The 243409-nt window shown below is 55.4% G+C and overlaps 3 protein-coding genes and 1 non-coding gene across 5 annotated transcripts in view; 2 read left to right on the top strand and 2 right to left on the bottom strand.

Moving 5' to 3' along the window:
* EVC2 (EvC ciliary complex subunit 2) overlaps positions 1 to 25684 on the top strand; it is a 49949-nt gene extending 24265 nt beyond the window's left edge. Inside the window, exons 9-20 of the mRNA XM_070399571.1 lie at positions 1303 to 1542; positions 3731 to 3906; positions 5171 to 5330; positions 6609 to 7063; positions 10153 to 10357; positions 12218 to 12340; positions 17135 to 17362; positions 19927 to 20141; positions 20329 to 20416; positions 21985 to 22181; positions 23607 to 23708; positions 25038 to 25684. Coding sequence (XP_070255672.1) covers positions 1303 to 1542; positions 3731 to 3906; positions 5171 to 5330; positions 6609 to 7063; positions 10153 to 10357; positions 12218 to 12340; positions 17135 to 17362; positions 19927 to 20141; positions 20329 to 20416; positions 21985 to 22181; positions 23607 to 23708; positions 25038 to 25305 — 2457 coding nt within the window. The 3' untranslated portion in view covers positions 25306 to 25684. The remainder of the gene's footprint in view (positions 1 to 1302; positions 1543 to 3730; positions 3907 to 5170; positions 5331 to 6608; positions 7064 to 10152; positions 10358 to 12217; positions 12341 to 17134; positions 17363 to 19926; positions 20142 to 20328; positions 20417 to 21984; positions 22182 to 23606; positions 23709 to 25037) is intronic.
* A 10597-nt stretch (positions 25685 to 36281) lies between these two features.
* On the bottom strand, positions 36282 to 153575 carry STK32B (serine/threonine kinase 32B). 2 transcript variants are annotated; one of them, XM_070399549.1, is made up of 12 exons: positions 153379 to 153575; positions 119345 to 119400; positions 104650 to 104801; positions 68398 to 68571; positions 56963 to 57000; positions 52004 to 52093; positions 50566 to 50669; positions 48682 to 48798; positions 46077 to 46202; positions 44706 to 44837; positions 42599 to 42663; positions 36282 to 38624 (listed from the first exon to the last, which is right to left on the bottom strand). In XM_070399549.1, exons 1-12 carry the CDS (start codon positions 153428 to 153430, stop codon positions 38486 to 38488), a joined length of 1245 nt encoding a protein of 414 aa, XP_070255650.1. In that variant the 5' UTR covers positions 153431 to 153575; the 3' UTR covers positions 36282 to 38485. The 2 variants fall into 2 exon arrangements, with proteins under 2 accessions (XP_070255650.1, XP_070255660.1); XM_070399559.1 differs by lacking the exon at positions 153379 to 153575 and adding an exon at positions 109805 to 110170 and having other exon boundaries at positions 119345 to 119391.
* Positions 101902 to 102008, bottom strand: LOC139000241 (U6 spliceosomal RNA). Its single transcript, XR_011469551.1, has one exon. It is a non-coding gene; the product is annotated as a U6 spliceosomal RNA (small nuclear RNA).
* A 19962-nt stretch (positions 153576 to 173537) lies between the features above and the next one.
* CYTL1 (cytokine like 1) lies at positions 173538 to 178163 on the top strand. Its single transcript, XM_070411293.1, has 4 exons — positions 173538 to 173687; positions 175585 to 175629; positions 175743 to 175871; positions 177558 to 178163. Exons 1-4 carry the CDS (start codon positions 173538 to 173540, stop codon positions 177639 to 177641), a joined length of 408 nt encoding a protein of 135 aa, XP_070267394.1. The 3' UTR covers positions 177642 to 178163.
* Positions 178164 to 243409: the final 65246 nt, after the last annotated feature.

The raw sequence follows: 243409 nt of genomic DNA, 5'->3' as shown, positions 1-243409 counted from the left end.
GAGCTATGTCCACGGTGCCGTGGGGGGGACCAGGGGAATAGAAAGGCTTCATTCCCAGGAGGTCGCATCCACAAAGAGGTCGCGATGCCGGTGTGCACATGTGTCCCTCGACTGCAGTCACTAGAGCACAGCTCTCTCCAGCACAGACTCGGGAGTCAGACAGACTGGGCCTCCAGTTCTAGAACATTCCGGCTCTGCTCCTGTGAAGCGAGGCTCAGGCCCCACCCCCACCTTGCAATCCAGGTCCCGATTGGGCTGCCTTCTCCCTGGAGCTCAGGCCACCGGTCCCACTCCATCCGGTTGCTGGCAAAATCCACTTCCTTGCACTTGCAGAAGGAAGACCCTCAGCCCCTGCAGGCGTCCCCCCCCCCCCCCCCCCCCCACAGGAGCTCACAGCAGGACTGCTGTCACCCTCAAGGCCCGTGGGAGGGAGTCTCTCCCTCGAGGAGCGCCCGTCCCTCTTCTCAGGACTCTCACTGGTTAGGTCAGCCCAGCAGGATACTCCCCTTCCTGGTTACTCAGAGTCACGGGTTCGGGTCTGTACGTCCATCATGAAGGCCCTGCTGCTTTGCCACATAATCACCTGGTCTCAGGAGTGACAGTCCCATCACATTCAGAGTTTATGCACACCCGGGCGGAGATTTACGTCTCCAGGCCACTCCACTCTGCACGGGAGCGGGAGTCCGGCGGGCTGCCTTAGAGTCCGTCTCTCCCCGAGGGATGGAGAACATCCCTCCGCGGGTGCGAGTCCTCAGGACTCAGCCAGGTGTCTCCTTCCTCTCCTCACGTGACCCATGTAACGTGCGGGCATCACCTGGCCACGTCGTCCCTCCTCTTTGCCGCCCTTCTCACCAGGTGAGCTTTGTGTGGGCCTGACTGCTGGCGCTTTGCTCTCCGCCTGAGTTTGAAGGAAAGATGAGGCGACAGGCCTGAGCGCCCGGCAGCAGTCCTTGGAGCTTCCCTTGTGCAGCTGTTCTCGGGCATGTGAGCTGCAGGTTCCCGCCTGTGCACGTTCTCTGAGGGGGCTCTGGGAAACATTAGGATCACGGGGAGTTTGCAACAGCATATCCCCAGCTGAGCAGTCTCATCATGGTCAGCGTGGGACATTGTGTACACGTGTGTCCATGTGAGAGTGCATGGTGGATGGTTGTGTGTGTGCATATGCTATGTGCACGTGTGCATGGTGGGTGGCTGCGTGCATGCATGTCTGCTGTGTGTGCATGTGTAAACGTGTGTGTATGTGCACTTGCCTGTGCGTGCCTGTCTGGCAGGTCAGCCTCTCACGTGACCTCCTCTCCGCAGTCGGCGGGCGAGTGCAGCAGCCTCCTGCGGACCCTGCACGGCCTGGAGCAGGAGCAGCTGCGGCGCTCCCTGGCTCTGCAGCAGGAGGAGGACTTCGCCAAGGCGCACAGGCAGCTGGCCGTCTTCCAGAGGAGCGAGCTGCACAGTATCTTCTTCGCCCAGATCAAAAGTGCTATTTTCAAAGGAGACCTGCAGCCAGAGGCCGCCAAAATGCTGCTGCAAGATTACTCCAGAATACAGGTAAGGCCGCGGGCAGGCTCGCGCTGCAGGGAGCCATTTCCTGAGCCGCCTGGTGAATGTCTCCTCTCTGAGCTGAGACCATGCCTCTTTCCTGCTGTGGATGAGGAGCTAGGGCCCTCCCCCACCTCCCCTCCCGCCTCCCCTCCCTACCCCCCCCCCCCCCCCCCCCCCGCAACTCCTAACATCTGCGTGAGTTTCCGGAAAGCACGGGAAGTGGGGGCCTGGGACTCAGGCTGACCCGAATGTGAATTCCAGTTCCACCCCCCTCTCCCCCCACCGTCTGTGTCAATTTAAGTAAGTTGCCCAGCTTCTTTGCGCCTCGGTTTCCTCATCTGAAAATGGGGTAATAGAGTACCCGCACTCACAGGGGAGTGGCGGGGGCTTAGTGAGCTGACTCGGGAAAGCCATGCACGGCACAGTGTTTAAGATAACATGAGGGTATGTGTGCGTAAACGCGGTGCGTGTGGGGTTTGTGACCTGTGTCCAGATGTGCCTGGGAGAGTCTGTGCCTCTTTTGCACATCAGCTTGAGTGTGAATGTCATTGGTGCAGACCGAATACATTTCCAGACGAGCGTGAAGGTAGTTTGTCTGAGACTGGACGTGGCTGTGGGATTGCTCATGAGGCCGGCAGGAGGTACTTGATAAGCACATGTGCACACGCACACGCACACGCACACGCACCCACACGCACAGTGCAGTCACCGTGTGCAGTCGCACACCAGGCTCTGGTCCTGGCGAGGCCCAGTGCGTGAGGCTGCGACAGCGCGGGACAGCGCTGGGAGGAGACCAGTGACCATCCTGAGCCTGTGGGAAGACAAGGCCGCTCCCAGAAGGCACTGGGACTGGAGGAGAACAACCAGCCTCTCCATTTGCTCTAAGTTTTCTCACCAGAAGGTCAGTGAGAGGGAAAAAGGAGGAATTCCGTCCTCCTCCTCGCTTGGTGTTCAGACACGTGGCATCACCTGGATGGTGACAGGTCTTGCGGTCCTTTGCCTGCTCATGGAGCCGAAGCTGAGTTAGGGCTGGGACAGTCGCGTTAGGAAGGACGCAGGTTACTGTCAGTCACACTGGGGTCAAAGAAGTAACCACCGTGGTGATCAGGTGCCATGGCGCAGACAACTTTGACCAGAGCTGCTAGAGTAACAATGAGTTTCCTTACCTGGTGGCCCCATCAACAGCTCACGTGGATCCAGTTCCCTGGGGAACAGGACTATGGATTCTGTGGCCAGGACCTCTCGGGGAGATGCTGGTAGGGGGCCGTGTTGGATGACCATTCAGCTCCCGCTGTCGGGACAGTGCGAATTCTCAGGTGGTGGGAACTGGAGACGTTACAGCTTTTGTGTGGAAAGGGGACTGTCCATGGCACCAGGTGTATCTTGTTGAACACAGCATGGATGTTTTCGGTGCCCGTTGCATGGACCACGTTTCCCCAGATGGAAAAGCCAGCCGAGCTGATCAGTGCACTGATGCCACTGAGGCTAAGGGCTTAGTTCCCGCTGATCCGATGACTATGCCGGGGGCTAACGCTGCATTTGGGGGCAGCCCGCCCTGAAGTCAGAGCACAGGCCCCGGAGTTACACTGCCGAGTTCACATCCCTGCTCAGCCATTTGCCAGCTATGCCAGGGGGCCTCAGTCTCCTCATCTGTGAAATGGGAATAATAGTGTTCTCTCCCGAGGTGAAGGTAGATACAGTGAGAAATGCTCTGGGCGCAGGAAGGACACCAGCATAAGCGAGGTTATGACACGCCTTTGTGTTTGCTGGGGTTTGTTCAGTTCATGGACTGAGGAAGAGTTCTTGCTGCGCTTTTTACTGAGCTCATCTCGTCGCCGTGAGTGTGGGGCCTTGGGGTCGGGCCGGTGGCTGACTGCTCCGGCGCTGCACACCTGTCCTGGTGCGCAGTGTGCATGGGGAAGGTGAATCGCAGGTGGAGTCAAGTTCAGGGCGGCCAGGATGTTTGATGACTCGTCACATCGGGCGGGGTCCAGGGCACTTTTCAAAGTCCTCATTTCTTAGTTGTGTTTCGTTTCCTTCTAAGCCTTGGTTAAGGGCAGAGAAGATTACAGTTATCTCAGGGCCCTGCTCCTGTGTATTTTCTTCAGACAAGAAATGGAATATTTTAAGTGTCTAGAAAGCATTTCCTCTACATTTCAATCAGGCAAATGCTCTTGATTTCCTTTTCGAACAGGAGGAAGTGGAAGAGTTGATGGACTTTTTCCAGGCCAGTAAGAGGTACCACCTGAGCAAGAGATTCGGCCACAGGGAGTACCTGGTGCAGAACATGCAGTCGGCGGAGACCCGTGTGCAGGGCCTGCTGAGCGCTGCCGCTGCCCAGCTGACCCTCCTCATCCAGAAACACGAGAGGTAAACCCCAGAGTGTCCCAGTGATGCAGACAAGCTGCCTTGCCCCGCATTCCTCGCCCGAGGCCGCTGCTTCTGTTCATTCGCCGAAGGCACTGTCTGCTCCTTGCTTATGTCTTAAGAAAATTCTCTGATTGTAAGACTCCGGTTCATTGTAGAATTTAAAAACATGCATGATTGCCGAAACCGGTTTGGCTCAGTGGATAGAGCGTTGGCCTTCGGACTGAAAGGTCCCAGGTTCGATTCCGGTCAAGGGCATGTACCTGGGTTGCGGGCACATCCCCAGTAGGAGATGTGCAGGAGGCAGCTGATTGATGTTTCTCTCTCATCGATGTTTTTAACTCTCTATCTCTCTCCCTTCCTCCCTGTAAAAAATCAATAAAATATATTTAAAAAAACAACAAAAAAAAACATGCATGATAGCCCGGGCCGGTGTTGCTAAGTGGTTAGAGCGCCAGCCTGTGCACTGACGGGTCTCGGGTTTGATTCCTGATCCAGGGCATGTACCTAGGTTGCTGGTTTGCTTTCTGGCCCCCCATGGGGCTCATGCAAGAGGCAACCAATCGATGTGTCTCCCTCACACTGATGTTTCTCTCACTCTCTCTCTCTCCCTTCTTCCTTCTATTCTCTCTAAAAATCAGTGGAAAAAATAGCCTAAGGGCGAGGATGAACAAAAACACAAGAAAATATGCGAGATCGTTCAGACAACCCAAATGCTCATCACAACTTCATCAGGTGCCAACTCATGGCCAACGGGGCTCTACAGCTCCACCCGGGTTATTTTAAAACAAATCCCGACATTTCACTGGGAAATGGGTGGTGGAGCTCACGCAACTGTGCGTGGGGAGTAATCTCATCCGGAAACAGCCTCACAGACACCCCCAGGATCCATGTATAACCAGCACCGTGGCCCGTCAAGGTGACTCATAGAATTACCCTCACTGAGTACTCCCTACGCTTACCTCTTAGACTTCGCTGGTGCCCTGCTTGTCACCAGGACTTCCTAGCCCACCATCTCCTTGGAGATCCTGCCTTACACAGGCAGACTGACTGTTACTTTCTTCCCGGGGATCTTGCCCAGTTTCTGCCTCCAGGCAATCTCTCCTGGTGTTGAGTTCCACCGTGGTCCGCAGTGACGCCGACCTTGCCCTTCCTGTATCTCAGGACTGTCTCCCTACCCATCTCCTGCTCCTTCAGGGTAAAGACTCTTATTCAAACCAAAGTAAGAATGTGGAGGCGGCGTTAACCCCGTGTCTCCTTCGTCTAGAGCAGGGTACCTGGATGAAGAGCAGACGGAGGAGCTGATGGAGCGGGCTCAGACGGAAGTCTTCTCCATTAAACAGAAGTTGGACAACGACCTAAAGCAGGAAAAGAAAAAGCTCCACCAAAAATTAATAGTTAAGAGAAGACGAGAGATGCTGCAAAAGGTACGTAAGGAATTCTGCCACTTATTCTTCGTGTAACCATTCTGAACACCCGCCAAAAAACATGTAATTGAACGGTGCGCTCCAGTAGCACAGACAGGAGTTACCCTTTCTGCAGGGGAAGGCTTTACCAAGCATCCTATGTAATAAAAGCCTAATATGCTAAGTGTCCGGTTGTCTGGTTGGCTGTTCAGCCAATCAGAGCATAATATGCTAATGATATGCTAAGGTGGCTCAACCGCTCGCTATGACATGCACTGACCACCATGGGGCAGACAGTTGACCAGTCTCTATGACGTGCACTGACCACTAAGGGCAGTCAACTGGTTGACCAGTTGCTGTGATGTGCACTGACCACCAGGGGGCAGACACTCCAACTGGAAGGTTAGCCTGCTGCTGGGATCTGGCTGATTGGGACTGAGCGAGACGGGCTGGACACGCCCTGGAGCCCTCCCACAGTCCCTCCTCAGCTGGCCAACCTTCCATGTCCCTCCCCAGCCCCGATCGTGCACCGGTGGAGTCCCTCTGCCTGGCCTACGCCTTCTCACAATCTGGCACCACTTGGGGAATGTCGGAGAGCCGGTTTTGGCCCGATCCTGCAGACCAGGCTGAGGGACCCCACTGGTGCACAAATTCATGCACCGGGCCTCTAGTGAATTCATAAAACCCTTCACCACCGTTCCCCACTGTCCTAGGATGAAGGTAACCACTGGCACACTATGCCCTCAGTTCTGGGCACACCCTCTCTGCCCTGCCCTCATCCCTCCACACACCCCAGCTCACACATTCTCAGGTCCCTGCTGTCTGAGTGCTTCACCTCGAACAAGATACTTCCCCACTGCCTGCCTGTCACTCCTGGCCTTGGGCCCAGCAAATGCCTGTTTGTCCCCCGGATTCAGTTTGTGTGTGTTAAGCAACTCATTGAATCCTCACAACCACTCTGCGAGGGAGACACTGTAATCCCCGCTTTAGAGGCGAGGAAATGGGTCCCGGCGAGGATGAGACGCTGGTCCCGCCACCCCCGCCTGCCAGTGGAGAAGCAGGATCGGAACCCGGTCTGCCTCCTGGGCGTCACCAAGTCCATAGACGAGGGTTTGGTATACGTGGGACAAATGAAGTTTCCACTGTGTTTGGGGTGTTTCCTTACGGACAGTTTTCTACCCGTGAGCTTGTTGAGACCAAGGCTTCACCGTGCTCTGCTTCCTTAGCAAATTCCCACGGTGCTTGCCCACAGGGCTCTGTGGGCTGAGCGTGTCCCTGTCCTCCCTGAATTCCCGCCAGCACAAGGAGCAGCGCAGGGAGCAGCTGTCCGTCGGGGAAGCCTTCCGAGCGGCCGAGGATGTGGGCCAGTACCTGGGCCAGTGGCGGAGCCTGGTGGCGGCCCAGGGCACCGCCCTGGAGGAGCTGCAGGAGCGCCTGGACCAGGCGGCGCTGGACGAGCTCCGGGCGCTGACCCTGTCGCTGTTCGAGAAGGCCACCGAGGAGCTGCGGCGCCTGCAGAGCTCGGCGCTGACGCAGGAGCTGCTCAAGCGCGGTGTGCCCTGGCTCTTCCTGCAGCAGATCCTGGAGGAGCACGCCCGGGAGCTGGCCGCCCGCGCCGAGCAGCTGGAGGCCGAGGAGCGGGGCCGGGACCAGGAGGGCGTCCGGAGCGTGCGGCAGAGGCTCAAGGACGACGCGCTGGAGGCCTCGGCGGAGGAGCAGGCGGAGCTGCGGCACTGGGGGCGCTGGGTCTTCCTGTGAGTCACCCTGCTGTCTCCGCGGTCCCGTCCCGCCAGGTGAGGGAGGGGCTCACCCTGGGGTGATGGGATGCCGGGCATCAAGGATGACGCGCTGGAGGCCTCGGCAGAGGAGCAGGCGGAGCTGCGGCACTGGGGGCGCTGGGTCTTCCTGTGAGTCACCCTGCTGTCTCCGGGGTCCCGTCCCACCAGGTGAGGGAGGGGCTCACCCTGGGGTGATGGGATGCCGGGCACCCGGCCTCTGGCGGCGGACAGGCGAGATGGACAGCAGTTTCTAAGTCACATGACTCACAGCCCAGGGAGGAGGACACTGCGTGATCCCCAGGCCGCTCATTCGCGTGGGGGTTGCACGGAACAAGCGGGGCTGCGGAGGCAGGCCTGGTAGTAACGAGAGGGTGAGGCGCCCCGTTCCCACGGGAGGTGTGATTGCTGAGTTTGAATAAGTTCGTGGGCAGCTGGGAATTGAACCCAGGACGGATGGCTCTGCAGGGACCTCGCCTGCTCCCCTGGGTGAGAACTGATGTTTGATGATGAGGGACAGGAGCCCTTTTGTCCTGTAACCTGTGGTCCTACCGAGCAATATGCCTTCAAGTTGCTTTTTCTTTCAACAAACCGACCAACCGTCAACCTAAAAAACCCCATTTAGCAAAGAAACAAAACCAAGACCCTTCCCCTGCTCTTTTCTTGGTGTGGAGTAGAGGTGGGGGGGCGTCCGGCCCTCGGGCTGTATAAAGAAGGCCCTCGGAATCATGTGGTCTGGCCCTGCCAAGGCATTGGGGTGAGTTCATTAACTGTTTGACCAAATACAGCAGGCTGAGTTTTAAGTTGATATTGTGTATGGTCTGCAAATGGGAAAATACCCTCAAGTGAGGATTAACACACAACAAAGAAATGAACGCACGTCGCTGGTGTGGCTCAGTGGCTAGAGCGTCCGCCTGCGGACTGAAGGGTCCCGGGTTCCATTCCTGGTCAGGGCACATGCCTGGGTTGTGGGCTTGATCCCCAGTGTGGGGTATCCAGGAGGCAGCCGATCCAGGATTCTCTCTCATCGTTGTTTCTATCTCTCTCTCCCTCTCCCTTCCGCTCCAAAATCAACAAAAGTATATTAAAAAGAAAAAAGCACCAAAAAAGGCGCCAGAAATGGCTCCTCGCACAGCTCTGGGGCCGGAGGTCTAAAGGGCGGTGTTGGCAGGGCCATGGTCCCACCAGGCTCCTGGAGGGTTGCTTCCTGCCTCTTCTGTGTGGCTGCATCCTTAGCGTTTGGTGGCTGCAGACGCATCGCTCCGATCCTGCCTCTGTCGCCACATGGCTGCCTTCCTGTGCGTCTGTCTGTCTGTCTGCTCTTCTTTCAGGGACACCAGTCCTATTGGACTAAGGGCCCTCCCTCCTCCCTGACTGCTCCACTGCATCTGTGAGATCCTATTGCCAAGTCAGACTCCCTGGTAATAGGAGTTAGGACTCAAACACACACCTTTTAGGGGCCACAGAAGTCAACCCATCACAGTCGGCCACTCAGCGTGGTTTCCATGCGGAACAGCTTCCTCTAAGTCAGCGGTTCTCAACCTGTGGGTCATGACCCCTTTGGGGGTCGAACGACCCTTTCACAGGGGTCGCCTAAGACCATCGGAAGACACCTGTATAATTACATATTGTTTTTGTGATTAATCACTGTGCTTTAATTATGTTCAATTTGTAACAATGAAATTGGGGGTCACCACAACATGAGGAACTGTATTAAAGGGTCGCGGCATTAGGAAGGTTGAGAACCACTGCTCTACGTGACCATCAGCCTTTAGGATCCAGGCGGGGGACCCCCGTCCCTGGCCCACCGGAGCGGAGGTGGGCTCCTTGTCCCGTTTGCAGGGAACTGCTGGCCAGGGTCAGTGGGCAGCCTCTGCTCCCATGCCCGTTATCCGCCAGGTCCTGAACGCCGGGAGCGGGTTGCCCTTCCACAGGCAGCCTCACGGCCTCAAGCACTGGATGCTGAGTTCCCGGCCCCAGTGTGATGGCCCGTCCCTCAGACAGGCGTGCGATGCTCAGGGAATCCTTGCAGAGTGCAGACGTGAGGAAGGATGTGATGTCATTTTGTAGACGTGAATTTCACTAATGACTCTTGCCCTTTGAATCTTCAGCTCCACCACCCCCAGCACAACCCCACTATCTTCTATGGATGAGAACACACTTCTGTTCTTTTTTAAAGTAAAAAGTATAACTATTTATTTTTTAAAATTTATTTGTCAATTGCACTTGATGTACGATATCATAGTGGTTTCAGGTGTCCCACATGGTGATTAGCTATTCACATTCCTTATGAAATGGCTACCCCAAGAGGGCTAGTCCCCACCTGGCACCAAACATAGTTATTACAGTACTAGAGGCCCAGTGCATGAAATCCACACATGTGGGAGTTGGGGGAGGGGGGTCATTCAACCTGGCCTGTGCCCTCTCGCAGCCCAGAAGCCCTCAGAGGATGTTCAACTGCCACAGAGGCAGGAGGGGCTCCCGCCACCACCGCTGTGCTCACCAGCCATGAGCCCGGCTTCTGGCTGAACAGCACTCCCCCTGTGGGAGCGCACGGACCACCAGGGGGCAGCTCCTATGTTGAGTGTCTGCCTCCTGGTGGTCAGTGTGCGTCATAGCAACCGGTCATTCCGGCGTTCGGCCAATTTGCATATTCACCTTTTATTATATAGGATTATTGCCCGTGTTCCCCAAGTTGTATTTGTATCCCTGTGACTGTTTTTATAACTGGTCATTTGTACTTCTTAACTCCCTTACCTTTTTTCACCCGTCCCCCACCCCATCCAGTCTGGCGACCGTCAGTTTGTTCTCTGTGTCTGTGAATTTGTTTCTGTTTTATTTGTTTGTTTTATTAGATTCCACATATAGGTGGAATTGTATAGTATTTGTTCTGCTCTGTCTGACTTATTTCATGGAACATAACACCCTCTGGGTGGCAGGGGTTCACGGCACCGTTGCTGACAAGGCCAGGGAGGGAAGCATCGGGGTCCAGCAATGACGAGTGGGTAGAGATGCGCGGTCCGTGTGTGAGGGGATGTCACCAGCCACACCCTGTCCCTGCCCCCCAGGAGGCTCTGCGGCTCCCCCTTCTCCCTGTCCGAGGAGGAGCTGCTCCGGATGCGGCAGGACGTGCACAGCTGCTTCGCTCAGATGGACAGGAGCCTGGCCCTGCCCCGAATCCGGGCCCGCGTCCTGCTGCAGCGGCTGCACACGGCCTGGCGGGAGGCAGAGTTCCTGAAGCTGGACCAGGCCCTGGCTGCCCCCGAGCTGCAGGTAGGATGGACATCTTGGTGGATTGGTGTTTTTTTTCATCTTCACTGGAGGAAATGTTTATTGATTTTTTTTTTAGAGAGAGAGGGGAAGAGAGAGAGGGGGGAAGAGAAGCATCGATCGGTTGCCTTCTGTACACTCCCTGGCCGGGGATCAAACCTGTAACCTAGGCACGTGCACTGACCAGGAATCGAACCCGCCTTTTTGGTGCACGAGACGATGCTCCACTCACCTGAGCCAGCTGGCCAGTGGCCTCTTGATGGCAGAGGTGGGGCATCTTCTGCTGATGCCGTGGGGCCTGGCCCCAGCGCCCACCCTGGCCTCATCGCACCTCACTGGCCCCCATCCTCCTCTCCAGCCCTGTTGGCATCGGCTGCTCCTAGAACCGCCAAGCTGGTCCTGACCTCAAGGTCTGTAGTGGACACACTGGTGCCCAGCCCAGATCCCCTTGCCCGGCTCCTTGCACCGTCCACAAGCGGCCATGACCCTAGAACCTAGAAAGTGCCTGTCGCCTGGCAGGTGTGCAATACATTTTATTTATTGATAAATGAGTTCCTGAGGACCTCACCGTCTTTAAGCCGGGTCCCCCCCCCCCCCCCCCGCCCCCCACCCCCCGCCTTTCTTCAAGCCTTCCCGTGGCTCTCTGCTGGGATGTACGCTCTGCCACGATCTCGGGCACATGCTGGTGAACCGGCTCTCAGTGGAGGTTCGGGGACACGTGGGGGAGGGCAGTCCCGATTTGTAGCATTTGCCCATTTCCCTGGTGTAAGTACTTCTAAGGCCAGTTTCAATCTGCCAGCTTGACATCACTGTGCGTGGGACTGGAGAGATGCACGGGATCGCCACTCCCCTCACTCCCCTACCCCCACGCCCCTTCCCCTACCCCTTCCCCTGCCCCTGCCCCTTCCCCTGTCCCTCTTTGCCTTATCCCCCCCAGCCCGAATCCATGCTCTGAGCTCCAAGGTCTTCCCTACCAGCCTGGCTCTGCTCCTAAGAGGCCTTGATCCACAATTATTTTTTTGTATTTTCCCTGTTAGATCAGGAAATGAAAACTGTAGTTAACTCATGGGATTAGCTGAGCCCAGCCTGAGTATTTAAAGAGTTGAGCTCAGGAGTCAGGAAACCTGAGACCTAGATCTCAGGGCCCCCACGATGTGGCTTGAGGCCACCAAGTCTGCTCTCCTGGCCTCAGTCTCCTCCTCTGTCAAATGGGGGTGCTTTGAACTCCGTGAGTTACTGGGTCTGTGCCTCCTTCCTCTGAGGGGATGGGGACGGGCCACCATCCTGTGGCCAGCCTGAGAGATTGTTCGGGAGCCCAAGGCTGAGTCTGGTGGGCAGGCCTGTGTCCGCGTCCTGAGAAGGAGATCATGGGACCTCCGGGGATGTGACAGGGAGGAGAAAGGGCAGACAGGCAAGCTGGGAGGGGAAGGAGACCAGCGGTCACTGGGGAGTGCTGTACTGAGCCTCGCAGGTGTGCTGGGCTGGGCTGTGTTTTGCTATGTTCTCATGTCCAGTCCTTGCATTATGCTATGTTACATTCTGTTGTGTTATGTCGTGCTGTTACTTATACTGCGGTGCGTTATGGCATGCTGTCTTGTGTTACTTGCCGTTTTTATGTTGTTATGAAGTGTTGTTAGGTTCTTGCAGTCATCTGATGAGGCAGATACCCATTTTGCAGGTGTGCAAAGTGAGGCTCAGAGACGGTCGCATCTGCTACCCTCGATCATTAACCGAATCACAATTTGCTGAGCACCGTGACCTCACCTTGGGCCCCTCCAGCCCCTGAGCTTGTTCGGCCCTCGGGGCCTGGCTTTGGGAGGCGGGCTGCATGCATGTGCCGCGTGCTTTCTCTCCCCTCTCCAGCCGCAGGCCAAGGCGAGGAAGCCGCGCGCCAAGAGTAAAAGCAAGACCGACCTTCTGAGGAAGTGCATTGAAGATAAAATCCAGCTCTTTGATGGCCCGGCCCCGGAGGACCTGCTGGAAAAGGTCAGTGCTCCCCCCTCGCCTGCTGCCCGTGGCACTGGGCAGGGCCGGCGGCTGTCCACAGGGCGCACGGAGCCCTCAGCTGCGACTGTCCCGCTGCGACTGTCCGTCTCCACCAAACGCCGAGATTCTAAACTGTCTCAGGTGGACCCGCCCTTCCCGCACGCCTTTGCACCGGCTCCTTCTGTCTGGAACCTTCTTCCTCCAATTGTGCGCCCGGAGGTCTCCGGGTCACCCTCAGGCACCCCCAGCTGCTGTCCCCGCTGCCCGAGGTTGCCGCCACCTTGGTGCCTGGCCCTGAGCCTGGCAAGGTGTCCGCATGGGGTGCGTCACTCTGTCTGCTCTTTACCCCGCGCACCCTCCTCGCATCCTCCGGCGCTCCCACAGCGGCCTGGCCTCCATCCCTCGCGCGTTTCCCATCGCTCCCCTATCAGGCTTCCTGTCCCTGCAGAAGGCACGCGCGGCAGCATGGTGCTTACCGTCCACGTTCTTGCCTCTCCCTGGGTTCCCGTCCCACCTGCCGTTACCTGGACAGATGACTCATCCTCCGCTGTCCTCAGGCGTGGCCTTTCCCTCGGGGGGCCCCTCTTTCAAGAAGCCTTACCGGAACACCCGGTCTTCCCCGTGTCCCCCCGCCCTCAGCTCCCTTTCTTGTCTGTGGTAACACGCGTTGCGCATGTCACTCATTCCTCTCGTGTCCGAGGAGGCAGCCCTGCCCCAGGCTCTGCTGATGAGCTCAGTCCTGCTCTCACAGGGCACACGTTCTAGCTGGGGAGGAGGGTAAGAAGCCCTTAAAGCAGTGGTTCTCAACCTTCTGGCCCTTTAAATACAGTTCCTCGTGTTGTGACCCAACCATAAAATTGTTTTCGTTGCTACTTCATCACTGTCATGTTGCTACTGTGATGAATCGTCATGTAAATATCTGATATGCAGGATGGTCTTAGGCGACCCCAGTGAAAGGGTCGTTCGACCACCACAGGGGTCGCGACCCACAGGTTGAGAACCGCTACCTTAAAGTGCTAGACCGCCATCAGTGCCTGCACGGACAGGGGCGTTTGGGGTGTGCTCTCTGGGCCACGGTGGACCTACGTGCTGTTAGATCCACGCCCTTGGCGTGTTCACGGTTTCAGAGAGCGGCCGCTGTGCGCCTCGGCATCTTGGAGTTCACATCCACCGTCAGACGTCCCATCCGCCTGACCAACCTGAGCCCTTCCCTGAATGAATGGTTGTGTGATTGATTTGGGGAGGAAGGACAGACAGGCAGACGGACGGATAGACCAGCGTGCGCTTCCTGCCTTTTTGGAGTTGATGGAGGAAGGTATCAGCTTGAATGGCGCTGTCCTGAGAGGCAGCACAGACACAACCCAGGTTAGGTGGCTCATGTTAGCTTTCCAGCTACTAGAAATGTTCTGTCTGTCTGCCGAAATCTGTCTGCGTGCCCGTCCGCCCATCCATCTGCTTTTTACCAGGACTGAAACGTGAGGATTTCCACTCGGTGCAGGGTTTCCTCCTGCGTCTCTCTCAGCATCGCACTGCACAGCACGTGTGGTCCTCACAGGGTTCAGCCAGCCCTCCGTCGGGGAGCCCTGAGGCTTTCCAGTGCCTTCCTATTTGCAGTGACCTCGGGAGTCTGCCCGTATCCCACAGCCTTCTGCAGCGAGGCACGCAGAGCAGCTACTGCTGCATCCACTTCACAGCTGGGAACACTGAGGCCCAGAGAGGCCTGGCCACGGCCACGCAGCTGGCAGGCGGAGGGGCCTACAGGCAGGTCCTGTGTTCAGGTAGCGGATCTGCTTGATGGACCCAGAAACGAAGGGGCGATGTCAGTGCGTCTGTGCGGTAGTCTCCTGCTGTTTGTGCAAAAGGCATGTCTTCATTTCTCATAAACATTCCTCAACAGCATTTAAATGTAAGTGAAAATGACATGCCCACATTCCCCACTCACCCGCTCTTTCTGGATGATTTTAATGGCGTTGCCCTGCGCCTGGGTGGCATGTCTGCACACACGTCCGAGCTCTCATTCATTATGCAGTCCCCGCGTGCCGGTCCCAGGATGAGCCAGGCCTGCACGGCTCATTAACGGCCCTTCATTCAGCGCCACAGCCGCTGCCAGCACCGCCGTCCTGCTGGGACGCCTCCGCTGCCCTGGCGATCACATGGAGGTGGCTGCCGCCCCTGCGTCATTTCAGAAGTGACTAGACTTGACGCATAAGGATAATGTGGACGTTTCCGGACGACCTCACAAGAGGGAGCAGCGTGGACTAGCAGGCGTGTGGGAGGGAAGGTGCTCTAGGAAGAGGGGGGCTCCATCCATCCATCCATCCCACGGGTCTCTCCCCGTCTCCTGCCCCCGCTTTCTCCCGAGGCAGCCTCTGTCCAGGTGGTCTCCGACGGACGCAGCGTTGTTCGGAGGGAGGTCTCCTGGCTTCCCGCTGCCCCCAAACAAAATCCAGACTCCGAGGCATGGCGTTCAAGGCCTCGCCATCAGCCTCAGCTTCCCGTTCTAACCCCGAGTTCACGCCCACCTTCCAGGCACTGAATGGCACCACGGCTGTCTGCCTGGTTTCACTGCAGTAACTTTTTTTCCGTTGTCCACTAGAAAATTCTACTTTTCGCGCTCTTGCGCTTGTGCACACATGCTTTTCAAGAGCCAAATAGCTCTATAGCAGCGGTTCTCAACCTGTGGGTCGCGACCCCTTTGGCGGTCGAACGACCCTTTCACAGGGGTCGCCTAAGACCATCCTGCATATCAGATATTTACATGACGATTCATCACAGCAGCAACATTACAGTTACGAAGTAGTAACGAAAATAATTTTATGGTTGGGTTACAACATGAGGAACTGTATTTAAAGGGCCAGAAGGTGGAGAACCACTGCTCTATAGGGTTTGTGCTTTCAAAAGCAGAGGCTCCTGGGGCCACAGACACACCCGTTTCTAAATCCCCAGAGGTAACGACTTTTCCGTTTTTAGCTTGACCTTTTCACGTTGACCTCCATGTCTCTAAATGATCTACTTGTCTTGCTGTTTCTCCGTTTCTTGCCTTTGGCATAATCGATTTACCTTCTTTATGGGAGGTAAGATTTCGCTACCTTCTTTCAACCTGCAAACACACGGGCTTCCTGTCCCCCAACTCCCAATGCAGTTAGATCCACAGTTAAGATTGCTGTTGTGATGATTACTTAAATGTCATTCACATCTGGGCCACGTAAAAACCAAGATTCATTCCTCCCCTGTGCAGCCTTTTGTTTTTCTTGGAGTTGTTACTATCCTTTGGTTTCTTCCTGGTCACTTTTCTGTACAGTTATCAGTCCTTCCATCCACTTCTGGACAGTCGACCAGACATCCTGCCGGGACCGACACACAGGCCATGCATGCCCTCTGGGGCGCGTGGTCGGGAGGACGTCGCCTGTGCCTGCTGCGCCCCCACCCACACGGTGCCCACGGAGCCGGTGCACAGCCCTCCGGCGTCACACTGGAACTCCCTCACCCTCTTTCCCGACGTCTCTTACTTGAATGACGCACCCTCTGGGAGTGTCCTAGGGAAGGGCACACGGCGATTGGACAGTTTGCAGTTTTTAAGGCTGCCATGCTTTAATCTGCCCCTTACAGGGCAGAGTTTGGCCAATCTTGGAATTCTGGGAACTTTTCTTAAATCATTTTTTTCTTTTTTCACTCTGTGCCTGCCCTTTGTTCTGTTGCTTTGCTCTCTGAGGAGTGTCCCCAGGGCAGCTGGTGCGGAAGGCGTTGGGACCTCCCAGTAGGGATCAGGGTCTTTGGCAGCACGTGCTGGAAATGCGGTTTCATTGCTGCGGGCAGCGGGACTGTTTCAGGGAGCCCGTCTAGTGCCGCGTGGGAAGGCAGGTCTGCCCCTCTCCCCAGAGCTCTTTCCAACCCGGATGAGCCCTCCAGCGCACCTTCTCCTGGCGCTGGGATTCACTAAGTAAGCTTCCCAGGGAGAAGAGGAAGAAAGGGCTTTCCAGAACCATTCTTCCCGTTCTTAAGCACATACGGAAGGCTTTAGTCCCGCCCCCCATTTTAGGTGTGAATCTGCATAAATAAACTTGAGAGGTAGCCCACATAGTCACTCCCGCTGCCCTGCATCTCCACGGGGACGAGGCCTCACAGGAGATGGGGGCTGCCATGCCCCCAAGGTGTGGGTGGAGGGAATGGGTTCACTCATTTAGAAGTTACTGAGCCCCTTGGCTGCCAGCTCCTCCAGGGGAGCTCGTGTCCTGGTGGGGTGAATGGTGTGGTGAGGGTTCCCCTGGGCGGAGAGCATGGAATGTGGGGTCACAGAGAAGAGTGACAAACACGTGCAGAGTGAGCACGCTTTATGGGCTGAGGATGCGGGGACATGTCCGTCACCAGTAGAGGCAGAGCATGGAGTGTGAGGCCGTGAGCGGTCGGCGAGGGTGGAAGTCGCAGGTGTGGGTGCAGGTGGCAGAACAGACCCCACCCACCCAGGTGACCTTGGCTGGGGTCGCAGAGCCTGAACCGCATCCTCTACTGTGGGGAGCCTTGGAGGGTTTCGCACCGGATGGCAGCGAGGTTGGGTTTACCTTCAGGAGTGGTCAACGTGGGATGAGCAGCCAGGCCCCAAAGCCCCGTGGGGTGTCACCGGAGAGGCCCCGGGGTCTGAAACTGCAGACTCCAGGCCGCGTCTTAGTAAATATTGGAGGCCTTGCGTCGAGTCCTGAATTAAAGATGGAAATCTAATGCCTGCTGTTCCGAAGCGGCTGCTCTCGCTGCTCCTCCGTCCGCTGACCCCTCTGGCTTCTGGCTCTGCCCTCCCAGGTCCGCGCCGAGCTGCTGCGGGAGCGGGTGCAGCAGCTGGAGGCCCAGGAGGGACGCTTCGCCGAGTCCCTGGTCGCCCTGCAGTTCCAGAAGGCAGCCGGGGCGGCCCGGACGCTGTGGGCCTACACCGCCCTCCTGAGCGTCCAGCACCTGCTCCTGGAGGAGCTGAGCGAGTCGGAGACGCTGACCAAGGCGGCCTGCGCCCAGATCCTGGAGTCCCACAGCCCCGTGAGTGCGCCCGGGGCGGGCGGGGCTGTGAGTCACCCCTCAGCTCCCCTGGGTTCCCCACCAGCCAGTGGGCGGGCCTGCCCTGTCCACCGCGGGTCTGGGCTGTGGTGAAGGTTCCGGAGGTAACTTCCCGGGAGCACATGGCACCGCACGGCTTTCATGCTGTTCAGCATCTGGGAGGATGAAAAGCATGAATGAAACGCTTTGGAAGAAATGACTCCTGGGAAAAACCACCAAGTGCACCTCGTTTGACAAAAGACGTCGCAGGTCTTGTGGAGCTGGAACGTGTGCAGAGGAGTCATTGAGGCTCGGCACGGGCAGTAATGGGCAAATGGAGGAGGTGGGGCTGGTGCAGCGGGCCATGTGGCCCGAAGGGACTGCACCCCATGTCTGCACCGCGGCTCACACTGCTGGTGTCCACCTCCCCAGCTGTGACTGTCTTCCTCTTCCCCCTCGGGCTCCTGCCCACTTGCTGCTCCTCACCCATCTGTCCATACGGTCTGAATTGTCTCTCTCCCTCTCTCCCTCTCTCTCTCTCTCTCTCTCTCTCTCTCTCCTGCCCAGCTTCACGGCTCTGAGGCATCGATACCTGGAAATCGCACTAACGCTCATAGCAGCTCCATGGTTGGAGCCTCATTCAGCCCAGGGCTGGGGTGCTAACCCTGGAGACAGGCGGTTTCTGTGCGATTCTCAGATGCCGAGGAAGGCACATGAAGTGCGGCCTTTCCCCCGAGGTCACGCGGCTGGGAAGCTGCACCTACCCCGGCTTCCTCTGCTCCGGCCTCCCCTCCGCACGGAGCCGGAGCAGCAATCTTTCCGAAAGACAAACACCACCACCGGCTGCCATCCCCAGCTCGGAGCTTAATGCCTCACCTCTGCCCTGCCCGCCCTCCCTCCCCTCCCTCGGACCCTTCGCTGAGCCCCCTGGACCTTCCAGCTGCTTCTGAGCACTGGACAGGTCGGCCCTGAGGGTCCTCTGCCTGGCTGCTCCCTCGCCCGCCCCCCCCTCCTGTGACTCCTGTCTCTGGGGGGCGGAGCGGTCACCGCCCGGGCGCCCAGGGAGCAGCTGCTAGGCCCCGAGGGTGGGCGCCACAGCAGGAGATGTGGTTAGACATCTCTGTGTGCCTGACCCTCCTGCTCAGAAATGTCCGAAGGCTCCCATGGTCCTGAGGGTGACACCCAAGCAGCACGTGCCGCACTGTGACCTCCGTTTACCTCTCTGGCCGTCTTGGTTCTGTGGGGCTTTGAGACACTCTGAGAAGTGGACGCAGTGGCTCCTCTGCAGAGAGGCGGCCCATCGTGTACACGTGTGGGGACCGAGGGCCACGTCCCCTCAGGAAGCCCATCCAAGGCCTCTCTGGGTGACCCCCCTCCCCCCCACCCACCGAGAGGCTGGCCAGCTGTGGGCAATGGGTTCAGTCTGCGAAGCTGGGACCCCCTGCCCACACCCCCTTTGCCCACCTCACCCGGCAGTGGGCCGTCTCGCACCCAGAGCGCCTGGCTCCAGTGGCTAAGGGTGCAGCCCTCTTCTGTGTGGTCAGTGAGAGGCAGGGCAGCCTGGTGGTGAAGGACACAAACCTGGAGCCACCTCTGGCCTCCGATTCTGCTCTGACACTGAGAGGTCCATGACCTGGCAGATGACGGGAGCTCTCGGGGCCTCAGTGGCCTCGTCTGTGAAAGAGATTGAGAGTGCGCGCTACGTAGGTGGCTGTAGGACTCTGAGGAATTCACGCAAAGCTCTCGGCAGGGCCTGCATCCGAGCACACGGTGCGAGCGTGGCTACTGCGCTCGGCACAGTCTCCATCCGTGGTGGGTGCCCGCTGCCGGGCACGGTGCCCAGGGCTGCCGACAGGGAGATGCAGGCCCAGCTCCCGTTCTGGCAGAAGGTCCACGGCAGTGATTTCAGGCGACAGCAAAAAACGGGGCATTGTCCTCGTCAGCTCTGGCTGCTGTGACAAAACACCATCGAGCAGGCCTGTGTTTCTCCCGGTTCTGGAGGCTGGAGTCCAGATCAGGTGCCAGAGATTCTGTGTGTGGTGCCGGCCCTCTCCTGGGTTGCAGCCCGCTGCCTCCTTGCACCTGCACACACGGAGAGGGAGCGCCGTCTCCTCCCTTCTCACAGGGCGCTAGTCCCATCCCAGGGCCCCGCCGCCATCAGTGAGCTCAGCGAAGCCGCTCACCTCCCAAAGGCCCGCCTCCCGATCCCACCCCATTGCGGCTTCGGGCTCCATCGCCTGGATTCTGAGGGGGCAGAGCACTCGTTCCGTAACAGGCATACCCATGGGTGGGGCGTGGGCACGTGAGGAGGTACCGAGGGACCCCTTCTCCTAAGCCAGGGCTGGAAGGAAGACCCAGAATTAGCCAGGCAAACAGGAAGGCTCTGCATGTTGGGGTCAGGGGGGCAGCGTGTGCAAAGGCTGGGGTGTGAGATCTGGGGCAGCCTCATCGCACTGTTTGCCAGGGCTGGATGGGGAGGCCGAGCAGGTGGGGTTTTCTCCGGTGCTCCCCCCCAGCCCCCCCTCCCCCCACTGCGTTGTGCTCACCACCTGCCCCTCTGCGTGCAGGAGCTCCAGGAGCTGGAGAGGAAGCTGGAGGAGGAGCTGGCCCACCAGGAGGCAGCCCAGCGGCAGCGGGCCCTGGCCGGGCGGCAGCAGTGGGCAGAGGACGGGCCCGGGCTCCTGACCGAGCCTGAGGACGCGGATTCCGAAGGGCAGGTCTCCGCGGCGCTGCAGCGGGCCCTGGGCCGGAGCCAGGAGCTCCTGGAGCGCCAGCAGCAGAGGTGAGCCGTCGGGTGCATCACCGGGGAGCGGGCTGGGTGAGGAGAGGCAGCCCCTCCTCTCCGGCCCAGTCTCCGTGGACTTAACACAGTACAGCGTGGGTTGGATGGCAGTTCTTCGTTAAATAGCCAGCGATCTCACGGGGTCGCTCTGTAATAAAACGGCTCACGCGGTGTCGCTTCCCTGCAGCCTGCGGGAGGAGCAGGAGCGCAGCGTGGTGCTCGAAGACCTGCTGGAGCGCATGGAGGCGGACGCCTTCGTGGGCCTGTACAGCCAGGTGAGGGCGCGTGGGCCGAGCTCTGGCTCCGTTTCCTGCCAGCACGTCACTCCCTTTGTTCACCTTTCCCGCCTGAGGACTGGGCTGATAGCAGGAACGGGGGGAAGAGCTGGGGGATGGTTAAAGGGGGGGCCACCTGCCCTGGGACAGGACCCAGCAAGTACTGGACACTCAGGACCTCACTGTCGGGCCAGTCCTGCCATCGCCCCTCCAGGCAGGTCCTGCGGAGGCGACACTTGTCCAGGTTCACACCGAGGAGCGTAAGGACGCTGTCCGAGGACGCGCGACTCCTGTGGGGGGCTGAGGGCTGGCCCAGGTTTTTGGGATGCAGAGCCTGTTCCCTCTTAATCTTTTATTTTGAAACTAGAGGCCCAGTGCATGAAAATCGTGCAGGGTGGGGAGGGGTGTCCCTCAGCCTGGCCACTACCCTCTCCAATCCAGGACCCCTCTGGGGATGTCCGACTGCCGTTTGCCATGCAGTCGGACATCCCTCTCGCAATCTGGGACCACTGGCTCCTAACCGCTCGCCTGCCTGCCTGCCTGCCTCATCACCCCTAATCACTCTGCCTGCTGGCCTCATGCTCCTAACTGCTCCCCTGCCGGCCTGACCGCCTCTAACTGCCCTCCCCTGCTGGCCCGATCTCCCCCTAACTGCCCTCCCCTGCTAGCCTGATCATCCCTAACTGCCTCTGCCTTGGCCCCTGCCACCATGGCTTTGTCCGGAAGGAGATACGGAAGATGTCCGGTCTAATTACCATATTACCCTTTTATTAGTATAGATAATACTAGATTCGCAGGAAGTTGGTAAGGTAGCCCATAGGGTTCCCGTGCCCCTCCCACATCTCCCTCAGTTTTCCCAGTGGCTGCACCTCACAAACTCAACACAACACCCAGGCCAGGACAAGGACGTTGCTACACAATCTGTCATCGTCACATGTGGAGCCCCGTAGCCAACACCACGATGAACTGTCCCAGGGCCACAAAGGTCCGCCTGTGCCGCCCCGGGTGGGCACACCCACCCCTCAGCCCTGGTGGCCGCTCCTCGGTTCTGGAATGTCACACACAGGGAGTCACACAGGCCGGCCCCGCGGAACCTGGCTTTCTTCACGCAGTGCACGGCCCCGAAATCCACCCGCTTCCTCACCGCCCGGTGCTGTTCCCGTGGAGGCCACAGCACGTTTCTTTAACTGTCCGTGGTTTCGGGACATTTCTGTTGTTTCTGGAGCCTGTGCTGGCCCCACCCTGGCTCCGCAAACATGAGTAGGAGAAGGGACATTAGTAATTGTCGCTGCTGCAGGCCAGGGCATTAGCGGGCGGGTGAGCTGGGAGTCCTCGGAAGGGATGGGCAAAGGCTGTGCAGATGTCATGGGGAGCCAGGGCTGTGACCAGCTCTGCGATTTGGGGACAAGTTTCTAAGACTGAGCTACTGGGCTATTTATTTCCCTGGGAGGAAGCATCCTAAGCCTGTGATCCATTGGAACTTGCCTTTCATCAGGCTGAGCCCTGAGGCCTGAGCCGCTGCCTTAGCCCCTGGGAGCCGAGGCCTGAGCTGCTGCCTTACCCCCTAGGAGCTGCGGCTGGCCTCGTACCTGTCCAAGCTGACGATGGTGCCCGTAGGCACGCTGCGCCGCCTCCTGAGCGTGGCTCTGCCCGCAGCCCCCCAGCCTGAGCTCCTGGCCTTGCTGGAGTCGCTCAGCCAGAAGCAGCCGGACCCCGCCGCGGAGCATGATGGTGGCGGGGAGCAGGCCGACCTGGGCCGAAGGGGGTGAGTCAGCATCTGGGGAGCAGTGAGCAAGAGTCAGGAGAACAGATGGAGGGTGGGGTGCGGGGCGCGGGGCCTACAGCACAGCCTTCCCTGGCCGGCACGCCATTGCCCAGAGCAGGGGCTGCCAGGACCGTCGGCATGGGTCGTTTTCCCGTCCTGGTGGTCCCACATGTTTTGTCCACACTTTCTCCTTTTGTCACCAATTTATTTTTCAAGTAGGATCTTAAGAAAGTAAGTTTCTGCCCTCGGTGGTTTGGCTCAGTGGATAGAGCGTTGGCCTGTGGACTGAAGGGTCCTGAGTTCGATTACAGTCAAGGGCACATGCCTGGGTTGCAGGCTCAATCCCCAGTAGGGGGCGTGCAGGAGGCAGCCAATCAATGATTCTCTCTCATCGTTGATGTTTCTATCTATCTCTTCCTCTCCCTTCCTCTCTGAACTCAATAAAAAAAAGAAAAGAAAGTAAGTTTCTGGGCTGTAGACATGCCGGACACATGTTAATGACAATGTAAAATACACACATACTAGAAACAGTGTAAAAAACACAACAGGAAAGTCATGGCTCCACCAGCCGGAAGAAAGGGCTGGTGGGATTTGACTGCAGTTCTTCCTCCCTCACATGTTTCTCTGCTGGGTTGTGTGTGTGCATGTGTGTCCATGTGTGCACATGTGTCTGCATACATGCATTTGTGTGTGTGCACGTGTGCATGCATGTGTATGTGTGTATAGTAATCCCATGTGCACAGCCTTGCCTCTTGCTTCCCAGAACCTCAGACAGAAGCTGATCTTATTTTCTCCCAACTCTGGTTGATGTGCAAAGTCACTTTATATAATAACTAGAGGCCCAGTGCACAGATTCATGCACTGGTGGGGTCCCTTGGCCTGGCCTCCACCCTCTCCCAATCCGGGACCTCTTGGGGGATGTTGGACTGCTGGTTTCAGCCCGATCCCCACAGGCTAAGCTGAGGGACCCCACTGGTGCACAAATCTGTGCACCGGGCCTCTAGTATGCATATAAGATCTTTGTTACTCTCTTCCCGCCCTCCCCACTTCCCTCTGAGACTCATCAGCCTGTTCCATGTTTCCATGCCTGTGCGTTGAGCGTCTGCCCCCTGGTGGTCAGTGCGTGTCATAGCTACCAGTCGAACGGTCAAATGGTCACTTAGGCTTTTATATATATAGATTAACACACTATTTAGACTGTATTTTCTGTTATTTTATTCACAATTTAAAGTCATGCTTTTCACAGCTATTGAAACACCTTCATAGGTATTATTTTTACCGGCTGCCTAATATTCCCCCAGGGGCGTGTGCTCTGGGGCCCTATTTCTGGGCTTATAGTGTGGGCTCCTTCCCCTCAGGCCGGGTAACAGCTCCCTGGGAGAGTCTCTTCTTCCTGAGAACATAGACGCTCCTTCTTGCCTTCAGGAAGCACCAGGGCTGGTGGCAGGCCTTAGAAAGCAGGCTGTGCGGAGAACTGAGAAGCAGCGGCCTAGACAAGATGCTGTGGGCGCACCGGAGGAAGGAGAGGTAATGACGGGCACCTGCTGCAGGGGGTGGGGGGTGGGGGGGACCAGGGCAGCCTGGGAGCCAGAGGGCAGCCTGGGAGCTGGTGGAAGGGGCACGGATGAGAAGGGGCCATTCTTCCTGGAGACCACGGTCTCCTCCTACTCCAGGAGCTGAGGGTGAGCCTCCAGCTAGTGGGGGGTATTCGCTTATCCTACGTCAGCACTTGGATTACTGTACGCCTTTTCACCAGTGGACCTTTGTTAATAGGATATCATTAGAAGGAGGGTAACTCCTCACAGCTGTTCACTTTATGGTTGGAGAAGCCCGTCTTACTGCACTGAACCTCCCAGGAAGTGGGGACGGTAACCCCAGAGCTCAGGGAGCTCAGATGAAGAGGCCCCGGTCTGCGCTGTAAGGAGTGGCCCTGGGACTTGGGACATCTAACTGGCCCCTCTCTCTCCCTACACTCCCAGGCCAGTGCTTTCTTCTCTACCAAGTGTCTTTCTCCTTTAACTGGTGCCCACACCCCCGGGGAGCAGAGGGGAGCGGGCGGAGTGGCTGCAGATGGCTGCAAACAGTTGACCAGTGTCTCCAGTGATGCCCACGGGAGAAGATATGGAGAAAAAGGAGCACCAACTAGTTCACGATGGGCTGGAACGTGGTCTCCAGCGTGGGCCCTGGGAACAGTGGGAATCCAAGGGGAGTGTCCACTCCCCTAATTTCTCAGAGCCCCGATGCAGGTGCTGAGACCGCGCCCCCTAATTGTCCCCGAGAAATACCTCAGAGACGTGGGCAGTAGGCTGCAGAGCAGAACTCAGTCCCCGAGACATTAGATCCGGATATTGAGCCCAAACCAGGAAAAGGAGATTCGAGCTGTTCCTACGGTGAAGGGCTCCACCAGAGAACACAGTCGATTGCGTGGGATCAGGATGGGGGAGCGAAGGCATCCTGGGCCGCATTCCCAAAGCGTGTCCCTCTCTCCTGCTTCAGGCACCTTTCCCCCAACTTCTGTTGCTTTGTAATGAGGTGTTATCAGCTAGCTTTTAGTGTGAGGGCCATAGGCAGGGGTGTCCTGGGAGGGGGACAGGGGCTCTATGTGTAGCATGTGCCAATTTCCATGGTGTAAATACTCCCACCGTGGCTGATGGCAAGCGAACAACAGGATGGCAACAGGTGAAACTCTTGAAAATGGAACGGTTGTGAGTCAGTCAGGTTGTCTGCAGTCAGTTTCAGGGGCCATCTGGTGACCAACAAGAAAGCCTCCCTGTACAATGGTACTTTATTGGGGACCTAGGGACAGAGAAGGGGGTGCTCCCAGGACACTCATGTCATCTTCCGTTCTGTCTGCAGCATACTGAGGAAGACGTGCCCCCCTCTCAGAGAGCGGACGGTGTGCTCAGGGAAAGGGGGCTGGCCACACCTGTCCCTGGAGTCCAGCGGCGACCTGGTGCCCGTGCCCATCGTCGGGGCAGAAGCCATTGATTTATTGAACACGGGCGAGAAGCTCTTTATATTCAGAAATCCCGCGGAGCCGGAGATTTTGCTGCGCGTTCCTCCCAGGAAGAAGAAGAACTTTCTGAATGCCAAGAAGGCCGCCTGGGCCGCGGGCGTGGACTAGCCAGCAGGAAGGCGCCAGGGACTGAAGACGGGACGACATGCTTTCTCCTGCCCACCTGTGTGGCTATAGGCCACAATCTGCAAATGTCAACTGCAGGTGGCAGACACAGACACCCCGACAAACCCCGACTTTCAGGGACCCAGTTTGCTCTGTTCTCATAAATTCCAAGAGGGTCCGTTCTCTTTGGAGGGATGTGATGAGAGGGGACCAGCCGTGAGCACTCGGTCCCCGCACCCCGAGGGCCTGCATTGACCAGCCCCGCTGCACGTCCCCCAGTGTCCGGCTGCGGAAAGGGCTGGGTGTGGAAGGCAAGGCTCTCTCTTCCTACATATTCTGTGTTTGTCAGGGGAATTTTCAAGAATAAATGTATTTTACACAAGCTCTTCTCAGCGGAACTCCTTTTCGCTGTAGGTGGGAACGCCCACTTTTCACTGCGTCTGCATTTCGGCCACGCAATCTGTCCCACAGCGATTTGCCCTCTCGTTCCAGTGGCCAGGAAACGTCTCCAATTCAAATCAGAGTTACTTTTCCCTCTTTATTCAAAAATATATTTTTATTGATTTCAAAGAGGAACGGAGAGAGAGAAACCTCAATGATGAGAGAGAATCATTGACTGGCTGCCTCCTGCACGCCCCACACTGGGGACAGAGCCCGAAACCCAGGCACGTGCCCTGACTGGGAGTCAAACCATGACCTGGTTCATAGGTCGATGCTCAACCACTGAGCCACGTGGGTGAGCCCTTTCTCTTTACAAATGAGGGAATCCAGTCCTCACAGCAGCGCCTGGGGCCCCTGAGGCCTCACAGGGGCTGGACCAGACCGTGGGGTGAGCATCCCCGAGAGCCAGGCAAAGGCGATCACCATGGGCCCTTCCTGCGGGTAGGAAGTGATGGGGAAGGAATCCATCCCCAGCGAAGCGAAGGCGAGGGCTCTGAGCAAGCACCTGTTCCCTGTGAGCGGCTGGGCCCTCCCACTTCGCACCCCTCTCTGCCCCCAGCAAGGAGGCGGCCCTGCCCCAATACACAGCCAGGGCGGCTGACTCGGAGGGCAAGTCTCGCCTGCAGTCACACCCCCTGTGAGGGAGGAGGCCTGGTTTTGAACCCGGGTCTCCCAACTTCAAACCCTCATCTGCCCAAGACGTCCATTTCCTCTGGCGGCGTGAAGGCCAGGCCTTCCGTGCAGTTTTCGTCAGAGTCAGTATCTGTGTAGCGCGGTGGACAGGGACCTGGGCCGGCGGTGTGTTTCCAGGCAACAGGTGACCTGTCTTTGTGGACATGCTGTGTGTGCATCAATGGCCACGGTTACTGCTCAGGTGCAAATTTTATGATGCTTATAGTTTTCAGTGGCCTTTTGGCAGGTCTACCCATAAGTATTAAGTATTTTTTATTAAATGTATGGGGTGACGTTGGTTCATAGGATCATGTCGGTTTCAAGTGTACAGTTCTATGATACATCATCTGTGTATCGTCCTGCGTGTCCACCACCCAAAGTCAAATCATCCGCCGCGGTCTATGAGGCCCCCTTCACCCTCACACGGCCCTTCCCTCTCACAGCCGCCACCCTGCTGTTTGTGTCCACGAGTTTCAGTTTTCTCTCCCACAGAGAAGCGCAATCCTAAGTCTTAATACTACTTTAATACTATTGTGTATCATATTGCTTTTAGAGTTGGATTGTTGGTTTTTTCCATGGAGAGCGTGTAGAAATACAATGGTTTTTGTTTACTTGTATTCTGCAGGCTTGCTGAAGTCACTCATTGGTTTTAGTGGCTTTTTTATACATTTCATCAGTTTTTCCAGTTAGACAATCCTGGAGTCTTTGAGTAAAGACAGTATCTTTTCCAACCTGGACATTTTTTTTTTAGCTTGCCTTATTGCACTGGCTAGACTTTAGAGTGTCCAGTCCCATGTGTAATAGACGTTGTAATTGATTTCTTCCCGGTTGCGTCTTTCACCGTTGAGTCTGATGTGGTTATAGGTTCTGCATGGATGCCCTTTATCACATGGAGGAATGTCCTTTCTAGTCCTACTTTGCTGATGGGTTTAATCAGGAATTAATGTTGGATTTGGTCAAATGAAAACCTTGACCTACAAGGTTTTCCAGTCTGCCTGGTTTTCGTCTATTGAGATGATCATGTGGTTTTCTTATTCTTTTATAGGATGAGTTACATTGGTTGATTTTGTAAAATATTAAATCAGTGTTCTGTTCTTTTTTTTTCTTCATGTTTTTCTTTTTTTTTTTTAATATATTTTATTGATTTTTTACAGAGAGGAAGGGAGAGAGACAGAGAGTTAGAAACATCGATGAGAGAGAAACATCGATCAGCTGCCTCCTGCACATCCCCCACTGGGGATGTGCCCGCAACCCAGGTACATGCCCTTGACCGGAATTGAACCCGGGACCCTTCAGTCCGCAGGCCGACGCTCTATCCACTGAGCCAAACCGGTTTCGGCTCAGTGTTCTGTTCTTGTGATAAATCCAGCTTGGTCTTGATATACTATCCTTTTTAAATACATTATTGATTTCTATTTGCTAGAACTTTGCTAACTTTTGCGTCTAAGTTCATGAGGAATATTGGTCTGTAGTCTCTTCTTGTAAATGTCTTGGGTTTTGGAATCAAGGTATTGGCCTCATAAAATGAGTTGGAATATTTATTAGGACTTCACTTTTCTGGAAGAGTATGAGGAGAATCGGAATTATTTTTTCCTTAAATATTGGTCAAATTCACCAGCGGATTTTGGTGCCTGGAGTTCTCATTAATGGAAGGCTTTCAACTAAAAATTCCATTTCTTTAAAAGGATATAGAATGTGTCAGGTTACCTTTTCTTTTTGAATGCTCTTTAGTAGTTCATGTCTTTTAAGGACTGTTTCCATGTCGTCTCAGCTGTTCATTTATTGGCATAAAGCTGTGCACAGCGTTTCCTTGTCCCCCCTTTCATTTCCGTGGAATCTGTAGCGATACCGTTGCTCTCGTCCTGGTCTCCATAATCTGTGTTCATTGATTACGGTTTTTACTGATTAACCTGGCTGGAGGCTTATCCATTTTATTTATCTTTTCAAAGAACCAGCTTTCAGTTTCATTGGCTTTCTCCCCTGGTTTTCCTCTTATTGATTCTGCTTCTATCTTCCTTATGTTCTTTCTTCAATGCACTGCAGGTTTAATTTCCTCTTTGCTTCCAAGTTTCTTAAGGGGGAATCTGAGGTCATAGACTTGAGATCCGTCTTCTTTTCTGACACAGGCACTTCGTGCTATAAATGTCCCTCAAGGAAATGTGTTCGCGGCAGCCCACAGATTTCCATAGTGCCAGCCCTGGGTTCGGTTCAGTTGATGACCCCTCCTCCTGCATCATATTTTCTGCTTCTGTACATGCCTGGGATTTCTTAATTGAATGCCAATGAGCATGTTAGGAGCCGATATATTTGTATTTCTTATAAATAGCCTTGAGCTGTGCCCTGGGGTGCAGGGACGCACTTAGAAACATGTTGATCTGTTGGAGTCTGGTTTGTCAGGTCGTGAGCTGGGACCAGGGCAGTGTCTAGTTTATGACCATTATAACCCACTAGAGGCCCAGTACATGAAATTCATGCATGGGGGTGGGGGTGTCCCTCAGCTCAGCCTGCACCCTCTCCAATCTGGGACCCCTCAGGGAATGACCGGCAGTTGGACATCTCTCTTACAATCCGGGACTGCTGGTTCCTAACCGTTCGCCTGCCTGATTGCCCCAACCGCTTCTGCCTGCCAGCCTGATCACCCCCTAACCACTCCCCTGCCAGTCTGAATGATACCTAACTGCTCTCCTACTGGCCCGATTGCCCTCAACTGCCCTCCCCTGCCAGCCTGGTCACCCACAACTTCCCTTCCCTGCTGGCCATCTTGGGGGCAGCCATCTTGTGCGAGGGTGTGATGGTCAATTTGCATATTACCTCTTTATTATATAGGATTATTGAGACAACGTTCTTGGCCAACAAGGGTTTCCAGTCTGCACCTTCCGGGGGGCTCTCTCCTTGGCCTCCGCACTGTGTTCCCTCGCGCATGTGCTGACCGTGGCCTCCCGGATGGTGGAGGGCAGCCCTTTGCAGGACTCTGCATCCTGTCCTGCGGTCCTGTCTCTCCCACACTCTGCCTGGCAGTCTCTGGCCACCTGGACTCTAGTTTCTCATCCGCGTGGCCTTACCCATGGGAGCCCCAGGCTCCCTGCTCCCCTCCCCACAGCAGGGCCTAGGAGGCCTCCTGGGCAGGAAGTGCACAGCTGTGGGCCTCACCTCATTTGTGTCCGCCTCTCAGGATCCCTGTCCTTCATGATGCTCCATGTCTTGAAAGCGACTGTTGTGGACCTTTTGTCTATTTTTTTTAAATTATTATCCAAGTGAGAGGGTAAATCTGGTCCTTGTCACTGCATCTGGTTATAAGCTTTAAGCTAAAGTCGTTTTAAAGATAATTTAGCTTTCTCGTATCAGCAAGGCGATGGATCTTTCATACAATTTAGATTTTTCTTTTTCTGTGACTTGCTTAGTTGTTTCTTGGCTCATTTTCCTTTCCTTGGGGTTTTTCTTTCTCCTATGACTTTGGGACACTCTATAGAAATGTATATATTAAGAACAACTCCTTGTAAATATTGTGTTTTAAATTCCAAATATTTTCCAAAGGTAACATTTATCACTTTAATTCTTAATGTTTTTGTCCTGCAAATGTTTTTAATTTTTATATACAAAAATTTCCCTTATTGCTTCTAAATTATTCAATGTGTTTCTTGAAAAAAGCATAAGTAGGCACATGAGGTGGAAATCAGGCAAAACAGATACACTCTTTCAGCATCCGTTGGGTGAGGGACTGTAAGATCCTGACATAATAGTGACTGTCAGCACCAGCTTTGCTTTAGAGACTAGCACCTTTGAAATCCACTTGCATACGTGCATATATCCGTGTTAGAAGCCAGCTGTTGCAGCTGAGCAAGGCAAACGACTGCATGTTAATTTGGTTGTCCTCCCTTCCTCAGCGCTGGTGACGCTGACATGGTCCCTGGAAGGAAATTCCAAGCACAGGAGCCCGAGCAGAAAGCCTCACATGAGCCCCAGCAGGGAAGCATGGCCGGGGAAGAGGCACTCGTGTCTTGAGCCTCTGTTCTGTGTCGGACACGCAGAGAAGAAAACAGTCTGTGGTATAGAAGGCGGCAGTGGCTATCGTCCTGTTGTCCTGCCTAGACTTCGGAATTCCCGTCCCAAATGTGAAAAATTTCCCTCCCTATGAGACCTGCCTCCCTGACACAGAAGTCATAACTCGCTTTCCCAGCTTCCCTTGTGCCTCAGGGAGGCATGTGACTCAGGCTCCACCAATCAGACGCACTTGTAGGAAATGTTGATTTGGAAGAGAGCAATGATTGGCTGAGGCGAGCATATGGGAAAACCCACTTCTTCCTGAGGACTCCTCGGCCTCGGGAGCCAGGACGGATGTCTGAGCTCAGCGGCAGGGGCAGTGGGAGAACGTCCCTGGAGGTGACCAGCCGGGAGTTGGACCTTGTTCCTGGATTGTGGCCACCCACCCTCATCCTCAGGCCCCGTGGGGTGTGGGAGGCCCCTGCTATCGTCTAACGCTGGAAAGCCTCTGGCTGTGCCCGTCACTGAAAGCTTGTCGGGAAGGAGACACATCAGAGACGTGCAGGGACGTGCAGCTTCATCACAGCTACCAAAAAAGAAAAAAAAGGAGCAAAATAAGGAAAAATCCTCCGTGTTTTCCTTAGACAGCAGAGGCGAGAGGAAGGAAAGCCCTGTGCCGCGGCCACCAGCCGCCCCTGTGCTCACTGGCGTGGGAGCCGAGCCCTTTCTGTGCGCCAGATGCTCGCTGAGTGACAGTCACCGTGAGATGCAGAAGGAAACCAGGGCGTCAAACTCCTCGCCCAGCGGGGATCTGAGCAACAGCAGCCTCGGCTCTCGGCGCGTCCGTCCATCCGTCCGCCTGTCCGTCCGTCCATCCGACTGGAAAATAACCCTGCAGGCTGTGCCGGCTGAGGCGTTTAAGTCACCTAACAGGAAGCCCAAGGGTGTTAATTGGATGGACTAGCAGGAGGCTACCCCCCTCACCCCCCACCCCCCACCCCCTCACTCTCCCCCACCCCCTCACTCTCCCCCGCCCCCCGCAGCACGATCACAGGGGATTTGTTAGCACCCATGAGGGTACTCGATGGAAGGAAAACCCTCAGAAGTGGCAGTTGGCACTTCGGTTCCCGTTGCTGACAGTTACGCTCTCTTGGGAGAGGCTTGAAACCCCAGCCTCTCCGCTTTCTATGGCGCCTCACAATGTTCAAAGCATATGCGCTCATCCATTCACTCATTCATCCATTCATTCATTCATTCTCTCGCTCACTCGCTCGCTCATTCAACCAAGAGCTAACGGAACATCGGCTGCGTGCCAGGCACGATTCTAGAAGCAGATCCCACCCTCCATGGAGGTAACTCACCTCACACGTGGCACGGTCGGCAAGGCTCTGAGATGAGCGTCGTTTCTATGTGGAAAGCTGCCGTGGATGTCAGGCGGCCCGTATGCCCGGCCCCAGCCTGTTCTCCGCCGAGCAGCCAGGCAGGCCTGAGTAATCTTCCTCCGAAGAATGCGCCCCAGGTTCCTTCCCGCGGCCTGCAGGGCCCTGAGGGCCCGGCTTCTCTTTGACCTCATCCTCCGTCTCGATCCCCTGCTCCCCCTAACTCAGCACCTTTGTCTTCTCTCCATCCTTCCAACGTGCCGAGCTGGGCCTGTCTCGGGTGGTTGGCACCTCGGTTCCTGAACAGTACCCCCCCCTCCCCCAGGTGTTTCCTCGCCGCCATCCAGGTTTCCGCTCAGCTATGACCTGCTCAGGGAGGCCTTCCCACCATCACTGTTCCCCGGCTCTGCCTCATCTCCCCGGGCGCTCTCCGCCGCGAGCGATGGACATGGACGCGGCTGATACAACAGGTGGTGGAGGGGAGTCCGGCTTCCCGGTCGGACACCCCGGCCTGCTCCTCTGTCCCTACCAGCTGCCTGGCCTGGGTCAAGCGTCTCCATCTCAATCCCATGAAGATGGAAGGCAGGCCGTGCGCGTCCTCGGCTCAAAGCCTTCCCAGGGCTTCGTGGCCCAGACAGCGTGAGGGGCGGCTCCTTCCTCTGCCCTGGAAAGCCACACCAACCGTCCTTCACCTGCCCGCCCTCCTCCCTCTCCTTCCCCTCTCACAGCTTCTGCCACTCTGGTCCTTGCTCGGCCAGGCATGCGCTGCCACAGGCCCTTTGCACTGGCTGATGCACTCTCTCTCTCTCTCTCTCTCTCTCTCGCTCTCTCTAATGCTCTTCTTTCCATGCCCACACGGCGTGCTTCCTTGCTTCTCCGAAGCCTTCATTCAAATGTTACCATCTCAGCGAGGCCTTCCCTGGTTGAAAATGGCCACCCCACCCCTCCGTCCTCCGCACCTACCCGCCTTCCCTCACTTCCTGCTTGGTTTTCTCCGTGGCACCACCAGCTCGGAGCCTGTTGTGTCAGTGACTCATCTGCTTGATGATGGTCTGTCTCTCCCCAACTCAGCGACAGCTCCACGGGAAAGGACTCGTGTCTGCTTTGCCACCGGCTTGTTCCCGCGCCTCGGCTACGGGCTCACGGCTGGCAGAGCCGCTGCGTGAACAGTGAACAAGGCTCAGCCTGCTTTCTCCTCTGTGCAGTGGCGGGTGCGGCCCTTCCTGACACGGGGGTGGCGAGGCTCCCCAGGGGGCAGTTAGGGACGAGGCTCAGTCACATTTAAGAGCAGAAAGACCCCTCCTCCCCCCGCCCCCCCCCCCCCCCCCCCCCCGGCCTAAGGAAACATGTTTGCTAACATGCACTGTCTCACAACCCTCACAGGTCCTGCCTGGGAAGCTGGGCTGGGGAGAGACTGCGGATGGAACTGGACCCTGAGATGTTTGACGGCCGGGAGTAAAGAGCACGGGTTTGGAGGCAGACGGCTCCAGGTTCCAATCCAGGGCTTTTGATCACCTGAACAACCGCAAGTTCGGTGACCTCCCCGAATTCCCATTTTCAATCTTGACATGGGGGAAAAAACATCACGTGGGTCCTAGAACTTCTGTAAAGGCTCAGCGAGGTGATGTGGGAGGCGTGGGGCGGGCTCCCATGGGGCCCCCAGATGGGGAGACAGCTTGTCAAATCGGACCGTGAGAGGAACCAGTGGGGGGAAGCGAGGGTCTGGCCCCCCGACTCCCAGCTCCTCTCTGGTGGCTCATCCTCCGTCTTGCGGTTCCTCGCAAAGCCCCGGAGGCCGGGAAAGGGCAGTTGTCACCCCTAAGCTTGTCGCCTTGAGCTTTTTGATGATGCTCAGTTGTTTTCTCAGGAACAAAAGAAAAACTTCATAAACAAAAACATAAGAAAAAATCCTGCTTCTTCAAGGCGAGCTCTCAGGAGACAGAGGGGCTTGGACCTGGTGCGTATCTGGGCCGGGAACGTTGGTTCCCCTGAGAACTGGCACGAAGGCAGGACGCTTTGGTCCTGCGCCTGCAGGCAGCACTGCCTTTCGGGGGCAGGGCCAGAGCGGCCCACGGGGATCACCTGGGCGGAGGATGCTGAGAACGGACAGGCATGATACGTGGACTGGCCAGCCGGGGCCTGCCGCTGACCCTGTGGGCTCCAAAGGACCAAGGGTTTTGTTTTTGTTTTTAAATATGTTTTTATTGATCTCAGAGAGAAAGGGAGAGGGAGAGAGAGAAACATCAATGATGAGAGAGAATCACTGATGGCTGCCTCCTGCACACCCCACACTGGGGATCGAGCCTGTAACCCGAGCATGTGCCTGTGACTGGAATCAAACCTGGGACCCTTCAGTCTGCAGACCAACGCTCTATCCACTGAGCCACACCGGCTAGGGCCGAAGCACTAAGCTTTAATGTGAAACGGAAACGTGGGCACTGGCCTTCGTTCTGGCCTCGATGAAGACAAGGTTGGACTCCTTCCACGAGGGGACAGACAGAGATGGGACCCGGGGCAGCTTCTATCTCCACCGACTAGATCTTGCCGCACCTCCGTCCCCCACGCGTGGGTCCTGGGCAGGCTTTCCTCGAGATCCTGTGGCAGAGCCCCGCCCCCACCGGGAACAACGGGAGTTGGGGAGGGGGAGGGCAGGTTGGCATGGGGAGCCAGGATGTTCTCGTCCGTCCAGAACGCCATCCGAAGCCCCCACTCTCACCCTTCATTGCTTAGCGTTGACTGAACATGACATGTGACATGGACTCCCATTCAGACGAGGCCAGTGAAGGACGCACAGAAGATGGTTCTGCAAGTAGAGTCTTAGCGTCAGGACGGTGGGGGATGGCAGCCTCTACGCTGGGAAGTACCTGGGTGTGACCCCCACCTCCTCCCTCTGCGGAGAGGAACGGATAGAAGGGGTGCTTGGGGGATGGGATAGACACACAGCCTAGACCCAAGGGGGAAATCCATGCATCACGCCTGTCTGTTCCCGGGAAGAAGCTACTTGTTCTTGGTGACAGTTGGCAATTAAACACGAGAGGCCTCGCCATGACTCATGCTCAAGGCGGGAGGAGGAGAGAGGCTGCATCTTCCAAGTGACAGGTGCTTCCTAAGCGTGGCCCAAGCTGGGGGACAAGTGGGAGTGTCTGCACTCCTTCCACATCCATCAAGGGGCAGCCGTACAGCAGGGGTGGGGTCAGCTTTGCCCGTGCACCCTGCTGGAGTTCATGGCCTGGAGTGGGGTAGGGTCAGGGTTGGACCTGAGGTAGAGTTACTGATAGGGTTGGTTAGGGTTGCACCTACATTAGGTTCAGGGTTAGAGTTGGACCTGAATTAGGGTTGGGGTTAGGGTTAAGGTTAGGGTTGGTCCTGTGTTAGGGTTAGGATTGGGGTTAGGGTTAGGGTTAGGGGTTGGGTTAGGGTTGAAACTGCATTAGGGTTAGGGATAGGGTTAGGGTTAGTTTTAGGGATAGGGTTAGGGTTGGACCTACATTAGGGTTAGGGTTAGGGATAGGGTTAGGGTTAGGGTTGGATCTGCATTAGGATTAGGGTTAGGTTTAGGGTTGGATCTGCATTAGGGTTAGGGTTAGGGTTAGGGTTAGGTTTAGGTTTAGGGTTGGATCTGCATTAGGGTTAGTGTTAGGGTTAGGGTTAGTGATAGGGAAAGGGATAGGGTTAGGGTTAGGTTTAGGGATAGGGTTAGGGTTGGACCTGCATTAGGGTTAGGGTTAGGGTTAGAGTTAGGATTAGGGTTAGTGTCAGGATCAGGTTTAGGGTTGGACCTTCATTAAGGTTATGTTTGTACCTTCGTTAGGGTTAGGGTTAGTGTCGGACCTGCATTAGGGTTATAACATTGTGGGTTAGAGTTAGGGTTAGGTTTAGGGCTGGACCTGCATCAGGGTTAGAGCATTGTGGGTTAGGTTTAGGATTTGGGTTGGGTTACGTTAGGGTTAGGATTGGACCTACATTAGGGTTAGAGCATTGTGGGTTAGCTTTTTGGTTAGGGGTTGACCTGCATTAGGGTTAGAGCATTGTGGGTTAGGGTTAAATTTAGGGTTAAGGTTGGACCTGCATTAGGGTTATAGCAGTGGTCGGCAAACTCATTAGTCAACAGAGCCAAATATCAACAGTACAACGATTGAAATTTCTTTTGAGAGCCAAATATTTTAAACTTAAACTATATAGGTAGGTACATTGTTATTAACTTAATTAGGGTACTCCTAAGGCTTAGGAAGAACCACACTCAAGGGGCCAAAGAGCCGCATGTGGCTCGCGAGCCACAGTTTGCCGACCACGGGGTTAGAGCATTGTGGAAGAGTTGGAATTTGCACTTGAGACACACCGATTTCTAATATGTAGGAATGGTAGTTGACAGACACCTGGAGTAGCAGAGACAGTTCGATGTCCCTCCCAGAAAGCAAACTCTGGTCCCTCTGCACCTGCATGGGGACGGGGTAAGGTCTGACCCACCATTTGTGGAAAGTTTAAAAGTATTTTTCTTTTCTCCTTTTTAAAAATGTTTATTGATTTCAGAGGGAGGAAGGGAGAGGGAGAGATAGGAACATCAATGTGACACATCCATCGGTTGCCTCCTGGGCATGTGCCCTGACTGTGACTCGAACAGGGACCCCTTGGCTCATGGGCTGATGCTCAACCACTGAGCCACACCATCTGGGAAGAGTATTTTTCTTTGGGTGGAGCGTTTTGTGTATTTCCCCTGGTGTGTAGATTGCACATTTGTATCTATAACATCATAACGAAGACGATTAACAGTAACCATATAATCCATAATATAAGTTGTGATCAAGGTAGACAGAGCCTTGCATTGCTGAGTGTGGTTTTATTCCCTGGTAAACACACCAAGTAACATATCACTGAGCTGGAATCCCCCACCCCCTTCTTTACGTTTCTCATTAAACGTGAGGTCTTAACTCCAGGAGGACACGCCCACCCCACCGCACCCAGAATAAGAGCAGCGTCAGAGGGAGGGCTGCCCAGGAAATCCTTTATTCTGAGTGAGGAACAGCGTGGACTCAAACAGAGCAAGGCCGGCATCTTACGGCTGCTTCCAGCCCCTGCCCCTGCCCCTGCCTCCGGAGCCCAGCACGGGGAGCCCACCGAGATGCACCGAGGAGCCCTAATCGCTGCCGGGGTCAGTGCAGGAGAGGCAGCCTGGCCACGCCAGGAGGGGATAGGACGGTGCCAGCGGCGGGAGCGGAGGATGGAAAGCGTGCAAGCCAAGTAGACGCACACGGGCAACACCATTGCCCTGGCTCAAATGAGGAAAGCAGTGGCCGTTCAGAAAAATGAAAATAAGAAACCACACCCCACACTAACATGTCTCTTTAGGAATCTAAGAGATGACACCGGCAGCCCCAAGGACTGGCTTGTGATGTAAAAAGTGAAAAGGAGGAGTTGGGTGCAAAGATAAAAACACAATTGACCACCGATAGGAACACACGGGTATTGAATAAGCCACACACCGGGCTCATTTCTACCGAAACCCAACCAGACGAGTGTGTGAAACAGGAGGGTTTCACCAGGTGACGGCGCTGCTGACTCGCGTGGCCGCCGTTCAGGGAGTGGTGTGTGGTGGGCGCCTCACAACAGGACCCAGGGGTGGGGTTATTACCCCCGTTTTAAAGCGGGAAACTGGTGCTCAAGAGATGACACGATTTGCCTATGGGCTTCCATCAGCATAGGGCAGGGCCGGCTTCTGCACACGGAGCCGGTTCCAAGTCCAAGTGCATCCCTGGTGCGACAGCATCTTCCGAATCCACGGCGGGCAGGCTGCTCCCGGTGAAGGTCGGAAATTGCTGTGTTTTCTGCATGGACCCAGTGTCCCCAAGTGGACTGTCTACGGTGACCCTTGCTTCCTCACGTATCCACACGGGGTGCCCGGTCCACGGCAGCGGCAGCCGAGGACCCTCGTGAAGACAATCCTGACGCAACAATCTTACGCCCTCCGGGGAGACACCCTGCAGCGCGGGCCAGTCCGAGTTCGGCCTCGGGACGTGCTTTTGGGGACTGAGGACACTCTATTGGAGTGACCGGGCTGGGGGCCTGCTGGAATGGAAAGTGGGGTGAGGCAGTCTTCCCTTAGGGGAGAAGTACATCCACAGCCCAAGACCCTGGGACCGGGCTGGTCAGCAGGCCACGCCACCTTGGACGGCCAGCGAGACCGGCCCCGCGGAAAGCGCCACGGGGACACGTCAGGTTCTGCGTGCCCGTGGGCACGGCGCTTCCCCGGAAAGGGGAACGCCCCTGTTGATGTTGCCTTCTTGCTGCATTTTTGAAAGTCCCGCCTAAGGAGCCAGGACAGGTCGAATGGCAAAGCCGTGACGGTCTGATTGCGTTGGGGTGGGAGTGCGCGTCCGACATCACCGTTCGAGCTGGCCCGTGTGAACCACTTTGTAAACGTCAGACGTTCTGCGTGTCTGCGACCCAGCCGGACGCTCCCAGTGGCCTGTGATCAGAGGTGGGTGGAGAGCGGCCGACCCTTCGGCAGGTGCAGAAAGCGGAGGCACAGGAGGGCAAGGCTCGTCCAGGTCGCACAGGGGATCTTTCTGGCAGCGGCCCCACCCCGGCTCCCGGCTCCCAGCCAGGCTCTCGCTGCATCTGATGCTGGGGGTGAGGCAGGGACCGTGGCGGCAGAGAGGGGCTCGGTGGGCAGGGCGGAGACGGCGCAGTCCTGCTGGGCGGCCGGGGGCGGCTTAGCTGCTGCAGCCGCGGGCGCAGGCGGGGCCCGGCATGTTGTTGTTGCACCCGTCCTGGAGCTTGCCTGGTGCCTGGCTCCCGGCACGGCCCTCGGGGTCCAGGAGCTGGTCCCCCGGGCCCTGCTGCCTCCTCAGCCTGCAAACAAGCACAGCACAGGCGGAGTCAGTGCCACAGGTGGGCACGGCGCGGTGCCCAGGACACCCCTGGGCAGGAGGGAGACGCGGGGCCCTCAGCCCACACCTTCCTCTGGCCTGGGAAGCACGGGCCCTGGAGGCAGGTGGGCCCGCGGTCAGAGCCCGGCTCAGGGGCACGCAGGTGAGTTTCTGCGTACACAGAGCCTCAGTGTCCCCATCTGTGAAATGGAGACCATCACGCCCACTTGTGGCCCCTTGTGTTGTGTACGGGCGTCGTGGATGTAACGTGCCTGAGCTCACGTCAGTGGAGGTGATGAGGCCCACCCGTCACATCCACACATTCACATCTAGTGCCCACCGACAGACCAGCCCCCGTGTGGGGAGAAGCCCTGGCAGCAAAGCCTGTCTCCGTCCTCAGGGGCTTAGCGCCTGACAGGTTGGGAGGGGAGGTGTCACACCCCCTAGGCAAGGCTGCAGAGGTGTCTAAGGATCTTCTTCCCCCCTCTGTCCCCTCCCCTCCCCTCGCTCCCAAGAGACGCAGCTCCTCTGGAGAGAAAATCATGTCAAAGCCAGGGAAACTCCAACGCCTAAGAAACCTATGAGAGTGAAGCAGAAATGCTTTTACTTCCAAACTAGGGCACCTCTAACATCGCAAGTCCCTGGGGCTCTCCCAGGATGAGGAGGGACCTTCTAAGATTTTCATTTAAGTGCCCCAAGGGGGGAGTGTGTATTTAAAAATAGCGCCCGTGCCCAAGGGTGGCTATATTGAGAGCCAGCGTTGCTATCTCTAGACTCCCGGCCTTCTCCCATTTTAGCACAAAATGTAACTGCAAAGGCTGCTTAGAAAGAGTGGAGCAGTGACGAGGGAGCCCTGGTGAGGGAGACGTGGATCCCGAAATCCTGTGTGGATCGGGGCGGCTTCCTGGAGGCAGCATTTGAGCTGGACTTTAGGGATTGGTATGGAATGTGGAGAGTGGGAGGGAGTGAGGGAGAGAGGGAGGGAGGGAAAGAGGAGAACTGAAATGAGGGGACACCCGTGAGGTAAGGCAGGGAAAATAGAAAAACACTGCAGTGTGGACCAGTCCTCTCTGGTCCCCCTTTGGCCAGACTATCTTAAGGAGGAGAATTAGCTGTTTCAAGTCTCCCCTCTCATGAGGGTCACAGGTAGAACTGTGACCAGAAGTGCTGAGGCCTAGAGCAGTGCTCCTCGAGGTGTGGCTCATGCCCCTCTACCTTCCCCCGGGAGCAGAGGGAGCACGGAGGCAGAATCGGGAAGGGGGAACCCTGCTCTGGGCACCCGCTCACGCCCACTGCCCACAGAGCTGGGACGCTCATCGCTCTGGAGGCTCCGTAGACGGCGTTCTGCCCGCCACATCTGCACTCTCTCGCACCCACCCCCATTCACCACCACCCACCATCTACTCATCATAAATACCCCCCCACCCACCGTTTCTATCTACCTACCTTCTACCCATCCATTGACTTAGCCATCTGCCCATGCATTTACCCCATCCACCAACTGTCCATCCATCCACTCCCATGTCTACCCATCTGTCCCACCCACACCTCCACCTGGCCACCCTTACTCACCTATCTGTCCACCCTTCACCCACTTACCTATTCACCCACCTACCTATCCACCTCCCAAAACACACACCCATCCATCTATCTACCTCATCCATTCAACATCCACCTATCTTCTCCTCATCCATCTAACTACCCACTACTCATCCATTTCATCTATTCCTGTCCACCCATCCATCGATTCTTCATGCACCGTTTACCTACCCACTCATGCATCCATCTCTGATTTATTGATTCATTCAACCATCCACCCAATCTCAATGTCCATCCAGCTACCCTCAACCCCACCTGTCCATGCCACCTACTTGCTTACCCACCTCTCCCCACATCCATCTATTTATCTCGTCCAGTCATCATCCACCCATATATTGATACATCCTTCCATCTACCACCCGGTCCATCTACTCATCTATTCTTCCACCATCCATCCATCCATCCATCCATCCATCCTATCCAATCACTACCTACCCACCCACCCATCTATGCATCCATCCACACCCTCTGCCTATCCATTCAGCCATCTACTCCCACGTTTCCACTCTACTGCCACCCACCCATCTGACCAGTGCCCACCCATCCCCCATCCTTCCGCTCATCCTTTCCACCAGCACATTCTGTGTGCCAGGCTCCGAGTGCCAGGCTCACCGTTGAAGGGGCTGGGGAGCAGAACAGAAAGCCAAGAGTGCCCGTCTCTGCGGGAAGGAGGCAGGGTGGCGAAGCATTAGGGCCTGGGCTGAGAGCCAGGCTGTTTCCATCCCTGGGCTGCCACTTTCTGGCTGTGTGACCTGGGGAACCGGACTCCAACCCAGGGGCTGCCTGCCGCCCACACCCCTGCTCTCCCCCCTGAGTCCCGTGCCCTTTGGTATGGACGTGGGGAAAGGGGGGCAGGGAATGCCTTCTCCACGCCCTGAAGGAACCAAAAAGGCTCGGATTGCTCCAATAGGAACCCTTGAACCAAGACAGATACGAAACCGTCACGGTTGGCCAAGAGCACACCTGTATGACGCCCCGTTATCTATGCTCCGGAGGAAATGGAAAAGGGCTGTCCATTCCCACGAGGTGCAGCTCAAGGCCAGGGAAGCACACTGGCGACTTATCTCGGCCTTGGCAGGAGCATTTCATTCCTCAGCCACCTTATCAGACTAATTGTCAGTGTCGTGAGCAGAATCCCGATGACGGGCGTGGGCCCTCTGCCTCCCGAGGTCAGCTGACCGACGCCGGAGGAAGGGTCTGTGACACAGAGCCCCGGCCGACGCCAGGAGGACACGTGTCAAAACCCGTAATAGATCGGCCGGAGGCATTTTTCGAAGGCAAAGCACTCTGTGGGCCTGACACAAACGGCAGCCACCGGGCTGACCGCAGATCGAGCCATTCCACACGTCAGGCTGAGCCTCCACGGTCACCAGCGTTCCAGCAGCACAGGGCACAAGCCAGGGCAAAGGGCAGCCCAGGCAGTGGCTCTCAGCAGGTGCCAGGCTCGGCCAGGGCTCAGGGTAGCTTCCTGAGGGGCCCCCAGGCCTGAAGGGTGCGAGGGGACGGGCGTGGGATCCCAGGCGTGAGGATGACACGGGGAAGCGATCTGAGTGGCAGATGTGGGGCCCGCGGCTGGTTGAGGAGTTGGCATTCCCGGGGCATGCGTAGAGGTGGGCCTTGGTGGAGGTGAGGGACCCATCCGGGCAGGTTGTCCAGGTTCTGGCCCATGGGCGGGTGGGCAAGGCAGGGCCCCGTTCCCACTGGGGCTGGGGAGGGTGAAGAAGGCAGCAGCCTGTCACTCATCCTGGGTGGCCACAGCTCTAGGGCAGGTGGGGGTCAAGGTCAACCCAGACACACACGAGGCCCGGCCAGCAAGCCTCACCCACGGGCTGAGTCTCCCGGCCCCTGCTCTGGCCAGCAGAGCAGGAAGGACCTCTGGAACCACAGCCGGACACGCTGGGGTCCAGCACAGCCCACGCCCATTAAATAATGATGACCATAGCAATCGGCTTTACCACGCCAGGCACCGTATCCACAGCCTCATTTAGTCTGATCTCAGCCACAGGCAAGGCAGAGAGCTCACGTCCATGGCTGGCGTGAGGCCCGGGAAGCAAGCACCCGGCCCAGGTCGCTCTGGCAGCCGCAGCGCCAGGACTGGGCCCAGGCAGTTACACTCCCGAGCCTGGGCCCCTCACCACCTGTGACCCCGCCTGTACGTGCCAGCGTGCCTGGCCAGTTCCCACCTGCTTCCCCGTTTCACACAGAGACGCTGAGGCCCAGGGGAGGGAAGCCAGCGCCTCGCTCGGCCACCTGGGCCGGGTGGGTGAGCTGTCCCCTCCCAGGTCGTGGCTGGCACCCGGGAGCCTGCGGTTCCGAAGGGCTCTGCCCGGCAGCAGCTGGGGGAGAGGGGGGACTTACTTCTCTCTGTTGAATATGATGAATTCCTTCCGCACGGTCTCCAGGCACTGCTGCAGGTGTCCGTTCTGTCAAAGGGACAGACAGGTGACTGAGTGACGGACAAAGGGCCATGACAGCAGAGACCGGTCGCCCGGGGCTGGGCACCAGCTAAGTGGAGGGAGCAGCCCTGCTGGCACCGTGGCTGTGCCAGGCAACTTGGCAGACAAAGATGTTTTTCTCAGTTTGAAGCCACTAAATCCGAGCTGAAAGCGATGGTAGGGGGGATTGTGGGTAGAAGATCCTGGGCGTGGCTTCCTGATGGCTCAAATGTCCGTCAGGCCTAATAAAGCGTGAGGGGGAGGGAAGAAAGGCAAGGCATCCTGCAAGTGCTTGTTCCCGCCAAGAACAGGTGCTGAGAGCCACCTGCCTCACCGAGGCTCTGCTGCTGCACACCTGGCAGAGCCTCGGGCCTGGGCACGGGGCCTGGGGCCTGGGAGTGGGGCCTGGGCACGGGGCCTGGGGCCTGGGAGTGGGGCCTGGGCACGGGGCCTGGGGCCTGGGAGTGGGGCCTGGGCACGGGGCCTGGGGCCTGGGAGTGGGGCCTGGGCACGGGGCCTGGGGCCTGGGAGTGGGGCCTGGGCACGGGGCCTGGGCCCACCGTACTGATAGAGTCTACAAAGATGTTTCACTTTCTTTAAAATAAGCAGAAAAGCCCGAGGGGCGTGTGGCTCAGTGGTTGAGTGTTGACCTACGAACCAGGAAGTTACGGTTCAATTCCCGGTCAGGGCACATGCCCAGGTTGTTGGCTCGATCTCCAGGAGGGGGTGTGCAGGAGGCAGCCGACCAATGATTCTCATCATTGATGTTTCTGTCTCTCCCTCTCCCTTCTTCTCTGAAATCAATAAAAATATATTTAAAAAATAAGCAGGAAAAAATGAACTTCCAGCATTGAAAGCTGACTTCATAACATTGCCATCATTAAACAACATGTTTAAGATGCTTTTCTGGCGGAAGGGCCGGTTGTGGGTTGAAATCTGCTCCTCCCTCCAAAACATACATTGATGTCCTGACCCGCCACCGGGGAAGGGAACCTTATGTGGAGATGGGGCTGTGCAGCTGTCACTCGTGAAGATGAGGTCACACTGGAGTAGGGGGCCCTCAGCTCAAGGACTGGTGTCCTTCCAAGAAGGTCACGTGAGGACACAGAGCCACGGAGAGGAAACGCCACGTGATGTGGAGGCAGAGACAAAGGGATGTGGCCACAAGCCAAGGCATGGAGACCCCTGGCCGCCACCAGGGGCAGGAGTGGCCGGAGAGGACCGCATTCCAGCCTCTGGGGGAGCCCGGCTCTGTCCACGCCTTGATTCTGAACGTCTGGCCTCCAGACTTGGGCGAGAATAACTTGCACTTATGTTAAGCCACCAAGGCTGTGACACTATGGCAGCCTAGAAAGTGAATACAGTGGCTCATAAAGCCCGCGTGGCGTGCCCAGGGCCCCACAAACATCACCCTGTGGCCTGGGCTGTCTCCACAGCACGGGACCTTCCACAGGGTGCTCAGGAGGCAGCACACAGGGGGGGCCCCTGTCGCTCAGCATTGAGCTCCTGCCTGGAGACTCACGAGGTCCCTGCACGGGCGGGGGGGGGGGGGGGGGGGGGCGGTGCTAAGGTGAATGATGGGAGCACGCACATGTAGCTCAGGCAGTTTCCTGCGATGAAAGACCCCTTGTGGATGGAGGCATCTCATTTACAGCCAGTGAGGGCATTTGGCTGGTGACGGACATGCCTCCATCTGTCTAGAGAGCAGCCTAGCGCCTAGCTGGCGTGGCTCCGTGATTGAGTGTCCAACCGTGAGCCAGAAGGTCACGGTTCGATTCCCGGTCAGGGCACATGCCTGGGTTGTGAGCTCCATCCCCAGTAGGGGGCGTGCAGGAGGCAGCTGATCAGTGATTCTCCCCCATCATAAGAGATATGATGTTTCTATATCTCTTGCCCTCTCTCTGAAATCAATAAAAACACATTTTAAAATAATAAATAAGAAATAAAAGGTAGCCTAGCTCCATTGCATCCCTGGGAGCACAGGACTCCCGTCCTCTCGGGGTACCCCCGCCCCCGCACATGGCGCTCACCAGTGGACAGCTGTCCTTCGTGCCGTCTCTGGACCTGTTCTTTGCCAACCGCTTCTTCTTTTTGTGAAGCGGCTTGGATTCGAGAATCATTTCTTCAAGTTCAAACGTGGGATCGCAATTCAATCTCCCTTTCTGAAAGGAAAACATGGTTTGTCTTTGTTCTACCCACCACCGAACTTTACTTCCACTCACTCGTTCAATCTTTCATTCAACAAGTATCGATGACCTGCTCCTGTGGGACACATCTGCTGTATATTGTTTCTGATGATGAAAAGCAAAACGTTCCCATTGCACACTTCTTTCGATTATCCCCCTGACCCCTCCCCACACCCCGGGCAGCCCCACCGCAACGTCCACGCGCTCCCCAGTCTCCTTCCTACGGATGGATTCACGAGGCTGAGTTTAGTTTTCTGATCTGACATTTCCACGTATTTTATCAAACGTCTTCATGCCACCACTCCCTCTTCTATAAATATCATTTTTACTCTTTCCATGCAAAATGCCATTTCTCATCATATTCTTCCCAGTTTCCAGTCCTGGTTCCCTTTCCTCTGCAGCTGGAGCCAGCGGACCCAGGCCCGGCCTCCTGGAGGCTGGGCCCCGCCCACTGTGGCAGGAGGAATTCGGGTCTCCCTGACTTCCAGACCTTGGATCCGAAACCTCAGGTGGCCTTTTCTGTCCTGAGACCCAGCCCAGGGAGCCCGTCCCCTCAGGCAGTACAGCCTAGTGGTTATAACACCCACGGCTTCGGAGGTACCATCTCTCCCAATGAGCAGGTCGGATTTCAGGTCCAAGTCTTTCCTGGCCCGATTTATCTGCCATTCATTCATTCATTCATTCACTCCCATGCAGGCTCTGGACCCAAGTCAAGCCTGGTTCTGTCCATCTCTCACTGAGTGAGCGGAGCAAGTTTCCTGACCTGAGAACACGGACAGACGCGCTGCCCTGTGGTGAGGCTTGTCTGAGATGCTGGATGCGCACGCCAGGCACACACTGCCTCCTGCCGGCTCCTGTCTCTCACGCAGCCACTCTCATGTGATAAGACACACGGTGGCCTCCTGGTGCCTTCGAAGGCCACCCATCCTGGGGGCTCCCTCAGGCCGAGGCTGGCCCACCCACATGGTCCGCGCTCTCTGAAGTCTCAGGAGGAGGGCAGACACCAAAACGGGACCTTATGAACCACTGACGGAGACCCGGCGCCTCTCCAGTGGGGGCAGGGAGGCTGCGGTCCAGAGAGGAGGCGGGGGCTGCCCCCAGAGCAGAACCAGTGCTGACCCTCCCACGGGCCAGCCGCTGTGCGTATGCTGAGTCTTGGAGGAGGGGTGGGACCCTGCAGGGGGTGGCGCGCCAGCAGACGGGACCCCCACTCACATTGGGCACAAAGCTGGGGGTCAGCGCCTTCTCGAACACCGCGTCCCAGTTCATGTCGGCCAGGTAGGGGGTGCTCTGCAGGTCGCCGAGGCTGGACAGGCGGCTCTCGGGGTCCTTGGTCAGGAGCTGGGGACACAGGGCAAAGTGCTTGCCTGAGCTGTGGGGGGCGGGGTCACCTCCAGCCCGGTCACGCCCCATCTGGGACGCTGTCATCGGAAGTGTCACCAACACCCATCTCTTTACAACAAGGAGGGACTGAGGGGTCAGGCTGCTTCTGCAGGGCATCCAGCCAGGAGCCCTTGGGCAGGGACAAACCCTGCAGCCGCCGGCTCCCCTCGGGGACCATGGCCCCGTGACACGCTGGCTTGTAGGGGAGCACAAGAGACTTGGTTGGAAAGTCTGTAAGGAGGAATTTCTGACCTAGGGGAGTGGGCTGAAGGTGGCGCCCCTAATTTTCCAAACAAGCCTGTGTACATGCTGACCCTCGGGTGTTTACCAGAACCTTTATGCTTAATCTTTAAACGTGCTTGCTTAAAGGACACTGCAGACACATGTGTCCTCCCAAGATTATGACCCAACTGATTGTATCTAAAAGATAAACTTTATCCCAAACTGCTGCTACAATAAGAGCCTGAAGAGGCAGGCGAATGAGGCTGTCTGGTTCCTAGAGCCAGGCAGTCCCTTAGCCATCTCTTTCACAGAAACATGCATCCGAGTAATCATTCACCCGTCGCTCAGGGGCTGCTGGTCAGCCCTGGCACTGGCTCTCCCTGGTAGCACAGAGGCTGCCAATTAAAAATAAAAGAATCAGCTGTCTCGTCTCAGGACTTTCCGCTCGATAATGGGACGTGCCACATGTCACAGTTCCCCTCCGACAGTCCGAGGCGACCCCTGTGGCCTGGTGCACTGACCACACTTGTCGCCAAGGGGACCATTCTTAGCTTCTTCTCAAATGGGTTCTGCTAATAAGAGTGGTAAGTGTAAAAGCCACCACAGGGCCCTGACTGGTTTGGCTCAGTGGATAGAGCGTCGGCCTGCGGACTGAAGGGTCCCAGGTTTGATCCCAGTCGAGGGCATATGCCTTGGTTGTGGGCACATCCCCAGTGGGGGGTGTGCAGGAGGCAGCTGATCAATGTTTCTCTCTCATCGATGTTTCTAGCTCTCTATCCCTCTCCCTTCCTCTCTGTAAAAAATCAATAAAATATATTAAAAATAAATAAATAAATGCCACACAGGCTGCCCCCCCGCCCCCCGTGTCCACAGGGCTCTCTGCCTGGGGGTCACCTGCTCCTCTGGTGCAGGGAGCACCTGCCTGCAAAAAGGACAGGAGTCCTTGTCTGGAGGCCACTGGACCGGTGCGGCCCTGGATAGCTGAGGCCTGAGTTCCTCCCGGAGAGGGACGGCCAAGCCTCCACGCCCAGCTCCTGGCTGGATGATCCCTGGGGGGGCCTGGTCAGCCGGTGGAGCTTGGAGGGGAGCCCCCAACAGCCTGTACCCCCAGTCACTGCAGAAATCTCCCGCTGTGCCCAGCGAGAGGGCCAGTCACCAGGTGAGGGACGCCTAGCAGGATGTCATCTGTTGGTCACAGCAGCCTGTCTCTAGGGGGTGCACCCAAACGAGGGGTGCTGATTTAAACAGAGGCCCCATTTCCCTGCTGCACCTGGGCTCAGTGGTTGGGCAGCAGTGGTCTGACTCGCTGGGCGGGTAAGGAGGGCATGGCAGGTGGCAGGGCTTCCAGTGATTTGAGGACCAATCGGGCTGAGGGCCACCAACCCCTAGGAACCAGTGAGGACTCCAAAGCAAGTTAATGGATAGCGATTCAGTGCATCATCCACGGAGGAGGAGTGAGTGCTGGGCTCGGGGTCGTGGAGCTGGGGTAGAACCTGCCCCTGGCCCTTTGTAGCCCCGTGACACTGCCGGCAGGTTTCACTTTCCCGAGCCTCAGTTTTCTCATCTCTACTATGGGGACAACATCAACTCAGGGTCAAATACACAGGCTTGTAGCCATGAAGGGAGAAGACCCAGCTCATGGCCCCGGACTTACTATTCCCTCAACCAGTGCCGTCAACTCCACACGTCTTAGAGGATTCCCAGTGGCCACAGCTGCAGGCCAGCTCAAAGGGAGGGCACCCAGCCTCCTGCCTCCGAGTTCACAGGGCCACCCCGGGCTCCGGCTCTGAGAATCGGCCTTTCCAACAAGCTCCCTGGAGGTGCCGACCCGCTGGTCCCCGGAACACACTTTGAGAACCTCTGCTTCATTCTAAGCGCAACAATTCCTGCATAAGGTACGGAGATGCCCACTGTCTTCAAGCCCAGTGAGTCAAAGACACTTTGAAGAGCCACCTGCAGTGAGGATCTCTAGGTACTGGGAGCCCGTGCTGGTGTGAAAGGGCCCGGCGTCGCTGTCACCACTGGGACGCCGAGCCAGGCTTGCTGGCCAGCAGCTTGCGATCCTGAATGCCAGATGCTGAGCCCGCACGGGAGGAGGCTTAGAGCCCTGCTCTTCATCTCCTGTCCCTCCGTTTCCTCCTTCCTCACGGTGCCGGGAGGCCCGAGTCTGCGCTGTGACCTCACTCCCGCTAGTGGGCGGCTGGGCGCCCCTTACCTTCCTCAGCAGGGCGACCATCCCCTTGCACCACGTGGAGGAGTAGTGCACACGCTCCGCCTGGAACATGTTGAGGATCTCAGCGATGGGCGTGGCTGAGTGGATCTCGTATGGCCTCTGCAGAGACAATGGGCGGAGTCAGAGAGAGGACAGGACACTGCACTGGCCGGGTTAAAACCACAATACATCCGGCTGGTGTGGGTCAGTGGTTGGGCATCCCATGAACCAGGAGGTCACAGTTTGATTCTCGGTCAGGACACATGCCCAGGATTGCAGGCTCGATCCCCAGTAGGGGGCGTGCAGGAAGCAGCCAATCCATGATTCTCTCTCATCATTGATGCTTTTCTCTCTCTCTCCATTCCCCTTCCTCTCTGAAATCAATAAACACACATATATTTTTAGAAAGACAGAGTTTATCTGTGAAGCAGCAAGAGCCACTCCGTCCTTGGGGCTTTCGGCCACGTCATCACCTTTGACGGTTGTGACCCGTGAGGAAGGACAGAGGAGGAACTTTCCACTGGCCAAGGCCCAACCAAGCTTAGGTCTACTGCTCGCCACGGCCACTGGCCTGACTGAGTGTGCAAGACAGTCAGCGTCCGGCAAACGCTCGTGTCCTCTGGTTCTGACAAATACGATGGGCCCTCATAGTCCTCCTCCGAGTATGTGTGTCCGTGGGACTAATGGACGACAGGAACCGACCAGGAATGAGGAAGCCAGTGGGGGGTCAACCTTTTCATTCAGAGCTTGAGAAAATGAACAGACGCATAGTTTTTTGTTTGTTTGGGTTTTTTTTTTTTTTTTTTTGCATTCTAAGAAACACCATGTACAGTAGTTCCTCTGAGAAATTCAGGGGAAATATCTGATCAAGAGTAGATCCCAGTTGCTTGAGCTACAGGGTGATTAGTCATACATATGTGCACTCTCAGAGCTCTGACGGTTTATAGACTGCTTCATTCATTCATTCATTCATTCATCACCCGTGTCACCATGCCCGGGCCCTGCTGTCACGGAGCGCTAGCTACGGGGCTGACGGTGCCTGCACGCAAAGGGCAGGGGCGCATCGCCAGTGGGGGAAACGGGACTCTGCCTGCTGTGCGGGCAGCGGAGCTGGGAAGGTGAGTGATACGTGAACTGCACGCCGCAGCCCAGGGCAGCGAATGCCGTGATGACAGCTGCGCAGACTGAAAGGATGGGACAGTCCCCACTGTGCACGGGGGAAACCGTGTCCTGAGGGGTAGGCGGCATCCTTTTCCAACCATCCCTGTGCAGAGAAAACACGCCCCCAAGTCAGTTTGTCATCATTCTTTCTGCCCAAATAAAACAACGAGACACTAGCTGCCAAGTAGCTCCATGGGTCATCTTCGGTTTTCCCGTTTAAACGCGATAAAGTGAAAATACGCCCGGACGCCCCATCTTTCTGGGACACGGAGCTAAGGTGTTCAGGGGAGATCGGGACGAGCAGACAAACGGGACCCGTGAAGGACGCATGGCCTGTACCCCGCAAGGGCTTCAAACCACGCCGGAAAGTGGGGAGGACATCGTGTTGGGGTGGGAAGAGGCAGCGTTGGAACTCACAGGCTAAGGTGCTCCCACGTCTGAGCTGCCACTGACGAGCCGCTGACCTTCCCACAAGCCTCCCGCTCCCGACACCCCTTGCCCAGGAGCAGAATGAGGGGCTGGGTCAGAAGCTCGCTAAGCGCAGGGGCCTCAGCGCTGCCACGCACACCATCGGGACTGGCACCCAGGCCTCTGACTCCTCACACTGTGTTCCTTCCGGCCATCTGGTGCCGGCCCAGCAAAATGGTGTGCCCACCCCCCAAGCCCGGGATCCTGAGCCCCCACCTCCACGGCCCTGTGTGCCCGCCGCACAGGTGCACGTCTTACCCAGCCCCGCAGCAGCTCGTAGGCCGTGACGCCCAGGGACCACCAGTCGACGGGGTAGGAGTACCCGGGGCCTCCGTCCACGTAGACCTGGAACACCTCCGGGGCTGCCAGAGACAGGATGAAGAGAATGTCGCTGCGCGTCTCACACTCACCGCCCCCGAGAGAGGGGAACAGCGTCTTGGCAGACATGGCAAGTCAAGGACCTCACGGTGCAGTCACAGTGGGGAGGACCGGCTCCTTACTGACCCCCCAGTGAATCAGGCCGTGGTGTAGACCCCTCCCACAGGGTCCCTGGCCTGGGTCATGTGACTTGCTCTGGCCAACTGGGCATCAGGAAATGTGAGGCAGGCAGTCTCGATAAGCATGTGGGGACTGGGATCTCCTTGAGGTCTCTGTCACCATGTGCACAAGCTCACTCTGGTCCCCGCGATGACGGAGACCATGCGGGGAGAGGCCCGTTCCTCTCAGCTCTCTTGGTGGAGCCCCCAGCTGGCCCACCGGCTGAATGAGGGAGCCCAGCCCAAACCAGCAAAGAGCCGTCCGGCCACATGGCAGGACTGTGAGAAGTCATATGTCATTATTGCTCTAAGCTACGAAGCTTTGACATGGTTTGTTACTAAGGAAACGGGAACTAATATAGACATCAAGAGTTAAAAACTAAGAAAGACATTAATAGACTTACACAAGACAAAAGAGCAACATACATTTGAATTTAAAAACTCAGCGATCAGGCAAGAGAACTCAGGGGGGAAAAATCAGAAATAAAGGGAAACTATTTCAGTAATAAATACTTCACCAGAAAGCACACAAAGTGAATATACAATTAACATATCATGCTTTAAAGGAAAGAGAAAGAAAAATGAGAAAAGTTTAAACAAATAAAGGAAGATATAAGAAAGATCTGAAAATGACAAATATTGAAGGGTGGCAAAGGAAACCCAACTTTCAGATCATCGGCGTCCTTAGAGAAAACAGAATGCTTGCCAAAAATAATACTCCTGTCAAAAGCCATGAAGAAAAACCAACATAAAACCACACATTGTATACGGAAGCATACAGACCCAACTGACCAACACCAAGGCTATATGCTGGTAAAACTACTCGGCTTGAATCAAAAAGAAAAGAAAGGTTGGTTGGTTGGTTGGTTGGTTTTTCCCTAAGCCTGGGCCAAGCCTCCTGGCTGGGCAGGAGTTCCCTAGAGCAGCGGTCGAGAACCTTTCGGACCTCACGGTTGGCGACCGCTGCGCCAAAGGTTTCCTTAAAGAAGACGCAGGAGGGGAAGGTGTGGCTGGCAGGGCAGACAGCCTGGGTGAAGCCCGAAGGTGTCAGAGAGCTGGGCACATCCTGGGCACGGATGGGGTTGGGGGTGAAGCAGGAGAGGATCCTGATGCCTCAGCCACCGGGCAGGTCACGCCCGAAGGGGTGCTGGGACACTCACCCATGTAGGGCTTGGTGCCGGCCATGGAGGAGACCTTCTCCGCCCCCTGCACCACCGTCGCGATGTTGAAGTCCGTGATGTGGACGTGCCCTGGAGACAGAGAAGCAGAGGCCCCGTTAGCAAGAGCTGCAGGCGGCTGTGCTACTTACTCCTGGTGCGACTGAGAGCTGTGGTCTGCGAGGTGCCGGCCGGTTAGAGCGCCTGCTTACACTTGTGTTTTATCAAATGCTTTGACAACGTCCCCCCGACCCCAGGATTACTCACAGTAGCCAAGACACGGACACAACCTAAGTGTTTATTAATAGACAAGTGGATAAAGGATGTGTCATGTATATACAGTGACGTATTATTCAGCCAGAAGAAAGGACATCCTGTCATTTGCAACCACAGGGATGGACCTGGAGGACATCATGCTAAGTGAGATGAGTCAGACACATAAAGACAAATTCTGCAGGGTATCACCTACACGTGGAGTCTAAACAAAATTCAAATTCATAGAAACAGAGAGTAGAAAGCGGTTGCCAGGAAATGGGGTGGGGAAGTGAGGAGAGGTTGGTAAAGGGCAGCTCTAAGATGAATAAGGTCTGAGGAGCTAATGGATAACATGGAGACTATAACTGATAACGCTGAGTTATATAATTGAAAATTGCTAAGAGTACAACTTAAATGTTTATATACACTAAGTGGCCAGATTATTATGACCACCTGACGTTTGTAGGCAAATTAGCTATAATGTCATGCTGAAGTTGCTAGAGGGCCAGATCATTATAAACGTCTGAATAGCACAACATACCTAAGTATCGTTGCTGATAAAGTTCATCCTATCATGTTGATGGCGTATCCCATTGGAGATGGCTTCTTCCAATAAGACAATGTGCCATGCCACGGTGCTCCTATTGTGCAGGAGTGCTTTCAAGAACATGAGGGAGACTTTACCTTGCTTAGGTGGCCCCCACCATCACCAGATCTCAATCCAATTGAGCATTTGTGGGACAAAGTTAAAAGAGCCATCAGGCAGCTGGTTCCACAACCATCAAATCTCACAGAACTGGACAGTGCTATTCATCAGGCATGGTGTCAGATTCCTCGCATCACCTTTCAACATCTCATGGAGTCAATGCCAAGAAGAATCGCCATAGTACTGAAGGCAAAAGGTGGCCCAACGAAGTACTGATGGGGTGGTCATAATAATCTGGCCGGTCATAATAATCTGGCCACTCGGTGTATATACTAGAGGCCCAGTGCATGAAATTCATGCACAGGGGAGGGGAGGGTCCCTCAGCCCAGCCTGCACCCTCTCCAATCCGAGATCCCTCTCGCAATCCAGGACCACTGGCTCCTAACTGCTCGCCTGCCTGCCTGCCTGATTGCCCCTAACCGCCTCTGCCTGCCAGCCTGATTGCCTCTAACTGCACCCCCCTGCTGGCCTGATCGCACCTAACTGCTCTCCCCCGCTGGCCTGATCTCCCCTAATCGCCTCTGTCTCGGCCCCCGCCATTGTGGCTTTGTCCAGAAGGACTTCCAGAAGATGTCTGGTCTAATTAGCATATTACCCTTATATTAGTATAGATGTCTATTTTATGGGCAAGTTTTAAAGTACACATTTTTTAGTGGTTCATGCATATTACCTATAAATAAACAAATCTACTCATAATGAAGGCATGATAAAAATATTTATAGATTGCAAGTTTAGAGGCATGGACCCAGAGAGTGAGAGCTCCTGGTGAATAGCAGAGGCAGGTCCACCCAGACTGCCCGCCTCAGGACAACTGTGCGAGACCGTGCGGGGGCAGGGCAGGGCGAGGAGAGGGCTCCTGTGCCCAGAGACAGCTCTCCTGTCTTGGCTGTGGTCAGTGGGGGCCTCAGGACAGTACCTGACGGATTTAGTGGGGGGGGAGGGGGGACTGGGGGGCTATCCTGGGTGTCTGGCGCCTGGCCCTGGGATGGTGGGATGACCAGGGCAGGCGACAGTGGCCTGGAGTGTGAAGCAGTCAAGCACAGAATACGGACAATAGAGTGGTTCTCCACCGCACAGCCCAGCTGTGGAAAGTCAGAAACACAGCCACACGGGAGGGTCTTCATGGCCTCCTGGGGTGGAGATGTCCCCTTGCCCTCTGGAATGGCATGACCCCTAACGCTGTGTTGACCCCTTCATGCTGCAGGATCCCACATGGACATCCCTCCTCCTCCAGCCCCGCTGAGCTGCTCTCGCACAGGCCCCGCCGCTCCCAGCACTGACCCTGCCGGGCCAGAGTGACCTCCCTGCTCTTCCGTGGCTCCCTCAGCCCCAGCTCCACCTCAGGAACACGGGGTCATTAGGAACCCCACCCCCCAGCACTGGCCTGTGTGGGTGGGGCCTGTGCGGCAGCACCTTTCACAGCTCCTGAGTGATTGCAGCCCTGGCCCAGCACCCTGAGGTCCTTGACCACAGGGCGCTGTGCCCTTCGGGGGCCTGGCACCAGGCCTCCCAAAATGCAGGGACACCTGCCTGGACACGGAGGAGGACAGCGCTGCAGGTCAGTGAGCCTTAAGGGCAACAACAGCCTGAGCAACACTCAGGCGCTGCCCACCTGTCTCTGGTGCCGTCTCTGCCCACCTTTGGGACGGGGCTCCCCACGTGGGAAAGGGCAACCGCCCACTGGCAGGCGGTCCTCCGTTCCACCGGCCGTTAGACGAGGGCGTGGGTTGCCACGTTCTCCCCCTCGGTGCCGCCCCCGTGGCCGTGCACCTTTGCAGGGTCCTCTCTCGGCCCCAGGTGGGGTCACGTGCCATGCCTGGCCGGCTGGGACGGCAACAAGGAGACACAGGGGGAGGCCTGAGTGATTGGACTTGCCCTGCGCTGGCTTCCACCGTGGCCATGCAAGGCCGGCCTGCCGGGGGGGAGAGGGCCAGGAGGAGAGGGCGGGGGGCCCCAGGCCACCACCGGGCCCAGGTGTTCCAGCAGCAGCCCGGTGGCCCCAGCCAGTGGTCACACATCACCGGGGCTGCCTGGCTGAGGCATGTGACCTCCGTGACCTCAGTCTCGGGAGCAAGCCTGCAAGAGCTTAACCGCCCAGACCTGAGAGCAGACGTGGTCTTCCTGCCTGCGCATCAGGGGTTGCTCCTTACTCAGCCCCATGGGACCAGCTGAAAGCGGGGGCAGTCCTTCATCGGTTCACCTCCACTTCCTCCGGCTCTGCCCTCAGCCCCAAAGCACCTCAACTCGTCTCCCCACCCCCTCCTACGATGCTTCCTCTCCCTCCAGCTCGGTCTCGGTCTGCTTTCCCTTCTGGCCAAGGGACCCCACATCCCAGACCCGAGCAAAGTGCCATCTGGGAGGCAGAGCCCAGCCTGAGGGTCAGAGAGCCAGGCAGACGCTGGGGGAGGGGAAGCTCCATGAGAGGCGGGGGTTTGGGGCGAGCAGCAGGTTTTAAACATCATTAATGAATTATTAATGCGTCTATTTAATTATGTGTATATTTCATCGTAAACGCAGCCAAGCGGCATGTTCTCCAAGGAAACGCTGAATGAGGTGGATGATCAAACTCTTGACGTAAACGGCCACGCGGGGTGATCTGTTTTGCAAGCTGTGAGCCATTAGCAAATGGTGAGGGGATGTAACGCACAGCACGGTGACCGCCGTTAACGGTGCTGCTGTGTCTACGGGAAACGCGCCAAGCGGGTAAATCTTACACGTTCTCGCCACCCATTTAGAAGGAAGGTGTGTGAGAAACGGGTGCGTTAATTAGCCTGACTGCGGTAATCATTTCACAAGGCTCACGTGTATTAAATCATCGTGTTGTACACCTTACAAATCACGCTGTCCACCCTTCATAGGTGCAACTTTTAAATCCCAGCCATAACTCAATGAAGCTGGGCCGGGGGAGGCAACAATGACGGAGGAACAAATAAGAGCTGAGGCGCGGCTCTGCCATAAATCGGGGATGAGGGCCCTCTCCGCTAGGGGAGGGCTCGTGCCTTGGGAGAACTGCCTGCTCCTACACTTCCTTCCGGCACTGGCGTGAAAGGGAGGGTGAGGAAGCCACTCACTCCCTAGTATAAAATAGTGCATGCAGTGCTGCGTCCCAGCGCCTAGCAGAGACACTTGATGAAGCAGGAGCAGCGGAGGAGCAGGTCCAGAGGCCCGTGGGGAGCGTGGGATGCTCACAGTGGACTCTCAGGGCAGCCGCTGTGCATCGCTGGGCTGGCCCGGCCCTAGGCCCGTGGTCCTGACATGACTGGGCACCACCTCCCTGGGGCCGACCCAGAAGGATGGCCCCGGGCTCGCCGAAGCAATCAGGGCTGGCCTTTGATTCCTACCACGTCTCTCTGGCGATTCCCACAAGACTACGGGGGACAGCCCAGCAGGAGCCTGCGCCTCAGTGTGGTCCGTGGGCCGGCTCAGGCGGCCACACCTGGCAGCTGCGAGACCCAGAATCTTCCACCCGTTTCAGGCCGACTCAGTCAGGTTAATGAGCCAGTCAGGCTCCAAAGGCACGCAAACGCTTGAGGAGCCTGGGCGAGGGGAGGGCTAGCGAGGGGAGGGTTAGCGGGTTGCGATGACTGATGACTGATTTTTGGTTCGCCAGCCAGACACGAGCCCGTGTGACCCCCATGACGATCTGGGAGCCGGCACCCCCTTCCCTGTTTGGCAGGTGACACCGAGGCTGAGAGGGGAGTCGCTCTCCCGCAGTCACAGGGTCACTGTCACCCCTGGGGAGCTGGGGTCGAACCCCCAGGGCCGCCAGCCCCAAGTCATCCCCACTTCCGCCCTGTCCTCCTCGCTGGGAAGCCAACAGCTGCGTCTCCAGACACGACACCATCAAACACATTGGACTCCACTCTCCCTGGCAGGACGCTGACCAGAAACTTACACAGATGCTCATCCAGCAGGACGGAAGCTAAAGGCCCCTATCCATCAGGGACCCCCACTTCCCAGAGCCCCCGGCCCCCACTCCTCGCGGCAGCGCCCGGGCTTACCGTGCTCGTCCAGCAGGATGTTGTCCGGCTTGATGTCTCTGTAACAGAAAACAGAAGCTGAGACGGGCTCCCGGGGTCGCCGACAGCACTGGACACGGGACCCTTGGGGACATGCCCAGCGGCCCCCAGCAGCTTCCCTCCCGGGGCGCCTGCCTCAGCCGGAGGAGCAGGAGAGGAGCTACTGTGACCACGGGCTGCCTGTGTCCTCACTCCCTTCTCTTTCCTGGAACTGCAAGGAGATGGTGTGAATTTTTTTTTCTAGAATAGTCTTTTTCTCTTTTTCTTTTCTTTCTTTCTTTTTTTTAATCCTCACCTGAGGATAATTTTTCTATTGATTTATTTTTTTTAGAGAGAGTGGAAGGGAGGGAGAGAAGAGGGAAGAGGGAGAGACAGAGGAAGAGGGAGAGGGAGAGAGAGAGAGAGAGAGAGAAAGAGAGACATCAATTGGTTGCCTCCCACACACCCCAACCCAGGCCAGGGATCAAACCTGCAACCCAGCTACTTGCCCTTGAAGGGGAAGCGAACCTGCACCCCTTCGGTCCTTGGGTGAATGCTCTAACCCAGAGGTTCTCAACCTGTGGGTCTCGACTCCTTTGGCGGTAGAACGACCCTTTCACAGGGGTTGCCTAAGGCCATCCTGCATATCAGATATTTACATTACGATTCATAACAGTAGCAACATTACAGTGATGAAGTTGCAACGAAAATAATTTTATGGTTGGGTCACAACATGAGGAACTGTATTTAAAGGGCCAGAAGGTTGAGAACCACTGCTCTAACCACTGAGCTGTTACAGAATTTACCAGGCGACCGAAGAACACACAGGAGTACTTCAAGGCACAGGAAAAACCCATTTATTTTCAGATGTTTCACATGTACTAGTACAGGACTCAGGGGAGCCTGTTTCTCTCCAAATCCTGAGCCAGCCCATATGGAGGAAGCTTTCCCTTTATACCCTTTGGTTTCCTTGTCCCCAAATATGGGCTGGGACTTCCGGAACTTTTATGGGCTTTGCAAAAGGCTGAGTGTTGGGGTGGGGGCCGTGAGACCACACCTAAAGGCCTGGCGCCAGCCGTGATAACCCCTCCGGAGGTGGTTCACGGCTTATGGCCTCTGTAAAATGGGAGGAGCACTTAGGTAAACAGGTCTTGCAAGACCAGATTGTGGAGAAGGGCTATTGAAAATGTGCATTAGGTTACTGCACAGATTCAGATTGCTAGCCCCCCAAAATGTCTCATTTTCCCCATCAGAGCAACTGGCCAGGACTGGAAAACTCTGAAATGTCTGGCCTCTCACCTCCCCCAGTGACTGCTCACTGAGCACGAGTCCTGCCAGCGGGTGTGGACACTTCCCCTTCGGGTCTAATGAGCCCTCCCCGCTGGCCAGGGACAGACCTCCCACCTGTCACATCTCCACCCACAGAAGCGGGAACCGGGGCTCGGGGCGGGCCAGCAACTTGTCCCCGTCAGAGACGGCCACGCTACTCTCAGCTCTTGTGTGTCTGTGAGTGAGAAGGACTTTTGCATCCTTAAAGGCTTGTAAAAACAAAACAAACCACACACACACACACACACACACACACGCAGCAGAAACGAACAGGAATGGACAACAGAGACTCATGTGGCCCTAAAAGCCTAGAATGTTTCTTATTGGCCCTTTAGGGAGACAGCCTGCTGGTGCCTTTTCAGGGCGACACCGTGAACCGCATGCAGAACATCCGGCTGGGAGCTTCCAGAAAGTTCTGCTCTGCGTCACCACAGCACAGAGGCCGCCACCTCAAGGCCTGCTTGGTGAGGGCGGGGCCTTGGTGCCGAGCACGGGGCCCATCACTAGCAGACGCCGTCGAAGAAAACCAGGGCTGGATGCAGTTACCACAGGAAAGACAGTCCTCACACAGGACCACGGACACGGGAAAGGGGTGGGTGCAGAACAGGCTCCCTCCACGTCCGACATGCACAGTGGGGCCTGCAGCCAGGAGCAGGGGGGTCCCGGGGGGGAATTACCACGAGGAAACATCAGGGTGAGGGGGATGATGCTGGCTCAGCCGGCCCCCCAGGATTCCTGCTGGAGGCAGCCCAGGGGTCAGGCACCACATGGGCTGAGCCGGTGTGAGGAGGCCGGACTGTGGCTCACCTGACTGAGGTCCTGGCCACGCGTGGGCTTGCAGAGGTGGCTGTGCAGGCCCCGTGGCAGCAGGACCGGAGGGGCCTGAGCAGAGGTTGGTGGAGGAGAGACTCTTGGGCGACACCCAGGCACACGGCGAGAGCGGACGGAGGACAGTGCAGAAGCCGCATGGCCACTGAGGGCTCCGCTGACACCTCCACCTGGTTCCCTGTCCCCCACATGCCCGCACTTGCAAGGCTCAAGGTCAAACCACCGGTTTTAGGACTGCAAGCCCCACCCACTCACTGACAGTAACTGTCAAACCTTCTGCGACCAATGACAGCTCCCTTCAAGTGAAAAGCTGTAGTTCCCAGATTATCAAAGAGTAACTCCGCCTGCAAGCACACGGAGGCTGTTTGCAATGACACCAGGCGATATTGGTGTGCCCCGCCTGGGAACCGAACTGTGACCTCCTGGTTCATAGGTTGGCACTCAACTACCGAGCCACACTGGCTGGCTCAGCCTCCTCCTCACTCTCAGCCTCCTCCTCACTCTCCTCCTCCTTTTCACTCTCCTCCTCCTCCTCACTCTCAGCCTCCTCCTCCTTCTCTCTCAGCCTCCTTCTCACTCTCAGCCTCCTCCTCACACTCAGCCTCCTCTTCACTCTCAGCCTCCTCCTCACACTCAGCCTCCTCTTCACTCTCAGCCTCCTCCCCACTCTCAGCCTCCTCCTCACTCTCAGCCTCCTCCCCACTCTCAGCCTCCTCCTCACACTCAGCCTCCTCTTCACTCTCAGCCTCCTCCCCACTCTCAGCCTCCTCCTCACTCTCAGCCTCCTCCTCCTTCTCTCTCAGCCTCCTTCTCACTCTCAGCCTCCTCCTCACACTCAGCCTCCTCTTCACTCTCAGCCTCCTCCTCACTCTCAGCCTCCTCCTCACTCTCAGCCTCTTGCTCACCTGGGACCGGCAGCCCTGATCTGAAGGCTGCCCGGGGCCTGCGATGAGCTGCTACTGACACGAGGCTTCGCACAGCTCCCTGGCGGGGGGAGAGTCGAAATAAAGGACGGCAGGTCACTCCCGCTGCCCTTTACCAGGAGCCGGGCTCCTCTTGAGCTTTCAGCGAAATGACTTAGCTCTTTCGTGGGACACTCCCCGCAGGCTCCTGAAAGCCATCCGAGGTGACGGAGAGCCTGGCCGCTGGGATTCAATAAGAACCGCCTTGGACAGCAAAGCCTGTCACCAGAGCCCTGGGGCCGCCTGGTCTCAGCCATTCCTCCGGTTCTATTTTTCACATCGATCGCATCTCAGCTCTCGTGCGTCATCCGCTGCCAATGGGCTGGGTGTGCAGAGGGCGCTGGAGCGGCCAGCGGGGGGAAGGCCATCATGTCAGAGCCGGGCAAACAACACTTGGATGGAAAGGACGTATTGAGGCCATAAAACCAGCTCTTGCTCCTGAATGATTCCCGGCCCCCAAATAAAACTCAGCACGAAATGTCAGCTCGGCTATTTAGAAACCAGCACAGAAATGGCTCGGCTCCCGACGGCGAGGGGGACCCAGAGAGGCCTGGGTGGGCATCCCTTGGCCTGGGCCCCTGAGGGATCCGTGCTGAGGATCTCACGCAGCAAAGAGGACAGACAGACACCCTGGTGGGGGAGGAGGCGCGTCTGTGAAACGGAAATTGGTGGCTATTTTACCACCAGAGAAAGAATCTTGCTGCTGACATGCATGGGGGTAGTGGGGGAAGGCAGATGAGGGAGGCCGAGGTCCAGCCCCGAATCTGCCTCTTGCTGGCCCTGGCTCCCCCCCGCCCCTCCACCCGCCACCACCCCCCGCCCACCAGCCTCAGTTTCCCAGCCATAAGTGGGATAATATCACATACTCCGCGCGTTAGGGTGAGAATGTGTTTGTTCCAGTCATGTTTATTTTGCTCGTTGTTAAAGCACCTAAACCTACATCCTCACCTTGAGGCCTGGCGCTGGGACTGCCCGCCTCGGCTGACCCCCTCCACCTGCCCGTTGGCGCTGCTCCGCCATCTGTGGCTTCAGAAACAAGGGTCCCCGTGACCCACAGCACCTGGGCCCACCCAGGCCAGCTGCAGCCTCAGACTCTGGGCGAGGCCGGGGAGCCCACGTTCCCAACCAGCCCGCTGGGATTCTGCCGTCCCTGGGGCCTGGGAGTCCTGCCCTGCTCACGGGGAAGACAGAGGCCCGCACGGGCTCCCAGCATTCCCGAGGATTTGGGGGGAACTCTTGGCCTCGGGCATGCAGGCGGAGCTTCGCTAAAACACAGGGCCCAGTGATGGGCTCGGATTCCTCTGGGAACCAGAGAGCATGCTCTTGTCTGGCTGCCACGTCCCCAGAGCGGGGCCATCTGACCGGCGTGATGGGGCCGGGGCGCACTCCCTCCCGATGGCGGTGTGACGCACGCGGGAGTGGGACCCATGTGCTAACCCGGCAGAGATCCGAAGCAGCCAGACCCCCAGCACCTTCCAGCTGCAAAGGACACACGCAAACAGCCCCCAGGCCCACCCCTACCCCCACCCCCAGGGCTGAGGGCAGGGCCCAGGGACACAGGAGGGAGTTCCCACCCTGATTTCACTCGGAATGCGGGGCCCTGATTGGAAAGAGGTCCTACGTGGCACATCACAGTGGATTCATATTTTAAGAGCTGCTATTTTCAGGGCCCGATCTCTGTATTTCGTCCACAGGGCACGCTGCCAAGTTCCCGACTGTCAGCACTGGAAGGGCCCTCAAGTCTGTCTGAAACGGACCAGCCCTGGGCCTCACACCCTCTCTGAGCTTCCATTTCCTCATCTGTAAAGGTGGGAAGGGGTGGGGGGTGAAGAGTGGAGGGTAGAGGGTAGAGGTGGAGGGGTGGGGGGTAGAGGTGGACGGGTGGGGAGTGGAGGGTGGAGGGTGGAATTGGTGGTGTCCCCAGCCCCAACTCCCTTTTCCTGTCCACAGCCACATCCTCAGCAGCCAAGCCAAGGTCAGGGCCATTCACCGAAGGCCCCCGAGGGAAGACCTGCAGGTGCCGGCATGGCCAGCTGCCGCCTGACCACCCCACGGAGGAACCCATCTCCCAGCTGTTGCTGTCTAATGCTCACTATGCTTCTGTCCCTCCCACCCCTCACCCCCCACCCCTGGACCAATGAATCCAATGAATCAGCCTTTTCCTATCTCATTCTTTAACATCTTATCAGTGACCAGCAGCCACTGGAGGAAAACTTTTGAAACGACAACCAGAGATGAGTCACATGATAAAAGGTCCGAGGAAACAGAAACAAACGCAGGGAAGAGGAAACTGGAAAGAACGATAAGGGACAGCCTCAGAGGCAGGAGGAGCTCCTGTGCCCGTGAGACACAGAGTGGGTGAGAGCGGGCAGTTAGAGAGAGAACAATCCACGGAGGGCTTGAGAGATGACGTCAAGGACACTTCCCAGATGTGGAAGGAAAAGTCCCAGAGTCGGAAAGTAAGGGAAACTGAGAAACACGGGACATGCTGGCAAACCCAACATCCAGATCGTGGGAGTCCAGAGAGGGAGGGTGGGGAGAGAGGAGGGCTGGTGCTCACAGAGGAGGCACCTCCCTGGGCCCGGCTGTGCGGAGGCTCAGTGTGTGTGTGTGTGGGGGGGGGGGGGGGGGGCGGGGGGGACAGGGGATGTCCCTGTGAACTGCACAGAACTTAGGAGGCGGGACAGCCACTGTGATCAGAGAGGCGTGGGCCAGGAGGCGGGACAAGCAGGCTGGAGGTGGCGGAGGGCTGGAGCGCGGTGGGACAGGCACCCTGATTTCACGAAGTGAGATGGCGAGGACCATGGATGTTGGGTGGTGACTTCGGAAAGCGCACGGGACCTCATTCTGCCGTACTGGATCCTGGGATGAGAACACTGTTCTCTGGAGTTTCCCATTAGGTCCAAGCCGCGTCTCAGCCTGATTCCGGTGTCTCTTTAACGTGGACACCTGCTAATCTCCCTCCTCACAGAGCAGAGAACGGGAGCCCTCCCTTCCGCAAGCCACACGCGAGCTAGCACTTTGTAATGTTATTTTGGTTTCACTGTGCTGACTTTCACGGTTACCTACATTTATGAAAACAAAGCGATTTCCTCTTTAAAGGCCTGCTGTAAAGCGTTGTTTTGAAACCAATGTATCTTAGCAAAATGCACAGAGTCTACTCCAGAATGTTATTTTAGTGACTAGAGGCCTGATGCACGAAATTCATGTAAGAGTAGGCCTTCCTTCCCCTGGCTGCTGGCACCAGCTTCCCTCTGGCACCCGGGACCCGGGCTTCCCTCGCAGCCCCAGCTTAGTCTGGAAGGTTGTCCAGGAGGACATCTGATCTAATTAGCATATTACTCTTTTATTATTATAGACTAGAGGCCTGTTGCATGAAAAGATTTGTGCAATAGGCCTTCCCTTCCCCTGGCTGCCGGCACCCGTTTTCCTCCGGCACCTGGGACCCAGGCCTTTGCTCCGGCCGGAGCCGCCTTCAAGCCTTCGCTGCCCCGGCCGGAGCTGCCTTCAGTCTTCACTCTGCCGCTTTGCGCCTGTGTATGCAAATTAACCGCCATCTTTGTTGGTGGTTAATTTGCATATCTCGCTGATTAGCCAATGGGAGGCGTAGCGAAGGTACGATCAATTACCTTCTATTTGTCTATTATTAGATAGGATCATGTGGGGCGTATGCAGATGTGGCGAAAATTATAAAGGTCTGCATTTCCTAGGGCTGCAGTGACAAACTGTCACAGACTGGATGTTTTAAAACAACAGAAGTATATTCTCTCCCAGTTCTGGAGGCCAGGAGGCCGAAGTCCAGGTGGGGGCAGGCCCAGCTCCTTCCTGGGACTCTGGGGGCGGGTCCTTCCCGCCTCCTCCAGCTCCCGGCGCCTCCAGCATTCCCTGACTTGTGGCCACTTCACGCCAGTCCCTGCCTCTGTCTGTCTTCATGGCCTTCTCGCCTCTGTGTGTCCGTGTGTCCTTTCCTGTCTCTTACAAGGACACAGTCATGGACTTAGGGCTTGTGATGGTCAATGTTGTGTCCCCGGGACTGGGCCACAGGCTGCCCAGACGTGTAAGACATACTGGTACTGCTTCTCTGCAGACCCGGCTCACTCAGGGGATGGACAGATGCAGGATGTGCCCTGGGCTTGGACCTTGGGGTGGTGGTGAGTTGGGAAACGTGGATCTCTGCCCCCCACCCCCATCTTCCAGAAGCTCCTGTCCCGTGAGCGGCTGTGTGTGCAGCCGGGATCTCCCCTGCCTGGTCCTTTGCCGCCCCTTTCCGCCTCTGTCATTGTGTGGGGGTTCAGGTCCAGGCTTGGCCCTGGGCCTCTGACTTCCTTCATCAACACTTTCTCTGCCACTCTGGGAATCTTCTTTCTCCAGATTATCTTGAACTTCAACCTCCACAGCTCACCTCTTAGTAACCTGAGTGTAACATCGGGGTATCTGAGTGGACAGCAAACAGCACCAATCTTCCCAGCTGGGTGAGATGACTTGGAAAATAAAACAAAAGCACAGCTAGAGGTCAACATGTCCGCTTTCTTGCTGGGAGAGGCTAAGTCGGAGGGCGAGGCTCTGGAGGAGGGCCAAGGGCCTGGGACCTGGGCCTGGGAACCAGGAGACAGCCACCTGCTATGGGAAACTCGGGGCCAGGAGGGTCCGTCCACATGGAGAGGAGCTGCAGGGTCAGATGCACAGCGCAGAGGGCAGAGCACGTGCTGAGAGCAGAGCCGAGCAGGCGTGGCTGGTAAATCTTTCCAAATCGCAGATCAGTGGAGGTGCTCCGCATCGGAGGGAGGCAGGGCCCAGCAAGGCGCCGTCCGAGGCAGAAGCATCAGGAGCAGGAAAGACCATGTGGCTGTCACCTGCTGCGCGGCCGTGGTCTCCACAGATCTCGGCGCCACCAGTCACAATTCCAGCTCAACCCCCAGACCAGCCACCCTAGTGGGGATTGTGAGTAGATGATGTGATGGGTAATTTTAATGCATCGACTTGCCTGGGCCACAGGTGCCCAGATATTTGGTCAAACGTTATTCCAGGATGTCTGTTGGGTGTCTTGAATATGAGACTAACATTTAAATCAGTGCTGAGTAGAGCAGTTGCCCTCCCTAATGTGGGTGGGCCTCCTCCATCAGCGAAAGGTCTGAATTGAACAAAAGGGCTGACCTTCCCCCTTGTGAGAGAACTGTTTGCAAGACGACGGCCTTTGAACTTGAACTGAAATACCAGCCTCCTGGGTCTTGAACTGGCTTGGCCCTGGCTGGGCCCTGGTGGGTGCTGGCTGGGCTCTGGCTGGGCTGTAGCTGGGCCCTGGCTGGGCTCTGGCTGGGCTGTAGCTGGGCCCTGGCTGGGCTCTGGCTGGGCTGTAGCTGGGCGCTGGCTGGGTTCTGGCTGGGCCTTGGCTGGGTTCTGGCTGGGCTCTGGCTGGGTTCTGGCTGGGTGCTGGCTGGGTTCTGGCTGGGCGCTGGCTGGGTTCTGACTGAGTTCTGGATGGGCCTTGGCTGGGTTCTGGCTGGGCTCTGGCTGGGTTCTGGCTGGGTGCTGGCTGGGTTCTGGCTGGGCGCTGGCTGGGTTCTGGCTGGGTTCTGGCTGAGCTCTGGCTGGGTTCTGGCTGGGCGCTGGCTGGGTTCTGGCTGGGCACTGGCTGGGTTCTGGCTTGGCGTTGGCTGGGTTCTGGCTGGGTGCTGGACAGGAGCCACATGGCAACTCTCTGGATGCCCCGCGTGTGGACTCCCCTGCAGCTCCTGGAACCTGCTGCCTCTATAATCTGTACACGATGCATGTGTCTATCCTACTGGTTCTGACCCAGGCGGACGTGCAAGCGATACCCCTGAGCACTCATAAACGGAGGTTCCGTCTTGTTTCCGTTTCCCGGGTGCCGCCTACTCCTGCTGCAAGTCTCAGCTCCAAAGCTGTTGCCTCCAAAAGCGCCTCCTGGCTCCGTGGGCCGACCCCGCTCAGCTCCCGTCCTGTCTCCCAATCGGCGAGCAAAACGCTCAGCATCCGGAAAGCACTCGGTCGCTCTGCGGACCTCGTACGGGAGGGATGAGGGTTTGGGTCCAGACCTCGGGTTTCAGGTCCTAAGGGGTTCCGCTGTGCTAAAGCCAACCTTCACTTTATGGGGCTCACGGCCGAAGCTCAGCGCCACAGCGGAAGCGCCTGCAGAGTCCACGAGGATTCAGGGAGAGCAGGAAGCGAGTCTGCGGACGCCCCGCTCCTGCTGAGGCGCTGGGCTCCAGGCGGGGAGATGCGGTTATTATTGTAACGACAGGAGTGAAGCCGAATCTTATTAAAGAGTCTCTTGACCCAGAAACACGAGAGCAGGACTCTCATCTCCTTTTTAAATGTTCTGGATCTGTGGGTCTCGCAGAGGAAGGAACATTAGATTAACGGCAATTTCCTTGGTAGGACGCCAATACAGACGGGGTGACAACATCTCAGATGCAGAACCAGGCACGGGGCCCGACACCCTGAGTCCTATTGGTCCCGAGCGTCAAGGCTACTGTGGAGAGAACAGACAGCACCAGGGCTTCCAGGAGATGAACTACTGGATGGAGGTGGCAGCTCCAGCCTTACTCATTCATCAAACTCCCCAGAACCCGCGCCCCACCCTCTGCTTCCACACTTCCTGTTTGCCTGCTGCTGCCCTGTTCCCAGCCCCTTGTCCTTCTTCCCCAAATGCAAGCCCTTCCGGAGCTCATCTCTCTCTCTCATGGGGTCAGTCCACTGTCCTCTCGCTTTTCCATGATCCCGTTCCGAACCATCTGCCGCATCTGCGTGCCCGTCTGCAGCGCGAGTGGGGTCAGCAGATCCGGCGGTTGTGAGGCGTGAACGGTGTGGCGCACGTAGGCACCTGCTGGAACCTGTCCCTCGGTCCATGTGCCACGGCAGCCATCACCAGGGCTGCTGTCGATACTGTTCACCCTGATTTGTCTTCCGAACTGAGCAGCCTGGGAACTTGCCTCAACTTCAACAAAGACAAGGTCAGCGCTTGGACCCGAGTCCAGCTCTGTGAAATGCCAGGCCCTGCTACTCACTGCAAAACTTCCCAAAGAGGCCACCAAGAAGTCGGGTACGGCTGATGCCGTGTGAGTTGCCACCTGGGCCAGGTGACCAGGCCCTTCATGCCCCCTGCACCTCTGAGCCACTAAGCATCTTAGACGTCATCTCATCTCGCTTCCACCACCAGCCTGGGAGCGACGCATGCTCATTGCGTCGTGAAGATCAAGAAAACGAGGCCTGAAGGGACTTCCAAGCTTGTTCCTCTGACTCAGACAGCAAGCGGCACAGCCAGGCTCCACACTCGTTTTGTTGTTGTTGTTTTTTCCTTTTTTTTATTGTCTAAAATTTTACATATGTCTCCTTTTTCCCTGCCTGACACCCCCCTCCCAGACATTCCCACTGGGGCAAGCCCCCACAAATGGCGGGGGTGGGGGTGTTAGATAGCAACCAAAGGACTAGTAAGCATGCATATTAGCATAACCAATGGACACAAACTGGGTTTTACTTAATGAATATTTTAGCCGGTTTTATCTGCCTTGCCAGACTCTCCGAGAAGGGAAGTGATGGGGAAACACAACAAATGGACCCTGTGACGGGGACAGGACACCCCAAACGAGGCACGTGGTCCGTTCTCTCTCATCCTCACAGCAGCCTGAGGTTATCATCCTATCCCCACAGCCCTGCAGCTCCCCACCAGGAAGAAACCCTCCGAGATGCACAGCGTGGGTTCCTGGGGTGGGGGGGTGGGGGGGGGAGGGACAGAGGAGAACCCGTCCCCCAACCTCACCGCACGTGGTCGCTGTACCTGGGATGGGAGGGACAGAACACGCCAGCCTCCCAAAGGCACCAGCTTGGCAGCAGGGACCACACAGGTCCCCCCGTGACAGGCAGTGGGCCTGCGCCTTGAGGCAGGTCACGGTGAGCAGGACTGAAGTGCGCTATTTTTTATGGTCTCTATGCACTGTCAGGACTAAAGAACACCAGTGGGAAACCCCTGGCCCGCCGCCGGCTCCCACACACCCCACATGGGAAAACACCCCTGCAGCTGCCTCCCGGACACCCAGCGTGGGAAAATACCCCTGCAGCCGGCTCCCGCACACCCCACATGAGAAAATACCCCTGCAGCCGGCTCCCGCACACTGCCCCCGTGGGAAAACACCCCTGCAGCTGGATCCCGCACACCCATCGTGGGAAAACACCCCTGCAGTGGCCTCCCACACACCCCACATGGGAAAACACCCCTGCAGCCGGCTCCCGCACACCCTGCGTGGGAAAACACCCTGCAGCCAGCTCCCGCAGGCCCCTCGGCGCTGCCCCGCGTAGCCTCACCTGTGGATGATGCAGTGCTGCTGCAGGTACTCCAGCGCCAGCGCCAGCTCGCAGATGTACAGCTTCACGGCGCCCTCGGGGAAGTGCACGTTCTGCTGCAGGTGGTAGCGCAGGTCCCCACCCAGCAGCAGGTCCACCACCATGAACATGTCCTCCTCGTCCTGGAAGGAGTACCTGGAGCACAGAGGGCAGAGCCGTGAGGGAGGAGAGGAAGCCAGTGCCCGCTTCACAGCTACACAAACTGAGGCCTGGGGAGAGCGACAGCACTGGTCCCGGCTCTGGCGGACAAGTGGCCCTGTGAGCTCAGTGTTTGCAGAATGGCGGGCACCGGCTCCGTAGATGCACCACCCCCTCAACAATTCCTCCGCTTCCCACACACGTGCGCTCCCCCCACACATGTGTGCTCCCCCCCCAGTCTCCCCACACACACGCACCCCCCCACAAGAGCTCCCCCCCACACACGCTTCCCACACACACTCGCTCCCCACATACATGCGCTCCCCCACACATGCGTGCTCCCCCCCCACACACGCACTCCCCACACACATGCACTCCCCACACACATGCGCTCCCCACACACATGCGCTCCCCACACACATGCGCTCCCCCCATACACACTACACACACACACACACACACGCTCCCCCACACACGTGCTCCCCACAGCCAGCTTGTTTCTGCGACCCCTGGACCCAGTGATGCTCTTCCAAGTCCAAGGCCAGGCCTCAGGGAACCTGCTGCTCCTGCCACCTGCCTCTGGGAAACTGGCCAGAGCCCCAGCCCCGGGGAGAAGCCAGGAGAAGGAGAAGGTGTGCTGGTCACAGCCTCAGGTGAGCGACCAGGGGGCGGCCACGGGATGAGCACCTGGGCATCTGGGTGTCCCAGGGCAGCCCCGCTGATGCCACATGGAGAACTGCCCAGCGGAGCCCAGTCCACCCACAGAGCACGAGATAGCAAGCGGCTGTGATGAAGCCATTCATTCCGTTTTAGCACCGCCCCGCCCCCAAAGCAACAGGAAACTGACAGACACCAGACCTGGGCCTAAGTTTCCAGGACAACACCCGCCACTGTGATCCGGTCTCGCGGTTCCCTCACGGGCCTCGGTTCTGTCTGGGACGGGGCCCTTTATGACACTGTGAGTCCCTGTCACGGCTGTTTAAGGCCGTCCTCAGGCTCAGGATGTGGGCTCTTCCGTCCTTAAAAAGGCAATGACTGCAATGTCTGTGCTTTTTAAAAATCCTCACTCAAGGATAAGGTCTCCATTGACTTTTAGAGAGAGTGGGAGGGACGGAGGGGAGGGGGAGAGAGACACACAGACCGAAACATCGACGTGAGAGACACATCAATGGTTGCCTCCCGCACACGCCCCAACCAGGGCCAGGGATCGAGCCTGCAACTGAGGTTGGTGCCCTTGACCGGAATTGAACTCAAAACCCTTTGGTCCACGGGCTGATGCTGTAACCACTGGGGTAACCAGCCAGGTCGCCATGACGGTGCTTTCTGACTTAAGCTACTGTGTCCCGGGGCTGACGGAGCCTGAGCTGATACCCCTCTCCACTTGCCAGTGGAGAGAAGTGTTGAGACGCTGCAAAGAAATGACAGCCATCAGCTATCACGTGCCTCCCGCAGGTGCTCGATTTGTATTCTAGCAGCTGGCGGACTCGCGCACATTACATTCATATTGTAGCCCCACCCCGCTCCCAGCTCCCGTCAAAGGGCTCTCATCCGGCATTCCATCCGAGCGCCGAGCGCCCGGGAGCTCTCAGGAGAGCGGGCTGGGATGCATGCTGAAGAGGAAGGCCAGATGCACAGAGCAATGATGAGCGCCACAGCCCGGCTCTGCTGTTGCCTGCTGCACCCCCATTTTCCGCCCGGGCCACGCGCTGCATTCATCCCCAGAGACTCGATGCTATTATCGGGGGACAGAGAACGCCCTCTCGTTTCTCGCTGAAGCTTGCGCTGGCCCCCGGCTTGGTGCCATGGCTCCAATCGCAGTTATAATCACGGTCCCGTGCTGCACGCGGTCCTGGAAGGGCAGGGTCACCGTGAGAAACCTCCACTCTGCCCGGAGCGCTGGCATGGCGGGCTGGGTGAGGAGGCTCACCGTGAGGAGGCAGACCTCGGGAGCGGGAAAGGCATCCATCCGGGCCTGGACGCTGACAGAGACCAGCACGAAGGACCCAATGTCTGTTTTTAAAACACATTAATTGCCCAGCCGTGGTGGCTCAGTGGTTGAGTGTTGACCTATGAACCAGGAGGTCACGGTTCGATTTCTGGTCGGGGCATATGACCGAGTTGCAGGCTGGATCCCGGATCATGCAGGAGGCAACCAATCAATGATTCTCTCTCATCACTGATGTTTCCATCTCTCTCCTTCTCCCTTCCTCTCTGAAATCTGTAAAAAAAACATTTAAAAACATAAAAATAAAACAAATAAAAAACATTAATTTATTAACTTGTTCCAAGAAAAATTAAACGTGACTTGCAAAATGCATATCCTATATAATAAAAGCGTAGTATGCAAATTGTCCCTTCGACTGGGAGGTCGTCCGGGAGTTCGACCAGGGCACGGGGCCGGCTGGGAGAAGGGAGTGAGTACCCAGCCGGCAGCCACTAGGGACCCTACCAGAGCAGGAGTTTCATGCACTGGGCCTCTAGTAATGCAATAAAATTGAAAACATGGGAGCCACAGATTAGGTCAAAAATAAAAAAGGAACTCAAGAAAATGGAAGCAGGAGAAAATAGCCCAATTCATGCCAAATATCTTACGAGCTTCCTGGCACAGACCACGTCGTGACTCAGTATCCCCGACACACACAGAAAAGGGAGAGACAGGACCAGCCTCGGATTCGGGGTCTGAGGCCAAGGTGTCCACAGGGTGGCTCCTCCTGAGGCCTCTCCTCGACTTGTGGGCGCCGTCTCCCCCCTGTGCCCGCACATGCCGTCCCTCTGTGTGCATCTGTGTCCTAACGTCCTCTTCTTAGGACACCAATCAGCTGGGTTAGGGCCCCATGGTGACCCTAATGAAACCTTAACTGTTCCTTTAAAAAAATTTTTATTTAAAAATTGTTTTTGTTAATTCTCACCTGAGGATATTTTTTCCATTAATTTTTTGAGAGAGTGGTAGGGCAGGGGGAAGAGAGAGAAAGAGAAAGAGAGAGAGAGAAACATTGATGTGAGAGAGACACATTGATCAGTTGCCTCCCACATGCACCCCAACCGGGGCTGGGAATTGAACCTGCAACCCAGGTACTGCCCTTGGCCAGGAATCAAACCTGTGACCCTCAGGTCCTCGGGCGGATGCTCTAACTATTGAGCAACACCAGCCAGGGCACCCTTCATTGTTTCTTTAGAGAACTGCTCTCCAAACGTAGTTGGATCTGAGGTCCTGGGGGTTAGGGCATCGACATATGAATTTTGAGGGGACACAACTGAGCCCATAATAATGAGAGAGGCTGGTGTTCATTCCCAGATCCGTCTGCCATTGGGCCTTGTCCTCTGTGCGCTCCTGGTCTTGTTCGTTGCCCGTTTAGCTACAGGGCTGCTGGACCTGCTCAGAGTCTGTAGAAGCTGTTATTTATTGGAAACCAATCTTCCGACACGTGTATATGCTGCAGACGCCTCCTCCCGCCCAGCGCCGACTCTCCGCGTGGCGTCCTGCAGGGAGCACTTCTGTGTAGCGGCTGGACTTGTAATTTGTGCGTTAGTTCCTGCCGCTTTGATCTGCCCGCTCATGAGAGCAGCTGAAAGGCGCTCGGCAAATGTTTGATTCATTCGTTTTCCTGGTGACTCCAGCGAGTTTTGCTTTGTATATTGTCCAGTTTTATGTCCAAAGCATCCGAGTTCAGAAATGTGAACTTTCCTTCTATTTTGTAGTTATTCTCATTATCCTGAAAAACGCTTTTTGCTGCGAGATCAGTATTTCCCTATATTCTTTTTTGGGGGGAATATCTGTTTATATCCCATTATGTTCAGTTTTTTCATTCTCCTCATGTTTTTCACTGTAACTCTTGTAAATAGGCTATACACAGCTGTTTTTTTAAATCCTCACCCGAGGATATGTTTTTATTGATTTTTAGAGAGAGAGGGAAGGGGAGGGAGGGAGGGAGATAGAAGAGAAGAGAAACATCAATTGGCCGCCTTCTTTATGTGCCCCATGGGGATCGAACCTGCGACCCAGGCATGTGCCCTGAGTGGGGATCAAACTGGTGACCCTTCGGTGCATAGAACAATGATCAACCAACTGAGCCACTCGGCTGGGCTGTACACAGCGTTCCCAGCCACCCGCACGGAGGGCTTGGGTGTAGTTCAGTGCGCTCAGGGTGCTTATGCCTACGATGGTGGCTGATATGTTCTGAATGTTCTGTTATCTCTTTTGAACAGTGCTTACCATCTACCATGCTTCTGTTCTTCATGCCCCCTTCATTCTGCTGTCAATTCGATTTGCTAAGTTTCCTTATTTTCCCTTTTGACTATATATCCTATTTCTAAACTTTTAGTGCTTGCTTAAACATTTACATTTCAAATAACCGTACTTAACAAGGCACTGAATTTAAAATCTCTACTTTCTTTCTTAAAAACATATAAGGACCTTGGAGTTGTTCTATGATAATCGCCTCTTCCTCTAAGTCCTTTCTATTACAGACCACAAGTCCTTTTAAAACCTAGTTTTTAGAATTAATTTTAATTTTGTTCAGTTTTTGTCATTTAAGCATATTTCAAAGAACAGAAATATATAGATTTATATAGATTTATATATACTTATAGATTTATATATGCTTATGTAAATCTATATATTTCTATTTATTTAAATATATATGTATATACATTTATTCATATACACACACACATATATATGTATATGTATATATGCAACAATTTCTAAGTAACAATTAAATAAAGTGTGTAGTCACTACCCAGCTTAAAAAATTCTGGAATGCTTGTGAAGCAGGAAGTCCCGGGAATCTACCTCCCACCTAGACAGCAAATGCAGTAGAAGCGTCTGATGCGGCCACTTTGGAACTCTGCAGGCTGTTGAAGGGCTCAGGAGAAGGCTTGGATGGTAAATTGCAGTCAACTTTGGTCAATTTCAACTCTTAGCACAGGAGTGGCTCCAGCCCCGGGCAGCAGGCTGTGCACACTTTCCAGGAACAGCTGGGACACACGCTGCAGAGGCTAAGGTGGGCTAAAAGGATTCATCCTCCAGATATTGGGGATCTGCCCCCATCCCAAAGCTGCATACGGAGGCAGGAGGCCTGTTGTTGCACCCCCCATTGTTGTTGCTTCTCCTTATTGTCGCTGCTTCTCCCCTATTGTTAATGTTGTTGCTTCTCTCTATTATTGTCGCTGCTTCTCCCCTATTGTTATTGTTGCTGCTTCTCCCCATTATTGTCGCTGCTTCTCCCCATTATTGTCGCTGCTTCTCCCCTATTGTTATTGTTGCTGCTTCTCCCCATTATTGTTGCTTCTCCCCATTATTGGTGCATCTCCAAAGAGGTTATGACATCATCTAGCAAGTGGTGGAGTGAACTCTTTCTATAATCCAAGCTCAACCACCCCGCCTCCCCCCAGACTTCCCCTACTCTCCCTGAGCTGGAACCTTCCAGGGCGGAAGCTCAGCCCCTCCCTCCTCGGAAGGGGGTGGCCGTGGCCAGGGTGGCTTTGTTTAGCTGAGGCCAGTCTAAAGCACTGCCTGCCATCGGCTCTCCCAGCAGCTGGGTGGTGAGTCTGCGGTCCTCTAAGGGGGGCGGGCAGTGACTCCCAGCCCCTTTCTGCAGCTGTGCAGGAAGTCTTCGTGTCATTCTGCTGGGAGCCACCGGCAGTCCGTGAACGTGGGAAAGACACGCAGGGTGTGGGTCAGAAGACTGGCCTCTGTCCGCCGGGGGAGAGAGGAGGCGTTGGTGTCCACCTTCACAGTAGCGATGCCAAGCATGTGCTTTTACACAGGATGGAACTGAGGCTCAGAGAGGCTCAGGAACTTGCCTGTAGCCACACAGGAGTCAAGAACCGAGCCAGGAATGAAACCCAGTCTTAAGAAGCTGAGAATCCTGCACTGTTGTAGGAAACAGCCCTTGCACAGCTTCTGAAACAGTGGACACGCAGCCTGGGCGTGGCCATTATGTCACCCGTGTCACTGCTGTCGCCATCGTCATCTGGATAAAACGCAGGCCTGGTGGCGGGTCTGCCTGTCATTGGGAGACAGAGCCCGAGGACTGCTGACACGAAGAATCACGGCATGTCAGCGGCAGACGTGCTCCGACGCGGTTCCAACTGCAGGTGTAACAACGCGACGGGAATGAGTGGCCGCGACAATCCCTGGTGCACACAGTTAGCAGGACGCTCAGCTGGCGGGAGCCTCGCTCGCTGGTTCCCTGCCTCTCACTAATGGCTGACACCCCGCCCTCCCCTCCTCACCGCTGACAATTTCCTCTCGCGTCTGGCCACTCTCGCTGTTGGCAGACACGAGTGGAGTTAGCTGGCTCCCTGGGCCAGCACGCGTCCAGCACAGCTCGGGACGGAGCTGGCGCCCATCCGCCCGGGGCCGGTGGCAGCAGCACCTGGAAACTCACTGTCTGTCTCGCTGAACAACGACGCTGCTTGTGGAAAAGGGTGATTTTTTGAGCTAATACTCAGCACCCACTGTGCCCAGCTCTGTGCCGGGCACCAGGGAGACAGAGGTGCGCTGGTTCACGCCCGGGGCAGCCCCAGCCACTGACGGGCCAGGTTGGGGTATAAACGCCAGGCCCCGCCGCCCTCGCTCAGGATAACGCTGATGAGCAGGAGGGCCCACGGGGTGGCTGCAGCTTCACTGTGACCACACCACGGCCAGCTGCTCCTCTGCTCCACCTGCTCCCCCCCTCCCACTCCCTGTCGGAGCTGCTGGCCCCCAGGGCACACCCTCGGCAGACTCCCCCTGCTTCCTAATTTCCACCCAGCATCTGCGCCCCAAGAAACCCCCCTGCAACACAGGGTACTTCTCTGGGTCGGTGTCCCACTCCCGCCCGACGGGCCACACGTCTCTCCTTCCCACACATGCCACACATCTTCCCGGCTCCCACCTGCTACTCAAGCTTCTCCCCCTTTCCAGAGGCCCCTCGAAACTCAGCGGCTCACAGAGCTGCTGCTCTCAGCAGGATCGGCTGGAACAGCCCTCCTCCGAGAAGCCACTCCTGATTGTCAGGCACTTGTGTTCTGGTCCTCTCAGCCCTTCGAGGCCTGTTTGTGTCTCTGTCCAGGGCTGATCCTCTGCATTGTAACCCCCTAACCAGCCACCTGCTCCCCACACCGGCGGTGGCTCCTTCAGGCCACACCTCCCCCTCTCGGTGCCCAGCCAGGGTCTGACACGAGGCAGGAGCTTGGAATTTCTCTATAATGTGTGAAAGTCCCGCCACGCCTGGTGCCGGGCGCCTAAAGGGACTTGTTACGGGCGCTGCTCATTTGCACTATTGGGAAAGCTCAGCGGCATTTTCACCGGATGTTCTTGCAGAGAATCAATGTTTACACTCGGGCCGTTCGGCTTCCGTTCCTCACTGCTCTGCATGGAAACAGTCTGGGCGCATCTAGCCCAGCCCGCATGGCTCAGTGGTTGGTCATGGTCCCATGAACCAGGAGGGCATAGTTCGATTCCCGGTCAGGGCACATGCCCAGGGTGATGGCCTCGATCCCCAGTAGGGGCTGCAGGAGGCAGCTGATCAATGATTCTTGTCATTGATGTTTCTATCTCTTTCTCCCTTCCTGTCTCTGAAATCAATAAAAAATAAAAGAATCAGTCTGGGCGCACCCACCTCTCCCACAGTGTGTCTTCCTGGGGGAGGGGCTGTGCCTGACCCCCTCTCCCCAGCCTCTCCTGTGCCGCCCGGCACGCCAGAGGCCACTGGGAAGAAGGCAGGAGGAGGCTCTGGAGGTGACAGTGACAGTTGCATGCATGAGTGCTGACCTGCACCTGGCAGTGTCCTGAGAACTTCAGAACCGTTAATGCGTGAGATTCCTCCTAACGTAAGACACATACTTTACAAACGGGAAACAAAGGCCCAGGGACTGCAGGTAACTGGACCCAGATCCGTAGTGAGGAGGTGGCAGAACCAGGACCGGACTCTGGCGGCTGGGAGCCAGACTCGGGGCTCTGAACCGTGACGCAAGCCCGACTCTGCCAGCTCCAGACAGCCACTCAGCAGACATATTTTTTCTGAGTACCTACTGTGTGCGAAGCACAGTTCCAGAGGCCAAGAACACTGTAGGGAAGAAGCAGGTATAAAAACTCCAGTCCTCATGGTGCTTACACTCCAAATGAGGAAGACCGTCAGGAGAAAGGGGGAGGGGTGCATACTAGGCAAGTGTTGGTAGAGTAGAAAGACATGGGGTCTTTCGATTCGGATTTTGGAAACCCTCTAAAATAAGCCATTGAAGAGTATTCCAGCAACAAAACTCACTGCATAAAAGGCTGCCACCCCCTGCACTGTCTCACGCAGCACACCCATACAGATGCATCTTAAATGCCATATCACTGGTCCAAGTGGCTATACCAGCAGTTCTCAAAGTGTGTTCCTCTGGGAACCTCCAAGACCCTCTGGGTGTCTATAGGCCAAAACTATCTCTCTATATAAAAGCCTAAGTGACCGGAATGACCGGAACGACTAATAGCTATGATGCGCACTGCGGCTGGCCAACCAGTCTGATTGGGGGCTGGGCCAGCCAGCCAACCTCCTGCGGCCCCTCCCCCCAGCCAGCCCCACCCCCGCTCGGCCCCCCCCACCCCGATCAGGGGGTGGGGCCTACGGCCAACCTCCTGCAACCCCTACCCCTGGCCAGACCTGCACCAATTGGCCCTTATTGGGGCAGGCTAGCCGGACCCCACCCGTGCACAAATTCATGCACAGGGTCTCTAGTTTTTATAATATTAAGACTTTATTTGCCAAAACTTTCATGCTCTCATGAGTGTGTAGTGGAGTTTCCCCGAGACTCATTATATGTGATGACGTCAAATGAAAACAAAGGCATACTTGTGTTTTGTAGTTTCCTAAGGTGCGCAGTAGGTTTGAGGTATAAGTATGTTCATTTTCAAAGCTGATCAGCCTGTCGTTAGAATTCCTCACTGGCCATCTTTGGTTATACCTTCTTCATATCTGCAACCTCATTATCACCCAGTAAATCGTCCATGTGAAATCCTGGGATTTCCCTTGTTTAGAAAATAAATTCAAAATAGTTTCTAGAAAGTAAAAAAATATATAACAATTTAAATCTTACCTAAAACCATTATTTTGCAACTTCATAATACTAAGCTGTAAAATAAATGTGCATTAATTTACAATATTCTTTCTCATATTTAAGGATTGATCATTAGCTTTGCAAATTTAGACTCCTCGACTCCTCCACCCACAGCTAAGTCGCCTACGTCTAAAGATGCTGAAAAGACGAAAGCGACATGGTAGAGTTCTGACTTACGGGAGCGAAGGATCCGCTCCAAAGAATTAAGTCAGAAAACAAACAAGACTACAGTGAAAACAAACCGGACGGCTTCCTCTCCCTTAACACGCAGACCCTCGCCATCTCTCTTACTGTGCTCTAGGGAGTAGAGTATTTTAGCAAAGCACCACAAAAAAACTGCTTATTGCGGATTTTCAGGCTCTAACGAAAAAGCCACCGAAGCCAGTGCCAGGGTAAGTGATTGCATTCCGTCGGCCGGGGAGGGGCCAACGACCGTGCAGAGTCCCATAAACCTCGTGCCCACGATAGCACGGAGCGCCAGCCGGGTGGCAGGTCAGCAAGAGAAGCCTCAGCACTTCCAGCTCCCGAGACTTAGTGGCCCCCGTACCCAGCGAGTGAGCCTCGCTGGCTGCATGTGCTCTCACAGACGGATGCCTCCGCGCACATGGCTGGCCTTCGTCCCCTGGCATCGGCACCCACTCATCATCGAAGACCTTTATGGGAGCGCCTGGCAGCAGTGGTGCTGAATCCCTCTGAATCTCAGACTGTGTCCTCACAGACGGCATGTGCTGCGGTGGGTACAACCGATGGCACCTTTGTGCAAATCAAAGACGTGGCACCGGACGGCAGCAGCAGCCCCTGTGTTTCTCAGTGCCGCACATAAATCAGAGCCAATTTCAGCCCTGGCTGCTGGACTCAATGGATAGAGCATCGGCCTGAGGACCGAAGGGTCCCGGGTTCGATTGTGGTCAAGGGCACGTACCTTGGTTGCAGGCTCCTCCCCAGTCCAGGCCCTGGTCAAGGGCGTGTGCAGGAGGCAACCAATCAATGTCTCTCTCTCAGATCAATGTTTCTCTCTGTCTTTCCCTCTCTCTTCCACTCTCTCTAAAAATCAATGGAAAAATATCCTTGAATGATGATTAAAAAAAAACAAAAACAGAAACAAATTAAAGAGCCAAGTTCCCCTCAGGATGGCATGGACAAGGCAGGAAAGAGTATTAACCTTGTCATATTTATATCCTTGGCTATGCGTGTCTCTTTAATATCCCGCGTGCCGAGTGGGAAGTATGCACAAAGCACTTGTCTCTGGAAAAACAAAACACAATAAGACACTTTGGCAACCCAGCTGGCAACTGTGAAACTAGTAAATGTGGTTTTAAAATCTTGTATAATGGGGTATGCCGACACTTGGGAAATCCTAGTAAGTCAGGGACTGTTTTCCAAATTACCAGCCTACTATGTTCCAAAATCACTCGTGGCTAAAAGGTTCACTTGGGTTTCAATGCAGACTAAAGGCTTTAAGGCACCGGCTGTGAGGAGTTCAGTAACATGCTTCCAGGTCCCATCTCACCACTCATCGTTAAGGACATCCCAGGCGTGTTTTGGAACAATATGAAAGAAGAGTATTCAAAATTGTCGTCCGGGGGAAAAAGCTAACAGGATACTCCTCCCTCCTCCAACCACAGGTCTGTGTGAGGTTCGGTTTCCTTCACAGTCTTCAAAGCATCGCGTTCCCACAGACTGAGGCGCAAGAAGATACAAAGTGCTGTTTTCAAGAAAACCACCTGCTCAAGAGATTTGCAAAATGTACAACGATGGCACTTTCTCACTGTAAATATTGATAGATAAAACTCACACAAACAAACTCCTTGAGTCGTCATGATTTCTGTGGGTATAAGGCAGCGGTTCTCAACCTTTGGCTGCAAGGAGCATTCCCTGCCACATGCCAGCTACTTCCAATAGAGAAAGGAGGCATACGTCATGTGGGAAACCCACTCATCAGAAGTCCAATGAGGTGCTAAGGGGCATGAAGAGAAGATAACAGCTTCTTCCCCCATAAGTCCCTTGAAGGAAGAGACCTTAGCAGAAATCCTCATTTGGGGGCCAACCTGATGGAGAAGAGAGGGAGGAAAGGCTACCCCTATACTCTCCACCCGCTGCCACTACTGTAGCTGATGACTGCCACAGAGACCTCACGCCCCTCCCTGCCTCCGTTCCCCACCCCACTCCCATGGAGACCTAGCTAAGACCTAACTCATTCCATGCCCCCACACCCCACTTAAAAACCCTCTGCGTCCCCTCACTGTCTGCAGTTGAAACAGAAATTCCTAAGCCCCTCATACAAGGTTCCTGGTGCTCTGTCCCGTCTCCCCAGCCTTGACTGTCCTCATTTGACCTTCTGCCTCTTATGTTTCTGTTACTGCGAGCTGTCTACTTATAAAACTGCTCTCCCTGACTCACACGAGCCTGGAAACCCGTCACTCGCCCTTGGGTATTCAGCTCAGAGCCATCGTCACCAGAAAGCCTGATGGGACCTCAGCTGGCTGACTGAGGCGCCCTTCCTGTACTTTCTGTCTTAGCACTCATCTCCCCATCCTGGGGTTCCCTGCATAGCTGTCCGTCACCACGTGAGAACCGAGAGCTTATTTAAAAAATACATATTTTATTGATTTTTTACAGAGAGGAAGGGAGAGGGATAGAGAGTTAGAAACATCCATGAGAGAGAAACAGCGATCAGCTGCCTCCTGCACACCCTCTACTGGGGATGTGCCCACAACCAAGGTGCATGCCCTTGACCGGATTTGAACCTGGGACCCTTCAGTCCGCAGGCTGACGCTCTATCCACTGAGCCAAACCGGTTAGGGCCCGAGAGCTTATTGAGAGGGGGAACCCTGTCCTGTCTATGCTCCCACTTTTCACAGTGCCTGGCACAAGCCCGAGGCCCTGGGTGGATGGACAGAGTCGAGCGAACGCTTCAGGACCCTGGACAGTTCCCAGGGAGGCCTTGGCTCTGGTGGCTCTTGACCGGGGCCCTGGGCTTTCCTGGACTCTCACCTGTTAGTCCTCACATTCATGCTGGGCCGGCGTGGCTCAGGGGTTGAGCATCGACCTAAGAACCAGGAGGTCACAGTTCACATTCCCGGTCAGGTACCTGCCTGAGTTGCAGGCTCGATCCCCAGAGGGGGGCATACAGGAGGAAGCTGGTCAATGATTCTCTCCCATTGTTGATGTTTTTATCTCTCTCTCCCTCTCCTTTCCTCTCTGAAATCAATAAAAAAACATACTTTTAAAAAAAGAATCCTCACATTCTACGGACCAGCCTTTGTAGCTCTTGCCTTTGAGACCCAACCCATTATTCCAAAATGTATCTCAAATCCATCTACTTCCCATTTATGTATTGCAAACCGGATCCAAGAAGACATCATTCTCTCTTTCCTGGGCCACCACAGGCGCCTCCCCGAGAGGCCGCTTGCTTTTGTCCCCGAATCTGTCTCCCACGCAGCAGCCAGAGGCGTCTTTTAAAAACACGGCTCAGCTTCGAGGGTTACAGACGGACACGGAACTGTCTGCTATTATTCCCATGAGGAGGTGTCACCAGATCCCACCCCCCTGGGGTCTGGGCGGGCCGCAGGCTGAGTGAACGAACAGGATGCAGCAGAAGTGGCTCGTGCAACCCCCGGGGCGGGTCCTGAATGACAGCCGTGAGATTCAAGCAGCTTACAGAGCCCTGGAAGGCCGAGGACAAGGCCCGGGACCCACGGATACAGCACAGGGAAAGGTAACAACCTCAAAAATAACACAACAATAATAATAGCTTCCACCTAACGAAGAAGCCTTAGCAGGCCCGAGACTGCTCAGATACATAAACCTCACCTAGTCATAAAATAAGGGAGTCCTCGCCTTATTTTCCAGTGAGAAGATGGCTGATGTGGACGCTCAGGTGCCTCCCACCCTCCCGTCTGGAGAAGAAACCCCCGCATCATCCTCCCTCTATTCGGCGGCTCTGGCAAAGGCCCTTCCCCTAGTCCAGGCACTAAAATTAGGAGCCAGGTCCAATGGCTGTGTGATCTTCTTTGCTCCAAATTATTAGAACTATAAGTCAGGTGCCGAAATGTGTGGCTGGGAGGTTTGTCTGCCCCAAGAAACTCTGTGAGGACAAGGGCCAAACCCTGTGACTGAAGCCATAGGTTAACCCATGCCCCGGCACATGCCCTCCTGCCAAGCGTCACTGCTCTTCAAGGCTCGCTAAGGAGGCACACAGGGCCCGGCCTTCCCCGTCGCCTCCATGTCAGCAACCTGTGGCCAGAGCCGCTTTCTTCAGCGCTTCCGCCCCCACGGCCCCTTGACCTTCGCTGCCCCCGTCCCCTCTTCCTCATAAAATGCAGAGTGGCCTCCTGGCCAGGGAGAATCAGAAATACTTCCATCCCGTGGGTCGGCGGTGTGGTTATGAGTCTTAAATCACGTCAGTCAATCATAATCTTGCCTAAGTGTGGAAGAATGCAAAATCATGCCTTCTCCAAATTGTTGCAATGTCTGATTTAAATTCCTGCTTGCCCAGGGGGCCAGCAGCAGGGTGCTGTTCACATCAGCCGAGGGGAAGCTGGGAGCTGGCTGCACCTCAGTTATCCATTGGCTGGCACCGCACACATGTACGTAGGGGCGTCCTAAAAAGCTCCAGTTGCCGCCACGCACAAACACACACGTGTATGAGCCATTCTCACCCGGGGGAGCTCATATGTGTGGAACACTCACTGTCCACAGAGCAAAGAGAAGGCGGGGTCCTCCACGCACCGACCATGGCAGGCACTGGGAATAGTTCCAAGCAAGTCTGACTTTATAAATTAGCAAATCCATGCAAATTAACAAACCAAGCATCACACCACTGCCCCTGGTTTAAAACCCTGTGGGGTTTTCATGGCTTCTTTCCTTTTTTACATATATTTTTATTGATTTGGGAGAGGAAGGGAGAGGGAGCGAGAGATAGAAACATCAATGATGAAAGAGAATCATGGATCGGCTGCCTCCTGCACGCCCCCAACTGGGGATCAAGTCCACAATCTGGACTTGATCTCAGGAGTGAACCCTGCCCTCCTGGTTCATAGGTCGATGCTCAACAATCAGCCACACAGGTCGGGGATGGCTTCTCCTTTTACAAACTGAACCTCTTCCGCTAGTTCCCCAAGCACCCCCAGCTCCTCCGGCCCTGCCCTGCCTTCCACGTGCTGCCACCGGCGGCTGTCCGTGGTCTTGTGTGGATTGCGCCCCCTCGTTTCCACCGGGGCTCTGCACTCTCAGTAGAACTTCCCTCTCCCAGCCCCTCCTCCTCCTCTCCTCAGTCAATGGATTTCTCAAGTCCTGGCTGGAAACCCACCTCTGCAAGGGGGCCTCCCTGAGGCGCTCCAACCAGATGCAGTTCCTCAGTTGCCTCTCAGAGTTTCTGCCCCTCCCCCTCTGTTAGGTTGCGCCTGTTTTGTTCATGGCCGGCAGCTCCGCAGATACCCCGGAGAGAAAGGGATGCTCTTTGTGGACAACGGAAGTTAGTGTGGTCCCCAGATCTGCGCATTGGAGCCCCCAGACACCTGGTAGAAACGCACAGCCTCCTGGCCCACCCCAGTCCTACCCTGTCATGAACTGTGGTTTGAGAGCCACGGGTGATGGTCAGGCGCTCACACGCAATGAGCAACGCGCACTGGGTGGGCACACGCAGCGAGACCCGGACCAACGGCGGGTATTCTTTGCGGGCTGGTTCTGAATAAGGGACAGGAGGGACTTCCTCACATTTAGAAAAGTCGGGAACAGAACACCTTGGGGACGTGAGCCGGGCACAGTGGCTCCTCGCGGAGCAGGTCCACTTCCTGGCGTAGCGTTGACACTCAGTCAATGTTGACTTGACGCTGGAGAGGAGTCAGGCCGGACCGGCTGAGCCCCTCATCCCTGAGAGTCTAGGAGACGCAGTGTGCGCTCCGAGGGGTAGAGGTGTGGAAGGAAGTGGAACGGACACCTGAAGTGGCTCAGGGTAAAACACGATCTGATGTTGGATAAGTAAATCAAAACCACAAGCGGTCCCCCACCCCACGCAGGAGCAGCTGAGCCACGAGGACTCTGTAAACGGCTATAAATAAAGAAATCCATGAAACCCAAGAGGGACGCTGTCTGAGGGAGCAAAGAGCAGCCCTGTCTCCTGGCGACCTGGGGAGAAGCCGCCTCTCGGAAATCAAAGGGACGTGCTCCCCCGTGTGTGGTGCCCCGCGTGCATGCGCGCCGTCTCCTGATTGCAGCCGACTGAGCAGATAACCATCAGGAGATGGAATGACATCGGCTGCGGCAGCCGAATTAGGGAAAGAGGCAACGTCTGATTGAAGTAACGGAAATCTTTAACAGAAATCAACACGACTCCCTGTTTAGAATTCACAGTGGACTGCACGGCCTGTGCTGTCCGCGGGGTGCTCTGTGCCCCCGCCTGGTGCTGATGTAAGTGGGTTCTTGGGGAGCTGCAGGAGGATGAGGCATCCTGGAAAGCTTTATTTATGTGGCGTCAAGCCCCTGAGTTCCCAAGACCCCTTCTCCCTCCTTCCCGCCATGGAAAGTCCCGTTTTGCTGTCCTCAGGGCTAGGATTGAAGCCACTGCCCAGAGCTTCCGCTCCATTTGCACAGTCCTGGGCTGGCTCAGCCTGTGTTTCCAGCCGCATCCACTGCATGTGGGGTCTGCGTGGTCATGGGTCACGGAGCACGGAGGGCTAGCGTGGGCCACGGAACAAGCAGGAGCAAGCGAGCAGGAGCGAAGCAAGAGGAACAGGAGGGGGAAATTCCTTGGTCTGGGGATGATGGGTTCCCCCATGTCCACGGGGCTTGCATTGGCTCCATCCTGCTGGCCAATATCTCTTTGTTCCCGGGTTAGACTGACAGACAAGCACTTCCCCTACGTCATCCCGACCTCACTGCACATGCGCCCATCTTCCCCTCAGTGCAGTCCCTGCCCCCGTGATGTGCAAGGAATGGACCGGAGGTTCCCTGGGGAGCGGGAGTTGCAGCTTCCTGATGAAGCTGCCCAGGTGGCCACGCTTCTAGTCTGGCCTCCCCTTTGCTCCTTCCTATTATTAGCATCAGGGAGCGGCTTGTGGCGGCAGCACCCGGACAGACTCCCGGATGGGCCCCTCTTGACTTAGAACCCAGTGGAACCCTCATTTCCCCAGTGCCCGGCCCACTGGAGAAAGGAAAGGACTCCACGCGCCCCATGTCACTGTCTGCTCCTGGAATATGATGATCCCATAGATGCTCCCGTCCACAGGGCCTGGGATACTCGGCATTTTTTTGATACATCCTCTGTTCCCCGATGGCTCTGGGCCCCAACTCTTCCCATGGATTGTGACTGCTCATTTCTGAACCAGAAAAGAACTATGTGTGTACGTGGTTCAGAAGGCACAGTGTCTCCCCAGATGAAAATATTACCTTGCTTTCTGTAAAAACGTTAGCACTTTGTTCACATATTTCTCATAATAAACACATAAACTTGGAGTACTTGCAAATATGCATAAAATATAAGAGAATAGTGAAAACAATTTCCTTATGAAGGAAAAATGAACATTGAATTCTCTCCTTAGAAGACTCAGAGGAAATGCCAGCGAGCTCAAGGCAGACCGTCTGCTACTCATGGGATCACGAGAGAGCTCCCATGTCTTCTTAATTTCCATGCACATCATCGGGTTGTAATAATTCACACCGTGGGACCGTGGTGTGCGGCTGGACAAACAGACCGTAGGAATGGAACAGACAACCCAGAAACAGACCACAGATATGAGGTCGCTGGGGAAAGGGAGGGGGTGATCGACCCGTGAGGGACGATAACAAATGATGCTGGAACAACGGGTTTTTTCTGAGGAACAAAATGAAACTGGATCTAAATGTCACCGTGTACAAAAATCGACACCTCACACCACACACAGAAACCTCTTGGATTTAAGAATAAAACATGAAAAGCCAAACTTCAAAAACTGTTAGAAAAAAAATATAGGGAAATGGCATATGACCTATATTTATGTTGGGAAAGATTTTCCAAAGCAGACATGAACTACACCAACTTTAAAAAGCAAAGATTGGTAATTTAATGCCATTAAAACTAAGATTATTTTTATCAAAAGTCACCATAACAGCCCAGCTGGTGTGGTTCAGTGGTTGAGCATCAACCTGTGAACCATGAGGTCACTGTTCGATTCCTGGTCAGGGCACATACTGGGGTATTTTGGGCTCCATCCCCAGCAGGGGGCGTGCAGGAGGCAGCCGATCAGTGATTCTTTCTCATTGATGTTTCTCTCTCTCCCTCCCCCTTCCTCTCTAAAATCAATAATAAAAGAAGTCACCATAACATGTAACTACCAGCTACAAATTGCAAGAAGATATTCAACATTTATAAATCCCCCCATACATACGGAAGGAAAAAGACCATCTTGTTAAAAATGAGTAAAAAGGCATGAATACAGGTGGGAGGGTTGCAGCAGGAAACATTGCCTGAGGAGGTAACGTCTGTGATTACAGAGCGGGGGCGTGGGGGGGGTGGGGGGGTAGGGGAGGTCCAGTTGAGGGGGCATTGGAAGCTCACCACTCAGCAGGCCCAGACCACGCCCCTCTACACCCTCCTGGTCAGTATAAACATGACACTTGGCTCTCTGCCTGCCTCTCTCTGGTTCATTCCCCAGTTGGTTCTAAGCTGGGCCGGAAAAGGGAGGAGGTGGTATTAATAGACGCAAATCCCAACAGAAAGGAATCTGGATCGGATTCAGGATGGTTGTGAACAAGCCTGACATGATCTGACTTAAGCCTTTTAGGAGTTCACCCTGGCGGCTCCATGGAGAGCAGACGGCAGGGGCCGAGGGTGAAAGCTGAGGGATCATTAGCCATAAGCCAGGACGGTGAGGGCAAGAGGCTGGCTCTGTGAGGGGCGTGGAGGAGTAAGGAGCCTGCAGAACCACCAGCGTTTGCTATTGTGCCGATGGGGAGCGGGAGGGGAGGGGGGAGGAGAAGGAGGCAGGAGGCAAGAATTCAATCAAAAGGGAAGAGAAGTGGATAAGAATGTCTGAGAAGCGAGGTGCTGCTTCAATGGCCCCTTACTGCTTTTTGTAAGGAGTGAATGCTGCTCAGGTCTGAGCCGGCTTGCAGGGCGGGCGCTGGAGACGGCAGTTTGGAGAGAGCCTGAGGGGGCGGGGAGTTGTGAGTATATGGCCTCTGAGAGCAGGTGCTGACCCTCCACCCGCCACGATGAAGGTCCCCTGCCTGTGTGTCTGGAGCCGCTCGCCTCACTCACAAACCCCCCGTGGGTCACGTGTCACATACACATTTTATCCTGACCACCCGCAGCCCCGGCCCAGAGCCAATATGACATTTACATCTAAACTAAATGTGGATAAAGTGTCATCCTAGCCTCAGCCCGGCAGGGCAACTTCCTTTCCTATCGTGTTTTAAGGGACGATGACAAATGCGGGAGAAATCCCCCGGTGGCCTTTGCTAAGATAACAACACTGGGAAAGTCTGGATTAAACCCCAGGGTGCAGAGGGCGGCGGACATGGGGGTGCCGGGCGATTGCTCACCGGCCAGTGGAGCCTCTTCAGAGGGGCCACAGGAGGGCGGGGCTCACCCTGTCTTTCGCTCCCTTCCTGTGGTCCCTGGCCCTGAGAGCTGCTGACAGCAAGGCCACAGGCCGTCGAAAGAGGTGCCGCATCTGAGCGTTTCTTGGGCAAACGGCTTGACGGCCTGGACTGGGTCCCTGGCGGCCACTCGGCAGCTGTGGCCTCGGACAAGTTCCTCTGAATATGGACCTGCAATTGTTCCGCCTTAAATGTCAACAGATGTCAGTCTTCTCGCCGGTCCTCACAGGTGGGAGGGGAGATGGGGGAGCTCTCTGAGGTCTTCTCTGCTAGAAGAGCACTAACCCCGTTCCTACAATCGCCACCCCCATGGCCTCAGGGCCCTACCTCCTGTACCACCCCAGGAGGGATTAGGTTTCAGCATGTGGATCTGGGGACACACACACACTCAGCCCGCAGCACCCAGCACAGTGCCCAACGCACCGCACGCGCTCGGCAAAGACCCGCAGGTGACCTTATCCTTCAGTACAAGCCCGCCGGTGGCACACTCCACCCCGGCCCTGACCCCGGAGCGGGACAGGCGTTTGCCGCACGACGGTGAATGAGTTACCATTCCCCTCCCGCCTTGGTTTCCTCACTAGTAGAGGGAGTAGTGACATGAACTCCCAAGTGTATCAGGAAGATGAAGGAACAGGGAAGGTACCACGTACATGGTGGTTGTCAAATGAATTTGAAAAGCCCCGTTCACTGAACTAGAAACCGCATCCGGGGGACTGGCCACTTGACCGTGTTAGAGCTTCCTCGGTTCACAGTTTAAAACGCAAGTTTGTTTACCCTGCAAATGAACAGACATGTGTTTTCAACTGTGAGACAAGACAGTTTGGGTTACTGCTCCCGGGAGGGGAGGACGCCCCCTCGCAGGGCCATGAAGCAGAGGGAGGGCGTTAACACAGGAGACGCCCAGCCCAGGGGAGGCTCCACATTCGAGTCTCTCCTTCCCCAAGCAAGCAAACAGGCAAGCAAACACATAAACGCACAACGCGTGCACCGGGAACACCGGTCCAACCCCGCCTGCCCCCCCCCCCCCCCGACTGAGCCCCAGGAGCTGAGGGACACACGGTCCCCTGCTCCTCCCTGGCCCCGGTGGTCTGAGCTCTGTGGCTGAAGGGAAGGCAGTGCTTCTGGTCAGCCCATTGCTGACAAGGCCCCTCCGGCTGGGTGCGGGTGCTAGTCTTCCTCCTGCTCCCCACCGGCAGCTTTACTTCCACAAATCGGACTTTGTGGGAAGCTCCCCTCCCTCCCCCGCAAATAATTACAAATCTTTTCCATGAGCCTAGAACCAGAAAGGCCTTATCTTCTTTGATTCTTTCAACATACCCAGGGAATAATGGGCCTTTGGGGAAAGGGGAATATCAATGAGCAAATAAGTTTACCAGGTTAAAAAAATGCAAGTGATTTCTTTTATTTCTTTTTTTAAAAAGTGATTTCTTTACCGCAGGCCTTCTCGGGGCCTTGGGCATACCACTATTCTCATGACTCGGCAGCAGTGGAGACAGAAAAGGTATTTCTAAAACCTACTTGGTCAGGCAAACCTTTTGACAGAAACTCTGCACACCGCCGTGTGACAGTGCTCCAAGGAACGGACGGAGGAATGTATGGAGTGCCCTCCTCTCCTGCTGAACGCCTGCCTATGCCTCCGGTTGGGCTGGGTCCCTGACAGTGAAGTCCACTCCTGCTCCCTGCGTCATGGCCTTTGAGCTCCAGCAAGGGAATGACTGACAAGTTAATAAACCCACAAGCAGAGTTCATATCACACACCATTGAGAATGCAAAAGCACAACAGTTCACATGTAGTTTGAGGCCAGGGCGGGACAAGAAAAGTCTCCATGGAACAGTGCTTGTGATCTGGATGAAAGACTGGCCGAGGTGGACATGCCGAGATGGGTGGAGCAGAAAGAGAGGCGTGGACGAGGGCAAGAGGGCGGGGAGCGCAGGGACAGGCTGTGGTGCAGGCACAAGGAGGGGCGGGGTGGAAGGCAAGGTACACACAATGGGTCAGGGCACCTAGAGAAAGCCGTGATGGTGATGGTGATGGTGATGACAGTGGTGCTGATGGTGGTGATGGGATAATGATGGTGATGGTGATGTTGATGGTGGGGATGATGATGGTGATGATGATGGTGGTGATGTTATGGTGATGGTGGTGATGGTGGTGATGGGATGGTGATGGTGGTGATGGGATGATGATGGTGATGATGATGTTGATGGTGGGGATGATGATGGTGATGGTGATGGTGGTGATGGTGGTGATGGTGGTGATGATGGTGGTAATGGTGATGACAATGATGCTGATGGTGATGTGATGATGGTGATGGTGATGACATGGTGGTGGTGATGTGATGATGGTGATGGTGATGATGGGGGGAGGAGAGGGGATAGAAGAGGGAGGAGAAGAAGAAGCTGCTTTGCTGCTGCTGTTAACCATAATGATAAAATGTACCTTTAGTCCCCGTGTTTGAACATCCACTATATTCCCACCCCTGTAATGGGTGTTTGACATTTCAGACCTCGTGAAGACTTTCCAAGAACCCTCTGAGGTAGGGAACCCACCCTGTTTCTTAGGGAGGTGGATAAGAGTATAGGCTTTGGAAGCAGAAAGACTTGGGCTCAAACCTGGCTCCCCCACTAACTGGCTGTGTGACACCAGGCAATTTGCTTAACTTCTCTGAACCTCAGCCTCCTTATCTCTAAAATGGGATCTGTAATCTATCTTAAGTTGTTGGCAGCTGACAGATAATATATGGAAAGTGTTTAGCACTGTACCTGATAATTATTTATTTTTAAAATTTTTTTTATTGATTTCAGAGTGGAAGGGAGACAGAGAGAGAGAGATGGAAACATCAATGATGAGAGAGAATCATTAATAAGCTGCCTCCTGCACACCCCCTACTGGGGATAGAGCCCACAACCCGGGCATGTGCCCTTGACCAGAATCAAACCCAGGATCCTTCAGTCTGCAGGTCGACCCTCTATCCACTGAGCCAAACTGGCTAGGGCTGTACTGACATTTAGAAGGTACTAGATAAATGCACACTGATTGGAGAAACACAGGGTCAAGGAGCATAAAGGACTTCCCTGAGGTCACGCAGTTACTAAGTGACAGAGGAGGCACTTGGCGCCCAAGTCACTGCCCATCCCAGAGTAAAGTTACTGATAATGATAAATTACTAATATTCACTGAGAACTTGCTTATTGTCCTGAGCACTTGACATGTATTAATTTATTTCATCTCAACAGTTCAATGAGGCAGATATAATTATTATACCCATTCCACAGAAGAGGAAACTGAGTTTCGGAGTGGTGTGGTGATTTGAACAGTTTGGAGGTGCTCCCTGTCCTGAAATGAAGGACATGGCTTACTGTAGAGTGAGCCAGGGGTTCCCCATATTCATCTGCATTGAGCTGCACACTGCTAAATGGGGCCCCTTTCCTCAGTGCCCCACGCCTGGGGCCCCAGCTCTCCTCCCATTGGCCCTGAACACACTCCATTCCTTTCCTTGATTGCACGTAGGGAACCGCATTTGCATACGCATTATCCCTATGTGACAAGATGCTATTTTCGAGGAAATGGCTGCTAGATTGGATAGGTGCTGAGCTGTGGGAGTGTGTCTGATGTAGAGAGTGCCTGGGAAGGTGCATGAGCTGATAGTCGGCTGAGTCCAGTGGCATTGGCAGAGCCATGTCCTGGAAACATACCTTGCCAGAGGCAGGTATGTTGTCAGCCTGACCTTTAGCTCAGGTGCCAGGGGGTGGGTTTCATTATCTAAGTTCAGCCAGGCGCCAGGAACAGATGCAATTATGCAGGTTCAGCCAGAAGTGACAATTACAAAGAAGCCACAAGAATGAAGAACTGCAGCTTGATAGTTAACCATGATTTCACATAATTTCCTTTGTCTTAAACTCTAGTAACACTCCCTGGGATCATGCTGTATATAATAAATGCACTGCACCAGCTCTGGGTCACTGTCTCTCCATCTGAGGGCAGTGTCCCATCTGGTCCCAGCTTTCCCTACTGTCTCTGTGTCTGTCTCTTTCTTTTTCTCAATCCCCCGTCGCCCCTACTCAGGATTTGTCTGCTCTCGAGCCGTGCTGGTCGAGGCTCAAGAGAGAGAGAGAGAAAAACTTACAGTCTGACATTTTAACTTTCAAATGGGAGAGCTTCAATGATGCATAATTTAAGCCTTTTATGAATCGTTACATCCAAACCAGGCAGTTGGCCTCTAAAAATTCACATATTTGACCTAAATTCCTTTTGTCAGCACATGGAAACATTGTCCTTGGAGAAAACAGTCCAAGTTTTGGAAGCACAAAGCTATGAGGCCAATTCCCATCTCTGTTTTTTTGTAGCCTTGCAACTCTGGTCCAGACCTTTAAAGTTTCCAACCTATTTCTCATATACAGAACAGGGCTATTCCTACGCGCTTCCATCCCTGCTGTGGGCAGAGCTCCTGCTCCAAAGCCAGAATCGCACCTGCGAGTCCCACCAGCTGAGTGGCTCTAATCGAGTCCCGTAGTCTTGCCGGGCCTCAGCTTTTCTCACCTGCAGGCGGGAAACCTCTCATGGCGGGTGTGAAGAGCAAATGTGACAACAACACAAAGTGTTGGTAAGAACTCAACAAATCCAGCCTGTGGCAGGTTCTTATTTGTCTCTGTCAGCAGTGCTGGGTGGTTGCTCATCCTACGCAGCAATTCTGGCTCCTCTTCCTTCCCAGGCACACGATGGAAATGCATGTCCTCACCCCCTGGTGGTTGGATGGAGCCCTGTAACTAGTTCTGAGTTGTGAGCAGAAGTGGGTGTGTCACCTCCGGGCTCAGCTCTCCTTCCCTCTGGCCCTGACCTGGACAGAGTCAAGCCGTACTGTCAACCCACAGGCCTGGGTCCCTGGAAGGAGCAGGGCCCTCTTGCTAAGCCAGGTTGGATGGGCTGCAGCATGAACTGCCAAGAGACATTTGCTGTTTTAAGCTACTGAGAATCGGGGGGTGGGAGGGTTGTTACTGCAGCAGAGCATAGCCTGTCCTGACTGATACAGCAGTGCCTGTAACCTAACAGCAACTCAGAACATGTTTTCTTTTTGAATAAATATACATGAAAGGAATTGGAGATAAATGAAGGAGAGGAGGGAAAGAAAACGAAATAAAAATGAAAGGAAGTGTGCAGGTGAGGGACAATAAATATATGACAAATAGCTCCCTCTTGGAACTCCCCGTGCAGGCAGCAGAGACTAAGGACAGTCCTCTTTTCTGAGGAGATAAGACGCAGGCTCCAACCCTGTCTCAAAACAGTGCTTGGGGCAGCCACGACCGACCGACCAACTGGCCCTTTACCATCGACTAGAAAACAAAGGCCTAGCTTCCCTCCTGGGCCGGGTAGGTGGGCCCTAGGCCTGGAGCACATCCAAAGGGCTTTAGTTCCCCAGGAAACTGGACGTGATGGAGACAGAGTGAGGGAGAGAGGCGTCAGGACAGGTGCTGGGTATAAATACTGTAGGTTCTGTGGGCCATTAGGTCTTCGTTAGGGCTCTCAACCCTGCCTTTGTCAGGTGAGAGCAGCTCACACACTGCACACATACACGGCCTGGTCGTGTCCCAGGAACACCACGTTCACAGAAGCACAGGGCCTGCCGGGTGTGGCCCACAAGCCGTAGTTTGCAGACCCCACCAAGACTGAACACCAGAAACAACTCCAGCCGTTTGGACCAGCGGGGCTGGAATGGGCTGGGCCTGAGATGCGTGGTGGCGCAGGGAGGAGCTGGCCAGGGTGGGAGGATGATGTACAGAGAATTAAGGAGAAGAGAGCAGACTTTGTAGAAGCAGAAGAGGAGAGGAGGGGGAGAAGACAGGCAATGGGAACTCGAAGATGAAGGCACTCCAGGCCCAAGGCCCAACCCGTCCCCTCCCAGACACCTGGCTCCGCTCCTCCTGGTGTGGGGTCTCTGACTCCTGCAGAACAGTTCGGGTGGATGCTGTCTCGTTTCCATGGAAACGGAGCTGGGTTTATAAAAATGCCCCACAGATGGGCCTTGTTATATCCCCTCCATGGCGCTGCCATGCCGCGCCTGTGTGCATGACTCACCGCCAGTCGCGAGGCCTCCCCTCGCCAGCCCCCACCCGCCAGTCCACCGGGTACTGCCACCGCCAGGCAGTGAGTGTGTTCTGGAAGACGCCTCTGTATGAGCGCAGGACTGGGGAACTGGGGGGGTCTCTCCCAGCGAAAACCAGGATGAACCACTGACCACATGACTGTTCCAAGAAGGGCAGCGGCCCACGGCGCAGCTGCAGAACAAGGGGCCACCGGGCGTGAGTATTGAGCACCATCTTCCTGCAGACTCTCTCTCTGTCTCTCTCTCTCTGTCTGTCTGTCTCTCTCTCTTATACACACACACACACACACACACACACACACACAAACACACACACAGAGTCACCTGCCCTCCTGCTGGGCCCTCTCTGTTGAGGGACAGTCAGGGGCCGCAGGGATTTCTGACGGACTGACTACCAGAGGAGGAGGCACGGCTCTCACTGGAACCGAAGGGCTTTGCTGGCCTGAGTTTTGTCTTCTCTGCTGGGCATGAGGACAGGAGAAGGTATCTGCCCAGGACTACACCCAGCTCCCTAGCACTGTCGCAGGCGTGAGAAGGAAGCAGCCAGGGCACGCCAGCACAAGCCAATTGCTTTAACACTATATAGATTTTCGATCCAACCCCTGGGAGAGAGCCCCTGCCTGCCCACTCTACCACATCACAGAACGCTGAGGGCCTCCCCCCCGACATCTCCCTAAAAGGGAGAAGACACCCACTCAGTTGCTCAGAGCTTCACATTCACTTGCTGGCCCTCAACACCAAGCCTGCCGCTGATTCTGCACGCACGCGGCCGGGGCGGGGTCCGGCCACCGCGCCCTGCACCATTCACCCATCCGCTTGGTGACGAAGGGCTGAGCAGCTCAACAGTTTCTCGAGCCTGGCCGCACCTTACGGTCATCTGGGGAGCTTTCCCGCGATGACACCTGGCCCTCCTCTCTGCTCGACAGTGACCGGGAGAGTGGGTCCCCGCGCCACATCGGGGAAGCCGGCCCCGCGACCTGGCCCTCGGGGAGGTCAGAGCACCGAGGGGCAGCTGGCAAGTACACTCAGGGTCTGCTCGCCACGACTCTTCCTATTTCTGCGGCCACATGTGGGTTCGTGGACCCCCCCATCGAGATCTGAGCTGGAGGAAGAAGGTTCCAATTCGGCCTCGAGTCCAAGCCGAGCTTCCCAGACCTGAACCACGCAATGAGGTGCGGATTCTGCCGAGATGTCAATAAAGCAGCGCTCTCATCTGGCTCAGCATTCCTGCGGGCCATTCCATCGCCAACCCTGGAGGAGGCCAGCAGCGGGAGGCCCGGGCACCTTGGCTTGCCCCGCCCACCCCTCCTCCCCCCTGACCAGCGGTGGTGGTCTCAACCACTTTCAAAGCAGAAGAGCTCATTTCAGAAGATCTGAGCCAGTTCCACAAGTGACTGTAGGTGGCTTACAACACAGACAACAAAGTGATGATAAAAATAGACACAGATCTGGGACCGAGGAATTTCAACGTCAAGTGGACAGCAAGGCAATTTCCAAAGCAGCGCGGGGAAAGGCAGAGCCACAAGCAGCCGGAGATGAACACACACCCCAAGGAGCGAACCATCTTCCATGCGTCCAGCGCTCAGGCGTCGTCTCACTCAACAGTGAGACTAATCTAAGAAACAGACCTTAGTCCCATTTTACAGATGGTGAAACTGAGCCCCCACAGGCTGTCGCCAGTCCATCAGCCAGTGACCTGATGACCCTCCAATCCAGGCTCCCAGTCGGGGGACTCTCTATTCTTATGGCCCCACGGGCCTCGCTAAAGGGGGTTAGCTCTGAGCTGCCGTTCCGCCAGAGGGGACAGGATGACACAGCCAGACACACAGCTTTCATTATGAGAATGAGGAAAAGCTCCCCTCACCTCCCCCAAGAACCAACTTCATAGAAAGCATCACTCCAGTAGCATCAGAGAAAGCTTCATGGATGAGTGGTGGACAGGGTTTTGTGGTTCAAAGAGGAGCTCACCGGGAGAACAGGGCTGGGAGAGTGGAACAGCAAGAGCAAAGACCTGGACAGCGGCCTGAAAGCGCCTGGTGTGGGAGCCCCGAGGAGTTGAGCACCGGGGGAGGACGGCGTGAGGATAACGAATTAACTAACCGTAAAGCTCAGTGGAGTTAAAAACCAAAGACAGCGAAGAGGAAGTATAACTTAAAGAAGGAGAATAAAATCTGACTAAGGCGGGCTCCCCTGATATGGAACATGCAGTAATACAGAGGTACAGGAAGCCTCTGAGGAGCCGGTTTATCATGTAAGCAAGACCAGGGCCACCCACAGGTTTGCCAATGTTCAGGAAAGCACGGTCACATAGCAACAGACATGCTAATGCAAACACTGAATAAATTCATTAACACCGTCCCCACGGTACCCTCGGTCTACACCTCATTAGGCTTCCTACTTCCTCTGCAGCGAGGCTGTGCCTGCCTCCCCAGGGCTGTTTCTGCCCAAATAACCACCTGCTTCCTTAATTGAAATGATGCTCATCGCATGCCCTGACTTTAGCTGGACTTGCGGCCGAAGAGGGCGCCTCTGCCACCTTTTCTGAATTACAACGTCCCCGCCCGATCTGCATGAGACCCAAGACTCCTTCGAGATTAACATCCAGTCGCAAAGCCTGTGCCCGGCTCGGCTTCGTCAGAAACCTCATTCCTCCCCGTACAGGCCTCCAGGGTGTGGACGGAACGGGGATCGTCAGCGCGGTTTAGACTGATTCTCTTTCGAGGCGCCTCGTGCAGAGTGCGTACCGAGGAGGGCAACCGGGATGAGCCACCACGGATAGCACTGTGCACGGCAGGGGCTTTACTCCACCAGACACCAGCGCTGCCACCGTGTCTCCGCCAAACCTGCGCCCCCCACACGCAAAGGGAGGACACGGTGTTTGGACCAGATGTGAGGGCTGAGCTCCTGGGCTCACCTGGTCCCTCCGCCCACTGCTTCCTTCGTCCTCACTCCTGCTCCCTACCCCCTGCTTCTCCTTCGGGAGGCAGGATGATGTCATCGCCGGGATGGTCAGGATGAAGTGTGGACCATGTGACAGTCCCTTCCTCCTGCCACGCCGGCCGCCCTGATCTTCCCCAGACAGTGACTGTAAGTTTCTCGAACATTCATTCAAAAAGACCTCAATGAACTCATGGCCAATCATTTGCTAAAAAAAAAAAAATCAGTCTCACTGGGAACCAAAGACACGTGTTGTGAAGGACGACAGGTTCCATCTTTTTTTGTCCATCACGTGACCGACGAGGAAGGGAGAAAAGGCCTCCATAGAGATGCTGGTCAAGGGGTCCCATCCGAGGTGCAGCTTCACAGTCCGTCTCAAAAACCTTCTGGTCCAGTGCGTTGGCTTCTAGGAATTAGTATCTTAAGCGAATGATCAGGGAAGCAGAGTTTTATAATCCCGATAATGGCTAATTTGAGATGGAACCCTTTTGGGTACCACGCCCTCACTTTATATAGATTTTGTGGCGTTCGTACCATGTGGAGCAGGGATGGTCCGTCATGAGAAGTGGTTAGGGAGACACGGGCCAGCACAGGACACACCACAAGCAAAACCAACTCACAGAGAAGACACAGTGGACTTTTGATGTTGCGGCTGCTGCCATCGTTACATTGTTATTTGCTGAACAAACAGCACGTGTCCCTCCGTGAAGCAGAACAAAGTGGGATTCGTTCCGGGAGGATGAGGCACCGTTGGCACATCAAATAGCACCACTAACCACGGTCCAAGATCAAGGAAAGCAAACACCTGCGCATCAGGACGACTCTTCAAAAGGCAGCGGGTCAATTTCAAAGTCAATTCCAGAGATTTAACCCCCCCAGGAATGCGAGAATGAGAGGATCACGCCAGTTGTCCTCACAGCCAAACGGGCCGGGTCGGAGGTGTGACCCTGGCAGGCCGGGGCCGTGCCCTCTGCACTCAGTTATCCATCCGTTCATTCCACCCGTATTTCTGGGAACGTCTACCCACCCGTTACCCTGGAAGGCTCAGCCAGGAAGGGAACGTGGTGTGGGGGACAGGGGAGATCAACAGGCTCCACCTTGACCTTCCTGGGCCCGGGGACCAGGCTTCTGAGCGGTGGGAAAATGAGACACGCAGCCCCTGGAGTTGGGCACAGCGGACGCATCGCCTGGGATCCGGTAGCAGGAAGAACGGCCCTCGAGGTCCCTTGGGGTCGGTTTTCTAAGAAGATGACCCCGTTTTAGACAGAAGACCTTGCAAACCCCCGACTCTGCCCTCAGGACCAACGTGGCCCTTACACGGACACCGTCACTGGCCGTCACTGCACACACTGTTCTCACCACAGGAGCACACAAGGCCGTCGATCCGAACAGCACCCTCCCTGAGAGCAGACGGGACCACGCTCTGCTTTCTATGCGTAACCCTTGACCTCCCGGGGCTTCGGCCTCTGCCTGGGGGAGAAGGAGCGATGCTGGGGGCAGCCAGGACTTCTCTCCTGTACCCGGGGATGCCCGTCATGGTCTGGGGCACAGCCGTGCCCATGGATGTGGAACGGAACACTTTAACCGTGAACGTGCCACCTTTGGTTTTACAAGTTGACGTTGATTTTCATGAAGCATCTAATTCTTTTTAAAAAAATATATTTTATTGATTTTTTACAGAGAAGAAGAGAGAGGGATAGAGAGTTAGAAACATCGATGAGAGAGAAACATCAATCAGCTGCCTCCTGCACGCCCCCCACTGGGGATGTGCTCACAACCAAGGTACATGCCCTTGACGGGAATAGAACCTGGGACCTTTCAGTCCGCAGGCTGACGCTCTATCCACTGAGCCAAACCGGTCAGGGATCCACATCTTTTTCTCATTATCTGATGGCTGCTGTCTCCCTGTCTAGACTGAGAGAGGCGATACTGGCCCTGGGGAGGCCGTGTCTGTGGCTCTGCACTTATCGCCAGCACTGAGGACAGCGCCCGGCACGGAAAAGGGGACTTAACAGAGACACGCGGAGTGAATGAGCGCCTGGGCCACAGGCGGCGTGGCCGTGGAGGGGGAGCAGTGGCGGCACTAGTGGCGGGCGGGTCCACCCCTTCACGGGCCGTGACACCCTCGGCCTCCGTTGTCTCCCTGTGAATGATGAAGCAAAGCGCCCACCGGCAGAGCCTGGCGAGGAAAGAACAGGACCCGTGGGAAGCACGTAGCACAGTGCCAGGCACCCAGCATGTGCACAGCAAGTGCGGCTATCAGCACCCCCACCACCATCACCACCAGCATGACATGCACAGTAAGTACAGCTATCAGCACCCCACTACCATTACCACCAGCATGACATGCACAGTAAGTACAGCTATCAGCACCCCCACCACCATTACCACCAGCATGACATGCACAGTAAGTGCGGCTATCAGCACCCCCTCCACCATCACCACCAGCACTGAAAAGGTCGCTGGCCTGTGGTGCTCCATGGTTAGGGAACCAGCCCCACACTGAAGGGCTGAGGGTTTGATTCCTGGTCTAGGGCACGGACCTGGGTTACAGGTTTGATCCCTGGCTCTGGTCAGGGTGCATGTGGGAGGCAATCAGTCAATGTGTCTCTCTTACATCAATGTTTCTCTCTCTCCCTCCCTCCCTCCCTCCCTCCCTCCCTCCCTCCCTCCCTCCCTCCCCTTCCTTCCCTCCCTTCTACTCTCTTTAAAAATTAATGGGAAAAAATATCCTCTGGTGAGAACTAACAACAAAAGAGAAAGAAAAAAGTCACTTTCCTGCCATTTCCTCACAAATGGGCTCTGGGTCAGGCGGTTTGGGGGTCGAAGCCCACTTGCTCAGCCCGGGCCCAGATGGACCACATCATTTCTGTTGGGTTCAGGAAACTGACGGTTCTATTGCGTTTTGGTTCCAGGTCAGTGCAGGTCAGTGTGAGTGAGGAACCAGGGGAGCAGCCCCACATGGCCCCCCGCATCCAGTGTGTGGGGGGAGGGAGGAGGCCTTTGTTTAGCCAGCACTTCCCCACAGGCACCTGCTCAGCACTGCCCGATGCTGAGACGTGGTTCTGGTGCTGGAAACAGGCTCCCTGCCCTCGTGGTGGGCCACAGACAGTGGTGCCACCACCATGAAGCAGGAAGTGTGGGGTGCACTTCCTAATTGCTCCCGGGCCAAGCCCAGTCCCGGTGCAGAACACGTGGGAGAGCGTGAGGAGCAGTCATGGCAATGGCACAAGCAGGAGGCGCGTTGGGGCAGAAAGTAGGGAAGCAGAGCACCTGGAAGACTGCGGGCGGGTCCAAGGTGAGTCCTGGCTCTGCCCTATGACCTCGGGCAAACCCCACACCCGCCCTAATTGACAGCTGGGTCCCCCATTCACCCACCAGAATCTCCAGATGCCCTGGAGCCCAGCCCCTGGGTCCGACCCTGCCGTCCCTGAGCCCTGTTTTTGCACAGCTCCACCCCGCTGACCCCCTGGACGTCAGGATGCAGGCTTACCCATCGCATAACCCACACGCACAGCCCCACGCCTGTGCCCTTAAGCATAACAAACCTACGTCACTTAAAGATAAGCCTGGCATCATGAACGCACATGCTGAAGTCACCGGCGACATCAACAAATCCTGGAATAGCAAAGGGTGAAAAAAGGACCCTGGACAGGACAGCATCACCTCCTGTCCCCTTTCCTTGAGAGGGTTACCATGGCGATGGAGACTAACGGGAACGGGAAAACTCCACAAGCATTTTCATCTCTATGTGGGAGATGGGCCGGGGCATCACCTGACTCAGGACACGGTGGACATTCGTAATCTCTGTGTATCTGTAATGTACCCCAGGACTCCACGGACAGTGACTACTCAAGATGTAAGTCAGAGAGCAGAGGTGCAGAACGAACCGTCGGTCTGTCTTCCTCCCTCACCCGTGAGCTTCCTCCCTCACCCGTGAGCTCTGTAAGGGTGGGGAGGGCTGTCTCACTCACTGTTCTAGCACCAGCGTCTGGCACGGTGTTTGGCGCATCATAAACCTTTAACAAATGTGGAATGCATTAACTTCTTGAAGGCAGATGCCGGGAATAAGGAGAGGAATAAGGCGTGGTCCCTTTCCCCACGCGGCTCACCGCTAAGGGAGGGAACAGACATACAAACAGGTACACATGACCGAGCTGCCTGCACTGCCACGGAGTCCAGGAGAAGGCGCTGCCGGTGGGGCCTGGCGGCAGTGCGTAGGGCGCTGACGGAGGAGGCGGCGCCCGGACAAACACTCCAAGAAGGCAGGAGGCACGCTACTTCTGCTCGTCTCTGTGACCTCAGATGTTAAGACAGTGCCTGGCACCCAAGATGAGACCAATAAATACCTATTTACCCAGCCGGCGTGGCTCAGTGGTTGAGTGTGGGCCTATGAACCAGGAGGTCCCGGTTCACTTCCCAGTCAGGGCACATGCCCGGTTGTGGGTTCGATTCCCAGTGTGGGGCGTGCAGGAGGCAGCCCATCAATGATTCTCTCTCATCACGGATGTTTCTGTCTCTCTCTCCTTCTCCCTTCCTCTCTGAAATCAACAAAAATAAAAAAATAAAAAAGAATTGAGCAGAAGCTTTTAAAGAAACACCTATTTAATGAATGAGCACGTGGGAGGTGAAGTCCTCACAGTGGCAAAGGGGAGAGAGTGTTCCCAGCAGAAGGAACAGCATGTGCAAAGGCCTGGAGAGATGCCAACGGCGAGATGAGTTACAGGCGCCGCCAATCGGGCAGGATGGCCAGGACACACATGCGGCAAGATGGTAGCGGGTGTCAGAAGGAGGGACCAATGTCATGTCCACGGCCAGGGCCTGCAGAGACACTTACCCCATGGGCTTTGGGAGCCACTAGGGCAGTGATGGCGAACCTATGACACGCGTGTCAGAGGTGACACGTGAACTCATTTTTTTGGTTGATTTTTCTTTGTTAAATGGCACTTAAGTATATAAAATAAATATCAAAAATATAAGTCTTTGTTTTACTATGGTTGCAAATATCAAAAAATTTCTATATGTGACACGGCGCCAGAGTTAAGTTAGGGTTTTTCAAAATGCCGACACACTGAGCTCAAAAGGTTCGCCATCACTGCACTAGGGTTCTACACGGATGAGGGAAGGGCTCAGGTGTGCACCTGTAAGATCTGCCCCGTGCTCTGGACTAAATGTCTGTGTCCTGCAAAAATGTACACATCGGAGTCCAGTTCCCAGTGTGAAAGTAGCTGAGGTGGGGCCTTTGGGGGTGATCAGGTCCTGAGGGTGGAGCCCTCAGCCTGAGATTAGTGTCCTTTTTATCCTATATAACAAAAGGCTAATATGCAAATCAACCGAACAGCGGAATGACTGGTCACTATGATGCACACTGACCACCAGGGAGCAGACGTTCAACGCAGGAGCTGCCCCCTGGTGGTCAGTGTGCTCCCACGAGAGCAGCAGTGGTGGCGGGAGCCTCTCCTGTCTCCACAGCAGCACTAAGGATGTCTGACTGCCAGGCCTAAGCCATCATTCAGACATCCCCCAAGGGCTACCAGACTGCGAGAGGGCACAGGCTGGGCTGAGAGACCCCCTGAGTGCACGAATTTTGTGCACCAGGCCTCTAGTGTGTGTGTATGAATGTGTATATACGGAACCCTTCACGAATTTGTGTGTCGTCCTTGCTCAGGGACATGCTAATCTCCTCTGTATTGTTCCAATGTTTAGTATATGCGCTGCTGAAGCGAGCACGATTCGTGTCCTTTTAAGAGGCGATAAGAGAGAGCTCCCTCTCTCTCTCCCAGGTGAGGTCACAACAGGAAGACAGTCATCTCTACACCAGAAAAAAGTTCTCATCAGACAGCGACCACGCTGGCCCCTGACCTCAGACTACCAGGCACCTGTTGTGGTGGCCGGACTGGACTGAGGCACCCTGAGGAGGGCACCCAGGGGGTGGGCAGCTGTTGGGAGGCTGCAGCAATCGTCAAGGCCAACGATGGTTATTGTCATGGGAATGAGGCTGCGCAGCACCTGGCGGTTATTTGTGAAGGACGTGTATCCTTCCTCCACGGTTCCCGGGGCTGCCGGTCTCTGTCCTCCCCCCTCTTGCCCCCAGCGGCCCAGCCCAGCTGCCCCTTTAAACACCTCATGTAGTTTTACTTTAGGCAAAGGTCTCGATGCATGGGGGAGTTCCCCTCAGCCCAGCCGGCACCCTCTCCAATCCGGGACCCCTTGGGGGATGTCCGACTGCCGGTTTAGTCCTGGTCCCCAGGACGGGGCCTAAACCGGCAGTTGAACATCCCCACTGGGGATGGGGCCCGAAACCCAGCTATGTGCCCTGACTGGAAATGGAACCATGACTTCCTGGTTCATAGGTTGACATTCAACCACTGAGCCACACCAGCCAGGCAGGCACATGCCCTATTTTAAACAAAACATTTTAACAGCTAGTCTAGTAAATATAACCAATCAGGAAGTAGAACTGGATTCTGAAAACACACGTGAACTACCTACCCACTGCCATTTAACCAGGATAAAAACCTGGTACTAAAACCTCAGGCCTCATCTTGCAGAGTCAGCGGTGCTCCTGCCCCTGCTAAGAGAGGATGAGTCAGCAAGTCGTCCAGCCAGAGGCTGGCCTCAAGGACACATGCTCACGACAGCAGCCCCAAGGGGGTCCCTGGTGCCTCGGTCACCTCACACCCGGGACCGTGCCGGCCCTTGCTGTGGATTGCCTCCTTTGGTCCTTACAGCATCCCTGCGACGGAGTTACCCTTTAGTCAACCTTTCTGACACCTGGAGACCCCATCCCCAGACGCAGTCACATTGGGGGTTAGGGCTTCAACATAGGAATGGGGGAGGGGACACCAATTAGCGCATAGCAGCCTCTCGGCCTGCAGGGGGCAGAGCTGGGATTAGAAGCATGGAGATCAGACCCCTAGCCAAGTGCTGAAACGCCTCCATCCCGCTCCCCTCCTCTCCAGGGCTCCCACTGACCCTCGAACCCCAGCACGGGGTCCAATTGTTTCCTTCCCTTCCTCCTTCGTCCTGGTTGTCATAAGCCTGAGAGTACAAAACAGCTCTGCTTCAGGACGAGTGAAAAATTGCTCTGAGAACTCAACTTGGGCCGTCACAGGCTTGGGAGCACCCATCACTCATCCTTTAGAGACAAAGAAAGTTGTCACAAGACAAGCCATGCCTGGCCTTCGCCTGCGCCCGCTACAGAGCAAGTCAGCGAAATCGACGAAGCAGAAGGGCTGCGTCAGGCTTTCCAAGGCTGCCATGAATCACCTCCTCGCAGCCAGCGAGATGCAGAACTCCATCCCATTATTCCAGAGCCGACAGGCAATTCCTCACTGCACTCCCCTCCCGCCGGGGAGTGGGTGGAAGGGGAAGGGAGGCAGCCAGCACAAGCCCAGCTCAGGGACTGGGTCAGCGCTGCCCGCTCACGTGCGGAACCCTGTCAGACTCCCAGAAGCAGAGGGCCAAGGCTCAGCCCTTGCTCTTGAAGGCTCCTGGCCCGTGGCCCTCGGGAGCTGGACAGAAGGCACACCCAGGCCTGGGTTAGAGGGAGCCAGGGAGCCAGGGGAGGCGGAATGTCGGGAAGAGGGGGTGTCACCTGCACAGGCACCGAGGCAGGGGGGCATTTCTTGGAAGCAAATTTAAAGCAGAGATAATAACTGGAGGGGATGGAAAGAAGGTTCCAGAACCTGGGTCCCGGCTGGCCTGTGGGCTGGACTTGGAATTTGGAATTCAGGGCGTCCACACAGGGCAGCCATCCCGAGTCCTTCTCACCAGCTTTGAAAAGTTCAAGTCCCCAGAAGACTGGGTTTGACACTCATCGCATTCATGTGTCCTCAGATAGACAAAAACCTCTAGGTCCATTCTCACCTCAGAGGCATCAGGTAAGAAAACAGAATTAACATTTAAATTGAGCGCACGCTTACAGACTTCGGGAATGCAGTTTACAAACTGTTCATCGGGAAATGTGCTCTGCAAGACATTGGAACCAGAAAGGCTCACTCCTTCCTCTTTACAGAGCCGCGGGGGCATCCGGCTCCGTCAGGGCTTTCAGGGCACACTCACCACAGGCTGACCAGGAAGGGGGTTTTGGGGTGCGGGGCACTCACCACAGGCTGACCAGGAAGGGGGTTTGGGGGTGTAGGGCACTCACCACAGGCTGATCAGGAAGGGGGTTTTGGGGTGTAGGGCACTCACCACAGGCTGACCAGGAAGGGGGTTTGGGGGTGTAGGGCACTCACCACAGGCTGACCAGGAAGGGGGTTTTGGGGTGCAGGGCACTCACCACAGGTTGACCAGGAAGGGGGTTTTGGGGTGCGGGGCACTCACCACAGGCTGACCAGGAAGGGGTTTCGGGGTGCAGGGCACTCACCACAGGTTGACCAGGAAGGGGTGCTCCAGGTCCTGCATGATCTGCAGCTCCCGGAACACGTTGCGCACCTCGTCCCGCTCCACGCACTTCTGCTTGTTCATGTACTTCATGGCGTACATCCGCTTCGTGTCCCGCTTCTGCACGATGCACACCTGGCGACAGCCGGAGAGGACAGTCAGGCCCGGGAACGCCAGCGGCCCTCCTGCAGGTCTGCCCCAGGGCTCGGGGTTCGAGTCTGTCCTGCTGGCGGAGCGGCAGCTGCAAAGTGGAGGGGCTGTGCCGGATTCACCCGCTAATCGGTTAAGCTCAGGCTCGGCCAGGGTGAGTGCAGGGAGGGCACTGTGCCTGCACCCGGAGGCATCCCGGGCCTCCCCCCCCAGGCACCCCTCCCACCCACCAGGCCTGCTTCCTTTGCTGAGGACCCTCTGCCAGCAATGCCGGAGGGTTAAGGCCAAAGGAGCGACCCCTGACCTGAGCTGGAAGTGGGCACCTACACCCCAGGCCGCTTGCCCATGGGGTGGGATCAGCCTGGGTTCCTGGAGACAGAGAGTTTGCCCACGGGAGTCACTGGCCCGATGGCGCCCCTCGCTGGCAGGCCTCCCGCCTGCCCCTCCCTGACTCCTGGGGCCCCGCAGCCACCTTCCCTCTCCCTCCGCTCCGGTGCCCTGTGCTCAGTCCTGGCCCCGAGCCTGCTCCTGGGAACACCCTAACTCAGGCTCACGCCACTGGGGAGCAAAGATGTGGCAGCAGCAGTCCCAGCAGCAGCAGTCCCAGCATCGCCCCTGGACGGAGCCCCTCCTGCAGGCCAGACGCTGACAAACTGTCCCCCACCACTCAGTCCCCCCAAGGTCCTCACGGATAAAGCCAGTATCTTCCCTGGAGCTCGAGGAGGCGCAGCCCCAGGGACCAATGCTCTTGCCAGAGTTCAACCAGCTGCTAAATAGCAGGGCCGCGTGCCAACCCTAGGTCTGACTTTGGAGAGACTCCTTTACTGGGGGCAGCGGGGGCGGGGGCCCAGGGGGGGGCCGGGCAGGGAGGATGGACATCAGGTCAGAGGACCCTCGCTGAAGGAATTAATGCAGGGGTGGGGGTAGGGGGGGCATGAGAGGATGGCAAGCTGCAAATGGCAAAGAAGAGGCGCCCTGCATATAACACAGGAGGGCTCAGAGCCCAGGACATGCGGCCGGGAGTGAGGGGCGCGGAGCATCAGCCGGGCCAACACGGCGTGTGCACCGTCCCATCCTCCCGACAACCGCGAGGCCCCGTGTGCGTGCCCGCGGCTGCCACAGCGCGTACCACCGACTGGCGTGGGAAACAACGCACTGTCTCGGGGTCTGGAACCAGAAGCCCCACATCCAGGGGTCGCAGGGCTGCACCCTCCGAAGGCTCAGGGAGGGTCCTGGCGCCCCTCCCACCTCCTGGGGGTGCCCTGTGTCCTTGGGGGTCCTGGGCTCACAGCTGCGGCCCATCACTCTCTGCGGCCACCCGCAACTGGCCTCTCCCCCGTGTGTCTGTGTCCAGATGCCACCTTCTCATCCGGGCACCAGCCATACTGGATGGACTTCGGCCCCCCTAAACCAGGGTGGCCCCACCTTAACTAACTGCATCCGAAAGCCCCTCTTTCCAAGTGAGCCCCTTTCCACGATTCCAGGAGCTCTGCACTCTGGGGACACGGCCTCACTTGGCAGACAAAGGAAGAGGCGGGGGGAGGGGGCGGTGAATGAGGGGGAGGGGGGTTAGAGCTTTCTCAAGTCTCAGGACTCAACCCACAGGCTCCTAACCCTAACCCTCTTCCACCAGGGCTGCTTCCTCCTTGAGATCAGGGCCCGGGACAGAACGCCTGGTAAAATCACGGGCCTGGAGGCGGGGCCAAGGAGCTGGGTTTGCTCTGAGCGCTGGGTTGCTGTTCGTTGGGATATTGGACCCCTTTCGGCTCTACGGGGTTGTGGGTCTGTTGGGGCCAATATGGGACAAGGGGGAGGCCTGAATTCTACTCCAGCTCCGGCTCTGCCTCTGAGCCTCCTGTCAGCCTCCCTCTGCACTGAGTTGGCAAAACCCACCCTGGCCGCTGGGTGGCACTAAAAGAGATTAGTGCACTGGTTCTCAACCTTGGCTGCACATTAGAATCACCTGGGAATCTTTTTAAAATCCTGATTTCTGGGCCTCATCCTCCGGAAATTCTGTTTCTTTGTTATGGGGTGAGGCCACAACATTAGTAATAAAGAAACAGAATTTCCAGAGGATGAGGCCCAGAAATCAGGATTTTAAAAAGATTCCCAGGTGATTCTAATGTGCAGCCAAGGTTGAGAACCACTGGACTAGTGGGACCCAGGAAGCCACTGCCCTGCAGTATTAGGGGGACAGTAATGTCACGTGAATCTTAATGCCTTAGTGAGCACAGTTCACGAAACCTCCAGGCGGCGTGTTTCCAGGCAGTAAAACTCATGGCACAACGGCCCGTGCAGCTTCCTTTTTCAGTGACCTTGAACCTGGAAAACGCCAGGAGGCCAAGGTGTGCTGCACAAAAGCAGAGGGGTGCCTGGCTTTGTGGGGGGTCCCAGCAGAGCCTTCTGGAGCCCTGGGCACCGAGACCCACGACTGCAGGCAGACGCGCGGTGGGCTGGTGGTTCCGCTCATTGGCACGTCTCCCTCCCTCATCCTCATTCGTCTCCGTGGAAGAGATGGGCAGTAGACCGGGCGCTGCTGGGCTGGGAGCCTGCGGTCCAGCCCTAGGCAGCTGGGCTGTGACGAGGCCAGGTCCTGGCCCCTGACCCTCATCAGCGATGACGGTGGCTCTCACCGCCCAGGGATGGGCAGGAAGAGGGTGACACGCACAGCAGCTCAGAGACAGGCATGGGATTAGATGAGACACTTCAAAATTAAATTAGAATTCCAAGTTCAGAGTCGAGCTAATGAATTGGAATAGGCTTGAAAGTCTGACTTCAGGACGAGATGAAACGGGCAGTTGGTTGCCCTGGCTGGTTTGGCTCAGTAGATAGAGCGTCATGCCGTGAACTGAAGGGTCCTGGGTTCAGTTCCAGTCAAGGGCACGTACCTCGGGTGCAGGCTGGGTCCCCGCCCCTGTCAGAGCTCGTGCAGGAGGCAAGCGATCTCTCTCTCTCTCTCTCTCTCTCTCACCCCTCCTTTCCATTCTCTCTAAAAAGCAATGGGGGGAAAAACAATCCCCTGGTGAGGATTTTAAAAGTAAAAAGGATGTGCCCAGATCTGACCCTGCAGCCTGGGAATGGGACCCTCAGCATATTCTGTTCCCTCTGCTTAAACACCCTTCCTGCAGGCGTCACCTCCTCCTGACCTGAAAGCCCCTCTGGCCCAGCCCTCAGGCCTGAGCTGGAAACCAAGGGGAATCCTAGGTCGGCCGGCCCAGTGTGGCCTCCGCAGGTGGGCGTCCTTCCTGTTTGTACTCAGTGGGGGGGGGGGGGGGGGGGCTCTCAGTCCCCGGGAACCACGTGACGGCGGGAACCTGTGGAACCTGCAGCCTTTCAGCCTCAGGAGCTGGGGCGGGTGCTGCAGAGGGACCCTGCCCCGGCCCCAGGGGCACACGTTACGGTGGAAGAGCTGGTCCCACGTGGCACCTCCGCTCTGTAGCGGGGCAGCCCCCAAGAGCTCGCAGCTAATGAGGCGGAGAAAGAGCAATCTGGCCACAGCCACTCAGGCTGCTGCAAGGCAAACACCCAATTAACACTCCTCATTAGTCTAATTCAATCAGGGACCGATGTCATTATTACCATTCACTGGGACAAACAATTAATGCTGGCCGGTGTGGGTTTCGGCCATGGGACCTGAGACTGGCAGGTGGCAAGCACACCTCACACAGGAACCCGGGGAGCGGGTCCCACGTCAGCGGAGAATAAGGGGGACAAGAATCTACACCCGCGGCCTCTGGCCTCTGGGCGTACTTCACGCTCAGAGCGCGGACGGTGTCGCCACACCCCCGGCTGCGCAGGGCCCGCAGCCCTGTCCTTTTCCAAAGCTTCCTGTGGTGTCCGCGGTGCAGACCAGCCGGGAATCACTGGGCTGGAATCCTCAGGACAGTCTTTGGCCGGCTGCACCTTCGGTGACCTTGACGGCCAGGATTCTAACCCCTACTTTCAGCTCAGGCAAGCCAGCTCTGAGGACCCCAGAACCAGAGGCCGGAGTGGAGCTGGGACCCAGACCTCTCCTGACTCAGCTGACCTTCCGGCCCTGCCCCCCACCACTGCTGGCATGTGCCTAGCAAATGCTGTTCAGTGAATAAAAGCGTGAGTGTGACATTCAAGGGCACTAATGTTTGCAGGACCAAGATTCTGAGAAAACCACAGATTTGGGGAGGGGGGGAATCAGGATTAAATACCATTACTAAGGGGTCCATTGTTCAAATGTCCTTAGCCGACAGGAAGGCTGTCTGCAGACAAAGACTGCTAACCGCCCAGCGCATCCTCCCCTCCCCCCTCTAACAGGACAACAATTTTCTTCACGGAGGCAAAGTGCGCCATTAATACAGGCAACCAGAAGTAACCACAGCTCTGCCAATGGAAGAGATGAGTCTGCTAGAGGCTTTCTGGATAGAAAGAAGCCAATAGCCACTTCTCTCCCCTCCACTACTTTCTTCTCTTTCCTGCCTGAACACAGACGTAATGTCTGGAGCTGCAGCAGCCCCTATGCCCACGAGGCCAGGGCATCTCCGAGGTGCTGAACCTGTTGCCGGGGAGCCACCTACCTTCCGACTTCCTGTTATGTGAGAAAAATAAACAAACCCCTCTTCGTTTAAGCCACGATAAGGCAGGTTTTCTGTTTCCCACGGCTGGCCACGTGCCCATCTGATACACAAGTACTGGGCACCACAGTCCCCTGAAATGCTCAAGCTGCTGGGTACTTGATTCTAAACTGTCCTGTCAGCTTATAAAAAGGGACAGCGCCCCGGGGAGGTTCCCTCAGGGTGTGTCCAGCTCCTCTCGGAGCCACACTGACCCTTCGTCTCTCTGAGTTCCAGCCGGCGCTGGGCCAGGCTCCCTGGTGTTCACCCGAGGCGGCACCGTAACATCTCGGAGAGGAGACAAGGTGAGTGAGGGCAGGTGACAGACGGCCTTAAATGACATTTAAATGACTGAACTGCATTTCCCACAACCCATAAGCTAAAGCCCTCATGTGTGGTTACCTTAGAACGTGACTGCATTTGAAGAGAGGGTCTTCAAATAGATAATTAAGTTAAAACAGGGTCATGAAGGTGTGTCCTGATCCAATAGGACTGGAGTCCGTATAAAAAAGGGGAAATTTGGAGGTGGACACACGTAGAGAAAAGATGATGTGAAGACGCAGGGAGAAGACGGCTGTCCGCACCCCGAGGAGAGAGGTTCTGAGGACGTGTGATGGCCGACCTCGGCCTCTGGAACCGAGACAATGGAGAACTCCTGCCGGTTACGCCCAGTCTGAGGGGTTCGTCATGGCAGTGATAGCAAACTCATGCAGTTGGTGTTTGTCCTGACGGCTCTGGGGAGCTGCTGAAGGGTTTTAAAAGGGGACCCTAGGGATACAATTGTGAACGAGTAAATAAAATAAAGACTAAACAAACAGCACGGAACATCTGAGCTTGGTGGTGGAAGGGAGTTCTTTCTGATGGCAGATGGAAGAGCGGTGACTGTGTGTTTTATAAATAAACTAGAGGCCCGGTGCACAAAAATTTGTGCACTCGGGGGGGAAGGGGTCCCTCAGCCCGACCTGTGCCCTCTCACAGTCTGGGACCCCTCGGGGGATGACCACCTGCCGGCTTAAGCCTGCTCCCCAGGGGATTGGGCCTAAGCTGGCAATCAGACATCCCTCTGGCAGCCCGGCAGCCCTCGGGGGATGTCCACTTACCAGTGGGGAGCAGACCTAAGCTGCAGTTGGACATCCTTAGCACTGCTGAGGAGGCCGGAGAGGCTCCCACCACCACCACCGCTGTACTGGCAGCCATCAGCCTGGCTTGTGGCTGAGCAGAGCTCCCCCATGTGGGAGCGCACTGACCACCAGAGGGCAGCTCCTGCATTGAGCGTCTGCCCCCTGGTGGTCAGTGTGTGTCATAGTGACCAGTCATTCCCAGTCTTTCTGCTGTTAGGGTCAGTTTGCATATTACTCTTTTACTATATAGGATAGAGGCCTGGTGCACGGGTGGGGGCTGGCTGGTTTGCCCTGAATGGTGTCCCGGATCAGGGTGGGGGTCCCGCTTGGGTGCCTGGCCAGCCTGGGTGAGGGGCTGATGGCTGTTTGCAGCTGGTCACACCCCCTTCAGGGTGGGGGTCCCCACTGGGGTGCCTGGCCAGTCTGGGTGAGGGGCTGAGGGCCGTTTTCAGGCTGGCCGTCGACTGAAGCTCCCAGCCTCTCCTTTTTTTCTTTATCCTGGGATTTATTTACCTTCTATAATTGAAACTTTGTGGAGCTGAGAGCTGGCTCTTGCTCGCTCCAGCTCTGAGGCCACGGCCTGCTGAAAGCAGGTATCTGGGGTTTGTTTAGCTTCTATAATTGAAACTTTGTTGCTTTCGGAGCTCAGAGCCGGGCCTCGGCAGGCAGGGAACCTTGGCTTCCTCCATCACTGGAGCAAGCAAGCCTCCTGCTCACTTCAGCTGCATGGCTGCCGGCCACCATCTTTGTTGGTGGTTAATTTGCATATCACCCTGATTAGCCAATGGGAAGCGTAGTGAAGGTATGGTCAATTACCCTTTTTGTCTTTTATTAGATAGGATGAAGGCCACTGCTCACACACACACTGATCCCCTCTGGAGTCATAGAGGAACGCACGGTGTCGGGAAACACCAAGGAAGTCTGGGGCCAGGGGCCAGGGGCCAGAGCCAGCCTGGTGCTCTTGACGCCCTCAGGGATGGAATGTGTCACTGGGGTGAAGCGAGGTTGGAACGCTCCCTGCAGTGGGAAGGCCTGAGAAGGCTCACCCAGCGGAGGGGATGGGACTCATTATGGGAAGATGACGGGAAACGCACTTAAGCCATGAAGGCTGTCAAATCGGTCAGTGAGGGGTCGGCCGCTCTGGCCAAGGCTATGGCCGAAAGCCATTCAGGAGTGAGCCTGCACTCCCGGTGATATTTAGCTCTTAATAAAGCGAACCCGGAGCCAGCAAATTCCTCCAAAGGACGCCTCAGGCCAACACAACCTCATTAGTAGCAAACGAGCAAATATCTCATTACAAGGAAATGGACCCCACCCTTTGGGAAAGACGTCTGCGCGAACAGTCAAGGCTTCCAGTGTAAGCATCGTGTTTCAGAATTCTAAAAGTGGTTCCTGCGTAAAGTAACAGCTCGCTTTTCAGGCTCCGAGAAGCAAGGCCACTTGCCAGAGACCCCAGTTTGAGCCAGCATTCCAACTCAGCGGTGTCAGGCTCGAGCTGAGGCTCTCTGACCGGCATGCCATTGGCTGATTAGCTCGTCACTTTCCCGAAGAGCAACCGTGTACTCTGAGTCCCTGCTTAGCAGAAGGGACCGCACACGCTTCCACTGCCCCTGCCGCAGGGCCTTTGCGTCTGCTGTTGCGTTCGTCTATGGCAGTGGTTGGCAAACTGCGGCTCGAGAGCCACGTGCGGCTCTTTGGCCCCATGAGTGTGGCTCTTCCACAAAATACCACGTGCGGGCACGCACATACAGTGCGATTGAAACTTCGTGGCCCATGCGCAGAAGTCGGTATTTTGTGGAAGAGCCACACTCAAGGGGCCAAAGAGCTGCATGTGGCTCACGAGCTGCAGTTTGCCGACCACTGGTCTATGGTGTTCTTCCCCCCAGATCTTCACATGATCAAAGAAAGCAGCCCTGCCCTCCCTGGCCAATGCACTGTAGTATACTCTCCCACAGAGCAACGATTGTTGCTGAAACACTGTCTGCATGTCCGCCTGTCCCCCTACAGGACTGACAGCTCTGTAGCATCATGAGACTTGTCCAGCTGTTGGTCACACACAACCGCCTAGAACAGTGCTGAGCAGCGGCCATAAACGAGTACCGTCCACCTCAAAATCCTGCTGGGCATTTTCTGAGTGCTACCATTACCACGAAGGCCAGCAACTTAAAAGATCAAAACGATTCCAAAAGACTATTTTTAAGGGGGGGAAATACCCAAGTAAATGTTTCTGAACATTCCTGCCCGGCCGGCATGGCTCATTGATTGAGCATCGACCTATGAACCGGGAGGTCACGGTTCCATTCCTGGTCAGGGCACCTGCCCGGATTGCAGGCTCGATCCCCAGTCGGGGCATGCAGGAGGCGGCCAATCAGTGATTCTCTCTCATCACTGGTGTTTCTATCTCTCTCTCCCTCTCCCTTCTTCTCTGAAATCAATAAAAATATACATTAAAAAATGTTTCTGAACATTCAAACTGATAAACGCATATGTAAAATCGAATCCCTGCTTAATTCTGCAGTGGGTTTGTTGCAGTCTGGGCCCTAAATTGGTTAGTCTGCTATTAATCAACTATTTCTTTCACCCCATAAATTGACATGCAGATGTGGACGTCTGGAATGTGGAACGAGACGACATAATATGCTCGAGTTCAGAAATGATCACCACGCCTAGACAGGCCGCGTGGCCCGGCAGTACCGTGCGTGCAACCCCTGCCCAGCTGCGCGGGCCGTCCTTTGAGGGGCGTGAAGGACTCTTATCCTACTACTCGGCACCACTTTCTGCTGCTGCGTGTGCACACTGCCTCCGGCGAGTCCATGACTTTTAATTAACTCACCGTCAGTTGGGCTCCCACCCTCCGGCTCTTGAAGCGGAGGGTCCGCTGCCAATCCAAAAAGGGCGGCTTTGAAGCAAACTTCTCAGAACGCTCTCCCCAAGGTCTCCTCCTCCCTCCCTGGCAGGGCGTGAGGCCCGGTTCCTCCAAGTTCACTCAGAGCGCACTTCGCCCCGGACTCTCTCCGCTGGCCCAGCACCAGGGGTCAGGAGAGAGTGCCAGGGGTGGACTGGGAGGGCTGGAGGGGGCGCAGCACCTGCAAAGGCCCTGAGTCAGCAATCGGTCCGGCATGCTGGAGAGACAGGAAGAAGGGCTGGAGAGGACCGAGCAGGAAGACGAGGGCCAGGGGGGGTGTCTGAGAAGCAGACATCAGCCAGACGCAGGGCCTCCCGGGCTGGCAGAAGAGACGCGTTTATCTGAAGCAGCGAGCATGCCGTCTACTCTGTGCTTGATGCCATCAGCGGCTGCTGCGCAGACAGGGCCGTCTCCTCTTTCTCTCTCCCTCCTCATGCACTAGGCAGCGTTTACCGAGCCTTTACCACGCGCTGAGCACGGAGCCAGGTGCCGATGGGACGGGCGGACGATAAGGACCAGCCCCGATCTCTCGGGAGTCTGGCAGTCTGATGGCGGAGGCAGACACTGCTCAGCCACGTGTGCTGTGAAGGCTGGCGAGGCAGAGCCAAGAGAACCAGGCTGTTCCTCGACATGGCCCTCCAGGTGGGCCCCCCTCGAACCTTTCCAGGGCCCACTGGCCAGTGCCACGCAACCTGATTTCAAGACTTGTTATGGCCGAAACCGGTTTGGCTCAGTGAATAGAGCGTCGGCCTGCGGACTGAAAGGTCCCAGGTTCGATTCCGATCAAGGACATGTACCTGGGTTGCGGGCACATCCCCAGTAGGAGATGTGCAGGAGGCAGCTGATCGATGTTTCTCTCTCATCGATGTTTCTGGCTCTCTGTCTCTCTCCCTTCCTCTCTGTAAAAAATCAATTAAAAAAAAAAAAAGACTTGTTATGAACCCACAACCATTCAGACAGTCTGGTGCCCAGATAGGAGGTAAGGTGAACAGAACAGGATCCAGAAGATCGCCCACTGTACAAGGCATCTGACCTTTTATATGGACACCGGAGCGACCCACGAAGCAAAGGGCTTTTTCTCAAGAAATGGGTATCCAGATACCAAACACATGAACCTCAACCCTTACCTCACATCATACAGAAATGTAATGCAAAGTGAGCGATAGAGCTAAACCTACCAGCTCATCCATAAAACTTTCACGAAGCGAACACAGGAAAAGAGCGTGGTGACTTGAGTATGTTTTCTTGAGCCAAGTTTTCTTCTACGAGACACACAAAGCCATAGCCTGGAAGCAGAAACCTGATAAACTAACCTCATCCAAATGGAAAACATCTGTGCATGGAATATACACTAAGAAAAATGAACAGGAGAACCACCGCTTCGTAGAGAATCGTCTCATATCTGACAAAGGACGGGTACCCAGACATGTAGCCCACGCTCAATAACTATAAGTCAGCCCGGCCAGCATGGCTCAGTGGTTGAGCATCGACCTATGAACCAGGAGGTCAGGGTTCGATTCCCGGTCAGGGCACATGCACAAGTTGAGGACTCAAGCCCCAGTGTGGGGCGTGCAGGAGGCAGCCAATCCATGATTCTCTCTCATCATTGATGTTTCTATCTCTCTCCCTCTCCCTTCCTCTCTGAAATCAATAAAAATATATTGTTAAAATAAAAATAATTATAAATCACCCAATTTTTAATGGCAAAAAGTTATGAATAAAAACTTCACAAATAAATATATATGACTGGTTATGAAGCACATGAAAAAAAAATGTTCATCCCCACCCTGGTGGGTTTAACTCAGTGAATAGAGGAACCTGTGGACTGAAGGGTCCCAGGTTCAATTCCGGTCAAGGGCACATGTGTGGGTTGTGGGCTCGATCCCCAGTGGGTGGCATGCAGGAGGCAGCCGATCAGTGATTCTCTCTCCTCGTTGATGTTTCTCTCTCTCTCTCCCTCTCCCTTTCTCTCTGAAATCAATAAAAATATATATTTTTAAAAATTCCATCCCCATTACTCATCAGGGAAATGCTAGTGGAAACCATATGGAAATACAACTAAACACTCAGAATACCGAACGTGAAAAAGACTGGTAGCACCATGTGTTGGCACGGATGTGCAGCAAATGGAGCCCTTGGTAGGAGCAGAAAACAGCACCACCACGTTGAAAAGCCTTTTGGCAGTTTTGCAAAAAACTAAACAAACGCCTACTCTATCGCCAGCAATTCCAGTCCCAGATAGCATCCCCAGAGAAACGGAATCATGTTCACAAAAAGCCTGCAGGTTTTCCGAGCAACGTTCCCCAGACAGGCAAACCTAGACACAGCCCTGGAGTCCATCATGATGAAAATGGATTAACAGACCGTGATGTGTTCAGAGAATGGATGACTATTCGTCAGCAAAAAGAAAAAATGCTGATACACAGCAAGATGGACGAATCTCAAAAAGCATCACGCTGCACAAACATTATGCAACATGCAAGTCATCCTGAAGCCTTCCTTACATGAGGAGCACGGACTGCAGGGTCCTATTTTCATCACGTTCTAGAACAGGCGCATCTAATTGATCGAGGGGGGAAGGGTGGGGGGGACAGGTGAGCTCTGGCTGGAATGGGCCAACGGGGGATGAAGGTAATATTCTATATCCTAGAATATACTCATGTTACACAGGTGTCTGCAGTTCTCAAAACTCAACAAATGCAAACCTAAGATTTGTGCATTTCACTGCGTGTGCGTTGACAGCAAAAGAAAAACTACAGACAAATCTCTGCTGAAATAATTGGGCTAAGTGTGCAGATATTTGCAATTTACTGTAAAATGCATAAAAGGTCAGATGGATGGATGAATAGAACTGGTATTTCATAGAATACGTCTGGGTCAATGTTCACTGCAGGATGTAGAGGGTGGATATGGGTGTTGGCTATAAAACCCCTTCAACTTTGCTGGATGTTGGCAAATTATCACACCGAAGTGTTAGAAAATATTCAGTCACCACCGAGGCAACACGCCCTCCACAGAAAGGGCGCTCTGTGAAGTCTGCCTTTGGCGTCCTCCAAACTCACCCCTGCGCACCCACACCTCCCGGGCTCTCCTCCCTCGTCTTCCCAGACTGGACGGTACCTGTGTGTCTGTCCGCCTCCTGCCTGCGTCTGAGAGAGGCACAGAGCAGGTACCACGTCTGGTTCACCGTTACAATCTCAGAGCCTGGAACAGGACGCAGGGCAACATGGTCCTCTGTGTGGTGGGTGGGGGGGTGGATGGATGGAGGGATGGGAAAGGGAATAGATGGATGAACGAGGGAAGGGATGAAGAAACCAACCTAAGCCGGTGTTGGGTCTGATCAAATAATTGAATCGAAACCCCCTCCTCTGGGATCCGACCTCCAGGCCACTTCATAATGGGAACTCCACTGGCTTAGACCACACTCCACTGGCTTAGACCATTCTCTCTCCCCTCCGGAGTTTCCCGGAATCTGGAACTGCAGAGAATTCTCCGCCCAGAAAAAGCCGCCTCGAGTCCTTTAAAAGCCACTCACTCCCCGTCTGTGGGGGCTGGTGCCATTTGGGGGCTCAGCCCATCCGGGTATCCAGATGACCTAATAAATTCATCATCCCTTACCACTTGGGCCTCGTGCGTTCCTCCTTCGGCGACCCTAACCGCTGGCTAGCTTTATATCAGTTCTCCACAAACCACCAATCACAGGACAAGACACGGAATCAGAGCGAAGCCTACGTCAAGGCTCCTGTGAAACTCAGGGCTGTGTGGTTTTCCAGGAGAACAAGTGCCACGCAGACCACGAGCCCTGCCAAGCCTTGCCCCACGGTTTATCCACAGGGACATGGCGCACACGGCGAGATGCTCTGGGAACTTAAAGGGACACCACGGCCCGGCCTGTCCCAATGCCAGGCTTCTGTCCAAACCGAGGCCCCTCCGTGCAAGAACCATACGGGCTACTACTCCTACCTCCTTCCAAAAAGCACACGTAGTTCACGTCTGCCCTTCCCCCCTCGCTGCCGCCTCAGAGGGCAGGTGCCTAAGCAGAGAGGGACTCCGTGCCGCCTGGGCCGGGGTTTGGTTCCGTGCTGGGAGCGCCACTGTGTGATTTCATTTATTTACTGACCACAACGGCCGATGCGGAAAACACGGACACGCCCCTTTCCGTGCCCTGCACGCTCCGAAGCCCTTGCCGACCGACCGACTTCCCAGCAGTGGCAACCGCCCCGGGGAAGCCCTTGTTTGCCGGAGGGCACGGTGTAAGGATGCGATGCTCCTGTGGACACAGATCGCCCTTGAACTCCCCTCTAACCCAGAGCCAACCCCCAGGGTGAGAGGAGGTGGAGATTCAGATGGACAATCAGCTTCAGATAAATGAATAAACGTGGTCGACATGCACAACAAAAGCCTTAAGAAAGAAAGAAAGCCCGGCCGGCGTGGCTCCGTGGTTGAGCATCAACCTATGAACTAGGAGGTCACGATTCGATTCAATTCCTGGTCAAGGCACATGCCCGGGTTGCGGCTCAATCCTTAGTGTGGGGCGCACAGGAGGCAGCCGATCAATGATTCTCTCTTATCACTAATGTTTCTATCCCTCTCTCCCTTCTTCTCTCTAAAATCAATAAAAAATTTTTTAAAAATATATTTCTTTATTGATTTCAGAGAGGAAGGGAGAAGGAGAGAGAGATAGAAACATCAATGATGAGAGAGAATCATTGATTGGCTGCCTCCTGCATGCCCCCTACTGGGGATCGAGCCAGCAACCCAGGCATGTGCCCTTGGCCAGAATCGAACGTGGGACCCTTCGGTCCGCAGGCCGACGCTCTAGCCACTGAGCCAAGCCGGCTAGGGCAAATCTTTTTTTTTTTTTTAAAGAAAGCAAGCAAGTCTGCAGGATGCTACAACACGGATGCATCTTGAGGACGTCACCCTAAGTGAGATGAGCCGGTCACAGAAAGACAAACACTGCAGGATTACAGGTCAGTGAGGTGTGCAAAACAGTCAGGCTCAGAGAACCAAAGAGGGGAACTGCATTTGCCAGGGCCTGAGCGAGGGAGGGAGACATGGGAAGTCACTACCGAAGGGGCGTAAGGGTGGCGCCCGGACAAAAACTCCAAGAAGGCAGGAGGCACGCTACTTCTGCTCGTCTCTGTGACCTTAGTCCAGCGAGACGAACAGTCTCAGACGTCTGCTGTCCACCCCGCACCCAGTCAGCACAGCACACGGCACGCTGGCAATTTCATCGGGAGGGGAGAGCCCACGCGAAGTATTCTTTCCAAATAATTTTTTTAATAACATGTGTGTGTTGCCAGTTCAGCTCAATGGATAGAGCGACGGCCTGCGGACTAAAGGGTCCTGGGTTCGATTCCTGTCAACAGCACGTACCTCGGTTGCAGGCTCCTCCCAGGCCTGGGCCCTGGTCTGGGCGTGTGCAGGAGGCAACCAATCGATGTGTTTCTCTCACATCAATGTTTCTCTCTGTGTTTCCCTCTCTCTTCCATGCTCCCCAAAAATCAATGGAAAAGTATCCTCGGGTGAGGATTAACAAAAAAAATAAAATAAAATAAAACGCCTGTGGGCAGGAAGGAGCCGATGTGGGCCATCTCGTACGGCTGTGGGATTTTTCCACTCTCCTTATTTAGACCCAGAGAGAGCAGCAGCATCAGGGATCTTGAAATAATTACCACTGTGATTCACCTAACCCGGGCGCCGCGGGGAAGTTAATTTTCAGGATGAAATTACAGCGGGTCCAAAGGAAACCATTCCGACTTCCTTTCACATTTCGAACGAGGCAAGCCCAAATCTTTCCATCCAGCAGGGCCCAGCGACCCACAGAAAGCCAGGCGTACACGCACGAGCCCAATGGATGGGAGGGACTTGGGCACTTTGCAGATGAAATTCTGTAAGAACCATCCTTCTTACCTTTCCAAAACTCCCTTTGCCAATGGCCCGCAGGATCTGAAAATGGTCAAAGTTGACTGCAAAAGAAAAAGGGGGAGAGAAAAAGAACAAGTCAGACTGGCCAAACCTCGGATTCATTCTCGAACGTTCTTACCTACATACCTGACCATGTGCTCCAACGGCTTCTCGTTCCCACTGCATGACCTTCGCCACGGCAGCACCCACCAGAATGGATACTTCTCGGCATATCCCGTCCTGCCCCCGACGCATCCATTCGGCCGCGAGCGCCTCTCCAGTGGGTGTGGAGGGGAAGGGATGGCAGAGAACTTGACACTCGCATTACCGAGTTCTTCTATGTCAGTGGTTCCCAAACTTATTTGGCCTACCGCCCCCTTTCCAGAAAAAATATTACTCAGCCCCCGGAAATTAATTTTTTTTAAATTTTAATAGCAGTTATTCATCGCCCCCAAATGCACCTGTGGCCATCACCACCTCCCTGGATCGCTGCAGCGCCCACCGGGGGGCGGTAGCGCCCACTTTGGGAATCACTGTTCTATGTGCTGCTATGCCCTTTGCCAGGGGGCCTTTACCCACCTCGTCCACCTGGCACTCAGCATCAGCCTCGCTAGTCCTGCCTCCTGCCTAGAAGCTCTGAACCCCCAACTGCCATGACCACGTCCTGGCCCCCTCCTACGTGATGCCAGCCTCAGGCCTGGCCGTGGGGCCACTGGAAGGTGAGGACGTTGTGCCCACACTCTCCTCCTGGCATGACCCTGTCTGGTGCCCCCTACACGCACGTTTCCTGAGGGGGCCCCCTTCTCGCTCCATCCAGCGCCTTGCTCAGTCTGGCTCCTAGCCGTGTCCCTACAGCGCAGCCACACGTGGCCACGCCCCTAAACCCCACAGACACCTGTCTTCCTTCCCCTTGGCCTCGCGCTCCTTTCTGAAGGACCTGCCCGGCGTCCATGGCAGGGCACCCTCTCACTTCCCACTCCTTTTGCACCCACAGCCTCCTCCTCCCAACCCCCACCCACCGGAGCCCATCCAGCCCGCACCCTAAACCTTCCTCTTCTCACAGGCACAGCGGCTCCCACCCCCACCGACGGCCATGGCTCTCGGAGGCTTCTCTGGTCCCCAGGCTGTGCCCACGGATCCCTGCCCACCTCACAGCACCTCCTGGTGGCTTCCAGCCACCCCACCCTCCACAGGCCCAGAGCAGGGCCCAGGAGGCATGGTTCAACGTTCATCTGACCTCACAGGCTCCAAGCCCAGAGCTCCCCCGTGACCCCTCTCTCCCGACCCCACAACCAATCCTTCCGCAGGTGGGTCCACTGCTCCTGTATAATCACTATGACAGGCACCCAAAACTGACAGAGTACAGAACGTCAGCTGTCACGGAAAAATACAATAAACAGATAGATAATCCGTCTCGTCCCCGGGACCCATCTAGGGAGGGGACTTCCTCCCTCGCCAGGTGAGACACTTACGCGAAGGCCAAAGACTCCCAGGCACGCAGGGGTGAGGTGGCCACTCCCCGGGGAGAGCCTGCACACGGGAGCCGAGTGTATGTATTGACCCCAACTGAAGGCTAGCAGTGGTGATACTGCCGTCATTCACTAGTTATTCATAGCAGGACAGGAACAAGGGGAAGGCCAGGCGTCACAGGCATGCTCCCTGCCACACCCTGGGGGAGGGCACCACACAGGGAAGACACTGCCTATCAATCACTCCTGGGGACAGAGATGATGGGCCAGAATGGGCGTGGCCCCTTGAGTGTGGCTCTTCCACCAAATACCACGTGCGGGAGCGCACGTACAGTGCAATTGAAACTTCGTGGCCCATGTGCAGAAGTCGGTATTTTGTGGGAGAGCCACACTCAAGGGGCCAAAGAGCCGCATGTGGCTCGCAAGCCGCAGTTTGCCGACCACTGCCCTGAACAAAGACGCTCACTCTCCTACGCTCTTGGCTTCCCGTGGCTCAGGTGGCTCCTGGCTCTCGCTGGGCTCCCTGGCATTGTCCTACGTGGCCACGGCCACGCCGACCCCACACACGATGGACACTGGGCTGGAACGAGCTGATGCCGGACTGGACCCGGCTCCACGGAAACGCTGGACACTGGCCTGGCTTCCAGCTCCACTGCAACCCCTACACTTCTTCTCTGACCGACTGGGGAGATGGGGCTGGGAAAGCCAGGGTGCGATTCCATGCAAATAAAGCTTTCTACCCTGTCTCACCCTCCCGTGGGGGCTCCGCAAATGCTCATTCCAGCAGCACCCCGAGAACCCCACTCCCACCTGCAACGGGGGGAGACGAGACATGTTTTTCTCTGGTAACAGCTGCTCCCCGGCATCCTGCTCACGGGCCTGGCCCGGCCTTGCACACAGCCTCCCCCACAGTTCAGGGGTCCCCACGCCCACATCCACGGCCAAAGTTCAGCTGGAGGTGCCCTCCGGCGCCGGGCAGGGTCCGCTCGGGCTGGCCCGGGCCACGGCGGGACCCCCGCTCCGCACGGACCTCCTGTGTGTCCCCAGCACAGAGCAGGCAGCCGGTGGGTGCCGAGCGGGGCCACAACCCCTCCTTTCAGCCTCGTCACAAACTGCTCTGTTTTCAGGGTGATGCTTGTGTTTCATAAAAACCCAAAGGGCCTTTTCTCACTCTGCCCACTCATCCGCAGAAACAGCGACCCTCTGGCACTCGGGAAATCACAGGCCCAGTGCAGACAGGGGACACTGTGGCGATGACCCCAGCACGGCAGCCGATGTGGATGCTGGGAAAGGTGGCATCCGTGGGAAGGAGGGCGTCGAACACGTGTCTGAGCGGGAGCGTGTGTGACCCTAACATTCCTCAGCTGCACGTGTCTGAGAAGGCGTGGACTCTTCAGTCCACAGGCCAATGCTCTATCCAGTGAGTCAAACCCACCAGGGTGGGGATGAACATTTTTCTTCATGTGCTTCATAACCAGTCATATATGTTTATTTGTAAAGTTTTTATTCATAACTTTTTGCCATTAAGATGAGGTCAAACTGCGGTGGGCCCTCATCTCATGACTGGGGATAGTATTCTACCTGGTACCCCCAGACAAGCACCTGGCCCAGAGGAGAGGTTCAGGAAAGGATGGCTGACGCAGGGATGAATGAAGGAGCATCTGTGTGATCACACCTGTGCACCTGCATGATCACACCTGTGTATACACCTGTATGACCACACCTGTGTGTGTACCTATATGATCACACTTATGCACCTGTATGATCACACCTGTGTGTGCACCTGCATGATCACACCTGTGTGTGCATCTGTATCATACCTGTGTGTGCTCCTGTATGATCACACCTATGCACATATATGATCACACCTGTGTGCACCTGTATGATCACACCTATGCACATATATGATCACACCTGTGTGTGCACCTGTATGACGACACTGGTGCACCTGCATGATCACACCTGTGTGTACGCCTGTATGATCACACCTGTGCACCTGCATGATCACACCTGTGTGTGCACCTGTATGATCACACCCATGCACCTGTATGATCATACTTGTGTGTGCTCCTGTGTGATCACACCTGTGTGTGCACCTGTATCTGTCCACGTTGTAGAAACAATGAGGTATTTTGGAAGTAGAACGGGCTCTTCCTCTGGGAGAGAGAAGTCAGCCTGGAACGGAGACACCAGCCCCTCTTGGGTCTGAGCCTCTGGCTGGCAGACAGCACTGACACCACTGGTGCTGGGACTGCATGTTGGGGACTTCCCAGCCCCCGAGCAGCTCCTCACAGTAAGTCTACCCAGCATCCATCCACTCACCCATCCCTCCTGGCGGCCCCGCGCCTCTGTGCTCCTGACTAACACCTCCTCCCCGCTGACCGGGTGCCCGCCCGCCTCCCTCGCTCTTCCACCTGCGGCACACGGGGCAGGCGCCCGCATCTCTCCACAGGGGCTGTCCCTTTGCCCAGACTCCGCTCTGCCCCCACATCAGGTGGGACATGCCCGGAACTGAAACTTCCCCGGGCAGCCCTCACCGTGACGGATGGGCATGGGAGGGCCACTATCCCAAGTCCCTCGACCACAGAGTGAGTGACTCTGAGGCGCCTGCCACACGCTCCCCAAAGTCCGCAGGTGCCCATGCAGTAACTTGCTCGCTAACACCCGCTCCCCACCCCTGCGCCCCCCCCCCCCCCCCCCCCGGCCTCCCCTTCCCTGTCTCGCCGCCCCGCCCTGCCGGGGAGCCTGGGGTCACCTCCTACCCAAACGACTTGCACGTGGGCCTGGTCTCGGGGTCTGCTGCTAGGGAGACCCAAACTGAGACAACCCCTCACGGAGGCCCGTGCACACTCCTCACTGTCGCAGGACCCTGTACGCATCCTTCCCGGCTGGTGGCACCTCCTCTCACTTTCATGTCTGCTCGTTGGCTCCGTGCCCGCCTGTAACAAGGGCACTTGCCGTCTTTGTTTCCCCTGTGCCTCCGTGAAGAAGTTGTTCCATGAATGTTTAATTCATTCCTGACAGGGAAATGCGTGAATGAAGGCCTAGCCCTGGGCACGTGTCTTCTTGCCTGGCCTCAGCCGCCCCCCGCTCCCCCCCCCCCCCCCCCCCGCCCCTTAGGAAAAGGAGGCACCTGCACGGCTGCGGCTGCCTCTGGCCCGCACAGTCCGTCCGTGGCTCTGTCACGGACAAGGCTCTGGATACCACCGTGGCTTCAACCTGTGACAATGTGACACGGGCGCCCGGAGAGTGTGGCCATTAGGAAGGACGGAGGGAAAGAGGTCTTTGCCACTAATGACAGGGCGCAGCCTTGTGCGGCGAGAACATTGGGAGCGTTTGCATATAAATTGCCTTTTACAGTTTCCATCCTTCAAAACTAATGAGTGTTTCCGACTTAAACAGAACGATTCTCTCCTAATTACTGTTTTAGCCGCCCTGCCGGTTTTTCCTTATGATTTGTACTTGGGATTCTGGGAGGTAGAACGATGAGCCGGCTTCCTGGAGCCAATGACCCCCTTCGATCTTGAAGAAGAAGAAGAACAAAGTCCCAGGAGTCCAGGTGCCAGATCCGAAGCTACAAAGTCGGGGAATTCAGGCCGCAGATCGTCCACCCTGGGACTGAGGACAGGGACAGGGGCCAGGCTCACAGATACGCGGTCGGTGCCTTTGAGACGGGGTGACCCGCAGTCAGTGCTATTGCAAAGGATGGGTATGAGTCCATTGTTGCAGAATGGACCCCAACACTGGCCACGCCTCCCTGTATCCATGACACGGGGCAGTCCCCGCCCACAAGGAGCGTGGGGTTGACCACTGGCCTTGCTCTGGCCACAGGGATGACAGCAAACGTGACATATGCAGAGGCTGAAAGTGCTTTCACACTGTGACATGCTCCCTCGTCTCTCTCAGATCCCCACCTGCATGGGAACCAGCCCCAGCCGCCCTCCCCCAACATGCCAAGCCCTGTGGAAGGGGGTGCCGCCACCTCAGGAGCTGGTGGCCCTGAGCGAGCCCCACCCCATTTGCCGATGTGTCCAATTGTGACCAAAATAAGTGGAAGCTGTTTTGAGTGACTGAGCTCTGCGTGGTTTTTGTTACGCAGCGATAGCAAACGGCTACCACAGTCTTCAACAAACAGCAGTGAGTCAACTGGAAATAAATAATGTCCCCCTCCCCCACCCCATCTAGCCCATCAAATCCAGAGGGTTGGACCATCAACAATGAAAGGTAAGAATGTAAATCTCTAAAGGTTACCCACGAGAAAAACCTTTGCAACTCATTAGACGCCAAGAATTTTAAGACAAGAAACAAAATACGCCTCACCATTAAAAAGCACAAGCTCGTTATGTTGGCTACATTCAAGTAACAAAACACATCAAACATCTAGAAATCAGTAAGAAGGGAGACACCCCAACTTGAGAAATAACTGGCAAAGGACTTCATGAAAGGAGCACCAACTAGTCACTATGCACATGAAAATGTGCTTGGTTGGCCCGGCCGGTGTGGCTCAGTGGGTAGAGCGTTGGCCTGTGGACTGAAGGGTCCCAGGTTCAATTCCAGTCAAGGGCACATGCCTGGGTTGCAGGCTCGATCCCCAGTAGGGGGCATACAGGAAGTAGCCAATCAGTGATTCTCTCTCATCACTGATATTCTATCTCTTCCTTCCTCTCTGAAATCAATTCCATATATATATATTTTTTTTTTTTTAAACGTGCTTGATTTCATCACACATCAGAAAGCTACAAATTGACATCACAATGGAATGTCCCCACATAACCCACCAGAATGGCTAAAACAATAAGGAATTATAACGAATACTAACTGTGGGCAAAGATGTGGAACAACTGGAATTCGCATATGCTGCTAGTGGGAGTTTCAATTAATTAAAAAATCACTTTGCAAAACCATCTGACAGGGCCCATCAGGGCTGAGCACGCCCGTGTGGCCTTGCCGTTCACTCCAGGGTCCACATCCGAAATGTGCAGGGACAGCGAGAACCGCGTGCAGGACACACACGGGGCTGCCCCGGCCTCAACCTGGAAACAACCCGATTCCCACCAACAGCATCATGGAGAGGCCCCGGTATACGCCTGCCCTGGAGCCCAGAGCACCAACCGGAAGAAAGCATCCGCAAGTACCTGAGATAGCACAGGTGATCCGCAGAGCAATGTCGAATGAAAAAGTCCCCACAAAAGACACAGCCCAGGGTGGCCTGTATGAGAGCCGGGCCAGGAAAAGACCAGCCGCAGGTGAGGCAGGCCGGGCAGTGGTGCCCCTGGGAGCAGGTGCGTGGAAGGAGCACAGGGGCTTCCAGGGCTGCGTGATGTGTTTGCTGATGGGAGCAGAGCTCACACAGGTGTGCACACCTATGACAACTACCTGGGACAGGTCATACGATTGGAGCAATAACCTGTTCATATGTGATGCTTCAATAATAACTTAGATTAAAATATAAGACCGAAACGTATCACAATGCGTGGCATTTACAAAAACCAAGTTCAAAATCAGCTTCAGCCCTGACTGGTTTGGCTCAGTGGATAGAGCATCGGCCTGCGGACTGAGGGGTCCCAGGTTCGATTCCGGTCATGGGCATGTACCTTGGTTGTGGGCACATCCCCAGTGGTGGGTGTGCAGGAGGCAGCGGATTAATGTTTGTCTCTCATCGATGTTTCTAACTCTCTATCCCGCTCCCTTCCTCTCTGCAAACAATCAATAAAATATATATATTTAAAAAAATCAGCTTCAAAAAAAGGAGACAAGAAGAAACGAAACCCAGTATATCACACTGGAATGCTAAGGAACCAGCTCTTCTGGAACCGGATGAATACAGGAAAGAATGAAGCATTTGTCCTGCTACTCTCTAGTAAGTGTCATTCCAGGGTAACCACAAAGCAAAGGGGATGAGGTAGCGCTCATTCACTTATTAAACACAGAATAATCGACGGTTAAAATTTACCACTGGCAATTCCTCAGTTAACGACCGATTCCGGCAATGGCCATGGATGGATGGTAAACTACTAGGTAGGAGGCTGTGAGGGATTTTACAAGAAAGGGATCAGTCTGTCACTTCCTATCCCACCGATCAATCTTCGCATCACCAGCGAAACATCGAAATCGGCGACGCTGCACAGCTCCTGCAGTAAAGAGGGCATGCCCCCAAGTATTACACTGAAATCTAGCCCACGCTTTACATTTGAAGATCGACAGGACACACAAGGAGTACATTTAATGACACCATAAGGAAGCAATAATAAAATCCGGTACATGAAACATTTTCCAGAAAAACCTGCCTCCTTCTCCAGTAAATAGCATGAAAAAGCAATGGAGAGAGAAACCACTACAGGTTGAAGAGGTGAAGGAAATGAAGGCACAGAATGGATGGAGCTTCCTTTGGGTCCTGTTTTCATAAACAGTCAATAAAAGGCATTTTGGGGCAATGGAGGAAATTTAAATACGGACCCAATAATATTAAGTAACTACTGCTAACTTCACTCTCTCTTATACCGTATGCAAAACTCCATCCCACGAAGGTTGCAGATCTGAGCATGCGTGGTTAAACCCCAGGTTTTCTAGAGGGAACTGGGAATACAGAAAACTTCCTTAACGTGGTCCTAGTTAACAACCGAAAACTTTAAACATGCATCATGCTTAATGTTAAACCCTCAGAAACATTTCCACTGAAGCCAGGAGGAAGAGAAGGACCCCATCTATTACTGATGCTATTCAACGATTCAATCTATTGGGGGGAAATGGGCCGTATCCTTTGCCAATGGGATATCTCCACGATCTCAGAGTAGGCAAAAACCCTTAAGCACCAACCATAAAAGACTAATAAATTAAATTTAAGAATATCTGTTCATCAGGATTCACCATTAAGAGAGTAAAAATGCACACTACAGATCAGAAGATCTTTCTATCACAAAGCCAAGACCTCCATGGTCAAGCATATATTCTCAGTAGGCAGAGAACAGTCAATAGAAAGACAAAAGCAATAGAGGAATCGGCAGAGAATTGAAAGGCACTGCATAAAAGGACATCTGAATGAAAATAATCACATGAAAAGGTATTCAACAGTATTGGTGATGGGAAATGTAAATTAAGACAGCAATTAAGGGGCATGACACACCTCCCAGAACAGCTAAAATAAGAATGACAATGACAATTGTCAGGGAGGACACGAAGCAAGGAGACCCACCTTAATGTGGGCAGGAATGTCAATTGGGGCAATTGGGAAATCGAGCAGAGGGGTAGCCTATGACTTCAAAATGTTCCCCTAGGACATATACCCCCAAAATCAATGCTATTCTGTGAACAATGGGCATCCGGAACAGAAGAGAGAAACATAACGTACCATGTGCACACCATAGAACGTAGCAAAAATAAAAATAAAATAAAGCTACAGAAAACAACATGGATGAAACTACAAACAACGTTGAGAAAGGGAAGGTGGAGGCAAAATAACAAATATTCCTTGATTCTATTTATGGAAGGTTTGAGACAGGCCACACCAATCTATGGTGTTAGAATTCATGACAAGGATTCCTCTGAGGAGAGACAGGGCAGGAGCATGAAGGGGTGTAGGGTTACTGCTAACGTTCTGGTCTTTGATTGGCTGCTGACCACATGGGCACGCCCACTTTCTGAAAAAACGTACCCACCTTTACACTTAGGCCTTGGGCACTTTCACATCTGCGATATTTCAATGAAAAAGTTAAAATTAGGACCCATTCGTAATGCTTCATAAAACTCCTAGCAAACTGAGAATATAGTAAACTTCCTTAACCCAGTAATATATATATATATATATATATACACATATACATATACATATATAGAGAGAGAGAGAGAGAGAGAGAGAGAGAGAGAGAGAGGGAGAGAGCGCACGTGCGCCAGGGGCCGTCACATCTGAAGCAACTGAATGGATGATCAAACAGGCTGAGTGGGGCTATAAGGCTGGCAGGGGGTTAATGAGAAACAACCAAACAACTGAGCAGCAGGCTGTGTGGGGCAACCAGACTGGCAGGGGGGGCAGTTAGGGTCAATCAGGCAGGCAGGCAGGTGAGCGGTTAGGAGCCAGCGGTCCTGGATTGTGAGAGGGATGTCCCGGATTGGAGAGGGTGCAGACTGGGCTGAGGGGACCCCCCCTGCGTGTACGAATTTCGTGCACCGGGCCTCTAGTCCATATATATAAAAGCCTAAGTGACTGACCGAACGACTGAACGACCAGTTGACCGGTCACTATGACGCGCACTGACCACCAGGGGGCAGACGCTCAATGCAAGAGCTGCCCCCTGGTGGTCAGTGTGCTCCCACAGCCAACCTCTGCAGCTGGCCAACCTCCCACGGCCCCTCCCCCTGGCCAGTCGGGCCCCCATCGGCCCCGATCACTGGCCACCCCGAGGAACTCCCACCCGTGCATGAATTTGTGCACAGAGCCTCTAGTAGTTAATAATCAAAAACCTACAACAAACATCATTCTTAATCTTAAAACTTTAGAAGCATTTCCACTGAAGTTAGGAATAAGAGAAGGATGCCTTCTATTACTGGTGATATACATTCATTCAATCCATTGTGGGGGAGGGGAGGGAATGAGCCAAAGATATGTGTGGCCAATACCCTTTCCCATTCTGGAAACCTCAACAAATAATAAATATTACAAAAGAGGTTCAACCTCACTAGGACCAGGAAATGCAATTCTAAAAACTCATATGGCAAAAATTTTAAGTCTGATAGTACCAAGTGTTGACCACAGGTGGGCAAGCAGGAACTGCCAAAAATCGCCGGTGGATATGCAAATGTTACCCTTCTGGGGACCAACCTGTCAATCAACACCTCACCAATTCCAAGGCCGCACACACACCCTGTGGCCCAGCAACGCCACCATTTCTCAGTGTGTGTTCCATGGCCAGTGCCCCCAGACACGCCCAGGTGTGTGCACAAGAAAACCCAAACTGGAGTGCGCCCATCTGCCGTCAGTAAGGGAGTGAGTCAGTGAATCGTGGCAATCACAGGGAACACGGCCGAGCCGCTAACACAGATCAATCAACATCAAACATAACGGGGAGTGAAAAAGCAAGATGGTCTCCTTTCATGTGGGTAGAGTTTAAAAATAGGGCTTATTGCTTTGGGCTACACATTAGGCAAAACATAAACAACCCACGGAAGGGCCAGTGGGGGGGTAGGCAAGGGGCTTCTACTCTACCTACGGTGCTCCTCCTCCCGCCGGGGAGGAGAGGCCGCTGTGCGTCGTAGCAACCCCATACTTGCCTGTGTTTCATACATTTCATTAAAAAAGTCATTAAGAACACGAGTGATGGACTTATGAAGGCCCAGCTCACGAGGGACTGTAGGCGTGTCCCTTCCAAATGGCCCGGGTGGGTGTATCTGGTCACCAGAGGTGTCACCACTTCCGCACGACTGTAGGGAGCCTGCGTGCGAGTAGCCAGCTCATCGCGGGGCCGGCAGCAAACAGAAACCGGAGTGTCCGACCGCAGCTGCGCCCAGAACTCGGCATCCGAGCTCCTTCCTCCCCCGAGGGTCCCATCGGGGACCACGGGCTTCAGGAAAGCAACCATTTGTCCCTTCTCCCTCTGAACAGGCTTTGGAGCCTCATCCTCTCTTTGTCACACTGTCATGCTGCCCTGGCGTCCTGTGACACGACTGGGCTGGAATCCAGCTCAGAGCGTCCGTATCTAAGGACAAGAGAGGGGCCGGCCCACGGCAGCTCGCCAAGTGCCCAGGGTGCACCCCACCACGCCCGGGCCTCTGGGAAGCTGTGCCAGTGTCCTGGGGCCGCCACAGCAAAGTGCTCAGAGCACAGAGGTGCATCCTGTCACAGGTCTGAGGTCGCGGAGGTAGCAGAACAGGAGGCTGTGAGGGGGACCTGCCCAGGTCTCTGCCCCACCTGCTGGCATCTCTGCTGTTTCCTGATTGGTAGATGCATCACCCCAATCTCCGCCCTCATCCTCACGTGACTTCTCCCTGTGTGCGTGTCTGGGTCCAGTCCCTTTTTATGGGGACACCAGGGCCCTTGATCGGGGCCACCCTGATGGCCTCACTTTCTCCTGATCACCTCTGTGAAGGTCCTCTCTCCACAGGTCATGTCCGGAGGTCCCGGAGGTCAGGGCGGCACTAGCTGAATTTCAAGATGTGTCACCCATCACAAGGAGCTGCCTTAACCCTCTCACCAAACCACAGACCTGCCTCTGCACTGCTGGCCTTGGCGGCCACAGCACTTCTGGGCACAGGGACGGGGACAAGGCGGGAGTAGGGGGAGGGAGGCGGCGGGGGGGCGGGGGGAGATGCCTCTCGTTCACCAGAACCTACATCAGAGCCTGGGCGTGTTTAGTAGAAAACATGTCAATTACTTGTTAAAAAATAAATGAATAAAAATGAATAAAAAGTGCCTTCGGATTCTGTCCTGTGGGCGCTCGCTGGCCAACAGCTCTCAGCGAGCCTCTTCCCCCGCGTGCGCTGACCACTCAGGAGCAATGCCAGCAGCACTGGCACCGCCGCGCGTCCAGCTCGCTCTCTGCCGGGCACTCGGCCGGGCACTTCTCAGGCAACGGGCCGCCTCACTCTCACCTCCACCTCGCCAGGCAGACGCAACAGCTGCGCCCTGAGCACGAGGAAGCCGAGGCACTCTGGCGTGCAGTGACTTGAGGGGTCCCTGCGCCATGAGGTGGGTCTCTCAGGGGAGGGTGGGGCTGTGTCCGCCGTTCCGCCTGCCCTTCCCTCCAGCCGAGGGCAGCGCCTGGCGCAGAGTGAGCCCACGATGAGCACGACCATCTACTCGAGTGTTAGAAACAGGACACTTTTCCCCCTAATCCTCATCCAAGGATATTTTTCCCATTGATTTTTATAAAGAGTGAAAGGGAGGGAGGAGGGGGAGAGAGAGAAGAGAGAGAGAAACATCAGTGTGAGAGAGACATATCAATTGGTTGCCTCCCGCAGGCGCCGTGACCAGGGCCAGGGATGAAACCTGAAACCGAGGTGCATGCCCTTGCCTGGGAATCAAACCCAAGACCCTTTGGTACGCGGGCCAACGCACTAACCACTGAGCCACCCGGCCAGGGCAGAACCAGGACGCTTTTGAAAATAAAGGGGACACTGAGCTGAGGAGGCTCTGGAAAACCCAGACGGCTCCCAGCAAACGGAGGGAAGGTTACTTCATCAACAGAGGTGGAATGAGTGAACTCAGGCTGTTCCCCCCGAGGGCCCGGGTGCTAACCACCACACGACACCCAGCAAGATGCATCTGCGAACGGAGTGGCACGGTGCGGGCATCTGCTAAAGGAGCAAACTCCTCGATGCCATTCCACAGCCGTTCACTGCGGAGGGAATTTCAGTGGTAATTTCATTACGGCAGCCTGTTATTCAGCCCCAGAGAGTAGAAATGCAAATGAAAGGGATGCTTTGTATTTAAAAAGAAAATCTTTCAGGAGACGAAGTCATTGTAGTCAGCAATTGGGGTGCACGATGGGATAAAACGTCTATGCTATCGGAGACGATGACAAAGGAATCATTTCTATCCTCCCGGTCTTGGAAAAAACAACGGAATTTCCAATGAACTTTCAGATCAATAATGATCTCAATTATCCATCCCCTTTCGTGAGCCAAATGCCTTTTCTATCGGCATAAACAAAAGAGGTACTTTCAGTGTTTCTTTCTTCTTTCTCTCCCTTCTCCTTTGCCTTCTTCTTCCCTCCCTCTCTCCCTCCCTCCCCAGCCCTACCCTCGGTCTCCCAGAAAGATATGAATTCCGGGCTCAGTACACCACACCTCACGCAGCGGAGCAGGGCAGCCCCTCCCGGGAGGCCACGAGGTGCCCAGGTCTCCCGGAAGGACAGCATCTCGGGTGTAAAGAAAGCCTGTCCTCCTCACCAGCACCTCCGATGGCGCCATCTCCCTGATCAGCGCGTCTTCTCCAGCTTGGACACCTCCCGTGGCCCATGCCAGTGGCCCACCCTCCTCTGGAGGATGCTCATCATCGCCCTGTGATTTGGCGCATGGTATCACGAACCCAGGGATCACCGAGCACGCTGGCTGAGCTTCCCAGCTGTGTGACCTTCGGCAAGGAACTCAACCTCTCTGTGCCTCACATCAGAGGTAGTGGATGGAAATGCTCTGATTTCTATTTGGTCTATTCAGGGTTTGTTTGTTGTTGTTTTTTAACTTCATTAGACACTAACCATTAAAATCTGAACATTTCACATAAAGATCCAGATATCTGGCTTCTGCAGAAGAGCAATAGCCTGGCATCCCTAGCACAGGTCCCCGCAGGGCCACGGTTTGCTGGAGTTGGGTGGTGGCTGCCCCCGCTGCTGGGACGGGCCCTCCCGGAACTCCTGTGACTTCTGTCCCCTGAAGGCAGCCGAGAGGGGCCATGACTCAGCACCGCACTCATCCTGCGGGTGGTGCCTGTGTTTCCTTCGGGGCCATTCCCTTTGCCTATCATGTCTCCCAACCAACGTTACCTTCTGAAACTGCAACCATCCTCTGAGGCCAAGTTCACAGACCGCCTCCTCCACGAAGCCTTTCTCTATGCCCCCAACTCCCAATCCGAAGCAACCCCCCTCCTCTCCCTTCCTCTAACCCTACACTGAGCCCTGCCATATGCTTTCCACTCCTGCCTTAAACTCCCCTTAGCTGTGAGCAGATGCACACGCGCGTGCGCGCGCACACACACACACACACACACACACACACAGTCAATGCAAACTTCTTGAGACCAGAGACCCTAATTCATCTGTGTTCCCCAATTGAGCACAGTTTCTCCATGAAGGGCAAACTAAGGCCCACCCCCCACCCCAAAAATGCCCATGGTCCAACTCCTGAAACTTGTGAACGTTGCATTACCTGACAAAGGGATGAATGGAGGCTGCTAATCAGTGTACCTGTAGATGGGGAGGCGTGTCTGGGTTATCCTGGTGGGCCCGATGTCATCACAGGGGCCTTAGGTGTAGATGAGGGGACAGAGACGTCTGTCAGGTGATGCAACAGCGGAAAGGCAAGGCACGGATTCCCTCCAGACTCTCCAGGAGGAACCAGCCTCACTGACACCTTGATTTAGGCCCCGTGAAGTCCACTTGGGACTTCTGACCCCCAGACGCTAAGAAACGAAACTTGTGTCAGACCACTGGTGATGGTAATTAGGGCAGAAATGGGGGCCTACTACACCCTCTTCCCACACAGTAGGTACTAACATGTACACGCCTGTCGATGCTGAATCCCACAGCGTCTTCTTTCCCCGGGTCCCGGAATCACGTAAGGACAGGATGCGCTGTCCCTCACCCCACACTGTGAAGTCCTCGGGGTACACACCGAGCTGCTGAGAAACCTGCTGAAACACAGAGGCAGCTGGGACGTGGGAGAGCCATGCGCTGTGGCTCCGGAACACGGAGCTGGAAGCCTGCCCACCCCGGGAGCGATGGCCACCTGGAGTGAGTGATTTCACCTGGACGGGCTCAGTCTCCTCGCCTGTAAAATGGGGCTGGCACAGCTCCTTACAGAAGCGCTGTGAGCCGTGCCTGGTACACACGAGACTCGGCCCAAATGCTTCGCACACACGCACGCCCGCACACCACATCCTCGAACCCCCCTAGGATGCATTTGATCCGCTCTCTGCTGCTGACAGCGGGTTTTCCAACCAGGGAAGAGCTCTGGTTCTCCGCCAAGCGATACTGGGGTGGCACACCAGCCCCAGGGGCACACTTACTCCCCGGGCCTGTCTCTCACGTGAATAAAACATGCAGATCCGAGCACCCTCCTTCCTCCGCGCTCCGCTGTGCGGAGAACACGGTCTCTGCTCCACCCTCTCTCGGCCGTCTCTGTGCACACCCTTTGCACGGCAGCTCTTCAGCTCCTCACATCAAAAGATAACGTTTACCTTCTTGCTTGTGTGTGTTTTTTGTTAATCCTCACCCAAGGGTATTTTTCCACTGATTTTTAGAGAAAGTGGAAGGAGGGAGGGGGAGAGAGAGAGAAACATCAATGTGAGAGAGACACATTGATTGGTTGCCTCCTGCACATGCCCCGATGGGTACCTGCAACCCAGGTACCTGCCCTTGGCCGGGAATTGAACCTGAGACCCTTTGGTGTGCAGGCCAACGCTGTAACCATTGAGCAACCCCAGCCAGGGCAAGACTATTTGCTCCGTCCTGGCATCTGAGCAGGCTTGGAGATTTGACTTGGCCAACGAAAAGCGGTGGGGCTGATGGTGTTTCATCACGGGCCCAGCAAAGAAAACAACAAGCGCAGTAGAAAGGCAACCTCCGGATCAGAGAAAAATCTGATTAGGGGTTAATCTCCAAAATATATAAGGAACGCCTACAATTCAATAGAAAAACACACCAAAACACACTCAGAGACCTATTAACAATGGGCTAAGGACTTGACTAGCCATTTCTCCAAAGAAGACGTACAGGTGCCCAACAGGCATATGAACAAACCCTCAACGTTGCTAATCTTGTGTTAAACCCCTGGTGATGGAAACGGAAGTCAAACCCACATGAGACATCCCTCACAGCTGTCAGGGTGGCTGCTACCACAGCCACCAAGGACAGCAGGTGCCGGCGAGGGTGTGGGGAAGCTGGAACCCTTGCCCGGTGTTGGCGGGAATGCAAGTGGGTGCAGTCGCTACAGAAAACAGTGCAGAGACTCCTCAAAAAGTGAGAAATAGAACCACCACATGATCCAGCCATCCCACTCCTGGGCACGCATCCGAAATAACTGCAGCCAGGATCTCAAGGAGATGTCAGCTCTCCCGTGTTCATGGACTAGTCCCAGTAGCCGAGATGTGGAAACAGCCTGCGTGTCCGTCAGCAGAGGGATGGATAAGGAAACGCGGCCACACGTGCGGTGGAACATTACTCGGGCTTTGAAAAGAAGGCGCTTCTGCAGCCTGTGACCACATGGATGGACCAGAGGATGTTACGCTCAGTGACATAAGCCAGGCACAGAAAGATAACTCCTGACTGATTCCACTTATAAGGTGTCTAAATTAGTCACATTCAGAGAACCAGCCCTAGCCGGTTTGGCTCAATGGATAGAGCATCTGCCCGGGGACCAAAAGGTCCTGGTTTCAATACCAGTCAAGGGCATGTACCTTGGTTGCAGGCTCCTCCCTAGCCTGGGCCCTGGTTGGGGCGCCTGCAGGAGGCAACCAATCGATGTGTTTCTCTCACATCTATGTTTCTCTCTGTCTTTCCCTCTCCCTTCCACTATCCCTAAAAATCAATGGAAAATATCCTCGGGTGAGGATGAACAACAACAAAAAATAATAACAAAAAAAATTCAGAGAATCAAAGAGTGGCGTGGTGGTGGCCGGGGGGCTGGGGGTGGGGGGTTGGGGGAGGAGGACATGGAGAGTTAGTCACCATGGACCTAAGGTTTCAGTCAAGCAAGACGAGTGAGCTCCATGGGTCTGCTGTACACAGTCCACAGTGCCTACTGTGGTCTTAGCATTTAAGGAGGCAGAGCTCGTGTTAAATAAGAGCAGATTCATGCAGACACAGGAGCATAGCAGGAGCATCTGTACCATTTCTAAGGCTTGTGCATGGGAAGTATATCACTCAGTCACTCAACAAACATCGAGGGAGTGTGACCACCTCCACTTGGCATCAGGCAGGCACCAGGCAGTCTTCCCTGGAGAGTGCAGAGCAGTTGGCATGTCCCTCTGCCACCCACAATGCAAGTACCACGGGCAAGACCGCCAGTCTGATGCAATGAGATGCCACATACGTGGAGCGGCAGCCAGGACAAGAAGCAACAACTGAGGTCTTTAGAATCAGAGCTGTGGATGGAGGGAGCCACACGCTCACCTGAGTAGCTCAGGGCCGGCCTTGCAAACTCAGAGACCTAAAGTCACCACAAAGGGAGGTCTGAAATGAACACTTTTTAATGAAAAGCAGTTTCGGGGGGCCGGCGGGGGGGAGGGGGCAGTCATGTCCTAGGCCGGCATTTTCCCTGACAAAGGTCAATGTTTACCGTAACTGAGCCTATTGTCTTTTTGCATCTACGATAACATATCTTCGGATGTCGAAGTAATTTTCCTTTTCCCGGACCCGCCCAGAACAGGCACCGCTCTGAGGAGACCACAAATCCCCCCACTGTTACAGAGTTAACTGTTAACAGGTACCTATCCTGCACCCCCCTAAGTAAAAGAAGCACGTGTCTATCATTTTACTTTTTATCCAATCCCAGAGGTTTCCCCACTTGGCCATCTCCCGCCTCCCTAATCTATCGCCAATGGATTTCATGTGACCCACCTACGTCCCCTCTTCTGACAAAATAAGGCACAAAACTGCCATTCTCCGGAGCATAATCTCAGTCCGCTGAGATTCTGATTCCCGGCAACTGTGGACAGTGTGGCTCAAATAAACTCACAAATTCTTCACAGGTTTGAATGTTTCTTACGCTGACGGAACGACTGAGGGTCGCCCCTCCGCTCTGCCACTTAGGAGCCGGGCCCGTTCCTGACTTGCTCAGCTCCAAGTTCGCCGTCTCTGGCGTGGAAACGAGGATGCTTCCCAGGGTCCCCGCGATGGTTGAATGTGCTTCCCGGGGCTCAGCCTGACACGGGCAGGAAGCTCAGCCACGGCCAGCCCGTCCCCTTCACGCCGGCCAACACCACGCAGGTGACTTGGGGGCTGTGGGTGTTCATCTTTGCTGTAGTTTTTCTGCCCATCAAGTCACCCAGGCTCCTGACGGGGCAGCAGAGCAGTGCCCGTCTGCTGGGGGTCAGGGTCGCTGACCCCTCCCTTCCCATGACCTCGGGGAAACCTCACGCTGTTCCCACGGGGCTGCAGCCGGTGCCGTGGACGCCAACTGCCTAAAAGCCAGCGAAGGACAAAACCCGAGGCTTCGGGCCCGGTGAAAGGCCCTCCTCAGGCTCCTCCTGAAGATCTAGAATAAAGCAGCCGTCGGCGCGTCCGCGTCCGGGTGAGGCCGGGGAGCCTGACGGGCAGAACGTGGGCTGTGACTGTGGGAATGTTTTGTCTCTGTTGTCAAAACGCCATCTGGAGTGGAGGACACGGGAGGTCCGTTTTCCTGGATTGCGTGGCCACTCCCCATGAGGGGTCTGCAGAAATGCTGACTGCCGGCTGCTCCCCCAGCACCGCACACAGCCCACCACGCCGAGAACGGAGAGAATGTTTCATCATTTTTACCGGAACGTACAAAAATTCTAAAGTGCGAAGATCGTCCTCTCTCTGCTCCTCGTATCCGCTGTCTGAAAATTCTAAAAGAATATTTTAGCGTAGACCCAAAGCTTCGGCTTTCTTAGGACGATCAGAAGCGTGTTAAATATTTTTCTACTATGTTATGGCACAGGCTCCTTGTAGCAAATATTTCCCTACTTAGAAAATGCAGGGGCCCAGCCGGCGTGGCTCAGTGGTTGAGCGTCAACATACACACCAGGAGGTCAGGGTTTGATACCTGGTCAGGCAGGGCACATGCCAGGGTTTCAGGCTCGATCCCCTGTGCAGTCAATGATTCTCTCTCATCATTGATGTTTCTCTCTCTCTCTCTCTCTTTCTCTCTCTTCCTTCCTCCATGAAATCAATAAAAATAACTTAAAAAAAAGAAAATGCAGGAAAGTACTGAGAAGACAATGAACGGCGTTCATAAACTCGCCACCCAGGAAAGGACCAGTATAATTCCCGGCAGTAACTGTGTCCAGTTCACGTCTGCAACCTGCCGTCTCTCTCCCATCGTGAACATCTCCCATCAAAATCACCAACAAATGTTACTTTGAACGATTCATAGCATCTCATCGCATCGTGCCCCCTGATTACATAACCGTTCTATTAAGAACGGCACTGAAATATCTTATACATGCTCCCCATCATAAAGCACGAAGATTTTTTTAAAATATGTATTTATTGGTCTGAGAGGAAGGGAAAGGGAGAGAAACATAGACCGGCTGCCTCCTGCACGCCCCCTACAGGGAATCGAGCTGCACCCAGGCATGTGCCCTGACTGGGCATCGAAGGGTGAGACGACGCTCAATCACGGAGCCACACCAGCCAGGGCTTTCTTTCTTTTTTTGTATGTTTTTATTGATTTTAGAGAGGGGGGGGGGAGAGGGAGAGAGAAAGCAGGAACACTTCTAACCACGCAACTGAAGGGCCACGTGAGCAGGGGCACCTCTCTTTTGCTCGCCAGCATCTGCCCACACCAAGTAGGGCAGGTCCTATCTCTGAGCCCCAGGCAGCAGTAACCAAGCCTTAGGCTGTGAGTGACCGTGACTGACACCCCGCCACTCCCCAGGTGCCACGGGCCTTGGGGAGTGAAGGCAGGGGAGTGAAGGGAAGCCTCGCAGCCAGGCCTCTTGCAGGGAGCGGGCAGATGGCTGGGCCCGGGGCCCCCGTGGGCTGGGAAAGGGGCTGTTGGCCCCAAGGCCGTGGCCAGGGAGGGCGTGGGACAGGGGCTGGGGGAGTTGGAACACGGCAAAGCTTGCTGTCAGGACCAAGAGCAGCTGTTTTTTCTCGAGTCTGTAAGTACCCCTTGGGTTTCTACAGAACTGGGGTTCATTTCCAGAGTTCCAAAAAGTGGGTCCTGACGTTTCCTGCCGGCGTTCTCGGAGTTTCCACTCGTGTCCCGCTGACGTGCGCCCTGCACATGGCCGAGGGTGCACTTGACCTGTGCCGTGTGCTTCCGTAGAATTACCCAGAGCTAATCCCAGGATGTGTTCCCGGAAAGCCGGTGCTGGTTCTCAATCCCGGGGGCAGTGGCTTTGGGACAAGCTGCTGAAATAAAGTCACACACCGCCTTCCAGCGGGGTTTCTCGGGGTCCGCAACATGCTATCCAAAGACGCTGCATGTCTCCAAGGGAAGATACAGGACAGAAATGCTCACAGCAGGGCCCTGGCCGGTGGCTCAGTTGGTTGGAGCGTCGTCCCATACACCAAAAGGTTGCCAGTTCCATCCCTGGTCCTGGCGCATACAGGAGGCAACCGGTAGATGTTTCTCTCTCTCCTCCTCCTTCTCTTGCTAAAATCAATAAAGAAACATATCCTCGGGTGAGGATTAAAAAAAAAAAAAAGGTAAGAGCAGGTAACATGTAGGCCAGGAATGGAGCTGGACACGTCCACTTATCACATGGGATTCAGACCACCGTGTAGTATGATACCATTCCCCCTCTACAGGCCAGGACACGGAGGCACCGGAGATAAAGGAAACGATCCGACTAGCAAATGCCAGAGTCAGACATCGGTCAGAGCAGGATCGAGCCCATGGCCTAGGCTGGTACCCCATGCGGCAGAGGCTCCCTAACTGATACTCATCCGACCACAGACACATCTGCTCACAGAGAACGCTGGAAAACTGTGTCTCGGGAACGTTCGGGAAAATGCTGAGCTGACGCACTAACTCAGACACCCATTTCTGCTTTTCTCACCACTTCTGCTGTCGTAAATCGCTTGAGCTGTAGACCCTCGCTACCTCCCCCATCGGGAACGCGGAGTGCTCGGGCCTACGGATCAGCAAGGCACAGGGTCTCCTCTGGGGCAAGACCAAAGGCAGCAACAAAAACCCCAGGAGGTTCTGCCCCGAGGCAGGACTTAACAATACAGTTGATGAAAGCACAGAACAAGTGAACTGAATCCTCCCGAAGATAAGCATTCTTCCAGTTCTTGCACAAGCTATTTCTCCCAACAAAGAAAGTAATTTGTTCTCAGAGTTTAAAAAAATGTTGAAAACAAAACCGTGTGAAGGAATAGAAAACAAACACCTAACACACCTAACTCCGTCCCTCAGCAGTCACTCTGCCAGCACAGCTCTGTCTAGCATCTGGGGTAGCATCTGATTTTCTTTTCATCCTTAGAATCTTGCCGTGCATGTAATTTTTATTTGTCAGTATTTTTATACCATTAAAAACGCTCCTTGAACATCATTTTTTGCAAGCCTTTCGAAATGCTCCGCGCCCGGGAAGTATCAGTTCCCCAAGTCCGTCCCTCGTGCTGGCTGGTCGGGGGGCGCCCGTCTTCCCCTGTTTCCCTTGAGCTGGGGGAGCTCTTGAAGGGAGACACACAGGCCGGGGCGTGTCTGTTTCACAGAGGCAGGTCCGGTCGCAGCGCAGTGACACACACAGAGACGCCCCAACAAGGCCATGAGCAGTGGCCACTTCTCCAGCCCCAGGAAGTGAAAAGGGATCCATGAGACAGAGAGGGAGATTTGAGGAACTAGTGAAAGAATCCACCGCTTCACCAAACAAAATTCCATCTAAGATAGGCGACATCCAGAGCACACCGTGCAATGCACAGATCGTGTCTCAGAAATGAACACTGGGAACCCTATGGGGGGTGGGCAGCGAGTGCCGCCCACAGGGACACGTGGGAGGCACACGAGGCCCCAGAGCCCGACCTTGCGTCGTATTTGCTGGCCAAGAAAAAATATAATCAGTGCAGGTTTATTTCTCTGCCTCCCCATCGTGCCACAGAAATTATAGGGATTGGTCAACAGAAGCTCTGAACGATTTATAACCTCAGTTTAAAAGACCGTGACACCCCAGAAAGATCAGAGGCACTTGTAATTTCCTGGAAGAAGTACTTAAAATGCCAGTGCAAACCACTGTCCTATGCAAATCACTGTCCTATGCAAATCATCACTGTCCTATGCAAATGCCTAATTCTGGTGAACACAGGAAAGGTGTGTCTACTAAGCTCCCTTTGATTCTTGGGGAGAATTACACTCTGGAGAGGAGGGATAAGGACCTGTGTTGGAATTTATTGAATACTAGAGGCCCGGTGCACGAAATTCATGCACAGGGGGCAGGGGGTCCCTCAGCCTGGCCTGCACCCTCTCCAATCCGGGACACCTCGGGGGATGTCCGACTGCCTCTTGCAATCCGGGACCGCTGGCTCCTAACCGCTTGCCTGCCTGCCTGACTGATTACCCCTAACTACTCCCCTATCGGCCTGATCGCCCCTAACTACTCCCCTATCGGCCTGATCGCCCCTAACCACCTCTGCCTAGCCCTGCACCCAAGACCCAGGCTCCCCTCCCTCTGGCCAGCCGCAGGCACCCAGGACCCGGGCCGGCCGCAGCCGCAGGGGACCATGGGCAGGCGGCTTCACCCAGATCGCAACCTCTGGCACCTGGGACCGCGGGGCGGGCAGCTTGTCCCTCTCCGAGGCCGCAGCCTGGCTGGTCCCCATTCCTCTCTCGAGAGCTCATTTGTGCCTGGCTGATCCCCATTCCTCTCTCACAAGCTCATTTGTGCCTGGCTGGTCCCCATTCCTCTCTCCCCAGTGTTGAGTGTCTGAGCAGTTACGGCGTGATGGCATGAGGGCGTGACGATGTGAGGGCATGATGACCATTTGCATATTAGCTCTTTGTTATATAGGATGACACAAAGTGACTTTTTTAATTTTGTTTAAAAAGATGCTTTAATAATAATTACACTTTAAATGGAATTTATAAATGTCTCCTACCACTTCAGTGAGCTGCAGACTACCCTGCCGCACAATGACTGTTGAACTTGACCAGCTGTGCTGCCTGTGAGTGGCACCTGACATGGGATCATGGGCGAGAAGGTCCGTAAGCCTCTGTGGGGGCATCTGTGTTCCCAGGTACATCAACGCCAAGGACGGAAGTGTCTCCCTGGACGCAGATATATCCAACGAGGCACGCCTATGACACACCGCCCTTTCCTGAGGGTTTACTTTATTTTTATGACTCTCCCCTGAGGATTTCCCCCCAGTGATCTTTAAGAGAGAGTGGAAGGGAGGGAGGAGGGGAGAGCGAGAGAGAGAAACATCGATGTGAGAGACACATTAACTGACCAGGGCCGGGGATCGAACCTGCAACTGAGGTATGCGCCTTTGACCTGGAATCGAACCTGAGACCCTTCGGTCCAGGGGCCGCCGCTCTAACCATTGAGCCAAACCGACCAGGGCAGGATGTTTATAATGTAGTCCTAGCCACCAATTCCTCCCCTACCCACCCATCCTTCAGTCTGCAGTGAGCATGGTCCTTCTAAAATGAAAACCTTCTCACAGCCCTCCCCAGATCAGAAGCAAGAGGCTCACCTCATTCTCTACAGCAGGGCCAGCGCCCGGGCCAGTGCCCAGACCCACAGCCGGGCATCGACAACGCTCTGTCTCAGCTGGGCCCTGCGCGGTTTCACATCCTGGCTTGCAGATGAAGAAACTGAGGGTGAGGGAGATGAAGAAATGGACTTGAGGCCGCTCAGCTAATAAATGGCAGGGCCAGCATAACCACTGTGCTATGTAAGGGCGTCCGTACGGGAAGGTTCCATGAGGGACCTGGCAGGGGGTCTGGTGCATCCCAGGGACACATGGGCCCAGAGGCCCGGATTCAACCTGTAAGCTGGGCTGGGCTGGCTGTGGTTTGAGGGAGAAAGAGGATTAAAGGAACATCAGATGAGGCTCCTAAGATGGGGAGACTGTGGTGCCACATCCTTCGGGGACCGGCCGCTACCTTTGGGCTACGGTGCCAACCCGAGCTGGGTGCACCCTGCAGACCTGTCCGCTGCCCAAGCCCGCACCCACACAACTGCCGTCAGCACCGCCGACAGTTCGTTCGGTATAAATCCCTGCTCGAAGCATCAGGGAGCAGGTGGCCACGAAGGGTCTGCGAAAGGGCAACACGTCCTCCACGGGTTCCACTGCTGTGCGTCGCTTACTTTATCTGCCTTCCTCTCTAGAGCAGTCGGAGTCTGTTTCCAACTTAAGCTGGAAATGTAAAGTTCCCTTGTCAAAGGTCTTATTCAAGTGAAATCAGTCAAGACAGAGGAAGTCTTAGGTAAATAACAGCAGGTAATGCGCGGCTACGGAAATAATAATTCTGCAGGAGGGATGTCAACCTTGGAGTCTGGAAAAGGCTGCCCTGAGTCACAGGGAAAGCAGCGAGACCAAGCACCCTGTTCTGTCACCCAAGACAACCTGGTCAACCGCAGAGCCCCAGGTGCCAGGGAGAGAATGAAGCGGGCGCGCGAACAGCGTTACCGTGACAAGTGAATGGAATTGTGCACGGAAATAGTGGCCCGGAGCAGGTGCTCCTAGGTGCGACCTGGTCTCCCCTCCCCCAGCTCCCTCCTTCAGATTCCAGCAGGGAGCCTGCTCCTGTCCTGGGTGACAGTGTGGTTTCTCTCTGTCTTCTCTGACACACGCACTGGGACAGCAGCTGGGAGGGAGGGCAGAGCCTGTGACGCAGGGGGCCACGCTGGAGCCAGAGCCACAGGCCAGGTCCTCGTGGAGACCGGGGCTCGTGGGGAGACAGGCCTGCACGAAGGACTCCCACGAGGAGATGAGGAGCTGCCACGCGATAAATGCCACGAAGGGCACGAGGCCGCGTGAGGAGGTCCCTGGGGTGCTGACCCGTCTGGGAATCGGAGAAGACAGCTTGCAGCAGGAGAGACGGAGAAAACCAAGCCGGGTGGGGACAGCACAGGATAAGGCCCTGGGGCAGGGCCGCCCACGCAACTTACAAGAAACTGAAGGGACACTCCCACGATTTAAGAATACACATAATAGCATTGATTGTTAGGAGCAAAAATAGCTTAAGGGTACAGGGAGCAACCACGTGCCGGATTGGGCTAGAACTTAAGCACACGGAGTCATTTCATTTCACTCGAGCGAGCGGGGAAGGAGAACACGAGATGGGGCGGGGGGGGGGGGGTGGCAGGTTCAGACCAGAGGCCTTGGAGGCCTTATCACGGCGCTAATCTTGACGCAGGAGCACTGGAGCCACTAAGGAACGCAGAGCGGGACCAGCCTGATCATATCTGCGAGTTGAAGCTATAATCCTGGATGTTGGGTGGAGGATGTGCCGAAAGGGCAAGAGACCGAGCAGGAGACAGTTCAGAGGCAGCAGGGGATGGGGGCGGGGGGGGCGGGGGGGCGGGGGGGGTCCCCACATGGGGCAATGCTTGCATGGAGCTGGTGGTGAGGTGGCTGGAAAGACGGGGGCAAGGGTCACATCAACACAGCCAGGTACCTGGTTGGATTTGTGGGGGTGAAGGAGCTGGAAGTCAAGGAAAACCCGAGATGCTATGGCTTCTGGATCATGGTCCCATACACTGAGCGGGAACTTTGGGAAGAGGGTGAGTTTGGCTGAGGTCATTTGAACGTGAGGTATTCCATCTTTTGAGACATCCAAGTGGAATTATACCCAGGAACATGGATTCGGAGCCCACAGGAGAAACAGGCGTTAAAGAAATAAATTATTGAGTCACTGTCGTTTAGGAATATGTCCCAGTTATTAATGTCACCGCTCAGCCCAAAGCCAGCACTCTGGACGGTGGAGCAGGACCTGCAGACACGTCCCCCGTTCAGACTTCCAGCAGGAAAATCCCCAAAACTATGAGCAGGCCCGTCACGCAGGCGAGAACGAAACACATGAGGAAAACTCGACCGCATTCGTCAGGACATGTGACATGAGGTGTAAAACAACAAGGAAATGCCGTCTTAGGCTCATCCAACCGGCAAATCTGAAAGAGGCGGTGACACTGAACACTTGCACGGACATAGAGGCGCGCTGCCCAGCGTGTAGCCACGGCCAGGGGCACCTCTGAATGTAGTTAGCCCAGAGTGAGGCTTGCCGGAAGCGCATCACACACACACACTGTCCAATAGGAAGGAAAGTATAAAACGCCTGCATAATTTAGCACTGCTTACACATTGAAACCATATTATTTTCGGTATATTAGGCTAAATGAAATGGATTATTAAGTTCATCTATATCTTTTTACCTATATAATGTTACCACTAGAAAATTTAAAATTGCATATCTGTCTGGTATTTGTAGGCTTATTCTGTTTTTTTAAAATATCTTACCTAATAATAGACAAACATGTAAATTGACCATACCTTCACTACACTAACCAGCCAATCAGGAGAGTATGCAAATTAACCCAACAAAGATGGCAATTAATTTGCATATGTAGGCTCCAAGCGGCGGAGCGAAGCCGGATGGCCCCAGGGCCAGCTCCGGCCAGAGCCCGGCCAGAGCTAAGGCCTGGGTCCCAGGTGCCAGAGGCAAACCGGTGCCAGCAGCCAAGGGAAGGGAAGGCCTATTGCACGAATCTCTTCATGCAACAGGCCTCTAGTATATATATATTTGTACTGATTTCAGAGAGGAAGGGAGAGGGAGAGAGAGACAAAAACATCAATGATGAGAGAATCATTGATTAGCTGCCTCCTGCAAGCTCCCTACTGGGGATCAAGCCTGCAACCCAGGCATGTGCCCTTGACCAGCATCGAACCTGGGACCCTTCAGTCTGCAGGCCAACGCTCTAACCACTGAGCCCACCAGCTAGGGCATGAATTTATTCTTTGTTGTTGTGAATTCTCACCCGAGGCTATTTTTCCCATTGACTTTTAGAGGGAGTAGAGAGGAGGGAGGGAGAAGAAAGAAAGAGAGAGGGAAACATCAATGTGAGAGAGGCACATCGATTGGCTGCATCCCACACACGCTCTGACAGGGGCCAGGGATCGAACCTGCCACCGAGGGGTGCGCTCTACACCCGGAATCCAACCTGAGACCTTTCCTTGGGCGGCTGGCGCTCTAACCACCGAGAACTGGCCGGGGCCTTATTTCTTTAGAACAGTGCTGACTGCAGCAACGGCAACGTTTGCACGTGGCTGTGAGAGTGGAAACAGAGAGTGTAAATGGAAAAGCATTTGCTGCTTGTGCTATAAAGCTGACGTGCACCTTCTCTGAGAACCGCCCCTCTCCTACACGTGTGTCCCAGGGGCCTCTGACGTGTGCTCAGAGGCACATGCAAATTCACACAGCACCGTTCACGAGAGGCAAAAGCCAGCAGGGGCACAAATGTCCACGGGCAGAAGGAAGAAGGGTGGGTTATGGTCTCGTCACGCACTGGAACACGACACAGCAGTGAACATGCGTACACGGCAGCAGCACATGGTTCATGGATCAATCTCAGAAGCTCACGCCTGAGCAAAACCAGAAAATTACAGAATACACAACACCTGGCACACGTGTCTACATGTGAAAGCTGTGGGTGTTTGTACCGGCCCAGCGTCCCCCTGCCCTTCCTCTGATGATCCCACTCCCTGGGGAGAGTCTTCACATCGCTCAGTCCCAGTGCCTCCAGGGGGGCCAGCTGCACCCCCGATCCCAGCCTGGGCACGGACCCCGCCTGGCCAGTGGGAGCCTCCTTCTTCTGGGTCACAGCAGCTGGTTCAAGGAGGGCCCAGGACTTCAGCGGGACCGACCAGAACTAACCAGGATTTTCTGCAACAGCCGTGAAAAGATGCTCCCTTTTCCATGCCCGGAGCTGTGCGGCCGTGAGTCTGGGGGTGCGGGGGCCCCACGAGCAGGGCGCCTGCCTGAAGCCACACGGAGGACAGCAGGGCATCGGAAGGGGACGATTCCCGATGATCTCACTCGGGAGCTGGTTCCAGGCACGGCTGAGGGCCCACCCCTGCATTCGCTCGCTTACCCTCATCCAGCAGCCTCGCGGGGCACTTCTGTGCTCCCGGTGGTCTTTCAGGCCTCGCAGATACGGAGGCGAGTAAATCACACCACACACACACCCCTCTAGGAGCTGGTAACCCCCTAGGAGGAGACAACATACCGAGTCCCTGCTTTTAAGGAGGAAAACAGACAATAACTAAGAGCAAAGAGGGAGGGAGGTCAGAGGGCACACCCGGCGGGCAGGTGGGCATCCCCAGGCCCTCTGCTGTCACCCGCTCTGTTACTTGCTGCCGGAGGTGGGGTGTGGGCAGGCTGACGAGAGGACCGACAGGCCCCTATGCCATTTTAACAATCACCGTGGCTACTGCACGGAGGTGACCCTGAAGGGGAAAGGGCAAAGTAAGGAGAGCAGCTAAGGAGGCCACTGTAATCATCTAAGCAAGTCACGTGACCGTGGCTTGGCCCAGAGCGGCCGTGATGGAGGCGATGGGAAGGGCCCAGGGCCGACTGATTCCTCTCGAAGAACTTCTTGTTGGTTTTTTGTCGTTTGCAACTGAAGGAGGCTGGTCTGACCAGGCGGGTTCCATCTAATCTCCGATGCCAGCCACATCGGATGCACCATTCGTGTATGGACCACTGACAGCACATGCTGCCCATCAGTCCAGGACGTGATTCCTTCTGGTCACTTGTCAGGTGGGTGTGAGCAATACGACCGCATGCAAACACTAAAACTAACATCCCAAATGCCTCCGCGGCCAGCCGTGACCATAAACCACAGCCCGGTCTCAGAGACGTCCAAACACGGAAAACGCGGGCCTCAGAACCAACACAAGGCAACAGTGGTAGACGCGTCTCGCTTTATAGCAATGACCCGCCAATGCCTCAGACTTGTACGATCCACCCCTATTTTCTGCAACGTTTGAAAAGTAGAGCTGAATCCTGCCATTCGTTTCTGCTAAACCACCTCATACTGACTTAGAGCCATTTTCTCGGGCCATTTTTTTTTTTAATCCTCACGTGGAAGACAAATCAAAACGGGTTTTCCAAGGAGGTGTGGTTCTCCACCCCAAAGCTTTACACCCTAGAATCCTGCGCTAGATTTGCAGGAGCCTCGTGCAAGTATGGAAGCGAGTCCCTTAACCCAGGGCCCTCACAGGCATCGCTCCCGCCTCCACCTCGGGGCACACGCTCTACAGAGGAGCCAGGTAAATGATGATAGTTCCATTTGATTGAATATTAAAACCCATTAAAATGTTAATTTTTAAGGTACTGTAACAACATAATTCCTTAAAATAGGATGCTAAGAGAAAAAGCAGGAATCATTTTATCAGTGGTAAGTGTATACTTACATAAAAATATCTAGACATGGGCCCTGGCTGGTGTACCCCGGGAGTGGTTAGAGCATCTGCCCATGGTCAAGGGCACATAACTGGATTGCAAATTGGAACCCTGGCCCGATCCGGCGCATGCAGAAGGCAACCAATCAATGTGTCTTTCTCACATCTTCCTTTTTCTCTTTCTTTCTCTCCCCCCTCCCTCCGTCCCTCCCTCCTTCCCATTCTCCTTAAAAAATCAATGGAAAAAATATCCTCAGGTGAGGATTAACAACAACAACAAGAATGTCTAGACATGGATCAGGGCAGTAAGGGGGAAAACAAAAGCAATGCTGACACGGAGTGAAATGGTGGACGGCTTTGTCTCTGTTCCCGAGCCTTGTATTATGGCATGATTGCTCCACAGATGTGTTCGGGAGTGGGTATCCGAGATGATGACGTAGGACCAAGTGTTGTCAGGATGCATTCGTGTTGTCTTCCTATCCGTGTCTGTACAGGGACCCTGTGGGGGCCTGATCTGCATGCCAGTCTCATTCTGCCGCTCACACGTGTCTGTGAGAGACGCATCGTCCCACAGGCCTCCAGACACAGCCCAAGGGACACTGCCGGGTCCCAAATTCCGGAGTTAAACAGACCCAGGGCCCTGGCTGACACACCTCAGTGGTACAGCATCGGCCTGCACACCCGAGGGTCTTGGGTTCGATTCCTGGTCAAGGGCACGTACCTAGGTTGCAGGTACGATCCCCAGCCCTTGTTGGGGCGTATGTGGAAGGCAACCAATCAATGTGTCTCTCTCACATTGATGTTTCTCCTCCCTCTCTCTCTCCCTCTGCCCCCTCCCCTCTCTAAAAAAACAATGAAAAAATTATCCTCACTCCTGAAGATTTAAAAAAGTAATAATAATAAAAAACAGACGCAGGTGTGAGTCCCGGCTCATCCACACAGGCTGTGGGAGCCCCCGTCACCTCAACAGGGAAATGCAGGTTCTGAGACTTCGTGGCTGAGTCATGAAAACCATTCCCACGCAGGCCTGGAACGTGGTCCATGCGATGTAGTTACTCTTGCTGTTCATCTCAGCGGGATGCAGGCTAAATTCTTGCCATCAGAATGTAGATGGCAAATTTTCAGCTCTGGCCTTGCATTAAATTACTTACAAACAAGACTTATTCTGGTTGGGTAGGTGTCTGCATTTTCAACGACTAGCTGGCTCTGGCTGGGGAAAGCAGGTCCCTTCCCTGGACCATGTCACTCTCCTGCTTAGAACCCTCCAGAATGCCTATAGGATCGAGGCCAAGCACATGGCCATGGGCCCTTTAAAGCCGGCCAGGCACTCAGGGTTCAGCCCCTGTGCCTTCCAGCCTCACACCTCACACCGCAGGAATGCTAAGCCCCCTACAGTCTTCCCAATGAGCCATGATTACTCTTTACTATCTGCCTTTGCACGTTCTGTTCCATCCCTCTGAAACACCCTTCCCCCCTGAACCAACACCTCCTTCCCCAGTAACTCCTGCCATCTCTACAAGACTCAAGTCCAAGAAGAAGTCTTCTCTCACGGGCCTCCCTGCTCCAGGGTTAGGTACCACCCTCTAGAGTAGCACAGCCCCTGAGCTCCCTGCATCGTCCTGGCTCTCCACCATTTGACGGGTGGCAAATAAGAGCGTTTTACTCTCACACGGAAATAATTAAGAAACATGCTGGCAAAATCGAGTGAGTTAATGTTTGCCTGGGCTGGCAGCGGGCACCGGGAGGAGAGTCCTAACCTTGCATTTCAACAAGCCCCGGAGGGCGTCTGACCTTGGGCCCTGACCCCTTTGGAATGAGGAACTATGGCCGGAAAATCAAAAGGTCGGTGACACCAGCTATAACTATTTTGCCAGTAAATATTTTAAAAAACATTTATATATATATTTTTTTATTGATTTCAGAGAGAAAGGGAGAGGGAGAGATAGAAACATCAAGGATGAGAGAGAATCATTGGTCAGCTGCCCCCTCCATGCCCCCTTTTGGGGATCGAGCCCACAACCCGGGCATGTGCCCTTGACCAGAATTGGACTTGGACTTGGGACCCTTCAGTCCCCAGGCTGACACTATCCACTGAGCCAAACCAGCTAGGGCGCCAATAAATATTTTTAAGCTCATTTCCTGGGACAAAGGATAGAGAAGTTGTAAATCCAAGGGAGGTGAATTTCCTCTGCACATAAAGAGAAAGATGCTAAAAGGATTACCGAACGCATGACCTTTGACCCAGGCTAGAACCAGGAAGCCCTAAAATTGGGGGTCTGTGCTTTCTTCAGAGAAGGGTATCCATGGCTCTCATCAAGGGATTCTGTGATGGGCTGCACGGGATCCCCCAAACTTCCTATGTTGAAACTCCAACCCCCAATGGCCTGCATTTGGAAACAGGGCCTTCAAGGAGATCATTGATGTTACGTGAGGTCAAAGGTGAGCCCGAATCTGATAGGACTGGTGTCCTTATAAGAAGAGGAAGAGCCCAGCTGGTGTGGCTCAGTGGTTGAGCGTTGACCTATGAATCAAGAGGTCACCGTTCGATTCCCAGTCAGGGCACATACCCAGGTTTCGGGCTCGATCTCCCGTGGGGGGCGTGCAGGAGGCAGCCGATCAATGAAATGATTCTCTCTCATCATTGATGTTTCTATCTCTCTCACCCTCTCCTTTCCTCTCTGAAATCAATAAAAATGTTTTTTTAAAAAGGAAGAGGAAGAAGCACCAGAGATCTCTCTCTACCTCCTCAGTACACAACAGGCCACGTGCGGGCCCGGCGGGCAGGGGGCCGTCTGCAGCCAGGAAGCGTTCCCACCTGAAGCCGCCACACCGGCCCCTGCACCTGGGGCTCCCAGCCTCTGGAACAGTGAGAAATGTAATTTCTGCCGCTCAAACCACTACCACCAACGAATTCTTCTGCTTCGATGTGTGCGGCGTTGTTACCGTAGCCTGAGCAGACTCACACACACCCCTTCCCCCAAACAGGTGGAAAACTGAGTTGCTGAGGACAGAAAGGTCCTGGCCCACGTCATCCTCCCAGCTGTCAATGGAAGAATGTGTCTCCGCGGAGGGTCTGAGCGTCATCTCTCAGGACAGAAGTACTCCCAAGGGGCATCCCTCCCTAGCGGGCTGTCCCATAGCAGAGCAGACCTTCGAATGCTGGTATCCGTGTCACGTTCACTGACTCCCATGACAAGTTCAGGGTCAACGTGGACGCGGCTGAGGAAGCGTTCAGCTCCATGGTGTCCTAATTCTTCCTGGGACACACAAGAGCCTCCGCCACCTCCCCTCTGTCTGCTCCTGTCCCCGCCTGCCTGTGCTCCACCCTAAAGGACCAGGAAGGGGGCGTGGGCCTCTCGGGGTCCCCATGCCCTGCACTGGCCCCCCGCACTGCCCGTATCACCAGGGAGGGTCATGATTACTGAGTGCCCCAGGCGAGAACCTCCTTGAAGAAAGAACTGAATGGGCCTGGACTTAGTACACTGGCTGGTGAGTGTCCCTTTGAAGGAAGCTGTCGGGCCCAGCCTCTGACCACCATCCCCAGCCCTGGCCGCTCTGGAAACCGTGACCAGGCACACAAGCCTGTGCCTGGGTGCTGACTCCAGCCTCACAGCCGGCTCCGTCCCTCGGGAGAGGCGAGTAGGACACCCTTTCTCAGCTCTGAAAGCGGGAGAGAACAGTTCCCGCTCCCAGGGCTGCTGCACGGGGCCAGGCACACTGGACAAGCCGTGGAGAACATGCAGTTGGAAACCCCACGCTGTTGGAGGCAGAGCGCTAACATCACCACCACATGTGAACAGCTCTGCCATGGAATTTACCAGGCACTTTTCACACGGTTACCAGCAGTTCAGCTTCAAACAGCCCCACAGAGTAGTAGGTGGTATCCTCATCCTCATCTCACAGGTGACAAAACAAAGGTTTCAGAGAGGTTAAGTAAGTTGCCCAGGGACACAGCACTGGAGATGGGGTTCTGCTAGTCCAGATACAGAACTCTGGCGCCCCGGCTGCGAGGACCCCCTGGAGTTAGGTGAGGTGTGAGCTCCCCCACTCCCCCAGCGCCCCTCTCCCCCGGCACCCTTCTCCCCCAGAGCCCCTCTCCCCCAGCGTTCCTCTCCCCCAGCGCCCCTCTCCCCCAGAGCCCCTCTCCACCGGCGCCCCACTCCACCGGCGGCCCTCTCCACCGGCGCCCCTCTCCCCCGGCGCCCCTCTCCCCCGGCGCCCCTCTCCCCCGGCGGCCCTCTCCCCCGGCGCCCCTCTCCCCCGGCGCCCCTCTCCCCCGGCGCCCCTCTCCCCCGGCGGCCCTCTCCCCCGGCGGCCCTCTCCCCCGGCGCCCCTCTCCCCCGGAGCCCCTCTCCACCGGCGCCCCTCTCCCCCGGAGCCCCTCTCCACCGGCGCCCCACTCCACCGGCGCCCCACTCCCCCAGGGCCCCTCTCCCCCGGCGCCCCTCTCCACCAGCGGGGTGTCTTCCCCGGAGCCACGCACTGGAACCAGGATAAGTTTCCCGGGCGGTCCTGGGCGAGGCTGGCGGCGTGGACGCTGCCCTGCCCGAGGGCACACGCATTGGGCACACACGCCCCTCCGCCTCCTCCAGCCTCGGCTCTGAAGGCGCCGGCTTCCCCGGGACTCGGTGGCCAGGCCATCCTTCCTCTGCTCCCCAGGGAGGGCTTCGCGTTCCCCTCCGAACCCGCCCTCAAGGGCCCCGAAACGTAGGGGCTGCCCGGGAGGAAGCCCCGCGCCCGGGGGGATGGGGGTGGGCAGGGTGAAGGCCGGGAGGAGGGGGTTCGGGGGGAGGGACCGACCGAGGCCGCGCGCGGGGGCGGCGCCCCTTACCTTCCTCGTCCTCGGCGAAGGCGGCGGGCTTGTGGGAGTGGTTCCCGCCCATATTCCGCGCGGCGCCCGCTACATGCCGGGTCGCGGGGATGCGGGGTGCTCCGGGCGGGGCGCGGGGTGCCGGGGCGCCGGACGGGGTGCGGGATTCGGATGCTGGGCTCGGGTGCGGGGCGAGCGCCCTGCCCAGGCTGCAGCCGGCGCCGAGCGGTCCGGGGCCGAGCGCCGCGCAGGGGCGGGGACCGCGCCCGCCACGCCCCCTCCTCCGGGCGCCCGGGCTGAGCTTCCCGCCGCGCCGCCCGGGAACCGGGGCTCCCTCCCCGCGCCGGGGCCACGGAGCGCGCTTCTCCCCGCTGCAGCGGCGGGCGGCGGGCGGCGGCGCGGGCGGAGCGGGAGGGGGAGGAGGGGGAGGGTACGGAGACACAGCACCCCCCCTCTGCACGTAGGGCGCGGCGGCGGGCTCGGCTTTGGGGACCCCCTGGAGGGGGCGTGGCGGGCACCACCGGGAGCTCAGTCCCGGGGGAGGGGCGGGCGCCTCGGGGAGCGCAGACACCTGGGGAGCTCAGTCGGGAGCGGGGAAGGCGAGGGGGAGCCTGGAGGAGAGGGCGCGGTCGCCCCCCGCCACGCCCACCGGCGCTGAGATCCCGCGTGGGGCGCTCTCTCCAAATCCTTAGCAATTTGCAAGCACCTGCTCTCCGCCGCGTCCCCCCTCCCCCTGGCCCTGCTCGGCGCTTTATGAACAGCAGCCCCACGGTTAGGAAAAGCCTTGCTCCCATTCCAGAGCCGGCAGACTGAGGTTCAGAGGTGAGGGAGCTCTTCCGTCAGGAGTGAGTCCGTCCTGGCGGCCGGGGAGTCCCCACGACGACCCGTTGGGCCTTATTTGTTCTCCAACGCTTCTCCTCTTAATGTGCTTCCAGGTGTTGGATGGATTAAAGTGGGGTCCAGACCTTTTATGATCCTGGCCCCTGTGTTGTACATGGGGAAACTGAGGCCCCTAAAGGGGCGTGGTTTGCCCCAAACCGTTCTCCCCAGGAGTGGCTGGCTGGGCTGTGCGGACTCGGAGTCTGATTACCCGGCGATGCCCTCTGGGTTGCTGGGCCCTTGGCGTCAGGAGGTGGGGAGACCAGACAGGAGGAAGGGGGGTGCGCCCCGAGGCGAGTGGGGCCAAGTAGGACGAGCGAGCGCGGACCCTCAGAGGGCGCTCCCAGAGACAGGGCGCCCTGCAGGTTACCCCACGGTCCATCGCCGCCCCGCCCCGCCCTCATGACTGCCCAGTCTTCAGCCACATCCTGCCATCTGCTGGGCGCCTGGAGCCACTGTCTGTGCTTTGGAAGAACATGGTTCTTTTTGAGTTTCCCATTCCCACCCATCTCTCTCTCTCTCTCTCTCTCTCTCAACAAAATTACCAGACGCCACAGAAAAGAGCTGACACCTGGAGACAGCCCCACCCAGCTAACACAGCGGAAGTTGCAGCATTGGCCCCAACTGCTCAACTGCTAGGCCCGGGGTCAGACAAGCCTCATTCACAGACCTTATTCCACCACTTCCTGTCTGTCCTATCTGCCTTGAAGTTCTCACCTCTGCACTGGGAAGGTTGATATTCACACCCAGGGCTGCTGGGAGGGTTATATCAGATAATATTGATAAAAGCAGGTAACATAACAGTGCCAGGCATATAACAAATGATCAATAAATATCTCTGGCCTCTCATTCTACCAACAAGCATTGATTGGGTGGCTGGTCTACACCAGGCCAGGTACTGACCAAGATAAAGAAGACACAGCCCCTCCCTCGGGAGGCGGGGTAACAGGCGTGGGCTCCCCGCCCTGTTCTGCCCAGGTTTCATCCCGCTTTGCCACTCTAAGGGGCTAATGTGGTAAATCATGTGACCTCTGGCCTCAGTGTGTTCATCTGTAAAATGGGGGTAATAGTACTTCCCCTCCTAGGGTTGTGAGGGGAATAAATGAATTGATGTTGGTGCTTGAGACGCAATAAGCACAACACAGGTGTTACTTGTTATACTCGGCAATGAGCTGTTCTGTGAATTGCACTATTTGCTCACATTTCTTCCTTCTCTCCCTGTTCTTGCCTTTGCTCATGGGGTGAGGGTGTTTCCCCCTCCTCCCACACCACTGATGTGGCGCTCACCACGGGACTTCGTTTGGCCAGTGGTAGATGGGAGGAAGTGACAGTGTGCCAATGCTACATGAGTGAAGGCCTTAAGAGACGTTACATGTTTCAACTCTCATGTGCTTTTTCCATCCATCCTGAGAAGACCTGGTCCTGGGGTAGCTTCAGTTCCTAGAATGAGAGAGCCAAGCGGCAGACCTTAACCCCACCTGAATCCTCAGCAGAGTTGCAGGCTCATGAATAAGAAAAACGTGTGTTCTTATAAGCCACTGAGATGGGGGTGGGGGGGTGTTTGTTTCCCAGCATTATCACAGGAAGAGCTGGCTGATACATATAGTAAATACACAGGCATGTATGCAATGTATGCTGTGGTGGGAGGCATCCCAGGAGGCACTTGTCCCAGCCCTGAGAGGCAGGAAAGGCAGAGGGTCCCAGAGAAGAGTCAGGGGCATGAGTTCCCTCCCCTTCCTTCTTTGCTGAACAAGCATTTCCTAAACACTTGCTGTGGGCCAGGCCCTGGGCTAGGTGCTAGGGCAGACCCGGGGGGAATAGGACAGGGTCTGCTTTCATGGAGTTGAAGTTCAGAGGTCCAGTGTGGGACAAGGACAACACTCCAGAATGGGTCATACTCTGAGGGGTGTGAGAGGGACATAGGTAAAGGCTGTGAGGACAGAGGGAGGCCCCTGAACCCCACTCCGGGTCAAGGTACCTGAGAGAAAGGGTGTCTGAGCTGAGTCCGGAAAGGCACCGAGCAATCAGCCAGGTGGGAGGACGAGGGGCAGCCTGCGCAAAGTCCCTGAGGCTGAGACGAGGCACCTGCCGAAGCTGAGCGCAGTTCCAAGTCAAGTCACGGAACACAGCACCGGCGGGAGGGGGGTGGGCGGGTGGGGGGGGCGGGGGGGCAACAACAGCGTGAGAGTGAGTGCATGCGGGCACTGAGTGCTCTCTGGGTAGCAGGCTCTGTGCCAGCACTTTGCAGGGTGCCAGGCCCGCCAGGCCCCCCCTTCACTCTTCTCCCTAGTTACGATGATTCGCCAGCCCTGTTGATTTCCGCTTTGAGAAGATCTTGTGGACACTGAACTCACCTGATTTTGTAAGGCATGTTTCACAGTTTTTCACTACAGCTACACGAGGGGGTGCTACGATCATCCCCATTTCACAGATGGAGAAACAGAGGCTCAGAGGGCCAGATGGCTTGCCCTTCATGCCGTGTTACTGTATTAGTTTCCTATGGTGCTGTGACAAGTTACTACAAACTTGGTGGCTTCAAACAGCAGAAATAGCCCTGCCCGGGTGGCTTCGTTAGAGCATTGACTCCTGCACCAAAATGTTGTGGGTTTCATTTCCAGTCAGGACACAAACCTAGGTTGCAGGTTTGATCCCTAGTCGGGGCAGATATAGGAGGCAACTGATCAACGATTCTCTCTCTCTCTCTCTCTCTCTCTCTCTCTCATCAATTAAAACATAAACTCAGATGAAGATAAAATTAAAACAACGGCAGCAGAAATATATTCTCACTGTTCTGGAGGCCGGAAGTCCAAAGGCAAGGTGTGGGCGGGGTGGGTTCCATCTGGCACTCTGAGGCAGATCACCTCCAGGCGTCTGCCAGCTTTGGTGGCTCCAGGCACTTTTTGGCTCAGGGCTGCTATTTTTGCTTTTGGCCTCTATTCATAAAAGCAAAAATCCTCTTCGGGTTCCTTTCAGTTAGCAGAAAACAAGGACTGACGTAGGTCTTTTGTAGAATCAAAGTGGTGTCAAGCGAACTGTTGAAAACTGGGGGATACCTGTAGATTATAAGCAAACGGTACGTGTTTATATGGGCCGTGCGGACAGCACAGGAAGTGGATCTGGAAAGAGCTTTCTCTCTGCCATTTCCTCCGGAGCGTGTGTTTTGTGTCAGACTCTGGACCAGAACTCAGGGAGCAGTGGGCAGAAATGTATAGCACCCTCTCTGTGATAAAAGGTGTCTGGAACCTTCTTGACGGTCTCGGTGCCTAGTCACATACAAAGTAGCCGACTGCTCCCAGGGCTATGTGGGATGGGGAGATCTAGGTCAGTGATGGCGAACCTATGACACGCGTGTCAGAGGTGACACGCGAACTCATGTTTTTGGTTGATTTTTCTTTGTTAAATGACATTTAAATATATAAAATAAATATCAAAAATATAAGTCTTTGTTTTACTATGGTTGCAAATATCAAAAAATTTCTATATGTGACACGGCACCAGAGTTAAGTTAGGGTTTTTCAAAATGCTGACACGCCGAGCTCAAAAGGTTCGCCATCACTGGTCTAGATTGATGCGTAAGTAAGACTAACACCCGGTAAATATGCTTAAAAACTAAGAACAAGTACGGTTTCATTCCAAAGAAAGGGTTCAGTTTCTAACTCTTCCTACGGATAACTAGGAGAGGCCCACAGGGAGAAACTTGCCAGGTATCATGGTGAGGCTGCCCCTTTCGACAGGGCACAGTCACACGTCCCATGTGGCCACCCTACCTGGGCTGCCCTCCCTGCCAAGGCGCGTTTTCAACCAGGAAGGTCTCCAGGAGCAGAAAGGGGGCTGGATAACAGTGGTACCTGCTGCTGTCACTCTGGTCTCCCTGGCAGACAGCTGGGTGTGGAAGTCTCCAGAAGCCCTAGCCATGGCTCTTCACGGCTGAAGGTGCTGCCCAGGTACCACTGGCACATCTTGGCTGACTTTTTGTGAAGTAAGCACATTCCTCTTCCACCTCCCACGGGACCTGGCGTGCCGTCCAGTCCCCTCCAGAGCGAATGGCTGGCCCGGGTTCTGGCTGTGTCCCAGGTGCAGCCAGCCCCGGGCTCACCGCCTGACAAGGATTGTATGTCTTCTAACTAAGTGTAAAACCAATAGGTAAATAAAACAGGAGCCACCTGCTTCTCCACTCAGCGTACCTGCCTTTCCGAAGGTTCACTGTGCGAAGAGCATGAAGTTATGGTCTAGGGCGGTGATTTTCAACTGGTGCTCCACAAGAATTTTTAACCATGCGATATTTAGTCAGGGGCACAGACCTCTTTTCTCTTAGACTAGAGGCCTGGTGCATGAAATTCATGCACAGGTAGGGTTCCCTAGGCCTGGCTGGCGATCAGGGCCGATCTGTGGGGCAAACGGTGGGGCAATCAGGGCTCCCCCACCCCCACTGGCACCCACTGTGGCTGGCCTGGGGCCTGCAGGCTGGGGGCAGCTCCTGCGTTGAACGTCTGCCCCCTGGTGGTCAGTGTGCGTCACAGCGACCAATCGTTCCATTAGTTGTTTGATTTGCCTATTAGGCTTTTATTTGCATATTAGGCTTCAGTCGATTTGCATATTAGGCTTTTATTATATAGGATTGTCAAATGGAAAAATGACAACAGCCAATAGAACAATTGCCATCTGGTATGAATGAATCAAAATTAAACCTATTCTTTTGTCTGATCCACAAAACAATATATATTTTTGGTGTGCCACGGAATTTTAATAATTCGTTTCGGTGTGCCATGGGATGGGAAGGTTGGCGATCGCTGTCCTAGGGGTTCTCCTATGAATCCCGTAGAGGATCCTGTGTTCTCACATCCCAAGTACAGGCTCAGAAATAACAGCTGGGATTCTTTTCTGACATAAGTTGCTGTGAGTAGATTCCTGGGGCTCTAGTCCTGTCCCTGGAACACGATGGAGCCTCCACCATCCTCGCACTTGGAGCTATAAACCGCCGTGGCTGACACCTCTCACCGTACGCTACACGATGGTGCAGTAGAGGTTAATGTCGTCCCCGGGGCAGGGCATCTTCTGTGCCAAGCCGTTTTTTAGGGCCGGCTAGAAAAGATGTTGTTATCGTTTCTGGTAAGCCTATTTTATTTAAAACTTAATTCTGGTTCACTTAGCGTAAATGCCGTCTGCTTGCACATCTGCTGGCTGTTTGGCAGCACTGGGCATCATGAAGGGGAGACCAATGGAGGCTGTTTTGTGTCCCAAGATAAGGGGCGGTTAGCACGTTCAGCGCTCTGCTTGCAAATCGTTTCACTCAGATAGGAAATTATTCCTCGTGATGAAAAAATAGTGATTTCAAGAGTGACCTTTTTATTGAGGCCCTGTGTGCATGTGTGTATGCATGTGCATGTGTGCACATTCACACAGATGAAGGGTCCGTGAACTGCTGCTAACGTGGGGTGTCTGCATTTCTTGGCACCGCAAACCTTCCCCAGAGGCCTTGTCAGAGTTAGGAACTTGGTAGCCCCGCAGTTCTGAGCGCCTGTTCTTACACTGAAACAGTTTGCAGAGTAGCTCCGTGCTGACCTGAGAGAAGCGCTTGCCGAGACTTCCCTCTGTGCGTGAGCCGGGCGGGGTCAGAAGGAAGGCTCCACGCGTAGCTGCCAAGAGCAGCATCCATGAAGTGTGTCTCATCGTGTTCCCACCTGGTGTGTCGGCATTCTTAACCTACGGGAGGAGTCAGGACACTGTACGTGAACTTGTGTGGGTACATTTGAGTGTTTTTATGGGGAGAGTTAAGTCTTTCCCAGTTCTTTAAGAGGCTCCAGGAACCCACCCCTCCCCTGAAGAACAGGACTAAGAACCGCTGGCCCACTGAATAGTCTACCAGGGAGGATAAATCCTTCCCTCAGAAAGCAGAACCGCACATAGCAGGAGCCATAATAATGATTTACTAAACGACACCATGTGTTGAGGTGGGAAGTGTGTGGCCTAGAAGGCAGGAGACAGGCCTTAAAAGTTCTGCACATTATGGGACCGCTGCTAAGCTACTTCCGCTTTCCGGGCCTCAGTTTCCCGTTCTGTAAATTGAAAGGATGAAGGAGCTATGCTGTATGGCAAAGACTGCTGCTTGATCTTTGGTATCCATTTGTGCCTTCTTTTTTTAAAAGAGAACACTCACACATCCAGTGTTAGCTGAGCACATGGCTACCTGGCTAGAGACTACATTTCCCAGCAACCTTTGCAGGTAGGATGACTAGGTTTCAGCCAATAGGATGTGAGGAGTGATGTGTATAAGGACTGCCCTCTCCCTTCCCCTTCCTGTATATAAACTGCCTAGGTGGTCATGTGAGCCAGCTTCAGCCCAGCCGAAGAGGACCGTGTCCCAGGGAGTAACAGAACAGCAGGTAGAAGGAGCCCTGGATAACTTCACATAGAAGGACGCCTAATGGATTTGGACTGCCTGCCCACCTCTGGACCATTAAGGGAGAATAAAACCCTGTGATAGTTAAACTATTATGTTTTGAATTTGAGGGTTTCTTTGGCTCAGCAGTTTAGCCCATTATTTAACTCATACGGATTGGATGAATGCCACCCACTGTCACCATTGTCATCATCATCATCCTCCTTGCTGACATCCAGAACAATATAGGTGCATACCAGACATCCAGCAACCTGAAAGAATGAATGAACCAGTGCACAGACGAATGGGCTTCATAGTCAGGAATATCAGAGGGATGATTCATGAACCAGATTGGCTGTGGATGAGGTCATGTCTAAGTATCCTTCCAATACTCAAACCCTGTCCTGTTGTTGCTCAGAACTGAGGGTCACCTGGGAACAACACAGTGTGACCAGCATTGTCTCGGCCAAGTGCTTGCCAAGCAAAGACAAGGGGGAGGTTCTAAGAGGGACCCCTTTCTACCCCCTTTCAGTTATTCATTCATTCACTCAACAACGTATTCTTATTACATGCTGGGCACAGAATGCACAAGTCCCATGCAACCGTTTGTTCACAGAATGACTCCTAGGTCATGTAAGCACAAAAGGAGATTATTACAGGACGAGAGGCCCAGTGCACAAAATTCGTGCATGGGGGGGTCCCCTCAGCCCAGCCTGCACCCTCTCCAATCCGGGATCCCTCAGGGGATGTCTGACTGCCCGCTTAGGCCCGATCCCAGGGATCATGCATAAACCAGCAGTCGGACATCCCTCTCACAATCCGGGACTGGTGGCTCCTAACTGCTCACCTGCCTGCTTGCCTGATCGCCCCTAACTGCCCCCCCCCAGCCTGGTCGCCCCCAACTATCCCCTTGATGGCCTGGTCACACCCAACTGCCCCCTCCCCCGCTGGCCTGGTCTCCCCCAACTGCCCCCCCTGCCAGCCTGGTCACCCCATGCAGCCTGCTTGTTCAGTTGTTTGGTCGTCCCTCACTAACCCCCCTGCTGTCCTGGTCACTCCATGCAGCCTGCTGTTTTGTCGTTACTGTGATGGTGTCCTGGAAAATTTGCATATTCCTCCATTATTAGTATAGGTGCTTACACAACCCCTGGAGTGCCCAGAGAATGGAACAGGGCCTGATGCAGCCAGGAATCAGATTGTGACACCCACTGAACAGGCTGCAACACAGTCCTATTGCCTCTTGGCACCAGCATTGGAGGTGCTGACCACTTCTACCCTCCTGAACCTCAGGACATCCCAAGGTCAGATGCCCCGGACATGGGGAGGGGTCACCCAATATCCTGGGGAAGGAAGCCTTGCTGAATGCAGTGTCCCCTCTTTCTACCTCCCTCTTCCTCCTCCCTCTACATGGTATTCCCATTCCTCCTCCAGCCCCTACAAGGACTAAGAACATTAGTCACTGTTTATCCATTCATTGAGCAATTATTATGTGCCATATAGTGTAATAAGGATGTTTCAACAATTAATCATTTTAACCAGCCTGGAAAGACTGTTTCCATTTTCCATATGTGAACAGTTAAGTCTCAGAGATAGATTCATCTAGTCACTTCTTCGGTGAACTTGTATCGAGACCTACTGAGAGACTTCATTTACTGCTGGGTGCTGTAAATGAAGAAGACACTCGCCCGGCTGGCGTGGTTCAGTGGTTGAGCATTGACCTATGACCCATGAGGTCACGGTTCGATTCCCAGTCAGGGCACGTGCCCAGGTTGTGGGCTCAATCCCCAGTGTGGGGTGTATAGGAGGCAGCCAATTAATGATTCTCCCTCATTATTGATGTTTCTATCTTTCCCTCTCCCTTCCTCTCTGAAATCAATAAAAATATATTTAAAAAATAATAAAATAGCATTTTCAAAAAAGAAGAAGACGACACACGGTGCTAACAGCTAAGAGGTGATGAAAGGAGCTCAGTCCTAAAATCCCGCAGCGCATCCCGAGAGGCTGTCGGGCTCCCAGTGCCACGTGGTCGGCCGGGCTCGCCATGCCTCCCCGGCGGGTCTGTAAATGAGCAGACGCTTCCAGACGCGGATGCTTCCGAGATTCCGTAGCCCAATTTATTCTGTGCCATAAAGTGCATTGTGAGCAGCATTGGCAGGAAGTCCCCGATGGCCGGTGCGGGGAAGCAGACACCGCGAGGCAGGGGAAACCTTACTTAAGCCTCTCGCTGCGGGCCCTGCACGGCTCCTGTGACGAGGCGGCCACGGAAGTGCATCCCCAACCAGCGTGGGATGGTGGAGCCTGGACTCAACCCGAGGCCAACCTACGGACCCGCTGAATGAGTGTAAGGATGAGGATAAATGAAAAATCATTTTTCATTTATTAAAGGATAAATCGAGCCAGAAAATGGGAAGATTACTCTGTGAAAGCCCGGACATGGGCACCACGGGCAAAGCTGTTTTTAAGTGAGCAGATCAATCTCTGCAGAGCGTCAGGCAAAAACCCCACCACATCGTGGCCTCAATAGTGGACATGAGGAAGCTGCGGCAGGAGGCCCTGCAGGGTGCAGTGCTTAGGAAAGCTATGGGGAAGGCCCTGCCTGTGTGGCTCAGTGGTTGGGTGTTAGCCCATGCGCCAAGAGGCTGCTGGTTCAATTCCCAATCAAGGCACACTGGGGCAGGGGGGTGCAGGCTCAATCCCCAGCAGGGGGGGCAGCTGATCCATGTTGATGCATCAAAGTTTCTATTTCTTCTCCCTTCCTCTCTCCCTAAAATCAATAAAATCATGTATATATATATACATATATATATATATATATACATATATACACACACATACATACATACTAGAGGCCCGGTGCACGAAATTCATGCATGGGGTGGGGGTGGGGGTCCCTCAGCCTGGCCTGCAACAACGCCAGCGTCCCACGCCCCAGTCTCTGGCCAGAGGCCCCTCCCTCTTCACTGCCAGGGCATGGGATGCTGGGCCCTCGGTCCTTCCCCCCGCTTGGCCAGGGTGCGGGACACTGGGCTCACATCGCTGGGCTCATGTCACTGTGGCAACGCCGCCAGCGTCCCCCCACCCCCCACCATGGGCGCCGCCATCTTTGTTGTGGAGTGACGGTTAATTTGCATATTACTCTTTTATTAGATAGGATTATATGTTTATTGATTTCAGAGAGGAAGAGAGAGGGAGGGAGAGATAGAAACATCAATGAGAATCATTGATCAGCTGCCTCCTGCATGCCTCCCTACTGGGAATCAAGCCTGAAACCTGGGCATGTGCCCTGACCAGACATAGAACTGTGCCCTCCTGGTTCATAGGTCAATGCTCAACCAATGAGCCACGCCAACCAGGCTAAAGCCATATAGTTTATTGGTAAAATGGGTTTGGTCTGCCCTTCATTCATCAAACAGTGGGGAGGAGGGGAGCACATGGGATATCTCTGGTGTCAGGCGCTGTGCTGGGGGCTCATGATCCAGCTGTGAGCAGCAGAGAAGGGTTACAAGAGAGAACAGTGGACACGCAAAGATCCGTGGCTAATGTCAGGACAGGTAAGGACGGAAATCTACAGGAGGACACGGCACTCAGCCACCTTACCTGGGGTCGGGACCTGCCTTATCAGGGAGGGACAATCCAGTTGCCAGGTCATCTGAGCCTGGTTGCAGTGGGGCTCGGAGCAGGGAACAGTGTTCCAGGCGAGGGAACAGCATGGTCAGAAACCCAGGCATCAGAGCGGAAAGTGACAACTTTGGTGCCCACATATAAAAGGTGATTATTATAGTGCTGTTGGTTGAGAAAGACTGATGAATGTACATGTTTTCTGGGTCATTTTCTAAGGATGAAGTCTGTAGCTGTAAGAGGCACCGTGTCTACTTAACAAATTTCTGCTGAACAAATGATGAAGCAACTACATGAGTCCCAGGTCCTTGGAGCTGAAAGGGAGTGGGGAAGAGCTACGCCACAGAGCGTGGAACCGACGTGAGACAGCTGGCTTAGCCCTGCCACCAGCAACCCTGAGTCTGAAAAGACATGACGAGCCGTCGTGAGGCACCTGGGGACTGTGATGCCCTTCTCCCCAGCCTGCTTCTAGGCCTTTCCTTCTTTGTTTTGAAACGCTTCAAAGGTAGAATTTTACGTTATGTTTGGGGCGTCTCCCGTCTCCTCGGCGGCAGTGACTGTAGCTCAGATGACAGAACTCCCCGGACCTTCGCAACCTGTGATCAGAGCACGGCCCTGCCAAGAAGAGGCTTCGAGATCAGCATGGGCTCTGCGGCCAGGAAGATGGAGGTTCTGCTACCAGCCCGTGGGGCACCAGCAGCGCTGCATGGGAAGACGTGTGGCCTCGGAGCTAAGAGCGCCGAGTGGGTGAGGGCCTGACGCCACCGCTCAGGCTGGTTGTGGAGAGCAGGTTCCGAGACAGGCGAGTGTACGTGCTCCCGGATGTTTCTGTCCTCGCCTTCCTCGCTCCACGCCCCGGGCGAGCCCGGCTCTTGGAAACCACGGCCTCCTCCTGAGGGAAAAAGGAACTATTCAGAGGAAAAGAAGAAAGCGGGAGGCCCCACTTAACGCGGCTCCCGGTGCCAGACCGCGGGGGCTGTGCCAGGCGGAGGGTGCTCTCGCCCGTCCTGCCCGGGGCGCGTGCCGGCTGCCAGGCGAACATGCCAGCGCTGCCAAGGGAGGAAGCCCCACCTCGCAGAGGCTGGCACCACAGCCTGGCGTCCATGGCGCTGGCATCCGCGGCGCTGGACGGCCCGGCGGGCTTCGGGGGCTTCTGTCTGAGGGCCGGTACTGGCGCTTAACTAAAGTCACCCCTCATTTTCCAAGGAAATTAAAATTCAGAGGCAGAGCCGGGGCCTGCCCGATACCACACGGCTTGTCAGCATCTAAGTAAGTTACTTTCTTCCTTCTCCTTTCTCTCTGTCCTTCCATAAATAAAATGTATTGAACACGGGTGGGGCAGGCTGGTGGGAAAGTTGCAACCAGTTCCCAGTTTTGCCAGGTGTCAACCTCACAGGTTCTTTTGTTGTTGTTGTTTTTAATTGATTTCACAGAGGAAGGGAGAGGAAGAGAGAGATAGAAACATCAATGATGAGAGAATCATTGATCGGCTGCCTCCTGTATGCCACCTACTGGGGATTGAGCCTGCAACCCAGGCATGTGCCCTGACTGGAATTGAACCCGGGACTCCTCAGTCTGCAGGCCAATGCTCTATCCACTGAGCCAAACCGGCGAGGGCAGCCTCACAGGTCCATAGAGCACTTGTCCAGGCCTGTGTGGGGCCCCGGGAGCAGGGAGACAGCCGGCTTAGCCCTGCCACCAGCAGCCCTGAGTCTGAAAAGACATGATGAGCCATCGTGAGGTAGCGTGGGGAATATCACACGAGTCATTGAGCTGAAAACTGACAACCTTCCACGCATAATAATAACCTAGTGTTCTGTGTATTCATTTTCTACCCTGCATAATCAGTGACGTCACCCAGTGAGGTCAGCTGGCCCCCTGCTCTGGGACTCACGGAGCTGGGCTCAGAGCTGGGCGTCTGGGCCCAAGTCCATTCCCATACCCCTCAGGTCCCTGAGAGAACCAGTTCCTGCCCGGCTGGTGGGGCTCAGTAGTTGAGCATCGACCTATGAACCAGGAGGTCACAGTTCAATCCCCCGTCAGGGCGCATGCCCAGGTTGCGGGCTCGGTCCCCAGTGTAGGGCGTGCAGGAGGCAGCTGATCAATGATTCTCTCTCATCATTGATGTTTTTATCTCTCTCTCCCTCTCCTTTCCCCTCTGAAATCAATTAAAAAAAAATTTTTTTTTAAAGAAAGAGCCAGTTCCTAGGGCTGCAGGCTGAGGTCCCCCTTCCTTTGCTGGCTGCCAGCCAGGGTCCCCTACATTCCTCCTCGTGTCACCCCTCCACCTCCAAGCCAGCAATGGCGGGGCAGACCCTCTCCACACTGGGGGTCTCTCTGACTCCCCCCCTGCCACCGACCTGAGAAGAGGCTCTGCTCTGCGGGCCATGTGCTTGGACCAGGCTCACCGACTACTTGCTTTTGATGAACTGAGCCCACTGATGAGCCGCCTCTGGGACATCTCTCAGGTCCCTTTCGCCATATAAACAACCTAAGCTCAGGGGTGTGTCCCAGGGTCTGCACAGGCTCCACCCCCCGCCCAGGGGAAAGGTTCGACGGGGTCATTGGAGGTCACTGCAGACGTCGGCCTTCCACAATCAGGCTGGGCTAGGTTTTGCTGTGATAACGACAAGCCGTGGTCCGCACCACATGTGGGCTGGGCATCGTCCAGGTCTCCTCCTCCACCTCAGGGAGGGCTGGCAGAGCAGCCACCCTCTCCGACGGGTCCCCTGGCAGAGAGAAAGCGAGTGTGGCACAGCAGGCACGGGCTCTGACAGCTTCTGCCCAGGAGTGACCCCATCATGGCCCCTGTGGGTCGCTGCACAAAGGGACTCCCCCAACCGCGCATCACTTCACGGGCACAGGCAAGCTCAGCCCTGACACGCGTCTGGGAGAGAGAAGGGGCGGGACTGTGTGAGGCCCAGCACCCACGGTGGCCGCGATAGAGACTCAGCGAGGAGAGGGCGCGGTGGTGGGCCTGGCCCTGGGCGGGGCCCTGTGACGGGTCCGGACTCTCTCGGTTGCCAGAGAAGGAAGAAACCCAGGGAACCAGCTTGGAACAAAAGGAACCTGTAGCTCTATCGCTAGAAACAACAGCAGGGCAGCTGACCGAGTCTGCGGAGGGATGTCAGGACGAGGCCTCCAGGACCGGATGCGGGTCATCCAGACTTCCCTCGGACCACATCCCAGCTCTGCTCCCCCAGCAGACGGAGCTTCGTGGGGACATACCCCTGGCAACCGCACAGGAAGGTGGGTGGGGATTAGAGAGCCACTTCCTCCTGCACCCGTCCATTAATCCCAGGGAAGGATGCTGATTGGTCCATCCTGGGACATCCACCACCACCATTACCATAGCCGGGAGGTAAGAATTGGCCTAAGAGGCAGTTAAGGAATAAGGTCTATAAGCAGAAAAAAAAAAAAAAAAGAAAAGATTAAAAAAAAATGAAACCCACAGCTCCCACAGTCACTCCAGCGGTTTTGCCTTTGTTTCCTCTTTACAAAAACTCTGAGCAATGAATGTTATGAACCCCATGCATCAGGAAGGACAAGGGCTGACAAGGTTTGCACAGTCACCTCCAAACAGAAGCGAAAGGGGTTAAGACGCGCCGATGGTCAGTCACAGAAACGGAGGCGGGGAGGGAAAGTGCAGCCTAGGGAATCTAGTGGTGACATTGTGAGAACGATGGTGCCAGAGGGCAGCGGGCTCATCGTGGATCGATTGCAGTGTACATATATGTCTACTCACTACGCTGTGCACCTGAAACTCACACCACGGTGTGTGCCAACTGCAGCTGAAAAATAAATTAAAAAACACACAAGCGAGATGGGAACGGAGGTCCGCGGGCCCCAAAGCCTGTGGCTTTCTGTGAGCCACACCAGGACCCAGGCTCTGAGGCTCACAGAGGGGTCTCTGTTCTAGAACATGGGGTTCATTCCATAACCACCAGCCAAAGCCCAGCCCAGCCGTGGTGTTTGTCTTCGCCGCTTCCCTCTGGACCCTGTGGGCCAACTTTCCACCTGGGAGTGCCAACAGCGGAAGCAGCAAGCTCAGAAACACCCCTCCGCCGGGGGAGACGTGTTGCTTCTGAACAAAGGAACATCGATGTCGCCAGGAACACCGGAGGCGGCAATACGGCCAATCGCTCAGCCTGCTCCCCTCAGAGAGCTGCTGGCTGGGCATGCCGGGCCGGACAGCACAGGTGACCCTGACCCCTGGCACTGACCTCAGAAGGCGGCAGGAGTGGACAGACCCAGCGGTGGCCTCCAACGCCAGCCCTGGCGCGTGTCTAGTGCGATGTTTTCTGAGGACGGACGCTGCCGCTGGGCTCCTCCGGTCGCTGGCAAAGACGGCGATGGCTGGGCATTGGGCAGCAGAGGAGGCCGGACACTGGCCAGGGCTGTGGTGACCTTGGCTGCCATCACGGCACACACAGGACAGGAACATAGGGAACCCGCGGGGAAGGTGTGGCTCAGCGTTTGGGCCAAGGGACCAGGGGCAGAGAAAACAGCGAGTGCCTACTGCTTGTGGTCTCTCAGGAACTTCCCATCACCCCTCGGGGCCGGGACAAAGAGCCTTTGTTTCCCTGGTTACCTGCATCGCTTGTGGAATAAGCCGGTCTGAACAGCTGGAAGGAAGAGGTGAAACGCTCTTTGACTAGAAACGCTAGAAAGGAGGCCCCGGCGACGAAAGCACTCACTGCGCCACGAGACAGACGCGGCAGGGTCGGCCCAGCACGGAGCTTGGGGCTGTCTCCCGCGGTCGGGCGATGCTACCTCTCTGGGCAGGGGCGAGAGGGCACGTGCCCTGGGCTGGATTGGCAGCCACATCGTGACCACACAGGGACCCGGCTTTAGGACGGAGCTAATGGCATGTGTGTCGGTTCAGGTTCAACCAGAGAAGCCCGTGTGAAGGTCAAAGGCCCCTTGGGTGGTAGCTACAGACCCTTCTGATTGCTAATGCTGTGTGACTGGAGCAGGTCTCTCAGCCTCGGTGCCTCCGCGCCCTGAAATGATGACGACAGAATGAACGCATTAATTCTCGTTCAGGCTCGGAGCAAGGCTCAGGGCTAGCTATCGTCATCATTACCATCATCACCATCACCATCATCACCATCAGCATCACCCCAGTAGGAGTGCAGGCAGCGGCGGCTCAACATGGCTGAGAGCTGGGCTGGGTCCAGCTACATACCTGACTCCCCCCAGGCCTCGGGTTTGCCCCGGCCACAAGGGGGGGTTTCTGCTTTAGAACTGGCTCCTGGGAGGAGACGGGGCTCTGGGCAGAGAGGTGTTAAATGTAAGCAATTGTGGAAAAGGCCTTGAGCCACCTCCCCTGGAGAAAGGTTCAGGACAGGGGACGTTTGCTCTGAAAGAGGGTGAGTCTGTGTCTCCGGGGGCCCGGGGGCCAGGGCGACTGGTGGTGACAGAATGAGGAATGACCGTGGCCGTGGAGCCTGCTCTGTGGAAGAAGGCACAGGAGGGTGAGGCAGCGGCAGGGAGTCACCTTCACCTTGGGAAGAGCTTGTGTTCATTGGAGCTGCACAGAGACAGGTCGGGGGGCCTTGGGGGCCGTGAGCTCCCTGTCCAGGGACGTAGCACGCAGATTCTGGGTGAGCGCTTGGCGGGGAGGCGGGGAGGAAGCACAGCACCAGGCAGATCTGTGCGGATTGTTTCCAAGTTCCTCGCAACCTGATCTCTGGAGGGGCCTGAGCCTCTGTGGCTGCTGCGATGCTTCACCAGAAACGGTGGCTTCAAGCACAGGCTTATTCTCCCACCGTCCTGGAGGCCCGGTGTCCGCCACGGGCTAATATCAAGGTGGGCCCGGCTGGTGTGGCTCAGTGGTTGAGCATCGACCTATATGAACCAGGAGGTCACAGTTTGATTCCCGGTCAGGGCACATGCCTGGGTTGCAGGCTGGATCCCTAGTGTGGGGTGTGCAGGAGGCAGCCGATCAATGACTCTCTCTCATCACTGATGCTTCTCCCTCTCCCTTCCTCTCCCTTCCTCTCTGAAACCAATAAAAATATATCTTAAAAATAAAATAAAGTCGAGGTGGGGCAGGGCTGGTTCCCTCTGAAGCTCCAGGCAAAATTCTTTTCCTCATCTTGTCCAGCTCCCAGAGGTGCCTGCATCCTGTGGCTTGTGGCCTCTTCCTCCAGCAGCAAAGCTCCTTCCAAATTCACCCCCTCACCCACGCCCCCCACACACACTTCCGTGCCTATCTCCCCTCCCCACCACCACCCCCCCCCAGCAGGTGAGCCATCGCCAGGAGCACCACCTACCCCGGCGTTTCTGGAGCCAGTTGCCCCTTTACTCTCCTGTGTGGGGACGGTACCCCATCTTCTCCGTTTACAGCTTATCCCCAGGGTCCATCTCAGGAGACTCTCAAAACGTAAGCATGTGTCCAGCCAACGAACGGAGAATCCATCCAAAGAAACCGATGTGTCTGGCTGGGAAACGCTCACCTGCTGGCTCCTCAGCTCTGGCTGTGGGCTGTCTGCATATAATGAGGGTCACAGGTTCCTCCCGCGAGGGTCCCAGGCTCCAGCTCAGACCTGAGGGGACGGAGGAACCTTGGGGAGAAGACAAAGCTTTAGTCCGTGGGAGATTCCCACCTGGGCTTTTAACAGTCACATTACAGGCGGAGCAGCCTGATGCTGAAGAGGCGGAGGAGGCTGAGGGGCTGAGGGGCTGAGGGGCAGCAGGGGCGACTGGCAAGGGACACCTGTGTGAGCAGAGCGCACATGTGGTCCCCTGAGCCCACCTGCACCCTGGGTGGGTCTGGGCAGCCAGTGGGGCTGGTTCGGGCTGTGCTCTGTGGGTTTTTAATGGGCTGGGCCTTGCTCTGAGGAATAAGATTGACAACCATCAGGCTAAGTCAGCAAGGCCTTCCTGAAAATCTGCTCTGTCCGCCGGGTGCTGGGTGCTGGGTGCTGCCGAACCAGAATGAACAGCACCTGGTGGATGAGGGAGGCAGATGGACCCTTGAGCTCCATGTCCGGGGCTCAGGATGCAGGGGGCCTTCTGGTCTACCCAGGAGGCCAAGGACAGCCACACACACTGTCCCAAGCGGAACGGGGTCAGGTCTCTCAGAGACATGTTATCTCAACATCAAAGGCGCCGAAGGTGGGTCCCAACTCCCAGCTCGGGCCCGGCCTGGATCTACATGGTCCTGGGCTTGTTTTCCTTCCTGGTCCTGAGTGGGATGCTCATTGGATGAGCACGTGCAGAAGCCCTGACCTTCCAAAGGGCCTGGGGCCCCTGGCTGGGCTGGCTTGTCCGCCAGGGACGGAGGGAGTGAGGAGACTCCTTCAACAGAAGAAGCACATCTGTGCTTGCTGCTTGTCCCTCCGGTTCTGCCCGTCTGAGAGGGTGCCAGGAGCCGGTTCCCAGGTCGCTGGCTGAAGGTGTTTAGAGAACGCGCCCATTGGCACAGAAAGGCATTACTGGGCTCCCGGCCCGAGGCTTTGCCAGCAGGAAACCGGATCAGCAGAACCTCGGGACCTCTGGCGTTGCCCAGGGTGTCGCTGCTGTTGACGGACAGGGAACGGGTCCCACCAGACAAACAGCAGGGAGAGGCCACAGCCAGGGCTTCGCTGCCGTGGCGGGTCCCACTGCCCCACGTCCGGGACACCGCGCTCCTTTCCCTCACCCCCTGGGCCTCATCCTCGGTGGGTTTGTTCTGGGTGGGCGGCTTGCTGGGGCCCCTGTCCGCCCTCGCTTGCAGGGAGAGAGGCCTTGGAGATAGACAGACACAGGGCCGGACCTTTGTCCTCCGTAGCCTGAGATCTCAGCAGGTTCACATCACCTGACCTCAGTTTCCTCCTCTGGGAAATGGGAGTGAACCCCCCCCCCCCCCACTTCGATGGCTTTCTGTGCGGCTCGGGCGGCAGCTGCGTAGGTGCTGCAGCCGTGGGACATGAGTGATGTGCGGCGTTAAGTCAGAACCTTCCTCTCCTTCTCCAGGCCACTCCCTGGTCTCGGGCAGCCCAGGGGCCCAAACTCATCTCCACAGCAAATCCTGCTGCTCCCGGTCCCACACTGGGGTGGGGGGCGGGGATGGAAGAGAAGGCACAAAGTCCAGTTGGACCCATTGGTGTTGGGCACGTTGCTGGACCTGTCTGAGCCTCAGTCTCCCCCCTGCCCCCCCCCCCCCCCCCCCGGAATGTGGGGCTGTTCTCTGGCCCCTGTGACTCAGGGATACTTTCAGGAATGGAGACAGCGACATTGGCTCAGTGATGTCAGCTCAGCGTCTCTCATTCCTCACCGTGACCTCTGGACCGAGTGCTCACATATGCCCATCTCGCCTATAAGGAGAGGACCTTGCCCAAGGTCATCGCCGGAGGTGAGTCACACGCGTCCCACCCACCGAGCATCTAAGGCAGGGGTCCTCAAACTTTTTAAACAGGGGGCCAGTTCACTGTCCCTCAGACCGTTGGAGGGCCAGACTATAGTTTTTTAAAAAACTATGAACAAATTCCTATGCACACTGCACATATCTTATTTTGAAGTAAAAAACCAAAACGGGAACAAATACAATATTTGTATTTGCATGTGGCCTGCGGGCCATAGTTTGAGGACCCCTGATCTAAGGAGACAGCTCATTCCCTTCACTGGTACCCGTTGCGGGAGAGCGGCCAGCAGAGCACCTGTGACCCCTGGGGGTCTGCTCTGTGCGGGGCCTGGGCCCGCAGCGTGAGGTGGGCTAGCTGGGAATGCTCACCGCGCCCCCCCCCACCCCCCCTCACACACACAGGCGCCAGCACCGGGTGCAGACACGGCTGCTCAGAGGGCAGGTGACCAGGTGACCGCCCCAGGCGCCCTGGCTGGTCAGTGTGGGTGGGCGTTGGCCCCCAGCTGCCCGACCCGAGCCCCAGATCTCTGGTGCTCAATCCATCGCTCTGGTCCTTTCCCTCCTCAGCTCTGCTCCCGAAATCAGCCAGCTCTCAAATTGGCCCCAGTCTGAGGCTGCCCACCTCTGGCTCTGATGAGCCTCCCCTCACCCACTTTGCCTTCCTCTGTTCCACACCCTCCCCCCCACACACATCTGCCCGTCCTGCCATTTCAGGCAAAGCAGCTTCTACTGGAAACTTGTGAAGGGCGCTTCCCTTCCAGGCGTCCTGCACCCCCAGGCCGCCCCTCCTCTCACAAAGGGGGGCCTGCAGGTCTGAAAGGATCCAGTGTCCCCGGCCAGGTGGGCGTGCCCCGTGGCCTTGGCGGGCCCCACAGGAAACGGAGGCGTGGAGGACCACCCCCCTGCAGCTGCTTAAAGGGGTACGGCCTGGGGCTGCAGGAGGCCCTTTGCACCATGAGGCCCTGGCTGCTCCCGCTGCTGCTGCTGCTCCTGGCTGGGCCCCCCGCCGTGCGGCCTGCGCCCCCGACCTGCTACTCCCGGATGCTGGGCCTGAGCCGGGAGATCAGCCGGGACTTCCAGAGGCTGCAGGCCGCGGAGCCCTCGGTGAGTCCCCCCGTCTGGCGCAGGCCCGGGGGTCCGTGCAGACCCAGGTCCCCAAAGTTTGCTTTTGAATGAAAAAAAGTGCTGTTTTTCTTTTCTGGTCATTGTTCATCTTAAGGATATTTGTGTTTTATTCCCATCCTTTTAAATATGATACCAACGGTTTGTGCTTTAAGTACAAAGAAAAGTAACCAAAGACTTCACAATTGCTGCTTGTAGCTTGCTAGCAAATGTCAGCGGACCCATTGCGAAATGTGAAAAAGGAAGGAAAAACCTCCCAGTAAGTCTAGAACTCGGAGTAAAAGGGGGAGGAGGGAATGTGGCTGATTCATTCCCTTTCCAGGCCAGTGTGTTAGGGGGCGACTCCCAGAACTGTGCCCCTTCCCTACCTACCTCGGGGCCTGGGCGAGTCACTCAGCCCTCATTAGTGTCCTGCTCTGTGAGAGGGGACGGCTGGGCACCCGCCCCCGCCCGGCAGCTGTGAGGGTTCGAGGGGTGACTCAGATGCAGCAGGCAGAGCAGGGCCGGCACGGGACCCCGGAGAGGCGGCCGCTGTCATCACTCTCTTCTAAGAGGAGGCCCCGGCTCAGGTCAGGCCGAGGGGCTGCCAGGGCCGGGCCCGGGCTCCTGACTGCAGTGCAGGGCGAGATGCGGGGTAAACTCCGTGAAAAGCTTTGGTAACATTTAAGTGCCCCTTTGTCACTTGTAAACACTTCCGACGCAGTGTGATGTTCCTCAGACATGGGGTTTATGGTACCCTAACACCTTCTTTGCATCTTCTTTTTAAAAAGTTAAGTAATGTTTACTTTTTCCTAATTATGAAAGTCATATACCTTGTAGAACGGTGGGAAAATGCAGAAAAGACAAAGAAGGGAATAAATATTACTGGCAATTCTTCCCCCTGGAGGTAGCTGCTGCCATAACATCTTGAAGGGTAGTTCTGCTTTCAGCCTACGCAGGGGTGTTCACGTGCTTGTGTGAGCATGTGTGTGCGCCCATAAGTGTGCAAGTGTGTGTGCATAAGTGCATGCATGCGTGGGTGGGTGTGCATGTGCAAGTGCGCGCATGCATCTGTGTGTGGGCACATGTATGTGCATGTGTGCGTGCATGCATGTGTATGTGTGTGAGCATATTGGGTCAAACAGCCCAGCAGTCTTGCAATTTACTTTGAAGTGACACCATCACATACATTAACGTTCTTTTGTAACAATGGACTGTGGTGTCCTTGCTCCACAATTTATCCACAGATTCCTTGGTATTATTAGTATAGATGTAGAACGAACACCTTTAAGGAATCTGATTTTAAAACGTAAAAAATGTACAGGCTCAGAACTGCAGCGATGGACAGAAGTGGAGAGGTTACATGTTCTAACTCTCTAATTTCACAACTGGGAAACTGAGTCACCTAGGAGAAGGAGACCTGCCCATAGTCACACAGGGAATTTCAAAGGGGTTCTGGTCCCATAAACCCCACACTGGTAGAGCAGGACTGGAATCTGGGTTTAAAGTAAAAGACAGTGATATCGAGTATGCACACATAGGCATATTCCAACAGTCTATTATGTATGTTGCAATATTTGGATTACAGTTATAGAACTTTAAACATAGGCATGTATGTATGTGTATTTGTGGGTGTGGCTACACATACACATACACACACACACACACACACACACACACACGTATGCAGTTCCCTAACTCCTAGTTAACGGTGTGGAGCCTGCCCTCTGAGGTTGGGTCTGGAGGAATGTGGCCACAGGACAAGGCAGTCCTGTGTGTCGGCATCAAGGCCGCAAGGACCTGGGCTGGGCTGCCGCGGGAGGGCTGTCAGGGAGCCTGCGGTGACCGGGCTGAGGGTGTGTCCCGTGGGCATCACAGCGACGCGTCTCCCTTTCTGCAGGAGCTGTGTGTGATGTACCTGCCCCGGCTGTACCTGGACATCCACGTAAGAGGGGTCCCCCTGCCGGGGGAGGCGGGGGGGGTGCGGTTAGATCAGAGAAGAAGGTCCCTCTGGCTCCTGGCTTCTCCCACGAGACGCCCCCTGTCGTCCACTCCCAGAACTACTGCGTGCTGGCCAAGCTGCGGGACTTCGTGGCCTCGCCCCACTGCTGGCGAGTGGCCCCGGTGGACGCCCTGAAGGACAAAGTGCGGAAACTCTACACCATCATGAACTCCTTCTGCAGGAGGGTGAGTGACGTCATGGAAGCTCTTGGTCTAGTGTTGTCAGCAGAGACGCCTAGAAGAGGAGGGTGGGCCCTGGCCGGTGTGGCTCAGTGGATAGAGCACCAGCCTGTGGACTGAAGGGTCCCGGGTTCGATTCCCAGTCAGGACACATGCCCAGGTTGTGGGCTCCATCTCCAGTGGGGAACGTGCAGGAGGCAGCCAATCAATTATTCTCTCTCATCATTGATGCTTCTATCTCTCTCTCCTTCTCCCTTCCTCTCTAAAATCATAAAAATATATTTTTAAAAAAAAAAAGAAGAAGAGGAGGAGGGCTGGGAGGGGAGGGGACCAGGAGGAGGTGAAGTTTACGGAGTGCTTCCTGTTCACAAAGCCCTCCCACAACCATCGTTGCCCTTGGTAAGTGATGGGGACCAGGACAAGCCCCCGGCCTCCAGGAGCCCCACGTGGACGTGGGGACAGCACCCAGGACCCTGCACTAACCCTGTAAGACACACTCTGCTGGGAGCTGAACAGGGCAGGTGGGGAGAGGGCTGTGGAGTCCCCAAACCCCGGAGCCCCCTCCCGGGGTCAGAGGCATGCGCTGTGACAGGGAGAAGGGGCTCAGGTGTGCGCTGTGACAGGGAGAAGAGGGAGGAGACAGAAGAGGCAGGGACTGGCCCCGCTGAGATGCGGAAAGCATGGCCTTCGTGTGGTCCGAGGGGCACAGGCTTCGGCCCAGACAGCCCTGAGCTCCTGTCTGCACCCCCTCCTTCCCGGATGGGCGCACCCCTCACCTCTCCGAGTCCAGTTTCCTATTAGTGCCCTGGGGACAGGACAGCGACCGTCCGCGGACCACGGGAGGCGGACACTGACTGCACCCTGACTGTGTGCCGGCGCTGCGGCAACTCCCTGGGCCTAAGAACCGGGAGGGGCCTAAGCGTGGTGTTCCCAGCCGCAGGCTGGCCCCGAGCAAGTCCCGGGAAGCTAATAATTAGCGGTTAGGTTATAGTTTATGCATTTCCTGCCCACGCCCGTTTCCCCCTCATTCCCCTGTCGGGGGGGGGGGGGGCGGCCAGAGGGGGAAGGCAGGAGTTAGACATAAATAACACAGTGAGTAGTGGTGTTACTGCCTCGATGGCACTCGAAGGTGAGCTCTGGCTGGTTTCCGTGGCATCCCCGCAGCTGCTGCTCTGCACTTAAGGTTCATCCATCATGCACTTCCTCCCCATCTGTCCATCTGGTCAACCCGTGCATGCATGATTTCCACAAATCATCAAGAACATCTGAGATTCTATGGGAACATGAAGATGTGACTGGCTCTCCCTGGGAGGGTAAGACGGGAAGTTTTCAGCCAAAGGGAACAACTGAACAGTCTTTTAAAAATATGCATATATATATATATATATATATATATATATTCATTGATTTCAGAGAGGAAGGGAGAGGGAGAGAGAGAGAGAAACATCAATGATGAGAGAGAATCATTGCTCGGCTGCCTCCTGCACGCCCCCCACTGGGGATCCAGCCCACAACCCGGACATGTGCCCTGACTGGGAATCAAACCGCGACCTCCTGGTTCATAGGTTGATGCTCAACCACTGAGCCACGCCGGCCGGGCTACTGAACAGTTTTGGAGGCAACCAGGGGTCTGTGTTCGTGCCCGGACCCGGCAGCGCCCTCAGTGACAGTCCTGCGGTGCGTCTCTTTCAGGACCTGGTGTTCCTGTCCGATGACTGCAGCGCCTTGGACTACCCCATCCCAGCCACCACGGTCCCACCCGACCCGCAAGGCTGAGGCGGCCCAGCCCAGAGAGAGCGGGGCCAGAGGGGGTCAGCCACCCAGGCACAGTGGGCTGAGCCCTTCCCCTCGGAGCTCCCGTTCGCTGTCGCCTCCCACTGTCACACGCCTCTCCAGCGCTGGAAAGCAGGCTGGTGCCCGACCCTGGAACTCCCTCCAGCCCGTTAGACCCTTGCTCCCCCGCACCCGCTGGGCTGGCAGCGGCCAGGCGCACAGCGCAGGTGCACTTGCTCCCTAGGAGGAAGGTGCGAGCCAGCTTCTCCCGGGGAACAGCCGCGTGAGAACAGGCGAAATAACGCGCGCTCGAGGTTCTCCTCGGAGGGGGTGGCGGTACCACGTTTCTTTCTCTTTCTCCACGGGAACCTGCTTGCATTTAACCAAACTCCTGTTTCACACCCGCTCCTGCCACGAGCTCCCCGAGCTGCTTGCATTGTGAGGAAGCATCGCTGCCTGCATGTGTGCTAGCAAGGCCCGCAGTTACCGGGCGCCGACGGGAGCCACTCCTCATTGAAAGGCGACGACACGCAAATAAAGACGATCCCTCCAGCGGAACTCGCGTCAGTGGCCTCAGTGCCTGTCTCACGGTCTCCGAGAGCCGCTGCTCTCAGCCAGACGCCCTTCCCCCCCTTTCCCACGCGCCGGTGCTCCTGGGACAGTCGTTCGCCTGCGTGACTGTCCTCAAGGCGTCGGGAGGTGCTCCCGCTGGGTTGGGGACACACTGTGCTTTGTCTGGGACCCATGGGCGGGGTGGTACCTGGTCCCAATTGCAAACATCGGTCCACGGGGTCCTCCTAACACACCCAGGACGGGCAGCATAGGAGCCGGAGGCTCGTGTCCATTAAGTAACTTGCCGAAGGTCACCCGCCAGTAAGTGGGTGGAAGTCAGGGCCGCAAAGCCCATGGTCTTCCCCGGGGGCCCCCGCTGGTCCCCTGCCGGGGCGGCTTGTTTCAGGAAGACCTGAACCCACAAGAACATCTCCGTGCGGGGGCTGGGCTGCTGAGAATCGTCACAGGGGACGTGGGGGTTTCTGCTTCTTTTACTCCCTCTGCACACAGGGCCACGCTGCTCCTCCTCGATCGCAGATGCCTCTGGCTCCTCAGACGGCTCATGAGGAGGCTTCATTGGGATTTTATTTTCTGTTCAGAAGCACAAGCCCACGGTGTCCCGGTACCGGCTCCCAGACTGTGGGACCAGGCACCCCACGCGGCTCCCACTGCCGCCCCTCCCGCCCGTCTCCTCCGCAGCAGGACCGTTTCACACACCCACAGAGCGAGGCCTCTGCCCGCCGAGCACTTCCTGTAGCTCCACTCGGGATGAACGGGGAACTTCTCCCGGGTCGGTGTTAGGCACAGGGCTGAGGCCCAGACACCCTCCGCTGGTGCTTGTGTACCCAGAGAAATTAGCCGGAGGGATGGCTGTGAACGATGTAGGTTTGCTAGGATTTCACCCGTGGTGGCCGACTGGTGACATTCACCGCCGGTCCGTCCACTGCCACCGGTGAAGCCGCCCAACTAAGTCCCATCAGCCTGCAGTTGCCCCGGGGGCAGCCGGCCGGTGCTGCTGTTTTGCTCCCCTGCCAACTTCCCCAGCACAAGGCTTTACAGAGCGCAGGAAACGGATAAAGAGGGTGTGTATGGGGGAGGGTGTGCGTGAGCTGTGTGCGATCAGAAGGCGAGCTGCGCACTGTCCGGCTCCCACCCAGAAGCAGTTTCCACTTCTTAGACCGAGTGGCTGGCCAGGCTCCCACGGTCTCAGTCGGCTTACAGAGGGCCTTCGCTATTGCCCACAGCGGGGAGGGGGGCTGGGGGCCCCTCCATTTACCGTACAGTCTCCAACCCCTCATTCGCCGCCACCACCGCTGGTCTCTGTCACACACCCTCCGACACACAGCGCGGGAGCACAGGTCACTGGTTTGTAAGCCCAGGGAGGAGGGACCACGCCTGCCTGCACCCAGCACCTTGCCGGGGGCTCACTCACTACATTGTGATGATCATGGGCACCGGACACTGGACGCTGCTCGCTGGGAGACCAAGGGAAGTCAACAGGTGAGGGCTTGCAATTCCAGGCGGTCTGTGCCCATTCTTTCTTCCTAAAATGCACACTAGCCCTGGCCGGTTTGCTCATTGGTTAGAGCTGTGGTAGGCAAACTGCGGCTCACGAGCCACATGTGGCTCTTTGGCCCCTTGAGTGTGGCTCTTCCTAAGCCTTAAGAGTACCCTAATTAAGTTAATAACAATGTACCTATATATAGTTTAAGTTTAAAAAATTTGGCTCTCAAAAGAGATTTCAATGGTCGTACTGTTGATATTTGGCTCTGTTGACTAATGAGTTTGCCGACCACTGGCATCGGCCCTTGGATACAAGGGTTACAGGTTCGATTCCCGGTCAAGGGCATGTACCTCTGTTGCAGGCTCAATCCCTGGCCCCGGTCAGGGTGCAAACAGGAGGCAACCCATTGGTGTGTCTTTCTCACAGTAATGTTTCTCTCTCCCCCCTCCTCTCTCCCCTCTACTCTCCCTAAAATAAATCAATGGGAAAAATACCCTTGAGGGAGGATTTAAAAAATGCACAAGATTTGCACACACTCATAGCCTCAGAGGCCTGCCTCCTGTTTCCAGGAACTGCTGATTCTTGCTGGTTTGGCCGACTTCAAAACCTTTGTAACTCACACACATACACACACGCACACACACACACACGGACCTACATCTCGGGGTGTCTGTTCTCCCAGTGCTCTGACCATAAAACATGCCTGTCTGGGCTGCAGCCAGCAGCAGAGACCTGGACAAAACCCAACCTTCCCCCACCACCACCCTCCCCCCACCCCCGCACATCTAAAAGCTTCGTCATCAGCGGCTGTCTTGGAGCCCTGACTGCTGAAATCAGCCGGCACCTTCTCGCCCAGGGGCGGTTTCACCAGCGGAGGATCATTAGGCAGGAAGCCTCCTCGTAGAAGCTTCTGGATTCGGGAAAGCGCCAATGATGCGAAACCGCCTTCCGCGTTTGTGGAACATTCCGGTCTACAGATAGTCGTCAGATCAAGCACTCACAGGATGGAGTGAGGAAGTGCCCTGAAATCGATTAAATGTTGCAGGAGAAGAAGGGAAAAAAATAGAAGAATCTAGCCGAAAACGGCTGCGTCAGCAGTCATAACTCAGGCTTGCATTCCTTCACCCGGAAGGTGTCCTGGGAATTCTTTGGACATTGGACACGCATTTCTAAAGCATTTGCAATCGAGTTCCTAAAATGCAGCTCGACTTATTTTCCAAGAATGATCTGGCAGCCACACAAAGCCAAGGAAACGTGCTCTGGGCGAGTGCTCTGTCGGTCACTTCATCCGGACCCCAGGGCTCCGCATCAGCCCGCGGCCGTGGGCTCGGAAGATGTTCCTTGTTCGGAAGGTGGGCGTCGCTCGCCGGCCCTGTCCCAGCAGAGGCCCCTGCTCCGGCCTAGGGCCAGGCACTGGGAGTCTGGAAACCGCTCAGCTCTAACCGGGAGGGGCCTGGCGGCGTGCGCGGACATTGCGTCTCGATGCTCCAAAACACTCTTAATTTATCGGGGATGATAGCATCTTACGTCCGCGGAGAACTGTGCAACGTGTAAAATATTTTCCCGTCTCTTTTCCCCTTGGTTAACTTCAGTTCTTATGCCAACATTGCAGAGTGGGTGGGTGAGGGCGGCTTATCTCCATTTACAGATTCCAGAGTGAAGCATGAATTAAATACAGTGGGGCCTTGACTTACGAGTGTCCCGACTAACGAGTTTTTTGAGATACCAGCTGTCTCTAGGCTGAGTTTTTGCATTGAGTTGACAGAGTAATTAGAGTTAACGAGCACCTTAATGAGCTTGGTCTCAGAACGAATTAAACTCGTAAGTCAAGGCCCCACTGTGCCCTTTTATACCAGAAATATGCCCGATGGTCTCAAATCTGACAGTATCGAGTACTCCTGAGGACGCGTGGCAACTGACACGCCGCTGCTGGTGGTGGGAAACCTCACAAAGGTGTGGCGTCACCCAGTCAATCTGAAATGACTCTACCCTAGGACCCAGCCGTTCTAACCCTAGAATAGACCCCAGAGAAGTGCTTGCTCGTGCGCCCCAGCAGTTACGTCGAAGGATGTTCACAACAGGATGTTCACAACAGCCAATGACTGGAAACAGCCAGGAGCCCCCCAGGACCGACGGATTAACATGTTGCAGCGTCAGGCGTGGCTCGCACGGCGGAGCCTCAGGGACCTACACCGGGAGCACAGCACATCCAGACGATGCCACTTCTGAAAAGAGGCAAAGCCAGGCCAAGCGTGAGAGGTGTTTCGGGGGATAGAACCACAGGGGATAGAGCCTTGAAGAAGTTCAAGAACGTGCTTCACACATCCTCAGGGCAGAGGCTGTGCCCTGAGGAGGGGAGGAAGAGGATGGCCTGGGAGGCGGGGCACACAGAGGACTTGGAAAGTAATCGCATGGTTGTTCCTTAACCGGGGCGATGGCTCAATATATTGGCGCCCTTTAAGAAAAAAATGAATTGCTTAGTCCATATTTAATAAATACACATTAAAATGAATAGCATCCACATAAAACATCAAAGACTAATTCCAAAGGCAGTTTGAAAACTAATCCCATGGCCTGGCCAGGGGCCTCAGATGCTTGGAGCATCGAACAGGTTCCAGGTTCGATTCCGGTCAGGACACATACCTAGGTTGTGGGTTCAGTCCCTGGTCAAGATGTGTACAGGAGGCAACTAATAGATGTTTCTCTCTCACATGGATGTTTCTCTCTCTCTCTCTCTCAAATCAATGAACCTATCCTGGGGTGAGGATTAAAAAATAATTTATAAAAATAAAATAAAAAATAATTCATATCATAAAAGGCCTGTGGTCGTGATGCTGGAACGGTGTCACAGCCAAAGGAGCATCGGCTCTCACGGTGGGCGGGTCAGGGCACGAGCTACTCAAGGTGGAGAGCTACTCCTGGTGGAGAGCTACTCCTGGCAAAGAGCTACTAGCAGCAGAGAGCTATGAGCAGCGATGGGCAGGGTGGCCAGCTGAGGCAAGTGGAAGCAAGCTACTCACGATTTCATGCACGCTGGGCCTCTAGTTTATAAAAATAAAATAAAAACCAATCCCACTTACAATAGCAGCAAAAAACGATAAGGTACTTAGGAATAAATATAAGAAAATGTGTGTACAGCTTCATAGGGAAAATTATAAAACTTTCATAAAGGACATCAGTGAGTTCCCCGTGTAAGCAGGCAGGCTATGTATATGGGCCCCCAAGTAACATACATTCAGTCCACCCGGGACCATCCCAGGAGGATGGGTCTTGGCATGCTGAGCCTAAAATTTATAGAAAAGTATAAAAGATCGATTAATCCTTTAAAAGAATTGGGGTGGCAGTGGGGGGGATTCCCCAGCAGGGATGGAGGCTGGTTATGCCACAGTAAGGCATTCAACGTGCTGGGCTGTGGATGCAGGGAAAAGAGATAGCCCGTGGAACAGAACCGGCGGCCCAGAAACACACCCACGGAAATCGGGTAGATTCCTGAGGGCACGTGACGCCGCGCTGGAGAAATCTCAGCCCACACAGTCAACGGTGCGGGGCGAGAGGCTGTCCACCCGGAGAAAGCGGGGAGTCGCTCTCCTCCGGCTGCTCCACAGCCGTGCGTTCCGGAGGGCGCCAGGCGTGGGCAAGCGATACCGTCGAACATTTCGAAGGGCGCCTGGCAGAGCACCTTTGCGTTGCTGGGATGAGGGAAGGTTCTTAAACAGGATCCACAGACTGCGGCCAAGGGGGAAAAGCACCGGTACATACCGCATAGGATTGTTAAAGACACAGGAAACAAAGCTGAAGAAACACCCGCACAGGTTGGAGAAATAACCTGGTAACTGACAGCTGTTCTCCTCCAAATGGCCCACAGACCCATGAGACAGAAAACTGGCTGGATGCGGACTTCACGACCCACAAGAGGAAGTCATCGTGGGCGATTGGATGTATGGAGCGGCCCTGAACGCTTCTAGCCCCAGCGAGAGGCCCGTGAAAACCACAGGGGGGTGCCATGCTGTCGCCATCAAGCAGGAATAAATCGTCTCACACCAGCCATGCGCCTGGATGAGGAACAGGACCGCGACCTCCTCACGCGCGGCCTTGGGACCTGGGAGCTGACACGGGCGTCCTGTGTCCGGGCTGCGTCTCAGGTGCCCTCCCCCGGGGGCACACCAGGTGCTCGTTCCAGCTCCTGACGGGCCAGCCGGCAACAAGGAGGAGGAGAGCAGCCTCTCTCCTACCTGTCTCTCCGCAGAGGAGTGAAGGCCGATGCGCTCATTCCTGGAGCCAGCACAGCTGTGAGAGCGAGGACTTGGACCCCCTGCGTTGGTCTCCCAGCCACTTTCCAACAAGCACATCATCCGTCACTACGGGATTTGTATATTCTCAGAGTTTCCCACAACTTCTTGGGGCAGTTCCCTGGGGGTCCCGGGACCTGCCTCTTGCTTTACAGACCCAGGGACACCCCTGCTTCCAGCCTCCGGCCACCCCCCCCACCTCTTTTCCAGTCACCACCTTCGGAACCGGCTCAGCCCCCCTCAGCCTCCGAGACCAGCCAACACCGTTTGTTGAGCTTAACTCCTTCTTGCCAAGCAACCAAGAGCTCCCAAAGTTACCCGGATGGAGGCTGCCGTCAGCCACCTGGTCGACCTGCATCCGCGGGCCTCCACACCTACCTCTCTCTGGGCATCTGTTCCGCCAACGATGATGTGGCCCCAGAGGGCGTGGGCGAGGGCGAGGCGGGGAGAAGCCTCTCTGAAGATGCAAAGCCAGCGAGGTGGCCACACCCTCTTCCAGGACGTGTAGGTAAAACTTGGGTCGCCGTGGCAGCCGCCATGGTCCCGGAGACAAACCTGACCCAGGCCCCGGCCCTGCCGGCCCTGGTCTTCCTCACACAGACCCTCCACTCTGACCTCCTGGAGAGCCCCTTCCGGGGGGAGCAGGTGAAGCTCATTGGGGAGATAAATGGGCGACACCTGGCTCCTCCACAGGCAACGGGCAAGTAGCTCTTTGAAAGGCTCCCCGTCAGGCACGACCAGGAGCCTGCAGAGCCCGCGGCCTTTGAGGGGCCCCTCTGCCTCCCCTGGAGTCTGGCCTCCGCTGAGCCTCTCCCTAAAACCACTAGGCACCCTTTTAACCACCTGGAGCCCAACCCCATGCCTGGGACCAAATGGGAACAATAGAGCCTTTTGCAGTTGGGGCAGGTGGACAACTTCTGGGGAGCACAGGACAACGACTGGAAACACACCCCACTCAGGAGACTGGACGCTTCGGGAGAGCTGGGAGGAGGCGGGGGGCGGGGGGAGGGCGGGCGGGGAGGCGGGAAGAGGAGGCAGCATCGGAGGGAATCAGGATTGCAACCTCAATGGTCATACTCCGTCTTTTGAAAACAAGCGTGGATGAAAAATGGTAACATTTACTGAGTCTGCATGGGGGGCCTGGTGCTTATTGATCATTCTATGTTTCAAATATTCCAGAACTTACAATGTGGACCTAGGAATACCTGGAGTCACCTTCCATCACACGGCACAGTTACTGCTCAGTTACTCATTTTGTTTCTCACCATTCCTTCCTGCAGAGAGTGGAGCTAAACTTTGTTCTTTAACCCGGAGCCAGAGAGAGAGCTGGAGTCATTTGCCAAAGGCACCCCGGCCAGGAGGCAGGACTGGGACTCACACAGGGTCCCGACGCCGAGCCCGCTGCCCTTCCACTCCTGGAGGAACTGGCAGAAAGGGTTTCTCTAGAGGACGTTTTAGGCCTCGCATGGTGCCTGTGGGAGCCCAGGGGCCTGGGCCAAAGCTTACAGGTTTGCTCTAGAGCAGCGGTTCTCAACCTTCCTAATGCTGCGACCCTTTAATACAGTTTCTCATGTTGTGGTGACCCTCAATTGCATTGTTACAAATTGAACATAATTAAAGCTAGTGATGAATCACAAAAGCAATATGTAATTATATATGTGTTTTCCGATGGTCTTAGGCGACCCCTGTGAAAGAGTCGTTCCACCCCCAAAAGGGTCTCGACCCACAGGTTGAGAACCGCTGCCCCAGAGTCTCAGAGAGGTAGACACACTGGCCGGGGCCACACAGCTGCCCAGTTACACAACCTCCAAGGCCTAAGCGCTCTGTCCCCGCCACCTGCAGCTGCGGGCAGCGCCTGGTGGAGGTCTGCCCCGCCCTCACCCCACTCTCCCACACAGCCAGGCAGGAGCCCTGCGCGGATGCACTGCAGGCACCAGAGGAAGACGTCCGGGTGGGGGTACAGCATCATCTGACATCCTCGCAGCATCTCTACCTGACAATCCTATCTGCTCGCTAAGAAAAGCAAAAACACGTCCCTGCCATCTGTGCTGCTTTGGGCTGCCGTCTAACGCCCCCCTGGCGAGTGGTGCCCTCGGTGGCCCGTGGATTTCCCGTGTTCCCTGCAGCGTGGCCCCTGCACGGCTGTGGTGAGGACTCTCGCTCGGGCCCAGGACTCACAGAGTGTTCCCAGCAGGACGGTCACCTGCCGGCCCCGCCCCCGCCCCCTCCATTCATAAATCCCCACTTCTCCACCAGTCCCTCCGCGGCCCTCCCAAACCACTTCCTCCTCTGTTCAGTTTCACAAGGAAAGTTCTGGAATGATGCATCACGTTCGCAGCCTCATGCTACGTATTTTACAAGAAAAAAAACAACAACAGAGTTGTTTTGATTAAAAGTGAGGAAACAAGGAATCAATCCTGTAAAGTGAGTCAAACGCGGCCACTTGTTCTCGGAAAGCCCACGGTGACGACACACTGAGCAGGGAACGTGCATTCGGAGGCAGTTTTGATGCTGGAAAATTCCTCTGGAGCCGCAGAACCACGACGACAAGTGAAAAACCCTGTTGGGCCCGGCTGGCGCGGCTCAGTGGTTGAGCATCGACCTATGAACCCGGAGGTCACGGCTCAATTCCCAGTCAGGGCACAGGCCCGGGGTTGTGGGCTCAGTCTCCAGTGTGGGGTGTGCAGGAGGCAGCCGATCAATGACTCTCTCATCATTGATGTTTCTCTCTCTCTGCCCCCCATCCTTTTCTCTCTGAAATCAATACAAACATATACTTTTTTAAAAAAAAGAAAGGAAACCTGTTGTGAGGGGGTCACTGTGGAGAATCACAGCCACCAGGCGGGGCGCCCCTGAGCTGCTGGCAGCGCGGAGCCCCTCTGGTTCATAAGCAGCGGTGAGTTCTCCGTTCCCTTATCCGGGTCCAGGCCTCCTGAAATCCGGATAAGCCGGGCTTCCAGCTGGCCGGCCTCTCGGCTGCAGCCTGGATGGGGGTTGGGGGAGCCCCGATGCCATGGAGCCGCATGTGGCTGCCAGAGGGGACTGCCTTCCAGGCTGTAAAACGGACCGATGGACCCGCTATCTCCGGCACAGGCTGCGCTTCCCCCAGGAGGCTGGACACAGACAGCGGAGGGAACATCCTCAGAGAAGCGGCGCCTCCCCTGTCCCTCCCCAGGCCTGCACCCACATCCCCCTCCAGGGCCTCTGTCTTCTAGAACGCTCTGCGGTTCACAGCGGCCAGGTAGACACAAAGCCCCGAGTTATGTTTCGTGTTTCAAAACAACTCTGAGATACATTTAGAAGAGAAGGGCCTTCTCCCATCCTGAAGACGACTAAAGGTGCCAGGCCAGTGTGGCTCAGTGGTTGAGCGTCAACCTATGAACCAGGCAGTCACGGTTGGATTCTAGGTCTGGGCACACGCCTGGGTTGTGGGCTCGATCCCCAGTGTGGGGCGTGCAGGAGGCAGACGATGAGTGATCCTCTCGCATCATTGATGTTTCTCTTTCTCCCTCTCCCTCTCTCTTTCTCTCTGAAATAAATTTAAAAAAAAATTTTTTTTTTTGAAAGATGACAAAGAGAGCCTTCGGAAGAGGAAGTAACTCACCTGGAGGCGCAGGTGTCAGGCAGAAACAGGCCTCGGTCCAGCTCCTCTGCTCCGAGGTCCGTGCCTGCCCACCTGCACCTGGGCTCTCAGTGGCAGGATAATCCGCACGTCGCTAAGCGTCCTTTTACAACGTTCTTTCACGACTCGTGTTTCGGGAGTGAAAGGGTTCCTCCAACCACTCCACTTAACAGGGCTCCACAGGAAATGGCCTAGCTGTTCACCCGGCTGCACAAAGGGGGCTTGTTTTGACCTTGAAGTCAACCCACTTTCTGATCACTCTTCCAGCCAAAGAAAGCTCATGGGATAAACCCATGGACTGTGCTCCGTGACTTCCAGGGGCCCTGGGGGCAAACAGGACCGGGTTGAGCCCTGGGAAGCCGGGGAGGCCGCTGTGGGCAGAAGCAAAGAGATGCAGACACGTGGCCACAGCAGGAAGGAAAGCATCTTCTGGAGGTGCCGGATGCTGGCACCAACTGAGAATTCCCTACGTGACCAGCAGGGGGCGTGATGCTAAAGAAAGGAGGGCCCGGAAGGCCCTGGCGGCAGGATCCACACCAGCCTGTCCAGGACGCTATCAGAGGGCTCAGAGCAGGACAGGGGACCACACACTCGTTCATGAGATAACCCTCGAGCCAGAAGCCTGCATTCAGATCTTAATGCTGTCCCGTATAAGCAGCTCTCGGCCTCAGTGTCCACATCTGTAAAATGGGGTTAATCACAATACCTCCTGAACAGGGTTGTGGGAAGGGTGGCACGGATGAGTGACTGCACGGAGAACTTGGGAAAGGGGTGGGCATAGGCAGCGACACGTTGACAAAGGTCAGCAGCTGCCTGGACTCGGACGCTTCCAGGGAGGGGGACGGGCCAGGAGCGAGAGCCGGGCCTTCTCGGGCGTCGCCTGTTGAAGTGAGTCAGGGGCAGGGGGGAGCCGCTTGGAGAAGCCCCAACGCTTTGCCCGGCCGCACTGACCGTCAACAGGAAACGCTGGAGCCTTCGGAAGCTGGCCAGGGCTGTGGCGAGGCGGCCTCGCCCCATGGTGTTAATTATGAACAGATTTGCAGACGCAAATGAGGCTCTTCTCCAGCAAGTAGCTGTTGGGGGATTTGGGAAATAAGGGTCAATGAGACCTTCTGTGTGCGTTTCTGAAGTGACCGAGGGCTCTCAAAGGTCAAGTCCAGCGGTAGGTAAACGCTTAAAAACCAAACCCGCTTAACGTCACTAAGACAACTGCCGCTGAGAAACTTAATATTGTTTGCGTTTTATAACTGCTGCTCTCTGGTCTGTGGACAAAATGAAATAAAATAGACCAGGGCTGGCCAGCAGGCTGCCCGCAGCTGGTCTCCTCCCCGATGGCCCCGCCAGCCCTCTCTCCCCTCCAGGCAGCCACAGAGACGAATCTGACCGTGAGCACCCACACAGCCCCCACCCCAGCCTTCCTGTGTCAGCTGGGCAGATGGAGGTCCCTGGGGACCCAGGAAAGTCTCACCTGGGAGAAGGGCCGAGTCTCAGAGGATGTGGCGGCCACACTGGCATCAGGTCCTTGTGTGACCTGAGAAAGTCCCTGCCCCGTCCTGGGCCAGATTTTTCAGATAGGAGATTGGGGGGGTGGGGGGCGGGCGGGCAGGGAGAGGCCATGTGGGTGTTGATGTTCCAGTCCAGGCTCCCTCCGGGGTGCCCCAGTGTGTTCTCCTCTGGCTTAAGCAGGGGCTGGGGGGGAGGGGTGGTCCCCAGTCAGGTGCCTACCTCCCGGGTTAGCCTGGAACCCCACGGGGTTGACTCTGTGGCTGAAGCTGGAGCCAGCAAACTCCGTGCACAGGGAAAGGCACTGCTGCCCTCTAGCGGCCGCCGGCCAGAAGGAGCGTGGCCCTGGGAGATGCAGGGAGAGTGGGCTGGGTGGCGCTGAGCCCTGTGGGTGCCAGGACCCCCTGTGTGCGGCGTGGGGCACAGCAAAGGGTCGAATATGCCCCACTTTTGATTTTGTAAAAGGTCACTTTATTTTCTCTTCAAAAAGGGAGCTAACGGCGCCTTTTCTCTGCTTCCATTCAAGCGAGAGAGTTTGTTCTCACCCCGTCTAACTTGGGGAGGGGATGCCTTAAAATTAGCTTGTGACGCCCAGGTTCCAGGTTGTCACTGGGGCCTCGTCACTGGATCCTCAACCCTTGACCTTTTACCCCTCCCCCTCCCCTTCCCCTTCCCCCTCCCCCTTCCCCTTCCCTTTTCTTGGGGTCTGGCTCCGGGCTCGGTGGCAGGCCTCGGGAACTCTCTCCCCAACAAAGGTCAGGCCCCACGTCACCGGCTGCCCGGGCCTGCTGACTCACGGGGCGGACAGCCAGCACGCCGGGTCCCACGGGCACTGCTTTGCATCATCGGGACTCGGGCCAGTGGTGAGACCAGCCCGGCCGGCCAGTCTCCACGCCCAACTCCAGCCTCTGTGCGGGGTCACAGCCTGGGGACGTGCCTTCAGAGCCAGTCCGTCCTCTGAGGGGCGGTCGTCCTGTGCTCTCTACATGTTCAGCAGCCCCTCTGGCCTCCACCCACCCCGTGGCCAGGGGCACCACGGACTACACCACGCCGTGACAATCAAAAATATCTCCAGCCCTGGCCAGTTTGGCTCAGTGGATAGAGCATTGGCCTGTGGATCAAAGGGTCTGGGTTCGATTCCGGTCAAGGGCACGTACCTCGGTTGCAGGCTCCTCCCTGGCCCGGGCCCTGGTCAGGGCTCATGCAGGAGGCAATCAATAGATGGGTTTCTCTCACTTTCCCTCTCTCTTCCACTCTCTCTAAAAATCAATGGGAAATATCCTTGGGTGAGGATTAAACATATAGATCTCTCTCCAGATATGGCCGCACGCCCTGTGGGGCAGCAGCTCTCCAGCTGAGAATCTCTGAGCTAGAACCAGCAGCATCTTCCCTCTTTGCCTTGTTCCTGAAATATTCTTGAGAGATCCCACAGCAGGGAAACAAAAATTGTTCCGTTTTTAGGTTGAGACATGTACGTTAATGGGTGGGCACAGATCCTGGCTTGGCCTGGAGGGCGGGTGTGCCTCCCACATGGCTGTCACACATGGACATCAGCGTGCTGGGACCCAGAGGCATTGAGTGTCCCTGGTCCAAGTAACCCACTTCTTTCACAGAGAAAGAGAGTGTTGCCCAGAGAGGTCAAGCAACTAGCTTGAGGTCACACAGCAGGCTTTGTCACTTCATTCTCTACCCAGCGCTGTTTTCGCTGCCCTACACCAAGCCTGGGTGCAGCCAGCGCCAGTGAGGAGCTAAAACTTGGGACGAGGCAAAAGTCCTCTCTTGACAGGAACCAAAGACACGGACAGAGACTCCTGCTCCTGTTGCAGTGCCGTGAGCGTGTGCAGTGCCTGAGCGTGTGCAGTGCCGTGAGCGTGTGCAGTGCCTGAGCGTGTGCAGAGTGAAGTGTTGTAAAACCTTGACCGGGGCTGGGGAGGCGCAGTGAACAGGCACCGTGAGCATGGGAGCTGGCGAGCACAGGAAAGAGCCCCAAATTGTTTGTTGCTATTATGAGGGTCCTTTTCCCCCCCTATAAAAAGAGTAATTTTCGTTTACAGGGACCCCGGGCAATTTTCCATCTAATTTGATGTTTTATAATGTCTGCAAAGCCATGTAGCCCTCGTTGGCTGTGCGGCCGTAGACATTTTATTTTCAAATTTTCAAGGTTATTGGTTCATCAAGAGCAAAGGAAACATGTGGCTAGTTTTCATGGGTCCTGGTTAGGAAGGAGCCGCCGATGGTCTGGGGACTGGAAATGAACTTGCCGTGGAGCCCAGGGCATCGGCTGGAAAGGTGGGGGGGGGGGGGCATTGTCCCAAGTGAGGCCCCAGGTGGGGGGCGTTGTCCCAGGTGAGGCCTCCGGTGGCTGCCCTGCCCAGGGGCACAGCCCTGTGGCCGGGTCCCTTCCTCCAGGTCCAGAGCACCCCGTCTTGTCCCCCCGCTGACCAGTCCTGCACGCCCTGGCGCCTCAGCTCCCCTGTGAGGCACCGTCTGTGGGTTTTCTCCTTTAATCCTCACGGCGGCCTGTGGGGTGGGGGGCTGTGGGTACCCCCCCCCCCCGTTCAGAGAGGAAAAAAGCGGCTCAGAGAAGTTACCCCGAGTGGGAGGTGGGGCCCCATCTGAACCTGGTCCTCAGACCCCGGGGCTGCAGTCCAGCCGGGCCGTCTGCTCTGGGCACTGCTGCCCCATCACCACACAGACGTTCGGAAAGATGGCAGCAGCGGGAGCAGCTCCAGGAGACGGCGCTGAGGCCTCGGCCATGGGGGTCGCGCCCCTCGACCCCAGATAGTGAAACCACAGCGAGGCTGCGGTTAAGGACGGGGACACAGGCTGAGGGAAGACAGCACTGAAGGCGAGGAAGGAGACGCCGAGAAGCACGCGGGTGTGTGGGGGGGAACCAGTTAGCTCGGCGCGGCCTGGCTTACTGAGCACTTACCTGAGCCGGGCCCGGGCGGGGGGCTTCAATCCTCAAACTAGGCCCGTGGGAAACCGTGTGTTTTTTACGGAGAAAGCTCCACTGCAGGGGCCCTGCGTGGGCGGCTCCACGCCCCAGAGGATGCGGGTCAGGGCCGGCCCCCCGGGAGCCGGGACAGCAGCTCCCAGCTGGGACAGCCCGTTGGTGCCAAGCTCTCTCCCCGTCCAGGGCCGAGAACGGGCTTCGTAGAAACCGGGAGAGACAGTTTGAGACAAACGCGTCTTTGTGTTACATCCGCCTGTTCTTAGGGACTTGGAGGATGAACTCGAGGAACATGAATGTCACCGGAACCTGCACGCACAGACAGACACAGAGCTAAGTCTTCTGAATAAAATAAACTAGGTAATGTCATTTCTGAACAAAACCCCTGATTTTTCTTACAGCCTTTGTCTCTCTCATCATAATACAAATAAGCAATGAATAAAGCACAACTATCATAGCCAGATCCTACAGGCCCACATGTTCCAGCCGCCTGGGTTGTCACGCATGTGACACGGCGAGCTCTTCTCTACTCGGGAATCGAGAGGGACAGCTTCCCACGGGTTGACGTCCCGAGCGGCATCTGCGCGGCCAGCAGGTGGACAGCTGCCCGGCCAGCAAGTGGACAGCTGCCCGGACCTGAGCGCGTGTCCCCGGTCCCCCTGCAGACAGCGCCGGGGCTGCTTCGATGCTGCAGGGATGTAGATGCTGAGTCGGACACCTCGCTCGGGGTGAGGGCACGTTGTTTGCAAGGGCCCTTGAAGCCGGGCGGCAGGGCCGAGAGCCCAGGAGGGCCTCGGCTTCCAGGAAATCCGAGTGCACGGCCTCTCCCCACGGGGCGAGGCCAGGTGCACGGCGACCTGCCCGCGTGGGAGCGAAGTCGGTGTTCTCACCGGTGAGGTGCGGGTGGAGAGAGCGCCTGCTTCACGGGTCACGTGAGGACTCAATGAGACAGTGACCCGTTTGGGAATCTCTTCCCACATTTCCCGGGAGCATGGAGCTCCCAGGCCCAGCCAGCAGCCGGCAGCCAGCAGACCTTGAGGCGGAGGGACAAACGGTGAGAAGGAAAAGGTCAGATGAAACCCCAGGGCGAGGCAGGCAAGAGCAAGCGCGTGGGGGCGGGAAGGAGAGCAAGGCGGGCACAGGGGCGGGGCCTGCCCTCCAGGTCCCCAGCTCTTCTGGGCACAAGGCTCTGGCCTCCGAGGCCCAGGTGGACGGCCCCGGCTGGTTGGCTGACGTCCCCTTCATCTGGGGGGTCGGGGAGGCCCCAATCGTCTGAGCTCCCCCCCGATTCCAGCCACAATCCCGCTGAACTGCGACCCCGTCCTGCCCACCCCACCCCGCCTGACCAGCAGGGCCTTGAGGAGCAGGACCACGCGGCATCATTCCTGGGTGCCCGGGCGCGGCCTGGCACAGTCAGCGGCCGCAAATGAACCCACAAGCGACGGATGAACGAATACGTGTTCCAGGTGGAATTTGGGGGGTTGGGGGTCTAATCAGGGGCACAGAGACAGGTGCCAGGAGACACCACAGGGGACAGTGCCCCCTTCTGGTCGCTCAAGATCTGGGGGAACTGGCAAGAGCCTGGCTCGGCTCCCTCCTCCGCATCGACTTGTTCTTGTTCTCAGACAAGTTACTGACCTGTCTGCTGCCCCGTGTCCCGGGGGTAGAGTGGATGGTGGTGGCTGATGGGCCTTTGACTGTGTAATTACACCCCCCTGGGAGCCCCTGACGTCATAGGCTATTGATGGTTAGGGAATCCATGAGCTACAAGCAGGGCCACCCCAAGAAGCTCCACGGTCGGTCCAGAAGGCAGAGGGAATGTGGGGGGGGGGCCCCTCTTACTGAGGTTTCTGCAGGAAGCAGCAGGAAGGTGGGTCCGCAGGCTTAGGAGGGGCGAGTCTGAATAATTCCAGGGGCTCTGGGACACAGGGGTCCCCGGTGGTTGGTGCCTGCCCTGGGTGACTGGAAAGAGAGTGGGCAGTAGCCCTGGGGAAGGGGGGGGGGGGCGATGCAGCAAGAGGAGGGGAGCCCTGGGTTGGGTGGTTGGCAGAGGAGGGTGTGTTCACAGGGCCCTTCACCCTCTCTAGGGGCTGCCCTGGAGGGGCGGTCTCTCCAGGATCAGAGCTCAGAGCTCGGACACAGAGAATAAAGGACGAGATGAATCCTCTGGGAGGCCCAGCACAGAGGCCGGAGTCAGCGGGCTTCAGTCCTAGGCCTCGCCTTCTGTCCGGGTGACTGTTAGCCCATTGCTCAGTGTCTCTGGGCCGTAAAGCTGAGGGTGGCAGTCTTGGCCCCTAAGGTACATGTAGGGGCTCCTGCCTCTGGCCCCAACTACAGGGCATGAAAGCATCGCTGGCGTCCAGCGGAAATCCTGTGCCCGTGGGGGCGGCTCTGCACAGGAGTCCTTGTGGGGCCACCGATGGGACCCCAAGCCCCGGTCCTGCTGCGGTGGGCGTGGCCGGGGGTGGCCAGGAGGCCAGGCTGCCCCGTGCCCACTGACCCTGCCCCCGGGCCTGCCAGCAGCATCGCCTCGCTCCCGCCAGCAAGAGGGTGTGTGAGGCTGCCACCCCCGCGGCCCAGAGGCAGACACAGAACGGGGTATTATGCAGAACCGCACACCCCAAGCTCGAGCTTTATTTTATTATCTGCATTTTAAACTCTTTAATATGCCTCCCAAGATGCTGTCTGGTTTGGAAATCGCCTGTAACAAATGCACAGACTAAATCTCTCAGTTAAACGCAGACAGACGTGCAGTTCTCATTTCTAGGACAGGAGTCCTCTCCGCCCCCACCGGACACGCATGCAGCCAGAATTCAGTGTCTGCCCAAGGGTTGTCGGCTGGTCCACAGGCCAGAGCGCCCGCCAGTCTCAGCTGGGCGCCTCCTGCATCAGACTCTGAATGAAAAGGGAAGGTGTTCTGGAAGGTTCCGGCGTCTGCCCCTTCCCCATCACCACGTGTGTCCTGGCCACTTCCAACCCCGAGCAGCTCCCCTCGCTCTCGCTGTCCCTGGACAAAGTCACCTGGACACAGAGCCCCCACACCTGCTTCTCCGGGTCCTGGGCCAGACTTCCCCGTCCTGCTCCCCGGGGCTCCGGGCCTCCCTCTCCCTCCCTTCTTCACCAGACTCTACAGATTACCCCCAGGAGAGGGAGATGAGACACCGGGGGTCCATCATGGGCTGCGGGGAAGGGAACAGAGCTCGAAGTGCAAGACTGGCGCCCCCTGGGCCCCTCCATGACGAGGTAACACAGTAGGTCTCAAAGCGTGGGGCTGGGCCCGGCCGCGTGGCTGGGTGAATGAGCATCAACTTGTGAACCAGGAGGTCAGGGCACAGGCCCGGGTTGCAGGCTCAATCCCCAGTAGGGGCCGTGCAGCAGGCAGCCAATCCATGATTCTCTCTCATCATTGATGTTTCTCTCTCTCTTTCCCTCTCCCTTCCTCTCTGAAATTAATAAAAATATTAAAAACAAAACAACTGCTGTCAAAGAATCAGAAGACAGATATAAAAAAAAGTGTCTTAAAACAACAACAACATAGGGCCGGGCGGGGCATAGAAAGGGGGAAGGAGGTGGAGGAGAGAGAAAGAGATAGACAAGGGAGGGAGGGAAGAAGGGAGGAAGGAAGAAAGAAAATGACATACCTGACCCAGTGTATCTTACAAAAAAATAAAAATATATCCATACAAATAACAACACACATTTCCTAAGAACACCAAATAAAATGATGCACAACGCAACGCCAACCCTACGCCAAACTGCCTTCTCCCAGCGACAGGTCCAGCTTTGGCCATGCTGTTCCCTCTGCCTGGAATGCTGTTCCCTGCCCTTCAACCACTCAGCTTTGCCTCATCTTCGGATGCCTGCTCTCCTGCCTCCTCCTCCTCCCACGCCCCCGGGGCCGTGTGGCTCACCTCTTCCAGGCCCCACGGGCACACTGTCACACCTCACCTGTCCTCGGGCTGCCCTGACGCCTGGGCTCCTCACCTCCACGCACCCTGACCCGGCACCCCACCTCCGCCCTCGTCACCAAGGGGCGCAGCTGGGACGTCCAGTGGGGCATCACAGGCCCCTCCCGCCCCGCCCAGGCTCTGCCTGCAGCTCCCCCCTGGCTCCCTCCCACGCCCCTGACCCACTGGCCATGTGGACGCCATGGGCTCCTCCAACCCGACACCCCAAGTACCCTGCCTCTGCCACCCCAGGCCCACCGCTCAGCCTGGCACCACCATCGATGACATTGGAGACCTGGGCGTCGCCCTCCCATCCTGGGTCTGCCTTTGGTGTCTGTCTCGCTCCCCACGAGACGACGCCAGCTGGGTGGCAGGGACAGGAAGATGAGCAAAGCCCCGGCCAGGCCCCAGGAGCTCGCTGGCCCTTGGCAATCTGGAGGCGGTCAAGGCTGGACGCCGTGTGACGCGAACCCGCTGAGGTGGCTGCGAGGAGAGCAATCACCTTGTCCGCTCGCTGGTCTGTCCTTATGGCCCAGGGTCCCGGCGGGAACGGACACCCACTCCCTGGAGCTGAGAAGACTTTGATACAAAGGCTGCTATAAAGGCGGGGGTGGGCCCCGGCCGATTTGGCTCAGTGGATAGAGAGTCGGCCTGTGGACTGAAGGGCCCCAGGTTTGATTCCAGTCAAGGGCACATGCCCGGGTTGCGGGCTCCATCCCCAGTGGGGAGCGTGCAGGAAGCAGCGGATCAGTGTTTCTCATCATTGATGTTTCTAGCTCTCTCTCCCTCTCCCTCCTCTCTGAAATCAATAAAAATATTTTTTAAAGTAATAAAATAAAGGTGTGGTCAGGGTTTGGGTAACCCTCCAGGGACAGGGCACCCCTGGGCATTAACAGCAGGGGGTACCACCTCTCCGGGCCCTGGGGGGGAGGTGGGGTGGTCACTGGTCACTGGTCACCAGCCAGGAGGTTTGGAGGCTCCCGTGGAGGGAGGCAGCAACCCTCAGCGCCAAGGCCTGATACACGTGCCTGTGACATAGGTAGGAGAGGTCTGCAGGCCCGGATGGGGCTGTCATTCTCCCTCACAGACCCTGAGGGCGGGGACATGCCACGCCATGGTGGGCCACATGGGAAGCACAGGGTCGGTGAGCGGGCAGAGCGAGGGGGGAGCAGGCAGAACGAGGGGGGACCGGGCAGGAGCTGTGCAGGAACAGAGGCAGCGGGCGTGGGCTGGGACCCGGGCTGCCCCAGGTTCCTGGGACCTGGCCCGGGGGCAGGGGGTGGGGGGATTAGGGCAGGTGGGTAGGGGAGCCCCAGGGAGTGAACCCCACACCGGAGGCCCTGGTTGGCTGGATGGGATTTGGAAAACGCCAGGTGAGTAACTGGTGCCGCTCCAGGAGTGCGCTCGCCCTGGGAGGGGCCATCCCTTCAGAGTGAGCAGGGCCCTGGGTCAGGGCGTCAGGACACAGAAAATGAGAAACACGGTTACCACACCCCAGAGAGAGCCAGGGGGCCGAATGCCTGCCCCCCACTCCACTCCCCCCTCCAGGCTCCTGCTGACTTCACCTATCGGTCAAAACCGGCTGCGAGGCAGAGGGCGAGCGAGGGACCCTGACCCAGCTGCCTGAGGGACCCTGACCCAGCAGCCTGTCCCCGAGCGGGAGCTGCGCCCCGAGGGCGCGGACCACACTCAGGGCACCAGACTCAGCCAGGGGCAGGGGGCCTTTCCTCGGGCTGAAGCGCCCCCAGGGCCTGGCGGCGGCGATGCGGTCGGTCCCAGGTGTGCGGGTGCGGGTGCGGGGTGCGCGGGGCACACCTCCCGGCTGCGTGTGGAGGCCGAGAAGGCGCTTTCCAGGGAGGGCCAGGCGCCCGGAGGGGCGGCCGAGCGCAGAGATTAACACAATGTGTCTGGCAGGCGCGCGCTCCGCACAGGGCTGGATTGTGAAATTTCCGGGGAGGGGAGGGCTGGCCAGGCTGGATGCTCAGGGAATGTCTCGCCTTGAGTCACTTCCCGGCCTCCCCGGGCCTGTCGGCGAGGCAGCGCCATCACCATGGCGGGCGTGAAGTGTTTCCACGGGGGATGCACAGTGAGCCGGTCCTGGCCCCGTGCTCGCCTGTGTGAGGGGCTCGCCCGCCCCCTCCCGTCTCCGGCCGCTGGGATCAGACAGTGCATTAGCGAGCTCTTGGCACATCACGCAGAAGCCGGGGCGCAGACAGTGGGGTGGTGAGGGCCTGGGGCGGGCTGGAGGGGGTCAATGGGGGGGAGGGGGACAGATGTAATACTTTCAACAATAAAGGATTATTTTTAAAAACCAATAAAGATTTTTTTTAAGAAAAGTTCTTGGCAAATCAAAGACTCAACACAAGCCATGGTGTGAGCAGGAAGTAGTCTGATGTCTGGACGGGGGGCTGGCGGAGGGGTCAGGCCCCCGGGCTCGGGGCTCGGGGCTCGGGGCTCGGGGCTCGGGGCTCTGGGCCCAGGGTGACAGCTGCCCTGTTCGGGTCCCACCAGCCCCCCCCCCCGGCCAGGCCACCAGCGGGAGGAGGGGGAATGCGGGGCTCCGTCTCCCTCCGTGGCCAGCCTGGACCTCGACCCACACTCCACACCCAGAGTTCTGGAAAAGGGAGATCTAGCCACTGGGGGCCAAGGAACACAGTCCCCTTGGATGCCCCTGGCGGTGACACCGGCTGGGAGGCCTTTATCGCCAGGCTCAGCCGCTGCCAAAGCCCGGCCACGGCCCTTCCCAGGAAATTCTTGGCTCTGCCGGGAGCAGCCCGTCTCGCGGAATTAATTTCAGCCCCTATGATGTGAGCGCGCGCAAACAGAGACACATAAAACAGCACCTAAGCTCTGTGCGGCAGTAAAGACTAAGCCGCTGGGTTTATGTGCCCTTCGAGGCTGCCTTCTGCAGGCAGCGGAGGACCAGGCCGAGGGGAGCCGTCACCAGCTCCCAGGCCCCGGGCGACACTCACGCCCCGCTCCCCCCCAGCTGGCTGGGGCTGTGGGTTTCCAGGCTCAGGCTCGGCCTTTTGGGAGGGGGCAGCCAAGGTGCAGGTAGGTGACGCAGGGCTGGGCCACCACGGGCGGCCACTTCACCCACCCACGCACGGGGAAGGGGTGCCCGGGAGGGTGTTGGCACCCTGAGGCCGCCAGGCTGTCGTCCGCAAGGCTGGGAAGGGGGTTTGAGACCGTCTCACTCCATCTGAGGACTTCAGAGCTTTGAAACGCCCAGCCAAGGCCACAGAAGTCTGTGGGAGGACCCGGACTTTGACGTGACGGTGGAGGGGACAAGCTTGAGGGTTTGGGGTCAGGGAGCCCTGGACAGAACCCAGACTCTGGCAGCTCCTTGTCTACATCGAGCCAGTCGTCAACTCTGTGCTTGGGTTGCCTTGTTTGTAACAGAAAGGCAGCGGCCCCCATCTGGGGAGCCCTGACCTGGGGAGCCCCGAACTGGGGAGCCCCAACCTGGGGAGCCCCGATCTGGGGAGACCTGACCTGGGGAGCCCTGATCTGGGGGGCGACTGGTTGCATAGGCATCCTATGCCTAGCACGTGCCAAGCTGTCAGAGTCCCAGAAGAAGAGCAGGTGGTCACCGTGGGCTGCACTGCTGGTACAAACGGCTTTGGCACAGTGAGCCTCCAGCATCAGTTCTGGGGGTGGTGACAGCCTCCTGAGCTCCAAGGTCCCAGGCACCAGCCTGGGGCCCAAGGGACAGCAGGTCTTTCTAAGCAGAGTGGCCTGGGGCCGATGTTAACTGTCTTCTGCGCACTGTGGAACCTACCAGATATTCACATGTATTAGGTCACTATAGTAATGTTATGTATATATATAAAATTTTAAGTGACCATTAAGATCGGACAACCAGACAACCAACCAGTAGCTATGACATGCACTGACCACCAGGGGCAGATGCTCAACGCTGGAGCTGCCCCCCTGGTGGTCAATGAGCTCCCATAGCCAACCTTCCATGGCCAGCTAACCTCCCATGGTCCCTTCCTCTCCCCCGCCCCCCACAGCCAGCCCCAATCGGCCTGATCACCGAGGGACCCCACCCGTGTACAAATTCATGCACCCGGCCTCTAGTATCTATATATAGTGATAAAAAAAGTATAGCGTTGACCAGAGACAAGAAATATGTTACTGAGAATAGAGAGGATGCTGGGAGTAGATGCCCACCCCCATGTAGGAACAGAGCTGGCGTTACAAATCTTTAGAGAAAAAAAGGATTCTCCAAGAAATGGTTTTTTAACAATAAGGAAATCATATGAAATAAAATTAGATCCCTTTCTCATTCCATTCATCAAAATATATTTCTCCTGGGGAAAAGGCTGCATTATGAAAACTAAAAGCAGTATTTTAGATAAATACAGTGTGGGTACAGCTATCTTAAGACACACATACACCACATGCACATGGAAACCATGGCAGTGAGGCTTCATGGTTGGACTTGGCAATGATTTCTTGGCTATGGCACCAAAGGTACAAGCTAGAAGAGAAAAAATAGATAAGTTCGGCTTCATTGAAATAAAATCGTTTGTGCATCAAAAGGCACTATCCACAGAATGAAAACCAACCCCACACAGGGGAAGAAAAGATTTGCAATCACACATCTGACAAGGGGTTGATATACAGAACATGTGAAGAACTCCTACAACTCAGTACCATCAGCGTGCTTCCCAGACCTAGAACAAATATTCCAAAACTGCACATGAACCATAAAAATATCCCGAATAGCCTCAGCTATCTTGAGAAAGAAGAACAAAGTTGGAGGGGTTATAATACCAGACATCAAACTATACTACAAAGCCATTGTAATCAAAACAGCCTGGTACTGGCATAAGAACAGACATATAGATCAATGGAACAGAAGAGAGAGCCCAGAAATAAATCCACACTCCTGTGGTCAATTACTGTTGGACAAAGGAGGCAAGAGCATGCAATGCAGTAATGACATTCTCATCCATTTATTAGGTCACTATAGTAATGTTATGTATATATATAAAATCCTAGGTGACCGTTAAGACCGGATGACCAGACAACCAGCCAGTAGCTATGACGTGCACTTACCACCAGGGGCAGACAGGAGCTGCTCCCTGGTGGTCAGTGAGCTCCCACAGCCAACCTCCTGTTGGGAAAATTGGACAGATACATCTAAAAACCTGAAACTAGATCACCAACTTACACCATACACAAGAATAAACTCAAAATGGATAAAAGACTTAAATGTAATTTGCAAAACCATAAACATCCTAGAGTAAGACCATAAAATCTCAAACATCTCTCATAGCAATATTTTTGCTGATACATGTCCTAGGGCAAGGGAAACAAAGGGAAAAAAACACAAATGGGACTATATCAAACTTAAAAGCTTCTGCACAGCAAAGGAAACCATCAACAAAATGAAAAGCGAGTCCACTGTATGGGAGAACATATTTGCCAATGATACCTCTGATAATGAGTTAATTTCTAAAATGTATATTTAAAAAAAGAACTTATACAACTCAACACCAAGAAGACAAATAACTCAATTTTTAAAAATTGGCAAGGGACCTGTATAGGCACTTCTCCAAAGAGGACATGCAAACGGCCAAGAGACATATGAAAAACATGCTCAAAGTCACTAATTACCAGAGACATGCAAATGAAAAGGACAATGCGGTGCCACCTCACACCTGTCAGAACAGCTGCCATCAACAAATCAACAAACAACGAGTGCTGGCGAGGATGCGGAGAAAAGGGAACCCTCGTGCACTGCTGGTGGGAATGCAGACTGGTGCAGCCACTGTGGAAGACAGTATGGAGTTTCCTCAAAAAATTAAAAATGGAACTCCCATTTGACCCAGTGATCCCACTTCTGGGAATACATCCTAAGAGACCTGAAACACCAACCAGAAAGAATGTATGCACCCCGATGTTCATAGCAGCATTGTTTACAATAGCCAAGATCTGGAAACAGGCCAAGTGCCTATCAGTAGATGAGTGGACAAAATAGCGGTGGTACGTCTACACCATGGAATACTGTGCAGCTGTAAAAAAGAAGGATCTCTTACCCTCGGAGACAGCATGGAGGGGTCTGGAGAGTATCATGGTAAGTGAAGTAAGTCAGTCAGGAAAAGACAAGTATCACATGATCACACTCATATGTGGAATCTAAGTAACAAAATAAACTGATGAACGGAGTGGATCCAGAGACATGGAAGCATGGGACAGAGTGCAGAATTTCAGAGGGAAGACAGGGGAGGGTGGGTGGGTGGGAGGTAAGCAACCGAAGACCTTGTATGCATATATTCATCACCATGGACACAGACAGTAGGGTTTTGAAGGCCTGAGGTGGGGGGAGGGAGGGGGCTGGAGGGGCCAATGGGGGGGAAAGGGGACATATGTAATACTTTCAACAATAAAGGACTATTTTATTTTTAAAAGCTGTGATGCCTTTACACAATGGAATACTACACGGCTATAAAAAGGAAGGAACTCTTACCTTTTAGAACAGCACGATAAACCTGGAGAGTATTATGCTAAGTGAAATAATAAGCCAGTCAGAGAAAGACAACTATCATACGATAAATATCACTTATATGTGGACTCTAATGAACAAAATTAACTGACCAATAAAATAGAACCAGAGTCATGGGTACATGGAACAGACTGACAGCTGTCAGAGGGGTCGGGGGAGTGGGGAGAAGGGGGATGGGATGAAAGAAGGTGAAGAGATTAGCCAAAGAGCATGATATGCATCGCCCACAGACACAGACAGCAATGTGGGAGGGCCAGAGGAAGGGGGGGCAACAAAGGGGGAGGCAAGGATGGCCCAGTGGACCGGTGTCCGGAGCCCTCTCCTGTGCGGGTCACACACCCTCCGTCCTGGCAGGAAGCCTACAGCTCCATAAAGGAATCCAGGAAGTGCCTTGAACTTGGCATTGTCTTAGTCACCTTGGGCAGCTATACCAGATACCATAGGGCTGTGGTCGGCAAACTGCGGCTCTCGAGCCACATGCGGCTCTTTGGCCCCTTGAGCGTGGCTCTTCCTAAGCCTTAGGAGTACCCTAATTAAGCTAATAACAATGTACCTACCTATATAGTTTAAGTTTAAAATATTTGGCTCTCAAAAGAGATTTCAATCGTTGTACTGTTGATATTTGGCTCTGTTGACTAATGAGTTTGCCGACCACTGCATAGGGGAACTTAAACAACAGAAACTGACTTCTCACAGTTTGAGGCTTGACAAGTCCAAGGTCCAGGTGCTGGCAGCATTGGATCTGAGGAGGGCTCCCTTCCCAGTGTGCTGGCAGCCACCACCTCCGTATCGCCTCAGGCAGGGAGAGAGCAGCCAGCTCTCTGGTGTCTGCTCTTACCAGGGCACTAAATCCCACCACGTGCCCGCCCTCATCACCTTGTCCCCTCCCCAAGGCTCCCCCTCCTAATACAGTCACCTGGGATGAGGTCTTCGCCCTGTGCATTTGGGGGGCGGGGCAATGCGAGCATTCAGTCCATGGCAGGCCTGCCCGCTTCCCCTCTCTCAGCCTCAGTTTCCTCATTTAAATACAGAGGCAACATAAGCATCTCCTTCACAGGAGTGTCCTGAGGTTCAAATGGCTGAGCTGGCAGCCACATCACTCAGAGAAGACGGTGCCTCCTGATCATCCAAATAATACTCCCCCCCGCCCCCTGCTCCCCCACTGACCCTGTTATTCACCAGCTATGAAGAGGGAAATCGAGCATGCTGATAGCTTTCATTATCCATGACCTTTCTCTCCAACTGGAGGTCAAACTCCAGGACTTCTTAAAAATAAGAGAATAAGCAGTGACTGATATTTGTCATGCTACAGATTTAAAAATCGAGGCTCAGAGAGTGACTTGCCAAAAGTCACGTGGCATAAGGTTGAGAGGAGCTGGAATAAGTCACCCGGACCGGACCGCCCCCTGCCCAGGCTCCGGTACGGATTCTGTTAACCCTGTTGCGTGGCTCTAGTTTCAGGAACTTGTCGGATATGATAGGATGCAGATTTTTTTCCTCCAAACGAGCTCTCCTCAAACCCCACCCCAGGAGAGTGAATGAGCTCTGAGTCGAGGCCATGAGCTGAGATGTGTGTTTTCTGACTCACACAAAAGAGCTTCCTGGGCAGGGTCTGGCTCGAGCTCCCATGAGTCACTAAAGTTTGGCCCAAAGTTGACACTTGGAGGGCAGCGTTCCAGAGTTCCCATCAGGAAGTGCCCTGAAGTGACAGCTCCGGTTAACACTGAGTGCTGGGCGTGCGGGGTCCGTGTCATGACGCGTACTCTCGCACGTGTTTAAATAGGTCAGCGTTTCCGTTAACTGTAACGGAGGGAAGGTGGCGGTGTCTGTGCATTTCACAGACGGGGCTTCACTCCGTTTTCACAATCACATCGTAAAATGTGTATCATAAATCCTCATTCATCAGAGGGGGAAACTGAGATTCGGAGAGAGAAAGCCACATGCCTGCATTTGTGCAGCGAGCTGGGGGCAGAGCTGAGACTGGGACTCAGAGTCTCAGACCCCAAAGCTGCTGTTCTGTCCACTCCTCCCTCCGTGCCAGTCCCAGTTCTCTAAGAAGCAGATATCAAGATGGAGTTAAATGTGCAAAGATTCTGTGAGGAAACTACCTGTGAGAGGAGCCAGAAAGGCCAGGACAGCCAACTGACTTTGGTGCAGCCTGTCCGAGAGGAAGGGAGAGGGAAGGGAGGTTGGTGAAACCATATCATTTCAAGAAGGTCCCACAAGGCCACGGGGGTGTCTACAAGCCAAGGTCTGCTGTCATAGAAGTTCAGCTTCCCCCAGACATGGTGACAAACTTCAGAGCAAGCACAGCCGGAAATGACATGGAAGATAAAATTAAAACATCAAAACTATTATTATAACTATAGTCCATATGTCCAAAAATCTAGATGAAAGATCGAGTATATTAAGAAGCAACATAAAATGATATGCAGACAAAAACAGAAAAAAAAAGAATAAAATTTAAGAGCAATTGCAAAAAGAAGAAGAAGAAGAAGAAGAAGAAGAAGAAGAAGAAAAAGAAGAAGCAGCAACATAAAAGATAGTCTGACAAACCCAAATTGAACTTCTAGAGATGAAAACCATAATGTCTGAGATGAACAATACACTGGATAGGATTAGTGGCAGATTTGATATTATAGAAGAAAATATTATGCACTGCTAAGGAACCCATAGATGAAAAAACAAATTAAAGATACAATAGATATTATTCAAAGACTGAAAAAATAAGCAGACACATATAATTGGAATAATGAAAAATAAGAGAGAGAGAGAGAGAATAATGGGAAAAAAATTATTTAAAGAAGTGATGGCCAAAATTTCCAAAAGTTATTAAAATGATAAACCCACAAATCCAAGAAGTTCAATAGAACCCCGACACAAGAAACATGAAGAAAATAACACTAAAGAATATCATAAACTGTTTTGCTTCAAACCAGTGATAAAGAGAAAACATTAAAAGTAGCCAGAGGAAAGAACATGTCACGTAGATAAGACACATATAAGAATGACAGACGGACTACTTGTCAAAAATAATGAAGCCATAAGGCAGTGGAGCAACATCTTTAGAATGTGGATAAAAGGAACCGTCAAACACAAAAAGCAAATAATTCAACGAAGAAATAACTGTCAATCTATAATTCTATACCCAGCAAAAATATCTTTCAAAAATGAAGGCAAAATGGAGACATTTTCAAGCACACAAAAGCTAAAGGGGGAAAAATAGCTAAAGGAATTCATCAACAGCAGGCTTGCACTATAATAAATGTTAAAGGAAGGCCTTTGGACTAAATAAAAATACCAGATGAAGTCTGGATCAAACAAAAAGAAAAACTTTTAAATATAAAGTTGCAAATAGGGTTAAAAGTAAGATATGAAAAAAGATACACCATGTTCACATTAATCAAAAGATCTCAGAGCAAGGAAGATTGCCAGGGACAAATAGTGTAATTTCATAGCAATGAAGGACTCAATTCATCAAGAGGTCATAACAAACATTTATGCTGGCACAATAACAGAGTTTCAAAACACATTAAGCAAAAACTGACAGAACTTAAAAAATAAATAGAGAAATCCACAATTAATAATTGGAGGTTTCAACACTCCATCTAGATAATTGATAAAAAAAAATAAACAGAAAATTAGTAAGGTTATTATTTACTTAAACTGCACTGTCAACCAGTTAACCTAATTAACTTTTAGAGAACACTCTATTGAACAATAGCAGAACTCATTATTTTCAAGTGCATATAAAATATTTACCAAGATAGCCCATATTTCTTGTTATAAATTAAAAATTAAGTTTCAATAAATTTAAAACATTAAAAAGCAAAGTATGTTCTCTGGTTATAAGAGAACTGAATTAAGAATCATAAACAGAAAGATATCTGGAAAATCCTCAAATATTTGAAAACTAAAAAATGCACTGCTAAGGAACCCATGCACAAAAAAAATACCCACAAAACAAATTAAAAGAGAAATTCAAAATATTTTGAATTGAATGAAAATGAAAATACATCAAAAGTTCTAGGATGCAGCTAAAGCAGTACTTAGAGGGATATGTTTAGCACAAAATGCCTATACTTAAATAGAGTAATATCTCAAACCAATTACCTTAATTGTACCTTAAAAAGCTAAGAAAAAAAAGAACAAATGAAATCAAAGTAAATAGAAAAAGAAAATAATAATGATAAGAGTAAAATCAGTGAAATAAAAAAAATTTTAAACAAAACATTGATGAAACCCAAAGCTAGTTTAATGATAAAAAATTGATAAAATCCTAACCAGACTGATTGGTACAATAAAAGATAAATACTATATTACCAACATCAATGAGAGTGGTAATATCACTACAAATTCTACAGACACTAAAAAGATAAGAAGAGAATATTATAACAAATGTTATGCCAATAAATTCAACAAATTAAATAAAATGAACAAATTCCTTAGAAGACACAAACTACTGAAGTTCTCTGAAGAATTAAAAAAATAGCCTGAATGACCCCAAATCTATTGAAGTAATTGAATGTGTAGTTAAAAAATCTTCCCATAACTAAAATGTCATGCCCAGTGGGCATCCCTGGTGAATTCTATCAGGCATGTAAGAAATCAATAATATCAATTCTGTACAAACTCTTCTAGAAAATCAAACAGAAGAGAATATTCCTCAGCCCATTCTCTTCTGTCAGCATTACCATAATACCAAAACTGGACAAAAACATTGCACAAAAACCCGAAAACCAAAGACAAATAGTCCTTGTAAACACAGACGCAAAAAAAAAATCAAAATTTTAGAACCCAATAACATATTAAAAAATGATAATACATCAAGACCAAGTGAGATTTATCCCAGGAATACAGGATTAGTTTAAATTTTTAAAAATCTATATAGTTCACATTATTAACAGAATAAATAAGGAAAAAGCACATATCATCATCATAAATACAGAAAATGCATTTTATGAAATCCAACACCCATTTCTGATTTTTAAAAATCTTAGTAAACTCAGAATGTGAGAACTTCCTTACCCTGGTAACGAGCATCTATGAAAAATTTATAACTGATAACATAATTAATGGTGAAAGAGGCAACACTTTCCCCCCTGAAGATCAAGAATAAGACAAGGATATCTGGTTTCACCCCGTGTATTCAACATTTTACTGGAGATTAAACCAGTGCAATAAGGCAAGTACAGGAAATAAAAGATATCCTAATGGGAAAGGAAGAAGTAACACTATCTTGACTCGCAGATCATGTGATCCTCCATGTAGAAAATCTGATTAAATAAAAAGAATTTTAAGCTACTGGAACTACTGAGATTATCAAGGTTTTAGGACAGAAAATCAAAATACAAAATTCTATCATATCTCTAAGTATCAATTAACAATCAGAAATTAAAACATTTACAGTAGGATCGAGAAATATAAATTATCATGTGATATGGTCTGTCAAAAGTATGCAAGATTTTTTTAAATAAAAATATATTGAAAACTACAAACATTGCTGAGAGAATTTAAAGAAAATCTAGATAGCCCTAACCAGATTGGCTCAGTGGATAGAGTGTAGGCCTGCGGACTGAAGGGTCCCAGGTTTGATTACGGTCAAGGACATGTACCTTGGTTGTGGGCACATCCCCAGTAGGGGGTGTGCAGGAGGCAGCTGATCGATGTTTCTCTTTCATCGATGTTTCTAACTCTCTATCCCTCTCCCTTCCCCTCTGTAAAAAATCAATAAAATATATTTTTAAAAAAGAAAAGAAAATCTAGATAAAAGGAGGGATACCCTGTGCTCATGGGCCAGAAGTCTCTATATTGTTTGAGGTCAATTCTCCCCAATTTGATTTATAGATTCAAGCCTTTCCCAATTTAGTCCCTGCAGGTTCTGCTGTAGAAATTGACTAACTGACTCTAAAATTCATATAGAAATGAAAAGACCTAAAATAGCCAAAACAAATCAGAAAAATAAGAATAAAGTTGAAAGAATTATACTACTTGACTTTAAGACATTGTAAATCTATGCTAACCACCATATACATTATTGGTATAAAGATAGACAAATAAACCAACAGGACAGAATGCAGGCTCCATAAACGGAGGCATGTGCATATGGTCCGTTGATTTTCAACAAAGGTGCCAAGGCAGTTCAGTGAAGCGGAGGTAGTCTCTTTTACAGTGAGCGCTGGGACAATTGGATATCTGATGCAACAAAACGAACTTGGGGCCGGCTGGTGTGGCTCCCTGGTTGGGTGTCAATCCATGAACCAAGAGATCATAGGTTCAATTCCCGGTCAGGGCACATGCCCGGGTTGAGGGCTTGATCCCCAGCAGGAGGCATGCAGGAGGCAGCCGGTCGATGTTTCTCTCTCATCAATATTCCTCTCTCTCTCTAAATAAATAAATAAAACATATTTTTAAAAAGGAACTTGGAACTCTACCTTGGACCATATACAATCATTATCAAAAAATCAATCGTAGCCCTGAGTGTCATTCCTAAAGCCATAAACATCTAGATTCTAGAAGGAAACAATGGGGAAAGTGTTTGTCACTGAGGGTTGGGCAAGGTTTTAGACGTGACACCAAAAGCATGATCCACAAATAAAAGAATTGATATATTGAACTTGACCAAAACCTAAAACTTTTGTTCTTCAAATGACACTGTTGAGACTAAAAAGACGAACCACACACAGAGGAAAAGCCTGGCAAAGTATGTATCTGATCAAGGACTTCCATACAGAACATATAAACAACTTTCAAGACTCAATAATAACACAAACAGCCCACGTTTTAAATGGGCCAAGTTTGAACACACACTTCACGAGGGGTCTTATTGGATGGCCATGAGCACCTGGAAAGATGTCCAACATCGTTAGTCGTGAAAGGCACATGGCCCCCAAGGAGACACCACTGGGCGTTCACCAACCTGTCTCAGGTTTAAAAGGTAGAGAATGACTTGGCTTGGATACGGAGCAACCGGAACGCACACTCACTGTTGGTGAGAATGGGAAACACTGCCATTACTTTGGAGGTCACTTTAGCAGGTTTTTGTTTAAAGTTAAACATCAATCTACCATATGATCCAGTCACTCCCACTCTTAGCTGCTTAAGCATGATCAATGAAACTACAGGTTTGTGTGAAGACAAATATACCAACTAGGGGCCCAGCGCACAAATTCGTGCACCTTGAAAGGAACTGTGGGCCGCGAGGCTGTGGTGGGCACAGGGGCGAGTCTCGGCCCACCCTCCATGCCCCTACCCAGCCCTTCCCACCACAGTCCCCACCCTCCCCACCCCCGGTCCCCTGTCTGCCAGCAGCCCCGCTCCCGCCACTGCTGATGGCACGGAGCAATTGGAGCCGGTGCCAGCAGAGGGTGCAAGAGGGGTTGGTGCTGTCAGCAGGTGCAAGCGGTGGCTGCTGCCCCGATCGCCCCTCAGGAGCAGGGAGGGGGGGTGAAGAAGCTCTCAGGGGCAGTGGATGTGAGTGGGGCCGGCGCCATCAGCAGGTGTGAGTGCTGGGCGGGACCGCTGCACAGGGAAGCAAAGAATTTTCAGTAACCACCAGAGGCTCGCCCCAATGACAGCAACCGGCGCCCCGCCTTGGTCTGGCGCCCCTGCTCACCTGCTCCACCATCCCACCTTGGCCGATGCCTGCCATGTTCCACGCATGCCCCCTGGTGGTCAACGCATGTAATAGCAACCAGTTGTTCAGTCTATTTGCATATTAGAGTTTTATATAGAGAGATGTTTACAGCAGCGCTATTTTTAACAATCAAAAAATTGGAACACACACCTGTCGGAATGGCTATCATTAACAAATCAACAAACGACAAGTGCTGGCGAGGATGTGGAGAAAAAGGAACCCTTGTGCACTGCTGGTGGGAATGCAGACTGGTGCAGCCACTATGGAAGACAGTATGGAGTTTCCTCAAAAAGTTAAAAATAGAACTCCCATTTGATCCAGTGATCCCACTTCTAGGAATATATCCCAAGAAACTAGAAACACCAATCAGAAAGGACATATGCACCCCTATGTTCATAGCAGCACAATTCACCATAGCTAAGATTTGGAAACAGCCTAAGTGCCCATCAGCAGATGAGTGGATTCGAAAACTGTGGTACATCTACACAATGGAATACTATGTCGCTATAAAAAAGACGGAACTTTTACCATTTGCAACAGCATGGATGGAATTGGAGAGCATTATGCTAAGTGAAATAAGCCAGTTGGATAAAGAGAAACATCACATAATCTCACTCATATGTGGGATATAATGATCAACATAATTTGATGAACAAGAATAGATCCAGAGACAAATGGCAGGGGAGGGGGCGTTAGAGAGCAACCAAAGGACTTGTATGCATGCATATTGGCATAACCAATGGACACAGACACTGGGGCAGTGGGGGCTTGTCCTGGGGTGGGAATGGCTGGGCGGGGGGGGGGGGGGGGGTCAATTTGGGGAAAAAGAGACATATGTAAAACCTTAGACAATAAAAAAATAAATTTAAAAAAATGGAACAACCCAAATGCCCACCCCCAGGTGAATGCGCAAGCCGTGGTATATCCACACAACGGAAACTGCTCTGCAGTAGAAGGGAATGAACGATGGATCCGCAGGGCAACATCGCTGAATCTCAAAAGAATTTTGCTGCGTGAAAGGAGCCGGGCACACAAGAATGCCTACTGCATGGCTTCGTTTATATGCAACTCCAGAACATGCAGTCACCTACAGCGACAGGTGCATGTGGAGGGAGCCCAGGAACGGCACAGGGGGCCCCCACGAGGCGTGGGGGGCTGCATCTGTCATGGTCTGGATGGCGGTGACAGTTCACCGTGTACACATCTGCCCAAACGCGTCAAGCTGTACACTTCGTGTGCAGTTCGCAGACTGTCAGTTAGGCTCAAAGAAGCTGTTTGTGAAAATCTCATCTCACAGAGTTTACATTCTAGTGGCACACATAAGAGAGTCAGCCCACATATTCTTTCTGATTGCTGCTTCCAACTTCTTGGGATATATTCCTAGAAGTGGGGTCACTGGGTCAAATGGCAGTTCCATTTTTAATTTCTGGAGGAAACTCCATACTGCTTTCCACAGAGGCTGCACCAGCCTGCATTCCCACCAGCAGTGCACAATGGTTCCCTTCTCTCCGCATCCTCGCCAGTACTTGTCGTTTGTTGATTTGCTGATGTTCAGAGCAGCACGATTAACAATAGCTAAGATTTGGAAACAGTCCAGGTGCCCATCCGCAGATGAGTGGATAAAAAAGCTGTGATACATTTACACAATGGAATATTTCATAGCTGTGGGAAAAAAAAAAATAGAACGCTTACCATTTGCAACAGCATGGATGGGCCTGGAGAGTATTATGCTAAGCGAAATAAGCCCGTCAGAGAAAGACAAGTATCACATGATCTCACTCAGTATGTGGAATCTAATGAACAAAATTAACTGGCGAACAAAATAGGTCCAGAGACGTAGAAGCATGGAACAGACGGTGGAACCTCAGAGGGAAGGCGGGGGGAGGGTTGGTGGGTGGGAAGAGATCAACCAAAGGACTTGTATGCAACTATGCATAACCCATGGGCACAGACAATAGAGTGTGAAGGCCTGGGGTGGGGGTGGGGGGGCTAGAAGAGTCGATGGAGGAAAGGGGGAGACATATGTAATACTTCAAACGATAAAGATTTAAAAAATAAAAGAGAGAGCTCGCCCCACCCTGACCCTGGCCCCTGTGGCCGCCTGGCCCCTCTCCTCACCTGCCTGATGCTCTCCGCTCTCCTCCGGCTCAGTGCAAGCTCCCAGGGCAGGGACTGCGCACATCTTCCTGGTGACCTGGGACAGGGTGAGGACGAGTTTGTCCTGTGGGAACGAATCCCTCTGAGAAAGCCCTGCTCCGGGCCAGGGAGGGAGGCCCGGGCACAGGGGAGGCAGGGGTCAGAGAGCCAGGAAGCTGCAGGTGAGGGGGGAAGGGGCGGGGCTGAAGTGCAGGATGCACACCACCCACTCCACGCGCCTCCCCTCCTGCCAGTTTCTATTGAGGCCACGGAAGTGTTGCTGCCCGGAGCTGCGGGGATTGTCCTTTGTGGACCGGAGGCTGCTGAGCAGTGGGCACAGGGTGACATGGGACCGAGAGAGTGAGGACGCAGGAGTGAGCCACGAGAGTGTGGGACCGGCTCTCCCAGGCACTCTGGGGAGGGGTGGCATCTTCTCGGGCTGTGGAACCGGGGTTCCAGGCAATCCTACGTGGGTCTCAGGTGCTGGGGCGGCCCCAGGGTCCCTGCATGACAGGGTGAAGGTCGTCTCAGACCGCTGAAGACTGGCTGGGGTTCAAGGCGGCTGGGTTCTGCCTTCCCGCCCGCCCCCCTCCTGCTGCCTCTCGCCAGCTCTGTGCCCTCGAGAGAGAAGTCCTGTCGTTCTTTTCTTCGTGGGGAAGCGTTCATCTGGGAGAGAAAGAACAGACCATAGCCAGGCCCGCCCCTCCCATCGGCTGCGAGAAGCTGCTTCCCAGGGGCTTCGGGAGCCCGGCTGGCATGGCCTCCTGGAATCCTGGGGTGAATGGCTCCAGATCTGGGGGCCGGCCCCCTAGGTGGTGGCTGCAGGAGACTGGGGAGAACCGGCCAAATTCCAGGGCGTTCACACGAGGCGCTTTGTTGGCCGTTTCAGTGCAAATTAGCAATTAGCCGGCTGGCTCCAGGCCACCCCCCGCGAGGCCAGCTGGCAGCTCGTGCCTTTCTGGGCTTGGCTGGGGCCCCGCAGGCTGGGTGGCGGGGAGCAGGCCGTGTGGAGACCCAGACGAGAGGCTCATGGGCTCTACCTAGCAGACTGCTCCCCCTCCGGTGGCACGGTGCCCGGGGACCCCCCACATGCTGCCTTCACCGGGGAAGGGGGCGCGGTTGGGGCAGAGAAAGTCTGACACAGCCAGGCTGGAGGGCCCTGTGCTCCTGGGGTCCACCCCCGCTCGGGACACAAGGGAGCTGGCGAGGGGAGTCAGGGCTTTGCATGAGGTCGCCCAGGCGGGGTGGGGGCTGGAGCTGGGGTCCGGGCTGCTCTGCTTCCGAAGGGAAGGCGGTTTCTGGAATCAGAGGTTCTGGAGCCTGAGGATGGGCCGCAGGGAGGCCTGTGGGGACGGGGTGCCACCCCCAACCCCGAGTTCCCATTCACTGGCCTTTCTAACAAGGTCACAGGCGATGCTGACACTGGTGATCTGAGGCCACACTTTGAGAACCACGACCCTGAACCAGTTCCTGTAAGATGATGAGAGAGAGCGTCCCTTTCCCTTATTCTTACTCAGATACTTGTGGGGTATAAGCAAGACCGGCAGAAAATGGGGGGCTGGGCCCACCGCCGGATCACATCAGAAAGCAAGAGAAGAAGCAGAGCTGAATGACACGCCCCACCCACCACGCGAGCTAAACAGGCCCGGGGCAGGGGAGTGGGGTGCCCTCAGGTGGTTCGTTCGCCTGCGTGAAAAGCTAGAGAAACCGGGGTTGAAGCAAAGGCATCACAGCTAACGGTCCCTGTGGGACACACACCGAGGAGCCAACCTCACTCCGAAAGCCACTCTTTCCGCTGCACCCAACCCCCATCCACGCACGGCCCAGGTCATGCAGCACACGTGACTGCCCGGTAGAACTCGGGGGGGGGGGGGTGCACACCACTGTCCCCACGGCTGGGCATGGCTGGGGGGCGGGGGTGCAGCTCAGGCAGGCGCTTCAGCGACGCCCCGAGGGAAGGTGTGCCCCCTCGGTGCCTGAGCGCTGGGTGCTGCATGTGAGAGGAGTAGCTTCACTCAGAGAAATGGTAGGATAGGCCTCCGTGCCAAGGCCACGGCCTGGTGTCAGGTAGACCTGGCCCTCAGTCCCCACCAGTCACCCACTGGCTGTGTGACCTGGGCAAGTGGCCTGACCTCTCTGAGGCTCAGTTTGCTCATCTGAAAAGGGGGGCTCACCATGCCTGCCATTCCCGCCCCCGGGGCTGCTGGGAGACCGAGATGAAGCAATGGTCACATGGCTTTGCAGAGGGTGAGGGGCTGGGCTGGGGGTGCCGGGCCGTCCGCGGGTCCTGAGGTCCCAGGAGGCTGTCAGCTCCCCATGCCGTTTCTGGAAAACGGAGTGTTTATTCCAGGGACAAAGGACAGCCAGACACAGGGAGACGCTTGGGGACAGAAACATCTGCACCTTCTCCTCCTTCCGCAGTGACTGGTGGAGGCCGAACGTGCCTCCCGTCCACGAACCCAGCCCCAGCCCCAGGCTCCCACGGTGGCCCAGGCCCCGGCGCCTGCCTGCAGCCGGGGGTGCGGAGTCGGTGTGATTAGTCTGAATATGGAACCCGCCCCACTGCGCTGGGTTCGAGCAGTTAATGAAAAGCGCGAGGGGCCCTGACCGGGGTTCCCAGCCCTGGCGGGGTGGGAATTAACGCGACGCTTTGTTGCTTTGTTTCGCTCGTTAATTCAATCCAGACGTTGGGTTTTGAGGAATTATACCGTCCTCAGCGCCGAGAGGAAGCACAGAGGCACCTAATGTTGGGGAGCAAACACATACATGGGGAGGGGCCCCTCAGCAATAGCGCTCGCCACGCCCAGCGTCTCAATCTGTACAACGGACACATTGCACCCATCCCTCCTCCATCCGTTGGATGGAAGCCTCCTTTGGGGCCCTCCCCTGGCTTCGCCCTTTTCACCCGTGAGCCGGCATTTAAGCATCTCCGCCCTGAACCTGCTGGGCCGGGGCTGGGGGTGGGGGTGAGGCAGACCCAGAGGGTCCCTTCAGTCTAGAGCAGGACTCAGACTACCAGCAGATGCTCCAAGGGGAGAAGGTTCCGGATGCTGTGAGTCTGGGGAACCATCCTCTTGGGGGAACGAAAGGGCCGGAGGAGGGTCTAGCATGAGGACTGGGAGTTCCCTGGGGCGGGGCGGGGTGGGGAGGGGCAGGGAAGGGGTCAGGAGAGGGCATTCAGAGGAGAGGGGACCACAAAGCAGAGTAAATGAAAAGTGCTGGGGTCCAGAAAGGCAAGCTTCGGCCTCTAGAACCCCCCAATGCACAGACATTGACAAGGGGTGCCCGACCCCCAGTCCGGCACTTGAAGCTGCACTTCCGGCCCCTACCCCAGCCTGCGAGGCCCAGCCCTGGCCTCCGCTGCCCTTGGGCTCCCCTTCAGCGAAGGGAGGTTGCTGTAATTAGACCTCTTCCCTGCCCTCTGGTGGTGGCATTTCCATACACCATGCACACGCATGTGAGAACGTGTGTGCATGCATGAGTTGGTGTGTGTGTGAGATGAAGGCTTCCAAGGTCGTCCGTGTCTGAGAACCAGCGTCCTGGTCTGAGAAGCTGACCTCTCCACCCCTCGGCTTTCCCATCTGCCAAACGAGGGAAATGAGACCTAGACTAATCAACACTGTGAGCACATGCCCGATGCTCAAATGTGCACCATGCGGTTCCAATGACACTAGTTTTTGCTGTTGTTGTTTTAATATTTTTATATCTTTTTTATTGATTTCAGAGAGAGGAAGGGAGAGGGAGAGGGAGAGAGAAACATCAATGATGAGAGAGAATCATTGACCTACTGGGGATCGAGCCCCCAATCTGACAGGGAATCAAACATGACCTCCTGGTTCATGGGTTGATGCTCAACCACTGAGCCATGCCGGCCCATGTGTCGGTTCAGTGTCATCCTATATAACAAAAGACTACTATGCAAATCGACTGAATGGCTGAACCACCAGTCGCTATGATGCACACTGACCACCAGGGGGCAGACGCTCAACACAGTGCGCATTCCCGGGACCCCACCAGCACAGAAGCCCTATGGACTCTGCATGCAGAGAGTTCGCTCAGTGAGACCCAGACCACGTTCAAGGCCAGCATGATGCATCGGTGACCAGTAGCAGGGGCTCTGACAGCCCCCGGAGGTCACACTCTCTGTGACAACCAGAACCCGTGTGGGACGCGGACAGAAGGCGGCGACATTGTGAAAAACGAATGACGAGCATCCCATCGCATCCCGTCTTCCTCCTGTCACTTCCCTGTACCAGCCAGGCACCTGCGCTGAAGATGATGGCCAAGAAGGAAGGAAGGACGGTAACCCTCTCTCCACCCCCCAGGCCTTCCTCACTCATCTGAGAGCTGGAGACAGAGCACGTGGTGGGATTGCGTGTACCCGGACGTGAAATAAACGCAGGGGAGGCAGCTTGGGGCAGCATTTCCACAGTTCTGATAAGAAATATGTGTACGCGCATGAGCTAGTACATTTTTAAAACACCATGATAGCCCTGGCCAGTTTGGCTCAGTGGATAGAGCATCAGCCTGCAGACCGAAGGGTCCCAGGTTCGATTCCGGTCAGGGGCACGTACCTCAGTTGCAGGCTCCTCCCCAGCCCGGGCCCTGGCCGAGGCTCATGCAGGAGGCTACCAATCCATGTGTTTCTCTCCCATGGATATCTCTCTCTCCCTTTCTCTTCCACTCTCTCTAAAAATCAATGGAAACATATCCTTGGGTGAGGATTGAAAAATAAACACACACCGTGATAGGTCAAGAAAGGGCCATGAAAGGAAAGAAGCTTTATATTTTCATGACTTTGAAGAAGTTTTTCTTCTTTTGGTTAATCCTCGCCTGAGGATACTTTTTCCACTGGTTTTTAGAGAGAGTGGGAGAAGGGGAGGAGGGGGAGAGAGAGAGAAACATTGATGTGAAAGAGACACATCAACTGGTTGCCTCCCGAATGTGCCCTGACGGGGGCTCGGGATGGAGACTACAACCCAGGTACGTGCCTTTGACTGGGAATCAAACCCGCAACCCTCAGGTGTGTGGGCCGACGCTCTAACCACTGAGCACACTGGCCAGGGCAACAGCAGTTTCTGTTTGTTTGTTTTCTCTGTTATTGAACAAGGGGCCTCCCATTTGCATTTTGCACCTTGATGGCCTTGCCTGGCCGCCAAACCAGTGGTGTCAAGGTCCAGCCCATGGACGGGCGAGAACACGGGCTTTAGAGCCAGGCAGCCAAGGGTTCAAACCCCAGCAGTCCTGTGACTGTCCATCTCTTTGGGTAAACCACTTGCTCCTCCTAAGACAGTTAGTTTATCTGTAAAAAGGGCCGGGGGAGCACCTTGTGGAATTTTAAAGAATTATTCTATATTGTGAAAATAATGCTCAGAGTCAGTAATCGTCAGAGAGATGCACATTAAAACGACAATGAAGTGTCACCTCACACCTGCCAGAATGGTTACCATCAACAAATCAACAAACGACAAGTGCTGGCGAGGATGTGGAGAAAAAGGAACCCTCGTGCACTGCTGGTGGGAATGCAGACTGGTGCAGCCACTGGGGAAGACAGTATGGAGTTTCCTCCAAAAATTAAAAATGGAACTCCCATTTGACCCAGTGATCCCACTTCTAGGAATATATCCTGAGAAACCCAAAACAACAATCAGAAAGAATGTATGCACCCCTATGTTCATAGCAGAGCAATTGACAATAGCTAAAATCTGGAATCAGCCCAAGTGCCCATCAGTAGATGAGTGGATAGAAAAGCTGTGGTCCATTTGCACCATGGAGTACTATGCAGCAGTAAAAAAGAAGAATCTCTTATCCTTTGAGATGGCATGGATGGACCTGCAGAGTATTATGCTAAGTTAATAAGCCCATCAGAGAAAGACACGTATCACATGGTTTCACTTCTATGGAATCTAATGAACAAAATAAAACAATGAGCAAAATAGATCTAGAGACACGGAAGCATGGAACCGAGTGCGGAATCTCAGAGGGAAGGCGTGGGTGGGAAGAGATTAACCAAAGGATGGATACGCGTATATGCATAACCCCTGGGCACAGACAGTAGTGTGGTGAAGGCCTGGGTGGAGGGGCGGGGTCTGTGGAGAAAAACAGGGGACATCTGCAATACTTTCAACAATAAAGATAAATTTAAAAAAGAATTATTCTGTATTATGCGTATTTTTGAAGTGGCAGTTCCTGGCTGTGACTGTTCTATTTTCATCCGTCCCTTGGACGCACACAGAAATCTCGAAGAGGCCACTATGGGAGGGAATGGCTTTCAAGGGCATGAGAGCTTTCATCTGTGCTATTTGGCCCACGAGATGTTTTCAGGCCTGAGCGTGTGTGATTCACTGATGGAAAGAAATAGAGCAGAGGCGGAACACTCACTACACACCTCCTGAACAGCTCCCCGATTCTGTTACAGGCAACGCCGTCCCCATGTCCCAGGACCCCCTCCCTCCCCTCTCCCTACTCTGTGCCACCCGTTACCATGTCCTGTTGGTTTGGACTTCACCAGACCCTGGCTGAGCACCTGCAGTATGACTGGCACTGTGCTGGCCACTGTGGGTCTCATAGGGAACCAGCTAGAAGCGGTCCCTGCCCTTGTGGGACTTACAATCTGGTGGAAGAAAGCAGACCCCAAGCAAACACATACCAAATACACATTTCATCACATATTGGAGTCAGGGTTCTGGCGGGACAGGATGGAGAGGGCGTGAGTACGAAACGCCTATGAGAGGGCGAAGAGAGGGTCCTGCTGAGAAAGCAGTTCGGAGCCACAGAATGAGAAGGAACTGGCCGTTAGAAGGGCGTTGACAGCACGTGCAAAGGCCCTGAGGTAGGAAAGAGCGCAGTGGGTGTGGCTGCAGTGTAGTGCGCGAGACGGAGATGCCCTAACGGTAGCGCACACCGACGGGGCCTTCATGATGTTCTGGGCAGTGTTCTAGGGTTCCAGAGGTTCTGACTCATTCAATCCCGACAACAATCCTAGGAGAGAAGTAGTTTTTTGTCCCCATTTTACAGATAGAGAAGTTGCAACCCAGAATCAGTAGTTGACCTGGATTCAGTCTCAGGCAGTCCTGCTCCAGAGCCCTGCCTGACCCCTGACCCCTGACCCGCCTTCCACGCGTGGAGGCTGCAGAGGCAGCCCGGGGGCCTGCGCAGCTGCACTGAGGAGCCAGTTTTCCTTTACAACGTCTCTTCTTCCCTTTGCTCCTTGGATTTGAATCCTAATTCTCTGTTTGCTAAGGGGACGGTCTTGGATGGCTCCCCTTTGTTTCACTCCACAACTACTAACTGTGTACCTACTATGTGCTGGACACAGAGCAGGGGAGGGAGAAGAGACATGGTGAGAGCAAACGCAGGTGTGGACCATCAAGGTACCCACAGCCCACTTGGGCAGAAAGAGGTTCATCAAATGATGAACACAGTGCTGAGAGCAAGGAGCACAGCTCTGGGAGAAGCTATAACAAAGGGGCCCAGCCTGGGATGGGAGTCAGACAAGGTTTCCCTAAGGAGTCTGTACAGGAGCTGAGACTGAGGGATAAGCAGGACATATCAGGTAAAGAAAGGAGGTGGAGGTGGAAATAGGTAAAATACATAAGGCCCAATAGTGTTTAGCAGAAGTATGTCCCAATTGCATGGAGCATGCTACATGAACAATTCTTTTTATTGTTAACTAGAGGCCCGGCGCATGAAATTTGTGCACAGGTAGGGTCCCTAGCCCTGGCCGGTGATCAGGCCTTCCTTCCCCTAGCTGCCGGCTGCCAGCTGGGACCTTCCTTTATTCCATGCCACCCCCCGGTGTTCACTGCACGTCATAGCAAGCGGTTGAACTCCCAAGGGGACAATTTGCATATTAGCCTTTTATTATATAGGATGTGATATTCAACTTTAACTGCATGTACCTCTTATTTTTGCTTATTTCTTTTGTTTTGTTTGGGTATCTGGCAGCCAAGATAGGAAGGAAATTCAAGGCAGAGGAAACAGCGTGTACAAAGCTATGATTACAGGAGGACACAAGGCATGAGCCAGAAATCCTGGGATGCCCATGTGACTGGGCACAGAGCACCTCAGTAATTGTGAAATGGGGCTGTAAGAGTACCGACCACTCAGGATTGTTAATGTGTAAGTGCGTAGAATAGCGCCTGGTGGACAGCTTCTCCTACCTCCTGCTCTGTCATCGCTACAGTGTTGTATAGTCGGCCTCCGGTCATTCCCGTGCCTGCGCCTCTGCAGGTCTATTTCTGCTGTCTGTTACTTCTACGGGTTGCCCTCACGGAGTCTGGTTTCCCTGTTTATCACTTAAGTGAGTGAACACATGTTCCTGCAGAGTCCAGCAGAACCGCCTTTGTATTCCCACCAGTGGACAGGGAAGGAAGCGGGTACAGGGTACAGTGCTCCATTCAGGGCACAGCTCAGAGCTTGGGCAACTCAGACTCACATAATTCCGGCCAAACCTCATCAGAGAGCCACAGCTGGCTGCAAGGAATGCTGGGAAATGTCGTCACGGTCGAGGTGGGCGTGGGCTCAGCCCAAAGGCCAGGCCGCTATGACCATAGGGAGGCAGGAGAGTGGCTATCGGCGTGCGCCAGCGGCCTGCCACCAGCCTGGGCTCCGAAGTCACTCCACATAGACGCGGCTCGCACATCCTTCCATGTGGGCTCTGTCCCAGCCACAAGGAACGAGGAGGCAGGGCCCCTGGATCCAGCGTGGCTGGGAAGACGGAGACGCTGGGAAGTAGCAAAACACAGAAACAAATCTCAGGGTAATTAGGACAAGCAGCTGAAGCGGGGTTCGGTGCCAGCCACCGCCAGAGCAGGGTTCCCACTGCAGTTGTGCATAAATGCAAAACAGCTTCAAGGAAGGGAAACTGCTTGAGAAACTGCTGTGACTATAAATGTAGTCACAGAAGACATGCACACACCACACACGCACACACACGCACACACACACACGCCATCCCGCACGGAGGGAGGGGGGATTTCAGCTCAGCCTGGCGCTGGATGAACATCAGAGCCAGATCATGTCACATCACAAGGGACAGCAGTTGATTCTAATGAGAAAAGTTACCACGTTGTACTGACATGTTTGTCGTTCTTTTCAAACGGGCCCTGGTTTCCCGTCTGTATTTACGTCTGCCAATTACTGAGCGGCGGAACGTTTGTGTTGCTGTGTAAATGAAAGCAAACCGCGTGTGTGAACAGTGTGGGGCCCCCGTAGAGGCGGCCTTATGTGGAGAAAGGCGGTCCCGGGTTCGAATGCTTCCTCCCCAGCTTCCCACGGTGTGGCCTCGGGGAAGGGTGGGGCTCTCACAGCAGCTGCCAGGGTTTGGCGGGGAGAGCGGCAACCTTGCGGGCCAGGTGGACCTGGTTTTCCTCTTGGCTCTGACGGCTCGAGGGTCCCCCAGCTGTCCTGGGTGGCCCAGCAGTGAAGGTTTCCAGGGATGTTGGAAATCTTAGTGCGAAAACCTGGACCAGCTGGTGTGGCTCAGTGGTTGAGTGTCGACCTATGAACCAGGAGGTCACGGTTCCATTTCTGGTCAGGGCATATGCCCGGGTTGTGGGCTCCATCCCCAGTGGGGGGCATGTAGGAGGCAGCCAATCCATGATTCTCTCTTATCATTGATGTTCCTACCTCTCCTTCTCCCTTCCTCTCTGAAATCAATAAAAATATATTTTTTAAAAAATAAATAAATGAAACCAGGACCGTGTGGGGCAAGCAGGACAGTCGGCCACCCTCCTACCGGTCAGGTGACCCCAGGGAGGTCAATACGAGCCTCCATGTCCTCGCATACGAAATGGGAATAATAACGCCCACCTGGCAGGAAAGCCGCGTCGTCCTTAACCGCCTGCCTGCTCTCCTCCTGGGCTCCTGTTGTACAACGGCTCTCCCCTGCGTTTGCCAGGAGGGCTCACGGGGCTCCACCGGCCATTGGAAAGCCGCCAACCGAAGGGCGTTCTCCCAGATGCGTGGTTTCTGCAGGGGGCGCTCGGGGAAGGCCCGCAGCCTCTGCAGCCGCCCACAGGCCAGCCAGAGTCCTCGCTTCCTTCCCTCGAGCACAGCGGCCGCCCCTGGTCAGCTACAAGCCCCGCCCCCTCCAGCTCCCTGCGGGCCAGGGCTGGCCTTGCAGCTCCAAGGCAACCCCAAGAGTGACCTTGCCCAACCTCATCTTAACTTATTCAAAAGTCCTTCCCAAAACTAATGACCAAGGGGACAGGGCCAACGCGGGCTGGCGTTTCTGGGCCGAAGGAAGAAGAATCTGCCATTCATTCCAAGTAAAGTTGCTTCATAACCCGATGATTTCATCCGGCCTCTCGGCTCCCAGAAGGCGCTGGCAGGCCTGCGGACACGGCTCAGCCTCAGCGTAGGCCCCGAGCTCTGCGAGGTGCGAATCTGCAGGAATGCGGACCTCCTCCAGCCCTCTCCACGCCGTCCTCCCAAGCCCAGCCTCCAGACCGTCCCAGGGGAAACACGCATGCTGATTGCAAACGTGACCCATTCGTGGGGCGAGGGCCGCTCCGGAGGAGAAACGCCAGCGCCTTCTTCCAGTTTTTCTTAGAGACGGAAGCACACGCAGATGGACCCTGTAGGATGCGTGGACGAAAAAGGGCCACATGGAACCTAACTCCGGGGAGGCCTGCGTGGTGGCCCGGGACCACGCAGGAGACCTAAAGTCACCACCAAGGGTGGTCTCAGATGAAAACCTGCTCATGAAAAAGCAGTCTATAGAGGGCAGCCACGCCCTAGGCCAGGATCTTCCCTGACAAAGATCAACTTCGATGTCACTGAGCCCGTTGTCTTCCTGCGTCTAAGGTAACATACCTGTGGGATGTCAGGGCAACTCGTAACTCCCCTTTCTCCCTCGGGGGCACAGCCAACGGCACCAGGGCGCAGACCAGATTCCCTCCTTGTTAGTTATCCTGTTAATTGTTGACTGCTAACTATCCTGCACCCCGCTAAGTAAAAGAAGCGTGTGTCTATCATTTTCTTTCTATCCAATCCCAGAGGTTTCCCCCCTTGCTTTCTCCCGCCCCCTTAATCTAGCACCGGTGGATGTCACGTGACCCACCTCCAGCTCCTCCTTTGGCTGTAACGTATAAAACAAGATGGAAACCGCCGTTCCCCAGAGCATTATCCCGGTCCGTTGAGATTCTGCTCCCTGGTAATTGTGGACAGTTTGGATCAAATAAACTCACAAAAATTCTTCACAGGTTTGAATGTTTTCTTACGTTAACAGAGGCTTATCTTGGAGTTAAACCTGTGTTCTGGTTCCCCCACCCCCACCCCCCAGAAGAAAGTTTGAATGTGGAGCCAATGGACTGGAATCATCTCCTGGAAGGTACTAGAACCTGGGCCCCACCCCGCCGAGGCCACCTGAGCCATGGCGAGGTGGCGGCTGGGCCCAGGAGGGAGCCCAGGCGCAGGTCCAGCAGGGGCCTCCAGGAGACCCTCCACCTTAGCACTGAGCCAGGCCCCTGTGCCTCATGGACCAGGCAGGCATCGTAGGTCCCTGCCTAAACCAGCCCCGGGCAAGAGGCCCTGGGCCCTGAGACTCAGGCCAACCCGGCTGGAGGCAGCCTCCTGGATGCCCATGGCACAGAGAGAGGTTCCATTTTCCCTCCACGACCACGTCACCTGCATGCAGCTGCCAGGTGGCACAGCTGCCACCATCAGCACCTGCCCCACCCCGTCAGCGGCCTGGAGTCCCCGATATACCCAGGGCTTCCTGCATGTCTCCCTGGGGGTTCTCCGGTCCCAGGGCCATGCTCTGCCCACACACGGGGCAGGTGCGACACCCCCCAAGAGCAATGCAGCGGGTGTCTGAAGCCCTAGGCTCCCCACCCCCCATGGGGCATCTGGGGTGCTCCGCACTCTCTCAGAGCCTCTGCCCACAGCGGAGGTCTGCCCACGTCAGGCCTTCCTTGCCTTCCTTCTCTTCCCATCTCCCCTCCCTCTCCTTCCCTGAGCTTCCTGGGGTCATAGCCCAAATAAGTCACTTGAGTCAATCCCATGTGTTGGGGTCTTGTTTGGGGGAGCCCCACCTGATCACTGGACAGCGTTCGCACTGTCCCGACATACGAACGGGGCAGCCAGGCGTGGGGCCACCTCGCTGCAGGGGTGGCGAATGGTGCTGAGCTGCCTCTTATGCTTGTGTTCCTTCCGCCGCGTCCCACCGGATGGTCCGCCCGCCCTAGCCATTCCCTGGCGGGCAATGCAAATTGGCTGGGGGCTTGTCACAGCACACGCTGGCATTGCTAGGTCACCGTGACGCAGACACGTCCTGTCCTGTGCTTGAATCCTTAATGTGTCACAGGGGATAAGCCCCTGCCCGGCCATGCTCTCTGAGCCTCGGGGCACTCTGTGGGATCTGCCCAGGAGCACACAGAGGCCGCGGATGTCAGCTGACTTCTCCACGGCTGCCCGGCTGGGAGTGGGAGACCTGCTACTGGCATGCAGTCCTGCCTTCAGCATGAGTGGCTGCGGGCTCCGACCCCTCCGCTCTGCGGGTGACCATGGCGTGAGAGCCCGAGGCTGTGAGCGCCTGTCCTGGAGGTCCTGCTGCAGGAGCAGAGCCGCACCCAGGAAGAGCCGACAGCGCTGCACGGCTTTCATAACATGAGTCTCTGACCTTGGCCTCTCTCCCGTGTCCTCCGTCCACCGGCCAAGTCAGACGGATACAGCCCCGTGGCCAGGGAAGCCAGGCCAGGTCAGGCTGCGGAGCCTGCTGGGCAAATCGGGAGGCCACGTCCCGGCGGGTGGGGCCCATGAGAGGGGGCCTTGGCCGCTCGGTGGGTCCCGAGCCAGCACCATGCCTCCATCCCGGGGAAAGAACCTCGCACGAGTCTGATGGGGCCTCCCCACAGGGGCTGTGAAGTCAAGAAGTGAGGTTGCCGGCTTCTCAGAGCCGGGGCTGACCGGCCCCCGGCCCCCGGCATCAGCAGGGCCAAGACTCTTGTTCCGAGAGCAGGAAGGTGGGGTCCAGGGAGGGTGAGTCGGCCACACCCACCTCCCTGTGAAGGAGCGAGCGACAGGGCCCGGGTCCATGGCCCCTGCTCACTGCTCTGCATTTATTAGGAAAAGGGTTATTCTCACGCTTATGCCATTTTGTCTTCATAGCATCCCAGGAAGAGGGACTAAATCTCTAGCTCCTAAGAGAGGAACCGGAAGCCCAGAGTCAGTTTGTTGGGGCACCCAGGGACCGTTAACCCTCACAGCAATGGAGGGTGTTGGGACAGTCAGAGACAATGAGGCTGGCTAGGCAGGGCCCCTCGTTTGCACTGTCCCCAGCGCCCAGCAGGAACTCATGGGCCCCAAGGGCCTGGCAGGCTGTTAGGGAAAAGGGTTTCTGCTTGGACAGATCAGCCGCTAGTGTTCCGGCTCCTAGGAACCCACCCTGCCCGCATTTTTAGGACTCCAGCCTTTTGGATATCTTCGAGTAACTTTTAAAAATTAATCCTTGAGCCCTGGCTGGTTTGGCTCAGTGGATAGAGCGTAGGCCTGAAGATTGAAGGGTCCCGGGTTTGATTCCAGTCAAGGGCACATGCCCAGGTTGCGGGCTTGATCTCCAGTGTGGGGCGTGCAGGAGGCAGCCCATCAATGACTCTCTCTCATCCTTGATGTTTCTACCTCTCTCTCCCTCTCCCTTCCTCTCTGAAATCAATAAAAATATACATATTTTTTTAAAAATCAATCCTTAGGCATCTGAGATGTGCATCTGCACGCCCCACCCTGTCCTCCACCGGCTCTGCCCGCCTCCCCCCGCCCCCCCCCCCCGCCCCCCCAGTCACCTTCCTACAAATGCGCACACAGTAGGGACTCAGGAGAAACGCTGAGAAGACTTTACCAGTGGAAGCGTCACCACGACTTCCTCGGGCCACTTTCCAATCCCGCTCTCTCACCTCCCACCAGGACAGTCTGCATAACCATTAGTACTGGAGGCCCTGATCAATGCTCTTTGCTGGTCCAAGGTTTTCCCCTGGCAGCTGAGCGGGTCTTGACTTGGGCCTTCTCAGAGCTCTGGGGTCCTCAAATGGGAAGTGCAGCCAGACTGGGCCTTTGGGGGCGGGAGGATTGGGGGTAGTGGTGGGAGCTTTGCTCTAATTGGAAGGCCAGCAGCCACCCATCTTGTTAGTCCTTCATTTGATCCATCAAAATGTGTCCGAGGTCGCCCCCTCCAGGCTCCAGTCTCCTGGGACACAGAGGAGGCCCGGCTAAGTGCACCTGGGGCAGGCGAGGTCAGGGAAGGCTTCTCAGAAGACGTGGATTGAGCTGAGGAATGTCCCTGTGTGTGGGTGGGAGGCCAGAGCTCACCTCCTGTTTCCTGCCACAGGAGGAGGAAGTCGCCGGTGAGGAAGGTGGGAAAGGGTGTTGGAGGCTGAGGGAATGGAATAAGCAAAGCACAGAGGCGTGCTTGGTGGGCAGTGCGCATGGCCTTTTCCAGAGCCTAGAATGCTCTAGAGCGCTGGAACACAGAATGTTCTAGAATTCCAGAGCCTAGACCGGCAGGGAGCGCCTGGTGAGAGAGTGGCTGGAGAGGGTGGCAGGGCCCAGGCGGGGCCTTAGGGAGGACTTGGATGTCCTCACACAGCGGCCAGTGCGAATGGGGGGCAGAGGCGGAGGGCAGACAGGGGGGCGCAGGTGGGGAGACCGAGGCCGCAAGGAAGTGTGACAGGCACCTCCTCTCGGCTGTTGCACACGCCCACCTACTCCTCCTGGGGTCTGGGACATAAGACCCACAGTTACCCCCTTTCTACAGACGGGGAAACTGGGGCTTGGAGAAGGCTAGTCCTGCGCCCAGGGCTTGGAGCTGGCCCCCCAGAGCCGCCACCTGGAGCGGAAGGCGAAGGCCTGGAGGCTCTCCCCTCTGGCCGGCCCTGCCCCGCAGCCCAGTTTCAACCTGGCCCGGAACGAGCACATTCCGCCCTGGCTTCCCACACTCCCATCAGCATCTGACAACAGCGAGCGAGCGAAGGGCCCAGAGAACGGATGCACACCGCGAGGTGCCAAGTTCTTAATGCTACCCAGCTGTGCGGAGGGCTGGCGGGGCCTGGCCTGGGCAACCGGCGGCGCCATGATTCAGAGGGGCCGGACGCAGCACCAGCACCCCTGCGCCGACCACTCAGTGGCCGCCAGCCCCCTGTGGCCGAAGAGCGCTCGCCGGACGCCTGGCCGCAGCACGTGCCCGGCGGCTGGAGCGGCTGCCCCAGCCACACCCTTGGTGCCTTTTACAGGAACCCCCATGCGGTGAGCACCGGCCCTCTCCACCCGCTGGGTGTTCTCCCTGCATCCCCTCTGGACTATTCTGGGCGGAAACCCACAGGCGCGGCTTTGTCCGGGCTCGGCCTTGCTTCCGGTGAAGTAACCCAGGCGCGCTGCTCAGGAAGTTGGATGCATGAGGCGCTTCTTCTCCCAAGAACTCTGGGACGGCGGGGCCTGGCGAGCGAGGCCCTCCCATCCGGCAGGACAGGCGCCAGAGAACCTCCCGGGGAACCAGACGGTGCATCCACCGAGTCTGCCTCCTAGAGCCTGTCCTTCGTGTCCCTGAGCTCGGGCACAACGTTTAAATTGTGGCCCAGTCTGTCCCCCACCCTGGGTCCCCGGACGCACAGGGACCAAGCGGAGATGCACTGAGGGAGAAAGGACAGACTCCCAGGGCAGACACCAGGCCCCGAAGCCCCTGCCCCGCCCCAGAGAGCCGCCCTGCAGATCCAGCTCCAAGGCCTGATCTCACGGGGCGGGTGGTAGATCTGTGGGCGCTGCCAGCCCCCAGGGCCCCTGCGGTGGGGTCCCCAGGAGCCTGCAGGAGTCAGGTCAGCAACTTTCCTCTGGCCCCGCCCTGCACCCAGGAGAGAGGTTTTAGCTGCTACTCCTCCTTGAGCGGGTAAACAGGGAAGAGGCGGGACTCTGGGGCTGAGCAGGGGCAGCTCAGTCTTGGACAAGAAGAACGAGACCCCGGATGGGGCGGCCAGCGGGACACTTTCCCAATGGGAACTGACATGGCCGACGCCTCTTGGCGTGTGGGCTGCGAATGCCATGCCGGGTGTGGATGGGCAGCACAGCCTTGTGCCCCGGGGACGGGCGGGCCCTGGCTCCGGTTACCCCGCCCTTCCTGTGGGCACAGGGACGAAGGTGGCCGGCTGGGAGGCAGTGCCAGGTGGCTGGGAGCGCGACCGCCGTGGTGAAGCCACAGGCACCTGCGGGCCCCCCCCACCCCCCCGCCGCATGCCAGGCCAGAGGCCCGTCTTCCCGCTTCCTCAGAAGAAGCTGACGGTCCCCTTCATGCGATGGCTCCATTGTCTCTTTAACTGGCCCCTAAGTCTGTGTTTTGGGGGAAACACCCTATGGTTCCAGCCAGGCACGTCTCTGTGGGTTGGCCCATATTCTGTACCATTCACCAAGGGCCCTGTGCGTCCTGGCCCCGGTGGGGGTCAGTGAGGGGACTCTGGCAGGAGGGGAGGAAGGGAGCAAGATGGGGCATTGGTCTGATGGCCATGGTGCAAACACACAGCCCCCGGCCCGGCATGCTCCAGCCGGACCACGCAGGGTCCCCCGGGCTCAGGGCCCTGGCTCTTGCTGGGCACCAATGCCACTATGTCCGTCATCTGCTGGTCTCTTCAGACCCGGAGGCAGTAATGTCTTCCTGTGTCGCCTCTGCCAAGAGCCTCCCCATCCCTGCGGGCCCCCTGCGGCGCCGCTCCGTGTGACCCTCACTAACATTCGCCCCCGCGGGCTCTTCCCAGTGGGGCTCTGCGTCCCAGGCGCTTCCTGCTCACTACGTCAGAGGTTTGTGCAAACGCAGGTGCTCAGAGAACGAAGGGACTCATCGGGATGCAAATCCCGGCTCGTATCTCTCCCTCCCCCTCCCCACTGCCCCCCCCATCCCGCTTCGGTCTCTATGCCTCAGTTTCCTCATCTGCAACCACAGAGAGCCGACAGACAGGGCGACCATGATCGCGTGGAAAGCACCCGGCCAGGGCCGCTCGCTGACTGGCTGGCACCCCGAGTGAGTTTAATAAGGGCAGGGGCTCCACATGTGGCCCGTTCTGGAAACCAAGGGCCAGCCCCCTTCCGACAGTGAGCGTGGGTTTCTGAGCGAGGCCTTGGCACCCTGAGCTCGGCCTGCACCCTCCGCCCGCCCGCCCGGCCTTCCGTCCACGGGCAGCTGGGGGGGGCAGAGGCAGCAGGGTGGTGCCCCAGCAGCGGGTCAGCTCCGGCCACTCTCCCTCTGAGCGATCCTGGGCGAGTCCCTCTCCCATCTCTGGGCTGTTTCCACGTTTTCACACGAGGCTTGTCCCGGCGTCTCTGTGGTTTGAGCAGCCTCCCCGGCCAGGGGTCCACGGCGGTTCCTGCCCACGGGCCAAGCGCACGTTCTCCGGCACACTCTCCCCGACACTTATCTTAATTAAGCGTACAAATGAGGACATTCCAGGCTAAGCTTTCCTGAATTGTGTGGGTAGAAGAAACGTTTCAATCTCCTTTTTTGGCTGAGTCTTTGCAAGGCAAGCGTTTCCAAATGTTTGGCCCAGTCCCCCCCCTTCCCCCCCCCCCCCCCCCGGCCCCCGCCCGGCCTCCCCCGCGATGCCTGAGCTCGATGCCTGTGCTCGGGAGGAAGGCTCCAAAGATAAGGAGGGCGGGCCAGCCCCCGACCAACCAGGAGGCTGCCCGGCTGACCGCGGGTGACCCCCTGGCTGGGTCTCCCCAACACCTGGATGACTGGCTGTTCTTCTGGACGTCCTTCGCTCCAGATGTGTCTGGCAGCTGCCCACCGTCAATCAGGGGTTTGGGGCTTGGAAACTACAGATCTCCAAACAAAGGCGAGAGTGAGAAGGGTGAGGCCCGGTTAGAAAATATTGAAATTCATCCTGATTTCCTTCCAGCCAAGGGAACAGGCTGTGCCGTGGGCTCCCGGGGCCTGCGGGGGAGAGAGTGGGCCCGGGGGCCGGACGAAGCCACGTGGCGATTTGTGTCAGCTTAGGAGGACCGTCGGCTGTCCCCTTCCCCGCCGCTCACCTGGGGGACAGAGTCCAGGTGGCCGGTGCAGGGAAAGACCCCTTGGGGGTCAGACCACCCGGGAAGGGAACCCAAGTTCATTGCTTACGAGTTGGGTGACGTGGGTGCGTTCTTTCGTCCTGTTGTCTCCCACCGAAGACGGAGGCGGCAATGCTTACCTCACAGCGTCAGGGCAAGGACTGACAAAGGTCATGGTCTCCTTCACGCCTCACTTCTCTTAGGGGACACTGTGTCGCTCAGGAAGCACCCAGGACCCTCCCTCTGGCTGGCCCCCCGCTGTCTGTCTGGTTTACTCCCAGCAGTGTGGGGCAAGGGGGTCTCCAGCCGAGGCAGGGCCTGGCGTGGGCTGTGAGACCACGTCTGTGGAGTTCTGGGGAGAGTGTGGTTGCGTCAGCCATACAATCCTGAAAAAATCCTCCATCGCCCCAGCCTATCTCCTGGCCTGTCTCACTGCCTACCTCCTGGTGGGGTGAGGGTTCGGGGTTGAAAGGATTGGGATGCAAAGCATGAGGTGTGCCTTCAGTAATATTTCCTGAGCACCTACTGTGTGCCAGGGCACTAGGGATTCCACAGTGCGCAATACAGGTGCAAGTCCCGCCCTTATGGAGCTCACACTCTGCAGGGCGGAAGAACAGATGTTACGTAAATACATCACCTGGGAAACGACAGTGATGAGGGTGAGGCAGAGACTTAAAACTGCGGTTGAGATAGAGACGGTAGAAGCTCAAATTTCAGAGTGAGGAGCTTTGAGAAGACATGGTTCAGGGGACCAGAAAGGAGCTTTGAGGTGTGTCCAGACTATGAAAGAGAGGTCAGGAGAGTGGGGGGGGGGGGGGGGGGGGGGCGCGGTCCAGGCAGCCAGGTGGGAGGAGGGACCGCTGGCCTGGGTGTTTGTCCGAGGGTTTCTGTCAGCTGGAGAGGGGAGAGACTGGTCCCGCCCGGTGCACAGAGTGGAGGGTGTCAAGGGCGCGCTGTAGCGATTTGCAGCTGCGCACAAGGCAGCGCCCACGAGACAGCTTCTTGGATGCCCCACCTTGCCCAGCTCCAAGCTGAGAACTTTGAAAAACTGCCTACTGTGCGCGGAGCCCATCCACTCCCCTGGCGCTGCCAGACTGCTGTCAGCTGCTAACGCACCAAATGTTTCCACTCGCCCAAACATCCACTCCTTCTCACGTCAGGGCAACGCAGGCCTCGACTTAAACCCGGAGCGGGGTGGAGGGTGGGGGCTGGAGAGCGGACCGCTGCTCGACTCCCTGGCCATTGTCCGTGTACAGATAGAAATAAACCTGCAGGGCTAACGTTAACAGCTTGGACACATTCGCATCTGTCACTCTAAGACCTGAGACTGCAGTTCAGGAAAACCCTACTCCACGCTAGTGCGCGCTTTCCTCTGAAGGCAGGGAAAAGCACACATTTAAGACCCAGTGACAGCTCCCAAGTGGACACGTGGAAGTTGGCAAGGAACTGGTGGAAGGTGCCGGGCCCAGGCCCCTCTCTCTGGCTCTGCCACGTCCCAGCTCTGTGGCCTGAGAAGAAGTCACCTCCCTGCGCTGGGAACAGTGGGGACCCCCTCCCCCCCCCCCGCAACAGGGTTGCTGTGTGAATCGGTGGAATCAAGACTTGAGAGCTCTTTGTAAAGCAATAACAGTGATTTTTACGTTAACAGCTAGAAATAACTTTTGAATCAACATTTGTTTTTAAGTCCTCACCCAAGGATATGTTTGGCTTTTAAACATTGATTTGAGAGAGAGAGAAACATCGATCAGTTGCCTCCCATACGCATCCTGACTGGGGACGGAACCCGAAACCTAGGTATGTGCCCTGACCGGGAATCGAACCCGCAACCAACCGGGCCACCCGGCCGGGCAGTTGAAGCCTGTTCGCTGGCCAAGCACAGCCGCTCTGAGCTCCGGTCCTATTGCTCCCGTCACCCTGTGACGAGCTGCACGTGAGCTTAGGATTTCTGGGACAAGAGTCGAAGGGGCTAAGGGAGAGGCGGACTTCAGCAGGACAATGACCGCCACTCACTCAGAGGCCAGCTGTGGTGGGTGCCGATGGTGTCCAGCTGGGCCCGCTCCCCGCGGGCACCCATCCCTCTCGCGCTGCGCTGGCGGCTGCTGGCGACCCTCCCTGCCCCGTCCCTGGAGCACTGCCCTCGGTTTCTGGAAGATGTGTGAGGAGCTCCGCCCTGTCCCCACGCTGGCCGAGGCCTGCCTGCAGCCAATCTCTGACTAATGTGTACACAGTCTCGCTCACCACTCGGAGTGAGGCTCTCCAGAGCTCCCCATGGGATCGAGCTGAGGCTAGACTTCAGCTGAACCCGCATCCCTGCCAAGCGTGTCCCTTGCCCCGTCCTCCCCTCACCCGTCTCTCTCTTCGTCAGAAAGCAACCCCTCAACATAGCAACTGGGCCAGAGTCCCTTTTGGGGGCTCTGATCCCGGGGAACCCGACACATCTGGAACCCAGACTAGTCTTAGGGGTCAGACCCTCAGGACGGAATGTGGGGTCGGCTCTCTCGCCGACCAGGGGCCGCGAGGACCCCTCACTGGTGGCAGGGGCGTCCCTGGCAGGCTGGACCAGTGCAGGTGCTAAGAACCTCACCTGTCCTTTCGGATGATGGGAGGGAGGGAGGGAGGGAGGGAGGGAGTTGTGTGCCCCTGGGCAATGTCCCTGGAGTTTGAGGGGTGCAGGGGGGTCAGACTATAAAACCCGAGTGTTTGCTAAACGCTGTTGCTGAATTCGAGGGAGAAAGCAACAGGCTCGGATTGATGACTCATCAATTAGACGCCAAATGCAGGAGGCAGAGGATGCCCGGCTGTGTGTCCCAGATGCCGGCCGTGCAGCTGGAGGGCAGACGAGCTGAAGACCAAGCCCAAGGCTCGTCGTCAGGTGGCAGAGGGCAGCCCGGGAGCCTCCTGCGCCCACGTCAGGGTGTTAGACTTGAGCTAGAGCCCCCTGAACAGGAGCAACTGAGAACTTTGAAAGACTCTGAAAGTCCCTTGAGCCCGGCCGGCATGGGTCTGCGGTTGAGCATCGACCTAAGAAACAGGAGGTCACGGTTCAATTCCCCGCCAGGGCACATGCCCAGTTGTGGCCTCAGTCCTCAGTGGGGGGCGTGCAGGAGGCAGCCGATCAATGATTCTCTCTCATCATTGATGTTTCTATCTCTCTCTCTCCCTCCCTTCCTCTCTGAAACCAATAAAAATATATTTTTTAAAAAGAAAGTCCCTCGAGCTCTCTGACCCCACAGAGTGGCCCATCCCCTCTGTCCCAGGGGTCAGGTGCTTGAAGACGAGGCAGAAGCCTCCAGGGAGATGGACGCCTCACAAGCCAATAGGCACCCACCACAGAGTCTGCCCCTCCCCCTTCCAGCCATCAGACCAATGGTGAGGGCCGGTCTTGACGGGACCCACCGGGAGGTGCTGTCTCCCAGCAGGAGAGGGACAGTGTGTCCGAAAAGGTCCCGGGACTGGCTAATGGGACCAGCAGGAAGTCTGACGTCTCCCTGGAGGGGGCCTGACGGTACTGAATCGAAGAGGTGACGGCAGGCGAGATAACGAGGTGGGTGACACGGGGACACCCCACCACAGAGGGACAGCGCCGTTCCCAGGCACTCCTTGCTGGCTCCAGGAAGGAGGTGCCATGGCCTTGCTCCGGAGCAGGAAACGGCCGGACATGGAGTGGTTCCCGGTCCTCGCTGCCCGGGGATAAGACCGCGGTTTGATGAGCTTTCGGCACAGAAACCCGCTGCCTCCATCACAGAAGGAGATAATACGGCGCCCAGCGTGTTGGGCCTCGCTGCCCACACCCTTCTGAGGCCCCCACTTCGTGTTCCGATGCCGGGAGTGGGAAGGGGAGGGTTCCCTAGAAGGCCTCGGAGCCTGGCTCCTCGCAAACGGCCCCAACGATGGAAAAAGTCTCCCAAATCGAGACTGGCAGGAGCGGCCGTTTTCTCTGATATTCCCCCTCTCCGTTCTTGGCGCCGGCAGGCTCAGCTCGCGCCAACGGAAAATTCCCAAGTGCCAGGCAGTTCTCAGATAATCTGCACGCAAAACAGGAAAAAAAAGAAAGAAAGAAAAAGGAGAAAGAGAAAAAAAATGCCTTTCAACTAAGACAGCTCCTGAGGGATGGAGGCGCGGCTCCAGCCAGATCCTCTACTTCCTCAGACTCCTGACCTCGCTCCACGCCCAGCAGGAGGTCACCCCAGCCGGACCTCACTGAGACCAGCCCTGGTCACCCCACAGCCTGGACTGGGGGCTCCACAGGGCCCATACCTGGGTCTGGAAAAATCCCCGGGAAAGCACGGAGCCTGCCCGGGAGGCCAGGGGGAGGGGCCTTGCTCCCTCCTGTCCCCGCGGCTGGGAGAGGATGTGGACAGGCGTGGAGGTCATCGGGCCTGAGGCGGGTGATTGGCAGAAGGTCCCGGCTCATAGATGCAAAATCTGGGATATCATCCTCTATTCGTAAGATGAAAGATTTTTAAATTTTTAAAATTATAGTTGACACACAGTATTACCTTAGTTTCAGGGGTACCACATCGTTATTAGGTGTTTATATATCTCATGGAGCGATCACTCCGAGAAGTCTACGCCATCTGCCACCGTGCACAGCCATTATTACAGTATTGACTACAGTCCCTGTGCTGTACTTTACGTCCCAGAACTAACAGTGTAACTGGCAGTTTGCAGCTCTTACTAGTAACCCATCCTGACAGGAGGTTTTTTCTAATCCTACATCATGCCGTCTCAGAGTGTCCATAGCAGTAGTATGTTCATTTGGCCAGTATTTATCAGCACCTGTGTGCCACGCATTGTGTAGAAATGGAGAGTCCAACAGTGAGTGAGACAACCAGACCCGGGGGCGGGGAGCTGGGTCCCTGAGAGCAGGGACCAGCATCGGAGACAACAGCGACACGTAGGAAAGCAGTGAGGACGCAGCCGGAGCCTGCCTGGGACCGGAAATCCAACGCCGTCAGGCTGTCTGCAGCCGGAAGCGAGAGGACCACGGAGAGAGGGTTCCAGGTTGAAGGAGCCTCAATTCTGCACTCCCGCAAAGTCTTATGGGAATGTGAGAGCAGACTGAAAACCACCTCAGACGTACAAGATTTTTGAAAGTGTCACCTGCCTCGGGAAGCTACTAAAAGAGACACTCCACAAAGACAGGAAACAAACCAAACCAAAGAGAGGCCTGGGACCCGGGAACCCAGGGAGCCAACGGGCAGAGAGACAGAGGGAACTGGTGGGTGGCGGGAAGGGACATTCAAGATTGACAGCTAGGCCGTGGCCTGGAGGGTAAACAGTGGGGGCAGGAATGTGCGCCAGGAGAAATGGCTCCAAGGAGAATAAAAGTGGAACTGAGATAGGACCTAGTATATGTGCATGTGCCCAGAATGATTTCCGTTTCTCAGAGAGTAAAGGGATGAGTGAATGACAGGCACATAGGATTCTACATAAAACAAAGGCAATGACCAACTCCTGGAAAAAGAAAAAGTGATACAAGACGAGAAATGTAATTACAGTTGGCACACTCTGTGGCATGACTCTTATCATATCAGGGAGCACCACATAATAATAATAAACACAGTATTGGTTTAACAAAAAATTAAGCTAACTAGATTCATGAGATGGTAATTGGGGGAACCCATGTAAAAGGGAATCTTCTTTGTAGCGGAAAGTTCACTGACAATATTTAACACAGAAAAATCAAGGATGATTGATGTAGAGATGTTATTTAGAAACAGATAAGAAAATGCCAAAAGAAATAACTAAAACTTGGAAATGGGTGCATCTGGGCAGAAGAACTGAGGTAGGCAGGGGCGGAGGGGTGGGGGGTGGGGGACACTGCTCCTTTTCATTAGAAGATCTTTACAGCCATTTGACCTTCAAAACTATATAAACGTACTTTCTTCATTTAAAAAAATCAAAATTAATTCCAAAAACAACTTTTAAAAACTCTTAAGAACTCCATGCTTATTTCTCAGTGAGAATGTATGTAAGTGCGGCTTATATGAAAACACAGCTAATGTTTCAGTGGTCTACGAAAAAGGATTTGGATTCGAACCCGGGTCTCATTCTGCCAGGACCGGGACCAGCATGTGGGGACTGGGGAGGGGACAGTGGGACCAGCAGGACCTGTGGGACCTGGAGGAGCAGACGGCCCCGGGAGAGGGAATTCCCCGCTGGGAAAAGACGTGGAATATTTGTCTAGAAACAAGAAACCCACACAGAGGTTTTGGTTTGAAGCTTCGGAAAACATTTGTTTTTGTTCCTCGTAAAAAAAAGAGATGACGAACAGAATTATTTGAAATGAGATTTTAACAAGAAAAAGAACTAATAACATTGCATTAGCATTCTCTCACCAGCCGGTTATTAACAAGTCCAAAGACTGATTTTAAGAGTTGTTGTTTCTTTATAAGAAGAGTTTCTCCAGGGAAAAACCTCAACACTGAGAGACAGTTGGGGGTTTGTTTGTTTCTTGTTTGCCTTTTTAAAAAAAAGAAAAGAAAAATTCTTTCTTCCCCTTATAAGTTTTCCCTTGATTTGTATTTTTCCAATCACCTCCCGAGCGCTTTCAGAGCTCGTTAACGCGCTACAAGGACGCTCACAGCGAGCGTGGGTGGGCTGGAAGGACGCGTGCATCGCAGTCCCGCGGAACGGAAGGCGAATTCCAAACTATCGGCCGCTTTCAGCCCCTGACCCACACGCCCCGGGTCCCAGTATTCCCTGAACAGCTTGGACCGCTGTTGGTGTGACTATTAAATTAAGGAATATGAGATGGGAACCCAGTAGTGCTCGGCAAACAGAAATCACTTTCCCCCAGCCCCCGCTCCCGCCCCCTGGCCCCCAATCACACACTCAGTCGCTGTGACTTCGATGACCCTGGCCCGCCTTTCATTCACCTGTGCTTGGAGCGCGTCTGGGACATCCCTGTGGACAACTGCCCGGCACACATCGCCCTGGCGACAGGAGAGCCTTGGAGACTCTGGCTATGCCCTGGCCAGGGGACAGCGATGAACCAGGGTCCCCCTCACTGTTATGTCTTAGGGCTCCAGCTCCTGAGAAAAAGGGCAGCGGCTGTCATACAGAAGGCAGCCGGGAGGGGGCAGCAGCCCAGTGCGCCACGCCATGGGGTAGAGCACCGACCCGGAGTCCAGACCCCGGGGTGATTCTAGGGCCTCGCTGTGCACCCTTGGGCAAGTCCCTCAGCCTCTCTGGACCTGGTTTCGTTTTTGGAGAAGGGACTCATACTGCTGCTGTGTCAGCCTCCTGGGGGTGGTGAGGGCCCGCAGGTGAGTGTGCAGGTGGCCCCGGGGCCTTTCTCCCAGGCTTCCTCCTCCCTGCCCTCTCTCACCCCGACTGACCTGGGGCTGACGTGGGGGGGGGGGGGGGGGGGGGAGGGAGGGGGCGAGGGGCCGGGGACAGGAAATAGCAGAAGCCTCGGGCTTCCTGGTTTCTGAGTCCCAGGAGCCTGATCATCGCGCTGGCTTATTGAATCGTTTACTCGATTCCCAGCACATCGCATGCATCAGCTCACCAAATCCTCGCACTGGTGCCGTGGGACGGGAATGCTCACAACGCCCTTGCACAGATGGGAAGACTGGCCGCCAGAGAGGAGCCCAAAGGGCCCAAGGTCACGCGTCCAGGGAGCGAACAGGCTTCGGGCTCAGGAAGCGCTGCCTCCAGAGCCGCCGCCTTCGCTCTCGCTCTCGCTCTCGAGGTGTCGAGGTCTCGGGCCTCGGCCTGGATAGGGAAGCGGCGAGACCTGAGTGGGAGCTGGCAGACCGGCGTGGCGATAGGGCTGCCTTTTCCTCCTTCACCTTTTCACCCAAATCGGGGCTCTGGGAGCTGCCGGGCCAGCTGCTGGATGGGAGGCTGCCGGCTTCTCAGCGCCCACCTTCCTGACTCCTGGGCCCCCAGGGCCCACGGGGCCTCCTCATTGACATGGGCTGCAGTGAGGGCAGAGACGGGGAGCTGGGTCTAGTCAAGGGACCCATTTGCCACCCACCTGCCTCACCAGGACCTGCAGGGCCCAGCGCCGCCCTCAGGACGTCTCAGCCCAGCGCCTCCCGTGCAGGAGGCTTCATTCTTCATTTGACGAATGAACATCAGAGCCTGCTATGCTTGGACCCTCTGGGTGCTGGGGTTCCGCAGGGAACAACGCCAGTCCCGCCCTCGCAGCGCCGAGAGTCAAGTGAGGGAGAAACAGAAAATAAGGAACCAGGTCCGCAATCCTCTGAGCCGGGCAGTGAGTTATGTGAAGAAAAGCAAAGCAAGGTTGGGAGTGAGCACGGAGGCGGCAGTGAGTCTCAGACACGGGAATCAGTAAGAGTTCTCTGAGAGAGAGGCCTACACATACCTGGGGGAATTGTTCCAGGCAGGGGCGCCAGCAAGGACGTGCAAAGGCCCTGGGGCAGGGTGTGTGCCGTGCTTGAGAGGCAGCAAGGAGGCCAGCGCAGTTACCACGGCATGAGTGACGGAGAAGGTCACGGGGGTCGGGGGAGCCAGGGCAGGTGGGGTCCTGTGGGCTGTAAGCACCCTGCATTTCACTGCGAGCCACATGGGAAGTCACTGAAGGGTTAAGGGCTGGGAGCAAAGTGGTCGGGTTAAACTTTGAGAAGATCCTCCTGCAGCTGCTGTGTAGAACTACTAGTAGACAGTACTGACCAACCAGCCACTGACGGGTCCTAGGAGCCATTCTATCAGGCCTGAAGGAAGGGGGACATTCAGCAAAAGAAAAGTCTTGGGAAGGGAGGAGGGGGAGGCATCAGACAGACATGGGTTCCAGCCCAGCTCCCACACTTAATAATCATGTGAGCTCAGGGAAGCCCCTTAACCTCGAGGAGCTTCTGTTTCCCCACCTACGAAATGGGTCACCAAGAAGAGTCTACGCAACAGCATGAGCGCTGCTCAGCACAGCGCCCACAGCGGTAGAGGAGCCAGAACATCTCTGAGGGCAGCAGTGACCTTATGATAAAGGCGATTAGGAATATAACCACCTCGGTGCAGGTGTATTGATTACAATGACTTTTGATGTGTATTTGCATAACCTCTCCTTACTGCCCATCTCCCCCGAGGCACCTGAGGGCAGAGATCCTCTTTCCTGGGATTGTCACCCAGAAACTCCCCCCGGGCCTCAGTTTCCCCCAGGGCCCGTGGGGCCATGTACCTATAGCTGGCTGTCTCCGTGCCCGGCCCGCCCTCTGACTCCGAGTCTGGAACTTCCAGAGCCCCGGCTGCAGACACGTCACCCCGAACTGGGCAGCACTTCCTCGTAAAGCCGGGTCCCCGGGGGGAGAGGCGCCCTGTTTTACGGAGACTCATTTGTTAGCTTCCAGGCTGCTCTTCCCTGAGCCCGACCCCTGGAGGCTCAGCTCTGCTGGCTGGGTCAGCGGCCCGGTCCCCTGTTCCGAAAGCAGGGACAAGTGCTGAGTGAGGTCCCACGCAGAAGCTCTCGCTGTCCCGGTCTCGCTCCTGCCCCACCGTGCGCTCTCCACGCGCTATTCCATGCCGCGCCCCCTGATGCACGCACGGCGGTACTGGCAGGCACTTAGGAACCCCAAACGGTGACGTGCTCCGTGTGTGCCCAGGCCACCAGCTGCCGGCCCTCCCCTCCTGCCGGTCACCAGGCCTAACCAACAGCAGGGAAGCCAAGTCAGGCACCTCCTCTCCTCTCAGACCCACTGCCCCAACCCACGGCAGATGGGTGACCCCCAGGGTATTGCGGTCTCTGTGCTGGGATGTGCTAGGCACTTGGGTCAGGGGCGGGCAAGAGGCTCATCCCCACCAGACGGCCCACGGAGCACGTGTCAACACCATGCCCGCCTCGACAGGCACGGGGTGTGGGCACCAGCCCGACTCTGCCCCCTGGCACCCACGCGCCTGCCCGTGGAGGACGGCAGCCGTCACTGGGTGGAGCTTGGGCCACCGTGGGGCAGGGGAGCATGCAGCCCAGAACCGTCCCAGAGGACTGCGGAAGCCAGGTCTCAGCCCCCACCCATCAGATGTCACTTACAAAACATAAATTCAAAGATGGCATTACTGAGAACCTCCAGGCGGTGACGAGCGTCAAACCCAAGAATGGGGCCTTCGGGGAGCAGGTCCCTGTGGCTCACAGGCCGCAGGCCCCGGAAGCCTGAATCAGGCCGTCCAAGCAGAGCCCGCCTTCAGGGAGCTCCGGGGAGAGGAGAGTGACGGGTGTATTCGAGCCTGGAGTCTTTGGCCGGCACAGACCTGGGTTCCCTCTCCCTTAAACGGGAGGGATAATGACACTCATTCAGATAACGGAGGACCGAGTGCCTCCCTTTCTGGAGGCCATCCTTCCCTCCAGCCCTCACCAGTGCCTGCACCCGAGGGCCTGTCCTGCCTCATACTCTGCACGGGGCGCCTGGCTGGCTGGGTGGATTGGAATCTGGTGTAGCTGTGCGCCCTCGGGCAAGTGCCTGCAGTGAGCTCATGAGGGTGCAACGGGACAGTGCTCATGGGGGTCAGGCACCCAGACCTGTCAATACCGGGCACTGCCCTTCCTTCTCTGGATTCCGTCCAGGCCTCAGTTTCCTAAGCTGGGAGATGGGCAGGGAGCAGGCCCCAAAGGACCAAGGGCGGCTGAGCTCTAGGAATGAAGGCCTGGAGGGGCCCCCCAGCACAGCTGGCACACAGCTGGCAGGTGTCAGAGGGAGGGGCCGGCGAGCAGAGTTGGGTGTCTGCCTCCAACGCAGCCTCAAAGCTGAGGCCCAGCTGGCACAGCCGAGTTGGGGGGGGGGGTGAGGACTCCATGGAGGGAGCTGGGCCCCTGGGCATGGGGCCTCATTCAGAGCGAGCTTGGGAGGGAAGAGAAAGGTTGTTGGGACCTGGGGTGAAGTATCTCAGAAAAGAGGGACAGCAGAGAAGAAAAGAGGGTTCACCAAAGACAAAGTATCTCTCTGGAGGCCCCCCTATCCAGGCGGCCACCACATCCATGCTAACTGGGTCCAGCCACCCTCCTGCGCGGCCCCCACTGGCTCCTGCCTCAGGGCCTATGCACTCGTGGCTTCCTGTCCAGGAGAGATTCTTCCCTTGGCTCTTAGGACTCCAGGCTCCTCCCCTCCACTCACAAGTCACTTCCACAGAGAAACCTGCCTTGCCCATTTGCATAGTGCTCCTCATCCTTGCCCTGTTACTCCTCCCCCCAAAGCATTCATCTCCCCCTTCAATTCCTATTAATGGTTAGTGCGTTGGTCTGTTCCATGCCATCCTATATAATAAAAGCCCAGCAACCATAATGGTGTAACAACCAGAATGACTCCTTGACCAGTCGCTATGAGGTGCATTGACTACCTCTTGGTCCCTCCCTCCCCGGCCCCCCCCACCCCCCCGGAGGCCCACAGGCTCGGATCACAGGATGGTGAACAAGAAACTGGGGTGGGTGGCGGCTGGGTGGGACTGGGAACTGGCGAGCGGGTGGAAGATGGCCCTGATCGCAGGCTAGGCCTAGGGACCCTACCTGAGCACGATTTCGTGTGCTGGGCCTCTAGTTGAGTTTCTAAAAGAACACTGGGCTAAAATTGGGGATCCAGGCTCTGCCCAGACTTTAACCTTGGCTAAATGGCATGACCCTCTGAAGCCTGTTTTCTGGTCTGTAAAAGAGGACATAGACCCAGTGGTGACAACGGTGCATCTCTAAACCAGCATCCAGAAGGTTTTCTCCAAGTGCCATGGCGTGGGTTAGGGATGCACCACGTGCCTAGCACAAGGCGGCCTGGTCAGACTTGCCAGCAGTCGGAGGAGGATTCTGCCAAGTGCTCCTTCCGGGTGCCCTGGTCAACCAAACTCACCACTTGGATGATTTTCTGCATTCGGCCCAGGCAGCAGCAATGGTTGGTGCAGAATACAGATCTGGCCTTAGACATCTGTGTGACCTTGGGCAAGTCACTTCCCTGCCCTGTGCTATGGTTTCCTTACGTGTAATCCTATATAATAAAAGCCTAATATGCTAAGTGTCTGGTCCTCCAGTTGGCAGTTCAACCAATCAAAGTGTAATATGCTAATGATGTGCTAAGGCTGCTCAACCATTCACTATGATGTGCACTGACCACCAGGGGGAAGATGCTCTGACCGGAAGGTGAGCTTGCTGCTGGGGTCCAGCCCATTGGGACTGAGAGAGGTGGGCCGGAAATGCCCTGGAGCCCTCCTGCAGTCCCTCCCTGGCTGGCCAACCTCCTGCGTCCCTCCCCGGCCCTGATTGTGCACCGGTGAGGTCCCTCGGCCTGGCCTGCACCCTCATGCAATCCAGGACCCCTCAGGGGATGTCAGAGAGCCGGTTTCAGCCCTATCTCGCAGGCCAGGCCGAGGGACCCCACTGGTGCATGAATTTGTGCACCGAGCCTCTAGTAGGAATTATAGGAGCACTTGAGCCAGGCAGGCATGTCTCAGTGGTTGAGCATCAACCTATGAACCAAGAAGTCATGGTTCAATTTCTGGTCAGGGCACATGCCTGGGTTGCAGGCTCGATCCCCAGTAGAGGGCACGCAGGATCAATGATTCTCTCATCATTGATGTTCCTCTCTCTCTCTCTCTCTTTCTCTTTCTTTCTCTCTCCCCCTTCCTCTCTGAAATCAATAAAAATATATTTTTAAAAATACTTAAAAATAAAAAAGAGTGCTTGAGTCCCTGGGAGAGGGATTAAAGGATGAAACTTTCTAATTCCAGGTCCACAGTGGTACAGTCTTCCACCCTTCCTGTCACCATCCAAGGACAAGAACACCTCTGGGTCTCTGCCCCACTCATCCCTCCAGCCTCGGACCTGCCCCCACCCGAGCCTCTCTGGGGATTGGAGCTTCCCCACTTCCAAGTAGCCAGAAGGACCGTGAGGTCCAGGACCAAGAGTGAGATTTTGGCCATCCCATCCCCCTCCTCCCGGTGCTCAAGGCGTATTTCAATTCAGGTCACCGGCATCTTCCTCCACACCAGCCTGGAGACTGAGGCTGACCGGCCGGGTGACAACACCCAGCAGGGGCTGCCTGGTCAGAAGCTGGGCTCCAGCTCCCACCAGCTGCGTGAGCCTACATGGCTCACTCAGCTCCGAGCCTCCGTGTCCTCGCCGGAGAAGAGGGACACCAATGACGCACACC

This window comes from Myotis yumanensis, unplaced genomic scaffold (assembly GCF_028538775.1).
Source record: "Myotis yumanensis isolate MYYU_CA2020_CCGP unplaced genomic scaffold, mMyoYum1.0.hap1 SCAF_1, whole genome shotgun sequence".
In the NCBI taxonomy this organism is placed as follows: Eukaryota; Metazoa; Chordata; class Mammalia; order Chiroptera; family Vespertilionidae; genus Myotis; species Myotis yumanensis.
This window is presented reverse-complemented; position numbering and strand designations above follow the sequence as displayed.

Coding starts and splice junctions, on each gene's coding strand:
- STK32B (XM_070399549.1), bottom strand. CDS start 153,430: ATGGGCGGGAACCACTCCCACAAGCCCGCCGCCTTCGCCGAGGACGAG. Junction 52,094..56,962: donor CATCCTGCTGGACGAGCACG/GTAAGCCCGGGC, acceptor CTCTGTCTCCAG/GGCACGTCCACATCACGGAC. Junction 44,838..46,076: donor CCCCCAGCTTTGTGCCCAAT/GTGAGTGGGGGT, acceptor TTTTCCTTTCAG/AAAGGGAGATTGAATTGCGA.
- CYTL1 (XM_070411293.1), top strand. CDS start 173,538: ATGAGGCCCTGGCTGCTCCCGCTGCTGCTGCTGCTCCTGGCTGGGCCC. Junction 175,630..175,742: donor GGCTGTACCTGGACATCCAC/GTAAGAGGGGTC, acceptor GTCCACTCCCAG/AACTACTGCGTGCTGGCCAA. Junction 175,872..177,557: donor TGAACTCCTTCTGCAGGAGG/GTGAGTGACGTC, acceptor CGTCTCTTTCAG/GACCTGGTGTTCCTGTCCGA.